At 36.4% G+C, this 203,142-nt stretch overlaps 15 protein-coding genes and 1 long non-coding RNA gene across 22 annotated transcripts; 9 read left to right on the top strand and 7 right to left on the bottom strand.

The window, feature by feature from the left end:
* The first annotated feature begins 228 nt into the window (after positions 1-228).
* Positions 229-4,167, top strand: LOC123680737 (UDP-glycosyltransferase UGT5-like). Its single transcript, XM_045618785.1, has 4 exons — positions 229-645; positions 2,450-3,244; positions 3,378-3,597; positions 3,656-4,167. The coding sequence occupies exons 1-4, from the start codon at positions 408-410 to the stop codon at positions 3,933-3,935; spliced, it is 1,533 nt and encodes a 510-aa protein (XP_045474741.1). The 5' UTR covers positions 229-407; the 3' UTR covers positions 3,936-4,167.
* A 1,251-nt stretch (positions 4,168-5,418) lies between these two features.
* Positions 5,419-11,245, top strand: LOC123680740 (UDP-glycosyltransferase UGT5-like). Of its 2 annotated transcripts, none has more exons than XM_045618788.1 (4): positions 5,419-5,886; positions 9,476-10,276; positions 10,407-10,626; positions 10,765-11,245. In XM_045618788.1, exons 1-4 carry the CDS (start codon positions 5,649-5,651, stop codon positions 11,036-11,038), a joined length of 1,533 nt encoding a protein of 510 aa, XP_045474744.1. In that variant the 5' UTR covers positions 5,419-5,648; the 3' UTR covers positions 11,039-11,245. The 2 variants fall into 2 exon arrangements, with proteins under 2 accessions (XP_045474744.1, XP_045474743.1); XM_045618787.1 differs by lacking the exon at positions 5,419-5,886 and adding an exon at positions 8,947-9,387.
* Positions 11,246-11,891: 646 nt separating this feature from the next.
* Positions 11,892-15,844, top strand: LOC123680731 (UDP-glucosyltransferase 2-like). The gene is made up of 4 exons (XM_045618776.1): positions 11,892-12,292; positions 14,198-14,995; positions 15,059-15,278; positions 15,547-15,844. Exons 1-4 carry the CDS (start codon positions 12,055-12,057, stop codon positions 15,815-15,817), a joined length of 1,527 nt encoding a protein of 508 aa, XP_045474732.1. The 5' UTR covers positions 11,892-12,054; the 3' UTR covers positions 15,818-15,844.
* Positions 15,845-15,952: 108 nt separating this feature from the next.
* On the bottom strand, positions 15,953-46,202 carry LOC123680728 (protocadherin-like wing polarity protein stan). 3 transcript variants are annotated; one of them, XM_045618774.1, is made up of 37 exons: positions 45,689-46,202; positions 32,201-33,209; positions 30,646-31,339; positions 30,297-30,510; positions 29,869-30,141; positions 29,286-29,711; positions 28,842-29,187; positions 28,467-28,784; positions 26,778-27,481; positions 26,506-26,655; positions 26,274-26,448; positions 26,059-26,199; positions 25,746-25,983; positions 25,485-25,689; positions 23,532-23,809; positions 23,319-23,473; positions 23,098-23,264; positions 22,779-23,037; positions 22,365-22,720; positions 22,042-22,306; positions 21,741-21,940; positions 21,432-21,641; positions 21,179-21,365; positions 20,232-21,006; positions 20,036-20,180; positions 19,760-19,978; positions 19,469-19,689; positions 19,265-19,411; positions 19,024-19,212; positions 18,868-18,967; positions 18,698-18,807; positions 18,380-18,639; positions 18,133-18,309; positions 17,762-18,073; positions 17,359-17,587; positions 17,233-17,279; positions 15,953-17,175 (listed from the first exon to the last, which is right to left on the bottom strand). In XM_045618774.1, exons 2-36 carry the CDS (start codon positions 33,156-33,158, stop codon positions 17,258-17,260), a joined length of 9,825 nt encoding a protein of 3,274 aa, XP_045474730.1. In that variant the 5' UTR covers positions 33,159-33,209; positions 45,689-46,202; the 3' UTR covers positions 15,953-17,175; positions 17,233-17,257. The 3 variants fall into 3 exon arrangements, with proteins under 3 accessions (XP_045474730.1, XP_045474728.1, XP_045474729.1); XM_045618772.1 differs by lacking the exon at positions 17,233-17,279; XM_045618773.1 differs by lacking the exon at positions 17,233-17,279 and having other exon boundaries at positions 26,059-26,184.
* Positions 46,203-46,394: 192 nt separating this feature from the next.
* LOC123680732 lies at positions 46,395-49,806 on the bottom strand. The gene is made up of 9 exons (XM_045618778.1): positions 49,641-49,806; positions 49,159-49,268; positions 48,493-48,769; positions 48,246-48,387; positions 47,977-48,110; positions 47,254-47,381; positions 46,895-47,123; positions 46,703-46,838; positions 46,395-46,616 (listed from the first exon to the last, which is right to left on the bottom strand). The coding sequence occupies exons 1-9, from the start codon at positions 49,675-49,677 to the stop codon at positions 46,493-46,495; spliced, it is 1,317 nt and encodes a 438-aa protein (XP_045474734.1). The 5' UTR covers positions 49,678-49,806; the 3' UTR covers positions 46,395-46,492.
* A 594-nt stretch (positions 49,807-50,400) lies between these two features.
* LOC123680733 (UPF0545 protein C22orf39 homolog) lies at positions 50,401-51,140 on the bottom strand. The gene is made up of 3 exons (XM_045618779.1): positions 50,982-51,140; positions 50,732-50,896; positions 50,401-50,674 (listed from the first exon to the last, which is right to left on the bottom strand). Exons 1-3 carry the CDS (start codon positions 51,042-51,044, stop codon positions 50,441-50,443), a joined length of 462 nt encoding a protein of 153 aa, XP_045474735.1. The 5' UTR covers positions 51,045-51,140; the 3' UTR covers positions 50,401-50,440.
* A 197-nt stretch (positions 51,141-51,337) lies between these two features.
* Positions 51,338-52,009, top strand: LOC123680734 (NADH dehydrogenase [ubiquinone] 1 beta subcomplex subunit 7). Its single transcript, XM_045618780.1, has 3 exons — positions 51,338-51,530; positions 51,641-51,809; positions 51,866-52,009. The coding sequence occupies exons 1-3, from the start codon at positions 51,401-51,403 to the stop codon at positions 51,948-51,950; spliced, it is 384 nt and encodes a 127-aa protein (XP_045474736.1). The 5' UTR covers positions 51,338-51,400; the 3' UTR covers positions 51,951-52,009.
* On the bottom strand, positions 51,913-55,628 carry LOC123680730 (phospholipase A-2-activating protein). The gene is made up of 12 exons (XM_045618775.1): positions 55,362-55,628; positions 55,113-55,306; positions 54,814-55,056; positions 54,614-54,758; positions 54,301-54,465; positions 54,080-54,214; positions 53,827-54,016; positions 53,619-53,759; positions 53,406-53,556; positions 52,705-53,034; positions 52,377-52,648; positions 51,913-52,323 (listed from the first exon to the last, which is right to left on the bottom strand). The coding sequence occupies exons 1-12, from the start codon at positions 55,493-55,495 to the stop codon at positions 52,009-52,011; spliced, it is 2,415 nt and encodes an 804-aa protein (XP_045474731.1). The 5' UTR covers positions 55,496-55,628; the 3' UTR covers positions 51,913-52,008.
* Positions 55,629-55,862: 234 nt separating this feature from the next.
* On the top strand, positions 55,863-63,363 carry LOC123680727 (RING finger protein 10). Its single transcript, XM_045618771.1, has 9 exons — positions 55,863-56,216; positions 56,496-56,859; positions 56,913-57,003; positions 57,067-57,251; positions 57,470-57,900; positions 57,959-58,210; positions 62,491-62,747; positions 62,810-63,056; positions 63,112-63,363. The coding sequence occupies exons 1-9, from the start codon at positions 56,147-56,149 to the stop codon at positions 63,201-63,203; spliced, it is 1,989 nt and encodes a 662-aa protein (XP_045474727.1). The 5' UTR covers positions 55,863-56,146; the 3' UTR covers positions 63,204-63,363.
* A 259-nt stretch (positions 63,364-63,622) lies between these two features.
* LOC123680725 lies at positions 63,623-150,086 on the top strand. The gene is made up of 19 exons (XM_045618769.1): positions 63,623-63,964; positions 69,170-69,279; positions 69,339-69,574; positions 71,647-71,835; positions 71,893-72,042; positions 72,108-72,201; positions 73,280-73,444; positions 113,255-113,547; positions 116,454-116,745; positions 137,704-137,834; positions 139,898-140,158; positions 141,866-142,256; positions 142,966-144,237; positions 145,730-146,128; positions 146,189-146,476; positions 146,633-146,881; positions 147,309-147,472; positions 147,552-147,812; positions 148,734-150,086. Exons 1-19 carry the CDS (start codon positions 63,798-63,800, stop codon positions 149,010-149,012), a joined length of 5,391 nt encoding a protein of 1,796 aa, XP_045474725.1. The 5' UTR covers positions 63,623-63,797; the 3' UTR covers positions 149,013-150,086.
* On the top strand, positions 64,624-68,561 carry LOC123680726 (transportin-1-like). The gene is made up of 3 exons (XM_045618770.1): positions 64,624-64,840; positions 64,956-65,992; positions 66,099-68,561. The coding sequence occupies exons 2-3, from the start codon at positions 64,980-64,982 to the stop codon at positions 67,750-67,752; spliced, it is 2,667 nt and encodes an 888-aa protein (XP_045474726.1). The 5' UTR covers positions 64,624-64,840; positions 64,956-64,979; the 3' UTR covers positions 67,753-68,561.
* Positions 150,087-151,527: 1,441 nt separating the features above from the next.
* Positions 151,528-153,244, bottom strand: LOC123680394. Its single transcript, XR_006747513.1, has 2 exons — positions 152,666-153,244; positions 151,528-152,610 (listed from the first exon to the last, which is right to left on the bottom strand). It is a non-coding gene; the product is annotated as an uncharacterized LOC123680394 (long non-coding RNA).
* A 2,513-nt stretch (positions 153,245-155,757) lies between these two features.
* Positions 155,758-157,821, bottom strand: LOC123680293 (pescadillo homolog). The gene is made up of 3 exons (XM_045618111.1): positions 157,707-157,821; positions 156,175-157,629; positions 155,758-156,097 (listed from the first exon to the last, which is right to left on the bottom strand). The coding sequence occupies exons 1-3, from the start codon at positions 157,728-157,730 to the stop codon at positions 155,837-155,839; spliced, it is 1,740 nt and encodes a 579-aa protein (XP_045474067.1). The 5' UTR covers positions 157,731-157,821; the 3' UTR covers positions 155,758-155,836.
* A 1,875-nt stretch (positions 157,822-159,696) lies between these two features.
* On the top strand, positions 159,697-175,585 carry LOC123681271 (ABC transporter G family member 20-like). Its single transcript, XM_045619577.1, has 13 exons — positions 159,697-160,006; positions 167,745-167,904; positions 168,501-168,637; positions 169,436-169,561; positions 169,618-169,711; positions 169,796-170,005; positions 170,057-170,181; positions 170,245-170,476; positions 172,239-172,416; positions 172,953-173,133; positions 174,396-174,661; positions 174,797-174,886; positions 175,362-175,585. The coding sequence occupies exons 1-13, from the start codon at positions 159,900-159,902 to the stop codon at positions 175,571-175,573; spliced, it is 2,118 nt and encodes a 705-aa protein (XP_045475533.1). The 5' UTR covers positions 159,697-159,899; the 3' UTR covers positions 175,574-175,585.
* A 4,176-nt stretch (positions 175,586-179,761) lies between these two features.
* LOC123680934 lies at positions 179,762-188,106 on the top strand. The gene is made up of 14 exons (XM_045619056.1): positions 179,762-180,070; positions 183,138-183,280; positions 183,350-183,596; positions 183,652-183,702; positions 183,788-184,222; positions 184,368-184,453; positions 184,506-184,705; positions 185,326-185,416; positions 186,091-186,231; positions 186,353-186,602; positions 186,820-186,870; positions 186,929-187,366; positions 187,425-187,510; positions 187,906-188,106. The coding sequence occupies exons 1-14, from the start codon at positions 179,929-179,931 to the stop codon at positions 188,104-188,106; spliced, it is 2,562 nt and encodes an 853-aa protein (XP_045475012.1). The 5' UTR covers positions 179,762-179,928.
* Positions 188,107-188,297: 191 nt separating this feature from the next.
* Positions 188,298-198,620, bottom strand: LOC123681270 (integrin beta-PS). Of its 4 annotated transcripts, none has more exons than XM_045619572.1 (13): positions 198,408-198,620; positions 197,743-197,911; positions 197,359-197,683; positions 197,073-197,301; positions 196,732-196,816; positions 195,354-195,524; positions 194,842-195,228; positions 194,401-194,568; positions 192,105-192,504; positions 189,910-190,149; positions 189,626-189,756; positions 189,355-189,507; positions 188,298-189,277 (listed from the first exon to the last, which is right to left on the bottom strand). In XM_045619572.1, exons 2-13 carry the CDS (start codon positions 197,905-197,907, stop codon positions 189,209-189,211), a joined length of 2,523 nt encoding a protein of 840 aa, XP_045475528.1. In that variant the 5' UTR covers positions 197,908-197,911; positions 198,408-198,620; the 3' UTR covers positions 188,298-189,208. The 4 variants fall into 4 exon arrangements, with proteins under 4 accessions (XP_045475528.1, XP_045475530.1, XP_045475531.1 ...); XM_045619574.1 differs by lacking the exon at positions 196,732-196,816 and adding an exon at positions 196,069-196,153 and having other exon boundaries at positions 198,408-198,617; XM_045619575.1 differs by lacking the exon at positions 189,355-189,507 and having other exon boundaries at positions 198,408-198,619.
* Positions 198,621-203,142: the final 4,522 nt, after the last annotated feature.

Genomic DNA, 203,142 nt, shown 5'->3' with positions numbered 1-203,142 from the left:
TTTTCAGTTGACACTTTCCATGAGAAAAGGATTTCAGAAGTTTTTTCGCCTTCAAAACAATTCACCAGCTGAATTTGTATCCCCTTACTAAATAACTACAACGACGCCTATGCTTCCATAACATATCTATTCATAACTACTATTTACTAGTCACTACTTCACATGTTTTCACAAATCGTCGATGTGTAGCGGACTGAAGGTTACGGCCGAAAACACTATTCATCTCTACAATCTGCCGACTAATCGTCACAAGCACTCTACTCGATTTCGTTCGAGCTGAATCATATCCCTAACCGTTATCTCAAAAATTTTCGCTTTGCAACGATACAACCTGAACACCTAGTATTCCTATAAATAAACTTATTCAATCGATACAAGCTCAGTATCTCTAAAACTTCGAAATCAAGATGAAGATCATCGGTTTTCTCGGTATTTGCCTGGTCCTTCTGACCGGGATTGAGTGCGCCAAAATACTGGGTGTTTTTCATGTGCCCGGCAAAAGTCACTACATGGCCGGTAGTACCATGATGAAGATTCTCGCTGAAAAGGGGCATGATGTTACAGTGGTGGCGGCTTTCAAGGAGAAAAATCCGCCTAAGAACTACCGGCAGATATATTTAGATGGGTTGTTCGAAGAGGCTCAACGTGAGTTTATATATTTACTGTTCAATCTCAATTTTCTACACTGTATACGAAAAAAGATGTGATATTTCCTGATAACATGCGAATTAATCTATTATTTTCGATAATAAACTATGGGAAATGGAAAAAAATTGGTCCATGCTCAACGTGTTGAAATCTCATATCCGAAATAGTTGAAAGTCATATAAAGGGTGTTTTTTTAGAGCTATAGATCTTTAAATTTCAATAAAACAACGATGGATTATTCGATTGACATGAATTTTATTTATCCGCAAGATAATCTTGTGGCATTACATTTTAAATATGATTTCTGGCATATGACCGCCACGGCTGGCTCGGATGTAGTCCAATCTGGACGTCCAATTTTCGATGACTTTTTCCAACATTTGTGGCCTTATATCGGCAATAACACGGCGAATGTTGTCTTCCAAATGGTCGAGGGTTTGTGGCTTATCCGCATAGACCAATGACTTTACATAGCCCCACAGAAAGTAGTCTAGCGGTGTTGAATCACAAGATCTTGGAGGCCAATTCACAGGTCCAAAACGTGGAATTAGGCGGTCACCAAACGTGTCTTTCAATAAATCGATTGTGGCACGAGCTGTGTGACATGTTGCGCCTTCTTTTTGGAACCACAGCTCCTGGAGATCATGGTTGTTCAATTCAGGAATGAAAAAGTTAGTAATCATGGCTCTATACTGATCACCATTGACTGTAACGTTCTGGCCATCATCGTTTTTGAAGCTGTAAGGACCAATGATTCCACCAGTCAGTTTTTCGGGATGTAACGGTGTTTCGACATACACTTGAGGATTAGCTTCACTCCAAATGCGGATGTTTTGTTTGTTGACGTAGCCATTCAACCAGAAAGACGCTTCATCGCTAAACAAAATAAAATGGACGTAGTGCGCGATACGTATTCCGCACAGAACCATTATTTTCGAAATAAAATTGCAATATTTGCAAGCGTTGTTCAGGCGTGAGTCTATTCATGATGAATTGCCAAACCAAACTGAGAATAAATCACTTGACAGCTGTTAAATCGGTCGCCATCTTGAACAGTAATGCCAACTTAAAGTTATATACCTCGAAAAAATAAACACCCGTTAGAAGAGCTATTTGCAAGAAATTTCACTCAAAAATGAATTGCTACGGGATTGATCTTCCCAATTCATTCATCCTTGAAGCAAAAGACGGAATTAAATAATAAATCAATTCTTCGAAAAATCAATAAAACATAATAAAGGAATTAACAACATTTATCGCTATACTGCCGCTGAATAAATATTTCTACCGCAAAGTTTTAGAACATATTATGTATTCTCCAAATGTATTTCAATGACTTTCTGTAAGCAGTGCAGATTGTTCTCCATTTGACTCGATATATTTCCTCTATCCAAACTTTATACCCAATCATGCAAGTTAATTGACAATAATTTCATTTTAAATGCGAGAATTATTGCAAGCTAACTTGTCAAAGTAATTAACTTAAATATCATATCACAATAATTGCAATTTGATTTATTCAAAAGCCACCTTGAACAACATGACTTATCATAAATCATAATTGGTTTCATAGAAAACATGAATACCAATATCAACCACCCCTGTAGCTAGAGAAACTTTACCAATGAAAATATTTAAAAAGAAGCTGAACCGTATAACACTCTGCTGAAGTTTTAATTTCCCTCAGGCTCCTTCTGTATAAATTCCACCTATAAAAACAAGGTATAATTTCACTTTAAAACTTCCGCAGTTATTCCCCTCTTACTTTTATTATATGATAATGAATTGAATTCTCTTTTAGGTTACACTGTGAATTACTTCGAGATGAATTCTTACTCAGTTCTACTACCAATAGTATTCCACTTCATAAGCAACAGCTTCCAAGATATGGCTTTCAATCACACCAACTTCAAAGAGTTCATGAAGACGAACGAAAAATTTGACGCTGTCATCGTAGAAGAGTTTGCATCTGAAGCTATGAAATACGTTGCACGTCATTTCAACGCACCTCTCATTGTATACAACCCCATGGATGCTAACGAATGGACCAACCGTTACCAGGGAAACCCAGAACCTATTTCATATGTCCCAACTTTGGCACACCTTACAAACCATATGACATTCTTGGAACGAGTGGAAAACACGATATTCTACATTTACTCCAACTTGTTCTTCAACTTGGTATCCCTACCTGCTCAGAACAGAATGTTACATAATTACTACCCAGATGCTCCACATATATCAGACATAGCCTACAACGTTTCCTTGGTTCTGCTGAATTCAGATCCAAGCGTGCATGATCCTCTTCCCAAAGTGCCAAGCATGAAAGACATTGGTGGTTTCCACATAAGAAAGCCCAAACCTTTGCCTGAATATCTGCAAAAAATCTTGGACAACGCAAAACATGGAGTTATTTATTTCAGTTTGGGTTCCAATGTGAAGAGCAAAGATATGCCCAAAAAAACGAGAGATTTCATACTCAGGAAGTTTTCCAAACTCAAAGAGACCATCATCTGGAAATTTGAAGATACTGATCTGCCTGGCAAGCCTGACAATGTCATCATCAGTAACTGGCTACCACAAAATGACATTTTCGGTGAGTTGAACGAACCTCATTTCATTTTAATTGGAGGCAAGAGTTTGGTCTTCTTACTACTTTACAATATCATCATCAAATTTTCAGAGTCTTACTTTGTACATCTACTCCATTCACTTCTATATCTTTTTAGCTCACAAGAACGTAAAGTTGTTCATCTCACATGGAGGTCTCTTCAGTACAATGGAGGCTGTTTACCACGGCTTACCTGTTATGGCCTTATCCATATTCGCTGAGCAAGAACTTAACGGAAAAAGAGCTGAAGCAAATGGATTCGCCAGACACCTTCCCTTCAAACAAATAACTGAAGATAGTTTCGGTGAAATACTAGATGAATTGCTGGAGAATCCAAAGTGAGTTTCATTTAACAAATTCAATTTTAGTGAGTTTACATCTGTGAATTCCACATAGGTACCGAGAGAATGCTAAGACGAGATCAAGAATCATGAAGGACAAGCCTATGGAACCAGCTGATGCAGTAAATTATTGGGTGGAGTATGTAGTGAGGAACAAGGGTGCCCAACACCTAAGGGTGGCAGCTTTAGACTTGGAATGGTACCAATATATGCTGATAGATGTCGTTCTCTTCATTTTAGCAATAACTGCCTCAGCAGTTTTTGGCTTAAGGTTTTTAATCAAACTCTACTCTAAGAAGAAGCAAACTTCCAAGTCGAAAGAGAAGAAGAATTGAAGTTGCAACTAAAATATGATCAGCATGCTGAATCATGCACTTCTAAAAAATCAAAGTCTTTCAACATACATTTATATGTATATTGTTTCATGAAGTATTTATTTGAGATACGAGTATTGTCTACAATAGATAACAATTATTCACTTGTGATCATTTATTTCGATTAGCAATTAAGGGTATCATTGATACGAAATATTTTTATGAAAAAAATATTACATAATAGTACAATCTATGAAGTGCATTTGTTTCATTCCCTCCATTACCCAATCTTTGATCTATGTCTTGGGCAAAACGTTCAAAAATTTTTAGTTCAGAAGTGATAACTGTTAGAGATACCATAATCTGGATAAGTGGTAAAGATTCATAATGTCCAAACATTGAAATTGAAAGAAATTTATGATAATTATAAGGTTAAAAATTGAAAATCATAACTTCAATGCAAGGGAGAGAAGTATTGAAATGAAATTCATATTTATAGAAACAAACTAAAGAAGAACAACTTTAGGAACAATAGGAATTCATATCAAAAAATTCATCTTAGCTTTCAATCACAGCAATCACTTTTTTATTAGAGCCAAATTTCTTTCATTTTTGCGTGATCAGATCTGGATAATAAGCAGGGTGGCAAGCAATTGGAAGCGCAATTCGACGAATCCATCCATGGTTTTCATCGGTTTGTGACAAGGAGCATGGTCTTGGTGAAAGAGAATTTTTTCTTTTGCTTTTGGGGATGTTTCTTCTCAATTTCTGGACTCAATCGATCAAATACTGTTATGTAATATTCTCTGTTGTTGGTTTTACCTTTTTCAAGGAAGCCAGTGAGCAATATACCATACAAGTGTCAAAATACGGATGTAATGATGAATCGATGTCACATATCGATGCTTATGTTTTTGGTCAGTGGACAGCAAGCGCAGCACCCATTGTCCTGGACCTTGGTGCACTGTACCTCTTGCGCTGAGTCAATCGGATACTCCAGGTAGAAGTTTTTTCAAACTGATCAGATTATCAAATCGATATGTATTGGTCCTTTTGAAAAACATGTCTGTTGTTTATTTTAAGTGTTGTATAGTGTGCTGAATCTAATTTTGGTATTATAAATTTAAGCACTTTGCGAATAAATGTTTTATTCCCTAACTCTAATACAACAAGACAGCTTCTCATTCTCTTATATCGCTATTATTAATTTGAAAAATCAAAAGCATGTTAAAATGTCACAAATCATAGAGTTTTCTAAATATAAAGGATATTCACATTCCATCTGTCTTATCCAATATGATAACATTGTCTAGTAATAATAATAAATGAATAAACAAAATAAAAATAAATAAATAATATTTCCAAACCAAGAAAAAATTCGATGTAATGCTCACAAGTCTCATGGTACACGGCTTATACCAATTTCAAGCGACGCCTATGAAGTAACAGCACATTATTAATCAATTAACATCTAATAACACATCATCTGAAGGACATTGAATTGTTTTGGTAGGTGTTAGAGGTTCAAATATCAACTTCTTTTGTACTTGGAAGGAATTTTTGCACTTTGTCCCCACATTTGAATTAAGTAGAATGACTTGTCTATTCATGCGAGATAAGAATTATAAAATCATGTTTTGTATATTTTAGTATATCTAATCGACCTAACCTCAAAACTGAGATGTTAAGCGTTTGACTCAACGTGAGATATTCAGTCTGATCTTGGTGTTCGAAATGAAGATTGGTGGTCAACTCGGTGTGCTACTTTTGTTTTTGACATGGGTTGAAAGCGCGAAAATTTTGGGTGTTTTTCACATGCCCTCACCTAGTCACTACATGTCTTGTAGTACTCTGATGAAAATTCTAGCTGAAAAAGGACATGATGTTACGGTGGTGGCAGCTTTCAAGGAGAAAGATCCTCCGAAGAACTACAAACAAATTTATCTTCCAGGGCTTCAAGAAAAACTAAAAGGTAGGTTGGTATATAATTTTATTGTAATGAGATCGACTTTTGGAAAAATCGACGAAAAATTGTATTAATCGTTTATCGAAATTAAGTGACTGTTATTAAATAAATACACTTTATTGATAATAATTAAGACAGTACAGTATATAGAATATAGGACAAGTCAAATACAAATGACTCAAAGAAAAGCAATAAAATAGAAAGAAAAAAAAAGCAAATAATTAGTGATTACATTATATTTCTTTTATTTAATTACCAAAATAACAATTGTTTCGCTACACAGCAGCTTCTTCAAATTTTACATTTTCTCATTTTGAATAACTGTAAAATGTGAAGAAGAAGTATCTTCTTCTACACAGTAGTTCAGCAAAACAATTGTTATTTATAGAATAACTGTCATTCAATTTTGATTCAAATGAATTTCCATCAAGTAGAGACCGAGTTAATCCAATCCCTAAAAAAATGATAAAATGAATTGGAATTTCATCACATTCCTTGTGTAACAATTAGTTAATCTCTTGCAATGTTTTGTTGCTACTTTTCAATTGGCCTATATTAATAATATTTGAATAAAAAGCTTTATTCATACATGTTTGATAATGGTCCATTAACATTATTGACATATAGTGCGTTACGTTTGGAACGAATATAGAATTCGACAAAAAAAAAATTTAACACAAGGTATACTTACGCAAACTTGAAATAATGCATATGAGATTTCACTGAATTTCAAAAATTGTCATGTCATTCATCAGATATTTAAAAGCATTTTTTATCGGATTCACAAGTTAATCTGCGAATATTCGTTATCAGTTCATTTCAAGTGTTCTTGCAATTCAAATATTTTTATTATATTGTTGACTTGACCACAATGAATTGCCAAAAATTTTATTACCTACGCCTCGTCAGAAAATATCCATAAATAATAAAAATGACTTCATTTATATTAATAGTTACACACATAAATTCACGTATAAATTCAAAATTCAATTAGAACTATAGCTGAAGCTGAATTTCAATATACGCGCTTTAGTTATTTAGTACACATTCGCTTTGTTTGTTTTGCTTACAGGGAATTTCGTATTAACATAATTAAATTCAAGAATGTTATTCTTGGGTTCTTATTGCTTCCGAGTCTACTGAAGCATTGTTAACACTTTTAGGTGGGAGTCGACTGTGCGTAAATTTCTGGTAATTTTATACACTGCGCAAAAAAAATAACGCACATTATGGAAATCTCAAATTTCAACTGAAGGTGTTCTCAATGATAATTATTTTCATCAGAATTATGCATGCATATGTTATCCACTTTCAACGTTTTTCTTCAATACAGATGTTTTTTCCCAGCAGGAATAAAAAAAGATGAGATTATCAGATTTTGAATGTATTGGCTCCATTCTGAAATCAATTGTTCTCGATCAATTCTAGTGATCAATAGTTTTTCTTTCGTTTGATTTTCTACACTCGATCGCTATGCAACGCGAAACACGCAATTTGACCCAAGAGGAATCTGCCCAAGCGGTAGTTTTGCGAGAAGAAGTGTGGACATATACAAGAATTGCGGAAAGGTTTGGAGTTTCCCATACAAGTGTGTCCAGAATGTTGCAGCGATTCAGGGAGACAGGTATGAATGTCCGAAGACTAGGACAGGGTATACCACGGGTAACAACTGCCATTCAAGAACGTTACTTGAGAGTTTCTTCGTTGAGACTACGGTTTGCAACCGCTCGCCTCCTTCAAAATCAGCTTGAACAAACTCATGGGGTGCAAATTATCACTCAGACAATAAGAAATCGCCTCAGAGAATATGATTTAAGGCCTCGTGTCGCGGCAAGAGGCCCAGCTCTTACCCCAGCCCATCGAAGGGCGCGTTTGGATTTTGCGAGAGAGCATATCCATTGGGAAGAGGCTAATTGGGAAAGAGTTCTCTTCACAGATGATTCTATATTCTGCCTCTACCATTGTGATCGACGTTCCCTTGTATACAGAAGTCCACATGAAAGATATGCTCAGTGCAATTTCCTGAATACCACTGGTTTCGGGGGAGGATCGATTATGGAATGGGGTGGAATATCTTTGACTGCTCGCACAGACCTAGTGGTCGTGGATAATGGAGCTATGAATGCTGATAGGTATATAAGGAACATTCTTGAAGAACATGTAGTGCCATTTGCCCCATACAATGGTGAAAATTTCATTTTCATGGACGATAATGTCAGACCCCATCGTGCGCGCATCGTTCAGGAGTACCTTGAAGAGGTTGGAGTCTCGAGAGACTCCAGCTGTAGCTGGATGATTTTCTGAACTTCTCAGCCTTCTATTGAGGTTGTCCTAAACCTGCTCAATCGGATTGAGATCTGGACTTCTTGCTGAGAAGTTCAGAAAATCATCCAGCTACTCTTAATGACTTAGGAATCCAACTCAGAGAAATCTGGGAAGGATTAGATCAGAACATTTTAAGATCACTCATTTTGAGTATGAACCGTCGTTGCCGAGCTGTAATTAGCGCAAGGGGTGGAAATACCAAGTATAAAATCACTTATCAGCATTCCAGTATTTTGAAAATTGTTTATTTCTCTTCTTCCACATAATATTCGGTGAAATCCTGAATTTTTCTTCCATTTAATGTGTCTTGTTTCGTTCAAAACCTTCCCGAGAGAACATAAAAAATAAGTTATAAAGTCAATGTAGAGTTAAGTTTCATTAAAATTGAGATTTTCAGAATGTGCGTTAATTTTTTTGGCAGTGTATATCACCTCCGAATTCGATGGAAATCAGTATGGATGTTCATTTAAATGAAATCCTTATGCTTCTAACTATAAAACGCCGAAGGCTAATTCGAGCATCTTCAGCATACTTCAACACCGTATACCTATAAATAAAATTGAAAAAAATAACTCTCAAACCTGATCACGAAAAAATAGTACCTATTTCATATTCACTTTCCAATATATGATTATATGAAAATCTCATATTACGAAATTTCAAATAATAAAACCATCGATAGAAATATAGATGAGACAATAAATTTATAGTATTTCATCGTAATAACAATATTTCCAATATCAAATGGTAAGGCTATTTTCAACATCGGAACCAATAACCAACAACGATAAAAAGATAACTCACTGAGTCTACACATTTACCACATGATAAGATTACTCCTTGTGTTCTTTCAAATCCGTCGATAATTCCAGTTATTTTCAATAGATTCGAGTGAAAATAAAACGAAATAAGAATTTCTTTACGTGGGCGAGGGAACTTTGAAAATGAGATTAAAGGTTAGCTTCATGTTTCTTTTTACCGTATTGCATACTCTGGAAGGTTTCAAGATACTTGGTGTGTTCCATATGCCTGCTAAAAGTCATTATATGTCTTATAATACTCTGATGAAGATACTCGCTGAAAAAGGGCATGAAGTCACCATTTTAGCTAGTTTCAAGGATGAGAACTCTCCGAAAAATTACAAGCAGATTGTAATGGAAGGATTGTATGAAAAATATGAGGGTATTTACTCAAATTCAGTCAATACTCATATATTTTAGGGATGAACTGTCATAGTGCACTAGTAACTAACGCCATCTTCTTTTCACAGATAATTCAATCAACTGGTTCGAATTTACACCTCTTACCTGGATTATGCCTATATTCTTCAACTTCATGACAACAAATCTTATAGAAAATACCTTCAACCACACAGTATTCAAGGAATTCATGAAGACTGAGGAGAAATTCGATGCTGTCATCATTGAAGAATTCCAAGCAACAGCCATGAAATACGTTGCCCATCATTTCAACGCACAGCTGATTGTTTACAGCGCTCTGGATGCAAATGATTGGACTAACCCCTTCCAAGGAAACCCAGATACTCCATCTTACCATCCCAGTCTCTATCTGTCACATCTCACTAATCATATGTCATTTTTTGAGAGAGTGGAAAATACGATATTTTACGTTTACGCTAAGATCTTGTCCAATTTGATCAATTTCCCTGCTCAGAATAGATTGGTGCACAAGTATTACCCAAATGCGCCAGATCTGGCAGATATAGCTTACAACGTTTCTTTGGTTCTGTTGAATTCTGATCCAAGTGTGCATGAGCCTATACCTAAAGTACCAAGTATGAAAGACATCGGTGGTTTCCATATAAGAAAGCCTAAACCTTTGCCTAACGACCTACAAACTGTATTAGACAACGCAAAGCATGGCGTTGTCTACTTCAGCTTGGGTTCTAATGTAAAGAGCAAAGATATGCCTAAAGAAAAGAGAGATTTCATACTCAGGAAGTTCTCAAAACTCAAAGAGACTGTTATCTGGAAATTTGAAGATCCTGACCTACCTGGCAAGCCGGACAACGTCATAATCAGTAAATGGCTGCCTCAGAATGATATTTTCGGTGAGTTTAACAGACCTCATTCCATTATGATTGGATATATGAGTTTGGCCTTTTCATTACTGAATATTATCTACTATTGTTCCCTGCCTTTCTTTGTAAATCTACTTCTTATTCATCAAAATCCTTTCAGCCCATAAAAACGTGAAGTTGTTCATCACACATGGTGGCCTCTTCAGCACAATGGAGGCAGTTTACCACGGCCTACCTGTTTTGGCCTTATCAGTGTTTGCTGAGCAAAAGCTGAATGGAAAAAGAGCTGAAACTAATGGGTTCGGTAGACATATTCCCTTCAAAGAACTCACAGAAGACAATTTCAGTGAAACCTTGGACGACTTGCTGAAAAATCCAAAGTAAGTTTATAATTTAATAAATCACACTTGATATTTCTGGCAGAAATATAACAGCTTATCTGTAATGACTTCATCAGCCAATTGTTTTTTTTTTTTTACTATCGTCATAATTCATTTATTCTATCAATTTTTTCGCAGATATAAGGAGAATGCCAAAATGAGGTCTCAAATTATGAGAGACAAACCTATAGAGCCTGCGGAAGCTGTAAATTATTGGGTGGAGTATGTGATAAGACACAGGGGTGCTCCACATCTTAGGGTGGCAGCTTTAGATCTAGAATGGTACCAATATCTGCTGATAGATGTCGTACTATTCATTTTAGCCGTAGTTGTAGCAGCAGTTCTCTTATTGAGATTTTTAGTAAAACTGATATTCAAGAAGAAACCAACTTCCAAGAAGAAGAAGAATTAATATTATTCTCGCTCAGCTAAAAGTAATATCAAGATAACAAAGAACATGAACAAATAAGTTGTTCCAGAAGAAAAAAGTACTTACAAATAGGTACTACTTTCTATATTGAATAATGTGATATTTTGTCAAAATCTGTATGCTAACATTTTACTAAGAATTTTCTTATACAACATGAAATTAAGTAAAATAAATAAGTATTTTTTTGTATTATTTGTTATTTCCTATATTGAACTAATCTAATGAAATCTGGGACAAAGAATTGTTTTCGATTCGAGAATCCAAGCCTTTTTTCCTGAAAAAATATAATAATTGAGTTGTCAAAACTTTAATAATTGATAAATAATAAAGAAACCACATTAGATAACACGTAGTATTAGAATTAAAAAATTTTCCGGGTGTCCCCTGTAGCCAGGGTTCACACGTGATATTATCGTATCCGAAATGTTCAGGGCCGGCGTTAGGAGTGAAACAGTGAAGCGACTGTTCTCTTTCATCGATCGTATGTGATCGATTGTGAATGTGAGAATCAGATATATTACTTACGCATTGTTCATCGGCGTCGAAGAAATCCAGGAATTAATTGTAGGTAAAAATGTCCGAAAAAAAAGAAATCCACTGGGAACGACTTTAGAAAGGACATTATTAGCAAAATCGCTACAGAAATCAAAAATGGCAAATTATCATCGAGGCAGGTGATGGTTTTTATTGGGGGGAGGGGGAGTTTATTGATACTTTTTCACCAGGGGCGCCGAAATATTCTTTGCTTCAGGCGCCAAAATTGCTCGCGCCGGCCCTGGAAATCATCGATCCTCAAGGTCAACATCCAACATCCCCAACATTCATTTATTTATATTGTTCTCTCCTGTCTCAGCAGTGTTCCATATTATTTATTTAAACTCCACATCGTGCTTCAAATCATATATCACTATATGGAGTAATATACAGATAAACTCAAGTTGATTACGAATTTCAATTTCAAATCAAAGAGCGTGTGAATATAGGATTTTCATCTCAAAATGAAACTTAAAGTGTTTTTATTGACTTTGGTGGGATTTTGTTTGAATGCCGATGGCGCGAAAATTCTTGGGATTTTCCACATGTGCGGTCCAAGTCATTATTTGGCTGGTAGCAGTTTGATGAAAATATTAGCTGCTAAAGGACATAATGTAACAATAATAGCAGCTTTCAGTGAGAAAAATCCACCTGAAAATTACAACCAAGTGGTTCTAACAGGGCAAGCCGAGAAACTAAAAGGTGAGAGATTAACGAAAAATATGAGTGAAATTCTAAACTAAATCTGTCTAGAAGGTTTCAATTTCTTTTTTGAATTTCTTTAAAATTCATATCATTGTAATATGACATCTCTGATAAGTGATATTCATATCAATTGGATAAATGAGATACTTTGTTGAATTTGAAGCCTACATATTATTGTTTATTCGTTTATTTAGTTAATTTCTTAGCTATTTTCTCGAAGTATGTAATTTTAAGAACACAGTACTTTTTTCGGATAATATAAACAATAATATTGTATGGTGAAATTTGATTTCAGCGTTGTTTCTGAATATACTTATTGTTTAAAGATTTAAACTGTCATTTGATAGGCAACGTTTTGGGCAGTGCCCTTTTTCAAGCCTGTAAAATATATAAAAACATACTTAATACACATCACAAGGGAACTAACAACAATCGAACAAGTATATAATAAAGGTGAATTTTTATCAAATGACAGTTTAAATCTTTAAACAATAAATATATTCAGAAACAATCCTGAAATGAAATTTCACCATACAATAAAAAGTGAACAGGGTAAATTAATAAATAAATGAACAATAATGACCTATAATTAAAAAAATAATATATTCAAAAATAGAAGGTTTTCCAATAGAAAATCATCAATACAATATTTATTTATAAATGAATATTTTCACTTAAATTGATAGAAAATTATGTATAGCGGCAATATATACTAACTGACAAAGAAACTGCAACACCCTGCAGGATCTGTTTAAGTTTTAAATTTTGGTAAAACATAGATAGCATAGCAAAGAGTAAATGATTGGAATTTTGAAAGAAAAAGGGTTTACAATTTTTCTTAAAAAATTTTTAATACTGTGTTCAAGGGCGGATATAGCTCTTTTTCATGAGGGGGGGTAGCAACTGATTTTATTCGTAAGCACGTTCGAATCTAAATAAAATCTAAAAAAATGTTCTCTACAACTTGCTGATGCCGAACATTTATACGGATTATACGATAAGATTCGGCAAGTGTGTGCAATTATCGACGAATATTCATTTATTCTCCTTCATCTGGATGTAATAAACAAAAACAAACGATTCAGAGCAATCCGAGAGGTCTTCGGTGAAACCAGAACGTCCTAATAGAAGCATTTTTGCAACAAAATACAGATTACGTATTAACTTGGTCCGTTTTCTGGCTGATCGAGCGATATTTCGAAAACTACAATAGCTATAGGCTTCCCGTTTTTTCAGTTTAATTTGTGCTGAAAGGTTTTTGCTTATAACGTATTTAGGAAGTTGTCATTGATTGTAATATTCAGGAAATTAGTAATTTGAAATTATTGCATGATATATATTTTATGTGCACCAAGTTCCGTAACTTTTTTTCAGGGTTTCGATATTCATGGGGGGGGGGTCCCGTTGCCGGCGATGCTCAACCATCAGAGGTAGCACAAGATGGGGTCAATAATGCTGCAGTCCAAAAAACCTTATCCGGCAGTAAACCGTTCGTAAACCACTCATCAGCCAAATATCGAATTGTCGCAAATCGGTATCTAATGGCCTTAAGTCTTAGACGTCGATCTTGAACTTCATTTGTGCCCTTTCGACGTCCGGTGCCTACTCTCCTTCGATTTTGAGTATTATCAAACCATGCTTGACAACATCTCAAGACTAGTTGGATTTCTATTCATACTGTTAGAGATTTCTCGAAATGTCAACCCCGCCTCCCGTAGACCAATAATTCGACTCTAGGCATTTTAACAACAACTAAACAAACCACTGGTTTGTTGTAAAATTCAAAAAACTTTCAAAAAACGACTACAATATTTAAGTAACAGAAATTGTTTACATTAATGAAACTTCACGATTTTTTTCTCAAAATTCAATCATTAATCCTTGCTCTATACCAATTTTCAGCCCTCCGACCGAATTTCTTCGAAACATTCCACTTCACCCTCACCAGGCCATTCAGCTTCAACAAAATGAGCATCTCCCTGATAGAAGACATGTTCAATCATACCGAATTCCGCAAGTTCATAAACATCAACCAAACCTTCGACGCCGTCATCATCGAGGAATTCCAATCTGAGGCTGTCAAGTACCTGGCGCATCATTTCAAAGCCCCTCTTATCATGTACAATTCTATGGACACCAACGAATGGACCAACCCATACCAGGCAAACCCAGACAATCCATCCTACATACCAAACTTTTTCCATGAGTTCTCTTGTCCTATGTCGTTCTTTGAACGAGTCCACAACACTCTGTATTACGTTTACAGCAATTTGATTCGGGTTTGGATCAATATCCCGATGCATAACAGACTGGTCCAGAAATACTTCCCTGGGGCACCCCATCTGGACGACATAATCTACAATGTTTCGTTGGTTCTCTTGAATTCGGATGATAGCGTTCATAGTCCAATTCCTAAAGTACCTAGTATGATCAACGTTGGAGGTTTCCACTTGAAAGAACCAATACCACTTCCCAAAGACCTCCAAAAGGTCTTAGATGATGCCAAAGAAGGCGTTATCTACTTCAGCCTGGGATCCTTTTTGAAAGCTTCGACGATGCCAAAAGATAAACTAGAGATCTTGCTCAGAGCGTTCTCAAAATTGAAAGAAACAGTTTTGTTCAAGTTCGAAGATGAAAATTTACCTGGGAAGCCTGAAAACGTCATCATCAGAAAATGGTTTCCACAGAGCGATATTTTGGGTAATTTTTCTTCTTGATAGAAAGTCGTAAAGTTCAAAGTTCAATATAAAATTTATTTTCCAGGCCATGGAAATGTTAAGCTGTTCATAACACATGGTGGTATTTTTGGTATTTTGGAAGCAGTATATCATGGTATACCAGTTCTGGCATTACCTGTTTTTGCTGAGCAATATATGAATTCGGTCAGAGCTGAAACCAATGGATATGGGAAGTTTATACCTTTCAAAAAACTCACTGAAGACAAATTGACAACTCATTTGAATGATGTACTGAGGAATACAAAGTGAGTATCTAGATACCGTACATTGAACTTTTTTATCGTATCATTAATTATTATGATCCTCCTAGGTTACTACTTTATTCGTCCTATTAAGGTTATTCATTTGTTTTTCCATTCTTTCTTTTAAATTTGTTGTTGTAAACAAGCTCGTATTATGGCATATTTTGGCCAATAAAAAATATACTTTTTTCCGAGTTTAGCAAAATACTCTGGTTGAATAGCTAAAATTCCCGTTATATTAATAGCTAAAACATCAACTTTTGTTACACAGATACAAGGAAAACGCAGTAAAAAGGTCTCATATCATGAGAGATAAACCAATACCACCTAAGGAAGCTGTTAATTTTTGGGTTGAATATGTGATCAGAAATAAGGGTGCTTCACACTTCAGGGTTGCAGCTTTAGATCTAGCATGGTACCAATATTTACTACTGGACGTGGTGATATTCTTATTAGGCTCAGTTGTTTTAGTTGTACTGGTTTTAAAAAATTTAATCAAATTTATACTCAAGAAAAAAATTGAGAAAGAAAAAAAAGAGTGAATGAAGACTATAAAGAATAATTTGTTATTGTTTAGCGTTAATTTTTTCTCCTTGTTTTCTGCAGTTTCAGATTGTATTAAGGTTAATTTCCTACATGTACAGGTTGAGTATGGTGGGGATTAAAAAAAAGCAGAGTAATATACTAGGTATATATTCCTTTACAGTTGTAAAATTGAGTACATAAAATGGAATGTTCGATTGCACAGTAGAAAAATCTGTAAAATAAATACTAAGGTCACAAAACCTACAGGAAGAGAAAGACCCAATTTTTAAAAAACTACCTAAACTCTGAGATCTCACGTGGCTAAATTACCTAATCATCCATACAAAAAACGAATATAAAGCTATTAGGCACACTTTTTCATACAAAATTCATGAAAAAATATTTCGTTTTGAGCAACCTAAAACTTTATACGGCTTAAAAAATAATTTAGTCTTTTCCTCTGATGGCTCAAGAACCTATCATTTTATAAATATAATATGCACTTATGGACTACAATAAAATACATTGAATGGCGTTATTCTAAGTGTAAACTTATGCAGTGTACAAATAAATTCGAGATTTTCGGATTGTTCCAATCAGTTGCAGTCTTCAATTTATATTTTGATTGTACGAAATCTTGTTTCTGAATAGGAGACTTTATGCAACACTGTTTGGCTGTACAATGCTGCACATCCTCCTCCCTATATGGACTTAATTTTGAGCCAATCGCAAAGTTTTGAGTTTCATTATATATAATATCAACATTAAACCGTAAAAATATATTTATCAGCCCTTTAATATGTCCACAACAAATATATCCAATCAAGGTCACAAAAAAATCAAAGAACATTAAAGAGCTAATAAATTTCACTACAGTTGTAATATTCAATTTACTTATATCTAATTGGGCACTGCAGGTATTCACGAATCCAAAAAGAGAGCATATTATTCAATTACTATGAAGGCTACATGTCTTATGAAAAAAAAAATTAAGTACCTAAAAATCACAGTAACCAGTGATTCACTGTATAAATAAAAATTAAATTAAAAACATGAAACAAAGGAAACGACAAATATAGAGAACAATCAGAGATACAACAAACAAATCCCAATGTTTCACTGTTCGAATACAAATAATGGAATGAGCATTTTCAATAAAAATATCACAAAAAAAAATAATATCATAAATAACAATCTATAGATATCGTTTCCACATTTTTTGAACGTATCTTAGTGTTTGCTCTTTCTTTGAAAGCACTATACACAATTGCTAAGCTGAGTATCGACAATAAATATCCTTAGAATTTGTACATTCATTGTTTACTTATAACTAGTCGTTCAAACCGAAGTTTCTTCGTTGTCATCTGCTTTTTTCCTAAGGAAAACAAATTTTTAGTCTTATATTAGGTAACTTCTATTACCGAAACCTTACCGTTCAAACAGTCCTAGTTGTTAATTTATTCATATTCCCAACACCAGCTACAGAAATGAGGATTAGTCAAGTTAGTTTATAAAATAGGTTTCCTTACCAACCGAAATAAAATTCAATATTACTTACTGGTGAGAATCTTGATGGTGCCCACCATGCATCATGGTCACTGGTGGCATCAAAGGAGATGGAGAGCTTCTTACACTACCACCTACTGAACCATGGAAAGATCCCAGAACAGACCCAATTCTTGATCCCATGGCCGATCCATGGTAGTCCATACATGGATTATTCACGTCATTATGGCTAACCTGATGGGCAGGATAGATGTTGTGCATCGGGGCGTGGTCTTCCTCAGCTGTCAAAATGATTAATGTCAAAAATAAAATACAACATTTCAGGAAAAACACCTAGTATTCTTAGATACAAACCTTCTGACATAGTGTCTGAATGCGTCATGAAAAAGCCAAAAATTAATATAAGACTTCATTTCATTTAGTAACAAGTCCGTTTACAAATTATATCAATTTACCTGTATAAGGAAATAGGTATTTATCGTTCATCTGATGTTTCTCCTCTATGTCCGACATTCTTTCGTTGTAATCTTGATAGTTCATATTTTCGTGTGGCATCATTTTGGGCACGTAGTTGTTCTTGAAAACCTGATTCTTGGGATTGTAGTGATTATCGTAATGTGGACGAACCATGTAGTTTTCACTCTGTAGATGTGGTATGCAGGTGTCAGATGGAACGTTTGGATTCGGCAGAGGATTAGGTGAGCTTGTTTTTTGACACATCTCGTTGTCGGAACCAGTTTCGGCAGACCAACGGCCAACTTCAGGTACTAGAACCAAACAAGTATGTACTTGTTGCCAAATAAAACATATCACCGTCACAACTTACTGTTTGGACTATGCAGGTAGGTTTCTGGAAGTTGACTTGTCCATCTAGGCCCATAAGCTGGCGGAACTGCTGGGAACAATTGGGAATTGGTCACTACATTTAAAGATGGCGGGCTACCACACCTAGATACCACGTTCTCTGTTATATTCGGCAAATAACTCTGTCGATTATCAATTCCTAAAAAATAAAGCAAAAATTAGCATTTGCGCCATTTTCACATGGACCATGGACCTTGCGATCCACTCACCTCTCAATCTATGCCTTCTGTTGCTGGACTCATCATCGTCACTAGAGTGACTTGACGCTAGATCTAAACTTCGACCTTCAGAACCATCAGAATCACTGTCACTATCCCTTCTTCTTTCTCTACTTCTTTCTTCCGTCTCTTCGGGTAATTCTCTGTGCTTATGTAGACCTGTATCATAACCTCTCAAATAAGATGGAACGTCACTTGTAGAATTGTAGTTTGAAGTACTGGTAGAGGTGTGCCGCAAATGAGTATCACTCCTAAAATACATGGAAGATTTTAGAGGAATTAAATGTGTCGCGAGCCAATGAAAATTACCTATATGGACTTGAACCGGTTTTCGTGGTAGACCGAGAAGTGGTACTTGAGTTTGAGATTCCCATGTTCCTCCTCTGGTCCAAACCAGAATGGTAAGCCAAAGCAGATCTCTGTAAAATAATAGTTGAACGTTGTATGATGAAGCGAATTACCTCAACATTTGAACTTACTGATTGAATATTTATGTTTTGACTGCTAGTACTTGGGATTCCTCCGACAGATGTAGTTTCTAATAAAGGTACCTTTTTACCCATACATCTCATTAGAGATCTACGAAAAAAGAATTATAGGTAGATGGTTCATTCAAATTCAAACAGTAACCTTACCTTAAAAGATTCTCCCTGACCCTTTCATTCGCAAAACAATATCCAGCAAGAGAGAAGGCAGCGTGGACCAGAACAGCAGCTGATAAAGCTGGTGTGAAGAGTGGATGACGTTCTGAAGCTGCCATCAAGGCTAAGATCCAAGTAGAACCCATAAGAGGTAAGGCTATTGCAGAAACCCACAGCAAAGTCCTGTAACAATCATGGTGAACATTGCTAATGACAAGTTAAGCTCAAAACTAACCTCAAATTGCCGAAACCTAGTATATGATCTTGTATTGTAAAAGCGGCTCTAATGCATAACGCCAGGATGATAAAATTCACAAACACCATTATACAGATTGGACCCACCATACTCCAGATGATGCTCTCGTACAAAGACATCCAACAGCTAAAAGAAACAATATATTCATCGAACTGGACATATTCAAGTTAAAGAACTACTTACAAGTAGAAGTTTCCATATTGGTGAGCTCTAACCCCAACAGCCAAACTAACAATTACTGCCGACATTACATAACCCATGCAATAATAAAAACGCATGGGTCCATGATTGATATCTCTCATTTCCGTCAGCATCCTGTAGAGATGGATAGCATCGACCAGCATCCAAGAGAATGATGTCAACCAAAGATAATGAAGACTGATAGCTATTAATTTACAACAAATCTGAAAGAGGAAGGTGAGTTTATTGGTTTGAGAAAAAAAATGTTTCCAAGGACTTAGGAGAATCACTTACCTCGTTATGTACAAGTGATTTCCTAGCTTTCAAAGCCACAAAGTAGAGCAGTTCCGCTAGGAAAACACAGAAAACCAAGTTTTTCCTTATCACATTCGAGTTAGTCTGCACTCCTCGGATTAGAGCCAGAATCAAATAGGTAGCTAGAAGGAGAGGCAAAGAAATACTGAAGCAACTGTAACTGGTGACGTCTTCTAGCAGTGAAGGCTCTGGTATATACTGAAATCAAAATTTCGTATTGAATAAAAGTGAAAATTCCAAAAAATATCTGCTTACCTCTAGATCAACGACATCTACCAAGACAGCAAAAGTGCTGAGGTGATTGCAAGTACAGTTGATCATCAAAGGTGTATCTTCATCAACATCAAACCAGTTTTCAGCTAATTCCGTTCTGCAACCAACTCTAGACCACTCTCCAATCCTAAAATTCCGAACTCAGTACTTGAATCGACTAGAATATCACGGTACTCACCCTCTAGCTGTAGACCAATGAACACACTGTGGATTGGATCTTTCATTGAAGATGGTATCGCTGGAATTCAACCATATCTGCAAACGGATCGAGTGCTTGAGCTGTGTGCCTGAAAGACTTTTATACAGAAGTCTTTTTGTCGACATATCGTCTCTCTTTCTCCTATTGTTGTAAATTAAGAACTGTGGGTCGTTTTTATGGAACTTTCCACCTCCATCTTCAGGTGTCTGCTTGAACCAACTGTCTTTTTCGTCGTGGACTAGGTCGGACTGTTGATAGTCTCTAAATTTCAGTATGTCCATAGGAAGAGGTTTAACAGCTTCGACGTACTCAGGTACAAGAATATGCACAGAAATTATGGGAGAACCAAGTGTTATGTCCACGCCCCATCTGCTGACAACTGAAGCGTCGTAATGTTTTGGGAACAGCAGTCCAGCCTCCTTATATTGGGCATAACTGACGACTGCTCCTTCTTGAGGCAAGGAATGCTTGGTAACAAGTTCGTAACTCTTGACAGGTTCGATTCCAAGTAATTTCAAGGGGACGTACAGTTTGGTGTTTTGGTCGAACTTGGTCTTGTCCAAAATGTAGTTGTTGTATTTGGGAAAACCCACTAGGGGTCCTTGTGAGCTCATACTTTGCACGTTCGGTTTCAAAAAGTCTGAGGTGTCGGGTAATACGATTTTTTCTGTGGTATACATCTGGTTGCTCATGGTTGGGAGTTCTACCTCGAAACCGTAAAGGGATTCTGCTGTTACGACATCCAAACCCAAAACTGAAAATGAAATGCAAATTAAATTAAATGGTCCTAAAAAAATGTCCTAAAATCACATGAATTCTCATATTGTTGAGTAAATATAGATTATGTTGGGAATTCTAACAATTTTTCACTCAGTTCCATGTTTGTTCATTGATGAGATTCCTAATGGTTCATTGTAAGGACCTACCCATATTCGGTGATACAATTTCGAAGGGGCTGGTGTATGTATCGTGCTGACTCATTGATAAAACCATAAGATATTTTTCTACTAGTGCCACCAACTTATCCACTGGTTCATTCGTAAGTTGTTTGATTCTCAACCAGTGGTCTTTGTGTTTAGCATCCAATACGGTATTCACAGAATAGACGATGTTCTGTAAACGAAAAAAAAAAAACATTTATGAAGCCATCCAAGTTTCAAGTCTTCAGGAAACTCGTACCCGAATATAGTCCTTGTCTTGGCTATGAGTCAAATTGAGACCGAACAACTTGAACTCATACTGCAGAAGCTCTCTCAGGAGGTCGAAGGTTACCAATACGTCAGCTCCATACAAATATGTTGTCATTTTTGTAGCTTTGTATAAATCCGAAGCTAACTTGATGGCAACAAACGTATTCATATTCAGCGCTCCACTTTCAAGGCTCGATAACTAAAAATAATTATTGATGAACTCTCATGATTCTACTACTCTTTCAAACCGTGGTGTTTCATCTTATGATACCTCATTAATAGACTTTTTACAGCTTACCTCTTCTCTCAACAACACAAATCTGTCAGACGTGCAATTAAACAAGTCTGGTTCCTGCCAACCATTCGATTCGTTATCGCATTTTCTAGAAGATCTTCCTTGAGAACCTTTCGGACATGGTTCGATGGCTTCAGACCCGAAAAGGGTCCTGGGCCACCAAATAGATTTCGAAGAACTTCTGGGGCATCCATCGTATATCACTGAAACAATGATTCCAATATTGAAATTTAAAACAAAAAGTAATGACACATCAAAAACTCATATACACACTTTGATTAGTAGAAGCTCAACAAATACAAACCTTCACAGCCCTTCAAGGTGACCTCAGCATAAGCATTGGGACAGGAGTCGCAATTTGGTCCTATGACACCTTCTCTGCATTTGCATTGGCCAGTTTCTTGGTCACATTGGGAACCGTAAGATCCCACATGATAACAATCACAGGGTGTGCATTTCGTGCTTCCCTTAGGTTGGTAATGGTTCTCCCTGCAGTAACACTGTCCTGTTTTCTTGTCGCAGTCTGGATTATAGCCAGCATTCACATCACAGTGACAAGGACCACAAACCTTTAACACATATATTCAGTTAGAGAAGAAATACCTTTTATGGACAAAGAATTCTTACCGGATATCCCCACCAACTGGATGGACACGGTTGAGCCATCTTGTCCTCGCAATACTCTCCAGAGTATTCTGAAGAGTTGCACATACATTGGTAGCCTTTGCTAAGCTCAGAGTTTTCAATGCATTCTGCTCCATTTTCACAGGGGTTGATGTTGCATACCGGTTGGCATAGAGCGCCTACATAACCTCTATCACATTCACAACGAGACTTCCCCCACTCTACTATACACTCTGCGTTGTCGCTACACTCACTCTGGCACTCCGTGAGAACATTACAGCCTTCTTGAACATTCTCTTTCACTGTTGGTCTGCTCAAGGAAGTTTGGTTGTTTCCGATTCTAACATCTTGTAGGCATCCTATGAAAAAAGTTTCATTGAGTATCGATGAAAGTAGGTACTTTATGAATATAAATACCTTCCAAATAGTTATATCCAGCATTCAAACTGCTGTAGCTATTATCAGGACCTCCAATAAGAATTTTTCCAACGTACAATCCTTGTATTTTCTCAAAGAACGGTATCATCACACTGTGATCTCCGTAGTCTACTGAAAGTCTTATTTCAGTACCTAACCAAGTGACCTCAATATGATGCCAGTGTCCGTCTGATAACACCTTGGTTTTCAACTCAAACTCTTCCGTGTTGTAAGTGTATGCCAACAAACCATTCCTCAACTAAAATATAGAGGAATATGAAAAGTGAGTGTAGTTTTAAAAAATTTAATAATGCCTTACCGACAATACAGCTGAGCTGTTCTGGCCAACTTGTATAGACATTAGGAAAGTATCTGCTTGCAGGGTTCTGATAGAAAGGGCGTTCAACCAAGGCAGTTGGATTGGTCTTAGAAGAGGATTGAAAGAGAGCGTACCATCTCCAGAGAATTGCCATGGCAAACTTATAACTGAAAGAAAGAGAAATTTGAGATGAAGAAAGTCAAAGAATGGGTACAAATTACCTTCACTGCAATCTTTACCACCATACCCCCTGGGACAAATACATTGGTAGGTATTCCAACCATCTTTACAGGTACCTCCGTTCTGGCAAGGTAAAGACTTGCAAAAAGACTTCTTCTCCGGGCAACCTGAAGTAGTTCCGTTATCGCTAACAAAGCTGAAGAACAAGAAATTAAAAAAAAACTGCACTATGGTTGGGTATTCGAAGAACTTACTCGTTGAGATCGATCAGCTTGTAGTCGATATAAAAATTCGCTATGCACCCTTCGAAGTCGACGTTTTTGGTTTGGAACATCGAAGGTAACGAAGGGAGGCCGCCCAATTCTAAAGGACCAGTTAAATCGAGGAATCTGTGGCATGTTTCTGTTGGTGAGGAGCATCTAGGTTCTAGTTCGTGTTCTGCGAATGATGCACAGTTCCATTTCTCTCCGAGTTCTGCGCCATACTTGAGGGCCAATTCGGTGTCACAATCGTCAATAGACAGTTTTGCGGTCTGAAAAACAAAAAATTTGAACTTTACCAAACCTACATCCTAAGAGCATTTAAAGTGTTCAGTGCAAAGAACATCCTTAGTGGGGTTCTCTTGTATAATATGTACACTGCGCAAAAAAATTAACGCACATGATGGAAATCTCAAATTTATTCTACAACTGAAGGTGTTCTCAATGATAATTATTTTTATCAGAATTATGCATGCATATGTTATCGACTTTCAACGTTTTTCTTCAATACAGATGTTTTTTCCCAGCAGGAATAAAAAAAGATGAGATTTTCAGATTTTGAATGTATTGGCTCCATTCTGAAATCAGTTGTTCTCGATCAATTCTAGTGACCAATAGTTTTTCTTTCGTTTGATTTTCTACACTCGATCGCTATTCAACGCGAAACACGCAATTTGACCCAAGAGGAATGTATCCAAGCGGTAGTTTTGCGAGAAGAAGGGTGGACATACACAAGAATTGCAGAAAGGTTTGGAGTTTTCCATACAAGTGTGTCCAGAATGTTGCAGCGATTCAGGGAGACAGGTATGAATGTCCGAAGACCAGGACAGGGTAGACCACGGGTAACAACTGCCATTCAAGAACGTTACTTGAGAGTTTCTTCGTTGAGACAACGGTTTGCAACCGCTCGCCTCCTACAAAATCAGCTTGAGCAAACTCATGGGGTGCAAATTAGCACTCAGATAATAAGAAATCGCCTCAGAGAATATGATTTAAGGCCTCGTGTCGCGGCAAGAGGCCCAGCTCTTACCCCAGCCCATCGAAGGGCGCGTTTGGATTTTGCGAGAGAGCATATCCATTGGGAAGAGGCTGATTGGGAAAGAGTTCTCTTCACAGATGAGTCTAGATTCTGCCTCTACCATTGTGATCGACGTTCCCTTGTATACAGACGTCCACATGAAAGATATGCTCAGTGCAATTTCCTGAATACTACTGGTTTCGGGGGAGGATCGATTATGGTATGGGGTGGAATATCTTTGACTGCTTTCACAGACCTAGTGGTCGTTGATAATGGAGCTATGAATGCTGATAGGTATATAAGGAACATTCTTGAAGAGCATGTAGTGCCATTTGCCCCATACATTGGTGAAAATTTCATTTTTATGGACGATAATGCCAGACCCCATCGTGCGCGCATCGTTCAGGAGTACCTTGAAGAGGTTGAAGTCTCTCGAATGGAATGGCCAGCAAGAAGTCCAGATCTCAATCCGATTGAGAAGGTTTGGGACAACCTCAATAGAAGGCTGAGAAGTTCAGAAAATCATCCAACTACTCTTAATGACCTAGGAATCCAACTCAGAGAAATCTGGGAAGGATTAGATCAGAACATTTTAAGATCACTCGTTTTGAGTATGAGCCGTTGTTGCCGAGCTGTAATTAACGCAAGGGGTGGATACCAAGTATTAAATCACTTATCAGCATTCCAGTATTTTAAAAATTGTTTATTTCTCTTCTTTCACATAAGATTCGGTGAAATCCTGAATTTTTCTTCCATTTAATGTGTCTTGTTTCGTTCGAAACCTTCCCGAGAGATAATAAAAAATAAGTTATAAAGTCAATGTAGAGTTAACTTTCTTTAAAATTGAGATTTTCAGAATGTGCATTAATTTTTTTGCGCAGTGTATTAAGTTCAATATACCAATAAACTGAATCAGCTTTGTTACCCACCTTGTTAAAGTAGTGCACCTCGGCTGTGTGCCATTTTCCATCTGAAACTCCATCTGGAATAGACGCTGTAACTTGAGTTGTCCTATCTCCTAAAGAAAACGAAAACTGCACATTTCCATTGATTATTTCCAAAGCGATAAAGTCATGATGTTCATTATATCTTCCGTTGTACAACAAGAGACCATTCAACGATTGGGTGGCAAATCTGAAATGGATACAATCAAAATACCAGCCAAGAAGGAGATTATCCCAAATAATTACCCTAATTTAATATGCAGACGGTGCCTTTGCTTCAAACTGGGTAGCGTTAGAAAAGAATTCTTTCCGAAACTTCTGCTTTTCAATTCGCAAAACGGTGTATATAAATCAACAGTGTTCTCCAGGGAGCAATCTTCGCAAATATCATCTATGGTAGTCTTTCTGGTGTTGCATGTTGGGTCATCCTTACACAACTCTGCATTGCAAGTCTTCTCTTTGGTGTATATTTCGCAGTTTTTACCTGGGGAGTAAAAGCTTGGATTATAGAAGTTTGTCAAGAGTTTTATATACTTTTCAGAAAGACAAATGTTCCTACCTGAATAGTTTTCTGGACAAACACATGTATAACCGCCTTCTCTGATCTTACAGGTGCCGTTGTTCTTACAAGGCGAGGAGTAGCAAAGATTCACCTCGGTGTCACACAAGTAATGTTCCTTCGAACCTGAAAAGGATAAATCTAACCTTTTTTCCAGCCAACTAACAACTTATCATAATACACCAAATGGAGCTATATTCCCAAAGTCAACCCACCTGTGAAACCTTCTGGACATTGGCATGTAAAAGTTGTAACTGGATAAATAGGCCTAAACAGAACAGTATCGCTGCTTATGAAGTCAGAGACGTTTCCAAACTTCAAGACCGTTAGGCATTCTTCGAAATTCAAGCAAGGTTCCCTCACACACAAATTATCATCGAAGGGTAATATCTACGAGTAGATTTCGGTTATTAACAAGAAAAATCTGGTTTATTTTTGATGACTTACTTGTACGGTGGATAACTTGGCCAAAATTGCTCTATTCAAATAAACCTTTTCTTGCAGAAACTGCGGCATGTAAAATTCTTCTCTAGGCACATCTGGTCTTCTAACGGAAAAACTAACGTTCAAAATTTTTGATTGGACATCTGTGTCGTCCTAAAAATGGAAAATAGCCTTTTAACCACCTTAAAAAGCACTCTAAGTTACAGAATAGAAAAGAAGTGTCAAGTATAGCCAAGGATGGAGAAGGAGAGCTGTAATCTGAAGCTGAATCTTACCTGGATGCTAAATATAAAAATATTCTCTTTCGGACAGGGAATGATGGCAGCCAACCCGTCAATAAAAAAATTCAACAGGGGCGACAGGAAGGCCTCTTTGGTCATCTGGTTCAACCTGACGGTGATAGACTTCAGCAACATCTCCTCCGTGATCAACACAACGGACAACTGCATTATAGCCTTCACATCGTTAAGGCCATCCGAGACAGACACCTCCATAGAGGCGATCTTAGGCACGTTAGTGTTCAACTGGGGCGACAACTGTATCTGCCCGGTCGTCTCGTTCAAGGCAACCAAGTTGGCGTTGTTGCCGGATAGTATCCGGTAGTAGAGCTTGTCGGAGACGTCGGCGTCGAAGGCTGGTATCCTTCCGATTGGGGCTGATGGGAAGTAGTCCTTGAAGTTGTTGAAGAGGACGTAGAAGTCGTGGAGGACTGGTGCGTTGTCATTGACGTCCGTCACCAGGATCTCCACGTGGGCGTCGTTTCTCAATGGGGGACTGGCAGCTCTGACAATGAGGTCGAACCTCTTCTTCGGGCTCTCGTAGTCCAGCTCGACCATGGTGATGAGTTCGGCCTTATCGGTGCCAGGACGCGTTATGAGGGAGAAACTCTCGGAGTCTTCGCCGCCTATGATGGAGTACTGGACGATGGCGTTGGGGCCTTCGTCAGGGTCCTTAGCGTGGATTGAACCGACTGTGGAACCTTGGACATAAATCGGAGGATTAGATCTTTTTCGTTTAATAATTTCATAGAAATATGAAAAATTTCATGGGTCATGTTTGAACCTGACTATCCTGCGTAAACAAAGGCGTCTCGCTCGTTTTATTTGATAACAATATACGTGTTTGGTGAATACACTCGGAAAGATAGGATATTCAAGATTAATCCAGAGACTACTTATGATCCAGTGGAACAGAGCAACAATCAAACAAAACATCTACGTGATACAATTGAATAAACGAGTGTCCTCTTTAAATGGCTAAGTGGGGATGGTCACAGTTGCGACTTGAATATTATTCGCTCTCCATCCATGGGATGGGTTACGACAATTTCATTCCATTGTATCCGAGGAATTCATGACACAACTGATTTAAAAATAGTATATTGTGCACAGGTGGGGAAAGTCCAACTTTTCTCGCGAGTGTGGAAGTTTGTGGCACCAGCCTGAAAGGCGAGTGCCGCAAACACACGAGCGAGAAAAGGACTTTCTCCACATGTTGCACACTATACTTTTCCTACAACTGCAGAAATTTCAATAATTCAAGTAATGGACTTGATTCAAATCAAAATGGCCTTCGTTGACAGTATGTGCTAATTTATTGCGTTTCTATAGAAACGACTCAAATGCCCAATTTCATTGGTCTACCAAGCAAGGTGTTGGCAAAGTGCCGTGGGGAATAATATTTCCCACAGTATGAGCAATACATAGTTTTGGAATTGAGTAAGCTGTGGAGAATACGCTACTTTTCATAGCAGTTGTAGGAAAAAATAATTTCTAAGAAAGTGAGAAACATAATGGAAAACAATTTCCGAATGTATTCACCAAACTTGTATATCATTCAATCGAACCTTTTTCAATTCAGGTATCAGTTAACTCACAAACTATTTTTGAGTTGTATTGAAAACACAAATTAAAGTGTAAACTTAAGTGTTAAGAGAAACATCATGGAAGATGATGAAGCCTTACCAATTGGACTATTTTCCGGTATGTACAAAGTTATCTTGTCGGAATCAAAAGCTGGAGGTGAATCGTTTATATCTTCTATCCTGATGATAACAGGCACAGAACTACTCAGCGTAGGCGAACCCCTATCTATGGCATATGCCTCCAGTTCATAGACAGCAACAGACTCCCTATCCAATCCTTTGTTAGTTCTGATTACTCCGCTAGTCGGGTCGATAACAAAGGAACCTTCCTCCTGATCTTTCTCACTCAGTGTATACCGTATTTTTCCGTTAAGTCCAATATCGGCATCAGATGCAGAAACCTGAACCACAGAAGTACCTAAAAACAAATCAACGTTACCAAACCTGACCTGGAAACAATCTCAACGGAACATACCCACTAAAGCGTCTTCCGCAACGCTGCCAGAGTAGGACGACTGCTTGAAAACCGGATAGTTGTCGTTGACATCTGTCACAGTGATCTCCACGTCCGTGGTATCGGATAGAGAGGGAGATCCGCCATCTTTGGCCGCTATAGTTAGGAGATAACCACTCTTGATCTCGCGATCTAGGATTTTCGTGGTTGTTATGGCACCGGTCTGCGGATTGATGGCGAATTCTGTGACTGAAGGATCTCCCAGGCCTTCGGCAAGGGAATAGGTTATCTGGGCGTTCAATCCTACATCGTTGTCAGTGGCCGAAACCACCAAGACTGTAGTGCCGATCGGAGCGTCTTCGAAAACCTGAGAATGAATTGTGAAGGTCATTTGAAGAACAAATTGTTCTATGGTTCAAACTTTTTTTGGGTTAGTTGTTCCAAGCAATCACAGAATAGACTTACGCTAGCAGTGTACGGTGCGTTCTCGAAAACTGGAGCGAAATTGTTGGCGTCTGTAATGTTGACGTAAACTGTGGCAGTGTCGCTTCGTCCTCCAGAGTCTGTAGCAGTGACTGTTAATATGTACTTCTTCTCTTGCTTGTAGTCCAGGGGCTGGGCTATGGTGATGACGCCTCTGCCGTTTTGTGAGGTTATGGCGAACCTGCCTCGCACATTGCCGTTCGTCAATTCGTAGTGAAGACGAGTGTCCTCGTCTGCGTCAGTTGCAGACACTGTGGTGACAGGAGTACCTGGGGGATCATCTTCGGCAACCACAGCTTCGTATATCTTAGGCTCGAAGGTTGGATCGTTGTCATTGACGTCTTGAACTGATATTATGACGCTAGCGCTTGCAGATTGGGGTGGTTTGCCTTGGTCCGTTGCGAAAACCTGTAAAAATACATAAATTTCGGTTGGTCGTGTTCCCTCATAGCTCAACCTAAACTAACAATTAAAATGACGGTAAAATTCAAAACTATTTGATGGAAAATCACCTAGTCTCGGAATTATGAGTATTATGAATATCTTAAGTTAAATTCGCTTTTACCTGAAACATGAACTTAGCCCTGTCCTCCCTATCAAGTTCCTTCGTTGTGTAAATCCAACCAGTATGGTCATCTATGGCTATCGGTAGATCTTTGGTACTTCCTCCACTAGCATCCCTTTCTGACATGGTATATTTAATTTCAGCATTAGGCCCTTCGTCACCATCATAAGCTTGGATTTTAACTATGCTATAGCCTTTCGGAACATTTTCAGAGACGCTCTCTTGAAATAACGAAGTGTAGAAACGGGGAGCATTGTCGTTGACATCCCTAACCTGAAAAACAACCATCCATTAGTATCTGTCACTTCTCGAACGCACCCATTTGTCATGAACCACAGAAAAATGCGATATCCGGGTCAGATAATTAGTCTAAAGAGGGGTTGTTCGATAATTCGGGTATCTGGTTCCATTAAATACTCTCTACTCACGTTGATTAAAACCTGGGTGGAATTGGATCTGGCTGGGCTTCCCCCATCTTGAGCTCTTACGGTTAGTCGGTAACTTCGTATGGTTTCGTAGTCCAGGGGTTTCACAAGAGAAATATCTCCTGTTAAGCTGTCGATGGCAAATTGTGATTGGGTGTTTCCGCTTGTAATGGCGTATCTAATGGCGGCGTTATTCCCTTGGTCCGCATCTGTTGCCCTGGGGACATAGAGGGTGAATATGGGAAAATTGATTTAGAATATCCGACAGAAATTTATCGATGGAATTTGGTTAGGTCCCATACTCATATTGAAGAGGGTGTTTGTTTGGCCACCAATTAAAATCGATACTTACTTGATATGCAGGATGACAGGGTTAGATACCCAGTTTATATCTTCATCAATGGAAACCGTATAAGTCTTCTCAGAAAACTGGGGATAGTTATCATTATCATCTAAGATATGTATGATCACGGTGGCAGTGGATGACTTTCTAGCTGATTGAGGATTGGCAGAATCTGTAGCGCTAACCAAAAGGGTGTAAACTTCGGTACTTTCACGGTCTAGATTGCTCCTAGTAGTTATAACCCCAGTTTTTCCATCAATCTTGAACGCCTTGTTGTCTTCTTCTTCCGAGGATAGACCCCCTCCATTTATACTTTCTATGGCGTACTCTACGTCAGCGTTTTTGCCCACATCTTGGTCTGTGGCTTTCAAGGTTATAACAGTAGATCCGATACTAACGCTTTCTTTGATGCTAGCATCGTATTCGGTCATTTCAAAGACAGGAGAGTGGTCGTTGGCATCTAGAACGTTGATTTGGAGCATAGTAGTGCCAGATCTTGGAGGAAAACTGTCGTCTGTGGCCGTTACTCTGAAATAGTGGACATCGACAAGTTCTCTGTCGAGTTTTACTTTGGTGGTGACGACTCCTGTCTTTGAGTCGATGTCGAACATCGACTGGGTTCTGGAGTCTAATAAACTGGTCATAGAGTAGGTGATTGGGCTGTTTTCTGGATCCCTGGCCTTGACTGTTGTAACCACGACACCTTCAAGGAGAATACAATTCGTGATAAGGTGATTTCAGGCTAGAGTTAATGTTGAGAGCTTTCAATTACTGCTTCAAATGATGTACAACTTTGCTTCCACCGTTTTGCAATAGATGACTGTAGCGGTAAGTGGTAGTCGAAATAAATAGATCGTAGATGTCATAAACTAAACTTACGTGTTTGTAAACATAACGCCATCGAAATATTAGTCGATTTGTGTTTACATTATAAAGTTATTTTGGATTAAACAGCTTACGGGCCAAATTCTCGTCATTTGCGGGAGGTTTTGATTTTCTGCTTTAATATGAAGAAATCTGCGGCTGAAGCTCGTCAAATCCTCTAAAATACCTATGGTGACGCCGCTATTAGTCAAAGAATCTGCCCACAGTGGTTTCAACGCTTCAAGAACGGTGATTTTGGAAGAGAGAAGGTGTTAAAAGATACAGAATTGAAGGCATTATTTGATCAAAACTCGTATCAAACGCAACAAGAATTGGCAGGATCATTGGGAGTAACGCAACAGGCAATTTCAAAACGCAAGGTCGTGAGAATGATTCAGAAACAAGTAAATTGGGTGCCGTACGAGTTGAAGCCGAGAGATGTTGAACGACGTTTATTTGCTTGTGAACAGCTGCTTGCAAGGCGAAGACGGAAGTGATTTTTGCATCTTTTGTGACTGGAGATGAAAAATGGGTTCATTACGATGGACAATACTTTTAATCTTAAGTGTATAACCAGTTTTCACAATAAAGCTTTGAATTTCGGGAAAAAAACGGTGGAAGCAAAGTTGTACGCCTATATAAATGAACTATTCCATATAATTGAAGGTTGTCAACCATATATTTCGAATTTTTCACCTACCTGGTTCGCATTCCTCCAAAACACTCGCGATATACAGGTGAAGTTCGAAGAAAGGCGATTGATTCCTCAACTCTCTACGAACTCTCCTGGCTATATCGGAATCATTGAAGACCTGATGATGGTAGACAACTTTCAGTCGATGTTCTGTGTTTACCACCCTCACATCGTGGCAATATGTGGAAAAGAGAATGGTGACTTTCCACATAGGCTCAACCAGGCAAACATCCCTACTAGCTACAAGATCACCTTGGCTGTGCTCGATCATAAACCTGTCATCGTTGACATAATGGAAGGTTACGTTGCAATAATCGCTTATGGTTTTTGGTATGAACGCCCTTATAGAGTTGACAAACTGGGATTTCTTCAGGCAAATCTTCCTCCATTTTCCTGATGTGGGGATAGCAAAGGAAGCGTAAGTTTCAGAAATCCATTGCTTGGCCTCAGTTATTCGATTCTTGACAGACTGATGGAGGTTGTGCATGAAAGGATTCAGCGGAACGCTCCTCCTCCTCCTTCTAAAGCTGTCATAGAGATATCCATCGTCTTCTTCTTCTTCATACCGGTCACAACGGTCTCCAACGATGAATATACGAATTGGTAAACTATAATAATCTATATCCGTGAGTCTTTTTGAAGTTGAATCAATATGTACAGTGAATAAACTAGGGTAATAAACTTCATCACAACTCAGCACCTCCCTCAGCTTCAGTTCGCCAGTTTTGGGATCCACCTTCATCAAGGACCCCACAAAGTGTGCTGATTTCTTGATATTGAGCTCATAGCGACGTTCAGAACCGAGCCTATAGACGGAGGAATTGAAGATGGTATCTCCAGGATTTAGGGTGTTGTCTACTAGTAGGAAGTAGGCTGTGCAGTGTCCAAAGTAAAGTAAAAATAAGAAGAAGGGGCTCAATCTACCCATGAAAGATTTGTATGTTCCGAGAGGTGGTTTTAGCATAATTCAGCCTTCTGTACATCTTTCCGAACTCTTCCCGGGATGCTGTAGCCACTGTAAAAAAAAGTTTGGTTGAATATGAAGTTAAAACCGAAAATAAGGGGTGTTTTTTTTCGAGGTATATAACTTTAAGTTGGCATTACTGTTCGCGATGGCGACCGATTTAACAGCTGTCAAGTGGTTTATTTTCAGTTAGGTTTGGCAATTAATCATGAATAGGCTCACGCCTGAACAACTCTTGCAACTAGTGCAATTTTATTTCGAAATAATGGTTCTGTGCGGAATACGTATCGCGCACTACGTCCATTAGCGATGAAGCGCACTTCTGGTTAAATAGCTACGTCAACAAACAAAACTGCCGCATTTGGAGTGAAGCTAATCCTCAAGTGTATGTCGAAACACCGTTACATCCAGAAAAACTGACTGTTTGGTGCGCTTAATGGGCTGGTGGAATCATTGGTCCGTACTTCTTCAAAAACGATGATGGCCAGAACGTTACAGTCAATGGTGATCGGTATAGAGCCATGATTACTAACTTTTTCATTCCTGAATTGTACAACCATGATGTTCAGGAGCTGTGGTTCCAACAAGACGGCGCAACATGTCACACAGCTCGTGCCACAATCGATTTATTGAAAGACACGTTTGGTGACTGCCTAATTTCACGTTTTGGACCTGTGAATTGGCCTCCAAGATCTTGTGATTTAACACTGCTAGACTACTTTCTGTGGGGCTATGTAAAGTGATTGGTCTATGCGGATAAGCCACAAACCCTTGACCATTTGGAAGGCAACATTCGCCGTGTTATTGCCGATATAAGGCCACAAATGTTGGAAAAGTCCATCGAAAATTGGACGTCCAGATTGCACTACATCCGAGACAGCCGTGGCGGTCATATGCCAGAAATCATATTTAAAATGTAATGCCACAAGATTATCTTGCGGATAAATAAAATTCATGTCAATCGAATAATCTATCGTTGTTTTATTGTAATTTAAAGTTCTATAGCTCTAAAAAAACACCCTTTATATATCTTAAATCATTTCATGGGGGGGGATATGCAATTCTATGAATCTTCTGACATTGCTAACTTTCAAATAAACCTTTACTACTGTCTATGCGTATTGACTTCTTTGCTTGAATCATAGAAGTGTCTTAGGTACATAGAAATCTCCACCATGAAAATAACTGTTAGACAGATACCTAATGTCATTTAAGTAAAATACGAAGCAGAATGAACATATTCAATTTCCTTAGTCGCAGAGTACCACAGGGAAATATTCCTACTCATTTCAACCAGGTTAGATGGAAAACCATCCATGGGTACAGAGCTAGACATCGTATATCGAAAGTGGAAAGAGCCATCCTTGGTACCCTAATGGTTACTATTTGGGTGACACCTGGTCTTTATGTCATGAGTCAGATCAACGAATGGAGGAAAATTGCAAAAGGTGAATAGATATGTGCAATAATCCTGTTCAGCATCGTTTCGAATTTTTTTGTATTTTATATATCGATGTTTAAGTTAACTTATTTATTTAAAATATCTTCTTGTATTGTATGGAAACATTATTAAGTTTTTCTAATAATTATCATTCGTTATTTTCTGCGTCCTCTTCAATGTGGTAATCGTAAAGTTGGTAGCAACTTTAGCTACAGAGTGTCTCTGTACCTGTTATGCGAAAAGATTCATTAACATTCCGTCGAATCTACTGCATTAATTGAATCGTAAGATAAGAATTCTGTTACACGGTTGTATGATATGTAAATTGGAATTCTTACATTTTGAATTCAACATGTTATGTGCGTTTTGGGAGATTGGCCTTGATTTATTTGGTTACTGCCAATGACAATCGAAAACGGCTCTTGTGAGGATTTAAATTCCATGAAAACATTCCTTGAATGGTATACATAAAAGAATAAGAGGAATTTCGTTCTTGATTTTACTCTCTTTGGAAAAAAAATATAAAATGCCTAATTTCTTTCTATAACTGCTTCAAAACTGTAATTTTTGTACTTCGGCCAAAAATTACCAGGAATTGAATTTAAAGCCGGCTTTACGTTTGGAATGAGTTACAATTCTAATATCGAATAGAAAAATCCATTAGTTTTCAAGGCGAAAAAATCGAGAAACCAAATTGGAAAATCATGTCTCTGAAACATATTACCATTATATGGAAAACGAGCTTGCAACGGTGAATACAACATTTTATATCAATTTTCTAGCTTGCATAATTTTTAAGTTATGAATTTTCGAATATCTTATTTGGATTTCGTATCAAAAACTCGACTTCATCATTACATTAATCGTTCTAGCCAATTCATTGCTTCATCTGGTGTCCCACAGGGCTCGAATTTGGGACCCATTTTGTTCTTGTTCTTTATTATCAATGGATGAAATCAAAGTTCCTGGATCAAGGTTTAAGGATGACTTGAAATTATATTAAAAAATCGATAATGATCATGATTGTGCTATTTTACAAACAGGCCTTAGATCATATTACAGGCTCATGGTGTCATCATAACTATTTAGCTTTGAATATCAATAAGTGTCATATTGTGTGTTTTACTCGGAGGAAAGCAATACTCAAATATGATTACAAAATTGAGGGTAATGTATTGAATCGTCTTACGTAGACTCTACGTAAGACGATTCCATACATTACCCTCAATTTTGTAATCATATTTGAGTCTCTAGTCTACTTCGTAGACTAGAGACTTGGGTGTAATATTTGTAATATCAGAGGTGCACAATCTTGCCTTACTTATATCATAATAGTTTCATCAGTTTGCAAGTTGTATGGTTTCATTCTTTCGCTTTTTATGCGTTTACACTTATCTGTCATTGTTTAATTCAATTATCAGGAGTAGACTCAAGTACGCCAGTGTGATAAGGGGACCTATTTATAAATGCCATATATATCGACTGGAAGCTGTTCAGAAGAAATTTTTTCTTGGTTCGAAAACAGGATGCTGAGTATCCTCCGGAAAGAACAAATTTGAGTCACTTATTCACAATATGTGTAGCAAATTTAATATGATAGCTGATAAGTGTGATATCAACATTGATTTTCTATGTAATTTACATAGTTTGAGTAGAACATATGGGTTAGGTTGAGTTTTGGAACATTTTGCAAGGGTTGTGTTTTTTTTAAGATATTTAATTTTGTGATTTTTGATTCAATTGTTGTATAATATAGATTCCATTAATTTTTATAAATCCTCAATGAATTAGAGAAAAAGATTCATACTCGTACAGAAGACTCATTTTAACACTCGTTCATTCAAAACCTAGCCACTATACGTGGATCGTTTGTGAATTTTGAACTAATGGCATGTATACATGTATACAATGCCTTCTGCACTTGTATTATAATAGTATAAGGAGCAAGTTTTCGAACGCATGATTGTTGGAATTGCCTTCTGCAACGAGTATTAGACTTTTTTTTTCCTATTTCAGTCGAGTTTTTTGTAATATTGTCGAAATTCAATCCAAAATTCAGATTATACTAGTGACTTTTTTATTGTTTCTTGGCAGTTGGTGTGACTGTTACGAAAATTGAAAGATTATGGAATTTGAATTTGAGCCGTACGTATCGAATTTTGAAATAATTTATAATAACGCATTAAATTCGTGAATTTTGTCTGACGAAATCGGTTCAGCATCATCAGAATTAAGAGAAAGTGCGAATTATGATGAAAATCATTTCACTATATCCAAATTATATTAAATTGACAATTGAAATTGTGTTGAAATTTAATAGGATCGGAAGTCAGTGTAAACAACAACAAAACGAAAAATTCAACTGAAAATAATGCTGTAATGAGTTCATTACAGCACTGTTTCTAGTACTGTAATGAACTCATTACGATACTGAAATAGAGAAATAACTGTTATCTATCTATTTCTATTTTTTCGATGAAAACATTCCTTTTAATGCCTGTAATGTTATAAACCCAACGTTAATTAGCTGTCGAAAATATTATGTGGCAATCAGTTTTGGTTAAAAGTAATACATCTTCTTCTTCCCAAATGTCATCTAATAAATCACTCTCTACACACGAGCCCAAATCGTTAGAGATCCGATTCATTCCTACCTGAAGCAATCATCCGGCAAGGCAATTTCAATAATCGACCATCTACCTTTCAAGCACCTGTACCTGCCCGATCGAGTGTAAAATCCAACGAATAGAAATAGTACATCCTCTCAGCGTTCTTGATCTTCCAGTTTCCGAACGCAATCCTAGATCGAACCACAGAGGTGGGAGACGGGCGGGCCCCGTCCGACCTTAGCCTATACATAAAACATTTCATTTCTACGATTCTTTACGCGCGTGAATTAGAATGCATAGAAGCCGGTAAAAAAAACCGCGATCGTTCGAAGCGTGCACAACTAACGGCAAACTGGTGTTGCTAGAGAACCAATGGAATAAATTCTGTCCCGATCCGATCTTATCGAAGCTTGTGTACAGCATCGCTGGACCATAAACCTGGCGAAATTGCGGGATTCGAGCTCTGTGATCGGGTCACTGGTCCGAGTTGAAATTACATTTCTATGGAGTAGTCGACTATAAAACATTATGGCGAAACATAGAATTGAATTGTTAATTAGCTGTCAAGGTGACCGTGCTCGGATGTTGGGAATTATAAACCGTGTAGTGATTGTATTTCTGCCTGAAATTGGAGCCCTTTGTTATTCAGAAATCTCATCGGTGATAAAACGCCTCGAATTTCTTCTCGTTCGAATTTTATTCGTTGTAATAAAAAAATAAAGATGAGAGGTTGAAAAGATATTGGCGAGAGCTCTGTGGTCCGGCCAGAAATATGAATTAGAATTCTGTAATCGATTGAAGAATCGATTAAACATAGAAATGGATATTCAACTGACTGTTACAGTTATCATACGCAATTATAAATAAAATATACAGTGTTTCATTTTTGAAATTATTGCTTTGCATTTGAATCGTCTATCAATTAAATATTTCTTGATAAATTCAACAATACAATCGGTGCTGATTGTCAAATTATCATAATTTATAAGTTCTATGACATTTCAAGAATATCTAAAACATCTTAATGGAAATTTCATTTCGTTGAATACAGGTGATATGCAGGCGAGTATGCAGGTCATTCTATTTGAAAAAACGCACTTTTAATCATTTTAGTTGTCCTTTTGAAGCCTGTGATTTTAAACAACCTGTTTCGTATCGTACTTTCTGTTCTCCATAAAGTCTATAGTGCACAATCGACCGTGACCCACCCTGTATACTCCTTTTTGTACGAAAAAAGTCTGAAATGGAAATAATTCAGCTAACATCTGCAACCTGCTTCATAATCCCAGAATGAGATACGTAATAACACATCTCAAATTTCTTTTGCTCAGAAGAAGGCAGGTCACCTTGAAAACTAGTAACTCTATGGTTGCTTCAAATTACCCTGCAATTTTCAGTTAAATAAATAATGATAACGTAGTGAAAACCACTGAAAGTTCTGTGATTGGTTAAGTGCCTACAACAAACTGAAGATTCATTTCTATGGAATTTTCATCGAAAATTTATTACCGTGGAACATAGACATGAATACTGAACTAGCTGTCAAGGTCACCATGCTCAAATGCACACATTTTAATTATTTCCTCCTCACCTCGTGGGAAAGTGCTGAAATGAATAAATTTCATCCGAAATTCAACAATAACGACTCTGCGAACGGGTCAGTACTCCTAGCCAAAGTTATGCGTTTCTATGGAATTGTCAACGTTACTTGAACATAGAAATGAATAATCAGTACTGAGGTTAATGTACCCAAATATGCATAGAATTTAAATATGTCCTTTTTTGCGGTGAATAATCTTAAAATGGATGTATTTCATTCGAAATTCCGTGAGTTTCGCGCTTATCTAATGAAATACCGAAGAAAAAAATTAATCAACCGTGGAATTGTGCAGTTGCTCCAAAATTACCGGACAGAACGGTATCATATCGCAATTTACAGCAAATAATATAGCAGAGATGAAAGATACCGCTGAAACAACAAATGGCCAATAGCAACCTTGTAACCTTCGCAGGTTAATAAACTTCCTAGCAGTATGGCAGCTACAGCCTTCCATTATGAAAAACTACCGTGATCCATCGAGAAAACTGCTGTGAGACCGTGTGACAAATCAGAGAAATGTTAATCGTGAGATGCATAGATTTATGCATTATTCTATGCGTCTTGTACGGTTATTGATTGTCATAGAAATAAAGTTTTATACAAACTACCTTTGCACTTCATTACTATAGTGATCGTTACGGTTTTGATCTATTTGATCCCGGTGGTGCAGAACAATCCTTCTCAACTCGAGCATCACAGTTTTTCGGACCAATACACCACAGAAATTTTTGTGGTCGGGTCTCGACCATCAGCATCGCTTTCGTTAGAAATTGGAGCATGGAAGATCTAACCGACGGGTTTTCTTGTGGTGAGAGAAAGACCAGATTAACAAAATCAGGTTGCTTGATGAGCGAGTCGGAAAGACAGAGATAGCATTATGTAGTTATATAGAGACATAATCCAGTCGTTGACTCTATGCTGACATTCAAATATTGAAGAGGTAATTTCTTTTACGATTTCGCCGAAACGGGAAATAAAATCGAGAAAGCTTACGGAATCCACGATGCGAATCGAATAAAACCTTTTATGTCCAGAACATAGAATGAAATGTCAAGGATTTCGGGAATGTCAAACGTAGATCTAGCAATACCTACTACGATTTATTTACGTTTATTAAATTCCACGCTCTTATGTATGAATAAACCAAGCTGTTAAAGCATGAAATTATGTGATAATTGAGTCAACCACCCGGCGCTTAGTTATTAATCTCATCAATTACAATTCCAAGCCTCGATGAACACGACAGCTTCATAGAAGAAACGCGTATACTAAAATGTCATGAATAATCAGAACTAAGATGCATAGAATACCTGGTGTGTTTACTGATTCGATTTTGTTTCAGACTTTTCGAGAGACCCACCTGTTGCTTTGGTGGTCTGCTTCACCAGAGTGCTGTAAGGTGGCGCTCTTTAAAATTTTTCGAATTCCCGCATCTGCCTGGTGCCGTTTAAAAAGGAAATACTGATTTTAGACACTGCAAACATTCACAATGAATTACAATTCAGTTCATATCGAATTTTTACTCAAATGAATGGAATATAATGACAGACCATAGAATATAAAATATTATTGTTCTATACTCAAAGTTCACGACAAGAGCGTAGAAATAGGGGGATACTGGGGGAATTACACGGTGTTCCTAAATTAGAGATACAAATGAAAATGACAGATTTCCGGATCATTTTAAGAAAAAAAGTCCTATAAAATGGGTCCCCAAACATTTTGTTTTGAGATACATGTGTTGAAGTTTAAGTTTTTTTCTCGTATAACCTTCCCTTCACAAGATATTTAATATGAATTGGCCATAGATATTCCAGTTTGAAGTTTCCACCATGTGATATGCTAATTTTGAATGCAAATCTACAGGGTGATATATTTTCTGGAAAGATGCCTGCTTCCTTCCTCCAAAACTATATTTTGGTGAATGGCTGTTAGTTTAGAAAAATGTAGAAAAAAAACTCTGGTCCAGTACTACACTTTTTGGTTTGTTATAGTTTTGTCGTATCTGCTATCGATTTCGAGAAAAAATCTCTAGTAATCCTCAGGAAAATCCAAATTATTATAAAGGTCCAGCTAGTAAGCTCTAATGAATACATTAATTTTAAGTTTTGGTATTTATTTACCTAATCTGTAGTGAAGATTAATAAATATTTGATAAACTGTACGACACACTAGAAACAACCTGTATATTGAAAGCAAAGCGTTTGTGGGCTCATATTCATGAAACTTTTTTTTCTCAAAATTATCCAAGTAATTTCTCATTTTTCTTCGTAACTCTTATTTGAGAACAAGGTAAGAACAACCGAATTAGTAACAACAAAAATTATTTCGAGTAATTTGGTTCAAACTTCATTATCAAACTTTTTTTTCTAACATTACAGATATGAATAAAAGTTGTCGTCAAAAATTTTTTTTTCTATTATCCCTCCCAAGAAAAAAAAGATCTACGCCCTTGGTTCACAAGTGTCGAGAATTGAGAGAAATGTCAAATGCGCCATCTGAAAAGCCCGCGATCCCTCGAAATCAAGTAGGTATAAATCCGAAAAATCTTCCGTTTTGTCTAAAAGTTTTACTGGTATAAGTAGACACACCAGGTATTCTATGCATCTTACATAGAACATAAAGTATCATCATAGAAATGATATCATAAATTCTATTAAATTCACAGAATTCGGAGTGAATGAGTTCCGTTACGATCCTGTTCAGAAACAACCCTTATTTGTACGCCACATGCTAGGGGGGGCGATCGATATTTCCCTCATTGCACAACATGGGACGCGTTATAACTTTGAACACCGAAAAATAACAGAAGGCGTTTCGTGTGACGCCGATTGACCGGACTGGTTTTTCTCAACTTATTTAATTGTAAATTCGTGTTGTCTGAGATGTTGCGTGATCTTAGAAGGCTCGGGAACCTTAATTATTCGAAATTCCATCGACTTCATGCGTCTAGAAGGATTCGGGGTATTCGACAGATTGAAATTGGAGATAATTAAATTAAGGAACGAAAACTTGAAAATAATATTTCAGGAAAGGGTCGGCAAAAATCATTTTTTACACGCTCGACACGTGAAAGAAAAAACATAACAGACCAATTGAAAAGTCCCCGGTCTACCATAGTAAAACACATATTTTTGGCAAAATTCGATTTTATTTTCAACATAGTTGCCTTCGAGGACGATACAACGATCTTCCAACTTTTGGATACCATTTTTGTAGTACGATTTGTCTTTCGTTTCAAAATAGGCCTCAGTTTCGGCGATTACTTCTTCATTGGCGCTAAATTTCTTTCCAGCGAGCATTCTTTCGCAGGAACAGGAAAAAGTCGATGGAGGACAGATCTGGCGAATACGGAGGATGCAGATGCAATTCGAAGCAGAATTCATGCAATTTTGCCATTGTTTTCATTGATTGGTGACACGGCGTATTGTATTGATGAAACAGCACCTTTTTTTCTTCGAATGTTTTTTAATGATTTCATCCCTAAAACGATCCAATAATGTGCATCCCAGAATACTGATGCCATAACCTGTGCAGTGCACTCAGCTAACTGTCGATTGAACACCGGACTGAAATAATTGAGCCATGTTTCATCCATTGTGACATATCGACGCAAAAACTCAGGTTTATTGCACTTAAACAGCTTTAAACACTGCTCAGAATCATTAACACGTTGTTGCTTTTGAGTGTGATCTTGCGCGGCATCCATTTCGCACACAGCTTCCTCATGTACAAATATTCGTGAATGATATGATGTACACGTTCAGATGATATCTTCACAATGTCTGCTTTCTCGATCAACTTCATTTTACGGTCAATCAAAATTATTTTGTGAACTTTTTATATTTTTTCGTCGGTGACAGCCTCGTTTGGGCGTCCACTACGTTCGCCGTTTTCGATGCTCATTTCACCACGTTTAAACTTAGCATACCAATCAATGATGGTTGATTTTCCTGGTGCGTACCCCGGAAACTCTTCATCAAGCCAAGATTTTAATTCAGCTGTATTTTTTCCCTTCAAAAAGCAATATTTTATCATCACACGAAATTCTTTTTTTTCCATCTCTTTTCAAACAACAAAAGTAGTTATACTCAAAACGCAATATCTCACAAACTAATGGTCGGACTGCTGTCAAATTTTCAAACGTATCGTTTGAAGGTTGGTACTAACTAAAAATCACATGGACTAGCACCGCCATCTGTGCATCAGACCAGGGACTTTTCAATTGGCCTAATATCTCATATCAAAATGAAAGAATTTAATTTTTAGAATGTGTAAAATTCGGGAATCAAATCCTCTGGAACGTTCTTCAGTTTTATGGAATTCTGGAGATTGTTTTGGTTAAAGATTCAACAAAAGGAAGCCTTTCTTTCTTTAAAAACATGAAGTTCAGCCGCCAAACCATTCGAATCATTCAAAGTTTGTAAGAAACAAACATAATTCCCAAATAAAGTAGAATAAAGCCAGAGAAAACAATGAATCTCAAACAAATCCATCAACAGAACCATAAAATTCCATCACGCCCCAACGCTACGCAAACACAGAAATATGAAATGCCAACATGACTTGATAGCAGCCACAGAAAACCCTCATAAAATTCTTCTTCCATCCAAACAGTCGCGTCAAATTACACATTAGAAGATTCCGACTACAATCCCAAGTATACCTCTTAAAAATCCCCCAGAGGTATATAATTAAAATCCAATCTACCTTCACGCTGTCTTGGCAACGTGTGAAAGTTCTTTGTGGGTCGTTTACGAGCCTCGGATTCTCCCTGAGTTGGGTCCTGGTCCTAATTTAGCCCTTCACTAAGGTTGGGGATACGTTCAAAAGAACTCGAAAACTGCTTTGTTTCCATGTAAGCGCGATTCGTGTACTTTTTGTTACTGTGTTGTTTTATCAGGCTCTCAGACGGCTAAATAGCACCTGAAAATCTCGAGTTTCAGAGCTCAAGAGGTTCTTTCTTTCTGCTTCTGTTCAATATCTGCATCTTCCGCACTTATAGCTAGGCTCTTAATTGAGAAAGGCAATCAGTTGGCTGCTTCTTATTGTACAATCTGTAGGGGAGGATCCTGAATAGGTTTTTATGGCGCGAGCTGAGAATTTTTTCTCGTAAAATCTGATGACTCAGTGATCTCAAAGAAGGTTTCTGTGAAGTCTTTGAACATTGCAGTTTCAGGCTGAAAGGTTGCCTTTTCAGCAGTTTCTTCTATCACTTACATAAAGGATACATGTTAAATAGGAATTAAATTATTTCATTTCCACTTTTTGATTCTATAAATTACAATTGTTTCACTACACAGTAGCTTTTTTGATTTCACATTTTCAATAACTGAAATTTTCAAGATGAAACTCTCACTTATATTGGTAAATATTGGGGTAGGGAATTCCAACAATGAATGGCTTACAGCAAGATATTTAAGAGTACTGAGTTGTTAACTTCCACTTGATGTTTCAATAATTTTCCAATTTCATTTTGTCTATTTCTAGAGCTTCTAGGAATGTTGAGCCATAATTTGAATATTGGTTAGGTAATATTAATATGTGCTTGGAATATGTCATATTGTTTTTGCATATAACTTAACCTGTAATGATTGCCAAAAATTATATGTATATTGGACAACAGGAAGATCTTTTCAGATTAGAATTAATGAGTTCACTCAACAGAAAGAACAATTCGACATATTCCAATCACGTATTAGAATTAAGACATAGGTTCAACCATAATTTTCAAATTCATAAAATTTAAATACCTACATAAGTTATGGCTTAATATCCTAGAAGATCCAATAATCCAAATAATCAAAAATATATGTTTTTTGATCATTTTTAAATGTCTTTAGTAGGCTATTCTTGAACATAATACACAAATGTATCAAGTAACAAAAACGGTAAGTATATTTCACAAAGAAATTGTTATTGTGTGAATACATTATTGTGGAGACGTCGGTAAGTAATTTTGAGATTTGTAAAGATAGTCTACTGACGCCTGATTAGCTACCAATTAACAAGATTTGGCAACAGATAATCTAGAAAGCCGAGCAAAAAGAGTATTTTAATTTTTATATGAAAGACAAACAAGGTATTGGAAAATATATGTAAAGCTATAATTCTACTCCAAATAACTACTTTCTTAAAACAATTTTATGTGGTTCATCATTTTATTGTGAATCTGATGGTGTGAATTTTTCATTCTCAATTTAGCCGGTACCTATAGTTATGTTTGTTTTTGATCGCTCATAGATGCGATCAATTTTTCTAATGATTTTGTGAATTACTCACGATAAAAATAATGGGGATAAAAAATTGGAGATACAAAACAATCTATCATAATTCCAACAAATCAATCAAACAGGCATTGTGTAGCCAAGTCCCACCCTGTATCTCATCGAAATATAGGGGATGAATCTGACTCACAGTATAGAACAATAACCCTTCGTTTGGAGATGCACTTCCGTATTAAATTTTCAACCACAAAGACTAGAAGAATAATTTAAATCCTGAAATAAGTGTAAACATCAAACGCGATAGAAAAAGATTTAAAAGGCGTATGCCGAGGATAGCAAAAAAATTGATATAATAACACGACGAAGTTCATAAGGCATTGAACGGAAGTCATAAATTGCTAACAGGTATTTAAAGAGACGCTTTACCAGTCAAGAATGCGTTTAAATCATACTAAGACAGTTTCTCTGTTGTTGAGCAAGAGATCGTGAAAAATTACAGGCCTTCGAGCCTTTTTTGCATCGGTAAACAAGAAGTATCCCTCTCTCCCTAACAAAACCCAATAATAAAAACACAATACGTCCTTCTCCATAAAAAAAAAAACGATAGAATATAATATCATTCATCGATATCATCAATAGCTCTCACGTCTTACCTGTACTTTTTGATCCCTTCCCTTAGCTGACTTCCAATTAGCAGGTGCAATGACTCCAAACACAAAATCCTGAATTAAAACATACAAAATCGATGGTTTTCAACTCAGTTTCAGAGTCCAAACCGTCCACATACCGAACTTTGCTTTTCCAGGTGCGGAAAATGGGAAAAACTTAAAGAACGAGGAAAACATACAGCGGGTTTCACAGGTAGTCAAACACTGTTTGTTGCCATTTTGAACCCGAAGCTCGGCCTATTGGAGCGACATCTTTGATCGGCGCGCGAGGCAAGCTTGTAAAGCGTTCCGCTCTTCCAATAAACCGTTTCATTCGCGAGATAGGAGCATTCAGCGTGTCGATCGGACGAATAGCTTCGAGATTGACCGCTAGGTGGCGAGCGTCCGCTTGATCCGCCTCGAAGGACCAAGAAACCCGGCGGTGTTGCCGCTGTGGAAAAATTTCAGGGAAATGTGGGATTTCGAGTTGTTTATGATTTTGGGGTTACTATTGAATTTTTTTAGCTTCCTCTGGTAACTTCTCCTATGTTTTCAGAAGAGATTATCATTTTATATGCAAATTCGAATGGAAAGTGAAAACACTGAAGAAATTAGTTCTTTTAATATTCCTGTAATCTTTCAGCTCCTGAAAGACATTTTTGCTTCGGTTATTGTATTATCCTCTGTTCGTATTACATGCTAAACTGACACATATCGTAGAAGATTTATTTTGAGGTAATTCACATTTAAGATAATGCATTCGTTTTTCGCTACAAATTGTTGTAAATGAGTTCTTAGACTCAAACATTATCACAATTCACAAGGTTTTTTGAACACATATTCGAATTCAGTTTTGAACTCGTTGACTGAAATGTCTTGAACGCAGAGAGAAGAGATAACATTAGTTACACACTTGCTGGAGTCTCTGAGTCTCCTAAAAAAAAAGGTTATTTGTTACATATTCAAATATCTCAAAAATTTCATTCTGCAGTTTGAGATAAAGATAAGTGTTTGACTTACTTGCAGACATATTCTTTAGTGTAATCAGATCCATCTTCTAAGAGATCTCCTTCGAAACAATTGAGCATAGATTGTCTGTTAGTTTGATACTTGAAGTTTTGGAAACATAATTGCACTTCTGAATTCCAGGATGATGCTAAAACAAAATTCCAAAATCATGGTGTCATAAGTACATAACACGAAAACACTTACATGTGAAATTTTGCTTATATTTAAACACTAAATCTACCAAACCACTCATAATTTCTTGAGAGAATTTTGGATAATACTTCTCGTTTTCTGGTAAACAATTTTCCGAAGCTTCGATGAAATCCTTGGAGCACTTAACAATGTTTTCCTTGAGTTCTGTAGGTGTGACCAGAAGAATTAAATTTTTCTTCAGAAAATCAGCAACACATTGCTTTGTTGTAGATAAAGACTCCTGAAATAATCGATGGTGAAAAATTATTTAATATCAAAAACAGAAATCTATAGCCATCAGTATTTCCCGATTTGAGTCTGACTAAACGTATTGGACTATGAAGTCAAGTAGAATGATTTAACTTACGCACCTCTAATTTTTTAAGTTCTTCTCGTCCTTTATTCAACCTGCATTTAGATTTTGTGTATCTCACATAAGCGTCTAAAAGGCTTTTAAAATGAGCAGGTGCTATTGCCAGAGATCTTTTCGTCATGACACCTTGAAAAAGAAAAACAATCAAAAATTTACTTGCGAATACGGAAGAAGAAGAAGAAACAAGAAGTTGAAGAATTTCGTTACAAGTCTTATCAATGTTTTGTGGATGTTCTGGATTTGTGAGGCTTTTGAATGAAACAATGGACCATATCGAAAAATATTTATTGTTTTATTAGGTGGGTGAAAAAAAATAGAAACCTCTACATCATTTTATTTGTGTCTATGTTCAGTGTTTTAATCATAATCCATTTTTCGAAATGGCCTCACTATTTGTGAAATATCTGCTAATATATTCACAATACTCACCTAACGCTCTTAAACATGTTAAATATTTGAAATGTATTCCACAAAAAAGAATAAGAATGAAAGTAAAAGATGATCTTTGGCACCGCTTAATATAATCTAACTGGTAATGTTTCAGAAATTGTTAATTATTCATTTCGATATTCAATTTGAAAAAAAAAATAAAGAAAATAGCTATTATGTAAAATAACTGTTTATTATTCATCAGAACGTTGTCGAAAAATAGCTTCATACAAAGTCAAAAATTACATTATACTCCTCTTCACATTATCTCCACTTCCCTAAAAATACGTACTTCTCCTCTGTTTTCCTGACTTGCAAGCCCGCTTCCTGATAAACCGGAAAACTGAATCCACAACGTTGGCAGGTGTTGTATTGTCGCATACTTCCAATTCGGTTACAATGCATGGTTGTATTTTAGCCAAATCGCTGAAAAATTATTATCATATAATACCATAGGTGAGGACACATTGTTGAAGAAAAAGAAAAAGTTTTCTATGATTGCTTCTATGGTTTGAAACTCTATGATCAGGATTATGATCTTGAATTAAACTCTCAACTTACTCGCATACTTTGGTGGCATTGAGGAAAGTGGGTAAAGAATCCACTGTGCTTGTTGTTGAAAGTTTCAAGGTATTGTTGACGCAAGTCTTGATGCCTTCAACATGAGCTTTAATACATTCTGGTCCTTCTTCAGCGACAAACACTAGAAAAAGATAAAAATCGATGGTTTCAACTTCCTTGTTGACACTTTCGAGTATTATCTGCACTAATATCTATGAATTCGTATGTGCATAAAATTTGAACTTACTAGCTATTCTATCGCCATCCTTATAGCATGCAAACTCTCCTAATTCCTTAATCAAATTCAGTACTGTTTCCAGATTCTTCTTTTCATCATCGATCAAGCACAATTTCAGTTTCTCCAAAAATTTGTCTACGCATTTTTTAAATTCGGGACGTTTCTTGCAGTACTTCCCAAAAACTTCATCCATAGAACCTGTCTTTTTTGATTCCTCAATTTCTTTCTTGATCGTGTCTAGATCTATCAAATCCTCAACGCAACTCTGTAGAGTGTCTCTGGCTTTCTGCAAAAACATCGATCAATTCATTAAGAAGAAGAATTCGATACAGAATTTGAAGGTACTGAATACAATGATCTGTGGTCGAACTCTTAACAAATGAGGAAAAAGAAGGGAAATAATAATACTATGAATAAAGGGAAGCCATTTTTGGACTGTAATCAAACAAATCTTTACTTTTAAGTATCATAATAAAGCAGTATAAAAGCTCTATTGATACTACGAGAATTTATCAAAATTCCCTTAGATGAGAAACACATAGAAGCATTGTTTTTCTTCTTTATACTTTCATATACTTTAATCTCTGAACTTACTGAACAAATTTTTCTGTGGTTTTCATTTGGACTAAATTCAAAATAAAATTTCAGGGGATGGTTCTATTGATCTTGTGTTACCTGTACATTGGCGTAGGTTCCTTTTCCTCCTCTTGAATCGCATTTTTCTTTCAAGACTGTATCATCAATGGAATCTAAATTATCTACATCTAATTGGGCATACGCTGCTCCTGTGTAACCGAAAACAAACAAAAATGAGGTCAAATCTATTAAAAATCAAAGGAAGTCTAGAAGGCTAAATTGAACGTACAAATTGAAATTTTGAAACATTATAATTTGGGCAAAAAAAGGAAGGGTTTCAACTCAAAAAATTATCTCAATGAATACAGAATTGACACTAGGAAAATCCATTAATATCGTTTCTTGTAGGAGTAATAAAGAAAGTATGTATTTTAAATGGTACAGGAAATGAGGAATTTTTATATTTACTCCACAGAGAAAATATATTTTTATAAATATAAAAACTGCATAAGTAATCAGGTTAGTTTTTCGGATCAAATACTTTAAGGATTAAAATGTTTACTTTGAAAGAAACCACTTACCAAACAGCGCTAAAAATACAAAAAGAACAGTCTTCATCTTGTACCGTTCACAACCGACACTAAACTAAATCAAACTTAATATAATGCGATTATGTTATTACTCTAGTAATTTAATAAGAAAGGGTCACTCTAATGCGTAATCTCTAGTTCTTCGAACCAAAGGTTATCACCAACTTCATTTGAATTATCAACTACGCTAACAAAGGCTTTCGTGTATGTTTACCACAGCAGAATCAGAAAATTTTTAATTGCTTAATCTCTGTTTTGACGATGAAAACTTCTTCAAAGTCTCGTAGAATAGTTTGTTTTGTTAGAATTTCAGCAATAGGTTTTGATCTGTTTTTTTTTGCACCATTTTATTGAATGCCTTGAGAAATGTTGAATATTTACCAAGTTATCAACACTGAAAATAAATAGTGAATCTACGCAAATGTTTATTATTGATTATTAAGTTTATTTGAAAATCAGTATTAATTTGTTATTCATCAAAGCTTTTATATTCCACCCATGAATATTTTTTATTTATCATCAATTTTTCTTGAATTCATTAAGTGTATTGTGCTTAGACGTTGTTTTCTAGATTCTAGAAACTCAAGTGCGAGCCTCGTACATTTTGTATGTGATTTTTATTCAACTGCGTAAATTACCCCGATAGATGGCGCTGGCATATACTCTTGCAATATTGGTTGCATAAATAAATCGAATGCACTGAATGGAGAATTATCTTGTCTCCCTACTAATCAAAAATAATAAATAAAACAATGATTCAAAGTATAATATTTCACTACAAAAAAATTATTCTATAATATTGTACATAAACTAGGAGCAAATATATTTGGCGTTTTAGGGATCTCTCCTCTCCATTCCATAGCCTTAATACTTAAAAATGAATTTTTATAACCGTCAGTTATATACTCGGGTAGAGGAGCATTCCAGTTTTCAGGCGGAGAGGTTCTCTTTTCCCATACATCGTTATTGATTTGTGACATTAGTCTTTCTTTTCTTCGTGCTTTCTCATTATTTATAACTTCTATCTGCAATAAATTGAAAGTATGCAATTACAATCCTTCCAATGGAAGTTATGTACATACTGCTGCTTTTTCATCTCTGGAGTCTTCCCATTTGACAGCGTTTATATGATTTCTTTTCCAGTTTGAACAATCTATAGATGTTCCAAAAATGAAATACTGATTTAGTCTGGATTTCCAGTTAGAACACTCTCTATATTCACTATCGTATTCATTGCTAGGCCTTATCTAAAAATAATTGATTTGATTAAAATTTCGACGGTTACCTAAATATAGGTTAGGTTTCAAGTTGGAGTTAAAAAATAGGGATTACCATCCATTCATTTGCTGCAACATATTTAGAACTGGAATTCGGATCTTCAGGTTTTTTAGTCATGAAGCCTACTATTAATAATTGACTTTAATTTATTTTAAATAATTTACTACAAATAAATTACTACTCTCTAGTCTAGGTAATCATAGAAGAAATTGAATAACTTGCATAATATATTTATGTATGCACCAAGCTCAAATCAATCAAGAATATAATGAAATTAGGGCAAATATAGCTAAAGAACAATTATTTTGAAAAAGGAATGAATTTTTCTATTTCATTTATTGAAATTACTTTTTTATCAAAGGGCCAAGGACTTCACAAGAAGAATGCTTAAAAGACATAGAAACATAATAGAATTGTCAACCTAAAATTTGTAAATAATTATAAAAAAAGATTTCATTCAAAGTTAATTCGAAATGGGTCAATCACTGGATGTTTATTATAGCGGTATTGACCGCTATAAGAATCCAGATGTAGTTCCAGATCCTACAAAAGAACCCTCTTTCGATCCACAATTGGGCTTCGAGAATAAAAGGAAAGAAAGAGGTAAGGTTATGTAATGACTAAAAAAAATATTTGGACCAAACTGTGGTATTCCAATTAGAAGAATGTTTCCTTTCATTGGCCTCATTCAAAAAATACGTCTATTTTCACAGTTATGATAGCAACAGAAGAGGAGATGATATCTGCAAAAGTACCTTTGAAACGTCGAGATTATTGTACCCATTTATTGATAGACTTTTATACCTGTCGAAGAAATAATTGGCCTTTGGTTTACAAATGTGCTCATGAAAAGCATGAATATCTTAACTGCCAATATGAGGAGTAAGCCTTCAATTTCTTTTTTAAGTAAGTAGAGTAATTTTTATCTTTAATTTCAGTTATGTTATAAGGATGAAGGAATATGAAAGGGAAAGAAGACTCCTTATCAAGGCTAAAAAAGGTGAATTGGAAATTCAACCATAATAGTTTATTAAATAAATTTGGGTAGACACAAGTTTTTAGTTTAATAAATTGAAAAGAATTATAATAGTTTCATTACATCCTTTGCACACTCCATTCTCTTCTTTTCAATATCGCCATTATAGGTCGAACTATGTTCATTCAATAATCTCATGAAATTAGTGTTTGTTTTGAGTTTAAGTCTAACTTCTGTACTGTCAACTGAATTAGGTGTCAGCAATGTGCCTAATGCAACATATGTTCGGAACTGAGATTCTGGATCAGATAGTGTTGCGAGAATATCTTGTGCAACATCAACTAATACGGATATTCCTAAGTCATCAGTTTTTCTTTGGCATAAAACAGTCAAATTCAATAGGAGAGTAGCAACAGCAATCTGAAAAAAATTTGAAACTTAAACAAAGAATTTGATTGAAAATTGTACATTACCTGTGCATTTTTATTTAGCCCCCTCATTGAAGTAATATTCTCAACAACATCAAATCGGTTATTGAACATCAAGGTTTCTCCAGGACTGTGAAGACACAAATTACTCAAAGTCCTTAATGCCACAATTTTATTGTTAACTACAGAGCACTGTTCGCTGATAAAATGTTTCAATTTTCCCATAATTTGGTCACTTCCTAAGGCAACTATAAGTTCGTTGTTTTTTTCATGCTTCACTGCTATCCTAACTACATCCAAGACTGGGAAAATCATATCTGAAGAAAAATTAGTTGTTCAGTCTGAAAATCGTTAATTTTGAAACCAAACGAACCTTCTGGCCATTCTAACAACTTGAACATAATGTCGAAAACCTCCATCTCTGTAACCGGCCCCTTACATAAACTAACAAATAGCTCAAGGTCTTTCTCCTCAACGGAGTTCGACCCATCTCCTACTTTACGATTGAATTCTTTCAACTTGTTTAAAATTACATTAGGGTCGCCTATCTCGAAAGGAAGATATCTTTGTTGAGGAAAATACGAGCTGGACTTGTTGGTGGCTGTCGTGTAGCTCATACCGCCAGTAAAAGGATCCGTATTTGCCCCACTTGACACATCCATGTTCGTAGCTGTTGAGGTTCTTGTGCTATAACTACTACCACCTACAACATTGTTTCTACATCAGGTATTGATCAAATAGGATAAATACAATCATGTTTATTATGATTTTCATGGAAATTGAGAATATCCACTTTCACATGTTTATGAACGGTTTTTATTGAATATTTTTTGCCAAAATTTTGAAACCTATGCAGTTCTTCTTCAAGACTAGAAAAGTAAATAACCTGGAAACGAATGAACACAGTGAAAGAGAACACTCTACACACAATAAAATATTTCCGTATTCCTCTAAACTTTTGAAACAATCCACTTCTTATATTCCCAATAAACGTTAGTGAAACATTAAGACATATTAAACAATCTATCAAATAGTTTATTAATATTCCAGTGTGAAAATTTGTAGAAATTTTACCTGTAAAAGGATCAACATTCATGCCTTGGTATTGGGTTTGATTATTTCCCGATGGCATATATCTTGAGCCTCCAGTGAAAGGATCAACATAGTCACTAGTAGTGGTGGTTGGTTGTTGTTGACCACTATTTTTGAGTATAAAGTCTACAACCTGAGAAATTTGATATGTACTTTCACTATTAGGTATCTACTTCGATGAAGTTACCAACATACCTGGTCTAAATATACAAAAGGCAAAGAGTTTTTCACCAAAAAATTTTGTGCAGCATCATTTGGATCATCTCCTTTATTATATGGCAGTTTTAAAGGAGGCTTTCCATCTTCTACATCAACAGAAAATACATAGTCATAGTACTGAAAATGCATTATCATAAATGTACGGTTAGGTTAGGTTTTATTTGACTTATTTCAGGTTACTTACTTTTCCTTCAAACTGTGTTTTGCCCTTGTTTTCTTCACTATTTGCGCCAACTACATCTCCTACTTTATTCCAAAAGCCCCTACCTCCTTCAACAGTCCATGTGTAAGCTACAACACCAGCTGGTTCGCGTATCATTTTAATTTGTCCTGGTTTTTTGCCCTCTTCCAGTAATGCCTCTGGCCCCGGCAAACTTCAACATGAAAATTACGTTGTTTTAGGTTAAATAAAATCAGATTCGATTCTTCAAACATACTCTGAAACTTTATATCCCCCTAATTCTTGACTATTTTGCACAGTTAAAGCAGCCACTTCTTCCTCATACTTCGACAGAGTAAAAGCATCTGCAATTCTACCTTCATCTTGAGTGAATATTCTCACAACACCATCACTAAAACAAAAAGGTTTACTTGCTGTTCACCTATAAAATAATCGAAATATGTATAAGAGCAATGAAAATAATGGAATATAATTCACCTTGATCCTGTTACAATATCTCCATTACTTAGTGTTGCTACTGCCCATACCGATTGGGCTGGTAGCTGAAACGTTTGAGTATTTACACCGTCTTTCCAAATTTTCACGGTTCTATCTTCATCAGAGGTAACAAAGCAATTACTACCATTTTTACATTTGGCAATACTGAAACATAACCCAAATATTAAAGTGCAAAAGTCACAGATAAAAGCAACTGTCAAATTAATTTGAAATTATCTAGTTGGTAGGCCCAAGATGACTCAATTCAAAAATGATGAATCACCCAATTTGAAATATGAGCTTCAGTGCTCACCTATAAATATAATTTGTGTGGCCATAAAAAGTCTCTACATTAGATCCATCATAAGACCATAATTTTATAGAAGCATCATTGGATACACTGAGGAATAAATTTGATTCTGGCACATCACAGAGACCTCTCACACAATCTGTATGTCCTGAAATGATTTTGTTTATTCCCGAAAATTATACAAGATCAATATTAATATTTACCACTGAGTGTTTTCAGTAGAGTTCCTTTCTCATCCCAAAAGCAAATTGTTTTGTCAGCTGAAGCAGTCACGATTTTTGAGTCTTGTAATTGGATTACTGACCATACTGCCGCCGTGTGACCTTTCAATGTTGAAAGGGAGGTTTGAGTTTGAGAGTCCTTGTTTAAAACCCAATATTTAGCTGTGGTGTCCCAAGATCCACTTATAAATGAATTTGGTGCAACTCCTTTTGATAAACAACTAACTAAAAAATTAATAGTTATAATAATGATGTAAAATTTGAAAGAAAAAAATGTATACCTGTATTAGAGTGTTCTTTGATAGAGCCGCACGAAAAAGGCTCTGAAGGCTTGTATATCAATATAACGCTATCGTTACCACCTGTAATAACTAAACCTTCCGGAAATTCATTGGAAGGTTCTATATACAAAACGCTAGCAACAAAATTTTTTTGATCCTTATAAGATATGAACTCATTGTAAGAAGCATTGAACCTGAAATTTACAGAGGATATATCATTTAATTTCTATTAAATTTGAAGGAGCTCACCCATTGGGTTTCCAGAACTTTGCGGATTTATCTCTGGATCCGCTTAAAATAGCGTTTCCTGAAGTAACCGCTAATGACCTTACATCTAGAGTATGTCCATAAAGACAACAGCTTAGTTTGTAGGGTTTATCCATTTTTATATAATGCTATTTCTAATGTCTATCTATTCTACCTAATCAAGAAACACCGTAACTACGTACGAATAGGTTTCAAAAAATGATCAAAAAATCACAATCATCAAATAGTAATTCGCTGTTTATGACAGCAAACAATATTTTGACAGTGGTATTATTGGAAATGTGAAATTCCACAAGTTCTACTTGTATTGGAATTCTTTTGCGGATCTATGAATTCAATTCCAGTAGTGAAGGCATTGGAATTCTATCGAATTCATATTCCAAAAGATATATGAATAAAAATTTTTATTCAGCAAAATTCGATTTTATGGAACACAGTTTTAACTGTCAAAACTCAAAAAAATTAGTAGCAAAACTTCAGCGAACGCAAGCGCAATTCATTAGTTGCGGCTTGTCCGTAGAGAGGTCTAAATTGAAAATTCGTCGTCTTCGACGATTTGGGAGTATTTTGCTCCCAAACTGCTTTTTGTAGCCTTAACATCTTATAATTCTGCTCCATAATTGACATCATAGTAAGGTGATAAAATTATTTCACTTTTGAGTACCCACAAACATGGCTTGTTAAAATGAATACCGTGAAGACGTGCGTAGTATCTCCTTTCGGAGTTCCTATCTCCTTTATACAACATTCAACCAAGCTCATCAGTCATGGACAAAAAGTCAGGTCGATCAGTTCTACCCCTATCCAAGGGAACAAATTTTGAAAAGAAGAATCAAGGTAATATTTTTTTCCTCAGATTTAATTGTGAAACAACATGGCGGCACAGACTTATCCCGTCACGTCTAACAACGCAGATGACAGCAGATAAGCATGTGAATGTTATCTTGAATATTTCCAAATCTCCGGATTGTACTAAATACAAACCAGAAAATATTACATCTGTTGTCATCACATTGAAATGAATATTGAATAATTGCTCTTAGTATTACTAATCCTATTATATATTACTGTAATCAATGAATATTACATCTAACTATATGTCATTGTATTTTTCAGATAATAATGGTAAACTATGGGCAAAGGGGGGCTACCGCCGTGAGTCAGCTTCAGGCAGCCTCTCTGTCAAACCTGAAGTTGCCCATAAAACCTTTCATCGATTCAGAACTGATAAACGACCAAAACCTCGTGGCCAACAAGATGCTTTGGCTAGAGATGAGACACCCAGCCTAGAAGATCAATACGCTGAACTGGGTTCAGTTTACTTGCCAGGAAGTAAAAAAACTAATATCAATCATTTGACCAATTTTACCTTTGCCCCAAGAAATGAGGTGCAACGAGAAAATGGAAATAAATTTCGTAAAAATGGAAATCATTACGTAAAGAGAAATAAGTATGTAAAAGAGTATTTCCTTCAGGCCAAGTAAGTTCAAATGAATTCAAGTTATCAGCAGATGTATTAATTTTTTTTTTCAGCTGTCAGTTTGTAGTAAATACATATGGAGATTACAAACAGCACTCAATCAATCCTGATGCTTTGGTAGATTGGAACTACATTGAACAGATTGTAAGTTTTATTATTCAATTATCCCGAATATTTTAATACAAATTATTTATTCTACTTTTTAAGAATATACATATGAATGACTTTCCATTGTGTCCAATCTGTCGTTTTCCACCATCTGCTGCCAAAATAACCAGATGTGGTCATATATTCTGTTGGTCTTGTTTTCTACGTTATTTGGATCATTCCGAAAATTCTTATCTAAAGTGTCCAATTTGTTTTGAGAATGTCTATCAAGCAGATTTGAAAAGGTAAGTCAACATTCAGTCTTATATTTCTTCAATGCATCAAATTATTCCATTCATTTTATTATATCAGATATATGAATGTATAAATTGATGCTAAAAAAATGTGAGGATTCATTAATTTGTTAGCTAGTTAGTTTTCAAGTTCAGTGTCCTTAACAACATAAGAACTTAACCTAGAAATCTTCTCAACAATTATTCATCTGAGGTTTTTCCTTTGACAGTGTAATCATTATTCCACGCAACACTTTCAACATCGGTGAAACAATCACCTTCAAGCTGATGAAAAGGAACGAGAAATCCCTGACTCCTTATCCTGCAGAAGAAAGCATTCCTAAAGAAAGTTTTCTAATGGACTTTTCTGAAGAAGATTCCCCTAAGATGTATTGTAAGCTGTTATTGGCCAAAAATTCTGACATCTGTTCGATCACCGACCGTGAAAAGCGGGAATTGGAGGATCAAATGCAAGATGCAGATCAATCTGAATTGGCTTTCATTCAAAAAGCTGTCGGTTATAACGATAAAAGAGTGAATAAGGTTCTAGAGGATATGGTAAATGAAGTGGGTCTTGGAGAAACACCACCACAAGAAATGAAGCATAAAAAATACGATAATGAAGATCAACAATCCTCAAAGTGCATATACTTTTACCAGGGTAAGGTTTGATTCAATTTTCATACTTTTTTATTTGATAGTGGTTTTTTTTTTTGCAGCTTCAGACGGACAACACATATATATTCACAGTTTGAATGTGAAAATGCTAAAACATACATATGGGTCTTTGGAGCACGCACCATCGACAATAACTGCTAAGATTTTGTCAAGAGAAAGTGACTACATGAGAGAGGAGTACAGAAAGTGCTTTAAATACTTGGCCCATTTACCTGTTACTTGTCCTTTCGAAACTATGGAGATAGAGTTGGATGATACAGTTGTTAGTCGAGAAACCTTGAAATTCTATCATGGTGAGTCTAAGGATGAGACTTTAATTTGTATTATTAATACTCAAAATCTAGAACTATGTGTTGGGCATATGATAACTAACCTTATTTTATGAATTGAAAGAAAGAATGACGATTTGCATTAGGTATTAATGACATATATATTCAAAGATACCAACATAAGCATTTTATTCTCTTTTTTTATTATTTTTTATGTATTATAAAATCATTTCTTTCAAACTGCACTCGAACTTGCTATCAAACATAACCTAATAATTCGATAAATATTGATTTGAATGAATCTGTCAATAGCCAAGATTCATTGCCGAGTTGACAACTGACATTGATGACATCTATATCAGGATCCCAACATAAAGATATCAATTTCAACTAAAACTATTATTTATTATATAGAATTTGAGGTGAGGGATGTTGGCCATATATTCAAAGAATGATTTGTTACTCTTAATTCATACTCCTAGTTTTCAAAACTTTCTGTTTCTTCCTCAGCAACAATACGACGACCTTTAATTACAGATTTTTATATATAAAAAAAAATTTATGCACAAACTTATTATTATTTTGATCTGTTCATCAAAAGAATATACTAGTTAGTGCTAGAAAAACGTGAGGAAAATTAACCCTGTCTACTATACAATTATCTTCAAGATCAGTCCCCTCTACAAATGACTGACACATTGTCCTTTTTATTGAAATCATCATAGATTAGAGTTCCTTTGAATTTAGGGCTTTGTTGTAAATTTCAACATTTTCTTTAATAAAATATCCTAGTTATTTTGAGAGGATTCATATTCATTTCTTTTGACCATGAATTCTAACTACAGTTTATTATAGAAAAGATATGTTGTAATATATACAAAGTAATATAATCAATAAATAAAATGTTTATTGTCGATTCAAAATAATCTTCACAATATAAATTGGTTGAATCAATACTGGAAATGAATGCTTTTTCGTTTATGGCACTTGAAGTTGACCTTTTTTTACATGCTATTAAACATCATTTAATAGTTTAACATGATTCGAAGAATTCTGGTTTAGCCAATTTTCATTGATGAGTTGAGAACTGACATTAATGACATATATCCAAGGATCCCAACATAAAGAAAACAATTTTCACTAAAACTATTGTTTATAATCTATATGCCAACAATTTGATGCACGAACTTTTCATTATTTTGATGTGTTTGTCTTAAAATATATTAGTTTGTGCTGAATAAATGTGAGGAAAATTAACCATGTTGACTATATGTTTGTCTTCAAGGTCAGTCCCCTGTACTACAAATGACTGACACATTGTCCTTTTTATTGAAATCATCATAGATTAGAGTTCTTTGAATTTAGGGCTTTGTTATAAATTCCAACAATTTCTGTAATAAAATATCCTAGTTATTTTGAGAGGTACATATTCATTTCTTTTGACCGTGAATTCTAACTACAGTTTATTATAGAAAAGAAGTGTTGTAATATATACAAAGTAATATAATCAATTAATAAAATGTTTATTGTCGATTCAAAATAATCTTCACAATATAAATTGGTTGAATCAATACTGGAAATAAATGCATTTTCGTTTATGGCACTTGAAGTTGACCTTTTTGTACATGCTATTAAACATCATTTAATAGTTTAACATGATTTGAAGAATTCTGGTTTAGCCAATTTTCATTGATGAGTTGAGAACTGACATTAATGACATATATCCAAGGATCCCAACATAAAGAAATCAATTTTCACTAAAACTATTGTTTATAATCTATATGCAAACAATTTGATGCATGAACTTTTTATTATTTTGATGTGTTTGTCTTAAAATATATTAGTTTGTGCTAAATAAATGTGAGGAAAATTAACCATGTTGACTATACGTTTGTCTTCAAGGTCAGTCCCCTCTACTACAAATGACTGACACATTGTCCTTTTTACTGAAATCATCATAGATTAGAGTTCCTTTGAATTTAGGGCTTTGTTGTAAATTTCAACATTTTCTGTAATAAAATAATAATAATAATAATCATATTTATTTTCATAATCAAAATTTACACTCAGAAAAGAAAACAAGTCAAGCATAAGGAAGCTAACAGAAAATAATACTTGATTACATATAGTGATGTCTATACAGGAAACTTATAATTTAAATAATCATCTAAAGAATATGGTTCAAGGTCAGTAAGTAGTTTACGAACTTCTTTCTTGAAATTTTTTACAGTAGTTAGGACTTGATAATTTTTGGGCAATTTGTTGAACAAAGTAAGGCACATGTATTCGACATTTCTCTGTGATAGAGTGAGAGAGCACTTCGGAAGATGGTATGAGTAGATGCGCCTGGTCATATTTGAATTGAGATATTTTTCGAAATAAAGGAAGTTAGTTCTTAAAAATGTAAGACAACGAAATATATACAATGCAGTTATTGTGAGGATGCCTTCTCTTCTGAATATTCCACGGCAGGATGTTTTGGAGGATAAACGTAGCATAGTTCTTAGCGCTCTTTTTTGAACTACGAATATTCTAGAGATATCAGAACTGTTTCCCCACACAATGATTCCATAACTCATTATTGACTGGAAATTAGAAAAATATACTGTTTTTAGCAGTTCCAAGTCAGCATGCTGCACCAATATTCGAATAGCATAAAGGACAGAATTTAGTTTTCTTTGGAGAGTATCAATATGATCATACCAGTTCAGATGTTCATCCACTGTGATTCCCAGAAAATTAGTACGGTGACTAAGTTCAACATTTTGTCCCATAAGATCAACTGTTTCTGGGTTTTTTATCTTGCTGTGTGAGGTGCAGAATATCACACATTCAGTCTTGTTCAGATTTAAGCTGATTTGATTTCTTCGGCACCAATCTGCGATCTTACAAAATTTATTCCTAGTCAAACCTACCACTTCAGATACGTTGGAAGCTGCTACCACTAAATTTGTATCATCCGCATACATGACTATATCTTTATTTTCTTCTGTCTTTGTTACCATCAGATCATTCGGGTTCAACGACATGAAATCCTCGATCAAAATGCATTCCGGCAAGTCGTTTATATAGACCAAAAAAAGTAAGGGTCCAGCTATACTCCCCTGAGGTACACCACTACTCAGTATCTCATCGCAAGAAACAAAGACAGCACCATCAATCTCAATAGATACCCTTTGGACTCGATCCTCCAAATAGCTCTTCATCAAATCTAGCTGTTTATTTCTGATGCCGAAGCTGTTGAGTTTATCCAACAATATTTCGTGACTGACGCAGTCAAGTCCTAGTTATTTGAGAGGATACCTATTCATTTCTTTTGACCACGAATTCTAACTACAGTTTATTATAGAAAAGATATGTTGTAATATATACAAAGTAATATAATCAATTAATAAAATGTTTATTGTCGATTCAAAATAATCTTCACAATATAAATTGGTTGAATCAATACTGGAAATAAATGCATTTTCGTTTATGGCACTTGAAGTTAACATTTTTTACATGCTATTAAACATCATTTAATAGTTTAACATGATTTGAAGAATTCTGGTTTAGCCAATTTTCATTGATGAGCTGAGAACTGACATTAATGACATATATCCAAGGATCCCAACATAAAGAAATCAATTTTCACTAAAACTATTGTTTATAATCTATATGCAAACAATTTGATGCACGAACTTTTTATTATTTTGATGTGTTTGTCTTAAAATATATTAGTTTGTGCTAAATAAATGTGAGGAAAATTAACCATGTTGACTATATGTTTGTCTTCAAGGTCAGTCCCCTGTACTACAAATGACTGACACATTGTCATTAATTAATAAAATGTTTATTGTCGATTCAAAATAATCTTCACAATATAAATTGGTTGAATCAATACTGGAAATAAATGCTTTTTTGTTTATGGCACTTGAAGTTGACCTTTTTTACATGCTATTAAACATCATTTAATAGTTTAACATGATTTGAAGAATTCTGGTTTAGCCAATTTTCATTGTTGAGTTGAGAACTGACATTAATGACATATATCCAAGGATCCCAACATAAAGAAATCAATTTTCACTAAAACTATTGTTTATAATCTATATGCTAACAATTTGATGCACGAACTTTTCATTATTTTGATGTGTTTGTCTTAAAATATATTAGTTTGTGCTAAATAAATGTGAGGAAAATTAACCATGTTGACTATATGTTTGTCTTCAAGGTCAGTCCCCTGTACTACAAACATGTAAATAAATGAAATTCTTCAAAAGGAGCATTGATTACATTGTCATAAAATGTTTTAATTTTCCCTACAGCTGCTGTAGAGGAGAGAAAAAGAGACCGTTTGAAGAAGGCTAAAGAAGAAAAAATCCGGGAGAGACGTATAACCGAAGAAGTGAATTTGAAAATCTATAAAAGATACCCGGCAGCTCATATACCTTTGGAATCTAAGGAACAATTTCCTCTGTTTGGATCTTCTTCTATCTCTAGTTCAGATTTGGGTGCAGACTTGGAGCAACAGACTGAGCAAGGTAGCAGCAGTTGCGGAACAAGACCTCGAACGTTTGCTAAGGTAATAACAAACATTCATTCCCATAGCTGAAATAAAAATCAAAACAACAAACTTTTTTCCAGATGGTCGCCTGTGTGAAGCCTCAGTGGCCAAATCTGAAGAGTTCAGCGATTCCCGTCGTTCCTGCAACTACATCAAAAATGACAAGCTTGGGTGTTATATCTGGTAGAAGAAGATACAATTCTAACTGTACAACCACTAGCGAAGAACCAGATGGTAATGATCCGGGATTGGCATCCAGTCCAAGAATATCATTTGGTGATGCTATAGCTCAAGCTCTTAAGGAGATTCCATCTGATAAACAGCCAGGTAAGAATCAAAATCAATTGTTAGATGTCAGTATTATTATTGTTTGAATTTTTAGGATCATCCGGTTACAGCGAGAAGGGTAAGAAGAAAAAGAAGGCAAAACCGAGACTTCTTTTGTCCAATTCCTCTCTTTTTGGATATTCGTAAATTTGTTTCATTGAAAAATTTTCAATGACCATTTTAAATATTTTGTGACCAGATTTTTTTGCTGAAAAAAAATTTCTTTTATCAAGTGTTAGATACCAGATATGTATATATGTTATTATGATTCGAATTTATTTAGTGAAATAAAAATTTTAATTCTCAATTTGATATTATTATTCCTAAGATAATCTTAAGTAACAACTTGCTGCTTAGCTGCACCTCCAACTGAAGATTTTAAAAGCAGTATCGATGTTTTCGTATAACATAATCGAACAAATTCAATTGAAACTTCATTTATTTAACTCGTAAATTTCATAAAAACGGAACTCGATGATTCAATAGGTATTATCTAATCTTTGGTTTTACCCACAGATAAGAATTTAAGATCTGTGGTTTAACCTAACCCGATGACCTGTCAATTACATTTGTCATAAACTAAAAACACCAAGCAGAATATATAGCTATTTTCTGAAAAGTATTTTAACAATTTGCCTACTGTTTGTGATTAGTACAAATTAATTTATTTCGCAAATCTACAACGAATAATGTGTATATGTTGATATCCTTTTTGTGAATTGTGATATTAGCGTTGCTCAAATGGCAAACGACGATTTTTTAAACGAATATCGTCAATTTTTTCAGTATTTTGACGAAACTCTTGATCCAAATGATCAACTACCCGTTAAGCTTGCTAGTTATAAGTTGTTTCAGAAAGAAGTTGTTGGTGCAATTTTCAACTGGACGAATCAGTATTTAAGTGATAAGTGAGTACTATTTCTTGCTTAATTTCAATGTCTTCAGTTCAGTACTTACTACACTGTACTACTGTGTAATAACAAGAGATTGCAAATATTGATCACTATTTTCTTAGGAGCGGTGTATGAGTCATAGCTTTTATTCAAGATGATTAATCATAAAACATTGAAAACCAAAATAATTAAATTTCTGTGTGTTTTCGCCTCTGTATCACAGCACAAGACATAGTTGTAGAGATTTTATCAACTAATAAAATGAATTCATTCTGGCTTTTTATGAATCATTGAATCGATAACTATTTTACCACAGTATTGAGAGGATTCAGAACATTGAACTTAATTAATATTAAGTACAAAGAAATAACAGGTGTCTTCAATATTCCTCAAAGCGTATTTGTCTTTTTCAATTATTTAAACTGAATTTTAGAAGACTCGAGTTGTGCAAAGCTATATGATATTTTACTGATTTGAATTCTTCTAATTTTTACTTTTATTAAAGTAATAGAAGTCATATAATACTTATTGCTATTTGTTTTTTCAATCTTGAAGTTTTTTCCCTATTCTCTACTTAGATGGAAATGAATACGAAATTAGAGAAGTGTTACAGTTACAGATCAATGAAAGTAAAACGACTCTTCATTCAGTACACCTTGAACTTTCTCCGAGTATTACTGAATAATTTAAAATTGCAATAAAGTTGATAATTAAACAAATTTCCTTGTTTGTCGGTGATTATAAGGTTTTGTCTGTGGTTCTTCTAATCGCGAAATTGACAGTATTGATTAAAGTTGTTAATTCTATGCGCGATGGAGATGTTTCGGGCCGTGGCTAACTTCGCGCTATTTACTTGCAACACCGGCTGTCAAATTTTTCGACTGTTTTGTGGTGAGTAAAATATCAATATCTCAATAACTTCGATTCCCATTTTTGGAATCGATTGAACAAATAGACCATTTCTTTTTTCACACTTTTCTCATACCTTCGCTGTTTATTGTTGCAGTGTTTTAAAAATTGAAATATCGATATGAACTGGGGAGACTGGACACCCCAAGAAAATATTCTACTCTCAATCCTAGAAGTTCTGCAAGAAGCTCTGGTCCCAGATAACGAGATTCAGAAAAATGTACAGCAGAAGCTCAATCTCATACAGAACATCGGCGATTTCACATATTACTTGCTATTCATAATTTCTAATCCAAACTATTCGGAGGAAATTAGAAGTTTAAGTGGAATATTACTGAAAAACAATATCAACTCAGTTTATGACACTATATCACAAGAATATCTGTTAAGAATACGCCAAGAATGCCTAAGATTGTTGCAAGATCCTTGTAAAGATATCAGAATCAGTATTTCAAATGTGCTTGTTATGTTAGCCAAGGATAACTTGGCTACTTGGCCTGAATTAGTTCCATTTCTTATAAATGCCTTTGATGCCTCTAATGAATTTAGTGAAATTGCCTTGAACACTCTTTTCAAAATATGTGAAGAACTAATAAGAAATAATAAAACAGATGAAGAAATCTATGGAATTACCAGAAAAGTATTCCCTAAACTCAATGAGATGCTTGCTCAGGAAAAATGTAATTTTCATCATGACATTATAAGGCTGGTGAATCAATTTTTACAAGAATATTTTATGATTGTAAAACAATCTTTAGATCTAGGTTCTTATTTGAGAAACATTATGAAATATGCAGATTCTGACGATGTTGAAATGCAAAAACAGGTTTCTATGACTTTTGACTTATATTTAGACAACAGAGAAGACAGCCTTTTGCCCCATTTGCATGAAGTTATACTTTATTTGCTGGCTAAAACTCAGCATAAGGATAATGAAGTGGCATTACAAGCTTGTGAATTTTGGTTTACCGCCACTAAGTTGGCGAATTGTAAAGAGCTTCTGTCACCTTATATGGAGAAACTGCTTCCTGTTTTATTGAAGAATATGAAGTATTCAGAGTATGAATTGATGGCATTGAAGGACTGCTTAGGAAATGATTCAGAGGAAAAGGATCAATCAAAGGATATATATAGGTGAGAATTAATTCTTAAAAAGGTTATGTTAGGAATTGTTATTGATACTTTAATTTGTGATGGCTCAAATTAGATCATATTATATATATTTTACTTTATTTTTGAGGTATCAAAACAAGGAGAATGGAGACGAAGAATGTTACAGTGATGATGAAGACAACTTCAATGAAGAAGTCGATGATTGCTACATTGGTTGGACACTTAGGAAATGTAGTGCAGCTTCACTTGATGGAATAGCTGTTAGGTTCCGTGACGATCTACTTCCTTTACTTGTACCGTACCTAAATGAGATCTTATCCCATCAGGATTATTACATTAAAGAATCAGCAATTCTAGCCTTGGGGGCTGTTGCGGAAGGTTGCATGATGGGCCTGAAGCCATATCTTCCATTTTTAATAAATTATCTTATCAATTCCATGAATGATGAACATTCCGTCATACGGGTCATCACCTGTTGGACTTTGGGTCGTTATGTACCTTGGATAATCAATAGCGATCCTTCACCTCACACCTATTTCATACCGGTAATGACTGTCCTATTAAAACACTTTATAGACGATAATAAGAGAGTACAGAGAGCTGCGATTTCAGCTTTCTGCATTTTTCAAGAGACCGCCCAAGCTAAACTTATCCCTTACATCGATTTGATTTTAGAGGGGTTCGAACAGGGGTTTCAACGGTTCCAATGTCGTAGTCTGTACCTTTTGTACGATGCTATAGGCGCGCTAGCTCAGTCTGTAGGCAATCAATTGAGCAAACCCGAGTACATTAACAAATTGATGCCTCAACTTATGCTTAAGTTTTCACAATGCGATAATTATTCAGACGACAACTTCATAGCGGTTTTAGAATGTTTGTCCAACATTATTCCAGCTTTAGAAATTTCGTTTCTACCATATTCGGAGGTGGTCTACTGGCATTGTTTGAGAATCATAACCGATACAATACATTCCACCATCAATTACAACGAAAATCCTAGGGACAATGATATACCTGATAAGGAGCCTATGAATGTTGCTCATGACGTTTTATACAGCATGGCTTTAGGTTTGAAGAACCATTTCATCAAGTACGTCATGAACAGTAATTTGTTGTGCTTGTTACATTCCACAATGATGGAGAACATGTCTCTGATCCGGCAGACTGCCATAGCTCTTTACGGAGAACTGATTATATTGTGTTTTCCTTACCTCTCCACAACGGTTAGCGAGTATATACCGATACTAATCAAGAATTTAGACGAGAAACATGAAGGGGTGTGCAACAACGCCGCCTGGGCTTTAGGAAAACTCAGTTCCGTTATGGGCTCTGCGATGCAGCCCTTCATAACGGACATGACCGTACCTTTCGTGAACATCCTGAGGAGTTCGAATCTGAACCGGCCTATGTTCAGAACTGTAGCTTTGTCTTTTTGCATAATCTGTTACGTGAGCAACGACATCAACGTTCCCGATTTGGATTTCATCCTGAAGAACTGTTGCATGCTTATTCGTAACGTTAAGGATTCGGAAGAGAAGGATCTTGCCTTTCGGGGGCTGTGCAAGGCGGTTGTGTCTCATCCTAGCTTCTTCAAGGAGAACTTCATGTACTTCTGCGACGCTGTAGCTTCCTGGAACAGCATGAGACTTGATTTGAAGGAGAACATCAAGTCGATACTGGCTTCGTTCAAGGAACAGTGTGGGGATGAGAACTGGACCGTATTCTATCAGCAGTGCCCTGAACCGCTGAAGATGCGTCTCATCAGTCTGTACGGTATATGAAACTAAGACGGAGGGTATTCGATCGGACAGGGGGTTTATATCGAGGGTGGGGGGCCTGAAAGACCCCGCTCAGAAGACGTCGGAAGCGTCATTCGCGAGGGAGGGGGAAAGACCGCGTTGTTTTATCCGCGAAACGCTGGAATTACGGTACGAATTTCAAAGAAAATCGGCGCCGCCTGTGACTAGACCGCTTCGAGTCAACCTAACCTCGAAACGGTCCCCGATGACAGCTGTCAAGTGTGGCACTGTTTAGGTTAGTCTCCGGACACCGTGCGCAGCGCAATTTTCTTCAGAAATGTCCGTTCCTAATGTGTCTGTGACTAGGGTATAATCTATTTTTTCGAGGATTTCTCTTTGCATTTCAAATTTATTCAAGCATGGATATCGAAGATCAAATTTCAGTATTTTCATCCTAATTGAGTATGAGATAGAAGGAAATTATTGAGTAGATTAGAAATTAAACGCTCAAATTGTGAATTTTTGTACGTACATTATGCATGAACTAGATCAAAATCAATTTAATCTTATGACGGATTATCTAACTGCATGACAAGATATATTTTATTATAAAGTATAAGACGAAATTTATGGATTTTACGATAAATCTCGTAGTCTAAACACAATATTTTTTTTTGTTTTCTAATGTGAATTCAAGGGAAGCAACTTTTTGGTTTTGTTAAGAATATGTATTGGTCATCTTTGTTATGTTAGTCAAATGATTATTTTATGCAATCTATGAGATATGTATAAAATCACTTTTTTTATACTTGTATAACAGCCGAGTGTTAATAAATATTTTAGATATTTCACCACTTTCTTTATTATAACATTTTTAACCTATTCCATTGGCAGCTGTCGAAATTTATTGTGTTAAAATAAAGCATTTTCATTGAGATTTTGGTTTTTGAAGAATACTTTCAAAATGTTTGAGAATTGAGAAGCAGAAATTTGAAAAAATAAATATATAAATTTTTGGATGATCCAGCTTTCTGTATTATTAAAGGTATCTGTTGCCTGGTAGATCCTGTTTACTGGTAGCTAGACCAGAGGCGTATGTATTACAGAAAAATTAATAACTGAAAATCTCGAAATATTTATGAAGATGAACTATCTTAGACACATTAAGTATAAACGTATAGTGTATTGAAGGAATTGGTATATTCACTGCAACTAATTTAACGGAATACTTTTGTGAACTTCACATTTGGCGATTCAGTAATTAGGTGGAAAAAATAGTTAATTCAATCGAGTAAAAAATTGTGGGAATTTAAGATAATCAATGTATGTTTTCTTAATGGTGCAACTGGTCATTAATATACCATTCTTCTTCAATGTTTTATTGCATCCTTGGTACCCTTAAACGTTTCGACTAGCTATATATTTCACCTTGCATCAATTCTTCGATTTTTATTTACAGAAAATGCCCGTGGCATCTTATATCATTTCTTTCGAGAATAGTAATAGACAAAACCAGGAAACGTTGCAAGAAACAACCAGTCCAATGTGGTTTCAATCCATCCGAAAACGGTGAGACCATTGACTTTCGAAGAAGGATGATACTTATTACTAAATATCCATTATTCTAGCTTATGAACCTTTCAAGTTGATGCATATAGTGATTGAGATCATAAATGAAGTGTGCTTTAATTATAAGTCGAGCCTGAGTGTACAAAACAGACAAAATATGGCTGTGTCTTTTCCTTTGCCTGCCCCTGAAGATATTTATAATGTAGTTAGTACGTCCGCATTGAAGAATAGTAGGAGAAAAATGGAAGATAGATCCATTGTTATTCATGATTTGAATACGATTTTTATTAAACAGGTAGGTGATCGATCTTTGATGATTGCTTATTCTGATTTATTTTAATTGGGTAGTGGATTTTCTTCCCAATTTATCACATCAAAACATTTTTTCCATTAAGAGGTTTCACTGTCACTTTTGAAGCTGTCATCGTTTGACATGTAAAAACTACACCCTTACTAAAAATGGAACTATAAACGCTTCAAAAACGCATTGAAATTGTTTAAATTCATTACGAAAATGGTGAAAATGTTGCATTGCATTGATTTATCTTTAAATACACTAGTTTTTTTTTAATATCAAAAAGAAATCTCTTATTGGAAAGACCTTTAGTAATGTTTTCATGGTATGTCACAGGCTAGGAAGATTCTTTTTTTTTTTGAGAAGATTGTTTAGAGTACATTTAAGATGCATAGCAATTCTGGTGTGTCTACTTATACATGTACAACTTCTAGACAAAACGGGAGATTTCTCAGATTTATGCCTACTTGATTTTGAGAGATCACTAGAGTTTCAGATGGCGCGTAAGAGTTTGCAGTTTCTCAAAATCATCATTTTATATTTAACCGCCGATAGACAGCAAGAATTCGAACAATTCTGCGGAGCGCCACCAGACAGAACTCTGGTAAGTTCTCACCAACTCAACAGGTGGACTATCTCAAAAAGTCTGATAGCGTATTCGACTGGCTGCACCAGTTCGAATTAATTCGAGCTAATTATGTCATTTAGCACTACAAAAATTCTAATTATTTCGCACTGGTGCAGACAGTCGAATACGCTGTGAGACAAAATCGAATCGTGCACACACCTGGGTTTCTATGCATCTTAATTGAAGCAAAAATCTGTATGTAATTGATGAGAATAAAATATTAGGTGTTCAACTTTGCTTCCGCCGTTTTGCAATAGATGGCTGTAGCGATAGGTGGTAGTCGAAATAAATCGATCGTAGGTGTCATACTATAAGCTTAGGTATTTGTAAACATAACTCCATCGAAATATTAGTCAATTTGTGGCTGCATCATGAAGTGATTCTCAATTGAATATATCAGCTTACGAGCCAAATTCTCGTCATTTGCGAGAGGTTTTAATTTTCTGCCTTAACACGAAGAAATCTGCGGTTGAGGCTCATCGAATGCTCCCAAATACCTATGGCGAGGCCACTATTAGTGAAAGAACGTGCCGAGAGTGGTTTCAACGCTTCAAGAACGGTGATTTTGACTTCAAAGACCAGCATGGCGGTGGAAGAGAGAGAAGATGCAGAATTAGAGACATTACTTGATCAAGACTCTTGTCAAACGTAACAAGAATTGGCAGGACCATTGGAAGTGACGCTTTTTCGTTTTGGAATAGCTTTTTAGTTATTCCAAAACGCCTGAAAGTCATGGGAATGATTCAGAAATAAGAAAATTGGGTGTCGTACGAGTTGAAACCGAGAGATGTTGAACGGCGTTTGTTTGCTTGTGAACAGCTACTTGCAAGGCCAAACCGAATATTCAATGTTCCAAGGTCATGCTCAGTATTTGGTGGTACCAGCTGGGCGTAGTGTATTATGAGTTGTTGAAACCGACTGAAACAATCGCAGGCGATCGTTATCGAACGCAATTAATGCGTTTGAGCCAGGCATTGGAAGACAAATGGCCGCAATACAACGAGAGACATGATGAAGTGATTTTACAGCATGACAATGCTCGACCCCATGTTGCGAAAGTGGTCAAGACATAGTTGGAAACGTTGAAATGGAAAGTCCTATCCCACCCACCGTATTCTCTAGTTGTTGCTCCCTCGGACTATCACTTGTTTCGACCAATGGCACACGGACTGGCTGATCAGCACTTCCGGTCTTATGAAGAAGTAAAAATTTGATCGATTCGTGGATCGCTTCAAAAGATGACCAGTTTTTTCAACGCGGGATTGTTACGCTGCCCGGAATATGGCAGAAAGTGGTGGCAAGCGATGGACAATACTTTGAATCATAAACGTATAACCAGTTCCTTACAATAAAGCCTCGAATTAAAAAAAAAACGGTGGAAGCAAAGTTGTACGCCTATGTTTTAAAGTTTTGTTGAACTTAAAGAGATCTGTTCTATTTATAGGATGCTACACCGTCCCATTATTACGCCGTTTTTGACGGTCATGACGGCGATCTAGCCGCCGTTTATGGTGCCACCCATTTACACCAATACCTGGCTGAAAGTACAAATTTTATAACAGACCCCGAACAAGCAATAAGAGACGCCTTTTGCAAAACTGACAGCAATTTCATCAAGAAATGCGAAACAGACGTAAGACGTTGCCTCTATGGTCCAAAAATACCGATTACGTCAAAATTTCTGTTACAGAACATAGTTGGCGGTACGACTGCCGTCTGCGCCCTCTTGCTGCCGAAGGAGAAAACTCTGTACGTGGCCTGGGCGGGGGATTCCCAGGCAGTTTTGGTCAGCAGGGGCAAAGTGTTGCCGTGTGTGGTGCCCCACAGACCGGAAAGAGAGGTATTAACGACAGAATTTTTGTTTGTCGTGTGTTGGTAATCGAAAATCTTCGATTTGAATTACAGGATGAACGCGAAAGAATCGTCAAAGATGGAGGTATGGTCCTCCATTGGGGCGTTTGGAGAGTCAACGGACAACTTAGTGTTTCTAGAGCTATCGGTAAGTAGGAATGGCGTCCTTTATGACAAATGTTAGCATTACCTTTTCATAACCTCAAAATTTTTTAATATTTTACCAGTGACAGCTGTCTCTTCAATAGGTCGTAAATAAGATGCCTAGAAACCCTGGTGTGTCTACTTATACCTGAAAAATTTTCAGACAAAACGGGAGATTTTGCCTAATTGATTTTGGGAGATCACTAGAATTTCAGATGGCGCATACATCGTTTATATTTGACATTTCTCGTGATTTTCGACTTTCGTGACCTTTGAGTACAGAATAATAATATTTTATATTCTTTGCTAGTGACGATCTTCTATACTTATTAGTGTGACGTCACACACGTTATTTTTTGTTCTCCTGTCAGTGTTCGGAATCCAAACAAATAAATTGTCATTCAAATTAGTACGGTGTCGTTAAAGGAATTGGCTTATTTTCATAAATTAGAGTATTTGAGGAATTATTTCAGTATTAATTGATAAACAGAAGGAACGAGGTTAATACAAGTAAGTTTGAATCCTGTATCATTCCCCAGATTTTGTAAAAAGCCGTGTTTATTAGTTGAACTTCAAGTTCCAACTTACTGGCATTAATCTCGTTCCTTCTGTCTATCAATTAATCGTAAAATCGTTCCTTAAATAATCTTATTCATCAAAATAAGCCAATTTCTTCAACGACAACGTACAAATTCGAATGACAATTTGTTTGTTTGGATTCCGAACTTTGACAAGAGAACTAAAATGGCGGTGTGTGACGTCATAATCATAATAATAGAGCGTATTCGAACAATTCTGAAGAGCGCCACCTTACAAAACTCTGGTAAGCTATCGCCAACGCAACTGGTGGACTATATCAAAAAGCCTGAAATAAAATCGAATCAGTGCATACACCAGGGTTTCTAGGCATTTTAGTTGTCAATATTTGTCAGTAATCATAGATGTCAAATTCAAAAAGGCCTCCAAGATGAAATTTTTCGTCTGAAATGTGTGGAGCTTCTTCAGTTTTTATACTTATTATTTCATTATCAACAATTCGTATGATCAGCTTACAGCTTACTCATTTAGTGTTCTTGTTGTAGGCGATGCAGATTACAAGCCTTATGTAACCGCCATACCTGAAATAGTGAAGTTAGCTTTAAATGACGAAGAAGATTTTATAGTCCTCGCATCCGATGGACTTTGGGACTACGTTTCTGACATAGATGTGGCAACTATCGTTTATGATGCCGTGTATAACGACCCTGGTAAGTATTGAATGTAGTACACACTACTGTAGGTAGAGGTCTCTTTTTGAGAATGAAATGTTAAAAAATTGGTTAGGTTCGTCACATATTTGGCTGAAATTCTTGATGAGCTTATGTATAAGGTATATATAGATAACGAGTAGGTTACGTCAACATTCCATCTAAAAAAAAATGAATTATTATTTTTCATCTTGAAAATTATTGAACAATCCGACTAGAACAGTAGTAAGTTTGCACCTGTCAGAATATTTCTGTCTTTCATCAGAGCCTGCATCCTGCATTTAGAAAATTCCCATAAATATAACTTTACGCTGAATTTCCACATAATGTTTCCGTTTCACAAAGATATCCTTATCTGATCTTAACACCTTAAAACGACTAGACAGGACAATGGGTTTTTTCGTCATCATCCATTACGCTCTGGAGAATGGAAAAAAGAAAGTAAACTTCGCTCTGTATGAAATCCTTTTTTACTGCCACTTTCCCTCTCAGAACTAAGCAGATTCTCTCTTCTTCAGTTTTTTTTTGAAAAATTACAATAGTCAAAGATGAAATTCGAGGGAAAGTTCGACGGGAAGAAGAAGAAGAAAAATGGTAGATTCCACCATTATCGGCCCATGAATTTCGAGGATTTCTATGGTCTCCTAGCGTCTTGTAATCTGAAAGTACCGATGGTTTTTTTTGCCGATACTGCCAAACGGAAAACACCGAAGTGGCCTTGGCGATCTCGTGCTATCTGAATCATGTAATTGAAGAAGTAACGGAACACTGCCGTTTGTTGAGGTGGAGAAAACTTTTCACGGTGAACGGCGTTCTTAATGAACGCCTCTTGCGATGTTGTGTGATGGCTTCGCCATTCTGATGCAGCGCTATCGGCATGGCAACAGGCCGCAGAATAATAAGTAGAGGAATTGGAGGGATCTCTTGTTTCCTTTTGTTATAGTCTGGGTAGGCTGCAGATGGGCTGATTGTTTCCGAATAGCGAATTGACGGAGATATAGGTTAATCGACGTCGATATTCGATCGGTTTCGGTATACGTCGGTAGGAGATTCTATGGTCGGGGCGGGGCTACAGATCATCCGATTCATAGAGTAATAAACATAGAAGAAGTATACGCATTTTACATGTCCCCAACATGGTTAGATTAGGTTGTCGGATTGTGGATTTTCAAATCCACAATTTTACAATATCGTTATGAATGTATAATATATTGAATGAAATATATTTATTTCAGTGATTCCCGATTAAATATGCAAATTTGAATATTTGGAATCCGATATTTTTCTTAATTGTCGAATTTATAATAAGCAGAATATTTCTTATTTTCTGAATATACCTGCTGAAATCCAAGGTTTGACAACTTTTGCTCTCCTAGTGTCATCGGTTGTTTCACGTCGTTTGGCGCGCTTGAAGTTTGTTTTCTGAATTTCTGATATATTTAGGTATTTATTTCAATATTTTCTGAGTTAATATGAAACTTTGATTCACTATGGGACATAAGAAGTGCGTTTTTTGTGGAGAAACTCGCGAATTGAGTGAAATATCGTATCACAGATATGTTTTCATTTCCGCGCGCTTCATGCCAAATTTGATGCTTCATGTTGGGGACAAAATTTGCTTACTGAAAATGATATTTGCTCCCTGTATCTATGTTTATTACTCTGAGGGCATGATTCACGTCAAATTGATTCTGTCCGTCCATAGGGTCGCTGTGGACTCGATAACTTTTGAACGGAATGAGCTAGAGACTTGAAATTTTCAGGGTCTGAATATTTCGGTTGAGTTCGTTAATTAGGGTATCAACTTTTCAAGATGGATTCATTTTGCCTTTTCATTTCCTGAAGAAAAAAGTTGAGAATGACATTTTGATGAAAGTATATGACGACATTCTATGTTTCAATGGCATGTCACAGACCAGGAAGATTGGATTTATGGTCAGTATATTGAATTGATTGAATCGAAGCAAAAATTTATAATATGCGAAATTATAAAATGATCTAAAAACTTCCAGATTTCACGTCGAAGCTTCTATTATTCTTTCAAACAATAAAAGTAGCCTTTTAAAAGCCTAGATAACTTTGAGGTAACGCTTTGTTGACATTTTATCACTTGAGATGTGAATACTTCGTCATAAAATAGCTATATTGACTTTATCTTGATGAAAATTCACGGAATGATGAAACCAAATCACCATGCATTCTAAGAATATAATAATCGTCAAGCAATTCTCAAGATTATGAGTTACAATAAAATTTAATTTCAATTCGATTATTATTTACATACAGTTATTCAATACTTAATCATTTTAATGGACGGAATATAAGAATCAAAGTCATTAATGGATTATTTATTTGTTTATTGTTTATAATACAACAGATAACAAGTTATGAGCAGATCACTTTTTGTAACGCTTTTCTATACAATGTTTTTTAGCTTTCGTGTTCTATTCCTTTGGGAAGATTGACAATTATTCCATGAAATAATCACAAAATCATGAGTTTCGATGACAGTTGTTAGTATTGAGTAGTTCAAAGTGAACAATTTCAGTTCAAACATCATCAGTCACTTCAAGTGTACAATTTAAATATGAAAAACGTAAAAGACCATACAGTTTTGCTAAACGAGAAGGAACAAAATTATCTATTTAAAAATAACAAAAAATTATTCAATTGAGTTTGATTAATGCATAGACATACATTTCTATGAATCTGACAATAACTTGAGAACCATAGATACCAAGTACCCAAATTAAAGGGCCATAGAGCGATTAGTAAGCCCGAACGTCGATGAATCATCGAATAACCTTTCTTCTTCTTCAATAAGTGGATTCCTTTCACCATAAATATTAAATTATTCGCGGAAACCGCTCTGTCGGATGCGTCACCGTCCTGTAGAACTTCTGATGTCAACCCTAGCGACATTTACAACCGCGTTATGTCGCTAAACGAGTTGAAAGTGTGTCACCATCCAGTCCACCAACAAGGTGCAGTTATTGTCAACCTCTTCAATTACGTTTACTCCATTAGGAAAAAAGGTTTCGTTCATGCTTCGAGCCAGGCCGAATGGAATTCCATGTCACATCATCGCAGGATATCAACCTCACTACAACTTTATGTGCCACATCGAACAAAAAGTAATTAGACTGGACAAATAGGAATGGCGTTTTATTGTTTAGATACCTTTACGCCCGCTGTTAATATTGATAGGCGTTTTTATTTTACTATTTATGTAGCCAGTTTTTGCTTTGTATTCTATCTTCATTCGATTTCGAAAATATGCGAAGTTTAAATGTAGAAATACCAGGATTTCTTATTGTACCTAATGCTCAATTTCTTTCGAATCCAAAAGAACCAATTGTGATACAATGTCAATGTCAAAAGATGACAGTTTCGAAAGTGACAGCTGCCAGTTATCAGACTATTCAAAATTACACCTCTTATTTGAAAACCCTTCATACTATAAATAGGAGTACAACTTTGTTTCCTCCATTTTTTTCGAAATTCGAGGCTTTATTGTAAAAAACTGGTTATACATTTATGATTCAAAGTATTGTAAATCTCTTGCCACCACTTTCTGCCATCTTTCGGGTCCGGTACGAATCCCGCGTTGAAAAAACTGGTCATCTTTTGAAGCGATCCACAAATCGATCCAATTTTTTACTTTTTCATAAGACCGGATGTGCTGGTCACCTAGGCCGTGTGCCATTGATCGAAACAAGTGATTGTCCGAGAGAGCAACGCCTAGAGAGTACGGAGAGTGGGGTAGGACTTCCCATTTCAACGTTTCCAAGTATGTCTTGACCACTTTCGCAACATGGGGACGATCATTGTCATGCTGTAAAATCACTTTATCATTCTCTCGTTGTAGGCCTTTTGTCTTTCAATGCTCGGCTCAAACGCATTAATTGCGTTCGATAACGATCGCCTGTGATTGCTTCAGTCGGTTTTAACAACTAATAATACACAACGCCGAGCTGGTTTCACCAAATATCGAGCATGACCTTGGAACCGTGAATATTCGATTTGGCCGTCGACGTGGAAGCATGGTTGGGATATCCCCATGATTTTCAGCTCTTTGGATTATTGAACGAACCCATTTTTTGCCTCCAGTCACAATGAGATGCACAAATCCTTTCCGAATTTGCCTTGCAAGCAGCTGTTCACAAGCAAACAAACGCCGTTCAATATATCTTGGCTTCCACTCGTACGGCACCCAATTTCGTTGTTTCTGAATCATTCCCATGACTTTCAGGCGTTTTGAAATGACTTGATGCATCACCCCAATGATCCTGCCAATTCTTGTTGCGTTTGACACGAGTCTTGATCAAGTGATGCCTCCAATTCTGCATCTTCGTAAACCTTCTCTCTTCCAACGCCATGCTGGTCTTCGACGTCAAAATCGCCGTTCTTGAAGCGTTGAAACCATTCTCGGCGCGTTCTTTGACTAATAGCGGCCTCACCATAGGTATTTGAGGGCATTCAATGAGCCTCAGCCGCAGATTTCTTGATATTGAAGTAGAAAATTAAAACCTCCTCCAAATGACGAGAATTTGGCTTGTAAGCTTACATGTTTAATCGAGAATAACTGTATGATGCTGACACAAATCGACCAATATTTCGATGGCGTTATGTTGACAAATACCTTAGCTTATTAGATGACATCTACGATCTATTCATTTCGACTACCACATACCGCTACAGTCTTCTATTGTAAAACGGCGGAAGCAAAGTTGCACACCTAATATTTATGTAGCCAGTTTTTGCTTTGTATTCTATCTTCATTCCATTTCGAAAATATGCGATGTTTAAATGTAGAAATCCCAGGATATCATTTTGTAATGCTCATTTTCTTTCGAATCCAGAAAAACCTTTGTAAACCAATTGTTTGTGAATGTCAAAAGATGACAGCTTCAAAAGTGATAGCTGTCCAGTTACCAGACTATTCAAAATGAAACCTCTTTTTTGAAAACACTTCATTTTATAGATTCTGGTATAGTATATCCAAAGTCACTTGGAGGAAGCCAAAATATTTCGATTTTACAAGGGTGGTCCAAGTTTCCAGAAATTTCTTTGGGGTCAGTGAATTTATCGCCTTATAATACTTTCAAATAAATCCCGGTATTTAGCGGATCGCGGTATCCACTTCATCTGGCCAAGCGTTTTTATGGACTAGTTCAAGTGACTTCGGATATAGGTACTATATTTGTTTTTTTACGTTTTATTTTTTATTATACTGAGTGAATTGTTCTTCTGAATCAGATCTTTTAAATTTTGGTCAGTATAACTTTTGGCATGAAATTTATGAAGTTGGACCACCTCTGTGACCGTCTTTCATGTTCCATTTCGGCCCTTATTGTTATGTATAGACGGCCGGCTAAATCGTCGACTTCTGGCCCATCGCCACGTGACATGTTTACAGAAGCCGATATATGAATTAATCGTTGTAGCTGTTCAAACTTATAAGGATCATGGGACGGATGAATTGACGCCGGCTATGAGGTCATTCATGTTGATGATGATGGATTTAACATTGTCGCTATATCGTACCATTGCCAACCTCGATAATTCATGTCCGTCTGGAAGGAATTGTTTTGTAATTACAATTACCACTAGATGAGCTGTGGTGCTGATGTTCTTTGGATTGTCAGGTCCGTGATTTTTTGCACGATCGTCACGAAGTCGTTTTAGATTGACTTCCTAAAATTGGTTTTAGTCACGCTGTAGTTTGGGTTGAAGATAAATTTAATAGTCTATGCTATTTCGTTTTGAAATTTAGGTTATGAAATGAACGTCATATAATTTGCACTCATAGAGATATTAGATCCCTTCTAATATCTCTATGTTTGCGTCTATTAGGCCAATTGAAAAGTCCCTGATCTGATGCACAGATGGCGGTGCTTGTATTAAATCCATATGATTTTCAGTTAGTTCCAACCTTCAAACGATATGTGTCAAAATTTGACAGCAGTCCGACCATTAGTTTGTGAGATATTGCGTTGTGAGTGTAGCTACTTTTGTTGTTTGAAAAAAGATGGAAAAAAAAATTTCGTGTGCTGATACAACATTGCTTTTTGAAGAGAAAAAATACAGTTGAAGCAAAATCTTGGCTTGATGAAGAGTTTCCGGGGTCTGCACCATCAATAAACCATCATTGATTGGTATGCTAAGTTTAAACGTAGTGAAATGAGCACCGAAGACGGCGAACGCAGTAAACGCCAAAAGAGGCTGTCACCGACGGAAAAATAAAAAAAGTTCACAAAATAATTTTGAATGGCCGTAAAGTGAAGTTGATCGAGATAGCAGACATTGTGAAGATATCATCTGAACCTGTACATCATATAATTCACGAATATTTGTAATGAGAAAGCTGTGTGCAAAATGGGTGCTGTGCGAGCTCACAATCGATCAAAAGCAACAACATGTTAATGATTCTGATCAGTGTTTGAAGCTGTTTGAGTGCAATAAAATTTTTACATCGATATGTGACAATGAATGAAACATGACTCCATCATTTCACTTCGGACTACAATCCACTGTCAGCTGAGTGGACTGCACACGATGAACCGAATCCAAAGCGAGGAAAAACACAACAGTCAGCTGCCAAGGTTATGGCATCAGTTTTTTGAGATGGATAATATTCAAAGATTACCTCCAAAAGAGCCAGACCATCATCAGCGATTATAATATAGCGTCTTTGGATCGTTTAAAGGATGAAATCGTTGAAAAACGGTCCCATTTGAAGAAAAAAAAGGTTCTGTTCCATCGAGACAATGCGCCGTGACACAAATCAATAAAAACAATGGCAAAATTGCATGAATTGGGCTTCGAATTGCTTCTGCATCCACCGTATCCGCCAGATCTGGCCCCCAGTGACTTTTTCCTGTTCTCAGACCTCAAAAGAATGCTCACTGGAAAGAAATTTAGCGCCAATGAAGAAGTAATCGCCGAAACTGAGGCCTGTTTTGAAGCTAAAGACAAATCGTACTACAAAAATGATATCGAAAGGTTGGAAGATCGCTGTATCGCCCTCGAAGGCAACTATGTTAAATAATAAAATCGAATTTTGCCAAAAACATCTGTTTTACTATGGTAGACCGGGAACTTCTCAATTGATCTGTTGAATTCTTTGACTGTATCATTCATCAAATTACAGAAAACTATATATCTAAACTCGATCCGCGTTTGACATTTATGAACTCCGATGACCTTGATGCACCTAATGTCTGGAACTTCTCCGTTTGTGCAAATTCGACGTCTGGGTATTGTCACGGAGGGTACGCTAATGGTTTTCGTGTACCGTTGCAGGTTCTGCCCTCCAGGAGAAATTCCCCGTTCGTCAAATATGGCGATTGGTCATTAACTTGCGCTTTTCTATGATTCGATTAGCGTCGTTCCGATTGTCGAAACGTTGCAGATTCCTATCTTGCCGGCGATTTCGGATCGGAAAACGTTCGATGGTCATTTCGAAATTGAATATCGAACACTCCTGCGTTCGTTCCGGTTCATTTCAGTTCCTTTCCCTTTGGCGATCGCGTTACAAATGCTGAAGGAATTCGTACCGAATAATGAGAGTTATCGTAAACGATTGTAAAACGAATTGCGCGCATAGATGGCGGGTTAAATTCGGTATTTCGATATTTGAGAGTATCGTTCACAATAAAATGCATAGAAAACCTGGTGTGTGTACTTGTACCTGTGAAACTTTCAGACAAAACGGGAGATTTTTCAGATTTATACCTATACTTGATTTCGAGCGATCGCGTCTGTTTCAGATGGCGCATACATCGTTTATATTTGACATTTCTCTCGATTCTCGTGACCTTTGAGTATTGAACAATAATATTTTATATTCTATGCTCGTAACAATCTTCTATAATCTGTCATTATATTCCATTAATTTCATTAAAAATTCGATAGGAACTGAATTGTTATTTATTGTGAGTGTAAAGTCAAAAATCAGTATTTCATTTTCAAACGGCGCCAGGCAGATAGCGGGAATGCGAAAATTTCTGAAGAGCGCCACCTTACAGAACTCTGGTGAAACAGAACACCAAAGCAACAGGTGGATATCTCAAAAAGTCTGAAACAAAATCGAAACATACACAGGGATTCTATGCATCTTAGTTCACAACAAAACTGTAGGAAGGCACTTCGAAACATGTTTCATACGCTTTTTAGTTCATAGAATGTCTATAATGCAAGTGTGATCAAAAAAAATTTCCTCTATGAATCGACATAGAACTCGAACGAATAAGATAGCTCTGTGCACACCACAGAGGTCTCCGGGGATCTCCCGGACCTGCCAACCTTAAAAACGATCGCGAAACGTCCAAAATTTAATTAGATCCCCGTGGAAAGGATAGATAACGTAATTCCACCGTCGAGGGTTGAGGTCAAGGTGACAAGTGACAATTCTGCGGATTCCTATCCGTGCGAAATGGTAAAAAGTGGTTCAGAGGCTTGGCCAAACCTGGATAACGGTACAGGTGGTCTCGTAATTTACTACCAGACCGGGCTTTTTTTCGCGCCCTCTACTAAATCGTTGCTGTCCGGACAGAGAGTACAAATTATGATGACGGGTATTATTCAGCATTAAAGTCTATGATCTGCGGGATTTTGAAAACGTAATTAACTGTGAGAAATGCTAGTTGGTTAATGGAGATGGACGGGATGATGTTAGATGTAGCAAAACGGAGGAAATTTCAATTTGTGGGGGTACACGATTAGATCATTCATTTTGGGTTTACGCTAATTTTTAAGTCTCAATGTTTTTGGTTTTTTGATATTTGCAATATTTTGAGGTCATCATAGAAAAATCTCTCTCACTCAAACTTATAGTCGGCTGAAGAAAAATCTCCCGTTTAAAATCTATGGCCGATCATCGAAAAATATATGTCCGCTAAAAGTCTATGACCGACCATAGAAAAATATTTCCGTTCAAAACATAGAGTAATAAACATAGGTAGATGTCCTCAACATGGTTAGCTTACGTTGTCAGATTGTATTTTCAAATCCATAATTTCACTATGTCGTTACGAGTGTATATTATATTGAATGGAATATATTTATTTGTGTGATTCCCGATTAAATATGCAAATTTGAATATTTGGAACCTAATATTTTTCCTAATTGTCGAATTTATAATGAGCAGAATATTTATTATTTTCTGTTTATACCTGCTGAAATCCAAGGATTGGCAACTTTTGCTCTCCTAGTGTCATCGGTTGTTTCACGTCGTTTGTCGCGCTTGTAGTTTGTTCTCTGAGTTTCTGATATATTTAGGTATTTATTTAAATATATTCAGAGTTGATATGGAACATTGATTCACTATGGGACATAAGAAGTGCGTTCTTTGTGGAGAAACTCGCGAATTGAATGAAATATCGTATCACTGATATGTTGTCATTTCCTCGCGCCTCAGGTCAAATTTGATAGTTCATGTTGGGGATAAAATTTGCTTACTGAAAATGACATATGGTCCCTCATCTATGTTTATTACCCAGAGTTCTCTCATAAGAAAATCTCTCCTTAAAGTCTATGGTCCACTATAGCAAAATCTTACCGTTCGAAATCTATGAACGACCATGAAAAATCTATGGCTAACCATAGAAGAATACCGCTCAGTCTATGGTCGACCATAGAAAAAACCTCCCATTCAAAGATCTATGACCGACCATAGAAAAATATTTTTTCGAAAATCTATGGTCGGCCATAGAATCGGCCGGAAACTTCGAAAAAACGTCGGTTAGCCCGATTCCGGCCTATGTTTACACGAAATATACAGAAATAACGCGTCGCGAACCTCCCGGGCCTCGCACCCAGTCGGATGACATACGGTCAGCAGCAACAACAACGCCCGTCTCTGGGGGGGAAAAGGGGGCCGGGGCCCTCTCTCGGTGAGTCATCATCATCGCGCCCGCCGCCGCCGCACTCACACACGCTCTCTCGCCACTCTCGCAAACGCAGCGAGTCCAACCACCGACGAACGAACGCCAGACAGACCAGACATAGATCTGTGCCCCGACGCATCCTATTCAGTGCTTCGGTCGCGAGTACTGCCATCGAGTTTTTTTTTTGGTCTCTGTGCTCTTTTTCGCCGCGAATTTTGGTGATTCTGTGTGCCCTAAGGACCGTGCCAGGCTGCCCAGAAGGGCCCCGCTGAAGTTTGCCGGTGTTGAGGTGAGTCAGAACAGTTGAGAAAAAATTTAAATTGGAAAATGAGACGAACCGGTCGAAGTGTGTAAATTTGTGGTTTTTCTTTTTCTTTCCCTTCCAAGGATGGTCTCTTTGATCGTAAAATTTGTGTGAATGTTCAATTTATTTCGTGAATTCTATTGAAAATTTTTCTGAACATAATTTTATACAGGGTGAGTCTTTGACTTGTATATTATTTTCAACCGAAGATTCCTGAGGTCAAAGGAAACACTTTTTTCCTTTACCATTTATTCCGATTCCGCTCGGTTGAAAAGATACAGGCTGTTGAAACTCATGAAAAAATGTAATTTCTATGTATATCTCGCAAATGTTTTTTATTTATTTATTATAGTTTTTTATTGATATTTTCCGAACATAAAATTCCATCAAAGTCCGGTCAACTCCAGAATGCTCGCTATACTAAGTGAGAAAAAAAATCAAATGAAAAAAATAATATAGGAAAAAAATCAAAAATCTTTCGGGTGTACAAGTCAAAGACTTACCCTGTATATAAAAGTCAAAGTAAAGTAACGCTGAGCGAAAGCCGAAAACATATAATGAAATTTATCTATAACTAATCTATACAGGGTGTTCCTTTATTGGATGTTCAATGGAATATGAGAGATTTCTTGGGTAATTTAAAGGAAAAAAGTCCTATAAACATGGGTCTGCAAACGCTTTCTTTTCGAAATACAAGGTGTTTCTTATAAGTAGGTACTACTTTATTGTGATGATTATACCAGTTTATCGAATCTTTATCAATCTACGCTACAGATTAAGTAAAAAAGGAACCAAAACTTATATTTAATTCATTCATCACCGCTTACTAACTGCATCTTCATAATAATTTGGATTTTCCTGAGAATTACTAGAGAATTGTTTGAAATTTTTTTCTCGAAATCAGTAGCAGATACGACAAAACTACAAGAAACCAAAAAGTGAAGTATTGGACTAAAGTTTCTCTTTACTTTTTTCTAAACTACCAGTGGTCCACCAAATAGAAGTTCATGAGGAAAGAAGCGAGCACAGTTCCAGAAAAAAAAATCCCCTGTAAATTTGCATTCAAAATTAGTATATCATATGGTCAAAACTTTAAATTGTTTGCAAATGAAAAATTTAAATAAATATCTTATGAAGGGAAGGTGCTTTGTGAAAAAACTTGAAAAAATTATACTTTAACACCCTGTATCTCCAAAACAAAGCGTTTATCGGACTTTTTTTTTTAAAACGATCCTAGGAAGTTAAAATTTTCGTTTGTACCTCAAATTCAGGAACACCTGTATAGGTAACAAAATTTGCGCTTGACTTACGTCAAAATTATATCAGAAACAGTTGCTAAATAGAAAATTTCTTTCAAGTCGAGTAAATGTTTGGAAATTTTCATCAAAAACAATAAAACAGAACTAAGAAAGAAAATAAATCCGGATTTTACTCGTACACAAGTTGATTCTCAAAGATTGCCCTATGATCTACATTCGACAAACAGAAAGACCTTCAAGAAGAGGATACATGAACACCAAACGTGTTATACTTCCGATAGGGTACTTTCAACATATGCAAATCATTCAAAAGACTGGGGTCATACACCTTTAATAATAATTTCGGTATTCTCCATATGGAAAATAAAAATAAAATATTAACACTTTTAGAATCTCTCGAAATAATTAGGTTTAATTCCCAAAATATTTATTTTTTGTTTTAATGGATTTTTCGGTCAACTTTCAATTGTTGTTAGCTGTATAAATTGGTTTTGAATTAATTTGATGTCATAGTGTTGGCGAAACAAAATTGTTTTTTATATCGAAATATTTGAGGAAATTTGACGTTCGTAATGAGTAGGGCTCTCTCCATTGGAAAGCATGGTGATCGATATAAATTTATATTCCAGAATATATATCTTGAGATGAAAAGTCACCTTGAAACTTGTATAAAACCTCAGTTAACTTGGAAATTGAAGACAATGCCTGGATATATGAATAGTTTTTTGTGATCATCATTAGAATAATTGCAATTCTATGACCTTATGTTTATGGTTCATATAATATTATACTATACTTTTATTATCTCGGGAAATTGCTTCATACTGTCGTAGAGTTTTTTTTAATTGAGTTGAGCGTTCCTTAAATTAGACGTAGGAAGAAATTCCGGTCTACAAGAAGTGTATATATATTATAAAATTTCCTTGGAAATACGTCATTCTCAACTTGATAAATTCATTTCACCTAAACCATAGAATCTGACTCGGATAATTGACCAGAGTTGGTCGAATCATTTTAAGAATAAACATTTGTAATCTGTTTTAAGGAACTCGAGTAAAGTACGTGTTGAACCACACAACTAATTAAAAACACCATATCCACTGATCCCTCCAACAAAGTTCAAAGAATATTATCAATGGTTTCCTCATTCTTTCACCGAATGATTCAGTTTTCCCAGAAATCTGTGTATTATTCCATAGAGTATTTTTAATTGGGTGATGCGTTCCTCAAATTAGATGTAGGACGCGATTTCAGCCAGTCGACTGTGTCATTACCCAAAATTACGCAGCTAAATACGCCACTCCCATGTTCTAATATCATAATTAAACGCTATAAATTCACTTCAACTGTGCCATTCCCTAATTAAATTTTTCATTTCGCTGAACACTGGTCAGGTATCTGATAGAAGTTTTTACTATTCGAATATCGTTATTTTCAATGACATAATTCTGCACCTTCCCTGGATACTTTTCCAGTTTTTGTTTCGAGCAGTGTATCATCTGAAAATAAGATCTAACCTCAAAAAAATAAACATAGATAGAGAGAGCATATGTCATTTTCAGTAATGGTGGATTTATGCACCGTACCTAAGAACTATGAACTAAGAACTAAACCTAAGAATTCAGTGGCGTTTATGCACTCTCTTGTTAGTTCTTAGTTAAGGCATGCGCAATTAAATTAAATTTTTTCAAATACACCTAATACTTTCCATCGATAAACACGAATAAAGAACATAAAATGATAGAAACTGGTACTCGTTAATATTGAAATTCTATGCGGCGCACGTGCACTTCTATATTTTACCTGAGCCCTTAGTTCTTAGTTAACAGTTGGTCTGCTAGTGTTAGTTCTTAGATCTTAGGAAACGTGCATAAACGCCCTCATTGATTTGTTAGCGTTCAATTCTTAGGTCTCAGTTCTTAGGTTTAGTCTTAGTTCTTAGGACTGGTGCATAAATCCACCATAAGCAAATTTTGTCCCCAACATGAACTATCAAATTTGACATGAAGCGCGCGGAAATGTCCCATAGTGAATCAACGTTTCATATTAACTTAAAATAGATCGAAATAATCACCTAAATATATCAGAAATTCAGAAAACAAACTTCAAGCGCGCCAAACGACGTGAAACAACCGATGACATTAGGAGAGCAAAAGTTGCCAAACATTGGATTTCAGCAGGTAGATACAGGAAATAATAAATATTCTGCTCATTATAAATTCGACAATTAGGAAAAATATCGGATTCCAAATATTCAGATTTGCTTATTAATCGGGAATCACTCAAACAAATATATTTCATTCAATATAATATACATTCATCATGATAAAGTAAAATTGTGGATTTGAAAATATATCACAATCTGACAACGTAATCTAACCATGTTGGGGACATGTAGAAATTGCGCATACTCCCTCTATCTATGTTTATTACTCTATGGATTCCAACGAAAACTCCTAATTTTTCTTCCTGCTCATTTCGTGGTCTTAGCGATTTTTCAACGAGCCCAACTGAATGTAATTATCAACGTCGTTCGACGCGTTGTCATGACAACGGCTTGGTTCGCATCGAACATTATGCACCAGCCTTCTGTCGGCAATATTTGCCGTGAAATTACCCGTTGTGTGAAACTGAGCGTGAAATGCAAATTTCATTCTACATTGCATTGAAATTAATTAAGGCCCGTACTAGTTCATTGCTCTCTGCGCTTCGATCTTCTATCCTGGACAGATGCAACGACGTCTCGTTCATCAATTCGCCAAAACGACGTTCACCCGGCCAGATATAGAAGAAAAAGAATAATTCGACTCTATGGTTGAGAGTGCATTCGGAAACGTCAAAAGTTCATAGAATTAATCGAGATCATAGAGTAATGAACATAGATAGAGGGAGTATAAGCAACATGTCCCCAACATGGTTAGATTACGTTGTCGGATTGTGATATATTTTCAAATTAAAAATTTTACTATATCATTATGAATGTATATTGTATTGAATGAAATATATTTATTTGAGTGATTCCCGATTGAATACGCGAATTTAAATATTTGGAATCCGATATTTTTCTCAATTGTCGAATTGATAATGAGCAGAATATTTATTATTTTCTGTATCTACCTGCTGAAATCCAAGGTTTGGCAACTTTTGCTCTCCTAGTGTCATCGGTTGTTTCACGTCGTTTGGCGCGCTTGAAGTTTGTTTTCTGAATTTCTGATATATTTAGGTATTTATTTCAATATATTTTGAGTTGATATGAAACATTGATTCACTATGGGACATAAGTGAAACGTTCTTTGTGGAGAAACTCGCGAATTGAGAGAAATATCGTATCACTGATATGTTTTCATTTCTGCTCGCTTCATGTCAAATTTGATAGTTCATGTTGGGGACAAAATTTACTTACTAAAAATGACATATGCTCCCTCTATCTATGTTCATTATTCTGAGGAATTAACCGAGATCATTGATTGACGTCTATCGTGTACATAACCTAGTTCAACCCGTCCCGAACACGGCCGTTCTTCTTCTTCTTCCTTTCTTTCGGCCCGCTCAAATCTCGCGTCTTGCTCTAATAACTAAATGTATTAACAAGTATTTCTTCCATAATGGAACAAATGGCAGGCCGATAGACGCCTCTTTATTTTCACGATATAATTGATGCGCTTCACGGTATAATGGTAATGATGGTAAATCATTCATTTTTCGTTTCCCCTCTCCGCGGGGAGTGTGCTAATGTAACTGTATCGGTCACGTGTTACGGGACGGAACGGAATGCATCTTATCAGAGCAAGGAAAGTATATGGAAAACCGAGAAACGATGGTTTTATTTTCGTTCCATAGAATCGGATGTTTGAGATGGAAGCTAAGATTCTATGTTCTGTATAGGGTACGCTCAAGGTGGCTAGATATACTGATTTGTTCACTGGTTAGGTCTTGTTTGAGACATTTACAAGAAAGACGTGATCCTGATATTGACCAAACTTCCTTTTCCTGTCATAGGTGGCTTTATGTAAAGAAAAACCAAATCTCTATGGTCACGACAGACGAATTCGATGTGAGCGCCATAGAAAACGAAATTAACAGAAGTTGAAACATTGTCTTACAGTTATTACTAGAAGGATGATCTTATGTAAACTTTAAGATTTCATACGAGAAAAAAATATTCACTGTTTTACGATTGGAGAAAGAAGGAACAAGTTCAAGGAGCTGAAGAAGCTAATTTACTAGGGTATTTTGTTAAACTAGTTGAAGGATATGAACCTTCATCTTTATGGCCAAAATATGATATGAGCTTTTTTACAATTAAATGAAAGAGTAGAAATTGACAAATATGGTATGTACATAAATAATGTTCTTCAGGAATAAAAATGTTAGATGCAGAGCTAAAGAATCCAAAATATTCACAAAAGAAGAAGTCAATCATTTGTACAGCCTAGACAAGGCATGGTTCATGTTGAAAGTTGCTTTATTAATCGTACTTGGCAGATGTTGTAGAATTAATGTGTTGCTGAAAATGTCTACAGACGATGTCGAGATTTTGGAAAACAAGATAATTGTGACTACTCCAGATACAAAAACACACAGGAAAAAATATTTTGCAGTGACATTAACCCTGGGACATTATTAAAAAATATTTAACCTTGCACATTCTTTGAATCTTACAGAAAAGGTACCTAAATGCACAGTTGTATTATTAGAAGCTGAAGAATGTTTCCATTTGCTTCAATATAATGTTCTCCATAATTATGAATAAAGTAGAAACATAAAAGGATCGTTATAATTGATGATACGATAAACTCTTTAAAATCAGACCGAATCTGAAAAAGCTGATTACTGATTCAGTTCACAAGGTCTTGTTAGAAGAAGCTTTATCATGTATTTTCGTTTCACAAATCTGATCTTTTTCGATCAATATGTTTTTTATTTATTATCTCATCTTGTAGCAAGTAAACAACACCGCAGATGATGTGAACTTGCAAATAAACTAAATGACAGATTAGGCTGGAACTCCATGTTTTTGCAGGGGACAGTTATTCTAAGCGAACTGGGAAATTAACAATTCCTGGTATAATTACTTTATGATTATGCAAGATTGGAAGAGCACCATTCTTTTCGTTGAATCATACTTCTTATGGAGGGTAGAAGGAAGGAGAATAATCATCTCGTTTCAAGAGTTTCCGTTGGACTGTCATGGGGATGAATTTCCTAGGAAACGTCAAAAGATACTGATAGAAATACCGCAAGAAGTGAACAAAGTTGAAAATGTGTTCGACCTCTTGGTTTGGTTACCCTTTGTCTGTAGATACTAGCGCCATTGTGGAGAATTTTTGAAGCCTTATTCATCCATTTCTGCTGGACACTTTTTCAACAGTTTCATCATCCCTACCCTTCATAATACTTCTTAACCGTAATGGCGAATCTGACCATAGAACACGGTCTCTCGTCTTTAACACCAAACGGTTCATAGAGCTTCCACTATCGATTCTTCTTCTTCTCTTCCGTTTCGTAGCATCATTACCCTCGGGCCAGCGCTCGATATCCGGAACGTACTGTTGTTTTTCGTCGATTTCCTCCGACGACGACGACCCGTTGGCAACGGTTAAAATCGCATCGTTTCCGATAAGTGCTTCATTAGAAAGCAACGAAGATACCCATCGTTGATTGTGGACTCAATTACTACTGCACGCTTATCAAGAATGCCGACATCGACGTTACAAATCGATCGGATATCTCCTGCCAACCTTTATTTTCGTTTTCCGGCAGGACTGCTGGAAGTTGGAGGGTGCATATTGCGCGCCCGGTGCAGACGTCGTATTCGGCAAGTTGTAGGGCCGGCCTCCCTCTTCCTTGCATTTATTTATTCGAATTGCACCCCGGCCACGTCATTTGTTTGCCTCGATGGGATTTATTGGCAGTTTTTCTCGGAAAATAGAAATGGTGGTTGCGTCACGTAAGTCCAGGGGTTGTAGTGTGGCTGGAGATAGTTTGTGTCGAAGGGGGCCGTGGATTTCCGTCGTCGTGATGAGAGAGCGGAATTTTTCGATTTAGGAACGCCCTCTGTCTGTCGTACGGTTAATTAAGTTATGGGTCATCAATTTTGTACGTCGGATGTTTTGAAGCGGTTTTCAACATTATGTAGCTATTTCGCCGACGAATGCGAGAGTTTAACTTTCTTTCCTCTTTCCAAACATGCCTTTTTCCTTATGTATACTTCGGTTTAATGCGAATATCATTTTTTCAATTTTGGGGAAGGTGTTACACAGGTCTCCCTCCGCGGCCCTACATTTTTCTCGGTTCGGTCGTGATAGGTGATTTTTTTTCACTAAACTACCAAGGTTGGCTTTTATATTTTGGAAATGAACAGGAAACACTCCTTAGATATCATTTGAACGGCATTATAGCTTCCCAAAAGATTCTCCATCGAGAATATCTACAATATTTTTACATACGTTTAAGCCAATATTCAAAACAGTTTGTCAACTCCGAATCAGATAGCTTCAAAACTTTCATTTTGAAGGCATTAGCTGTCTCTTTTGGTGTTGAAAAACTCTCGCTACACAATATTCTTTATGTGAGGAAACGAAAAGAAGTCACTGGGTGCTAAATCAGGACTTTACAGCGTATGACCTATCAATTAGACGTTTTGACCACCAAGAAATTATCTTGTATTAGCCGAAGTGTCAGACCTCGCGTTGCCACGGTAAAGAATGATTCTTCTGCGAAATTTTTAGTTTTTAATGTCCGCAAACACTTCGAGTGAGCAAATGGTCTTGTACCACTCAGAATTTACTGTTCTCTACGTTGCTCTGATGCTTCAGTAGCCACATGTCCAGTTATTGCAAAGAAACAGACTGCCAATTGCTTAGTCGAAATGCTTCGAGTATGAATAAATTTTGTTGGATTTCGTTCATCTTGGAAGACCCATATGGTCGACTGCTGTTTAGATTTAGGTTTTTACGTATAGAATTTAGATTCGTTACCAGTTACGATCTTATAACCGTATTGGTGTACAATTTTACTTCCGCCGTTTTGCAATAGATGGCTGTAGCGGTAAGTGGTAGTCGAAATAAATAGATAGATATAGATATCATACAATAAGCTTAGGTATTTGTAAACTAACGCCATCGAAATATTAGTCGATTTGTGTCTGCATCATAAAGTTATTCTCGATTAAACATGTCAGCTTACGAGCCAAATTCTTGTTATTTGCGGGAGGTTTCAATTTTCTGCTTTAATATGAAGAAATCTGCGGATGAGGCTCATCGAATGCTATCAAATATCTATGGTGAGGCCGTTATTATTGAAAGAGCGTGCCGAGAATAGTTTCAACGCTTCAAGCACGGTGATTTTGACGTCGAAGACCAGCATAGCAGTGGAGGAGAGAAGGTTCTCGAAGAAAAAGAATTGGAGGCATTACTTGATCAAGACTCGTGTCAAACGCAACAATAATTGGCAGGATCATAGGCAGTGACGCAACAAGTCATTTCAAAACGCCTGAATGTCATGGGAATGATTCAGAAACAAGGAAATCGGGCGCCCGTACGAGTAATGTTAAACGGCGTTTGTTTGCTTGTGAACAGCTGCTTGCAAAGGCAAAGACGGAAGGGATTTCTGCATCGCATTGTGACTGGAGACAAAAAATGGATTCGTTACGATAATCCCAACCGCAGAAAATCATGGGGATATCCCGGCCATGCTTTCACGGTCTTAATGCGAACGAGCGTGATATATGCAAACATCCACTGTTCCATGGGTACTGAAATGACTTTCCATCTCGAAGACAATAAATGTAATTCCATAAATATAAAAGGCTACCCGCTTCTGCTGAATTATTTGAGATATGCTAATAGGATATTATTTTGGGGTATCGCGTTTTCGTGAAGATTATTAAAAAATTGATGGACGACAGACGAGATCTTTATTGTGGTACAGCACTTGGAAACATCCTTCAACACTTTACTAACACTACTGGTCATCACCTCGTAACTTACTCTACTGAACTCTCCTTTTCCAGTTTATACCTGGGTTACAAACATAAAATCATATTGTACATCGTGAATTTCTTCTTCCTTTTCTTATTCTCTAAGTTGAATGCCTGCGCAATGGTATCATGGTGCCTGGACACTAATTAGGGTAGGGGAAATATATTCTCTATTGTATCTTTCTGAGAACCCTATAAATGAGAAAGTACCACGAAAGACCATTGTTATACTAATGCAGGTACATTTATATTAATTATTGTGACAACAATTTCGGCTAGACATAGACATTATGTCTAATTGTTTTTTGTCCTCTCATAATAACCCATAGTGTAACATTTGCAGTATTTTTTCCTTATCTATTGCAGTTCTTTAACTGTTGCCCTAGGCTACGCTACGGCCTCAGCCGATCGTATCGGAAAAATCGATCGTCCTCAGGACAATATAGTTAATGGGGGTGTAAATTTCCGAGATGAATAGTAAATCGGGTTGTAAAAACAAGGGGTGTCACCCTCTCCGACCCCAGAAGGTCGCGCGCGTGAGTCGACCGGGATACGTTTCAATCATACGGGGTGGTTGGAAATGTCTCGAACCCCCGAATGCGTTTTCTAGTGCCATTTATGTACAATATAACACGAAGGGCGCGAAATAACGAGTGTTTGTTAGCGAAAAGAGATCAATTATTGACGCGCGGAGGCTGGATAGCGCTTCTTTTGAGCATGAGGAAGGGTTCCGTTCGTTAAGAGCCTCGAAAAGGGTTGAGCGCTCGCTTTTAACAAACGCTAAACTGAGAGAATCGCTCGAGGTTTGTAAATAAAACGGCGATTCTTGCGAAAGGTTTTAATTGGTGCACTTCACTTAGGGGAGATCGATCCGTCGAGTAGAAACTTTGGGCATCCCTGACAGTTGTGAACAACCACAGAATTCGAGAAATAATATGAAATAATAATTAAAGTTAATAAAGTGTAAGTGTTTTCAGAAAGTTGCAAACTATCTACGAGATATCTATCAGAAAGACCAACAAAGGGGACATCGTATCAAATTTAATCAGAAACATAGAGAAAATAGAAAATATAAATAGAAATTTATTATTATTAGTTTTGAGAATTTGGTTTCAGTACCAGTCAGACCTTTGTGAAGAAGGTTTACAAAGAATTCCGAATAAGTTGGAAAGTTCCATTCTAAGATGCATAAAAATCTTGGTGTGTCAACTTACACCTGAAAAACTTTCAGACAAAACGGGAGATTTTTCAGATTCATACCTACTTGGTATTGATAGATTATGACTGTTTCAGATGGCGCATACAGCGTTCATATTTGATTTTTCTCGCGATTCTCGACTCTTGTGACCTTTGACTCTTTGACACTTTGACTCTTCTATACCCTGAAAAGACCAATAGTCGTCTGCATTATATTCCATTCATTCAATCTAAAATTCGATATATACTGAATTGTAATTTCTTCTGAAAGTTTGCAGTGTCTCAAATCATTATTTAATTTTAAACGGCACCAAGCTAGCGGAAATTCTAACAATTCTGATTAGCGCCACCTTACAGAATTCTGGTAAATTATAGCCAAAGCAACAGGTGAACTATCTCACAAAATCAGAAATCAAATCAGTGCACACACCAGTATTTCTATGCATCTCATTTCATTTCAACAAGTTGGCACAGTACTAAGATGCATAGAATCTCTGGTGTGTGTACTGATTCGATTTTGTTTTAGACTTTTTGAGATATCCACCTGTTGCTTTGGTGTTCTTCTTTACCAGAGTTCTGTAAGGTGGCGCTCTTCAGAAATTTTCGAATTCCCGATATCTGCCTGGTGCCGTTCAAAAATGGAATACTGATTTTAGACTTTACAAACGTTCACAATAAATTACAATTCAGTTCATATTGAATTTTTAATGAAATGAATGGAATATAATGACAAAGTTTAGAAGATTGTTACGAGCATAGAATATAAAATATTATTGTTCTGTACTCAAAGGTCACGAGAGCCGAGAATCGAGAGAAATATCAAATGTAAACGATGGATGTGCCATCTGAAACAGACGCGATCCCTCGAAATCAAGTAGATATAAATCTGAAAAAACTCCCGTTTTGTCTTAATGTTTTACAGGTATAAGTAGACACACTAGGTTTTCTATGCACCTTAAGTATTTCTATGCCTCTTATTCCTTTCCAACATGTTGGCACATTACTCATAAATCTGACGTACACGTCAAAATTCCTATCTTCCAATACGACACCATGCAAAAAAATAATCGTATCTCCCAAACCAGGAGTCCCAAAAAGGCGAAACCGGTACCGACCGATTCTCCATACTCGGTCGAATCCGACAAAAAAAAAACGCTCGGACAAAACCCGAGCCGATTATCCCAAACTCCGCATCGATTTGTCAATCGCATCTCGACGAAAACGCTAAAAACGCAATCTGCAAGCGAGGCCAGCGAACCAGTACACCCCTCTTCTCCTCTTATACCCCCCGCCTCTGGGCGTGCGAATGCACTCGGCGTAATCGAAATCGTCGACAAAAAAAAGATCGGATCAAACGGATCCGCGGAAGGACCGGTTCGAAGCAGGAAAACTTGGCCACTTGTGCAAGCGACGCCAAAGAGAAATGCACCGGATCGATTTCGTGTGTGCTGGAGGGCCGCTTACGAACCATAAGAACGTACCGGGATACGTGGAGAGGATTGAATTATAAGGGAAATGGGGTTGTGTTCCGACAGAGCTAGGTTTACATTTGACTTGTAAAATGGAGAAATTTACTTGGGTTTTTTTATGCGAGGGGTGATTGAAAATTACTGCCGATATCGTACAGAGTGTGCCCTAATTTTGGGGTAAAACTTCGGGGAGAAATACATAGACGTACAACTTTGCTTCGCCGTTTTTTTTCCGAAATTCGAGGCTTCATTGTAAAAAAACTGGTTATACATTTATGATTTAAACTATTTCCATCGCTGGCTACTACTTTCTCCCATCTTTCGGGCAGCGTACGTATCCCGCTTTGAAAAAACTGGTCATTTTTTGAAGCGATCCACAAATCGATCCATTTTTTTACTTCATAACTTGAAGTGCTGGTCAGCCAGGCCGTGGGAAATTTATCGAAATAAGTGATATTCCGAGGGAGTAACATAGTCTTGACCACTTTAGCAACATGGAGTCGAGCATTGTCATGCTGTAAAATCACTCTATCATGTCTCTCGTTTTATTGCGGTCGTTTGTCTCTCAATGCTCGGCTCGAAGGAAATAATTGTGTTCGATAACGATTCTCTGTGATTGTTATAGTCGGTTTTAACAACTCATAATACACTACGCCGAGCTGGTCCTACCAAATACTGAGCGTGACCTTGGAACCGTGAATATTCGGTTTTGCCGTCGACGTGGATACATGGCTGGGATATACCCATGATTTTCTGCACTTGGGATTATCGTTATGAATCCATTATTCGTCTCCAGTCACAATGAAATGCAGAAATCCCTTTCGTCTTTGCCTTACAAGCAGCTGTTTACAAGCAAACAAACGCCGTTCAAAATGTACCGGCTTCAACTTGTACGGTACCCAATTTCTTTGTTTCCGAGTCATTCCCATAACTTTCAGGCATTTTGAAATGGCTTGTTGCATCACTCTCAATTATCCTGCCAATTCTTGTTGCGTTTGACCCGAGTCTTAATCAAATAATGCCTCCAATTCTGTATCTTCGAAAATCTTCTCTCTCCCACCGCCATGCTGGTCTTCGAAGTCAAAATCACCGTTCTTGAAACGTTGACACCACTCTCGGCACGTTCTTTCACCAATAGCGGCCGCGCCATAGGTATTTGAGACAAACCTGGGATGTACCTTTATAGACGCATGTTGCGGATATCTTGGGTGCATAAAATGACCATTGAGGAAGTACTTACCTTGATGCGTAAACCACTTGAGCTCCTCTTTAGCATCAAAGAGAGAAAGACCAGATACATAGTGCATGTGATGACAGGTGCGAAATATGATCTTCTGAGGAAGATAATAGAAGGTAAGATACAGGGCAGAAGATCGGTGGGTAGAAGGAAAAACTCTTGGCTAAAGAATTTAAGAAGACGTGTTGGTTGCACCTACACCGAAATTTTAAGGACAGCCACATCTAGAATTTTGATTAGCACTGGGTGTATATGACTTAATTATAGTGATTTCATCCGCACCTTCTGGTTGCTGTTGCGGTTAGCTGCGGTCAGCCGCAAAACCGATAGCTGAGGTTAAAAAATGAAACCCAACTCGTCCGAGTCTGTCCTCAGCCGGCCAAACCTTTCCAAAATCCCATCCTCCCAATATAAAGCCCCTCTCTTTCCAATCACGCTCGCATAACAACAAAACCAAACTGAACCAACGCGGATGCGTTCAAAACCGATGTTTTCTGACAAAACACGAATTTGTAAATCCATTACCCGAACCGAACGAGTCGAAACATCAATGGCGATACGTAAATCGAAAACCCCGTCAAAGGAACGTAGCCCGGCGGCTGTAAGCGTGGCTCGGACGTCCCGGAACGCGGCCCTAGGGCAGAGAGGCATAGAGGAGAGTGTTGACAGAGCGCCACAGGCCTCGGACGCAATACGCATAAGCTCGCGTCTGGGAAAGGGGCAGTAATCAGCGGGAACCGGACGATAATGAAGTCGTAATTCGATTAACCCATACGGAAGGCGACATTTGGCCTACCCCGTAAGGGTGGAGATAATCCGGAGAAGGGTTGACGAGAGAGAGATGATTATTTTCGATGGATTAGCATATTATGGCATATGCGGGGATGAAACGACGTGTAGTCAATAATTTGTTTGATTGGGGGTTTCAAATTTATGAGGTACTATATTCATTATGAGTTTAATATGATATATTCGAGATTAACCATGATTACTCAACGATCACTTGTTTCACTGATGAGTTTTTTGGGTAGGCTTTGGGTTTTCAATAGAGAAAACCTATGAAATACTGCAAAAATTTATCGTTATCAACCCTTATATGGTTTGTAACTATCTGACACATAGATATGGAATAGAAGTGGACCTAAAATAGAACCTTGAAGATGACCAACATTGATATATCTGGATTCGAAATCAGGTGATCATTTGGACTAAGCCAACGTTTCCTATATAACGGGTGTTTTTTTCGAGGTATATAACTTAAAGTTGGCATTACTGTTCAAGATGTCGACTGATTTAACAGCTGTCAAGTGATTTATTCTCAGTTTGGTTTGGCAATTCATCATGAATAGACTCACGCCTGAACAACGCTTGCAAATATTGCAATTTTCTTTCGAAAATAATGGTTCTGTGCGGAATACGTATCGCGCACTACGTCCATTTTATTGTTTAGCGATGAAGCGCACTTCTGGTTGAATGGCTACGTCAACAAACAAAACTGCCGCATTTGGAGTGAAGCTAATCCTCAAGTGTATGTCGAAACACCGTTACATCCAGGAAAACTGACTGTTTGGTGCGCTTTATGGGCTGGTGGAATCATTGGTCCGTACTTCTTCGAAAACGATGATGGCCAGAACGTTACAGTCAATGGTGATCGGTATAGAGCCATGATTACTAACTTTCTCATTCCTGAATTGAAACACCATGATGTCCAGGAGCTGTGGTTCCAACAAGACGGCCCAACATGTCACACAGCTCGTGCCACAATCGATTTATTGAAAGACACGTTTAGTGACCGCCTAATTTCACGTTTTGGACCTGTGAATTGGCCTCCAAGATCTTGTGATTTAACACCGCTAGACTACTTTCTGTGGGGCTATGTAAAGTCATTGGTCTATGCGGATAAGCCACAAACCCTTGACCATTTGGAAGACAACATTCGCCAGAAATCATATCTAAAATGTAATGCCACAAGATTATCTTGCTAATAAATAAAATTTATGTCAATCGAATAATCCATCGTTGTTTTATTACAATTTAAAGTTCTAATGTTCTAAAAAAAACACCCCTTATATTTAGACTTCATCAAAGGCTACATAAAATCTAACAAAATAGATATAAATCAAAGTACAAAAATGTATAAATAATTTCTTTCTATATCTTCCATGAGCAATGTCAGATTTTAGGAGCTCGATAGTCCAATAACCAATAATCCATAAACAAATAAATAAATGACGTATCCTGACGTCTATGATGATTGACTAAAGAAATTACGAAGCAAAGTTGGACGCTATTATCAAGCCTTTTACGGCCCATAGAAGTTTCTGTTAACCACGTTTTCCTATTCTTATTTACGTGATCATCACAACAATTCTTCTATTCCCAGAATCAAAAACCGAATCAATTTTTTCCAGGCATAAAACAATGTTGTCACAAACGGTGTTATAATCAGAAATGGACATCCTTGATACTGCTCAATGTTTACCGTAGCCGTAGATCGACAGTGAAACCGCAAACACAATTATTTACATCACCAGTGAGTCACTTCATTTATGGTCCTGCATAGAAAGAATTTCCCACCCGTCCAAGGTCATAGGATAATGATTCGTTTCCGTTTTTTTCACCGTCCTTAAGCTTAAGCACTCGCCAATTTCGAAATCTAAGGACTCCTTTTTTCCTAGTCACCCAATTATCGCCCATTATAATTCCCGTGCAATTAACTTAATTAATTGCCTTTATCGATCTATGCAAATACAACTATAAATCATATGGGTTTTCGCGAAAAATCCCAACGGACGGTTCACACGCCACTGCCTTGACGTTTCGCACTCGATGGTCCGATAGGAGTGGCCTTGGAGGACGGAGCTGAATGAACCATAGATGAAAAAACGTCTATCTATCGCGAAAGCGGGCTTCTCTGATGTGCGGTTTCGTTAGAAAAACCGATGCATTTTCTGCCTCGACGATTATCCGTCAACTTCGGGAGCCTTGGACAAACGAGCAGCAATCCTGACATTTCAATACGAACGTAACGCATGAAGCGATTTTCATTACACTGCTATTTTCGGTTTGCAAATCGGGCGCCTGATACGCCGTCTTCTAATCGAGGAAACTTACAGATTAGCGTAATTGGCAACACTGATACCAGCTTCATAGAGCTATGTAATTCCTCGACGGAAATTGACAGGCATTCTATGGTGTTTAACTGACAGGGATGACCAAGGAGGGAAGTCGATAGATTGATCGGAAATTTCCAATAAGAGATTCATTTTGAAGTTTGTCCGCTCTCTTGTGATAAATTAGCTTATGATTTCAATTTCTTAATTGATTTCTTTCGTTATTGTTCAATTTGCTGGAATTCATTACAAGGTTATATCTAATTTTACGTCTTGAAATTTATCAAAAATTAAACTTTCAAAAATAGCTAGTTCATGTAGGTTTGATGTTTCGGTAGATGTTTAAAATTGATTTTATACACTGAAGTTTACCTCATGAGTCGGAATTAGCATTTCCATAACATTGTAACAGATATCTGAAACGGATCTTGATAAAACTGTGCAAATCATAGTGAAACACTTATGCATATATCTTTCATCACGGAGATTTAATTCCAGATTATACCGATTTCGAAGCCATTTGACTCTTCTCATCACCCCAATCTGTCATCTGTCATCCCCTCATTGAATTTCTTCCAAAACTAATTAAGTACGGATTAAGCTCCTCTTACACCTCGAATAGTTTCGCTGCGAGGATCATGTTTAAGACGTAAAACACCCCCTTCTTGACATCATTCACCCTAAACGAAGATGTTTGTTCGGATCTTTAATCCCGGAAGTCGACGTATGACAGATACCATCCTCTGAACTTTCACCGGTGTGTAGGCACGCTTTATTCACCCTTCTGACGCGTCTAAGCCAACCGCAGACTCTCGCGATTCTTTTTTTTGTATAACTAAGCTGACTTCGCTTTCCTGGCTCCAAAATTGAGATAATTAGCTAATGAAAATCGGGGAACGGCTGCAGACAGGAAACACGCCCTCTAGACTGAACTTCTTCCGCCTAATGCGTTTAAGAAAGGCGTGGAGCAGACTGCCTGGTAATCTAATGGCCAAAGCGTCTACTACTCTTCGTGAGGGTTGTTCCATCAAAGGTATTAAAATCAATTTTTTCGCGATGAATCGTTAAAGATTGACGTATTTGATGAAGTAGCTTAATGGCGGAGTGCTGGTCCTCCACCTCGAATAGTGAAGGTATGGATTATCCCAGTTTTCAGTTTTTTTTTCCATTTTCAGTAACATATTCGTTTGCCATATTGATGTATATCGTTCTCAAAATTCTAATCCATTCGTATATGAAAAAGCAAGATGAGTATTCTATTGAAATATAAGACTAATTGAAAAGTTATTGGATCGTTTGAAGGATGAAATTGTTAAAAAAAGTTCCTATTTGATTGCAAAAGGTGCTGTTTCATCAAGACAATGCGCCGTGTCACAAATCAATTGAAACAATGGCAAAATTGCATGAGTTGGGCTTCGAATTGCATCTGCATCCACCGTATTCGCCAGATCGGGATCCCAGTACTTTTCCTGTTTTCAGACCTCAAAAGAATGCTCGCTGGAAAGAAATTTAGCGCCAATGAAGAAGTAATCGCCGAAACTGATTCCTATTCTGAAGCGAAAGACAAATCGTACTACAAAAAAGGTATTTGACAAAAAAAATGTGTTTTACTATGGTAGACCGGGGACTTTTCAATTGGCCTGTTATTTGATGAAGTAGCTTAATGGCGGAGTGCTGGTCCTACACCTCGGATAGTGAAGTTATGGATTATCCCAGTTCTTAGCATTTTCAGTAACACATTTGTTTGCTATATTGATGTACATATATCGTTCCAAAAATTCTAATCCATTCGGATATTAACAAATAAGACGAATATTCTATGGAAATAAAGCCTCAGAGATACTCTTCTGTCATAATGAAACACAAATTCTAACACCATGTTCGTGAAAATCTCTAATCTACTTTCCCATAATTCTTGCAAGACTATAGAAGTTATCTTCATTTCCTACGCCCACTTAAACGAAAACGTTCCCACATTCGATTCAAACTCCAGCCAAAATATAATTTCAAGAACAATGATATTGGGCCCAATTCAGCAATTTCCTGACATTTCAAAGACGTCGCTTTTCAACCGAAGGAATTATGCACAATCATCCTCCAGTTTGCTAAGTAACCAACATCCCATAAATTGTACACACAGCATCATGATTCATGTCCATGAAACCAGAAGGCGTTCGCGTCGTAGTAAACAATGGTTTCGTTGAAATGTCACCGTGAGACGACAAACAAGGGTATTTCCTATTCAACATCCCAGCCTTTCTCACATTTAACACGCAGATGTCAGCGTAATTCAATTTATACACCGACAGATTATCTCCTTTTAATATGCTCCGTTTATAGAGCCAAACGGATATTGATGAAGTTCTATGGTTCGAGACATTCTTTTACCTACTCCACTTGGCCAAGTTCAATTTCACTCGAGATGTTACTTCTCGATAAAAGCAAAGTACCGTTGACGTAAAATCTGCGAAATCACATCGTGAACGTAATTACTCTATCTCATTCCCCATCTGTCAGCCAGGAACGTGGCCCCAGAAAGTGAACACCGTGGGACGTCCGCTCGTCTGTGGTTGTCACGGAAGGTGCACAGAAGATGCTCAGCATTCCTTGCCACCCACAGACGTGTCCCATGTTTCTCTATGTGCGTGTGATACGTTCCAGAAACGATTCGGAAACACGTGTGAAAGACAGCCAACTAAAAAAGTATAAACAGTCGCCTTGTGAGAGATATATAAACCGCGTCAACGTGATGTTTTGACAAGCTCCACGTCCTGTATTTGACGGCACAAGCGTGTTTGGGCCCCATCTATCGATCCGGCCGTTGCAAATTAAATTTGCACACCTTCATTTGGCGCGGTTATCGTGTTAATTAAGCTTATTATGCGAGCCTATATATGTTATTAATGAAACGATCGATCTTGTTGACAGAACCGATGAGTCCGTTCCATCATTTCCCTCTCCTTTAATATATGTATGCCCATCGTATCGCAAAAGTCGATAAAAACGTGTCAGATTTCGGAACACAGTCGATCCGCACAGAATCGTAATTTGTGATGGATTGGGTTGATCTATGTCTAATGTCATATTTCTGTGAAGCATGTTAAGGGTGGCTAGGGTTGATGTTCTATGGTTCCCATCACTGTTGCCAATCTTATTTCATAGAATAATGATCGAACTATCAAATAAATGCATGATTTTGGGTTGAGTCACGATAGATATTTTGTATTTGAAAACGTTTTTTCTAAAAGAATAAAGGTTCATACTGAAACGTTGGCTTGGCATGTAATGTATTGACGCTGTAAATATATCTTATTATTATTATTGAGATGTTATGCAAGCTTGAGACGGACTAAATGAAAATAGTTGGCAGTTTGTCGACTGAAGGACGTACGTTGTGAATTTTGATGCGGCGTTCTTTGCCCGAATCAAAATGCAATCCTGCGGGTATGATTAACAAGGACTAAAATATCCTCACATCCTGTCCTCTATTTATGGCACTGTTTGGAGGAACAACAGCGGCGTAGAGTCGCATAATAGAGGTAGAGTAGTATCGTGTTGTCGACATGCCAATGAAAATATTCAGTGATTGTGACTGACTGTCACGGAAGTTGCTGAATTAGAACACAGGAAAGATGTTTGCGTTTTAGGCCCGTGGCTTCCCCATGAGTCATTCTGAACCCCAAATGTGGTAGTTTTGTCCCCTTAAACTAATAAAATCAATCTTCAAGTATAATATCATAAGTGAATTTAGTTGGAACCATAGAGTAATAAACATAGATAGAGGGAGTATAAGCAATTTTTAAATGTCCACAACATGGTTAGATTACGTTGTCTGAATCTGATATTATATTGAATGAAATATATTTATTTGATTCCCGATTAAATAAGCAAATTTGAATATTTGGAATCCTATATTTTTCCTAATTATCGAATTTATAATAAGCAGAATATTTATTATTTTCTGTATCTACCTACTGAAATCCAAGGTTTGACAACTTTTGCTCTCCCAGTGTCATCGGTTGTTTCACGTCACGTGCTTGAAGTTTGTTTTATGTATTTCTAATATATTTAGGTATTTATTTCAATATATTTTGAGTCAATATGAAACATTGATTCACCATGGGACATAAGAATTGCGTTCTTTGTGGAGAAACTCGCGAATTGAGGAAATATCGTATCACTGATATGTTTTCATTTCCGCGCGCTTCATGTCAAATTTGATAGTTCATGTTGGGGACAGAATTTGCTTACTGAAAATGACATATGCTCCCTCTATCTATGTTTATTACTCTGAGGTTGGAACTCTTATGGAAATTCTATGGTTGGCTCGCGATCACAGAAGTTTACGACTTCACACTTAGGCTGCCCATTGACAAGCTTATGTATTTATGTCGATGATACCGTGATTGCGGTCACGGAATACGATCGGCGCTAAGGTAGCGTTTACACGTCAGTAGGTGTAGGAGTTAATGGGCAATTTCGTCGATATTTGTGGTTCGTAAGGAGATTAGACGTCTGCGAGCAAACAATGGACACTCCTTGGATTCGCAACGATATAATGGCCAGTCAACGATGACTTCAGGTGGGTCGGTGAACCTAACACGTACTTTCTGATGGATTTGTGGGGAGTCTCTTTCTATTCTCATTCTTCTCATTCACTAACGATCATAATTTCGTTCTCATCTCATAGAGCATGGAGCTCACTGCGGTATTCCTCTGTCGGTAAATAGATCGTGACTGCGTTTTCTTCTTCTTTTTTCTACCGGTACCATAGAGTGTTGTGTGTTCGAGTGCTTCTTTATATTTGGTTTTTTCTGAAAAATTGTGTAGGTGAAGTGTTTTTCTGGTAATAGATTTGCCGGTGAGTGATAATTTGGATAACGCTATTCGGATATTTGTTACAACTGGTCTAACCTATCATCATTTGGTCACGATGTCAAAATTTTCGTTACTTTGCGTTCCTTACAAATTTTGGTGGTATCGTTCATCAGAACTACAGTAGATCTAGATAAGTCAACCTTCAAAAAAGACGTTAGAGTAAATCACATACTATATACTCAAGATGCATGGAAAACCTGGTGTGTCTACTTATAATTTCAGACAAAACGAGAGATATTTCAGATTTATACCTACTTGATTTCGAGGTATCGCGTCTGTTTCAGATGGCGCATCCATCGTTTATATTTGACATTTCTCTCGATCCTCGGCTCTCGTGACCTTCGAGTATAGAACAATAATATTTTATATTCTATGCTCGTAACAATCTTCTATACTCTGTCATTATATTCCATTCATTTCATCACAAATTCGATAGGAACTTAATTGTAATTTATTGTGAAAGTTTGTAAAGTCTAAAATCAGTATTTCATTTTTAAACGGCGCCAGGCAGATAGCGGGAATTCGAAAATTCCTGAAGAGCGCTACCTCACAGAACTATGGTGAAGCAGAACATCCAAGCAAGAGGTGAATATCTCAAAAAGTCTGAAACAAAATTGAATCAGAACACACACCACACATTCTATGCATCTTACATATACTTATATGAACAATTCTGTGGTCTCCAAGGGCGCAATTATCGAACGCCTAATGTCAATTCAGTTGTCTTTTTCACTCTTAGAACCAAATTAACCCACTGTACCAAAGAACGTGATACAAGATTCAATCTTCTCGACATACGATCATGAATTCCGAACAGTTGGCAACCCTGACTCGCCTCCTCGCGTACGGTTTAATGAATTGGCAAAACTGCAACACGTACATAAATCGTTTCCGCCAGGGAACAACGCCCGTTTCCAGACCGCAGTGTTACACTAAGTCATCGTCGTGGAGAACCAAAAAAAAAAAAAGAAGGATATAGACAACACCCCATCGTATGTTGGCGTAAAGCCGGCTTAATCCTCTCTAGAAACAAAAGACGTGCTCCTACGTGTATGGTGGGCGTGGTCGCTTGATGAGGCGTACGTAAGGAAGAAGAAGAAGAACGGCGTTCTTCTCATTGTTATGGGCTTAGCTAGCGAAGTAGGAAGTGGTACGCCCTCTGGGAATTTTTTAGCGAAACAGTCTATTGTGAAGGACGGCGTTGAGATGTCTTTTATTGATTTTGAAAAGTCTATTATTGGATATTTATTGATCGGGAGACTCGCTGTGAAATTGTTTCTTTATTGTTCAATAACTCGTTTGAAATAAATATAAATGCATCTAACAGGCCAATTGAAAAGTCCCCGGTCTACCATAGTAACACACATTTTTTTTGGGAAAATTCGATTTTATTATACAACATAGTTGCCCTCGAGAGCGATACAGCGATTATAACGATCTTCCAACTTTTCGATACCATTTTTGTAGCACGATTTGTCTTTCGCTTTAAAATAGGCCTCAGTTTCGGAGATTAATTCTTCATTGGCGCTAAATTTCTTTCCAGTGAGCATTCTTTTGAGGTCTGAGAACAGCAAAAAATCGCTCAGGGCCAGATCTGGCGAATACGGTGGATGCAGAAGCAATTCGAAGCCCAATTCATGCAGTGTTGCCATTGTTTTCATTGGTTTGTGATGCGGAGCATTATATTGATGAAACAGCACCCTTTTTTTTCAGATGGGACCATTTTTCAACGATTTAATCCTTTAAACGATCCAATAACGTTATATAATAATCGCTGTTGATGGTCTGACCCTTTTTGGAGGTAATCAATGAATATTATACCTTGAGCATCCCATAATACTGATGCCAATACTTTGCCAGCTGACTGTTGCATCTTACCATGCTTTGGAGTGTGCAGTCCACTCAGCTGAATGTCGATTTGACTCCGGAGTCAAGTGACGGAGCCATGTTGCAACCATTGACACATATCGACGCAAAAACTCAGGTTTATTGCACTTTAAGAGCTTCAAAAACTGTTCAGAATCATTAACACGTGGTTGCACACAGCTTTCTCATGTACAAATATTCGTGAATGATATGATGTACACGTTCAGATGATATCTTTACAATGTCTACTATCTCGATCAACTTCACTTTACGGTCATTCAAAATTATTTTATGAATTTTTTTTGGTTTATTCGTTGGCGACAGCCTCTTTTGGGCGTCCACTGCATTCGCCGTCTTCGGTGCTCATTTCACCACGTTTAAACTTAGCATACCAATCAATGATGGTTAATTTTCCTAGTGCAGACCCAGGAAACTCTTCATCAAGCCAATTTTTGCTTCAACTGTATTTTTTCCCTTCAAAAAGCAATATTTTATGAGCACACGAAATTCTTTTTTTCTAATAACAAAAGAAGCTACACTCACAACGCAATAACTCACAAACTAATGGTCCGAATGCTGTCAAATTTTGACACGTATCGTTTGAAGGTTGGTACTAACTAAAAATCATATGGATTCAATACAAGCACCCCCATCTGTGCATCAGACCGGGGACTTTCCAGTTGCCCTTATATAAAAGGTTTTATTTTTCCCTTGCCATCATACATCGGCACTTAATCATTTGTTCAAACTATCAGACGGAGAATGCATATTTATTTAATAACTAATTTTTTTGAATAAATAATATTGCCTCTTTTCGTGAACATTACTCAGAAAGATATAATATGTTTCAAAGGGTTTTTATATTAAAAAACTTGTTTATTTTCCCTGTGTGAGTAAGACCATTCTCAGATTCCTCAGAACAAGAATAGAAATCCAAAATTTCAAAAAATAATTTTTACCACATTAAAAACACAGCCTGTATCGAAAGGAAAAAAAGTGTCGGTTTTGCATGATGCGATGGCTACAGAGACAGACAAATATTCCTTCGAAAATCTCTAAAAACTTTCAGTTTATAAATACCACGATTCCCTAAACTATGCGATGAAAGCATCTCCGTTGAAAGTATCTAAATTTAGCCAACTTGGTCATACTTAATTATAAGTGATCATTGACATTGCGGGCAGCAATATAATAATTAAAACATTCGTTGTATCAACGAAAAATCCCTCTAATCCGTTATTGCGGAGATAAACGCGAACGTTATTAAAACAACGGCATCTTATCTTTTAATGAAAAAAATTGCGAACGTTCCGAAAAAATAGATAACGAAAATTGCAACGTTTGCTCGAAAACAACAATGCTGCTTATCGTTTGATGGCGAAGAACTCGACAAATATCGTAAAATTCCGTTTATTCGGACAAATATGACATTTTTATACACTTAATTTCTACCGTGAATTCGGGTTTTTTTAGGTAAAAAATATTTTTGAAAATAGGTAGTTCTAGGGACAGGACTCAGAGTAATAAACATAGATAGAGAGAGCTTGTATCATTTTCAGTAAGCAAATTTTTTCCTCAAAATGAACTATCAAAGTTGACATTAAGCGCGCGGAAATGAAAACATATCAGTGATGCGATATTTCACTCAATTCGCGAGTTTCTCTACAAAGAACGCACTTCTTATATACCATAGTGAATCAACGTTTCATATTAACTTGAAATATATTGCAATAAATACCTAAATATATCAGAAATTCAGAAAACAAACTTCAAGCGCGCCAAAACGTGAATCAACCGATGACATTAGGAGAGCAAAAGTTGCCAAACCTTGTATTTTAGCAGTTAGATGCAGAAAATAATGAATATTCTGCTTATTATAAATTCGACAATTAGGAAGAATATCGGATTCCAAATATTCAAATTTGCATATTTGATCGGGAATCACTCAAATAAATATATTTCATTCAATATAATATACATTTATAACGATATAGTAAAATTGTGGATTTGAAAATATATCACAATCCGACAAAGTAATCCAACTATGTTAAGGACATGTAAAAATTGCGTATACTCCCTCTATCTATGTTTATTACTCTATGGGACGGAACAACTCACGAAAAGTGACAGCTATCCAGATGGCGGTCTATTCAATATCAGACCATATTGGAAAATCCCTCTTTTCATAGATATAATTGACTGAAATAATAAAAAATTTAGGTTCTAATATGAGCATTTTTGTTCCTAACCGCAAATAGCCTTATAATACCAGGTATTTGCAGAATCGAAAATGAAAAAGGTTTTTTCGAAAAAAACTTTTTTGGGCAACCGTCCGGGAAGTGCTCACTTCCCGGACGCTTTTTCTTTGAGAAAGTAGCATTTCCCGGCCTAGTCCGGAAAGTACTTACTTCCCGGACTAGGCCGGAAAAGAATCATAGAATCCATAGCAACCGAGATAACGGCTGACAGTTCATATGGAATTAGTTGTCAAAAATTTTCATGTTTTTTGATCGCAATCGCAATAAAATATGGAAAGCAACAGCGATAGTGATATTTTACATGGTTGCCGAAAAAATATTGTACGCAACACACCCGAAAATGGTTTTTTTTGACTCACAGACTATTTTGTCTATTCGTCGTAAATTACTATTTCTTTAGAATTATCCAAAAAAAAAAGTGAGTCCTTGTCGCCACCGTCTTCTTCATATTCAAGCAGTATATAGTCGAACTCGAACCAAATTTTATCCATATCGTTCGGAAAACGACCGAATATAAATTCATTTCGCAAGATTTACTCAGAAATCTCAGGAATTTATTCCTGTTGCGAATCGCAGACGGAGATAGCGGTAAAAACATAATATTTTATTTGCGCTGTCTCAAACCGCCTTGCAGAATGTTGCATTCTTCGCGTATATCAGTTTTATTTCGGGAGTTGATCTCCGCGAAATATGGTCCTTCGATGAGGGATTGTAGGCGAATCCGAGACGCCAGGCGTCGCATCTGTTTCGACGGCGTCGTCAAGGGCGGACTGACATGTATATGCAACGACATAGAAATGATTGGAATTTCGCACAGATGTTGCGCTAATTTAAATGATATTTGGGAATTATACTAACTGACAAAGAAACTGCAACACCCAGAAGGAGCTGTTAAAATTTCAATTTTTTTCTGGGTAAAACATAAATAGTATAGCAAGGAGTAAATGATTGAAATTTGGAGAAAAAACGAAGGGTTCACAATTTTTTTTTAATAAATTTGTTAATAATGTGTTTGTCCACCGCGATTATCTATACACTCCCCGAAACGTCTCGATATTGATGCGATAAGATGGCCTATTTCTTCTTGAGGGATACTATCCCAACCTACCTATACTTTTTGTCTCAGAGCAGCCAAAGTCCGTGGGGGCTGGGTAAATTTCCAAGCCTTCTACCCACGATGTCCCAAACATGCTCTATGGGCGAAAGATCAGGGGATCTGGGCGGCCATGGCAAAAGATTCACATGGGTCACTTCGAAAAAGTTTGAACCAACTCTGGCAACATAAGGTCGGGCATTATTTTGCTGAAATATTGGATTCTCGAGCCGATTAAGGTAAGGGAGAACATATGGCTCCACTATTTCTTGAAAGTAACGCAGGGCTGTCATGTTACCTCGAATAAAGACTAAAGGTGACCTACTTACATGTGCAATAGCACCCCATACCATAATGCCTACTGTCCGGTGAACATGACGCTCAACATCAAACTGAGGTTCACGTCTTTCTTCCCGACGTCTTCTAACCCTTCTTCGGCCATCGTGTGCACCCAAGGAGACCCGAGATTTATCAGAAAAGACGACCTGATGCCATTCCACATTCCAATTTTGACGTTCTCTGCACCACTGTAATCGTTGCCGGCGATGCTCAACCGACAGGGGTAAATCAAGATGGGGTCGATAATTCTGCAGTGAAAACCCCACCTCCCGTAGACCAATGATTCGACCTCTTTCAAATTCACTTAGCTGGCGAAAAATTCCTTATACACGTGCTCTAGGCATTTAAACAACAACTAAACATCAACTTATGTTTCAATCTTTTACTCCTTGCTATATTATCTATGTTTCACTAATAAAATGAATTAAAATTTAAACATCTCCTTCTGGGTGTTTCATTGTCAGCTAGTATATTTACTTGGAATCCGATAGAAAAAGAATTTTCTAGTGGAAAATATTTAAGGTTTTCTTACGTTTACTCTTTTGTTGTTTCATAATTTTATGTCCTATAGCTTTTTTAAATATGTTGTGAAACCATTGAATGCTTATAACTTCTTTCCCTAATTCTGTGGTTATTCCGTTCATTCTTCCACATCTTGTAGAACAAAATCGTGCGAGAATATATCAGAAACGCACAGTTTTCATGGTTATATTTCATTATTCTATGTTGGTACTCCGAACTTTCCGCCACGGCTTTATCTGTCAATTCATCAATTTGCCTTAAAGAAATCAGTTCTGCCAACCAACATTTTTCAATGCAAAAATCACTAAATTATATTTATGGAAATATTTCATTAATTTCAACGAAAATGCAATGAATTAGAGAAAATAATGTATAATACTCGTACAGAAAGCTCATTCTACCACTCGTTCATTCCAAAACTCGCCACTTCGTGGCTCGTTTTTGAATTTTGAACTCGTGGAAGAATATCAATGCCTTCTGCACTTGTATTATAAATAACTATACCAGAGCTGTATCTGGAAAGATGGTGAATGAAATTTATTTTAATGTACAACTTTAACTGTGAAAATTGAAAGGGAAATTACTGATCCTCGAATAATTCCAAAGTTTTATTATTTCTATTAATTAGATATAAGTAGACCGAAAGTTCAAATGAAGGAAGTGATACCACCAAAAAAGAAATTAAATTATATCTACATATTCCTCTCATTTAATGTCCACAATTCTCAAATTATCTTTTAATGAGCTCATTATCCACGGTTAGGGAAATATGTAAGTTAATGTAAATTTGGGAGGGTCCAGCTCATTGTTAGATGCTAATCTAGATTCACTAATGGATTTCTCTGATTTCCATTGCATATACAAATATTGACGGCGTTCACACATCCCAATCTGATCGATGAAACTCCCTGTTTCTCATCGTTCGAATTCACTTGGCAAAAATACTTTGCCAATGGGTGTGGCAGTGTGTTTTTTCATCCTTCGTTGCTTAAAAATAAGCTATCCCTTAATACAAACGAAGTTTAGCAAATACGAGTAAGAATTTAAAGTTGTTTAGATATTTCTGTAGGGTTTACTTTTTAAGTTTGGTGTTGGAGGAGCATATAATCGTGAGGAATTATGGAAACTGAATTTGAATAATATTGTAGAGGAAGTATCGTGTTTTAAGTCGCCTCTAACCTCTTTGCCAATGAGGATAGGCAGAGATACTTGCAATAGAAGATAGAATAGAAAAATGTCTAGAAATTAATCTAAAAAAAACGGGATATAGAGATATATTCTGATAGTCAGGATGCAATCAAAGCATTTAGCTCACATATCATCGATTCTAAGATGGAATTGGAATGCCAAAGAAAACTGAATGAAAAAGGCAGGAATATCAAGGCCTTTTTAGTCTGGGTTCCTGGCCATTCGGGAATATCTTTCTGTGGCGTAGATAAATCTACCTACAAGAAAGAGTTTCAGGAGAAGCAAAAACCGAAAGAGAAACACTCTGACAGAATCGTCCTGATTTGGATCACTCCAAAAATTTTCTTCGAAACTTTGACACTGGGAGATCCAAAAAGTATCTTGATCTTAACAAACCTACTAGCATACTAGACCTCCTCACTGGATTCCTCATAGGGCATTGTCGCCTTAGAAAACACCTCATTAGAATGAGTCTAACACAAAATAACGAGTGCAGATTCTGTGGAGAAGAGAAAGAAACTTCGGATCACCAGGTGATAGAATGCCTCGCCATCACTAGCCAACGTAAAATCTGCTTTGGGCAAGAAACTTGTAGAAGTGAGGAATTAGCCTCCTAGATACTGGAGTTCATTAGAACTCTGGAACTGGCGAGCTGTAGATCACGTTATGGAGAGAATAGCTCTGATGAGGGGCAAATAGACCATTAGTTTGCAGTGAAACGGAACTTCCTTCATTAAATCTAATCCAATCTAATCAATGGAAATGTATATGTCCATAATAATTATAGTTGCGCTTGTGATTGTCTTGCCAGGAGATCTAAAGATAATCTGAAGATTGTCTGGCGCCTCTTGTGTTAAGTCATTCAGCGTTATCCAGGGTGCACCACGTGGAGGCGAACTAACTCTACACCCCTGTGATGTGACCATACGCTAAATAAATAAAAATAAATAATTATAGTTTGAAAACTTATGAAATGTTTCATTCCTATTTAGAATAATCATTTTGCTGCCTAGGCAGGAAAAGTAATACTTTGCTGTTCGATATGTATCTCCAAAACTAATGATTACTGTCAATCAGAGAAAAATAAATGTATTTCCACTTTCATTCCACCATAGAGACTCAACGCTCATCCCCAAACACTCTGTGTCCCTCCCAAACTCTATGACCCCAAACCCAACTGTCAAATTGACGTTTCATACGTATTTTCATCTTGCAGAAAAGGCGAAAACGTGCGCCAGGGACTTGGTGCAGACAGCGAAGCAGTGCGGATCCGGGGACAACATCTCGGTGATCGTGGTCTTCCTCAGGGATCCATACCAGATAGCGGAAGGGCCAAGGTGGAACAACCGCCTCGTAAGCATGGACACGCTGAACAACGCGAACATACCTTTCGACATGCCGAACAAGACGAACAACGTTGACAGCCTGACGGCGGAGGAGGGCATGCTGTTGAACTTCGCCGAGGGACTCAAGAAGAATGACGACCTGCCCAACAACGATCTGATCAAGGTTAGTTCCGTCTGTTTTCCATTCGAAGATTGAGTTGAGAGGGATGACCACCTCGTGGCTTTCCATCACGTATGTATCTGTTCAAACAGTACCCATACCTTTCCCCTGTAAAACCCCTTGTAACGTTACAATTGCCCATGAGACTCTTAAAAACTTATTTCTAGGGGTGGTTTGGCTTATTTGGCAACAAAACTCCTACCCAGGTTTTTACAAATTTAATAAAATTAAAATATACAATAATCGATCCTTTTCACTCTTAACTAATAATGAAATAAAAAACTTAACTTAAATCGGTTTTAAATGAGTTACTCTGCTATTAGGATGGAACGTCTTCTGTAAATTATTTCCAGCCTTCTGAACACTAAATCTTATCAGGAAGCTATAGTACTCCAATCCCCATTCAACGAAGTTGATGTGATAATGCCAGGTATTACGCAGGTATTCTTTCAGATTCAGGAACTAAAGTGTTCTAACATACGTACTATTTCAAATTCTGTATCTCAAGGAAGTACTTCTTGATTTTTTTCAACTTCAAAATATATTTCTGTTGTTCCAATTCCACGGGAGGTGCGAGAATCCCGACACAATTCTCGCCGATAAATTAGATTCCAAATCTCAAATTAAATTAATAATGACTGAAATCTAAATCTTAGGTACGTTTCCTTGCTGAAGTCTCGACAACTATTGAAAAATCTCTCTAGGTCCGCGCATCCGCGCTCCGACCGATGGTACACGATCAACTGACAAATTAACCGCGTCTTCGGAAATTCCAGTAGCGTAACATGGACCGAAGCGTGCAAAATCGTTGCACCCTTTGATGAAAGAGGTTTTCCAATAAGAATAAGATTAAGAAAACTAGTACTTATGCACACATTGTCGAAAGTTTTGACCACCTCCTCTCCCTATCAACTCTCAACTTGTTGAATGTAACATGACAATTTTTTGTGTGTGGAATTTTCACTATCTGATCACTTGAATGAAAACGATAAACCACCAAAAATTGTTTCTTGTTCGGGAGAATACAGGTGTATTCGAAGTCAACCAGTTTTCAGCGAATAACAAAAGTTGTAGAATTGAGAATATTTCGTGTAAAATGCCGGGACATCCAATTTCTCAGTTTGACCGGGCAAGAATAGTAGCCCTACATCAAGAAGCTTTGTCGAACCACCAGATTGAGCAACGTTCGAATATTCCACGGACTTCAGTAAGACGCATAGTTGCCCCTTTTCCTGGAAACTGGCAGCGTTGCCCGGACACCTGTGACAGGTCGACCCAGAGTAAGATCTGCAAGGGAAGAACATTATATCGCAAATTTTACTCGAAGGAATCGAACGGTATCTGTAACAACCCTTCGAAGTCATTTTTTGAGGGGCTATAGAAGGGTAGTCTCGACTTGTACCATAAGGACACGGTTGCATTTCAAAAATTAAAGGGCAAGAAGACCTTTAAGAGTAATCACCTGGACATAGAGCTACCATTCGGCAATGGGCAGAACACCACCAAGACTGGCTTTTACCACAATGTCACAACGTACTTTTTTCGGACGAGTCACGATTCGGTTTACAAAATAATAGTCGACAAGAAAGAGTTAGTAGAGATCCAGGCAGACTAGAATACTCAATTTCGCCAGGGAAGTTGTGTCCTGTCAAGACTCAAGGCAGATCAATAATGTGCTGAGGGGTATAATGTTCACTCGCCGTATCCATCTTATTATCGTTGACTGGTGCCATCTATGTAGAAAACATCATTGAACAAATCATTGTTCCTCTGCGCAACGAATTTTGGGATAATTTCATTCATCAGGATGATAACGGCCCACCACACCGCACACAAAGGATTCAAAACTTTCTTCAAGAGAACAGTATCTAGAGAATGGCCTGGCCAGCAAACTCACCTGACATTAATCCAATTGAGCACGTATGAGATTGCTTAGGGAGAGTAATATCCAATCGCCAGAACCCACCTCAACTTTTCTGGAATTGAGATTAGCCCTTGACTTTTGACGAGGTGTGTATTTTAAGAGAAGTCAATGAATGTGTATTTAATAATAATAAAGAGGAAGTTATGTCTTTAACTAAGGGAAACGATATCAGTCAAATGGCCACCACGGCTACAGTTGCAACACCATATCCTTTTCATTGCATTTTTCATTACCAATTTGCAAATTTGTGTCTGTATGTTCTCAATAACTTCACGAATTCCATCTTAATAAGGTCTTGAATCGATTAAGGAGCATTATCATATGTCATATCTTTCACATGGTCCCAAACAAAAAAGTCTTAAGGTATTGAACTAAAAGATCTAGGTGGCCAATTGTGGTCACCTCTTCGAGAAATAACACTCCCAGGAAACTTTTCTTGCAAAATTGTGATTGTTTCGTTGCCGTTTGGTCACACAAGCTCAAAAAACTCATCTAACAGTGACACATCGGGAGGTTTCAATTTTTCACATCTCTAACTTGTCCCAACAGTTCAAATTCTTTCACCAGTTCCACTATTGCTGACCGAGAAGGTGCTCCACGACCACACAACTTTAGTTTTGGAAATTGTGACTGCAAAATTTTCACCATTTTTGTAGTGAATTTTAACAATTTCAAAGTGTTCTTGAAGAGAATTGAACGATAATTTCAATTTTTGGTAATGACGTACTTTTTACCTGTCAAATGTCATACCCTTTAGTATGACACTTTTCAACACTGCATTACTCCTATTAAGGTTGCCAAATTGAAGTAACGGATTGTTGGAATGTCGATGTCAGAAAAAAATTTACGCCATTGTTCACTTCACGATGGCCAGGGTAATACACACCATTCTAGCATTCACTTCTAGGCTACCTCTATGTTACGTACCACTTATTCTTTACTTATTCTGTGAATTAGTAAGAAATAACAGACCATATGTTTCCAGATGTTGGAGAAATCGAACAGCGACAGACTGAGCCCGTCGGACTTCGACAAAGAGGACAACCTGGGCCCGGAGACCAACGTTGACAACCCGGACGACGGTCCGATCGTGGGCTCGCCGAATTTCGACACGTTGAAACGGCACTCCTCGGAGGCCCTCAACAACAACCAGAACTGCAATAACCCGTTCAACGACATCGAGAAGACGCTCGAGCTCAACCTGAACCTGAAGGAGGGCACGTTCGAGGGGTTGACTTCTCCCACGGAGGAGGAATGCGAACCGACAGTCAATTCCGGTGAGTTAACAGTAAGAAAACGCGACATTCTGTGGTTATATGATCAGAAAAGGTGTCGTCGTCTATGGTTCGTCGGATAGTTCTATGCGCAACCACAGATGGTTGGAACATTGAATAGTCTGTGATCGCACTTTTATCTATGATAAATGTATAGAATGTCGTCCGTCTATGGTTCGCAATCGGTTATCGTCGGGATGATAGGTATTCTGTGCACTGGAAGATACCGTGACGATGACATATTGATTCCGTTTTTTGTTTCATGCGTCGTTTTAGAGACCACAGAACTGTTGTTCAGGGTTATACAATTGAAAACGATTATATTGGCAACACTGTGTATTATTTTTTGGATTATCGATGAATTATAAAGAGATCTGTTCACGAAATGGCCGCTCAGAAATGATGGCTATTATTTTGCCTTCAATATCAAGAAATTTTATCAATTTTTGCTTACTAATGTAGCAGCCAGTGAATGAAGATCAATAATACATTATTTTCGATATCATGTACATCTCAATCTGTGTTCAGATGAAAGTAGTAGTCTTTGGTCGCAAAGTTTTGTGCTCAACCACCAACCATTGAAACATGGAAAATTCTGTGGTTATTCGCGATTATCTATGATTAAAGAAGATATCGTCGTCTATGGTTTATCAATGTTCCATGCACATTCTGTGTGAAATCTCGTAACGTTTGAACCAATGATCTAATCATATTATTATCAGATTGAACACTCGAAGATTCTGCGTGAATCTTGTATTTTCTGCCTACTTATATTCGGTGTAATGCAGCGCTCTATGGGCTTGAAGTGCACCAGAGAAACCGGTCAATGCGTAATAATTCTGACGCGAAACCAGCTAAAGACGTGAAAAATTCACCTCTTTCGCCTCTAAAAGCTGATCCGTGGACGATTGAACTCACCTCAAGGTACCCGGTAATATGGTTAAGTTCGTTGCCTCTTTCATAACGATGTTTATAGTTTCTAGATATCCGTGATTGCAATCGATAATGAAGTAATAGGGTATTGGGCACCTGAAAACGGCATAGATCCACGTATTGCTCAAACCACCTCCGATTTGTTTATGTTTTTCTGCCTCGATACGTTTTGTTTTCCTACAATCGCGATTGACATTTCGCAATGTCATAGAATCAAGATAGACGAGCTCGATTCACAGAAGATATCGTGTAAGGTTTGACGTTTCGCAACGTCATAGAGTCATGATTTGCAGAAATCGTTACGAAGACGATCTCATCTGTCTGTTTCGCAATGTCATAGAATCGCGGTTCGTAGAAGAAGTTATTTGACGTAAGTGGTACAGACCGAGACGTTTGATCTGTGTATTTCCGATGCATATTCTTCACCGTTCGGATCCCAATTAGGCCTACGCTTCGTTACGGTTTCTAGAAGAACAACAAACTGCGATTTAATGGCTCTAAATTAGCGATAATGAACATCGCGGCTAATTGCGCCTTTTTTATTTTCTGTGTTCGATGTTGTGTGTCTTAAGCCGTGCTTACACCGAAGGTGAAGGGGCGATCGATTTCCGCTCATATTGCATTAAAAACTGGTGCTTTTATGCAGATAGGACAGCCTTCTTAACTCCGCAATGAAATAATTTTAATTTTCATAATCTTGATAGATGCCGTAATGCTTGTGTTAATAGTAGACTATGATCAGAGTCACCACCAGCCAAATGTTGATTGTAAACATAGAGTAACAGACATAGATATATATATATATATATATATATATATATATATATATATATATATTCTTTTGAGAAAGAGCAAATACAAAATATTAATTTCAAACAATCAAGCATATGTGTCGATGAATCTCAGTATTAGCAGAGGAAATGTAACGGGGCATCATACATTTCAACGTATGATACAAGAGAACAGATAAAAACCTCAGCAAAAACTCTGTCTCCCCGTATCGGTGTAGTGACTGGTTTGTGTAAACGTTTACAGAATAAGCTGACATAATAACAGACATAGATGAAAATACGTATGAAACGTCAATTTGACAGATGGGTTCCGGTTCATAGAGTTTGGGATAAACCCAGAGATAATTTTTGTTAAAATTTGTGGAACGTATAGTCAAGTGTTTTATTTCTTTTATTAATATTGAAATTATGTTTCACCAAGTGATAAGCGAGGAATCAATTTCGATAAACCCAGAGTGTTTGGGAATGGTCATAGAGTAATAAACATAGATAGAGGAAGTATACGCAATTTTCACATGTCCTCAACATGGTTAGATTACGTTGTCGGATTGTAATATATTATATATTTTCAAATCCACAATTTTACTATATCATCATGAATGTATATAATATTGAATATTTGAATGAAATATATTTATTTGATTGGTTCCTGATTAAATATGCAAATTTGAATATTTGAAATTTGATATTTCTCCTAATTGTCGAATTCATAATAAGCATGATATTTATTATTTTCTGTATCAACCTGCTGAAATCCAAGGTTTGGCAACTTTTGCTCTCCTAGTGTCATCGGTTGTTTCACGTCGTTTGGCGCGCTTGAAGTTTGTTTTCTGAATTTCTGATATATTTAGGTATTTATTTCAATATATTTCGAGTTAATATGAAACTTTGATTCACTATTGGACATAAGAAGTGCGTTCTTTATGGAGAAACTCGAAATATCGTATCACTGATATGTTTTCATTTATGCCCGCTTCATGTCAAATTTGATAGTTCATGTTGGGGACAAAAATTACTTACTGAAAATGACATATGCCCCCTCTATCTATGTTCATTACTCTGTGATTGTAAACAGGCATATTTTTCGGGTAACATGTGAGAATATACTAGTGTTGAAAAGAGTAAGAATTTTAAATATTTTCTATGCAAACCATAGATCGAAGACATAGAATTGGAACAAGTTTTTCGGCGTAGTTTATATTCTGTGACTAATTTTTTGGCCTTCCGTCACGTCATATTGACCGGCCGACCAAAATAACCCGAATTGCATATCGATGATACGTGCTCGTTTGTTCCGTTGACACAAATATTATCCGTGAATTCTCCGTGTTTTGTCACGGGCAAAGCATTTCCTAGAATTTCTCGAACGTTAATTGGAACGACAACGTTGTCGACATACCTACGTGCTCCCCTGTAAAACCTCATCCTCTGTGCGTATACGAAAGAAGTTATTGTTTTCTGTGGTTCTAACGATTCTGTGACCATCGTGCATAGAGCGGAGCGCTCTTCTTTTATTTTTTGCGCGGCCTCGCTCGGTCGGTTGAGGCGTAAAGAACAATATAATTGGCGAAAATAACGAATAGTCGAGTCGGTGCAAAAAAGGGCTGGTTTTCGAATTGGAATACGCCTGCAGTTTTATGAGTTATGTCCGTGCCTGGAGCACCCCATTAGACAAACCCACGTTTCGATGGTCTCTATATTCTCGTATTGGAATTGCAGAAACTACTTTTGGACTGTTGGTACGATCGGACGTCCACAGATAAAGATGTACGATGATTGGAGGAGCGGTTCTTGGGCTCTTATTTCCAATAATAATTCTTTGGAACCCGGTTTCGGGTTCGAATCCTACCGCTAGACGGTTATTAAGATTTTTATGTTGGTATTAATTTTATTTTACCGGTTTTTTAGTTGAGTTGAATTATTCTCTGATGAAAAAGGAAATAATAAGGAATTATAGAAACGACATTAATAAAAAACTAGCTGTACGCCCTGGCTTCGTACGTTCTGTCAGGCAACCCAAAATACATCCTTCGAAGTGTCAAATTATACTCTTGCCGGCCCCGGCTTCACAAGTTCTTTCAGGCAACCCAAAATACATCCTTCGAAGTGCCAAATTATACTCTATGATTGTTAACTCGGTCGGAGGAAGAAGAGCCTTTTTTCTCTTTTTCGTACGATTTTTTCGAAAATATTATGTTGTATAAATCTTCTCATGACAGTAATGGACACAACAAAAAAGAATTATCCTGCTGGATCTCGCCCTTTCAATTATTTCTTTAGTTGTAAGAGTTTTTCTATTGTTTTTCATGAAATTAATTGAATAAAGACCTTTATTATTATTTTCTTTTTCGACTTTTGCCTATACGCGTAGGATTTATCCCCGCCGTCGGCTTCTCACTCCTCGCTAAGAGGAACATTCACTCAATCCCAGATATTTAAAATATCAGAAGGGTAGAGCTCGGTCGTGTCCGGTCCTTGTGGTCCCCCTGGTTGTCGTCGAACTTCTGGTCCTCTTACACGCGATCCTTGGACCTGTCCTTCGCTTCCTAGGAATTTTCTCACCGTCCTTGCAGTACCTAAAAGAACAGCTTTTTGCATTACATTACATATATACTCACTAAGCCCTAGTTGCTTGATATTTCTCTTGAGATTTTTGGGTACTATTCCTGTTGTTGAGATGATAATTGGAATAGTTCTCGTTGATATCATTCCCCACTGGCGCTTTATCTGAAATTCGAGGTCCCTATATTTTGAAATTTTTTCGACCTCTTTTTGACGCAAGTTGTTGTTATTAGGTATTGCTACGTCGATGAGTATAGCTGCCTTTTGATGTTTATCAACTAGCAATATATCTGGCCTGTTGTGAGGGACGTTTTTATCAGTCAAAACTGTACGATCCCAGTACAGTTTATAGCGTTCGTTTTCCAGGATGGTCTCCGGTCGGTACTTGTAGTATGGTACTTTTTCAGATTGAATTAGTGTTAATTTAGTTGCCATTTCTTGGTGTAATATCTTTCCTACTGCATCGTGTCTCTCTTTATATTCATTTCCTGCAAACATCTGACATCCACCCGTGATATGTTGTATTGTCTCATTTGTTGGACACCCATATCGGCATCGATCGTCGGTAATAGTTCGATCCTTTATGATATGCCTGCAGTAATTTCTAGTTGAGATCACTTGATCTTGGATGGCTAAAAGAAAACCCTCTGTTTCTGGGTACATTGCACCTGATGTGAGCCAATAGTTCGACGCTTCAATGTCGACATGATCCTGGTTCACCTCGTTGAAATGTCTTCCATGCAGGGGCTTCTCTCTCCATCTATCCAATTTTTCTTGGTTTGTCTGGTGGTTGTATGAAAATTGCTCCTTGTGAAGTTGTAAAGGTGTTGATTCGTCTGCTTCACACAGTATTTTGTAAAACTCTGATGTACTTGCTTGATCTCTGAAGTGTTCCCGTAGGCTTTCTATCTGCCCACTAGCAAGTTCCATGATGTCCGTAAGACCCCTGCCTCCTTTATTTCTCGGCAGTGTAGTCCTCTCAATGCTGCTTTTCGGATGGTGCTTGTTTGCTTTTGTCATCAACGTTCTCATTTTACGTTGCAAGTTTTCGATGTCTGTTTTGCTCCATGGAACTATACCGAATGAGTATGTTAGAATTGAACATGCATATGTGTTGATGGCTCTCGTCATGTTCCTGCTGTTGAGGTTTGTTTTTAAGATTTTTTTGGTTCTCCTAATGAACTCAGTTGTTAAGTCTTGCTTCATTCTTTGGTGGTTGATTCGTCGATTCTGTTTTCATTCCAAGATATTTATAATAATAATAATTATTATTATTATTATTATTATAAATTGGTGCAGTCGTTCGAACGTGATGTTTTTACATGATATCCATAGAGCCTCTTTTATACAGGGTGATTCACTGGGATGGCCTATTAGACGTTTTTGGAAAACTAATCGAAATTTTGAGCTGAAAATTTGCATATTGGGGCTTGAGACAATGATCTTTCTCCCTTAAAAAATGTTCAGATCTTTACAACTTTCGGTTATACAGGTTCAAATGGCACACCCAGTATATTATTGCATTATTAGATAGCCTTTTTGACGACAATTTCGGCAAATTTTACATTTCCTGTATTTTAATTTTATTTTTCGTTGGAATTCTTGAGAAATCCATAAACCAATACAATTTTCAGTTACAATTAATTCATTACAATTCTCGAAATGACCAATCTAGTTATGGAAACATCGAATTTTAGATTCTTTCTGTATTTTCCGGAAGTTACAGACTATTCCACACTGTTATAAATTGCGGTTTTTCTTCAAAGTTCTTCCTCGATAACTCTTGAAGTATTCATTTTAGGTATAGGGTATGTTTAAGTAACCTCCACTATTTTTGTACGTAGAATCGACTGAAATAATAAAAAATTGAAGTTCTAATTTGAAAATCTTGAGTTTTGATGAATTTGAGTTGTCCAAGTTCATGATCTTCTGATAAACACCCTGTACATATTTGGTCCAAACCGCAAACAGTCTTTCAACATTAGGTATGTGCAGAATCGAAAAGGATAAATTTTTTTTTCGAGAAAGCTTTTTCTTCCAAAATTTTGAATAAAATTGAGTGCTCATCGCCACCTTTTTTCTTATAAGAAATCCATTAACTCCTGAACCGTTGAGTTTTTACCCAAGGTATGGCACATCGCCGAAATTCTCATCAAAAAAGCTATCTAATGATGCAATAATGTACTGGGTGTGCCAGTTGAAATAAGAAAGTAGTAGTATGTTTCCGGTATAACCGGAAGTTGTAGACATCTGAAAATATTTCAGGAAGAAAGATCATCGTCTCAAACACCATTATGCAAATTTTCAGCTCAAAATTATAATTAGTTCACCATAAACGTCTAATAGGCCATCCCGGCGAATCACCCTGTATATATAAATAGCATAGAAATAGTAAATTCAGCTCGAAACTGTATTATTCTCTTCGTCATCCCTGGGAACGTCATTGAAATGGCGTGAAATCCCCAATAGACTACACATAATCCGGAATTAAACGAATGCGACAGTTCCCACACCACGTGACCGTCGTATTACCCACCCCTCATAACTCATTTCGCGCCCCACCACGCGAGGGTGATATACGGCCTCTCCACCCCCCATATTTGTAGAGTGCCTCTCCCGTACAACGAAGAGATCTTAATCCGTTTTGCACGCCCGTCATTAATCTCTCTCCGATCTGATAATAAAATCCGATACGACTATGACTTATCCGACCGTCGGTCGCTTTATACGTTCATTTTCCGACCGTTTTCACCGCATCAATCTCGATGACCCTCGTAAATCCGCGCCCACCTTACGTTTCTGTGGTTGGCCGACCGTGCTGGTCTCGAAAAAGCGGACTGGACACCCCTAGATCTTCGAAACTGTCAGCGGGTTCTATGGTTCTTTATTTGACGAATATAGAAGTGTCTAACTTTCTGTGGTTTGTCTTTGGCGAAACATAGATTTCGGAGGTTTCTATGATGGTTTTGAATTTGTTCGACATAGAGGGCACTTTTTTATTGCCATCCAATCATGGAAGGACATTGTGTATTTGAATTTGTCTATTTCGGATGGAATCGAACTTTTTATTGATTCTTGGCATTTCTTCGATTCTCCCTACTGAAAAAATTCGAAACATATAAATTCGTTCTCTGAAAGATATTCCGTGGTTCATAAGATTATAACTAAGATATCTAAAAACATGGTGTATGCACTCGTCAATTTTTGAATGCAACGAATGCAAATTGAGAATATAAGTTTTATTTCCTGGCGGCGCTGCAATATCATACTTGCCATTTCGATCTTTTTTCCATTGATTTTGATTTAAATTCGATTGATGTAACAAGTATCAAATCACAAGATGAACTCCAAGGATCAGTTTCCTATGTAAAATTAACATTTGTTACATAAATTTTAGTAACTTCTCATTATAAGAAAATGTACAGAATGCCACTGTGTCGAAAGAAAATATAAAATTCACTAATGAAAGGAAAAATACGATAGTATTGAAGGTTTTCAACTTTTTTTTCATTTAAGGCCCTTATCTAAGAAAACAATGGTAACTGAATTTTAATGAACTAGTTGTTTCTATATCATATCTTGTATAAGTGCACCGTGTGCAAATAAAAGTTCAAAAAAAGATCATCTTGCAAATATTTGTATTTCCCAGGAATGTCAAGAAGAAAACAGTGAAAAGTCATCTCCATTTTGTACATCTGCAGTGAAATATTCGCAAAACTTTCTCTAGAATAAATTCAAATAACAAGAATCTGTTATATTTTGTTAATAGCGGCAATAGCGCTACCTGCAATTGACTTAACGAAGCTTAACTAATATCCTCAAAATTAGCAAAACAAAATCTAATCAGTGCATTCACCAGGTTTTTAGACATGTTAATCGAAAACAATACATTTGTCAGAGAGTGTCGCATCTTAGTACTCTATGGTTTATCGTCCGCGAAATTTGACCTTTACACTATCGACTCCCGCAATAAGTTCTGTGGTTCTAAATCCGACATAGAATCTCGATCGTATCCGAAGCAATTCGTCTTATTTTAATTCAGCGTGTCGTCGAAGCCCGCAACCGTCCAACTTCCGGGAAGCCGTACACGAAAATTGGCAACGTCGACGGATAAATCGAGTATACGCGGGGCTTCATCTTGGTCCGACCGAAACCCGATACAGGTGGATAATCATTATCTTCTTTCCCGTTCTCCTTCCGGTCGACCGACCGACACTTCCTTATAGACCGGAAAAAGTAAGATCGTATCGAACGACGTAGAATGCTGAACGCCATACGTCATGCGGTCATAGAATTCTGTCAGTTTTCCAGGTTTTCCTTCAGGCCACAGACGCAGGTGGCGTGCGTCATAGAGATGGACGAAAGTAAGTGTTGCCAACTGAGTCGGTTAAGGAGAATATTAATCAGGGCGTGATCTCGAGTTGCAGAAATTTCAGCGTGGAACGAGAAGGGTGTTTTTTCCTATTGAAACTTTAATTAAGCTGACGTCTGAAATGTCGCAATATCCGTTCCCAATCGCGATAGGCCTGCCGGGAACGATTCGATAACAGTTAAATAGCTAACGGGCTTGTTTATATCGAGCGATATTGTGCGACTTGACATTTAGCTCTTTTTTTCTATGATAAGCTCCGGAGTGGATTAATCATAAAAGGCTGGGAATGCGAAGCACTCGTTGCGGTTGTAAATCAGTCGGGAAAGCAATAACAATCTCCGATACCGACGTACAAACGACCTTTCGCCGCTCGATAAATGAATTTTCATCGAGTGGAACCGTTGGTATTTTCTATGATCGCGTAACAGCCGAACACACATCGTATATACGTCAAGGCAACGTCTGCTACGAGGCCTGGCGCTGGAAAAGGCCGGCGATCTCGCCTTACCATTTTTCCCCTTTCGTCGAGATGGAAATAAATCGTTCTGAGGCGCGTTAGCCCTGATTGTTATGACTTTCACACCAATTTCGATCGAACACTTCACGTATACATGATTTTGATGGATGATGACGTATGTCTATGATTCTCTCTGTCTGTGATTCCCGTTTCCATTCGATTCCAAGGACGATTCGTAATTTTTTGACGTTTCGTCATGGAAAATTAAATTTGTACCAGTGAGTCATAGATATTTTAGTGGCTGCCAATATACACCTCTTTGCTATGATTTCCGCTGTCAATTCGATTTCAAGGACGATTCATAGATATTTCTGACGCTTCCTCATAGAAAATTCAAAGTTGTTCTAGTAAATGCATAGATATTTTTCGATTGCCAATATATTCCTTCGCTTTCTCTAGTATTTTCGTCATCAATTCAATTTCTAGTTAATAGAGTTTGAAGAATAAGATATAAAATGGTATATTTCTACAGAGTAAATTGTTGGAATGAGTGTGTGATTATTTTGAAAAATTGTGCTTTGAATGTTCAATGTGAGGATGGCCATGAATGATGAATTAATGAAGGATCAATTTGTAGGACATTAAACTTTTTCTTACAACAAAAATATACTTTCCATCTAGTAGAGTTCGTCTGTAGCAAATGTATGGATAATGAAAATGATAGCTTAAGGATGAGATTATCGCGATATAATCATATGAGTTATCTTCCTTTTCCCTCTATGATTTCTTGTGAGAATTTCATTTCCATGGCACATAATATTTCTATGACGTTCCTTTACAGAATATTAACTCGAAGTCCCAATTAATCATAGATGACTATCATATTATGACGTATCATTAGGGTTATTGAGATAAACTTCCTTCATTTATTTCCGCTGTTAATCCAAGGACAGTAGATATTTCTATGCAATTCTTCCATAGAAATATCAACGTTATTTTTGCAAGATAAATCGTAGGTGATCATGAATTACTGTGCAGTAATTGAAGGTGATCATGAGTGATATATCAGATAAAGGAATTATGGATATTTTCAGGTGTCGTGACGAAGGGAATTGTCTAGTGATTAATCATTTATCATTATCAGATGCGATAATGGCCCGCATAATCATTTATATCAATAAAGATGATCCTCCGTCTGCATTGTCTGTGCAACGGGTTTAGGGTAATAAAAATAACCAGTTACGATGCGACCAAGATCTATTTTGCGGCCTCCGCTGGATTGAGATTGTGTCTCTCCTCCTGGAAGAGAGCCGGCGACATTTATTTTAGAAGCCGCCTCTTGTGTTAATGAACCCTTCTTTCGTTGGAATTCCTCAAATAACACATGTTTAACTCTTGGATTTATGGGCGAGCTCATCTCGCACAAGTCGCGGAGGGATTGTTCCAACTTCCAACGACGAGAATAAACAATTTTTCATATTCAACACAACACTCGGATTACTCCGTCCTTTATTCAATGATCCCACTTAATCGATGGTTCGATTCTGTGGTTTAACGATGCGGAGTTACTGAACGCGCTATCGATTCATTAGCGCGCCAAATTCCGATGATTTTCCGTTATCGAACTCTTTTATCCATATTCCATCAAGTGTTTTATGATATTACAGTACACGCAAAGAGAGATTAATGGAACAAATACACATTTTCGTGGATATTCCTTTCGCAACCATCTGAAAACGACGAAAATTCCAGGTCTTTTCTCCTTCAGAACCTCAAAATCGTCGGTTTTTCTTGCCGTAGGCCGGTCGGTCGAGTCTCCAGAAACGTCGTTCGGCTTCGGGCCTGCGCGCCGAGCTCCCCCGATCGCGGATTCGCTCATTTCATTCCATGCACCAGCCGGCTTTGTGAAGTTTTGATTGACGTTGTGTTCTGTGTGTGTGTGTGTCTAAAAGTGCCTGTATTTTTTTAACGTGTTTTTCTACTGTTTATATAAAATCCTAGTGTCTTTTCTACATCTTCCAGGACCTTTGTACATAAGTAAGGTACGTTATCAAACCAATTTGATGGGATAAAAGTACGTCTACTCCGGTTCGGTGGGTTTCAGTTATTCATAACATCCATTTTAAATAGAAATAGCGAGTTGTTGAGGAGAGAAAACGACCTCGAAATTCAGGTGTATAACGTGTGTGGATCGAGGGGGTCCAAAAAGAGATTCTAGGATTGCTTTTATTGTTGTTATATCAACTCGAAATGAGAACGCAGTTTCTGTGTTCGGTATTGAGAGTGCATCATCTGTGGTTTATTTTCGTTACATTTCCTATTTTCGTAGGTGTACGAATTATAGATAGTATCATTGGAAATGTGACACAAGATTGCACTATTTTGGAGCACACTTCCCATCTGTCACCCTGTCATCCCTTAAATTTCTTTGTTCCTTTGTCATAGTATAGATTCTTTGCACACCACCGAAAATGTTGTGAATTTTGCCTTCACCTGGAGGGTTCCATCCTTTTAAGTTCGCAACAAGTGAAAATCTCCCACTGCAATGTACCAGACGTATTATCGATTTCGCAGATGTAGTTGCCCTTTTGACACCGGGTGCCTAGATTTGGCAGTAGACATAATTCAGGATTTCGCCCCCTCGTTACAGTTCACCTTGGACGACCTACCCTAACATCTGTCTGTTGAAAGATTCTAGTCTGCCATCAATTTTTCGGTAAAGTTCACCTATTCATATTATATTTATTTAGTAATATAGTTTTGAACTATATGTTGGGTTTTTCACTTATTTAATCTTTGTTCAGCTGTGACATTATAATCAAATCTTGGATTGAATTTTATCTCTCCAGATTTCGTATTCTGTCATTGAACTCTATTTTATCGTTTTATGTTATTTTATACGAAAAAGGTTAATGTATTGACTTTTTTTTTGGTAATTTTGTAAGGTAGTGATAATCGAATGAGAATTATGGGTTAGCAATTTATTTCTTTGTAGATTTTCGTACTACAATAATATCCCACCTTCGATTTCATTACGTACTAATTTTTTGTTTCGAATATTTTACTTATTGTTTGATCTTCTTTTGTCTTATACGGAAAAGTGCAATATGAAATTTGATGTGACATTTTGATGAAAATGTCAATTCGCAAACTTTGAATTGAGTTTTTTTGTTGTTAATTCCGAGAAATGAACATATTCTCGCTGAACCATCTGGCTCAGATGGTCTGTCAGTTGCAGCCATGTTTGTTGTGTTTTCGAAATATCTCATTTTATATTACGATTCATATTAAATTAGTGTATTATGGATGATGATAATACGCAAAGAGAATTACATATATTAAGTACACTTCTGTACCGTGTATATCTGGTGCTTTTTTATTTGGTGATATGCCTAGAAAGGTTTTTTCAACAGGGTAAGTTTGTTGTAGTGCTTCCATCGCGAAACATTTGTAAGTTAACATGTAGAACACTGCTTTCTAGTACGTTTTATTGACATTTCAATCGTGTTTTCTCTGCAAAATCGACATATTGCAGACAACAGTCTGCGCTTCGTAAAATCCTGTAGCATAAAACGAAGCGCATTCTTGGAATAGAAAAAAAATTGCTTTTATAATGAGGAACTAGGGACAGTTGGTGGAAAATCTTGAACAGTTAATTAGGTTTGTGTTCGCGTTTATCAACGAGTTCCAATTCAGATAAAACCGCTACTGTTGTATTGTACGGGGGGTAATCTAGAAGTATCGACCAACTAGTTTATGAGGTTTATTGCAAATAATGTTTTGTGGTTTTATGTTTATTTTAATTTTAAAATGTAACTACGATTATTAAATTATTGTGAGCAGAACTTCAAGATTTACTTATCTATTTAGCGTTGTATTCAGGCTCTCCTTTGTCAATTTCATCTTCAGTTCCAGCCATAAGTGCTGTGTCATCGGCTAAACCAATTCAGAGAATTTAATGACCTACACCTTTGGTAGGTATCATCTTGCGTTTCGATAAGGATATACGACCGCGGATACCTAACCTCATAAAACGGCAAATATACTTCAGAACGGCCTCATAAAACATCAGACACATAGGAGCTTCCGCGTTTTCCATTGGCGCTGCGATCGTAAGGTCTCAACAACACTCAATTTCTTGTCGGAATTCTAATCTGACATATCGAGTTTCTTCTGTTGATCTTCCTATCGCCAGCCAAAAGTTCTCTTCCGTCTAAACACGACTATTAGGTTCCGGTCTGGTGCTTCTTGGGAAGTTTCAAACGAGACTCGGCCTCAGCGCCAAATGCGGTCGAATTGCCGGTGTGAAGGTTATACATGCGGTGTTGCTAATAGAGGTTATACTTGTAAGTTTGCCACTTTACAGGTGAGTGAATTGGGATATGTTACTCGGTTAGGCTGTCTGACAGTATAAAATTTATTGACATTCTAAGAACTATAACAGGTCAATTGAAAAGTCCCTAGTCTTCATAGTATAACACTTTTTTTTGGCAAAATTAGATTTTATTATTCAACATAATTGTCTTCGAGGCAATACAGCGATTATAGCGATCTTTCAACTTTTCGATACCATTTTTGTAGTACGATTTGTCTTTCGCTTCAAAATATAGGCCTCAACATTCTTGTGAGGTCTGAGAACAGGAAAAAGCCGCAGGGGGCCAGATCTGGCGAATACGGTGGATGCAGAAGCAATTCGAAGCCCAGTTCATGCAATTTTCATTGATTTGTGACACGGCGCATTGTCTTGTTGAAACAGCACCTTTTTTATTTCTTCAAATGAGGCCGTTTTTTAACGATTTCATCCATTAAATGATCCAATAACGCTATATAATAATCGCTGTTGATGGTCTGGCCCTTTTGCGCATCCCAGGATACTGATACCTTGCCAGCTGATTGTTATGTTTTTCCTCGCTTTGGATTCGGTTCATCGTGTGCAGTCCACTCAGCTGAGGGTCGATTGGACTCCAGATTGAAATGATGGAGCCATGTTTCATCCATTGTCACATATCGACGCAAAAAATTCAGGTTAATTGCACTTTAACAGCTTCAAACACTACTCAGAATCATTAACACGTTGTTTCTTTTTTCGATTGTGAGCTCGCGCGGCATCCATTTTGCACACAGCTTTCTCATGCAAAAATATTCGTGAATGTTATGATGTACACGTTCAGACGATATCTTCACAAAGTCTGCTATCTCGATCAACTTCACTTTACGGTCATTCAAAATTATTTTGAGAACTTTTTCGAGTTTTTCGTCGGTGACAGCCTCTTTTGGGCGTCCACTGGTTTCGCCGTCTTCGGTGCTCATTTTACCACGTTTAAACTTGGCATACCAATCAATTATGGTTGATTTTTTTGGTGCAGACTCCGGAAACTTCATCAAGCCAAGATTTTGCTTCAACTGTATTTTTCCCTTCAAAAAGCAGTATTTTATCAGCACACGAAATTCTTTTTTCCTTTTTTTCAAATAACAAAAGTAGCTACACTCACAACGCAATATCTCACAAACTAATGGTCGGACTGCTGTCAAATTTCGACTCGTACCGTTTGATGGTTGGTACTAACTGAAAATCATATGGATTTAACACTAGCACCGCCATCTGTGCATCAGACCGGGGACTTTTCAATTTGCCTAATATTTACTAAATTCTTCTCTTGCATTTACTTGAATCTGATGAGAATCAGGTAAGCAAAGCACGCTGCATCACTTTATCCTTTCCAACCATCGGCAGACTCCGAAACAGTTGTGCCAACCTGATGCAAATCGATACAAACTGCCGTGACCGGCGGATAAACCAACCTGTGCAGGTGCAGTATCCGTCGGGGATCATAGATTGAAGTCAGGGACCTTGCTCTCTCATCTACATTTCGATGAACGCGGGTCAGATTAAGACGCGTGACCGTATTAAGTCAATTAATCGTCTAGAAGCTCTCTAATTGCCACCTTCTGGCGAAAAAGGAGACGCACCAGTTCCTTTTTCGTCTGTGATTCTCTCGACAGGTGAAGGATGAAGACGGATCGGTCTTGTGTCAACTGTGGCGCCTTCTGCTCCGCCGAGAATTGATATTAGGAGGCGAGGAGAGATTGGTAATACATAAATTGTTACGTTTTCTGTAGAGATTCGTCAGTCGACTTATCAGAAATCACTAAAAATCGTCTGTTGTACTCTGCAGGTAACTCGCAAAAAACGCCTGTTGAAAGTTATGTGTTCCTGCTGTCAGTAAAGTGACTCGCAAAAAAACGCATGTTAAAAGTACTGTGTTCTTGTTGTCAGTAAGGTAACTCCTTAGAGTAATAAACATAGATAAAGGGAGCATGTGTTATTTTCAGTAAGTAAATTTTGTCCCCAACAAGAACTATCAAATTTGACATGAAGCGCGCGGAAATGAATACATTTCAGTGATACGATATTTCACTCAATTCGCGAGTTTCTCCAAAAAGAACGCACTTCTTATGTCCCATAGTGAATCAGTGTTGCATATTATCTCAAAATATATTGGAATAAATACCTAAATATATCAGAAATTCGGAAACCAAACTTCAAGCGCGCCAAACGACGTGAAACAACCAATGACACTAGGAGAGCAAAAGTTGTCAAACCTTGAATTTCAGCAGGTAGATACAGAAAATAATAAATATTATGCTCATTATAAATTCGATAATTAGAATAAATTCGGATTCCAAATATTCAAAAATGCATATTTAATCGGGATTCACTCAAATAAATATATTTTATTCAATATAATATACATTCATAGCGATATAGTAAAATTGTGAATTTGAAAATATATCACAATCCGACAACGTGAACTAACCATGTTAGAGACACGTAAAAATTGCGTATACTCCCTCCATCTATGTTTATTACTCTATTGGTAACTCGCAAAAAAACGCCCGTTGAAAGTTCTGTGTTCCTGCTGTCAGTAAGGTAACTCGCAGAAAAACGCCTATTAAAAGTTCTATGATCCTGTTGTCAGTCGGTGAGATAATTCTCGGACAGACGTCAGACGCTTTCTATGTTCTTCCGATCATAAAATCACAACGTTCTCCTCAATCTTATCTCCGCGATGAATAGGTTATTGTAGCTCGTGAGATAATTTATTCGAATTCTCGAGGGATCTAGGACCTTGGGGACAGAACGCGAATCGTTAACCCACTCGAAATTAACTCATGAATAATTATTTCATAATTCTCGAACGACCGTTGGCAGTAAATGGAAGACTGGCGTGGTTTTTTGTTTATGGCCGTCGTTGAGGGATATTTGTAATTCAAATAGTGGTACAGAGTAAAACATAACATTTTCGTGGATCGTGCAATTTTCGAAGATTGGAACGTCGTCGTACATAAACAGCTGTTGAAAATTATACAGCCCGAGAACGTACGACCATAGAATTCCCATCTCGGCAGTTATCGATGGGAAATGTTCAATTGAATGGCTTAGGAACGATTGTTTTGAAACGGGGCACAGAATAGTTTTTATTACCTTTGATGTTTTAATGTTCTGTGTGTGTGTGTGTATTCGCTCGGATTTCCTGGTGCTATTGTGCTCGAAGGTTCGCAATTTGTAGGCTATAAAATTTTAATGTGCGACTGGGGACTGAAATAAACTCGCGATTCTACTTCGTAACATATGTTCGGACTTTTTTAAATCGACGGGTTGAAAGGTTGCGGAAAAAAATTACCTTTGTCTGTGTTGGGAGAAGCATAGAGCGGTGAGGTGAGGAATTTTATGGTTATGGATGAGATGCATACTCTGATATCCCTGATACTTTGGTGAAAACTTACCAGAGTTCTGTAAGGTGGCGCTCTTCAGAATTGTTCGAATTCTCGCAAGTTTGTTTTCTGAATTTCTGATATATTTAGATATTTATTTCAATATATTTTGAGTTAAAATGAAACGTTGATTCACTATGGGACAGGAAGTTCGTTCTTTTTGGATAAACTCGCGAATTGAGTGAAACATCGTATCACTGACATGTTTTCATTTCCGCGCGCTTAATGTTAAATTTGATAATTCATGTTGGGGACTAAATTTGATTACTGAAAATTACATATGCTCCCACTATCTATGTTCATTACTCGGATGGCGTAATAAAGTTTTTATAAAACAAAATTAACAATCAATTCTTTCTGTTACTAAATACCTTAAGGAACATAAACTAAACAACAACGGACTAGTTTACCGTTGACTTAGTAGACGACAGTGGTTGGCACATAAATAACTAGTTGAAGAACAATCCTGATTATTTAACTAGTTGACCAACTTGAAATTACGTTAACGTTGAGAGTGTTAAAGACACATCCCTTCAATATTGGGATAACAATTGACGATCATCGACAAGTCAGCCTTCAAATAATACGAAAGTCAATTCAATTCCATAAAAAATCACTCGGGAAAGTATTAGACTGAACCCTAAACCGACCCATGCGGAAGCCCCCGTCACAATTCAATCGATGTCGTCGAATTGACGCGACGACCGCGGAAACTCTGTGCGCACGTAGCGAGCACAGAAGAAAAAAAGGTACGATGACTCATACCAACGTTACCGCATCGAAATTCCCCAAACCTGACGGATCTACGCGAAAATCGATTTCTAACGAGATTTTAGCGAGACTTGTACGTACCGTTTTTTCTTTTCCTTCCTTATTCGGACCTCACCGGTTATCTAACGTTGGGAAAACGATGAAATGCGATGCCGAGTTGACATTTCTACGTATGTCGGCTATGTGAGTCGCACGGCCTGTGTAAGAGATCGGTAGTGAGTCATACGATCGTTAATTATTAGTGGTTACCCGCAATTTATCCTTATTCATACGCTAGAACCGGCCCGTCGGCTATACTATATATAGATTCGCTTTCGCCAATAATATGCAGATACTGACTACAATCTATCGACGATGATGTAAGTGCCGGAATGACGGAGCGGAAGATTTTTCTTCTTCTTTTTTTCAACTTGGTGGTTGAGTATTTCTATTGGTCATCGGGTTAATCCAAAAGGCCAATTGAAAGGTCCCCGGTCTGCAATAGCAAAACACATTTTTTTTCGACAAAATTCGATTTCATTATTCAACATAGTTGCCTTCGAGGGCGATACAGCGATTATAGCGATCTTCCAACTTTTCGATACCATTTTTGTAGTACGATTTGTCTTTCGCTTCAAAATAGGCCTCAGTTTCGGCGATTACTTCTTCATTGGCGCTGAATTTCTTTCCAGCGAGCATTCTTTTGAGGTCTGACAACAGGAAAAAGTCGCTGAGAGCCAGATCTGGCGAATACAGTGATTGCAGATGCAATTCAAAGCCCAATTCATGCAATTTTGCCATTGTTTTAATTGATTTGTGATACGGCCCATTGTCTTGATGAAACAGCACCATTTTTTCTTCAAACGGGCCCGTTTTTTAACGATTTCATCCTTTAAACTATCCAATAACGCTATATAATAATCGCTGTTGATGGTCTGGCCCTTTTGGAGGTAATCAATAAATATTATACCTCACGCATCTCAGAATACTGATGCCATAACCTTGCCAGCTGACTGTTGTGTTTTTCCTCGCTTTGGATTCGGTTCATCGTGTGCAGTCCACTCGGCTGACTGTCGATTGGACTCCGGAGTGAAATTATAGAGCCATGTTTTATCCATTGTCACATATCGACGCAAAAATGCAGGTTTATTGCACTCAAACAGCTTCAAACACTGCTCATTAACACGTTTGTCTTCAGTCCTTTGTATTCAGTAGGTTTTGCCATTTAGTTATTGAAAAATGCAAGGTTCAACAACGTTTAGAAATATTTGAATTTTTCAAAAATCAGTGCCCTTTTGTGACTACTGAGAGAAATGCCACAACGTACCGAACACAAAGACATAAGATATGTAAGAAAATAATACACAGTGTTGCCATTATAACCTTTTGAAATTCTAACATTCCTACAGGAAAATTCCTTCCAAATTTTTTAAAACCTGATAAGAATTGCACAATCAAGAATTTGCGTACACACAGACAGACATGAAACCAAAGTTGTCCAGATCGGTCTGTAATGCATTTCTTTTACGGAAATTTACAATTTGTAGACAGAAAATTTTTTCTACCTTAGCTAGACTCCGAAACAACAATCATAACTGCTGATCAATCGAAAATATCGCAATAGAAAATTACATGATTGAGAATTATAACGCTATATTAGTCGCCAAATTGTTCGATTCATTGATGTTTATATTGAGATTTGATGATCTATTTGTCATCAATTAAATTCAAGTTTTCGATATGGATTTTATTAGCATCTACATATAGTTCATTATATCGTTGGGTCAACCTAGGCTTCAATTCGATTACTTCTAACACGATTTTCTATGAACTGAATGCGACTCTTGCAGTATTTGCACAATCCAGAAAACGCACTTGAGTTGATTCATTCCTAAATCCGTTGATTAATTGCCTTTGTTCTCAAGATGCATAAGTAATCTACGACGATAACGTCAATTTGGGATGATTCACCAAGCTCTCTCATAATGTGCATACTCGACGAAAATCGAACTTGAGTTTTGGCGAACATCGATGTGATGACATTGGTATTAGTCACAATATTCTCTTCTATGTTCGTTCCACACCCAAAGACTCTCTAGATCTGATCATCATCGATCAATTCTGTGGTTTTAAACGTTGCTTGGGGTGTTCCGCAAGGCTCAGTGCGATGGTTCCATCCGGTTCCTTCTATAGCGATTTTCTGGTAACTGAACATGATCCTCACACTTTTTTTGGTATAACCAAATTATTACCGATCTTTCTTGGCCTGGAATTAATAGTATGGAATTGGAAGAGATGTGTTTCCAGCAAAATGGTGCAATAAGCCACACCCGTTTTGGGTTTATTGCAAGAAAAATTCCCGAGACGCGTAATTTCTCGTTTCTGTGATATGAATTGGCCACCAAGATCTTGTGATTTATCACCTTTTGGATTTTATCGTGGGATGTAATGCGAAGGATCGTGTTTATGTCGATAATCCTCAGACTATTGGCCATCTGAAAACCAATATCTGTCAATTTATTGGTGAGATATTGCCTGAAATGTGCCGGCCAGTCATCGAAAATTACCTCACAAGGATCGAGTCCTGTGAGAGATCACGCGGAGGTCATTTAAATGATGTTGTATTCCACACGTAATGGGAAGGTTCAAGCATTTTATTGAAATAAAAATTTTATCGATATTCTAAATGAAAGTGTGTTTTATTTAAGTTTTATGTTCATTCTGCATACAGAGATTATCCAGATAGGATAAACATCCACCATTTCTGAGCCTCCAAACGTTGTTTGGGGTGTTCCCCAGGGATCAGTCCGATGGTCTCACCCAGTTCCTCAACTATAGCGATTTTCTGTTAATACTCGCAGTTTTTTTATCGCGTTTTGCAACGATCGTTTAGAGATTGATCCATCCTCATATTTCCCGATTAATTGGCCTTTGTTCTCAATAACGATAAGGTTATTCTTCGCGTTCACGCATAAATAAAACAGATGTCGATAAGGCTGCTATCACCCAACTGGAGGATGAATGCGTGTTTTGTGAAATAAACGTCAGGCGCCGGTTTGTTTACAAATAGAGGCCGACTAATAATAGCTCATTGATAAAAACCGTTGGCAATGAACTTGGGGAAAACTGAGCGGAGAAATCGAAAGCAACGGAAAAGCTTTTCCGACGCGAAGGACCAATAACGCGTCTGAGAACGGCTTTTCTCTGGGAAGAGCGCCAGCTTGAGTAAACAACTCTTTCGTGAAGTTGAATATCTATTTTCCCCGACCCACATACTCACGAGCGAAATTCTAAACGTAGAACCTTTCTGTTGTTTGCAGTCCACAATGTGCCTCAGCTAATTGATGCAGGGGCAGAGAGCGATTCAGAGGAAGAAGAAGAGTGGAACTACGTCAGTGGTGAAGAGGCGAACAAAGAGAACAACCCCAAACCGTTGCAACTAAGCTCGAAGGTGAGATATTGTTGACGTTATGGCCGATTTACTAAAGTGGCCTTTATTGTACGTTGAGATTGCGCTTTGTTTTCCATTCATTTTGATGATGAGATTCTGTGGTCCGTTATGCAGATGTAATTTGTGCAGTTGGTAACACTGCTAACGGTGACAGCTGTCATTGGAGTTTAAATTTTTAGGTTATCTGGCAATTTGTGATAGATTTCAAGTAACGGGTATTGTCGTTTATCATTGAATATGGGTAATTTTCATAAATATAAGCATAATTTATGAATAATTGGACTTTTTCTGATACAATTATTACCTTTCCAGTTATTTCGCAATAATTTATAATTTGAAAAAGTCTCTTCGAATTGGACAAATAGTCGTAGCCTGAATTTTGTCTTGATTCGTTAAAATAATGATCCCTTTCAGCTGTCTTAACTTTTCGATTAAAAAAGCGCAAATTATCTTCCGTACCCAATAAATTTATGCTTCAAATACTTCAACGATTCATACATTTTAATTAATGTGTCTGGTAGTCATGCTTTAACAGATAAGTAGATCGTTAAAAGGGGTCGTTAACGATTATTTTCGAGCACACTGAGTATATGTGATTGCCCAAGGTCGGGGGAAATTGTAATTTAACCAAATATGGTATTAATCAGGGAGATTTTAATGTATGAGATAATTAATCGCTATACAAAGCTATACGATTAAGTAAACAAAAGTTTCAAATGGTTTCATTTATAGAAAAATGAGGGGAATCGGTATACAATAGAAGAAAAGAAAGATTTTTAATTGATAATAGTTCCAATCTTCCTAATTTAATCTGCTGCTTATCTCAACTTCACTTATGAATAGGGATACTCAACTATAAATTTCACAATTGTGAACAGGCTAGTTATAGCCAAATAGTTATAGCAGAAAAATATTATCATTCATATACAGGGTGTTCTTTGATGATATGCTAATATTTGGGAAGGCGATTCTTGAAGCCACGTGAAGAAAAAACTTCATATAAACGTATGTCAAAACGCGCTAACTTTCTAGATACAGGGTGGAAACATCTCCAAATTTTTTTTATAACCACAATGATGGAATTGCAGATATTTTTATGAAATTGTACGAGTTTTTGGAGAAAAAAATGATAGGACACTGCATTTTCTTCTGGAAACTATACCACCCTGTATCTCAAAAGTTAGCACGTTTACGACATAGGTTCATAGGAAGTTTTTTCTTAACATGGTCCCGAGAATAGACCCCTCAAATATGGGCTTTCGTTAAGGTATACAGGGTGGTTCTTATGAACATATCCGAAGTCGATTCCTTTGGATACTCAGAGTTTGGATATAAATAAATAAATATATGTGTATTCTCAAATAAATCATCAATTACACATCGCCGAGAATTTCAGAGCGTTTACTTACTAGCGGTATTCGATATTTCAGCTAACTTGCTTCGTATATATGGACTTCTTGACACTTGTCATTCTTTGACATATTTTTGGAGGTTATAAATGGTTAATCTCTTGTAATTTATGAACTACTAAAAGTTCTTAAATGCTCTGAAGGGTATTTCTTTCATAATTAAATTAATAAAGTCTTTGAGTGTCGTATGTTCCATAAAATGTTCATAAACAGTGATTTGAAAATAGAATGACAATACGAGTAGGCGTGGTTATCAAACCTCACAAGAATAAAAGTAGGGCTGCTCTAGTGACAGATAACTCACCGAAATTGGATTTAAAGTCACCTCTTTTTGAGGAATCTCATATGCTTAAACCGATTTGGTTATTTCAAATAATATCCAAATTGTTTGCTTTTTACTGCTGGTTTTTATTTGCTGTTGATAAAATAGTTTTCTATTAATAATGATTGAAGCTCTAGTGACAGCATGACCAAAGCACTCAGCCAGTACAATATCAACTCCAGGTTCTAATCCGAACAGATTGTTTTTTTTTATTAGTAGCTATTTATTGGAAAACCATTGATTGGACTATTGTCAGAGATGGAAGAAACCAATAAATCATTTCGCAAAATTTGCATTGAACCTTGTTCCTAATTTCCTCTCTTTTTTCCCAGGTTGCAGAGGAGGAGGAGGAAGACTTAGAGAACGCGATGTCCCAGTTAAATCCGAACGCGGCAGAGTTCATCCCGTCTCCAGCGCGCGCAGTGGCTTCGCCATTGGGCAGGCTGCTGGATGAGGACCAGGTGCTGTCCAGGTCGCCGAAGAAGCCGCCTCCGACGGAGGTAGACATCAACTTGCCAAATCTATGCGATTTCGAGAAAGACATCTCGCTCAAACCGGGCGAGACCGAGGAGAATTTCAGCAATGGCCACCAGGTGAGTCGAAGGGGTGTTACCCAGGGGTCTATTCGAGGCCCCACGCTATTCTCGGTTCGGTCCTGACAGCTGATTTTTTCACTTACTATGAAGGTTTGGTTTTATATTACGAACATGGATAAGAAAACAAGAATAGATATCATTTGAACGGCTTTGTTATTCCTCAAAATATTCTTCATGAAGATTGATACTTTTCCATTGCGCAAACAATAAAAATTGCGCTCGAATGTTGAAGTGTTCTTAAGCTAGCTGATTTCCTGATAATCTGAGGAATCATATAACATTCAAGAGTTTTATGACGTGTGCAGACTTCGAAAATAATTAAGAAAATGAGGTTCATTTCATCGTTAGAATTATGTTTTATTGTAATTTGGTTAGTGAATTAAATTCATGATGTCACTCTTACCGCAGAATTGTAAATTTGCTCTAAGGAATGAAGGGATTATTATTATTACGTAGGCGTACTTTGCTTCCGCCGTTTTTTGTCCAGAAATTCAAGGCTTTACTTTACATAATACACTACGCTGAGCTGGTCCCACCAAATATTGAGCATTGGTAAAAAATGATATTTCCATCCTCTGTCCAAAAATGTAATAATAATTCGAACAATGAAAGAACTTGCCATTTATTTTCTTTGAGAATGAGCAATCTTATCCCAAAGATAAATCATAGATATACATCACTAATCTAAACAATTAAGTGTACATCCGTTTTGATCATTACCTTGGAACTGTGAATATTGAGTTTGGCCATCGACATGGAAGCTTGGCCGGGATATCCCCGTGATCTTCTGCTCTTGGGATTATCGTAATGAACCCATTTTTTGTCTCCAGTCACAATGCTATGCAGAAATCCCTTCCATCTTTGCCTTGCAAGCAGCTCCATCTTTGCTTGCTGCGTCCTCCCAACGATCCTGCAACGCAATACTTGTTGCGTTTGACACGAGTCGTGATCAAGTAATGCCTCCAATCTTCGAAAACCTTCTCTATTCCACCGCCATGCTGATCTTCGACGTCAAAATCACCGTTCTTGAAGCGTTGGAACCACTCTTGGCACCTACTTCCACTAATGGGTATTTGAGAGTATTCGCTGAGCCTCAGCCGCAGATTTCTTCATATTGAAGCAGAAAATTAAAACTACCGCAAATGACGAGAATTTGGCTCGTGAGCTGATATGTTTAATCGAGAGTAACTCTAGGATGCAGACGAAAATCGACTAATATTTCGATAGCGTTATGTTTACAAATACCTAAGCTCATCGTATGACATCTACGATCTACTTATTTCGACTACCACTTACCGTTACAGCCTTCTATTGCAAAACGGCGGAGGCAAAGTTTTACACCTAATATGTTTTCACTAACTTTTGACCTTTAGACATCATGGTTGCCAAGTCTCTAAATATAAAAGGCAACTCTTGTATCAATCTCTTTCTGATGTCTAAATCGCTTCAGAATTCTATTGCAACTTGAAACAGCCCTTCCAACGTTAAATTCTCAACAAATAAGTGGCTGTATTGCCACCATAGAGGCCTAGCTGGTCCACTGTTCCATGAGTACTGAAAGTGCTTTTCATATCGAAGACATTAAGCTGACTTCCCCCTCTCTGCGTCCACCCTGCTTGTACCAATCGTTCCAAAAACGTCAGATTTGAGTGGCTCATCTAGGACTGCTAGTTCAACGTTGCCAATTGTAATTTTTTGTTCCAGGACGGCTTCAACAACGACACGAACGCCATCAACGCGCTGAATAGCAGACTGGACGAGTTCCATTTCGGACGTAACGCGGTACCGTTCACGCCCGTCAAGCTGCTGGACCAATCAGAGGCCTCGTCCACAAGGGCGAACTTCGGCGACGAGTCCGAGCTCACGTTGGGCACCTCCTTCAACGACTCGGTGGTCAGCCAGGACCAGAGCGATTTCGTGCAAAAGGACGACCCGATGTCGATGTCCTTCCACCAGGACAGGTCCGACGATCTCTTCGATCTGAACAAGGTGCACGTTCTTCCCGAGGACGTGGACGAGTTCATCGCCAGGGAGGACAACACGAATCCGTTGTTCGACGACACAATTTCCGATTTGACAGAGCACTATCCGTTAGGTGAGTTGGATTAAAAGAAGAAAAAGAAAGATCTGCCAAAGAATTCTATGGTTCCATGTGTCATTCGTTCTTGTAACTCGCAAAAAAACGCCTGATGCGCGTGTTCTGTGGTCCTACTGGCGATTGTGGTTTGAGATGCATAGAATATACCAACTCATAATTCAAAATAGAAATGTCAAATTTACGTATTTTTAGAATTTGAAACATTTAATCCACATTTAGAATATAAACTAGAAACAACTTCCAAAATCCCTTTTTTCTGTTATTCTGATACTGAAGAGGCAAATTTCATCATATGGAAACATAGTATAATGATTTTATGTTGAACAAAAGGCAAAATAAAATCAATGGGTATTAACATCAAGATTTTTAGATGGTTGTTTTGCAATGTTCGGTATAATGGAAATTTTAGCACAACAATGGATTTATTAATACATATGAATCAAACGGATGTGCTTTATCTAATGAAAGTTTCAAATCGTCCTAACAATTTAATGACAGAGATGAGGCAAATTCGTTTGAATCAGTTTTGGATAAAGGAAATGTTTATACAATATCAAGAAGAAAATCTTCTGATACCCTTTAGTTGATCAAAACGTTGGTGTATTCAATGAAAACATACCAACTTGGTGTTTTTCATGTCAGCGAGTACATTATTTCTTATCCACGTTAAAGCATTTGCTGTGAATTTTCTGTCGTTTCTTTCCAGGTAATTCTGAAGAAAAGCCCCAACAAAACGAAAATGAATTCATGACAGATCTGGACCACGAAGATAACAAGATCGAACATCTGGATATCAAACAATCCAGCACGCCAAATGAAGAAAGGTCAAAATCGCCTGCAGATCTTATTTCACCCCTCGAAGAAGACCGTTCCGTAACCCCAAGAGAAGAACTCAAAACACCATCCTCTGTTGGAGAATGCGAACTGCCAAAGGTGGAAGAACATTTGGCAACAACACAAGTGGAAGAACATTTGGCAACAATGCAAATCGAAGAAGATAACAGATTGAACAAATCTCACTCTCCGTTCGAAAACGACCACTTAACATCGCCCGTCGAGGAGCAAAAGTCTGTTTCCCCTTACGAAGAGAAAGAACTGTATTCGAACCACGAAGAAAAAGACATATGTTCTCCCGTTGAGGAGAAGGACGTTTGCTTTTTGATGGGAAAACAGAACGAACCCCAGAAAGAAGAGAAGGAAGTGTTTGAGGAGAAAGATCTGCTCAGCGAGAAAGAGGAAAAATTGATGGAAGATAAACATTCGGAGGAAGACAAGGAGCCTGCTATGGAAAAGGAGGTAACCGAAGAGAAGGCTGTGTTCGAAGAAGAACGTATTCCTTCTCCGGAACAACAAAGCGTAGTCTTGTCTCCGGTTGAAGTAGTCGCTTCTCCAGTTTCCGACAGAGATTTGACATCTCCGGTTCAGGATGTTCAAATTTCCTGTTTACAAGATGAAAGAGAACTGCTCGAAGGAATGGCTCCGATGGAAGCTGCTATTTCGCCCAAACCTGAGGAGATTGTCCGGGAGGTCACTCCAGACCTTGAAAGGCAGATAGTTTCTCCAGTACAAGAAGCAACTTCCCCTGTTTTAACAGATAGAGAAAACATTTCTCCGATACAAGAGGACGAAATCACTTCGCTCTCCCAAGAGGTAGAAATGAACTCGTTTTCCCAAGAAGAGTGCTTGCTAGTCGATAAGGTGGAGAGTCCTTTGTTGGAACAGGACGTTTCCACTGCCGAAATAAAGGAGGACGATGTGGTGGTTGTCCATCAGACAGAGTCGTTGAGCGAACTCGAATCGTTCAAAGTAACTACAACCTGTGATAAATTGGAAAGTCCCCTGCAGGAAGAGGTACCTGTTCCTTCGGAAACGTCTCAAAATATCGAGGAATTCCTCAGGACCGAAACTGTAAAGTCTGACGAAGATACGGCCAAAGAACAATTAGAAAATGTGATGCAGTTAGACAATCTGAATGCAGGTAAATTAAAATGTGCATTAGTATTTCAAGCTTTCCAAACATCACTAAACGATATTAATAGACATATTCCGTTAATTTCAATGAAAATTCAGTGAATTAGAAAAAGTAACGTGAAATACTCGTACTGAAGGCTCATTCTAAAACTAGTCAGTTCATGGCTTATTCTTGAATGTTGAACTTGTGGAAGAATATCCTAAGCCTTGTGTACTTGTATTATTAATAATTAACAGGCCAATTGAAAAGTCCCCGGTCTACCATAGTAGAACACATTCGAGAGAGTTATAGCGATCTTTCAACTTTTCGATACCATTTTTGTAGTAAAATTTGTGTTCGCTTCAAAATAGGCTTCAGTTTCGGCGATTACTTCTTCGTTGGTGCTAAATTTCTTTCCAGCGAGCATTCTTTCGAGGTCTGAGTACAGGAAAAAGTCGCTGGGGGCCAGATCTGGTGAATACGGTGGATGCAAAAGCACTTCGAAGCCCAATTTATGCAATTTTACCATTGTTTTAATTGATTTGTGACACGGCGAATTGTCTCGAAAAAACAGCACCTTTTTTTTTTTTAATGGGGCGATTTCATCCTTCAAACGATCCAATAACGCTATATAATAATCGCTGTCTTGGTCTGGCCCTTTTGGAGGTAATCAATGAATATTAAACCTTGCGCATCCCAGAATACTGATGTCATAACCTTGCCAGCTGACTTTTGTGATTTTTCTTGCTTTGGATTCGGTTCATCGTGTTCAGTCCACTCAGCTGACTGTCGATTGGACTCCAGAGTGAAATAATGGAGCCATGTTTCATCCATTATTCCATATCGACGCAAAAATTCAGGTTTATTGCACTTAAACAGCTTCAAACACTGCTCAGAACTATTAACACATTGTTGCTTTTGATCGATTGTGAGCTCGCGCGGCACCCATTTTGCACACAAATTTCTCATGTACAAATATACGTGAATGATATGATGTACACGTTCAGATGGTATCTTCACAATGTCTGCTTTCTCGATCAACTTCACTTTACGGTCATTCAAAATTATTTTGTTAAGTTTTTGATATTTTCGTCGGTGACAGCCTCTTTTGGGCGTTCGCCGTCTTCGGTGCTCATTTCACCACGTTTAAACTTTGCATACCAATCAATGATGGTTGATTTTCCTCTTGCAGACCCCGGAAACTCTTCATCAAGCCAAGATTTTGCTTCAACTGTATTTTTTCCCTTCAAAAAGCAATATTTTATCAGCACACGAAATTCTTTTTTTTTTCCATCTTTAATTGTACGGACTGCTGTTAATTTTAGACACGTATCGTTTAAAGGTTGGTACTAACTACAAATCATATGGATTTAATACTAGCACCGCCATCTGTGCATCAGACCGGGATTTTTTCAATTGGCCTAATATTCTCAGTTCTCCTGTACCTTTTTAAGTTTATTATTCCCGTGGAAATTGTTGAAAGGAAACGTTGTGAACTATTTTTCAATTGAATTTCCAGTTTCATCGCCTGAAGAAAAGTGTGTTTCACCTGCATTTGAAGTTCTGGAGACCGAATCTCAAATTCCCGGTTCTTTCAATGAGACCAGTGGCGAATCTGCTAAAAACCAGCTGGAACAATCCCAAATTTCTCCGGTGAAAGAAGAAACCGTGTCTTTCAGCTCTGTCGAACAAACTGAGGTGCCCTTGTCTTTGGATATCGATCCAAGCAATGTGGACTTGCATTCTCAGCCTACTCCGGAAGCGGATAAGATTTTGATTGATGTGTCTGATGTTCAAGGTTCTTTGAACAAGTCTGCTGTTGAAATGTCTTCGATAAACACAGAGGATATCAATTCTTTCCTCAACCGATCAAAACTTGTAGAAATGGAGTCTCCTCTCAGTCCTAATAAGTCCGCAGGTGAGCATTTTGCATTGAAGAAAATAAAATTGACTCGAATATAATTTGATCCGATTCCAGATATAATTAACCAAGTGGAGATTGGAGATATTTCTTCACCAGTGAGAGACCAGCAGCCAGACTTATTCAAACTGACATCTTCAACACCGGTTGGAAATAAGTTGGAAACAAGTGAAGCTTCGCCTGTCCTACCCGTGGTTGAGGATAAGGCAGTGAAGGCTAAAGAAGAAGACAAGAAGCCCGCACCAAAGAGCAAACCTACAACGGCAACTGCTCCCAAAAAGACACCTTCTGCCAGAACTTCCTTGGCGCCATCCAAACCAACTACAAAGCCTAGTCCAAAACCAGGTAATAATTTTTTTTTAAGCTCTTGCGAACTATTTTATTTTGTTCGAAGTATACCTACTTGAATGTCTCTTCCTCCATACTCTAAGATTACGATCCAATATTGTGGTAAAATACTTGCTTAAACATCTTTTAATTCGAAAATTTCATCGATTGCAGCTACTAAAACGATCCCTAAGACAAATTCTACAACCTCGAAGGTTAATTCCATAACAAAGACTGAAACGGCCGCCCCCAAGATGGCCAGCAAATCATCCACTTCCGCAGCCCCCAAACCAAGCGGAACCACCACAGCCAGAATTCCATTATCGGCCAGGACGAAATTGGCCCCCAAAACTAACGAAACGAACGGTACGGCTAGACCGGCCTCAAAACCATCCACTGGGGCTATAAAGAAAACGACAGAAGGTAAGAGTGTTATACAGATTTCGTCTATGGGAGGTTTCATTTTGATTAAAAAAAAACTGGTGTTTTTATCATTGTAAAGAGGATGTATGCCATTAACAATGGAAAACGATATCAGCCAAACTTCACAAATCTTTAAGGTCTTGAATCGATCGTGGAGCATTGGCATAGACCTTATCCTTCAAATGGCCCGAAGGAAAAAAGCCGAATGGTGTCGAATCACATTTAAATCTCATTTTTTCATCAGTTTCATTTTTGCGAGCCGAGAAGTTGCTTCATGACGATCCAAAAATGCCAAAGTGCCAAAAGATCCATTTGGCGTAGTTTTTACTTATCAAATGTCAAAAAATGACAGTTTCAAAAGTGACAGCTTCATTGGAAAACTGATTTTGCCTGATTGCGAGGCTAACTTCCGATTTTCCTTCTTTAGGATCCAGTACGAAGAGTACGACAGCTGCAAGTACAGCCAGGACTGCTACGACTGCCAGGTCTACTCTGGCGTCTGCAAGAAGTGCAACGACGACCACTGCTCAGCCAAAACCACGACCAACCACTCTGAAATCGGCCCCAGCCAAGACTGTAGATGCACCAAAGGTAAAAGTCGATCTAATGTCAAAATTTGACGTTTCTGTCGAAATATTTGACGTTGACATAACGGTTATGTAAATTTCAGCCTACATCAGCAAGGACGACGACAACGGCAAACAGAGTACCCCTAACATCCAGAACCACGGCGACTAAAACTTCGTCTTTGTTGGCTAACAAGGATGTGAAGGATGCAGCTTCGAAGACGTTGTCCAAGACCAGATCGGTCACGGATAAACAGGTCAAGGAGACCACGAACAAATTGACTGCAGCCTCGAGGACAGTCACTAAAACGACCAGTACTGTTCAGTCTCTCTCGAAAACTACAACAGCTACTAAAAAAACTGAGGTAGGTTGTTTTTTTTAATAATATATGCAAAACAACGTAACACAAAATATGTACTCTCAGACTACATGTGTTGATTCACCTTGAAGTTTGCATTTCTCGCCAAAAATCATCGAAACAAGTTTCATTGACTTCAGTACTCGATAAATTCGCGCTTATTTCATCATCTGAAAACTTTGAGAGTTTGTAAAGTCTGGCAGAGCCATATCAGGGAAATAAGATAAGAATTGTTGACTTTGAGTATGGTCTGTATATCACCTTGGTTACTGTGGTTATTAAGTTGGTGGTCCGTGTATGTCAAATTCCTCAAAAACCGGTGACTATTTCCTCAAACTTCGGTGAGTTATCTGTCACCTGAGCAACCGTAGTTTTATTTTGGTTAGGTTCGGTAACCACGCCCACTCGGCTTGACAGTTGTCATTTCAATTTTCAGATTATTGGTTATGAGTATTTTCCATGACATTTAAAACTCAAAAATTTTATTGTTTTAATTATGAAACTAATACCCTTCAGAGCCATCAAGAACTATTAGTTATTTACAAATTAAAAGAGATCAACCATTTATAACCTCCAAAATTCTGTCAAAGAAGACTTCAGTTAACCATTGACAAGTGTCAAGCGGTCTGTAAATACAAAGCAGGTTACCTCAAATATTGAAAACCACTAGTAACTGCTCTGGAATTCTCGGCGATATACGAACCATACCCTTTGCAGTTCCTTTGTGGTGCAAATTCAATATATTTTCTTTCCATAACTTTTCAACAAATTTGCCATAAATATCCAATAAAAACATAAATTTTTTGTAGGTACTTCCTTGTAAAGCAGCTTTTTTGAGATTTTGTTGTTGTTTTCAAAGTTTTCTTTGTTCTACTTCAACGGTTTTCTGTGATGCTTGAAGATTAACTATTTATTTGAATTCTTCAGGTAACTGGCACGAAAACAGCAACGAACCGAACGACCACTTCAGCCAGGGCTCCCATAAGGAGACCTACTACAACAGATACGACAAAAACGGCTACAACAACAAAGGTCGGTAAGCCAAAGCAGAACGGAGTAGCCCCAGTCGTAACAGAAAAAATAATAGTCAATAACAGCAGCAGCAAAGAATCGAACAGCGTGAGCAACACCAACGGTGATCAGGAATTTGTCAAGGACAGCTCTCCTATAGACAACAAACTAATTACCGAGTCGGCAGCAAATTGAACTACTCTCCACCCACGTTTAGAATCCTATTTATTACACTTTTAAATTTAGGTTTATGGATGACGAACTGGCACGAGGATCTCTTGAACGGTGTGACATCACCAAAGACCAATGGGTTGGCCTAAGAGGGAATTTGATTTTTTTTTTCTCATTAAAATGATGAATTTGCCACGGTCATTTTTCTTTTCGATTCAAGAATTCTGTGCAATCGGTGTGTTTGTCATTTTATTCTATTTACATTTCTAATGTTTCCTCAACGAAATACGTAAATTTAAGAATAGTTCATTTGGCCAAATTTTCTTAAGACAACTTTGAATCTTCCAAAGTTTTTAGGATGGAAATTTTTTTACCTTGTTGATAGTGTGGAAATGACTGAAATTGGAACGTCGTTTCAAAGATAGTGTTGTGAAAAAAAAAAAATTATAGGATATATGGTTAGTCTTAATAGTTTCCATTTTGAAATTTATACCTTGATTCGAAAAAAATGTTTATATGTTTTCATATTTTGTTCGTTTGTTGAAGGTATGGTGTTGCACCTGAGTGAGGTTTCATTCGAAATCGCCTTTTGATTATACATAAAACCATTTATCATGTCATGTATACTTAACCGTTACAATGTATAAAGCTGTGGTAATAACCGTGTTTATTGAATGGTGTGGAATAAAGAAAGACTTCCTACTATATCAGGTATTCTAGAAAATCTATATTAAATATTTCCAAAAGATTCATATGCGTTTTTTACTACATATACCCCATGTTTGGCTTTTTATCGCTTGGTGTGCTGCCTTATTCACTATTTATATAGTTTTCTACTGTTGAAATTTCAAATTGGGTGCTAACAGCGACGTCTTGTCTTTTTTTACATCTGAATGTTGGATAGAATACTTAACTGTACTTTTTGCTTACATGTTTTATTTTTACATTATACCAATATTTTTCTAACTTAAGGTTTTAGAATATATAGGTTGTTTTAATATGTTAAAGTTTTATCGAAGTTTGTACTTTTTTTTTTGTCTTCAGCGATATGATTATTTATTGAAATGTAATACAGCACAAATAAAATTTTATAGATCATTTCAGTAATTGATTCAGTTTTTTGAAGTACGTACCCATTTTGTGTTTTCAACAATTGGTTGGCGCATAAATCTTGAGATGACGGTAACTATGCTTGAATATGTTGGAGCGTCATTTAAAAAGCCTGCTCGAAGGGATTTTTATCAATGAGTTTGCAGAACTGACTTCAAGATGAAGAGTGTTACTGTGCCTGTGGGTATGGTCCTTATATCACCTTGGTTACATGGTTAGTAAGTTGGTGGTCCGTATATGTCAAATTCCTCAAAAGCCGGTGACTATTTCCTTTAACTTCGATGAGTTATCTGTCACCAGAGCAACCGTACTTTTATTTTGGTTAGGTTCGGTAACCACGCCCACTCGGCTTGACAGTTATCATTTCAATTTTCAGATTATTGGTTATGAATATTTTCCACGACTTTTAACACTCAAAAATTTTATTATTTTAATTATGAAACAAATACCCTTCAGAGCCATTGAGAACTATTAGTTATTTACAAATTAAAAGAGATCAACCATTTATAACCTCCAATATCAATGAAAAATTTGTTTGACAAGTGTCAGGCGGTCCGTAAATAAGAAACATGTTACCTGAAACATTGAAAACCACTTTTAACCGCTCTGAAATTATCGACGATATATGGACCATACCCTAAGGCACAGCACTGCTGATTGTTTTTTAATAGTTTACAAAAAATACTTAATCATTTTCACGTTTATTATGAAATTGGAAAATTTAGAAGTCTTGTTAAATTTTCAGTGGAAAAGTTTGCTGCAGTAGATTGTGCATAAGCAACAAAAAATCTTAAGTTTAAATTTTCAATCCTTTATATTAATGAATATTTAGGAACCAATAAATCATTAAAAAAAACCGGAATTCTGACAATATTTTCCTATTTATTCAATGGATTCAGCCTTTACTTGATGAAAATTCATTATCAAATAAATTTTATCCTATTTATTGACGCCCCATAGATCATTTAGACTTGTACAGTAATTTAATAAAAAAATATGTTAGCAAATATGCAAAAGCCCTAAAAATGAAAAAATCCCTTACTTGATCATGTTATGGGACTGGATTAAGCGCAAACTTAAGGTGATGTTGAGTGCAACGACTTCGAACAATAAAATATGCTTGCTATTTTGAGAGTCGACTGATTCATTTTCTCCATAGAAAGTTTGTTCAAAATTTTGAGACAACATTGAATACTAACCTCAGATTGCTATGGTAAGATTATCAATCAAATTAATCTTTGAAATTTAATACTATTGAATAACAATAATAAATCGATTACTATAGCTTGAGATTTAAAAATTTTCTCAAATAAGCTATTGTAACATTTCCAAGCAATCCTGCTGATAAATAAATCTACATTTTTCCTATCACATCTTGTTAAAATGCAGTTTCAAGTAAGGACGAATGGTAATAAAATAATGGACCAAATAAATTGTATACAGTTTATTAGATACCAATTCTATGTAGCAGCCATCTCAAGTTACTATTTGAAGTTATAAAAATATATTTTCCATAATTAAAAAATCAATAAAACAAGTCCTGGTACAGTTTAAACTACTAATATTTGTCACATCTAGAAAGTGGGGTATTAGAAGTTGGTCCATCTTGTTTACATTAATTATGAGAGCAAATATATACAGATATAAACATTTTAAAATAACGGATAACAAGCAGTGCAAACTACTTTTTCCAAAGGTGAACTTCAACATTATTAGGAAAATTAATTTTTGTGCAATATTATTCGAAATCTTTCCCATTAGAAGAAAGAACACTTATTATTAAGTACCTACAAATAAAAATATGGATCAATATCATGATTCTATTAAATAAGATGGCTTTTTAGTGTTTTAAAAGTCTTAAACATTTCAATATAATTATAATTAAAACTTAATAAATTAAAATCATTATGAGGATTTCCTATGAATTGAGTCATTCCGACATATAAAATTCTTTAAATTCATGATTATAGTATTTCTATAAATAGTGATGTACCTAATAATTCAACTACAGATATAATCAAATTGTATGTTATAAATTGAGATGTTTCTTTTCAGTATTGGATCATAAGTGCAATACCAAAGAGATAGATGTAGAGAAATCCTATGTATCTTGTATAAATCATATTTTGAAAATACATCATTCTGAATGAAATCTAACCTTTTGACCATAAGTAAAATTAGCACAGTATGGTCTCATCTAGTAGTCCCTAAAGATCTCTCTGCATAGTCCACACAATTTCATTTCCTCCTGTAGTTGAAACAACTCTGTATCCCAACAAACCCAAAGCATTGACAACATTCATAGGAGGCACCCCTAAAGAAATCCCGTTTATAACGGATCCTTTACTGTCACCAAATCTTCTTAGCAATGCTGTAAGTTCATCGTTGTTCAGTCCAAAAACAGCTGTTTCTGTAGCATGAAGAGATGCTTTTACAGCCACATAGGCAAATGATCCAGAGGACATCAGGAGACTAGCTGGTATTTCCATTTTACAGAACTGAATATTTTTATCTATAATTGAATAGTGTTAAGAAATCCAAAGGTATAAAACTTCATTATAACTTACTCAAATGATATTTTTAAGAACAGTCTTCTTTAGTAGTGGCGTCTTCACAAGGTTCAGGTTCTGCAAACTCCTTTCTCATAGTCCACATATACTCGTTATAATCTTGCTTTACCGAAGTTGAAGATGAAGCAACTACCTTATACCCCAACACTTCTAAAGCTGACAAAATGACACAAGGATGGTGCATATAAACTATGGTACAATCATCACAATAACCACCTGAAGCAAATCTCTTGAGTTGTTCTATATCTGCTGCTTTCAATCCGGAAACTAAAACTCTCCAGGGATACCGCTGGCCGTACGCGGCTAAATTACCACGTACAATCACGTAGGGCATTGACTATCCTTATCAGTACTTTATATTGATATTATCGAAACGATAATATCGTTCGAGATAACAGACTTATATCAATTTACTTTACTAAATGTTTTTGGAGAATCTTTGCCAATTGCTTATCACCTGATCGATATATAACGATCGTTTTATTTCATTCATTTATTATTCAATTAAAGCCTTGTTTATTTTGTAAATATGTATAAATAATTGTGACGTGACGTTTGACTGCAGAACCACAGAAAAAGAATATAATTTGATATATTTAGGATTTCTGAGATATCAACATTGAAAAATTTCGGCAATAATTCATATAATCTATCATAAAACAATGATGATTAAACATCTTTCTTAATTACAAATCCGTTAAAAAAATTTTCATTCATGAAACACCACCTAGAAATAAATAACTGAAGTAAAGGAACAACGTCGCAGAAATCTAGAATAGATTCAAGATTCCTATCCGTATCAATTCCGTACTTTACTAATCAGTCAAAAGATGGCTAATATGGATATCAATTTTATATTGAGAATTTTAATTTATTTTCAGATTCCAATCCTTCTAAATAGCACAGTTTACGTTTTTGAACGTATAAAACTAAAAATAGATCAAGATTTTTTCTACGAAAATTAGTCGCTATCCAGCAATGTTCTAGTTTGAAACTAAGATCCATTAATTCTGAAAATTATTCAGCAATAACTTGGTAACAAACAATCACAAAATTGCTATGATGATACTGAACGCAATATCTTTCAACCAACTATACGAGTTATTAGTTCCCAAGTTGAGAAAATTTTAAAACTATCATTAATAATTACATAAAAATTTTTTTATGACGACACGTTCGTTTTTTGTTTTTAATGGGAAACCTCGCCTAGAATAGCCCTATTATAACCCTATTGGGTTATAATCTTAGAACATTAATATTATATTAATATATCTATATTCTAAGGTTATAATAGTTCTCAAATCAATGAAAACTGAATTAAAATGAAACTCTAGAAAAAACAGAAATAATAAAATATTCAATTCTCAACATAAAATATATATTTGAGTAAACATAGAGAAAATCTCTCATGATATAAATAAATGTATAAAATATAAAAAAATCTTATAGAGACCACAAAAAATATTGTGGAAATGACCGCATGTATTCTGGTCAAAAATGTATGAGCTTGCGTACCCTTTATTCATTTTTATAGATCAAATCAATTCGACGATCTTTCTTTGTTGCGAAGTCATCAATTATTTTCTCGAAAAAAATATTTCCTCTGGCTAGTTCTTCAACTAAACCTCTTTCGATTGATATCAGTGCCAGGTTATTTAAACGGTCTTGAGACATCGTGTTCCTACTGAAAGATTTTATTCTTTTGAGCGCTGAAAAACTTCTTTCTACTGACGCGGATGTTGGTGGCAGGGACAAAATCATACAAAATAACTTATATAATTCAGGAACATCGGAAACAATATTATTTGAGAAAATGAATTCCGTAATACCATTCAGCGTATGTATTTGAATTGCCGAAGATAGCATTGTCCGAGTACAAAATTTGTAATTCACGTTTGAGTTTATCCTTATCGAAAAAGTTTTTGTAATTATCGATCAAAGATTTCAAAGGTATTTCCGGAAAATTTCGAACGTATATATCAAATTTATTAAAATTCACTAGTTCCAAAAAATGAAGTGATGAAATGTCTTTAAATCTTATTTCAATTTGAGTTATAATTAAATACAGAATTACACAAAAAAGCCGTTCCATTGAGGAATTATCCGTGAGCTGAATTTCGGAATCTATTTTACGTTTTCGACGTCTAGCACTCGGAGGCATTACTTCTGGGAGTTTTTCTACTTCTGAATATAAGCGAATGAAATACTCATCTTCTGTGCGAAATTTTTTCAGAGTCGATAATAAAGAAGTGATTCTGGCGTTGCAATAAGTTATATCTGATAACTTATGCTCGATTATAGAAAAAACGGGATCTGTGTATGTGAAAATCAAATTAGAAGAGTGGAGAATGAACAAAAATTCGAAATCATTCAACATTTTCTTCAGACCGGTAGCTTCACGTATTGTAATATCATCCCATTCATCCAAATTGTCGCTGATATGATCAAAAACTTCAATTAATTCTTCTCTCTTATCGAATATTGTTTTTACAGCGCGAGATTTGAAATTCCAACGAGTTTCCGAGCTGGAGGGTAATCTTTTTTTGCAAATTTCGTCTAGAATATTAGTGCGTTTACTTGATTTAGTGAAAAACGACGAAAATCCTGAAAGATTCGAAAAATTGATTTTCTTGGTCGAATCTTGTAACACTAAATTCAATTTATGTGCATAACAGTGCGTGAATAGTGCTTGAGGAGCAATTGTTTTTATTCGCGCTTGTAACCCATTAATTTCCCCCGCTATCACAGCTGCCCCATCATATGTTCGACGTACTAATTTAGTCGCTAAATTGAAATCTTTAAAATTGTCCAACAAGGTATTGAAAATATCATTCGCGGTTCGACCTTTACTAACATTGAAAAACCCCAAAATCGTTCGGATATTTTACCGTCTCGAACGAAGCGGAAAATTACTGACATCTGACAAAAACATTTAACATCAGTTGTCTCGTCTATTTCCCAAGAAAAGCACGCAGAATTATTTATTTCCTCGCGAATTTTCTCCCTCGAAATTTTGGTTATTGAATCTATTAAATCATTTTGTATGGTTTTTGACAAACCAGTGCTTGGCCATTTATAATATTCCTGTATTGGTTTAAATATTTTATTATGGGATTTATCATTGAAAAACAAGATATTATGTCACATAAATTATTATAGAATTTCACATTAGTTAGAAACATTTTTTTTACTTTTTTTTGCAACTTTTTTCTCATTGGCAGCAGCTTCATCATGAAGACGCCTCTTCTTCCTCAACAACCAGATTTCCTTCAACCTTTTGCTCTTTCCTTCCATCATACTCTTATACATTCTCTTATGTTTATTTTTGACCATTTTCTCACGTAAGCGGTACTCCTGTCTTTCTTCCTTCTTCTTCATAAATGCATCTTCTTCAGTTTCAAGTTGACTACGAGTTACAGATATTTTCTTCTGCAAAAAAGACATAAAATGTAAGAATCAACCTATAACTTAAAGATAACATTATAATAGATATAAATGTAACATACCTTCTTAGTAGGATTTTCCTCCTCTTTTTCTTCGTTTTCTGATTCAGGTTTTTCAACAACAGATTCATCTTTGTTCTCCTCTTCTTCTTCCTCAGAACTGCTCTCAGCATCGTCTTTGTCCTTATTATGCAATTTCTCCAAAAGCGTAGAATCATACAGAGCTTTTTCTTCTGGCGGCATGTAAACATCATTATAACCGTCGTTCTTGAATGGCGATAGATGTGGGGGTAATGCTTGACCCATAAAATATTTGTTGACAGGCTGTAATTCCCGATGATTTATACTATCGAAGATCCATTGGGGCTGTATGTAATATCTCGAGATAAACTGTTTATCCATAGAAGGCCTATCAACAATTTGATGAGTGATAGATTCGTCATTTTCATCGAAGGTGGCACCAACAAAAAGCAGTTTGTCCCAAGACACCTCACCTCCAAAACACCTTATCATAAACACCAATGGTTCCCTAGGAACCTCTCTGTTTAAGAATATTTTCAAACCTTTGAACAATGTCTTCAAATTTTTCAAACTTTCTGCTTCTTTTTTCATCTCCGTTACCTTTTCTGGATCGTCTTCATTTGTGAAATCGTCCATTTCAACATCTTCTTCAGCAACATCACTGGAAACCCTAGCAATGGTACAATTCAAAGCCGAAACTCTTTCAGCAACAAAAACATCTTCATCTACCAACTGTTTTTCAACATTATTTGGGGTAACAGAGGCAAAACTTGGTGGATAATGTAAGTTTAATGTATGGAATAACCGAAAATTGACAAAACCTAACATAACTGTGTAAAATTCAACAAATATGGACATCAACTTGAAATCTACTTCGGACTTATTTTGAGGTTCGAAGGAGAAATGATGTGGAACTATCCATGTTACAGTCTGTCCTTTTATGTCAGCTTGGAAATAATATCCTTTTATAGAAACAAACACTTTTCTTAATGCTTTAGCTTCTATAACAAAATGCATAAATTCTGTTGTTAATCTTTGACATAACTGTGACTGATCTCTTGGTATATGTGGCATTGAAGGGAATGTACTGAATAAGAAACATAGAGTCAAACAATCGTCCAAGTCTCGGAGAGCATCAACAAATGTTGGATATCTTTCTTTTACAATATGATCCAACTTCAATACAGGATAGTTATTGTTGAACCTGTGGATTTTCTCAAAATCTTTCACAGCTCTGGCTTTAGCGATTTTTTTACTGTTAGATTTGATATCTCTCAGTTTCCATACTATCGGTTCGTGCAGTAAAAATTGTACATCTTTCAAACTATACAAAGTCTTTATGCCAGTGTCACCTTTCTGTGCCTTCTTACGATTTCTGGGTTCCCTAGGATAAATACCTTTCAATATACATAATCTTCGGAATTCTCTTAGAGACACTTGTAATTTACGAAGAGCTGCTCTTCTGCTTATGTATTTCGCTCCTTCTCCTTTGGAATACTAAAAGAAAATTGAATTAATTTTCAATATAATCACAGTTGACATTTTGATTTTGAGAAAAAATAACTTATATTTACCTTTTTCACTTTTTTTGACACCATTTTTGAAAACTAATAACGACACCAACTACAACGTGAACATTCTTAGACTTTTGTGGTTATATTTCTTTGAACCACAGATAATCCTCTAACCTCTAACCCCGTAATTCTATATCATAGACAAAATGAAGTGTACACAGAGGTCTTCTTCTTTTTCAACCACGACAGTGGCTATTACTCTCTAATTCTAATAAAAAGTTCTAAAGAAGAACAACAATTTTTTTCCTCATGAAAAGACTAAAATTCTATCCATTTTAGTTTTCTTTGCAAGACGCTTATTCCTGAATCAGTAAGTATTTATCGAACTAAAAATTATTTAGGAAATTCGTTCATAGAAGCCGCTAGGTTTCTTTAATAGGGCCTGACAGCGCCATCCATGAATTAATATACGAACCGGATGCTAATTCAATGGAGTGTTTCTAGATGGCGCTTTATAATTGAAGATTTCATTTTCAATTACACTGGGTGAATCACTAATTATTCCATAGATGGCCAGTTCTGAAATTGCAAAATACTTGTAATATTTCAGTTTCGAAAAGTATACAATATTTTTTTTTACGACTAGGAGAATAATGAAGCATCATGAACTCAATCACTCTTAAAAAATCTTGTTCTAAAGGAATAGCAAGCTAACATTTTGGCGAAATGTTCGAGCTTTGAATTTTTGGATTCGACTCTCTTGAACAGAATGCGTTAGAGATTTGAAATTTTCAGGGTAGATTCAGATTCGGAAAATATATCTCAGTCAATTTATGCAAAATTCTTTAGCTGGTTATGTAGTTCTATTAACATAAAATTTTGTTTTCTGGATGATTGAAAAAAATACTCATTCGATCAAACTGAAATTTGAAAATAATTTGCATAATTGTGAGTTTAATTCTAATTTCCAAATTTTTGAAGTTCGTATCATTGAAAAATAAAATTTTGGTGGGGTGTCAATCATGGCAAAAGATAGCTTGAGCATTAATTTTTTTTTTGAATTTGTAAATTTCGATGAAAAAAATTGATTTCATCCGAAATATTTGAATGCAGATTTCTTTTTTTTCTTTTTTTTTCGATTTGACGTATATATACAGAGAGTTTCCTTACTGCAGTAAGAAACTACAAAGGGATTCGTTTTGAAAAAAAAATCTACTTATAGGTCGAGGTGCTTTTGAAATACAGGGCGAAGAAACGATATTCATAAAATATCATAAATATGCTTACACGAATTTGGTTTTATTTTGTACAGTTATTTGAATTAATGAATCAAAAAATTAATATTATTTGTACAGTTATTTGAATCAATTAAAATATGAATTCAACTTTACTTTATGTTCTCCATAGTAGTTCTTGAAATGAATCAAAGTGAATTTTATTTTCTTCCTCGAAAACGAAGCTTTAGGTATGAAGAAAAAAATTGAAAAATACAAAAAAAGACAGATGAGTACTTTTTTCTCAATATTGTTGAAAAGAAACTGAACCTAATAATTTCAAAATAGTTAAGGCTAAATTAGCGCCTTAATACTTCAAATAACTGTGTACCGAGTAAAAACAAAGATATAATATAAGAATATTTTTGAGATCTTGTAAAAACTAACTTTTTTTTAACGATCTAACAGCTTGTATGACGACAGGTATACCTATATCGAAATGGAAAACATTTTTCCAAGAACGCCTTCATTTTTTTTATTTATCTACCCTATCGTTTCCTCAGTAACATTATTCTAAAAAATTGATAAATTATGATGAATTGAGATTAAAGTTATACCTAATCTGTTCTCATGGATTTGAATCTATTATTTTTTCATTAAAATCAGAACATTCCAAAAAACCACCTGTATAGCAGAGGCGTACACTTTTTTCTTTCCATCGATTCCAAAGGATCATTATTTCCAATAATAAACGAAAATCGATATTTTTGAGCAACTCTATAGACCACTTTTCCAACGGAACCTTGGGAATCGTTTTTGGTAGAGTTTCAAAATAATACAACTTTGCCATTCAACTTCAGTGAGCGGTCAGAATAAGACTGCTGTGTCCTCGCATGTACAAAGTACCTGGTTCGGCACTGGATTTTTATTTCGCAAATATTACATTATTGGATAATAACTTGTATTTCAACCAGTTTTGAGTACAGCTGACCACATGAACTAAATTTGATACAGGTGTTTCTTATTTACCAAAACAATCATGAATTCGGATAGTCCTGCTATATATGTGAGAAATGCTGACAAAAGCTATGTACAGGATACCAAAGTGTTAGATGATTTCTCCATAACAGTGCCCACAGGATCTATGTGAGTAAAAGATTTTTTTTGGTTCGTGGGGTAACTCAACTTCTAGAAAAACTGCTACGGATTTTGAACAGATATGAGTCAAATATTCAAAAACTCTGAGACTATTCCAAAGCTTGAAAATAATAACCAAATACGAGTATCTAGCATTTCCCTTATGTATGTAAAAAAAACTTTCATTGCGTTAAGAAAAATACGTGAAAATTGGGATGAATATAGGTTGTTAGAGCCCTGATCCTCTTTGCTCAAAACCAAAATCGAATTCTGAAAAACTAAATTTTAATACAATTATTTCTGAGGAATCAGTACATAAAATTGGGGCATATCGCTAAAATGATGTTGAATAAAATATATTTTTATCACAAAGTCCTTACTCTAATAGTTTATACGTTAAGAATATTGCGCAATTTGTAGTTTTTTTAAAATACAATAAATAATAAAATACATAATAAAATATGTATGTACCTACTACACTTATTTTAAAAACAGTTCCATATTAAAATATGGAAAATTATTTTCAAGGTATTATAACTGAGGAACACAAATATTGCAGGAAATTTGAGTATAGTGTTAAATTTTTTCACTTAAGATTTTGTTCCGAGAAAAAAATTAAATTTATATCAATAATCTTTTAATTCTCGATTTTCGGAACTAACTTTTCAAAGAAGCGCTAGTTGATGATTTGAAGAAAAAATATTTTCTATTGGTTATGAAAATATACAATGTTGAATACAAATTTATAATTGTAGAAATTACTTTCGTATACAGGATCTATAAAACATAAATTTTTGCCCACATGTCAATTTAACGACCATGAAAAATACCTAATTTATTGTGAATAACAATAGGTTAAAAAAAAAGTGTGATTTTTCTCAGTCTTTCTATAAAAACGACTTCAGATCGAAGGAAAAGGTTAATGACAGTATTGTTTACAAGAGTATAGGCAATAATATTGAAATGTTTCAATGTTAAATAAGCATGTTTGTGTAGAAATATATGAAAAAAATGTTATCAAAAGAAACGATCTCCAGAATTATTTGGAATTTTTGGACGATCTCTTAAAATGTCCAGAATTCTCTAATTACGAGCCAAGAATGGTCTCGAACAATAATATTTCATTCTATAATGAAAAATTCGTGGTAAGATTCAAGAATGTTCGTCCATGCGTAAAAACTACAACTACAACGTCCTTGGACATCACATAATTGCTCTACAAGTTCTATGACAAACTTTGACAGTTGTGCTCATTCAGAACATTGTTTTTTTATGAACATACGAAAGTTGAAGTAATCAATGTTCATGTTCAATTAAAAGTAGGCGGACTGACAAAAATACCAGTTGATATGAAAACTATAATTTTGTCGATCCTTACACCGAAAACAAGCTCAAAATAATATGTTAATTTCGCATGTCATGTTATTCGACAAGGCTTGTTTTAATCGAAGAAGGACTCAACAACAATCATATTGAACATGCATGGGCAAAGCCAAATCATAAGCCATTAGACAAAAAAGATTTCAGCAACATTTTAAAGGTTTTTCGCGTATTAGTCAAACTTTGGTACCCAGTCATTTTTCCTCTGGCGCTCCTGCAATTACCAAACTTTATGCGGTGTACGAAGTTGTAAAGGGTGTTATAGAACTTTAAATTGCAATGAAACAACGATGGATTATTCGATTGACATGAATTTTATTAATCTGCAAGATAATCTTGTGGCATTACATTTTAAATATGATTTCTGGCATATGACCGCCACGGATGGCTCGGATGTTGTCCAATCTGGACGTCCAATTTTCGATGACTTTTTCCAACATTTGTGGCCGTATATCGACAATAACACGGCGAATGTTGTCTTCCAAATGGTCAAGGGTTTGTGGCTTATCCGCATAGACCAATGACTTCACATAGCCCCACAGAAAGTAGTCTAGCGGTGTTAAATCACAAGATCTTGGAGGCCAATTCACAGGTCCAAAACGTGAAATTAGGCGGTCACCAAACGTGTCTTTCAATAAATCGATTGTGGCACGAGCTGTGTGACATGTTGCGCCGTCTTGTTAGAACCACAGCTCCTGGACATCATGGTTGTTCAATTCAGGAATTAAAAAGTTAGTAATCATGGCTCTTTACCGATCACCATTGACTGTAACGTTCTGGCCATCATCGTTTTTGAAGAAGTACGGACCAATGATTCCACCAGCCCATAAAGCGCACCAAACAGTCAGTTTTTCTGGATGTAACGGTGTTTTGACATACACTTGAGGATTAGCTTCACTCCAAATGCGTCAGTTTTGTTTGTTGACGTAGCCATTCAAGCAGAAGTGCGCTTCATCGCTAAACAAAATAAAATGGACGTAGTGCGCGATACGTATTCCGCACAGAACCATTATTTTCGAAATGAAATTGCACTAGAGCGTTGTTCAAGCGTGAAACTATTCATGATCAATTTCCAAACCAAACTGAGAATAAATCACTTGACAGCTGTTAAATCGGTCGCCATCTTGAACAGTAATGCCAACTTATAGTTATATACCTCGAAAAAAAAACACCCGTTACAAGGTACATATAATCAACGAAAAATAAACCAAAATTTTTTCTTTGATTTTTCATTCGCAAATTCAAATTATTAACTTTCTTCCATGCAGATTATTATTTAAGGAAATTATGTGAAAATCCCATAAAAATCGGTGATTTGGAAGAAGAAATATTTCTAATTTCGTTTTTAACTAAGCAGCCACGTGGTGTGTTCCCTTTCAATGTCAATTTTTGGTGTGAGATTTTCACCAATGATTTGATACCAGTAAGTAGATGTTATTAATGATCATTTTAATCCGGATTCCTGTGAAAATTTTTGGCAGCACCTTTTTGACTTTATTGATGATTGCTAGAGATCAACATCGTTGAAAATATGTAATATCAATACGATGATGCATCACTGCATAGGGGGAGAGACAAGTAACTGCTTGGTCAAACGAAAATTTCGCGAATAAATAGATAGGTCATGGCCACCTCGTTCACCGGATCTCAATCCGTAAGATTTTTATTTATAAGGACATATAAAGCAGCTTGTTTATCATGTTGAAATCAAATCTCATCAAGAAACAAATGAGAAATGTCCCAAATCTGATCCGCTAAGTAAATGAATCTCCAATTCGTTGATCTCAGGTTCGCGTCCAAGCCGAAAAGTCATTTTAAGAAAAAAACTCTCATAAACATGGGTCCGCAAACGCTTTGTTCTCAAGATACAGAGATTTTTTATCATAGCACCTTTACTTCACAAGATATTCCACTCCACTTATAGTTGGCAAATATATTCCAATATAAAGTTTTCTTCAGGTGATATGCTAATTTCGAATGCAAAAATACAGGTGATATTCTTTCCAGTAACCTTTCAGAACTTTTTTTGCTGGACCACTGGTAGTTTACAAAGATGTAAATAGAAACTTTTAGTCCAGTATTACACATTTTGGATTCTTGTAGTTTTGTGGTATCTGCTACCGATTTGAGAAAAAAATTTCAAACAATTCTCCAGTCATCCTTAGGAAAATGCAAATTACATATTATACAGATCAAGTTAGTTAGCTGTGGTGAATAAATTAATTATAAGTTTTAGTACTTATTTACCCAATCTGTTGCAAAAATTAATAAAGATTCGATAAACTGGTATAATCATCAGAAAAAAGTAGGACTATAAGGAACACCCATATCTCGAAAAATAGCATTGCGGAATCGTTTTTAAAGGTTTTTTTTTGGATTACCCATTTTTTTTACCACCTCCAATTCAGGAACACCTTGTAAATCTGACTCCAATAAGAAAATATCTTTCAGTGTTTCCTAATTTGTTATTATTGGGTCGTATGTAATTATCATTAAAGGAATTTTTGTAAGGTTCAATAATCGGAAAAATAAATCATGTAGTAATGTATAACAAACTTTTGGACAGATATTACTGGATCACATAAAGTTACCAAGGTACGTTTAGGACATTATCCAAAAAATCAGATATATTACGCCAATTGAAAAGTCCCCGGTCTGATGCACAGATGGCGGTGCTAGTATTAAATCCATATGATTTTTAGTTAGTACCAACCTTCAAACGAAACGTGTCAAAATTTTACAGCAGTCCGACCATTAGTTTGTGAAATATTGCGTTGTGAGTGTAGCTACTTTTGTTACTTGAAAAAAGATGCAGAAAAAAGAATTTCGTGTGCTGATAAAATATTGCTTTTTGAAGGAAAAAAATACAGTTGAAGCAAAATCTTGGCTTGATGAAGAGTTTCTGGGGTCTGCACCAGGAAAATCAACCATCATAGCATGCTAAGTTTAAACATGGTGAAATGAGCACCGAAGACGGCGAATGCAGTGAACGCCCAAAAGAAGCTGTCACCGACGAAAAAATCAAAAAAGTTCACAAAATAATTTTGAATGACCGTGAAGTGAAGTTGATCGAGATAGCAGACATTGTGAACATATTATCTGAACGTGTACAACATATCATTCACGAATATTTATACATGAGAAAGCTGTGTGCAAAATGGGTGCCGCGCGAACTCACAATCAATCAAAAGTAACAACTTGTTAATGATTCTGAGCAGTGTTTGAAGCTGTTTAAGAGCAATAAACCTGAATTTTTGCGTCGATATGTAACAATGGATGAAACATGGCTCCATCATTTGACTCCGGAGTCCAATCGACAGTCAGCTGAGTGGACTGAACACGATGAACCGAATCCCAAGTGAGAAAAAAACAACAGTCAGCTGGCAAGGTTATGGCATCAGTATTCTGGAAGGCGCAAGGTATAATATTCATGGATTACCTCCAAAAGGGCCAGACCATCGAAAGCGATTATTATATAGCGTTATTGGATCGTTTAAAGGATGAAAAGGTTAAAAAACGGCCCCGTTTGAAGAAAAAATGGTGCTGTTTATTGAAGACAATGGGCTGTGTCGCAAATCAATGAAAGTAATGGCAAAATTGCATGAATTGGGCTTCGAATTGTTTCTGCCTCCACCGTATTCGACAGATCTGGCACCGAGCGACTTTTTCCTGTTCTCAGACCTCAAAAGAATGCTCGCTGGAAATAAATTTAGCGCCAATGAAGAAGTAATCGTCGAAACTGAGGCCTATTTTGAAGCGAAAGACAAATCGTAATACAAAAATGGTATCGAAAAGTTGGAAAATCGCTGTATCGCCCTGAAAGGCAACAATGTTGAATAATAATATCGAATTTTGCCAAGAAAATGTGTTTTACTATGGTAGACCGGGGACTTTTCAATTGGCCTGTTAAAGCCAAGTGTGTGTGACAATAGTTTTTTTTTAAGAAATAAAATGAAGTGTTCAATTCGAATGCATTGATCTCTCGGAAAAACCACAATATGACAATAATTTCATTAAATCTCAAATTAGCCTTCAATGAATATAGGGTGCGGCAATAAAAGTTTTAAATATGCATCAAATATGTTTTGTTCGATATACGTATCCAATCACCGTTTGTGAATTAATTGACCTATAGAGTGTAGGTAAGCACTTATTATATTTTTCATAATTAACTAATTATGTGTATTTTATTCAAATTCCCCCTTCTGACTGGTTTAGAACAAAAATTACGCAGGGCGAATGATTTCCATATTTGATTACTATAATAAATTAGGAGAGGATTCCAGTGGTCTTTGAATTGTGTTGACTTGATATTCTCACATATTCAGTTCTGATATTCCACTTAAAAATATCATTCTTCATATTTGAATAATGGAATTAATTGATGTAGCTACATGTTCCACAGAAAAGCATTTACTTGTTAAGGTTATTTTATATGTTGTTATGGTGGTTATATTATCGGTAAAACAATAAGACTTGCGAAATATATCGAATAATTGTTATACTTTGAACGGTGATTGGGACATTTCTATTGAATAAATGACCAGTTAATAGTCTATTAAGTTGTAGAATGACAAATGAAAAGAAATGATTTCGTTAAAAACAAGAATAAAAACTTCAGAATGAATAAATTTTAGTTTATCATTTTCAATGATAGAACTTTGGAATCGTCTAAGCAAAAAAACCAATCCTAATTTTCGTAGTTTACGTTTTGGAAACGAACAAAATCTCAACGATGTTTTTAGTTCATTTTCTGTTGAACCCTCTGGCCGATTTTAGAAATTATTTTTCTCTAATTCTGTGGTTATTCCGTTCATTCTTCCACATCTTGTAGAACAAAATCGTGCGAGAATATATCAGAAACGCACAGTTTTCATGGTTATATTTTATTATTCTATGTTGGTACTCCGAACTTTCCGCCACGGCTTTATCTGTCAATTCATCAATTTTCCTTAAAGAAATCAGTTCTGCCAACCAACATTTTTCAATGCAAAAATCACTAAAATATATTTATGGGAATATTTCATTAATTTTAATGAAAATGCAATGAATTAGAGAAAATAATGTATAATACTCGTACAGAAGGCTCATTCTACCACTCGTTCATTCCAAAACTCGCCACTTCGTGGCTCGTTTTTGAATTTTGAACTCGTGGAAGAATATCAATGCCTTCTGCACTTGTATTATAAATAACTATTTCGAATTGTAACTTGATTCTCTTCAGAGCATCCCCCTTTTTTCAGTAATTGATATCTTAATTTAAAGAAAAATTACAGCACTTTGAGTGGTTTCAGTACAGAGGAAAAAATTGTTTATTAAATTGAGTATTAAAGACTGGCAATAACCAACTTGCTTTCATTGATACATTGAACTTTTTCATCAATATAATGAAATTTCATAATTTAACGTATATCTACCTCAATTCATCGTTATTATAAATCCTTGTACCTATGCGATGATTCTGAACTTGATGTTGACCGTTGGTTGTTTCGATAAAATATTCATTGGATAGGAGAACTTTGCTCATTAGATTTATGAAAAAGTAGGTATATCGACTACTTTCGACAATTTCAACAGTAATTTATACTTTATTGATACAAAATGCAGTTCATCGAATATAATTCAACATAGTAATAATAAACATTTCATTGGTTTGATGGCAGTTGTTTCTTGATTCAATGATGAAGAAATATGATTAAAGACATATTATCATATTTATGTTTCTGTTGAACGGTTGAAAAATGTTATCTGAATTTTAAGGTTTACTTGGAAACTTGCAATGAAATTGAAGTCAAGGAATAATATTCTTCAAAAATGAGCTGGTTCTTCATGGGGTGCTGATGACTCTTCGAATGGCAGTTTTGGCTTGGTTTTTTCTGCTGCCGAATACTGTTGTTCTGTTTGGTTAAATAGTACTCATGTTCAAAAAATTGATGCACAGCTTAACGTTTGTGTGAGAATTATCAGTGAAACTATTAGATCTACACCTCCTCATATTCATAGGCAGGTTCTAGTCAAAAAATCTTGGGATAAATCTACCCGAACTTATTTCCAATTGTATCTTACCTCCCAGATACTAAAACTGCCAGATTAAAGTCACGCAAACCTTTATGGATTAATACTTTCCTTCAATCTAAAGAAAGTGACAAGAAAAGTTGGTGTTCTGAATGAAGTTCTTGTAAGGCCTTCAGAGAAAGTTTTAAGTTTCAATCTTCCTAGGAAGATGTGTTGTAGAAGAAACTCTTGACCACTTTGTGAATACTTGAACCATATGAAGTGCTCTAATTTCCCTCCTTTAGTTTGTGGCACTTATCCACTAACACCCTGTATAACATTGTTTTCTAACATCCCCTTCACTTTATTTCAGATATGGCCTGCTGGGAGCTAGTGGTTGTGGAAAAACTACCCTCTTAAGTTGCATCGTAGGGAGAAACCACCTAGATTCTGGTGAGATTTGCATTTTGGGTGGCCAGCCTGGAACAATTGGTAGTGGTATACCAGGACCAGGGGTAGGATACATGCCACAGGTTAGTTTATTCACAAGAAGATGATAATTACTAAATATATCTATGGCGGTTGTTCCCTTAACAAATCTATTCTGTCCGTCCAGCCTAAAACACAGTAACTCTCGGAATGACCTAAAAAATTTAAATTTTCACTGTAGGTACGGATCTAAAACAACTATGGGTTCCGTAGATGAGGCCTTTCGATATTTTGTTTTCTTATAATTTTACTCTACGAATTCGAAGGAGATAAAATTTTGCATTCAGATGTAGAATGACAGTTTGAAGCTCCATGCAAAATTTTATGTCAGGCACGTTACCTTTACCTATACCAGACAGAATTCAAGAAGAATGTCGTTGAGATTTACGATTTAGATATACCTAAAACAAGAATTTCAAGCTTCGTGTATAATTCGATCTGATCATATCAATAAAACCCAAAAAAAAATCAGGTAGTAGATTGGGAAAGAAGTAAGCAATATTTTGGTGACAATAGAGCAGATCAGGTGGAGATTTTGCATCTATAGTATAGATGTAACATATCGGACTAGTTTTTTATGTAGAATAATCACAAATGTAGACAACAGAAACCTGAAATTGTACTAATTTTTTTTTTACAGGAGACTGCCTTGTTTTCTGAGTTCACAGCCAAAGAGACAATTTACTTTTTTGGTAGATTGATGGAACTACCAGATTCAGTTATTAAAAAAAGGTTCAAAGAAATTGAGAAGCTGCTCGAGCTACCTCCAAGCAATAGGTTTGTATAAAACAAAAGTAATAAATTAAAAGTTAGGAAGATACAAAACCATTTAACATAAAAACAATTATAATAATAAGGAAAGGCAAAACAAAAAATGAAAAAATACCTTACTGAATAAATAGTGCTGCTACTATATTTTTAAAATCACTTTCTTCTGTTCAGTAGGTTTTTCTCGAAGGTTGAGGTTAAGACTATCTAAATTTAGTAGTCGATTGGTTAATTTTCAGAACTTCAATTAGTTTTATTTTTTGCTCTACCTCTATCAATTGAAGCAATTATTTCATGAGGATTTAGAACTAGCTTTTCTCTAAGTCTGTGCTTATTCCGTTCATTCTTCCACATCTAGTAGAACCAAATCGTGCGAGAATATATCAGAAACGCACAGTTTTCATGGTTATATTTTATTATTATATGTTGGTACTCCGAACTTTCCGCCACGGCTTCATCTGTCAATTCATCGTTCAAATTTGAAATTTGCCTTAAAGAAATCAGTTCTGCCAACCAACATTTTTTAATGCCAAAATCACTAAATGATATTTATGGAAATATTTCATTAATTTCAATAAAAATACAGTGAATTAGAGAAAATAATGTATAATACTCGTACAGAAGGCTCATTCTACCACTCGTTCATTCAAAAACTCGCCACTTCGTGGCTCGTTTCTGAATTTTGAACTCGTGGAAGAATATCAATGCCTTCTGCACTTGATTTATAAATAACTATACCAGAAACAAAAGAATGCTTCTTAGGTTATAGAAAATGTATCTTAGCAACTACTGAAATTTTTTTTATAGATTAGTAAAAGATTGTAGTGGTGGTCAACAGAGAAGAATATCTTTTGCTGCTGTTCTAATACATAAACCAAAGTTGCTGATTTTAGATGAACCCACAGCAGGTGTTGACCCACTGTTAAGAGATAGGTGGTAAAACATGAATTTGGATTCGGATCTTTTAATTATATTCAATGAATTTTTAGGATATGGACTTATTTGAAAGATCTCACAATAAAAGAGCAGACAACCGTTGTTATTACCACACATTACATCGAAGAAAGTAGAAGATCAGATTATGTTAGTAGAGAGGGTATTAGCCTATATTTTGCAGTTTTTACAACAATATTATTAAAATTGACTTACTTTCCAAATATTTTCCAGATTGGTTTGATGAGAGGTGGAAGGCTGTTAGCAGAAGCACCTCCAGATACTTTGCTTAGGATGTTCAGGACCGAAACTCTGGAAGATGTGTTCTTAGATCTATGTTTGAAACAGGACAAAATGTCGAACTCCAGCAGTTCAACTGTCAGCTTGAATAATTTCAGTAACACCAACCCTGGTATCATAGACTCCCAAGAGATATTCCCTCTGGTATGTAGCAAAAGAATGTATATGAAAAAACTCATCTAAGTCTTCCAACAGATGGCGACTCCAAAACCCAATATAGATGAGAAAGGTTTACAGAAACATAGTGCACTGGGAATGAACAGAAGTAGATTCAAAGCACTATTAGACAAAAATTGGAAGGAGCTCTATCGGAATGTCAGGTTGGAAAGATGACAATAAAAAATCTATGGTTTCTTTCATCAATATATGAATTTATTTTTCAGTGGTTGGATTTTCCTTCTCTTCGTCCTTCCTATTGTGTGCAGTATGACCTTCATTTTTGTGATAGGATCGGATATGCAGAATTTACATTTTGCTATTGTGAATGAAGATTCATCATGCCAAAACGTTTCTTTAGAAAATTCTATAATGCCAGTTAAATATGGAAGATGTCATATGGAAAATATGGGTTGTATGTTCTCGAAATTCATAGAAAAGGAGCCTCTTTTCGACATCGTAGGTATTTGTTCAGGTTACTGAAATTCGAGTACATATTCGGGTACAAGTATTCATATGAGAAATATTGACACAAATTTTTAATACTATCACTACTCATGAATATTTGCATGATAGAGTACTCCGTAGAGTATTAAACATATATAAAGGAAGTATACGCAATTATTACATGTGACCAACATGGTTAGATTACGTTGTCGGATTGTGATTTCATTTCAAATCCACAATTTTACTATACCGTTATGAATGTATATCATATTGAATGGAATATATTTATTTGAGTGATTCCCGATTAAATATTAAAATTTGAATATTTGGAATTTGATATTTTTCCTAATTGTCGAATTTTTAATAAGCACTAAGCAGAATATACATTATTTTCTGTATCTACCTGCTGAAATCCAAGGTTTGGCAACTTTTGCTCTCCTAGTGTCATCAATGGTTTCACGTCGTTTGGCGCGCTTGAAGTTTGTTTTCTGAATTTATGATATATTCAGGTATTTATTTCAATATATTTTGAGTTAATATAAAACGTTGATTCCCTATGAGACATAAGAAGTGCGTTCTTTGTGGAGAAACTCGACAATGGACTAGTTTTCATTTTTTTGTTAAGGATCAATTCTAAAAATTCAAGTAAAATGAAACAAAAATGTGGAAGAATCATTGAAATATCTCTAGAAATGAAAAAGTTATGGGACTTTGAAGTTGCGCTTGGAAGAATAATTTCATAGTACGTGTAAGTGGCGTGACGTCACACACTAGACGACTGGTATTCGCAGAGTGCTTACGAATTCATTGGTGTACAATCACTTGTGCCGTTCGTATCGTGTTTTGTTCATTATACGATGGCTGAAATAACTTACTACATACATATAAATTACTTTTTTCTCTTTTTACTTTTTACTCCTCACATAAATATGTTTTGCCATTGATAGACTTCAACAACCAGTACTCAACTACAAACTGTTTATGAAACGTTTTTTAAATAAATCATCGTTATAAGTTGAACCATGATGAAGCAAACTCAAAAGTAGATACTTACTTGAAAAGTTTAACTCCTTTTATTTCAGCACTGACATAAGATGGATTTGAAGAAAAAAACTCCATCACTGCGAATATATCTATTTTAGGCAAATTGTCACTTTGTCCTTTCACGAAGCCTTCTTCCATTATGGTGACATAAAAACAAAACTCGAGTTAAAACTACACTGTACAACTACAAACGGCGCGAGAGCCTTGGCGCGGCTAAGTATTTAAACGTAATTTATGGTGTAGCGATCACAGGTCACAGGCAAGTGCCGTGACGTCACAGACCAAAGACGTTTCGTGCTAAAATACGTAAATTTAAATAATCTATTTCTCAGTCATTTATTGATGGATTTTCAAAATTTTTTCACTGATTTATCAGTTTTGCTCTATATTTTAATTCTATCGTGTCAAATATAGTATTATCAACATCACTAATTTAGTCCATTGAGTAAAATATCGTATCACTGATATGTCTTCGCGCTTCATGTCAAATTTGATAGTTCATGTTGGGGACAAAATTGGCTTACTAAAAGTGACATATGCTCCCTCTATCTATGTTTATTACTCTAAAGAGTACTCGAATACTGTAGGTACTCCTCGAGAAGAATAAAGAATAGTTTGATTGTTCTCAACGTAGAATTTCTGAGCGTTCGTCACTGGACAGATCGATCCAATGAGTACAGGATTAAGAAGAAGCGTTCTGGTGGACTCCTAATCTTCATAATCTTTTCAGGAAGAGGTAGATTCCCTTTCTGAAGCCTTGGAAGGGATCCGCACTGCCAAATATACAGGGGTAATCCATATACCAAATAATTATTCTTATGCCCTTGAAGAGAGAATTCATTCTGGTCAAAGAACAGCAGGAGAAGTGTTGAATCTTAGCACAATCAATATTTACATGGATATGTCTGGTAAATTTTCAGTTAGAACATTTTTTTTGTGAATTTCATTATTTACTCAAGTAATGAAGAAATATACTCTTGGACTTGTAACACCAAGAAAGCGTTGGAATTTCGCAGAAATGTTTATTACATTTCATTAAAATAATCTAGAATTTGAAGAATTCGACGTTTGACTTGTTACAATCGAAATGATTAGGTTAGTTTCTTGAAATATTACTCATGGTATCTGAGCTGTTATTAGGCAGTTAACTAGGCTGAAGGCTTTAGGAAAGTATTTGTTTTATGACTGCTGTGAAATATAGCCTTTATATTATCATTTATTTGTATTCAAAGCAAAAGACTCTGCATGTTGAGTGTAAATACCATGTAGTATCTGTTAAAAGCTGTGCAGAATCATTTTCCACAGTTTGGAATGATTCTGTACAGTGATTGAACAATCTCCAATATGCGCTTTAATTTCTACTGAAAATGTTTAGTGTGCAAGATGAGCGAAAACCACATTTCTTCCTTATCTTTTCTCTTCTCATTTTCTATTTTTTTTCCAGATTACGTAATTGCAATATCTGTACAGAACGAACTTCTAAAATTGTTCCGGTCCCACATGTCCAAACTTTTGCACCACTGCAACTATGCAGATTTCATCAACAAAATAATCTCCTTCAACATAGTCTACGGCAATAAAGAAGCAGAAGTCACCGAAACTATGATACCAGGTTTCTTCATCAGGTAGATCTCTTGGGCAACATAAGTTGCCATCTTGAAGGCGTCACGACAGGATTGTTCAACACAGTTAGGGAATTCCAGGCCTTCTAGACTTGGTGTGGTTGGTTTTTCACGTGTCAACTTCAGAGGTTGCTAGATCGTAGATTGTGGCATCACATTTGAAATATTATTTCTGGCATATGACCGCCACGGCTGGCTCAGATGTAGTCCAATCTGGACGTCCAATTTTCGATAACTTTTTCCAACATTTGTGGCCGTATATCGGCAATAACACGGCGAATGTTGTCTTCCAAATGGTCAAGGGTTTGTGGCTTATCCGCATAGACCAATGACTTTACATAGCCCCACAGAAAGTAGTCTAGCGGTGTTAAATCACAGGATCTTGGAGGCCAATTCACAGGTCCAAAACGTGAAATTAGGCGGTCACCAAACGTGTCTTTCAATAAATCGATTGTGGCACGAGCTTTGTGACATGTTGCGTCGTCTTGTTGGAACCACAGCTCCTGGACATCATGGTTGTTCAATTCAGGAATGAAAAAGTTAGAAATCATAGCTCTATACCGATCACCATTGACTGTAACGTTCTGGCCATCATCGTTTTTGAAGAAGTACGGACCAATGATTCCACCAGCACATAAAGCTACTAAACAGTCAGTTTTTCTGGATGTAACGGTGTTTCGACATACACTTGAGGATTAGCTTCACTCCAAATGCGGCAGTTTTGTTTGTTGATGTAGCCATTCAACCAGAAGGGCGCTTCATCGCTAATGGACGTAGTGCGCGATACGTATTCCGCACAGAACCATTATTTTCGAAATAAAATTGCACTATTTGCAAGCGTTGTTCAGGCGTGAGTCTATTCATGATGAATTGCCAAACCAAACTGAGAATAAATCACTTGACAGCTGTTGAATTGGTAGCCATCTTGAACAGTAATGCCAACTTAAAGCTATATACCTCGAAAAAAAAACACCCTGTATAATATGTTCTGTAGTTTCTGTGGTGCGAGTGATCAGAGCTTGCCTGACTCAGAAACATACACTTGTAATAGCTGAAATTTTAAGGAGATTGTTAAATTTATGAGTATTATCTATGATCTTTTGGGAATTGTGTGGGTATGGTATAAAAATAATTGACTAAATATCCTGCAGTTCTGAAAGGCTGAAAACCAACTAGACCAAGGCCAGAAGCTCAAAATTTCCTTTCTCTCTTATACACAATTCAAATTCTATTATACACATTCAAAAATCTGTCTTCCCTTTCAGCATGGTATCCTACATGTCAACCATGCTAACATGTGAAATCCTCATCTCAGAGAGGCTGAGTGGAGTCTGGGACAGATCAGCTGTAGCCGGGGTAACAGTTCTTGAGGTACTGTCCACTCATTTTATCCTACAGTTTGCTGTCATGGTGGTTCAGATGATAGAGGTTTTGGTGGTCATTTTTGTGATCTATGGGGCGGAAATACAAGGAAGCATCTGGTTGTTGAGCCTCTTTGGATTGTTGCAAGGGGTTTACGGTATAGTTTACGGTGAGCAATAAGAATATATGTCACAATTTTTGGGAACTACATACATATAGTATGTAGTCTTCAAGCACTCAAACGCTTCTGAATTCACGTCTCGGAGAAAGTAGTATTTGTTGTTTGTATTGAATTTTTTTATAGGTTTTCTAGTCTCCATAATAGCCAAAGACAAGTATTTCAACGCTAATATATGTATTGCTGGAGGATTTTATCCAGTCATCTTGATTTCTGGTGAGTTGTTTCTTATCTACATATACAGAGTACATCAAAATTGTTCCCATATTTCCAAAAATCATGATGGGAGAACTGGCGTTCTCATCATCGGTCAATGACAGCGCAAGATTTTATAATTTGGTTGTCCTAATCATTCATATCATTTACCTTATACATGCTGTCCCATTTTAAAAGATCTACTGGAAAAACGCCTGGGGAAGTGCCTGGTTAAAAAAAAATTCAAATGGAATTTTCTATGGTTTCAGGACATTGAATGTAGACATTCACCTGACCTGAGTTTCAATTTTAAGGTTTTTCGAGGTCTAGTATAATAATAATAATATACTTTTTCTCAGCAGAATCTCATATTACTCCCTTCCATAAGTGGAGTTCCACAAGGTACCGTTCAAGTCCCCACATTTTTTACCGAACAACATTCACATCGACTTTCAGCATGTAGGATAATAATTAAAGTGAAATTTAACTTTTTCAGGTACGTTATGGCCAATCGAATCACAACCAAAGGTACTACAGTGGATATCGCAGTTTACTCCATTTACAATCCCAACTCAATCCTTCAGGCACGTACTCACGAGGGGTTGGGACTTGACCTACTTTGAGGTGGTTAAGGGATACGGAGTTGAAGTCATTTGGATAGCTATTTTGGCGATATTGTCGATTTATTTTTTGAAGAAGTCTCAATAAAAGTTGTTTTTAGTAATTTGTGGTTTAATTTTGTTTATAAAACTTGCATCTATTTTATGAGTTTTCAGAAATGATCTATACAAGGTGTTTAATAAATAATAATTAAGGTTTATAAGACTTGAATCTACATTACGAGTTTCAGAAATGATTTATACAAGGTGCTTAATAAATAACTGTACTTGATTTCAGTGTGAATGCAGGACAGTCTGAAACAGTGTTGAAACATGTCTTAAGTTTATTCGTTTAGATTAGGGGATACAATTGCATCTCATCAATAACTTTCATCGTCTAGGATAACGATAAATATTAAGGTGTAGTTGATAATCAGTTACCCAGACTTGGACTGAGCTAATTATATTGTCGATGTTGCATCAAATTATTCAAAAACAAATTTACACTTAAAAGACACCTACGTTTACTCAATGAAACAAACAATACACTTCTTATGTACTATTATTCGTGGAACACTTTGATGTATATACTGTATGTACTCCATGTTGGAAGATACAAAAAAATATATATTTTCCCTCAAATGTATATATGATAAATTTCACGATGACAGGAATGAAATTATAGAAAAAACAGCGGTAATTGCACTGCAGAGCGAAAATTGCATGACAAAACCATCCTGTAGCCAATGACACCCCAAAAAATACTGAAAAATGTCAGATGAACTCTAAAATATCAAAAAATGTAGAGTTTTGGTGAATTCTCTCCACAAATGATCGAGGAAAATATAGTTAAAAATATCAAATCCAACAGACAGTAAATATGGAGAAAGTTCATCAATTTTTGTAAGGCCAAAGGATATTTCCTGGGCGAAGATACGTTTATCAGCGTTCTGGCGATAACAGCTTGTCGCGTCCAAGTAAAAAACAACTTCTGAATGCACGCGAAATTCTCAGAATGAAACCGAGCATTCTGAAAGCTCTACATCTAGAAACAACATCATCTATGTGGTGTCGAATGATAATTTCTCCAATTCTGTGGTTATTCCGTTCATTGTTCCACATCTTGTAGAACAAAATCGTGTGAGAATATATTAGAAACGCACAGTTTTCATGGTTATATTTTATTATTCTATGTTGGTACTCCGAACTTTCCGCCACGGCTTTATCTGTCAATTCATCAATTTGCCTCAAAGAAATCAGTTCTGCCAACCAACATTTTTCAATGCAAAAATCACTAAATTATATTTATGGAAATATTTCATTAATTTCGATGAAAATGCAATGAATTAGAGAAAATAATGTATAATACTCGTACAGAAGGCACATTCTACCACTCGTTCATTCCAAAACTCGTGGAAGAATATCAATGCCTTCTGCACTTGTATTATAAATAACTATTCGAATCCAGATATATTCCCAAGACCTTGGCTTTCACTCTCATACTATCATACTATCCGGAGAAAGATAATTTCTTACGATTTTGATGTTTTTAGTAAATTTTATATGTTTGCACTTGTTAACATTTAAGGACAAATAGTGCAGGGAACAAAATAAATAAAATATGTCGAAATCATCCTGAAACTTTCTAATTTCAATGTCATCCGCGTGAAGTTCGAAGTTTATGTGAAGAAAACTGAAGAAAACACTTGCAAATATCATTAATATATAAAATGAAAAGGAGTGGCCCTAAATGAGGTCCCTGAGGCACTCCCGATTCATCCCTTTAAACGGACGATAATGCCTAAATTATGATGACGAACTGAAATCTATCGCACAAGTATGACTTTACTCAACAGATTCGATCCTTCGATATAATCCGAGAGGACTTTCAAAAGTGTCGCATGATGACCTTTGTCAAAAGCTTTGTATTAATTGGTGTAAACAGTGTCCATATTTTGAGATATATAATAATATATGGCGATGAATTAGTGAGAACAGATCTACCCCCAAAATTCATGCTGTCATATGCTGATTGAAGCGAACAAAATAAAAATTACAATTGTAAACTTCTCTTTGAAGTCAGACAGAGGTTATAAGAATATTCCCGCAGGATGGAATTGAATGAGCTCATAGACATCTCAACAAGCAGAAGAAACCGGTCTATTTATAGAAAATGTAAGATGACTAATATTTCGATAAGGTCTAAAGATGTCTCAAGTCTAGCAAAAAAAAAGTTGTCTGGGAGGAGCAGGATTACCGGCAGTTCGAAAATTAAATTCATGACACCGTATGGTACCTGCAGTTAGATGGAGGTCACCTTGGAGAAATAAATGAAAAAATGCGTGGAAATGAATTGTATGAAATGTAAAATTTAGTTATCCAAACATCGAATTTTAGTTTCTTTCTGTGTTTTCAGAAAATCACAGACTACTCCACACAGTGAGGAATTGCGGCTTTTCCTCATTTGAGGTTCTTTCTCGATAACTCTTAAAGTATTCATTTTAGGTATAGGCTTTGCTTAAGTTATCAATATTTTTGTACGTGGAATCGACTGAAGTAATAAAAAATATAGGTTCTAATCAGAAAATCTTGAGTTTTGATGAATTTGAGTTGTCCAAGTTCATGATCTCCTTATGAACACCCTGTATATTTTTGGTCCAAACCGCAAACAGTCTTATAATACTACGCATTTGCAGAACCGAAAATGAAAAAAAAATGTCGAAAAAGGCTTTTTCTGCCGATAGATTCAAAAAAATGTGAGTCCTCATCGCCACCATTTTTTTCATAAGAATCCCATTAACTCATGAACCCTTGAGTTTTTACCCAAGTTATGGTATATTGCTGAAATTGCCATCAAAAAAGCTATCTAATGGTGCAATAATATACTTGGTGTGCCATTTGAAATAAGAAAGTAGTAGCCTGTTTCCGGTATAACAGGCAGTTGTTGAGATCTGAAAATATTTTAGGGAGAAAGATCAATGTCTCAAACCCCAATATGCAAATTTTCAGCTCAAACTTATGATAAGTTTTCCATCAATGTCTAATGGGCCATCTCGGTGAATCACCCTGTATGCTGTGGTCAGATCAAGAAACATTCCCAAAGCTAGTTCTCCATTCTCAAAGGCTTTGAGTTGTCCAAGTTCATGAACTTCTTATGAACACCCTGTATATTTTAGGTCCGAACCGCAAACAGTCTTATAATACTACGCATTTGCAAAATCGAATATGAAAAAAAAAATTCGAAAAAAGCTTTCTCTGCCAATTGATTCAAAAAAATGTGATTCCTCATCGCCACCATTTTTTTCATAAGAATCCCATTAACTCATGAACCCTTGAGTTTTTACCCAAAGTATGGCATATTGCTGAAATTGTCATCAAAAAAGCTATCTAATGATGCAATAATATACTTGGTGTGCCATTTGAAATAAGGAAGTAGTAGTTTGTTTCCGGTATAACAGGCAGTTGTAGAGATCTGAAAATATTTTAGGGAGAAAGATCATTGTCTCAAACCCCAATATGCAAATTTTCAGCTCAAACTTATGATTAGTTTTCCATCAATGTCTAATGGGCCATTTCGGTGAATCACCCTGTATGCTGTGGTCAGATCAAGAAACATTCCCAAAGCTAGTTCTCCATTCTCAAATGCTTCAACTATTTTATCAATGAACTGGTATCCAACCGTTCTTATAGATATGACTTTTGGGTATCCATGGTGGTTGCCGCTAGTGTTTTATTCTGTATCAGGAATTCCATCAATTGAGTACATTATACTATCTAGAATATCTCGGAGAAACTGATAGGCCTATTTAATTCATTTTTATCAATATTCAGTAAATCCTCCAAGAATTTGAATCAGAATAGCTATAACTTCCTAATTCCCATATATCTGCGATTTCACAGGTTATAATTCATTTTATCGAAATGAATTACCATATTTCCATAGGTCACCAGGTGGACAACTGGTTTAGGTACTCAGTTTTGAATTTTAATTATGCAGTAAATCAGCTAATTCCATGAGTAAGATTGTTGCGTAACCCCCAAAGAAGATCCTCGATTTAAAAAGTTCCTGAATGGAATCAGCCCATTAAAAGTAGTAGTGTTACAGCTTCATGAATATTTCTTTGATTATATTAGCATTGTCGGAATTATACGCTAGCAAAAGTGTCGGGCAGTGTACGTATCCCAGAGACAAATCTAAATTTTGACCTTTCTCAAAGCCGATATAAGTTCGGCCCAACGTTTTAACAATTAAACTGACGTTTACCATCAGAAATGATAGAAACAACGCTCTTTCGGCATGTAATCGTTTCCGAAAAAAAAACACGAATTCAGGAAATCAATTGGCCAGATACGAAATATCAGGTGTTTGTAAAGAAAGGAACTCTTAATCATGCCCAAGTCCGATAAGAAAAACAAAGAGCATTGTGATCATTTCTTCAAACGATAACAATTCGCGAATTCTTCATGGTTTTGGCTCCAGTTGGGTCTTCAACGTCGGTGGTTTTAACATCAATGATTCCCGTGAGTTCGAAATTGGGCAAATGCTGGTGGAAGAGGAAGATTGCCCGGATTGTGTTGAGGCTGCGGCCTGGAGATGAGACAGAAGGTAGGCCCATCAAAAATTGATAATTATCAACCCTCATCATTACAAGTAACATCAGCTTAGTAAAAGGACGTAATATTATAATTCGCTCATTTTCGTTTTTGCCTCCAAGACTTGTAAACTGTTCAAAATTTATAGAACTTTTATTGATACACCCTTGAGTGAGTGGAGTTCCACAAAGCTCCGTTCAATACTCCACATTTTTCTTACGAACAACTTTCACATCTTGTGCATGACATAATAACTAAAGTGAAATAAAACTTTTCATCCACGTTATGGCCAATAAAATCTCAACCAAAGGTAGTTCAATGGATATCATAGTTCACTTATTATTTCAAGTAACATCAGCTTAGAAAAAGGACATATTATAGTTCGCTCATTTCCGTTTTTTGTCGACTATGTTGTTAGCTGCCTTGAAGAATTGTAAAAAACTGTTCAAAATTTATAGAGCTCTTATTGATACACCCTCCCTTTAGTGAGTGGAGTTCCACAAGGCACCGTTCATATCCCCACATTTTTCTTACGAACAAGTTTCACATCTTGTGCATGACATAATAATTAAAGTGAAATAAAACTCTTCATGCACATTATGTTCACTTACTAGAAGTTACATCAGCTTAGTGAAAGGGGTACTTTTCCCATTTTCGTTATGGTCCATTTCATTCTTAGCTGCCTTGAATACTTGTAAAAGTCTTTTCAACATTTATAGAAGTCGATTATTCAGTCGTCATGTGGTTTTTAGCTACATCTGATATACTGGCTGTTTCCAAATTTGGTATCAACATTTCAAGGACGTATTTTTCAAGCCAAAATAAGACTTTGTTTCATAAACATCTGTCGGCAAACGTAAATGACAGGATCCTTTTGAGCGCTGGTTCATTCATGCTCGTGTTGCACCCTTGGATAGTCTTCACCTGGCATTCGGGTGATTATTTGACTTACACAAAAATGCAGAATATCATTTGAAACTTATTCAAAATCTTAGAGAGGACAATCATATATCTGCTGCGAATCAAAATTATCAGAAAATAGTATCAGATCGGATTTTGTCTGCTGTAATCGAGATTAGTAATCTTCAAATAATTAACCAAACAAATTGTAATTAATACTCAATTATTCAAAAAAAATAACATGTTCCCATTTAATACATCATATCTTGGATTTCCCAAAAATTGTTGTTTCCTTGGATTTCTCAAATATTATCATATTACTTTTCGACGAATTTTCCTGTGAACTAGTCATCTAGAATAACACTCGAGATAAAATTTAAGCAGGTGAAGCAGTGGTATAACATGAAATCTTTTCTACATGCAGAACCTAAATTTCAACCTAGTTGGATTTGTTACAGAAATTTTCAATGAATCTGACGACACAGTCTACATCAAATTTTGCACAAAGCTTAAAACTGTTATTTAATAATTACACTCAAAATTTCATCTTGATCGAAACCATTATTTTGAAATTATCAGGAGAACAATATTGGAAACGGTTGTATTTACTGAACCCCTAGTCAGTTTTAGCCTGCTAACGAACACAAGCATGGCAAACAAGATCCAGAAAATTTCAAGTTACTAACTTTTTCATTTGAGAGTTATCGTGTTTACGATAGTCCAGCCGGAAAGAATTGAATTTGACTACGAATTCCATTTCCTTACGATATGATTGCAGCAATTGCTCAATTTCTGGATGAATTACTCACTTTTAAAAAATATCACAATTTTTTTAATGTATTTTGACATTCTTTCGGTTTCTCACCTAAATTCAGGAAAACTGATGCGGTTTCAATAAGATAGATAATTAACCTATTAGGCTCTTCAATTACAAAATGACCCTTGTATCTTGAAGTAACCGATAGCGAAATGACTCACAGACAGCTTAAAAAAATTTTCAATTGGAGTTCCGCGAAAGTTCTGTGCATCTTCTTTTCCACGAGTGAGGAATAGCTTTGGAGGAAGTTGTCAATTTAACAAAATTGGCGCTGAAATTAGCCGGCAAACGGTTGAATGTATATAAAAAAAATGTAACAATAGTTCTGAGTTATTACTGTCGATCTAGCAAATCGATTATTTCCCATTTGTTGGATTGTGGAAATTTTGTGATCAAGAACTTGGGATATCGAGCAGTGTAGTGAAATTATGCTTTTGAAATGAACGATGTTCCATCACAAAAGACTCAAGGTAAAGCCTATGACATGATTTTTCACGTAAATCTTAGAATTTTTCCTAAAACACCTACTCTTATTATGTTTATTCTCAAATTTTGCAAATCTCCATTGACAATTGTTAGAGACATAAGCAGCCCAACAGTTTGGTTTCAGAAATATTGATGCAGTTCAATAATTGATAAGAAATCCATAGTTTTCCACAATTGTTGCATGGGAAATTTGAAAACAAAACTGACATTAACTCATAAACCTCTGCATGTTTCTATTCGTACTTCCGTGCTCTATAATCTTTATGATTAGTAAACATAATTAAACATAACAACATATTCCGTTAGGAATTCAACAATGTTTTTTCCAATCTTAATTTTATGATATGTATAATTAGGGATATATACTAACTGACGAAGAAACTGCAACACCCAGAAGGAACTGTTGAAATTTTAACTTCTTTTTGGTAAAACATAGATAGATAGTATAGCAAGGATTAAATGATTGAATTTGCAGATACAAATCATCAAGGTTCTTCCATGTAAACAATTTTTGTTACTTATATTGCAGTCGTTTTTTAAATTTTACAACAAATCTGCTGTTCGAGGAGATCCAAAGTCGATGTTTAGTTGTTGTTAAAATGCCTAGAACACGTGTACGCGGAATTTATAGCCAGCTAAGTGAATTTGAAGAATTATTGGACTACGGGAGGCGGGGTTGTCATTTCGAGAAATCGTTAACCGTACGATCAGAAATCCAACTACTCTTAATAGTAAAATAGTAAAAAAAAATTTTTATATCGAATAGTCTATTCTGCCCCAAAACTTGATCAGAAACCTTATGAACTTTTTTTTTTTGGCTAGGTAGAAAGAAAAGTAGATAATCATTGTCAACATTGCCTTCATTTCTCTCTTCCAGAAAAAACACAGTATGGGACAAAACCACCAATCACAGTCAAACCTCAACCACCAAAAGATCCCTTCAACTTGATCTACATAACTTTCTTCCTAATAGGAGTGCTTCTTCTCCTACCATTCAATTTCTTCACTACCGCAAGCCACGTAAGTGCAAAATCTACATTACCACAGTTCCATCTCTCAACCTTGACTAACCTTATTCTTTTCTGCCAGTACTGGATGTACAAATTCAGAAACACGACACTAACAGAGATCAGCGTGGAAGATAGGACGTGGTGGCAGATCGAGTTTGCATCCGTCTTGACCATTATCTCCCAAACGACCAGCATGTGCTTCAACCTGCTGGTAACATTGATCAGGTACAAAATCAACACCAGGACAACCATTCTCTGTGCGATATCGGTGATTCTTCTTCTTTTCGTGGCTGTACTTAGCTTTATTTTTGTCAATACGGACACATGTAAGATGACCTTGATATTTAGAAACTGCTTGGTTCATGTCTGTTTGTCTTGCAGGGCAGAATCAGTTTTTCTTGGTGACAATGGCAACAGTGGCTTCTATAAATGGTGAGTGTCCATTGTAATGCTTTAAACAACATAGAAAACTTATTGTTTTAGTTTGTACAATATAAATGTTCCTTCAACTTTCTAGCGATGAAATCCTTCATCAACATAAGCATCTACGAAGTCATATCATTCTTCCCACCTGGCTACTTAATCCCATATTTGATAGGCCAGGGAACAGCAGGAATATTCTCTGCAGTATTCCAGATTCTATCTCTTGCCATAGGAGCAGATTCCAAACTGACTGCCATAATATACTTCAGCTCCGGTATCGTCTTCGTCAGCTTCACCCTGATAATGTTCACAGTGTCTCTGCAGACGAATTTCTACAGACACTACGTCAAAAATGGACTCATAACAAAGAGGACGAAAGTTTTGACTTACTCAGAAGTTTTCCAGATATTTAGGAAAATGTGGACCAGTGTGGCAATAATGGGTTTGGTGATATTCACGGTGTTGCCGGTGTACCCTGCAGTGGCTTCTCTGGTGGTTTCGGACAGTCTTGGTGATGGCAAGTGGAATGGTAAGATTAGCAATAAGGTAAAAAATAGTTAAAAAGGTTCTTGGTGATGAATAAGATAGAAGATGGACATAGATACTCGAAGGAGCAAATAGTCAAATCTATCATAATCCTACATATTTAAACTAAGAGTTTGTTTTTGTTACAGACCTATTTTTTGTACCTGTCACGACTTACTTCATGTACTGCCTCTCTGACGTTTGCGGTAGGATAACAGCCTCCAAAGTGAAGAAGGTAAAATGCTGAATGTCTTTTCTGAACCAAATGAAACTTTGTATTTTTGCAGAAACTTAATGGACCTTACCTGGTTATAATATCTCTTTTTCGGTTTCTACTCTTCGTTCCAGCCGTTATGATGTGTAATGCTCGTCCTAGAAGAAATCTGCCAGTGTTATTTCCCCACGACTGGCAGTACATGATCATCATAATAACCTTCGGAGCTTCCTCAGGTTATCTAGCGAATGTGGCCTATATAAACGTAGAAAAGTAAGTAGAGAAGAAAGGGGCTCTCTTTTACCCTGACCACCTTTAATTGAGCAATGGCGTCTTGCTCCATTCAACATCAATATAGAGACTTCTATCTGAATAGAGGCTTTTTCAATAGGAATGACACAATTTAAAATGGTTATAATGGCATCACTGCGTATTATTTTTTGACAGTTCTTCTGTCATTTGTGATCAGTATGTTATGTCATTCTATCATGAAAAGATACAGGAACAGATATGAAAATCTTTACTCTTCTCGTTGTCGATGCAAGTGTTGCACATATGTTGTAGTTGTAAACTGGACTGAATTTAATTGAATTATTCGCCCTGAAATGCTGATTTTTATGGGCATTCAGGCCGTTTTCCATTCGACCGTTAGCAAAGCCTTTCTACAGAACCCTTAGGGGTGTGGCTTTGATCATTCCAAGTTTTTACACAGTTTTTAGCATTTTGGTACGAAATTTAACTTAACTCGAATATTTTCGAGGCAATCGATAGATTACCCACACCTTAATCAAAACCATTTCAAATTGCAACATTCCTATTGGAAACTTTTCTATATATTCGAAGACTTGCGTTTGTATTAGTTTACACGTTTACAGGAATTGCTTTTTTTTCAGTTTGGTGCCCTCAGATGTGAAGACTGATGCATTTTCCCTCCTCTCTACCTCAAACGGAGTTATACTTTTCCTAGCATCTTTTATGGGTCAAGTTTGCGTCCAAATTTTGTGATAAAATTATTAACTAATTAATAATGGAAAACGACTTTGTCGTTGTTATCAGTATTGTTGATTTAATGTATCTGAATAAAGTTTTTTTTTGAGAAATTTGATATTCAATCACAGCAAAATAATTATTAAAATATATGTGCTTGTAATAACCTTTCCAGATCACTGGGTTTGTCATCTCTATGGGAACATGATTAGGGATAAGAAAGGATATTAAGTACCTTTTTTTCTTGAGTCGTTTTTGCTTATCTGCAATTTTGACAAGTGGGAATCACCACACAACCACTGCAAGCAAATTGCTCATTTATTCAAGTGTGTTGGGAATTATTTACAGACAAGTTATATTACTGACGCAATAAAGTTATAACTTGTACGGTTATAAATATCTGTTTATGGGATACGCATCACAATTCATAAAATCTTATCAAAATTAAAATAACGGTAAAATAAAACCTTATCAGCGCGACTCTGGAATTGGAATCAATTCTTTCCAATTATTTACATTATGTATTTATCTGCCCTGAAACAAAACGAGATAACCGAACTCGCGGATTTGTAAATCGTTTCTAGTAATTGCTTGTTTTATCGTTGCCAATTTCAATCGAATTTCATTGCAGTGAGATGAATCGCTTTGCAAACTTTCGTTTTTTCAAATAGTGTCAACGTTTTATACCATTCAAAATGACTAGCACATTCGGAGAAGATGTGGAAGATCAGTATCATTTGACATTTATCTTGATGTATTGCTTGGGAACGTTGGCTCAAGTTTCTGGTTCAATTTTCCCAAATGCTCAAATGGTAAGCTCCATTTTCTCATCATCTGGCCCGAAAACATACCTCTTCCGTTGCGACATTTTAAAACTACGTGGTTCAAAGGCAGACCCTTGTGGAACGCCTAATCAAAATGTTGATGTTTTAGTACTGGAAATACAAGCTGAGAGATACCAATAAAGCATGGAATCCTTCTTCAAACTCCACCACAGACCTTCAAGATGAATTCACTGCAGATTTTGCTCTTGTGGGGAATATTACAACAATTGTTGCTTTGGTACTTTCTGTTATTTATACCAGAACTTGGAATTTGACACACAGAATGATTGGCTGCCTTACTGCCTATATATGCATGTTTGTCACCGTTATAATTTTTGTTGGAATTGATACAGATTCTTGTGAGTACATGGTGCCCGAGCAGGGACAATATTTTTTTTTTCAAATTACAGGGCAGCAATATTTGACACGACATTTTCAACCAAAATTGAACAGAATGTCGCCACATGTTGAATTATTTCGATTGACACGTTTATTTTTTTTTTTCAAATATTAATAATGTCCTGGATATCTCAGCTTCATTGGAAAAACTATATTCAAGAAGTTTTATTTTTTTAGGGCAGAAAGAGTTCCTTTATATGACGCTGCTGATAATTTTTATGATATCCTGTAAGTTTTTTCAACTATTGGATAATGACGAAGAAATTTTTCAAGATTGATGTTTTAGGTATCAACGCATGTTTTCTTGTCACGCTGTTCCAGATGTGTGCGAAATTCTCACCAGTATACATATCTGCCCTGTTGTCAGGCCAAGCACTTTGTGGTATATTTTCATCATCACTTCAAATAGTAACTCTGAGCATAGACGCAAAACCAGAGATCAACGGTTTTCTTTATTTTTCTGCAACAGTAGCGTTCATTGTTTTGGTGGCCGTTTCTTTCGTGTCTTGCCTGAAGTATTCTCCGTTCTTCATTTATCATTTGAAACAGACGAGTAACATAACAGCCACTAAAGTGGAGATACCCAAAGGATTGGTAGCTTCGATTTTTGAAAGACAAAAATTCGTGTTTGCGTCTATGCTACTTATTATTGGAATAAGCAGTATGGTACATCCTGGTATAACTGCTACTATAGTGTCAACAGAACCTGGGAGCAAATGGAGTGGTATTGTATTCACTGTAAAAACTTGGAGGTTGTGTGTTATATTGTTATGTTTTTGCAGATACTTTTTTTGTACCAGTTATTACATTCTTTGTTTACAACTGCGTGGATTTATTTGGACGTGAGACTGCTCTCAGGATTGGGAAAGTAGGTGGTTTAGTATTTTTATCTATATGACCAGAATCATAGCCTATATTTTAGGCACTAGGACATAAATGTACTCAAAATTGATCGTTAATTACATTCACTAACGATTTCGAAATTAATTGGGCCACCTGGTATATTTATTGATACATTACTGTTCAAGCCAACCAAATATAAATTTAGCAAATATCCATGGTGTTATATTAAATAAGTGCCCTTATTTTGTTGAGTAATTATCTTCAGTTTGTTAGGAATGAGGTCGACAAGTTAACTTGAGTATCAAGATCACTATTAATTAGGAAATTGTTTGTTAAGGCCTCTATTAACGATCAATTTATCTATTAATGTGTATAGACAGTAACCAATTCAATCCTTTTAGCAATTCCTTTTGCTTACAGCCAACAAATGAAGTGGTAGTTCTTATACTGTCTCTTCTTCGAATTACACTTATTCCTGTACTTCTTTTCTGTAACTTGTCTGCAAAACATCACTCAACTGTATTATTCAAGAATGACATAGTTTACATCTTGGTCATCATCCTCATTGCTATTAGCAACGGATATCTAACGAATATATGCGTCATCATGTTACCAAAGTAAGTTGACACTCAGACATCGAAAAGAATTTAATAATTTTTTTTTTTAGGAATTACGAGGGTTCTGGGAAAGATAGAACTCTCACCATAGCAATTTTATTCTTCTTGCTGCTATTAGGATCTGGAATTTTCTCGTTTTTAGGTTTAGCACTGCTGAAAATGATGTAAAAAAAAGACTGAAAATGAAAGACTTACTTAACTCTATAATAAATATATTCAGATTTTTCAAGGCCAATTAGTATAATTTTAATAATTACAAATCTAAAAAATTCTATAAATATTAAGTAGTCCCAATTCTATGTTAACAATTCCATAATATGCTTAATATTAACTGAAAACAACCTTTTCAAGATATATAATAGCTGTCCAAAAGGAAAAACAGGACTTCTTTCATTAGTCTTTGGCAAATTCAAATTGTGGCAGACAAAATATTCTAATATTGAATTTCAGTCTTAGATCTATTTGAATACGAGATACAGTCACTGGCTTAAAAAATTTCAAAGTATATAGAAAGGAATAAAATACTTCTCTTTCTTATATTTTATATAAGGCATCAATATTTCAATTCTATGCACAGCTGAGTATGGATTATTTGTACTTACTACGTTTTCGTGTTTATGAGAAACAGAAATATAGGATATTTTGAAAATAAGAATTTTTGAATGAAGAAGTAACAGTTAAAGTTAGTAATTATTGGAGAAAATACTTTTCGATAGACAATTTCCAAGGTTTTCATGGTAAAAGATCTGAAATAAAATACCTGTCCAGCCACGAAAACGATGCAAACTACAGGAAGCATCTAGTGAAAAACATTCCAAAAAATATAAGCTGCATTATTTCTACAGTAAATAGTTAAAAATTCACATATTAGATAAATATTACACTTTAAGTACGAAGTATAAATCTAAGGCACTATTACAACTATACATACATATAAAGCCCGGAATATTCAGGGATATCTTCAGGAGACACGCCATCCTATGTAGGTACTAAACATAACCTCCAACTCTAAATATTCATATCCGCAAAAACAATATGGCATCTGAAGACTGTTGGAAAACAACAAATGGCAGTTAAGGTGTTTAGAATATCGGAAACACTCAGATCTAACTCTTCCCTGCGTAAGTGGGGTTCTTGAAGGTCGAGGTCGCCTGTTTATAGATAGGATTCTCGCCCTACGAAAAAAAATAGGTTAGGTTAGTTATACAGGGGTTATAAAAATGTAAGGGAACAAAAATGCGAAAACACTAACAGTGTCCCATTTGGCCATCATGCGTTCCTTCTCAAACTTGGCGAATTCTCTTCTGTCGTGCAAAGTGGTGTAGAGTTTCCAAAGTAGGACAATGGCCAAGCCCATCAACACAACGGCTGCGACAACTCCCAAAATGATTCCCAGCAAAAACACCTATGAATATATCAAGAGCTAAAATAAAACTGCAGTCCATCCTAGTGGTTTAAAAGAATCTAGTTTTGGAATAGAAGAGTTTGAAATGAAGAGAATTTGATGATTTTATATTGCTTACCTTCGGTGGGCAATCTCTGTGTTCTTGAGCTCTTACGACGAAATGCCCAGCTTCGAAGTAATATACAAAAGCGTAGCGGCAGTTATCTTCATCGTAGAAGGCACAGGAAATTTCGTTTTTCTTCTCATCGACTGAAGTTAAAGAAATCATTAGAGCACTTATTTTCAATTTTCACAGATCCAATGTTGCAGCCTAATCAAATGCTACTTCAAAAGATTTAATACTTTCAAAAATATTATCTTCACTTTCGCATCATATGAACTGTTTAAAGGTTAGAATCTTACCGACTACTTTATCGACTGCTATCGGAGTGAAAAGTTTGCATTTTTCGAGACATTCCTCCTTGTTGTATGGTCCTGTTTCGTACATTTGGCATTGAACGCAGTCCTTGAACTCCTCGCATCTATCTGAACAAGTGGGGCACTTCTCGCAATACCTTCCAGAGTATCTACCCTCAGAAATGACTTGACACTTGCACATTCCACACTCGCAAACCCCATGGCCAGAGCAGACCTCATTGTTTTCTACGGATGAAATAAATGTTACTATTCTCTCCAACCTCATCTACTTTCAACGAAAGAAAAAGACTTGATCGAGATATTGAAGGTTGAGTGACCCTATGTTTGTTGTTCGGAAAATGTCTAAAAACGAGTTTCATGGTATTGATAAAAACAGAGCTCAGTTCAAAGAGAATGGCAGCTGAGTGGAAAGCATTCCAAAGTTACCAAATCTCAAACATCAGCTGGCAAGATTAATAGTATCCGTATTTTAGCATGATATATTTGTTCACTGATTTTCTTGACAAATATGAAACCATCAATAGTGATTATTATGTAATGTTATTGGATCTATTGTTTACTGAAATTAAGAAAAAACTCCTTCGAAAGCAAAATAAAAAAATTCTCATTCACAAAGACAGGGCTCCTCGTCACAAATCGATGAAAATCATGGTGAAAATGAAGGAATTCCGTTTCCAAGTGTTTGACCAACTATCTTATTCTCCAGATCTGTCCCCAATTGATACTGGCTTTTTGCAGACCTCGAAAGAAAGCTCCAGGGAAAGAAAGTTGGTTCTGATGAATGGCCGAGACTGAAAGCCTATTTGTAAAGCAAAAAAGAATCTTTCAAAAGGTATTGAAAAGTAACAGGAACGTTGGAGTAGATGTATCACTCTTGATTCTTGAAGGTTTATGTTTTTATTGATTAGGCCCAGAAATTATTGAGTGAATTGAAAAAAAGAAAAGAACAATATCAAAAAAGTATGAAATGGGTAAAAGAGCAATAATAACAGGAGGAAAGAGAAAAAACCAGAGAGAAGAGTGAGAATTATAAAACGAAAAAAACAAAAAGGTGTCAAATAGTAAAAAGATAAAAATGAAAAAAAATAGAGTGAAAAGCAGGAAAACATAAAGAAGCAAAAAAAGGAACGAAAAAAAGGAAACCGGAAAGAGTAATAATTATAAAAAAAAATAGCAATAACTAAAAAGAAGGAATGGTAAAAGAGTAAGAATGAAAGGATAAAAGAGAAATAAACACGAAAAAAGACCAAGAAAACATAAAGAGCTCAAAAAAAGGGGGACATAAAACAGAAAGAAGAGTAAGAATGAGAAAAGGAGAAGAACAATAACAAAAAGCGATGAAATGGAAGAAAGAGCAAGATGAAAATGAGAAAAAAAGAAAAAACTAGGAAAAAGAGTAAAAATAAAAAACATGAAAGAGTGAAAAAGGGGATCAAAAAGATGAAAACCAAAAAGAAGAATAAGAATGAGAAAAGGAGAACAATAACAAAACGGCTAGAAATGGATAAAATGAAGCAAAAATAAAACTAGAAAAAGGGAAACGAAACAGTAGAAAAGAGTAAAAACTAACGGCACAAAAAAGGGAAAGGAAAAGACGAAAACTAGAAAAAATAGTGATAACGAGAAAAGGGAAAGAACAATAACAACACGGCATGAAACGAGTTAAAGGGCAAAAGTAGAACAAGAAAAGCAAAAAAAAAGGAAGTAAAAACCAAGAAAAAGGGGGATAAAAACTGGAAAGGAGAGTAAGAATGAGAAAAAGAAAAGAACAATAAAAAAACGATGAAATGGGTAAAAGAGCAATAGTTAAATGAGGAAAAAGAAAAAACTAGGAAAAAAGAGTAAAAATCAAGAAAAAATAAAAGCGTAAAAAAGGGAAAAAAAAGAGGATAACCAAAAGGAAGAGTTAGAATGAGAAAAGGAAGAGAACATTAACAAAAAGGCATGAAATGGGTAAAATAGGAAAAAAAAAGATAAAAACCAAGAAAACAGAAAGGGAGCAAAAAAAAGGGAACGAAAAGACGAAAACCAGAAAAAAGAGTTATAACGAGAAAAGGAAAGAACAATAACACGACATGAAACGAAAAAGTAAAACAAGCAAAGAGAAAAAATAAACATAAGTAGTGTAAAAAAAAAGAACAATAAAAGACGAAAAATAAAAAGAAATGCCACAAACTTACCAGGATTGACGCACTCCTCCTTCGCCTCGCTGCAGGCGCAGTTGTTGCCCGACCATCCGGTCTGGCAGATGCAGTGGCCGCAATCGCAGACGCCGTGACCGCTGCACAGCTGCCCGTTGTGCCGTTCGCAGCTGAAGTCGTCGCACTCGCAGTACGGCCCGTAGATGCGCTCGTTGTAGCCGCGCGCCTCGCACTCGCACCGGCCGCAGATGCAGCTGCCGCGGCCGCTGCACTCGAGGCCGCTCGGACTGCCCGGCTGCACGCAGCCGCGCGTCGTGTTCTGGCTTATCTTGTCGGTGGTGCACTCGCAGAAGCGGCCGAACGAGCCGAAGTTGCAGTCGCATATGCCGCACTGGTAGGTGCCGTGGTTGTGGCAGATGGGGGAGTTTATCTGGTAGTTCTGGTGAGGGGGGATAGTTAGATTAGATTTTTGTTGGAGGTCAATTGGATTGGATAGAGAGCAGCCGTTTCATGGCTGGGCTTGAATGGCTTGGAAAACAACCTGTCAGATCTATGACGAATTCAATTTAAATTTTTATAGCCAACTCACTCATTTAACAATAGAGATCAACGGTAACGAAGTGGCGACTCTGTTAGCCTGCCGGGAACTGCGACCAAGTTGATCTTTAGTTCTTAACTCTACCTATTCATACAAACCCAGGGAGGCTGTCGATACGTTTAACGAAACTGACGACATCCTTAGGAGCCTCGGCTGTTACTTCGTGAGTATCTAGAACTGACTTTCACATCTGAGTGGCCAGTCAGTTCCGGACATTTACACATTATGTGTTCGGCTGTTTCTACCTCCTTTCCACAGAGCTGGCAGATCTCATCTGCTGACACACCCATGCGGTACAAAAGGTATTTGCACCGACAGTGTCCTGTCAGCAGTCCAACCATTACCCGAAGCTCAGCTCGTGGTAGCATCAGGACCTTCCTGGTATAGGTCGGTGGAAGCACCACAAATTTCTTTGCCTGAGCAAGACCCGGAGTATTCCTCCAGTGGGTTTTCCAATTGTCCCTCTTCCATTGTTGGATCGCTGTCTTGTATTGGTATTTTCCAAGCCCACAGAAGGGCTCAGGACCAACAGGTGTCAACCTTGATGTTCCTTTTGCAAGTTAATCGGCTTTTTCATTTCCTTCAATACCACAATGCCCCGGTGCCCATAACTTTATTGTCTCTGGCCAGTTGCTTTATGATATTACGACACCCCCATGTCAGTATAGACCCCTATATGATTCCTGGGACATCAGTGTGGCCTGGCTGTTCGTAGTGATGTAAATAAGCGCCCCTTTGAGGTTTCTTTTGAGGAACTCTTGGGCGCAAGTGTAGACAGCTAGTGTCTCGGTTTGCAGGATAGAGGGCTCACTTCCCAGGGATCTAAAGATCCTCGTTTTAGGTCCATATACACCAATACTTCCGATTTTCTTCTTCTGATTTTGATCCATTTACCATATGGAGGATTTTTCGTCCGAGCGATTTACCAATTTTATTGCACTGAGACATTTCAAAGGGTGCTTCGATTTCGAAGCAATGAAGGTAATATCATTATACCTCTCATATAAGCCCTCGTCCATATTGGCAAAAAAATCGAGACAGTCGATTTTCACAAGCCTCTGTAGAAGCGAATTTCTCATCAGCAAAATTGTTCGCCATGAACAGGAACAGAAGGTTATCACTTGGTGTCAGGTCCGGACTATGATGTGAATGCATAAGAACCTCCCAACCAAGCTTTCGGAGTTTCTGGAGAGTTACTGTCATTTGTGTGTGTGGTTTGGCGTTGTCCTGGAAAACAATTCCTCTCCTATTGGCCAAAGGGCCAATAGGATTGCGTTAACTCGTGTGGTATCCATACATAGAGTTTTTTCTTGACACCAGCCTTAGGCAAATAGTTCAAACTGTTTTTTGTGCAATCTTTAGCTCTTGAGCAAATACATGATGGTCGACAATGTCCATGATTTTATCCTACATTCACCTAGAAAGTTCAAGGCCAAGGCCAATGAGAGGAGTTTGTCCTTTTTTGGCAAGTGTATTGACTTCCTTCTCAGTTGTTTTATATTATTTTCAACAGACAGCTCTAACTAATGGTTGTGGAATCCAGAGCTCCTATTGTTGCTTGACTAACTGTTGATGCGTATCTCTTCGTCGTTTTTTTCAAACATTCGCATACTTGTACAACTAATATTTCCACTTGTTTTTTTTTGTATACAAATTATATTTTCAAGTTTCAATAAGAATCTCACTTCTATCAATCACAGATATATCAAAAAATCTATATCTATCTGATGAACTTACCGGGCTATCGGGTTGTTCACAAGGACAGGAACACAACATCTCAAGGTCGACAACTAGGGTTTCATTGATACCAACTGGATAGAACTCGATTGTCTCTTTCCAGTCTTTAGGATCCTTTGGACATTTCACCACCTCTATTTGGATCATGAAATTCACGATGTCACCAACCTGGGATAAAAAACAGCGTTAATTATGGAACATTAGGGTGTCCCACAAGGATCTAACCTTGGGGCATCGGTCTTCTTTCAATATATAAAACACAAACTTGCCACAGACTCAGCACACTTAGTTCCAGAATTAACCTGTAGTTTTTCAATAAGCTGGAACAAAGTGTGGCCTCATTGTCATTAGCCAGAATCCAAAGCTTTGACTTGATCTAGGATCTTGCTGGATTCTTAGCTCAGCTTGTTCCTCAGAACTTCAAAACGGCTAGAATCTTACCCTAATATTGCCACACTTGTTGGTGTTGACCATAGCGCCATCTTTGTTGAGGCACTTGGTGAAAAACTTGATGTTCAAGGCGGAGGATGCGTTGTGCCTCATCTCCACAGAGGAAGAGATCTGTTGATACTGGTTCTTGATCAGCTCGACGATGTTCGACGAATCGCTGGATAGGGTAGCGCAAGAGGCGCCCTCTATATGCGATTTGAGCTGTTCGTAGACGGCTGTTTTATCGGCAGTAACTGCGAAGATGATGTTGATCGCGTTCTTCTTTACTTTGGCGTTGATTTGGGAGACGCTAGGGTAATCTTGAGAATTGGAATGGGTGTAATAACCTCTGGTGTCCAGATGACATTCTCCGTCGTTGGGTTTGACGATGCCGCCCAGCTGAAATTGACAGATGACAGGCACTTAGTTAAATGAACATTATTGAATTGAGGTGGTCACATGCATTCTATACTTTTACCCCCTCATGTTGGACTTAAAAAACTCTTTGAAAATAATGTACTCACTTTTCCATCTCCAGCGTAGTGGAATCCAGCATCCGTTGACACCACCAAGAGCCTTCTAGCTTTCTGCCTCCATCCAATCTGTTCCCTACAGGCTATGGCCTGCATAATAGCATCAAAACCCCCTTCAGGTGCATCCAAATTACCTGATACCTCGGCTTGTTTCACCATCATCTACGGAGTGAGCAAATTAACATCTTTCTCTCTTAAGAAACACCCACAACTGCTCGAATACTTTCGGAACAAAAGTGAGCATTTCTTATTTTGACTAAAGGTTAGTTCAGAAGGTTGTTCCAAGTGATATGATTCTTTGAAAAGAAACTTTGAAAAGAAGTAATCGATAACAGATCATGCACACAACAAATTCAAACGATCGGTTATTAGTTAGAATATTAGCATAGAAATTGGAATATTACCAATTGTTTAAATGAAGAAATAGGTTGTTACAAAGTACTTACCACCCCTAAATTAATTATGTATTGCAGGCAGTATATGAGACTTTACCAAACTGATAAATCGTCTTCCACCTTTAAGCATGTGATTTTTATTCTATTCTATTCGATTATTTTTGTTTTCAGCATAAATAATAATTATTTTTGTCGTTATAGGAAGTGCTACAGAGACTTTTTCGTGTAGTTAAAAATTGTAAAGCTATTAATATCTCTGTTACTTTTGGAAAAACCACATCCAAGAGTTAATGCGGGTCCATTCGACTTACTGAAAACTGGCAGGTATCCTTGGATAGGCGCATCATATGCCGAAAACCATAGGGGGCAGCACAACCAGGACAAGGTTGTAACAAACTATAACCATAAACTTGATCTAGTATTTCTACTACATGCAGGATAATATGCAATTGGCTAGAAGCCCCACTTATCCTAATTACTAAGGCAGTTTGAACAAAATAAATGCAGGTTGATAGGTAGCTTGACTTAACCACAACTAACCTCAAAATTGTGGAAATTCTATGAACCACACAACTATCCGAATACAATTTTTTGGATCGTCTTTAATCAAATTATTTTAGTTCAAACCAAATAACCTATAACTCTACCACCAGTTTTACCAACTACAACAAATCTTTAAATCCTAATAAACAATACCAGGCTATAGTGCATCATCTCCTACATGCATCTTCCACCATTCGAGCATTCCAAAATACCTAGATATCGTGCAATCATATGAATGATAAGACATGCCACATATTCACATGTTCAAAGAGACTAAGAAAGATATAGATGACACTCATGATCTTCACAATGGGAAAGGAACATAATGCAATTCGATAGGCCATTCTGTATTGCATTAAACTGGGTACTTCTTGTAGGGTAGGATGAGGAGAAGGAATGTTAGTAAGAGTATATTTTGATCCTAGACTTACTGAAAATTGCGCTGTATTTTGGCTCAGAGTCATGTGGTTACGATATCCATAGGGAGCAACACAATCCGTACAAGGACGTTTTAACCTAAAGTTTTAATAGTATTTTGATTATCTTATGAGAAATTGGCTAGAAATAACTAGAAAACTAGAAAATAGAGAGCCAATTTTGAAAGCTAACCATAATTTTATATTTCTATATTTTCAGAAGGTTAACATTACTTCGATAACTAATTTGTTATTTATTTCTTCCAGACTAAATAATAGATGAACAGGGATTTCTAAGAATTTCAACTATCAAACATCACACCCAGTTTTCGAAAACTTATAATTAATGTACTTACTTTTCAGGAACCGTACTGACATACGGCATCCTCACTTTATCGACAAAGCTACCAAAACCGAGGGCAAACTTTGAGGTTATGTTCCTCATAGTCCAAGCTAACTGATCACCCAACAATGATAGTTTTTCCTTATCGTCCAACATAGATTTACTGAGATCCATAAGGTAGTAAAGATCTACTGGATAGTCTTCAGCCTGAGTGTAATTCATGAATATACTGTAAGATTGCCCTACAACCAAAAAATAACATAAAACAACTGTCTAAACTCAAAACTAAAAGTACTCACTCGCTCTCAATTTCAAACTGATTCTCTGTGGAGATATTTGTACGATTTGATTGGATCCACTCTCTGACCAATTGCTTTCTTCGCCTGCACTTGCTGATGAGGAAGATGACGATGAAGATGAGGAGGATGAAGAGTTCGAGTAAGAAAATCCAGATTCTATGGTTCCACCGGCAGCAGTTGCCTTTCCATGAGCTTTGCTCAGGGCCATGTTTGAAACTAGACTCATGATGTTGTCTGGGTTGAAAGTGAATTCTTCAGGGCACTGTTCTTGGTTAGGGTTGATATCATAGGCGGGTTGGAAACATCTTGCCCTGTCACTTTCTCTCTACATTGAGAATGTCATTTGAATACATATCTTCAGTGAGATAAAGTACAACTACTTACTTTGGGATCAAAGCACCAAGCACATGAAGGTGTTTGAATACAATCATGACAATTTGGTTTGGAAATGCATGGATTTTGTGCTGTTAACTGTTCAGGAATTTGTGATAGAACACTACATACAATCCAACAGCTTATCAGTAGAAAACTAAGGTTGTTCAACCCCATGATTCTATAACAAACAGACATGATATTAATAAAACTTCAATAGCAGCTTCCACATTAAGTTTTGATTGAAATGATTGTTCCCAAAATAGCCACACTTGTGCCTTAGTTGTTGACTGCATACAAGATTATTGTTTTCCTAGAAATATTACAGTTTTCTTATAATTATGATGTCATATATCCAATTATAAATTCATGACTAAATATAGATACCAAAAGGTGATTCTTACTCAAAAATTGAAGCCCACTGCACTACTTTCTATTTCTTGAAGGAAAAATCGAAAGTATTACAAGGGCTATTATAAAATATTAAAGAACACCCACACAGCAAAACACAAGATGTTAAAATAAACACTCACAATGTCGATAAGTAGAAATATTCTCACTAATGGTTTTCATTGAAGGGATAGACCGTATGGAAAATTTTCATTTTCTCAAATTTCGGATAATAATCCCCAATTTTTATTTGGAGAAAAGGTAAACAGTGATTTAAAAATACTTACCAAGTCTGGGATAGGTTGTCCTCAAGTTAGAACAGCGATATTTAGGTAGTTGATAGATAAAGGCACAATTATATCACCATAATCGAGTCGTTCAGAGTTCAGGACAGTTTAGTGCCTTCTTGCACTTGCAGTACTTGATCCCTAAAAAGGAGATTCTGGATTTTTTCAGATGAACTCTACTGACGGATGACAAGTAGCAGTCGGATTAATCACTACATTGACGGAGTTGACCGAACATTTCCGATACGAAATCGACGGAAGTTTACATTTGCAATGACCTTTACAAATTACAAATCACCAAACATAGAATTAGGGATTATTACAAAATATTATCGTATCTTATTATTACGTTACCAATGTGTCACAATCCTAATCCGGATCAAAAAGGCCTCAATTATCTTTCAATATGACCGAATTACGATGAATCTTAATTCAAGTAAGAGAGTGCTTGGTTTTTATTGTTCTGGATCTTTAGGAAATGATGCATTTAACCGAATGGATATTGTGGGTGGTTGATGAAGTAACTCAACTTTTTTATGCTTCTCGGAACAGACCATCCTCTATTTCTTTGTATCCTTTCTTTCGTATGTTTGTTCCCGGAAAGTAATTTCGCAAACACTTCAATAACTGTAAAAGGTTCTTTCATGATTTTGAACAAAGGGCGAATGTTATAGTGCGATTTACCTCTGTTTCTGACGACACGCAAATATTTTTACTTTAGTTTGTATTTTTACCGTCTCTTGATTCCTGTATAAAATATGCATGCAGATCATTTTTGACGGAAGTTCAATTTGGTGGATGCGCCATAACAGGGATGTTATTCTATTTCTTTGAGAGCTTACTATGATTTGATTATGTTTTAAGCTGAGAATGAAACTCAAGTTTCTATGAAATTCACGAGTTTCTAAGGAATAACAAAATGTATTTCTAATCGAATTTACAATTTTTACGATCTCAATTATAGGGTCATAATGGAAATAACGGTATGGATTTTTTTAAATTTGTTTATTCGTCTTTATAATATACTAATTTTCTAAAAGATCTGCTACTGTATGGCTAGATCTTAGAACATAGAATTTATTCTATACTCTAAGGGCTAGGTAGACTTCCAATTCCCATCTCTATAGATTTTCTCCATTTTGCCATACCAAATTTGAATTGTGTTCAATTATTTTCTATTGGAAAAAATAACTACAAACACTGAAACGAATGTCCGATATATTTGCCAAGTACTTTTTTTAAAGGAATATCAGCTTTTTATTTTCTACGAAAGACATGGTTTTGATCTCAGGGAGTCATATAAATTAGATCGAAAACTTATATCAACATAAAAAAAAATGAAAGAAAATACGAATGAAGGTATGTGAAATATTATGGAGCACATATTTATTTACCTTCAGTTTTTGCTGAGTTTTCCCATCAAATACTGTTTACCTTGGTGAATACTGCTGGCTTTGAGAACCAAGATTATAATCCACGGTATTAAATTGGATATTGATCTTGGAAATGAGTTAATAGGAAAAACAGAAATTGGATGCAATAGGTAGGTACGTGGATTTTAATCTTATTCATTTTAAATGGAAGGCTTTTAGCATTTCAAGCCAAGAGCTGCTAGACCATGAATATTTGATGGATTTTGAGTGGAGTTTTTCTTCAATTTTGGAAGGATGAACATTTTTGTGACCAGTGTTGAATTCAGGTAATTTTCTCCAGGGCAATTTTAACATCTTGGAGGGGGATAGTCAAAAATTCGTTTTGATTTTTAGGGATATGTAGTCTTTTTCTTTGGAGGGGTATCGGTCATAACCCCCTGGATTCAACACTATGACAAGTTTCAATATTTCTATCACATGCTAGTTACACACTATCTATGTTCATAAAAAATTCAAATAATATTATTTAGACGAGTTATTAACCTATTCAAATGGTGCACCCTCTCTCAGGGACCACTGTTGGTATAGTAACCCAGTCCCTGCCTTATACACCTTCTCTTCCTTAGCGGAGCGTGGTACTTTGGGTTGATATCCCAAGTTCTGAGTATTGTGTAGCGTGCAACGCCATCTCTCGGGCTAGCACAGAGTCACCCATTAACTTTAGGCCGTCCAATAAATCAATACCTAATATTAAATGGAAAATTATGTTCCATTTTTTACAAGCTACACTAATGAGTGCGATTTGATTCTTTTCTTCAAAATTTAACGTACATTACCGAACATAAAGAGAAATTTTCGGGGCTAACTGGCCTGCAGTGAATTTTTTGTAATTATGTGAGAAGCATTTAATTCAACATGAAATTTCACTTTAAAAGGACCCCTCTTGGCAGCGAGAATCGCGTATTTCATTTGATTAAGATTAAACGTTTATTTGAGATGGCTTTTTTCAGTCGACTCTAAATGAATTTCATTACAATGGGATAATAGGAAAGTACATTTTCAGAAATTTGTCTTGCAGAATTATGGAATCCATAAAATGCCACAGATTATGGATTTACTTACATCCGAATTTATTGTCCGAAAAGTTTGATGGATCCATATAGGAAACTTTAGAAATAGAATCGAAAAGGTGAATTCAATGACTATTTTGATATTTTCTGTTTCCTCTTTTCTGGAAATATTAGAAATGAAACCATTTACATACATTCACATTTAGTTTGCAAACCCGAGCTATAAATAGGAAATTTATTGAAAAAAATTCTCAGAAATTTTATCGCATAGATACAAGCCTGTTTTTGAGACAAAAATGATACTTTATAATAACACTGTCAAGTCTTAGTCCTTATAATACTATAAATATTGATGAGACGTTTTCAGCAGAAAATATGCAGTCAATTCGAAATCTTCAAGAGAATTCAGATTATGTTTCTGTTTTCTCACGTGGTCTCAACAAAAAATGAAGACTAGGCTATTCGAAAAGCAGAAAAAATCAGGGCATGCCATTTGAAAAAATGGACTTATCGACATTTTTTACAGGTAATTTCAACAAAAATTTATGTGTCTTTCGGACCACTTGTAGAGCAATTTGTAAATTTGCAGAAGACTCAAAAGATTTTCAGGAATTCGATAAAAAAATTGTACAATTATCTCGAACGGTTTTTCTTTAGTTTAATCCTTTGTAGGTAACCATGATATTTGTTGAAAAAAGTGCCTTACGTCAGAAAATACCACAGATAGATGACGACAAGTGGGTTATTCAGAAATCAGAATTCCATGGAGATTTTGAGTATGATATAAAGCTTGGCCATTTTCATTTAAAAAAAAACAGGATGGAATCATCTTTCAACATTATCGTACCAGCCTATATAGATCCGAAAATAGTTTTAGCCTCAGAGTAATAAACATAGATAGAGGGAGCATATGTCATTTTCAGTAAGAAAATTATGTCTCCAACATGAACTATCAAATTTGGAATGAAGCGCGCGGAAATGAAAACATATCAGTGATATATCACTGATTATGTTTTACATTTCTTTTAGTGTAGGTACCTTATTGCACTCAATTCGCGAGTTTCTCCACAAAGAACACACTTCTTATGTCCCATAGTGAATCATCATATCAAACTTACTCAAAATATATTGAACTAAATACCTGAATATATCAGAAATTCAGAAAACAAACTGCAAGCGCGCCAAACGACGTGAAACAGTCAGATACAGAAAATAATAAATATTCTGATTATTATAAATTCGATAATTAGGAAAAATATCGGATTCCAAATATTCAAATTTGTATATTTAATCAGGAATCACTCAAATAAATATATTTCATTCAATATAATATACATTCATAACGATATAGTAAAATTGTGAATTTGAAAATATATCACAATCCGACAACGTAATCTAACCATGTTGGGGATATGTAAAAATTGCGTATACTTCCTCTATCTATGTTTATTACTTTATGGAATGCTCCAATTGGGTTGAAATTCAGTTTTCAATGTTTTTAATATGTTGAATAACAATTCATGACAAATTTCAGCAGGATTCTCTCATCATTATCTTAGAATTTTGTATCCAACGAACAAGCGCTCAAAACTCCAGCTCAAGCGTTTTAATGATTGTAAGAAGAAGAAATATTGTTGAGTCGTCTGACCCGTCGACCTACCAGCCCATCACTTCCTACAACACCTAGAATTCCCGCCCGGGCGTGACACAAAATTCCACATTATCTTCACACCACCATCATTTTTCTGAATATTCATGACGTTCGCGATTCACCAGAAACTGTCCATTCGAAAGGACCTCACCCTTCATGCACTCCTAATCGTCCGGTTGATAAATAGTCAACAGAGGGGACGGAAAACAAAACGCCCACCCACCACCACCACCGCCCAGACGATTTCCGGGGATGTGAAATATTTTCCAGGGGTTTGGTAAGCGACCGAAATTCGTTTTATAAAACATATAGAGGCGTTCCGGGAATTTGTATTAATATCGCATGGCCTCGAATATATTTATATGGATCTGTATATAGGGCGGAAACAGGAGATCGTGCATCTAGTTTTATGTCATCTCTGGTCGGATTTTCGGGTAGACGGAAGCTGGGAGAGGTCCATGACCCTTTCATCTATCTAGTCTGGAACTTATGCGTATCGCTTGTTTTGAAGAAAATATAGTGGTTGACAAAACGTGAAAAAATTATTTCTTTGAATATTTTGTGTTTGTAAGGGCGTGTACTTTAACGCGCGATTAATATTTCAACACTAGATTAATACTTTAACGCCCAGGGAATACTAC

The sequence above is a fragment of the Harmonia axyridis genome, chromosome 5 (genome assembly GCF_914767665.1).
Source record: "Harmonia axyridis chromosome 5, icHarAxyr1.1, whole genome shotgun sequence".
Taxonomy (NCBI): Eukaryota; Metazoa; Arthropoda; class Insecta; order Coleoptera; family Coccinellidae; genus Harmonia; species Harmonia axyridis.
Note: the sequence above shows the minus strand (reverse complement) of the source record. Positions and strands in the feature narration are given on the sequence as shown.

Coding starts and splice junctions, on each gene's coding strand:
- LOC123680737 (XM_045618785.1), top strand. CDS start 408: ATGAAGATCATCGGTTTTCTCGGTATTTGCCTGGTCCTTCTGACCGGG. Junction 646..2,449: donor GTTGTTCGAAGAGGCTCAAC/GTGAGTTTATAT, acceptor ATTCTCTTTTAG/GTTACACTGTGAATTACTTC. Junction 3,598..3,655: donor GAATTGCTGGAGAATCCAAA/GTGAGTTTCATT, acceptor AATTCCACATAG/GTACCGAGAGAATGCTAAGA.
- LOC123680740 (XM_045618788.1), top strand. CDS start 5,649: ATGAAGATTGGTGGTCAACTCGGTGTGCTACTTTTGTTTTTGACATGG. Junction 5,887..9,475: donor GCTTCAAGAAAAACTAAAAG/GTAGGTTGGTAT, acceptor TTCTTTTCACAG/ATAATTCAATCAACTGGTTC. Junction 10,277..10,406: donor GCCTCAGAATGATATTTTCG/GTGAGTTTAACA, acceptor AAATCCTTTCAG/CCCATAAAAACGTGAAGTTG.
- LOC123680731 (XM_045618776.1), top strand. CDS start 12,055: ATGAAACTTAAAGTGTTTTTATTGACTTTGGTGGGATTTTGTTTGAAT. Junction 14,996..15,058: donor TCCACAGAGCGATATTTTGG/GTAATTTTTCTT, acceptor TTTATTTTCCAG/GCCATGGAAATGTTAAGCTG. Junction 15,279..15,546: donor GATGTACTGAGGAATACAAA/GTGAGTATCTAG, acceptor TTTGTTACACAG/ATACAAGGAAAACGCAGTAA.
- LOC123680728 (XM_045618772.1), bottom strand. CDS start 33,158: ATGCTAAAACCACCTCTCGGAACATACAAATCTTTCATGGGTAGATTG. Junction 25,984..26,058: donor TTGTCCAGAAAACTATTCAG/GTAGGAACATTT, acceptor TTTACTCCCCAG/GTAAAAACTGCGAAATATAC. Junction 22,721..22,778: donor TGGATATAACTATTTGGAAG/GTATTTATATTC, acceptor CTTTTTTCATAG/GATGCCTACAAGATGTTAGA.
- LOC123680732 (XM_045618778.1), bottom strand. CDS start 49,677: ATGAAGACTGTTCTTTTTGTATTTTTAGCGCTGTTTG. Junction 49,269..49,640: donor TGTATTTTTAGCGCTGTTTG/GTAAGTGGTTTC, acceptor TCGGTTACACAG/GAGCAGCGTATGCCCAATTA. Junction 47,382..47,976: donor GTCAGGAAAACAGAGGAGAA/GTACGTATTTTT, acceptor TTCTTTTTCAAG/GTGTCATGACGAAAAGATCT.
- LOC123680733 (XM_045618779.1), bottom strand. CDS start 51,044: ATGACTAAAAAACCTGAAGATCCGAATTCCAGTTCTAAATATGTTGCA. Junction 50,897..50,981: donor TTGCAGCAAATGAATGGATG/GTAATCCCTATT, acceptor AATTATTTTTAG/ATAAGGCCTAGCAATGAATA. Junction 50,675..50,731: donor CCAGAGATGAAAAAGCAGCA/GTATGTACATAA, acceptor AATTTATTGCAG/ATAGAAGTTATAAATAATGA.
- LOC123680734 (XM_045618780.1), top strand. CDS start 51,401: ATGGGTCAATCACTGGATGTTTATTATAGCGGTATTGACCGCTATAAG. Junction 51,531..51,640: donor GAATAAAAGGAAAGAAAGAG/GTAAGGTTATGT, acceptor CTATTTTCACAG/TTATGATAGCAACAGAAGAG. Junction 51,810..51,865: donor CTTAACTGCCAATATGAGGA/GTAAGCCTTCAA, acceptor CTTTAATTTCAG/TTATGTTATAAGGATGAAGG.
- LOC123680730 (XM_045618775.1), bottom strand. CDS start 55,495: ATGGATAAACCCTACAAACTAAGCTGTTGTCTTTATGGACATACTCTA. Junction 54,759..54,813: donor TCTACTGAAAACACTCAGTG/GTAAATATTAAT, acceptor AAATCATTTCAG/GACATACAGATTGTGTGAGA. Junction 53,557..53,618: donor CTTTTGTATATTTAGACCAG/GTATGTTGGTAA, acceptor CAAATTTCTCAG/GTTGTAGACTTTATACTCAA.
- LOC123680727 (XM_045618771.1), top strand. CDS start 56,147: ATGGACAAAAAGTCAGGTCGATCAGTTCTACCCCTATCCAAGGGAACA. Junction 56,217..56,495: donor TTTTGAAAAGAAGAATCAAG/GTAATATTTTTT, acceptor TGTATTTTTCAG/ATAATAATGGTAAACTATGG. Junction 63,057..63,111: donor TCCATCTGATAAACAGCCAG/GTAAGAATCAAA, acceptor TTGAATTTTTAG/GATCATCCGGTTACAGCGAG.
- LOC123680725 (XM_045618769.1), top strand. CDS start 63,798: ATGGCAAACGACGATTTTTTAAACGAATATCGTCAATTTTTTCAGTAT. Junction 71,836..71,892: donor TCAAGAAATGCGAAACAGAC/GTAAGACGTTGC, acceptor TTTCTGTTACAG/AACATAGTTGGCGGTACGAC. Junction 146,129..146,188: donor CAGTCCTAATAAGTCCGCAG/GTGAGCATTTTG, acceptor ATCCGATTCCAG/ATATAATTAACCAAGTGGAG.
- LOC123680726 (XM_045618770.1), top strand. CDS start 64,980: ATGAACTGGGGAGACTGGACACCCCAAGAAAATATTCTACTCTCAATC. Junction 65,993..66,098: donor CAATCAAAGGATATATATAG/GTGAGAATTAAT, acceptor TTTATTTTTGAG/GTATCAAAACAAGGAGAATG.
- LOC123680293 (XM_045618111.1), bottom strand. CDS start 157,730: ATGGTGTCAAAAAAAGTGAAAAAG. Junction 157,630..157,706: donor TGTCAAAAAAAGTGAAAAAG/GTAAATATAAGT, acceptor ATTTTCTTTTAG/TATTCCAAAGGAGAAGGAGC. Junction 156,098..156,174: donor AGGAAAATCCTACTAAGAAG/GTATGTTACATT, acceptor TCTTTTTTGCAG/AAGAAAATATCTGTAACTCG.
- LOC123681271 (XM_045619577.1), top strand. CDS start 159,900: ATGAATTCGGATAGTCCTGCTATATATGTGAGAAATGCTGACAAAAGC. Junction 170,477..172,238: donor AGGAGCCTCTTTTCGACATC/GTAGGTATTTGT, acceptor TAATCTTTTCAG/GAAGAGGTAGATTCCCTTTC. Junction 172,417..172,952: donor TATTTACATGGATATGTCTG/GTAAATTTTCAG, acceptor TTTTTTTTCCAG/ATTACGTAATTGCAATATCT.
- LOC123680934 (XM_045619056.1), top strand. CDS start 179,929: ATGGTTTTGGCTCCAGTTGGGTCTTCAACGTCGGTGGTTTTAACATCA. Junction 184,706..185,325: donor GCCTATATAAACGTAGAAAA/GTAAGTAGAGAA, acceptor CTTTTTTTTCAG/TTTGGTGCCCTCAGATGTGA. Junction 185,417..186,090: donor TAGCATCTTTTATGGGTCAA/GTTTGCGTCCAA, acceptor TTTTTCAAATAG/TGTCAACGTTTTATACCATT.
- LOC123681270 (XM_045619572.1), bottom strand. CDS start 197,907: ATGGGGTTGAACAACCTTAGTTTTCTACTGATAAGCTGTTGGATTGTA. Junction 196,817..197,072: donor GTCAGTACGGTTCCTGAAAA/GTAAGTACATTA, acceptor TTAAAACTTTAG/GTTAAAACGTCCTTGTACGG. Junction 192,505..194,400: donor GTGAACAACCCGATAGCCCG/GTAAGTTCATCA, acceptor CCCCCTCACCAG/AACTACCAGATAAACTCCCC.